The sequence below is a fragment of the Crinia signifera genome, chromosome 2 (genome assembly GCF_055691185.1).
Source record: "Crinia signifera chromosome 2, ASM5569118v1, whole genome shotgun sequence".
In the NCBI taxonomy this organism is placed as follows: domain Eukaryota; kingdom Metazoa; phylum Chordata; class Amphibia; order Anura; family Myobatrachidae; genus Crinia; species Crinia signifera.
The window spans coordinates 137,686,567-137,950,730 of record NC_139218.1 but is presented as its reverse complement, the minus strand read 5'-3'; the positions used below and the strand labels follow the sequence as shown (position 1 = coordinate 137,950,730).

Here is a 264,164-nt window from a genome sequence, read left to right as displayed (position 1 = left end):
AATATCATTACTATCATTCAGAATGGGATGTCCTGAGATGGACATGTGATGTAACAGTTGGCAGTGCCTCCGTTCTTGCTAACAGCTCTCTCAGGGGTGAATGAGACATTACTGGAGGGAGTGGAAAGTTAAGTACCCCAGCACATGATGGGCCCATATAACTGGCATATAAATATGGTATTTATGTAGGTAATGTATTTGCTTAACATGTTGTTATTATTAGAAACTATTTCCTTTTGTATGTCTACTCAGTGTGTTGCTGTTCTATGGTTTACTAATTAAGAATAATTGTTTTATTTATATAGCGCACCTTCTCCAATAGGACTGAAGGTGCTTAACTGCTAGAATGAATGTAATACAGTACAGGAACAATGAAGTACAGAAAAGTTTTTCAGAAACTATAAAGAGTATGGAGATATAGCATACCTCCTACCATGACCCTTTTCAGGAGGGACACAGTTCTCTGCTTCTGGACTTCCCTATTAATTTATGATTGCCATCACCTGTGGTGAAACACCTTTCTCATTAGATAACCTGTCCAGAACGGGTGATGGCAATCATAAATTAAAAGGGAAGTCCTAGTAGTTTGTCCCTCATGGAATGGGTCATGTTGGAAGGTATGATACAGTACTTAAGGATTAAGTCTACATGTTTGGCACTGCCATTGCTTGTACCATTCTAAATGTATCTCTTTCAGTTTCCAATAAGTTTCCAATAAGGGTCCAGCTTCTGTTGAGCAGAGGTGCAGACACATACAGCTTGTCCAGATACCCCATGTACCGGCTCCTAAACAGGGAAGTATATTTATATTGTGTCATATGTGACTCTACCCTAAGGAGCACCTCTCTTTTGCTTTCAATCAGGGATGGAATGTACTCTCTATCATTCTGCATTGATGCATTTGCAAACACAGAACAACAGAAGACATTATTCCTATATACCCTGCTTCTTTCTGTCTTTTCTCTTTGTATATAAGTGGGGTATCATGTAGACCAGTGGATCTCAACCTCGGTCCTCAAGTACCCCCAACAGTTCACGTCTTCCAGGTCACCCAGAAGGTGCACAGGTGCACTCATTACTAACTGACACATTTTAAGAGATCCACAGGTGGAGACAATTATTTCATATTGTGATTCTGTGTGGAGACTGGAGACATGGAAAATGTGAACTGTTGGGGGTACTTGAGGATCACTGATGTAGATGAGCCATTTCTTCTCACAATATATGACTACTTACTAATAAGCCCGAAGCGTGGCGAGCGCAGCGAGCCCCGCGAGGGGACGCGGATACCTTCACAGTTATACGCGTCCCCTCGCGGGCTTCACAGGTATCCGTGGCGAAAAGCGGACACCTGTGAAGCCCGCGAGGGGACGCGTTTACCTGTGAAGGTATCCGCGTCCCCTCGCGGGGCTCGCTGCGCTCGCCACGCTTCGGGCTCGGTGGCTCGCTGCGCTCGCCACACTATTCTATTCTCAACTCCACGCCGACGTGGATAGTAGGGCATGAAAAGGTCGGAGGACGCGTACCACCGCCCCTCGCGGGCTCGCTGCGCTCGCCACGCTTCGGGTTGGCGTGGATCGTGGGGTGGCGTACAAAAATTGGGGTGACATTTAAGGGTTAATTCTGCCTATTTGGGCTCTGTAGCCCATTTAACATTGAATCCTATGTGAAAATCGCGGGCATTGAGGCATTGAATGCAAAATCGCGGTCAATCAGGCTTTTTAACATTGTTCCCTATGGGAAAATCGCGGTGATCGCGGGCATCGCGGCGCGGCCGTTTATGTACTGCCCGCGATGCCGCGATCACCGCGATGGGCGCCGTTCTAGGTAAAGAGTACCAATATTTTTTTCTGGGAGCACCAACAATTAAGTACCCCAGTTATTATATATATATGGGGAAAGAAGGGTGGAATCTGTAATAAAATAATATAAGCCCCTCTATATTTGCTCACTGTCATTCAACACCGCCAAACACGCATTGCAGCAATCCCTGCACACTCAAAGCCATTTGAGCTAGTAGCCGGCTTCACACGGCACCGGCAAGAAAAATTGCTCTCTGTTTTAATAATAAACAATCTTGTGAAGTATACCAGGTTACTAGTGAGGAGGGTGCAGAGTTGTATGTGAAAAACAATTGATCTGTCACAATTCCATTAAAAGAAACATATAACCAGCCCACACACACTGACAGTGAAATTTGGAGATTGTATTAACAGCTCCCTCAGTGTGTACCACGTACCACCTAAAATTAGAGATCTGACAGCCAGATAGCGAGGGAGATCTCTGAATATGACCACATAGAGATCACCCAGTTTCTGCATGCATGTCAGGGGCACTCTATAGGATACGCATAGTATAGAGCAGAGAATAGCCATTAGATTGTGAGAGGCTGATTGAACAGCCAATTTAATACGGCATTATAAATACCGTAAATGGAGGTATATTATACCAACAAATGCATATGACAATAGAACCCGGCGGTGAACCGCTTTAATAACGGGTAAAGAATAGGGGTGTCTTACTATATAAGAGGACATGGCACATAAACATTATATATATGGGGAAAAGAAATCTAGAAATTCTGACTCTTTAGGCTGATGGCTGTATATCTAATAACATCATCCCAGCGGTGATCCGCTTATTACATGGGTGATACCGATTTCTGGTCCCACCATAATAACATCAGACCTTGAGTCTAACTGAGTGCCCCATTCTTTCAATTAGAGATCCGGCGGATCAACCGCTTAATGACGGATATCATACGTCCTACATTAGAGTGACACCCCTATGAACACACTACGCCTGTAATGGAATTACCAGACGCAGGTAGCATTTGTTTTGGGTTATTCATGCTCTCTATCTGGATCCTTGGAGCAAGCACTCCTCACTGAAAACGACCAGATCGACCATACCTAAACACTGTTATTAATGGTAGAACTTCATGAGGAATATTTAGCCAATACACTGAGGTGAACCTGAAAGGCTATTTGTACTACTGGACCCCTAGGAGCAAGAGGTCTTCATTGAATATGCAAAATTATGTCCAGTGAACAAAATAAGCCTGTCTGACACAGATTGTCATACATTCCATGTTATAGGAAATCTTTTCCATTAAAAATACGGAGCAATAAACGAGTGAGGTCTATGGTATAGCACCATTGAGTGAGAAATACTGAAACCATAAGACTCACACACACACACATAAGCATTCCTCTCTTTCTTATTTTAATAATATCACATATATTTTCCTTTCTTTATTCACCATCTTTCTTTTAATATTTCACCATATCAAGGATATCAGGTCTCTCTTCTATACGAGACTTTTTATGAGAATAACAATAAAAGTTAATTTTTATATATATAAAATAAATGTTTTGGTCCTTAGTGCATCCATAAGAATACTTCTTTTCTTTGTGGGTGTTTATATATATATATATATATATATATATATAGCAAGGTGTGTGTTGACCTGGCACTCCCCCAGCTGGTCAGGGACCCAGGTGCCTTCCGGAACAGTTGTGCAGGAGTAGGCAAAGAAGCAGACAGCGGCACTCTGGGAATTTTCAAAAACGTATATTAGTGCAAAAATAGCATACCAACGTTTCGGGGCATAAGGTACCCCTTTGTCAAGGTGAACAGTGCAGTAACTGTTACTGCACTGTTCACCTTGACAAAGGGGTACCTTATGCCCCGAAACGTTGGTATGCTATTTTTGCACTAATATACGTTTTTGAAAATTCCCAGAGTGCCGCTGTCTGCTTCTTTGCCTACTCCTATATATATATATATATATATATATATATATATATAAACAGATATGATCAGGCACTCCAATCAAGAATAGTAGGTGCCCCGGTGCCACCTCCACGAGGCCTGGAAGCCACAATATACACAAGGCTCCGACAAGCGCGGGGGGGGGGGGGGGGGGGGGAGCGGCACTCGGCGGTCTCCAACGGTAGAATAAACAGCAAGCTGGTAAATGATCAACGTTTCGATTTATTAAAACCTTTGTCAAGATCAACGTACAATACAGTAAACATACCTTATATCCCTCTCCCTGTGTCAGCCGCCCGCCTCCGTCTTCCGGAAACATCAGCGTCACCAGCCGGCGACGTGCGTTCCCTGCGCTGTTTGATGACCCATTCAGCGTGGTGTGCTGCTGAATAGGGGACTTCCGGCCTCAGGAGACGGGTTGCTGGGCAACCAATTCTGCAACAAAAGGCAGAATGTAAACAAGTGAATACGTGACATAAAAACAAAATGTTATGCATGTCCAAGGAAATGTAAACATTCCTCACTATAGATAGTGAGGTGACGAGGAGTATAGCCCCCAGTGGGCAGATCTGCAAATGCAGCAAAAGAAGTGCTGAACCATCTGGATAGATAAGAAAACGCTAGGATGACACTCTGTAAAACTTTATTCAGTGTCCATATGGAATATGGCTAGCTAATATGCAGAACTGGCCACTGGGTGGCATTACTCATGCACGCAAAGAAAAACAAATGTATACATGGAAAGACAAACATGTAGAAAAGAAATATATAACAATACAGTCATGGCTTCAAAAAACGTGTAATCTCGTGCTGATGCCCATGCCAGACATAAAACTCCATGTATATCAAAACATGCTGCACATAACCAAATGTACATAAAAAATATATCAACATGACAACATACAGTGAAAAAATCTGTAATGGATAAATGACCTATTCAGAGGAAACATGCTAGGGGAAGGTTCTCATTGAGACCCTCCGGGCATACTGTCCATAACTTGTAGATCCATCTGGCTTCATGTTGAAGCAAGATTTTTGCTCTATCACCCCCACGCAACTTTTTAGGGATTTGCTCTATGATCTTATATCGGAGTGTAGAAAGATTGTGGCCATGCACACGGAAATGCCGGGCTACCGGTTGTTCAGTGTCAAGTTTTTTAGCACTGAGGGATTGGCGAATGGATGTCCTGTGCATGGCCATTCTTTCCTTGAACTGCCTTGTGGTCTTTCCAACATAGTAAAGACCACAAGGACAGCGCAGGAAATAGACCACGTGAGTGGAGGTACAGGTCACTACTTGCCTAATGGGGATTTTTCTGCCAGTTTGTGGGTGACTGAACGATTCCCCTGTCTCCATGAAGCTGCAACAGGTGCACCCTGTACACCTGTAGCAGCCTGGCTTTTTTGTCAGGAAATTAATGGATGGAGGTGGTCTGAACGTGGAGATATCATTATGCACGAGCCAGTCTTTTAAATTACGGGCACGTGCATAACTGGGCATGATGGAATAATCCTTGAGGGCCCTAATGTCCCTATCCGACGTGACCATGGGCCAAAGCCCTTTGATTTTTTTGTTAATAGCCTGACTCCCAGTATGATATTTTTGGACAAAAGGAATTTTCTTTTTAGACGTCCCCTGAATTTTTTTGGGTTTGAGTGCCTCCGAGCGTGGAATAGATAACACCTTATTTTTGGCCTTTTTTAATTCCGCGAGATGGTATCCGCGTGTGCGGAATTGATCAATCATCAAATCTATCTCCTTTTCGGTGCTGGTAATGTCATCTGAGATTCTATGGATTCTCAAGAACTGAGAATAGGGCAATCCTTTTTTGGTGGATTCTGGGTGTGAGCTTAAGAAATGGAGAATGGTGTTGCGGTCAGTGTCCTTTTTGTAAAGACTGGTTCTGATGATATTATCCTGTATGGAGATGTTGACGTCAAGGTAATTTACCTTGGTTTTGCTCATACAATAGGTAAATTTGATAGGAGAATCCAACTGGTTGGCTGTGGCGAGCAGTTCATGGAACTCCATCTCACTGCCTACCCACAGCAACAGCAGGTCGTCTATATATCTGACGAAGAAAGGGATCTTGGCGGCTACCTCGGCATTCGCGAAAAACAACTCATGCTCAACATCAAACATGAATGTATTCGTGAATGCCGGCGCCACACAAGATCCCATGGCACACCCTTGTAACTGGATATACCAGTTACCATCAAATAAAAAATAATTTCTCTTGAGGGTGAGCTCAAGTAAAGAAATAAAGAAATCAATGTTGGGTCCCTGATAAAGCTCATGACCCGTCAGCAACCTGCGTGCCGCCTGCACACCAGCATCATGTGGAATGCTGGTGTACAGGCTTACCACATCTAGGGTGCATAGCCAGCAATTATCCGGCTGGGGGGGCAGGGACTGTAATTTGGTGCTTAATGTAGTGGTGTCCTTGAGGTACGTGACCTGAGACTGAATAATGGGCTGAAAAAAAGAATCAAGGTATTGTGAAATAACATAATAAATGGAGTCCCTGGCCGCTATGATGGGGCGACCAGGGGGTTTCAATTGATCCTTGTGGAGTTTCGGTATGGTGTATAACACCGGAGCCACTGGGGTATTTTGAAACAAGGCTCTATGGGTTACATGAGAAAAAAAGGGGTTACATCAGTGATGATGTTCGTAGCAACGGCATTTTTAAGGATGGTGTCCAGCTCGAGGTTAAATTTGATCGTGGGGTCTTCAGGAAGGCGTCTATAAACTGAGGGATCTTCAAGTTGGCGGTATATCTCCTGACGGTACTGTTCAATGTCCTGAACCACTATACCGCCCCCCTTGTCTGCGGGGCGTATAATGATAGATTGGTCCTCACTGAGGGATTTGAGTATCTGCATTTCTTTTTTTAAAATAAAGAAATAATCTTTAATTTATCGAGCAGGACACTGACTGAAGCCGAGATGGCCATTCTCAGTAAGGGCTTGTCTTTTGTGCCCACATGTCCACCAGACAAATTCCAGTGGAAGGTGGACACGTTTAGATTTGGCAGAAACTTACGCCTAAAAGAATATTTTGCCTCGTCGGACAATACCCCTGATTCCATCAATCAGCCCATCAACCGGTTCAGACCACGTTCAAACTTCGATCCTCACAACAACAACATATCATTGAAATGCTTCTTGCGGTTAGTAGACGAACAGGGTAATTCCCCAAGTGTTCCCTCTCCCATCAAATTTGGGAATTTCAGCAAGCAAGAAATGCAGATACTCAAATCCCTCAGTGAGGACCAATCTATCATTATACGCCCCGCAGACAAGGGGGGCGGTATAGTGGTTCAGGACATTGAACAGTACCATCAGGAGATATACCGCCAACTTGAAGATCCCTCAGTTTATAGACGCCTTCCTGAAGACCCCACGATCAAATTTAACCTCGAGCTGGACACCATCCTTAAAAATGCCGTTGCTACGAACATCATCACTGATGTAACCCGTAGAGCCTTGTTTCAAAATACCTTAGTGGCTCCGGTGTTATACACCATACCGAAACTCCACAAGGATCAATTGAAACCCCCTGGTCACCCCATCATAGCGGCCAGGGACTCCATTTATTATGTTATTTAACAATACCTTGATTCTTTTTTTCAGCCCATTATTCAGTCTCAGGTCACGTACCTCAAGGACACCACTACATTAATCACCAAATTACAGTCCCTGCCCCCCCAGCCGGATAATTGCTGGCTATGCACCCTAGATGTGGTAAGCCTGTACACCAGCATTCCACATGATGCTGGTGTGCAGGCGGCACGCAGGTTGCTGACGGGTCATGAGCTTTATCAGGGACCCAACATTGATTTCTTTATTTCTTTACTTGAGCTCACCCTCAAGAGAAATTATTTTTTATTTGATGGTAACTGGTATATCCAGTTACAAGGGTGTGCCATGGGATCTTGTGTGGAGCCGGCATTCGCGAATACATTCATGTTTGATGTTGAGCATGAGTTGTTTTTCGCGAATGCCGAGGTAGCCGCCAAGATCCCTTTCTTCGTCAGATATATAGACGACCTGCTGTTGCTGTGGGTAGGCAGTGAGATAGAGTTCCATGAACTGCTCACCACAGCCAACCGGTCGGATTCTCCTATCAAATTTACCTATTGTATGAGCAAAACCAAGGTAAATTACCTTGACGTCAACATCTCCATACAGGATAATATCATCAGAACCAGTCTTTACAAAAAGGACACTGACCGCAACACCATTCTCCATTTCTTAAGCTCACACCCAGAATCCACCAAAAAAGGATTGCCCTATTCTCAGTTCTTGAGAATCCATAGAATCTCAGATGACATTACCAGCACCGAAAAGGAGATAGATTTGATGATTGATCAATTCCAGACACGTGGATACCATCTCGCGGAATTAAAAAAGGCCAAAAATAAGGTGTTATCTATTCCACGCTCGGAGGCACTCAAACCCAAAAAAATTCAGGGGACGTCTAAAAAGAAAATTCCTTTTGTCCAAAAATATCATACTGGGAGTCAGGCTATTAACAAAAAAATCAAAGGGCTTTGGCCCATGGTCACGTCGGATAGGGACATTAGGGCCCTCAAAGATTATTCCATCATGCCCAGTTATGCACGTGCCCGTAATTTAAAAGACTGGCTCGTGCATAATGATATCTCCACGTTCAGACCACCTCCATCCATTAATTTCCTGACAAAAAAGCCAGGCTGCTACAGGTGTACAGGGTGCACCTGTTGCAGCTTCATGGAGACAGGGGAATCGTTCAGTCACCCACAAACTGGCAGAAAAATCCCCATTAGGCAAGTAGTGACCTGTACCTCCACTCACGTGGTCTATTTCCTGCGCTGTCCTTGTGGTCTTTACTATGTTGGAAAGACCACAAGGCAGTTCAAGGAAAGAATGGCCATACACAGGACATCCATTCGCCAATCCCTCAGTGCTAAAAAACTTGACACTGAACAACCGGTAGCCCGGCATTTCCGTGAGCATGGCCACAATCTTTCTACACTCCGATATAAGATCATAGAGCAAATCCCTAAAAAGTTGCGTGGGGGTGATAGAGCAAAAATCTTGCTTCAACATGAAGCCAGATGGATCTACAAGTTATGGACAGTATGCCCGGAGGGTCTCAATGAGAACCTTCCCCTAGCATGTTTCCTCTGAATAGGTCATTTATCCATTACAGATTTTTTCACTGTATGTTGTCATGTTGATATATTTTTTATGTACATTTGGTTATGTGCAGCATGTTTTGATATACATGGAGTTTTATGTCTGGCATGGGCATCAGCACGAGATTACACGTTTTTTGAAGCCATGACTGTATTGTTATATATTTCTTTTCTACATGTTTGTCTTTCCATGTATACATTTGTTTTTCTTTGCGTGCATGAGTAATGCCACCCAGTGGCCAGTTCTGCATATTAGCTAGCCATATTCCATATGGGCACTGAGTAAAGTTTTACAGAGTGTCATCCTAGCGTTTTCTTATCTATCCAGATGGTTCAGCACTTCTTTTGCTGCATTTGCAGATCTGCCCACTGGGGGCTATACTCCTCGTCACCTCACTATCTATAGTGAGGAATGTTTACATTTCCTTGGACATGCATAACATTTTGTTTTTATGTCACGTATTCACTTGTTTACATTCTGCCTTTTGTTGCAGAATTGGTTGCCCAGCAACCCGTCTCCTGAGGATGGAAGTCCCCTATTCAGCAGCACACCACGCTGAATGGGTCATCAAACAGCGCAGGGAACGCACGTCGCCGGCTGGTGACGCTGATGTTTCCGGAAGACGGAGGCGGGCGGCTGACACAGGGAGAGGGATATAAGGTATGTTTATTGTATTGTACGTTGATCTTGACAAAGGTTTTAATAAACCGAAACGTTGATCATTTACCAGCTTGCTGTTTATTCTACCGTTGGAGACCGCCGAGTGCCGCCCCCCCCCCCCCCCCTCTGCTTGTCGGAGCCTTGTGTATATATATATATATGGCGTAGAGAGGAGACGCACACTCCTAGTAGAGATACCAGTCAGGGTGCAAGGACAGTAATCCAATATGTTGTATCAGTCCCCAGACAGACAAATATAATCCTGAGACAGACAAGTCCAGCACACCTTAGCATATCACATGCAATAAAATCAAATTTAATATCAATCAATTAAATCAATTTATATCCACAGGTTTTGCCCTGATGGGCCGTTTCGGAGTCCAACCACCTTCATCAAAGGGCATATATATATATGCCCATGTATTGGTACATTTATTTCACTCAGCAACTGTCCTATAATTCAGTAAAGATTTTTTCTCTGTACATTCCATGTATGATGCTTTGAATTTCAGCTGATGTGATGTAAACTGTGCTAGTTATATTGATATATACTGGGGTAAATGTACTAAGAATACGAATACGACTCAGTCAATACAAGTCCCCCCGGCCAAAGCATTTACACCCTGACCGGTCAGCCTTTCCGCTCTAGAATTTACCTGCCCAGGCTGAAGCCTGGGGCTGTCCTCGATGCACCTTGGGGGTGGGCACTGGGCTGATGGTAGTGTAAAAAAGTAGAATAAACTATTGTTTATTGCTGTGGAACTATGAATCCCAGAAAGCCTGCACTGCTTGCAGGGACTTGGAGAACCACAAGTCCCTGCATGCGGGGCATTAAAGGTCCCACTGGAACTTGTAGTTCCACAACAGTACAAATAGTTAAATAAACACACACTGACATAATTAAAGTAAAACTGTATTTCATACATACTGATACTTACCTACCTTGACACATATAGTTAGGTATACATTTTATTTAATTATTTATATATGTTTTTACACTGAAGCCTGCACAGATCTGACTGATCCGTGCAGGCTTCTGCCAAATACAGCTGGAAAATTAGGTGTATTTTCCAGACATATTTGACCGGCAATTAGCGGCCGTATCCCGCTATTTAGCAGCTGTATATTGCATTCGGACACTTAGTAAATTAGGAATCACCATTCGAATTAATGGTAATTCTTAGTTGTATTCTGTCTATGGCGTTTACATTCGTATTTAAATACTAATATATGAATGTGCCATGAATTTACTTATCTTCGGCATAGTAAATGCCGAAAATACGTATAGGCAGTCGTATTTGCATGCGACTACCTACGAATACGCCTAAAATAGGCGTATTCTGCTAAGTAAATTTCCCCCACTGTATGTTACAATCTGACAAAAATGTCCTTGGTACATATATTCTGATACTTTCAATTTAATTTGCTTTTGGTTCTTCTTTCCAAGAAGATACAATAACTGTTTTCAATTACCATAAACAGTTACCTGTTATATAAGTGTGTTATATAAAAAATATTTATAAATAATTAAATGATACGTATACCTAACTACGTGTCAAGGTAGGTAAGTATAAGTATGTATGAACTAAAGTTTTACTTTAATTATATCAGTCAGGTGTGGAATTCTCTGTACAGTAGCTTGCTAACCAACACAGGGTACCATCCTTATATGCCCCAATAAGGCAAACTAGGAGTTATTCAATCTTTTTAGCTCCATGGTAGCTCATCTGCCATAGATCTTCACTACCTTGCTGTTCTCCTTCAGAGGAGCACACATACCATATTACATACCTCCCAACATTTGTATATTGTGCAGTGGTAGCTGTGCACTCCCAAAAGGGGTGTGGCCTCTCAGAAAGGGGTGTGGTTCAATTGAGAGATGCCTCCTTATTTTCAACCTTGTGGTGGCATGGCCAACGCTCTGTGTGCTGCTGCCCATTCCCCCAGCTCCTCTGTCTCTGTGATTAGATGCTACCACCAACACCACCACCACTGAACAGTGCAGCCCTTGACTGGGATGCCAGACAGTCCCAAAAATGGGACAGTTGGGAGGTATGCTATTACATGTTTGATAACTTTGTTCCTTAACTATTAGAATTGAGGCATTGTACCCTATAAGTGGTGGGCTGGGTGTCATCTGTCCTCCAGGCCTGCACATTTCTATAATCGTGGGTCCGCTGGCACACTGAGTCTCAGCATGCATATATACGGTACGACTGACTGAACTAATCTTCAAGCTATTACACAATCCTGACTGTGGTGTCCTAGCTCTCTACAGAGGGCGGGATTTACTATAGGAAAAATGCAGTAAAACCCCAGTTTTCGGGGGTTTTACTGCATTTTCAAATGTAATAAGACCCAGCCGCCGCATCTTCGCCGGGTAGGGTATAGCCACCTTTGGGTGGCTATACCCTATTGAAGCCTATAGGCTTCTTATTGCTGCCTGCCGCAGACCGCAGATGCCGACCCAGTCCTGTCCTCCATCAAACTCCTCCTCCTCCTAGCAACATGTCACAGCCGTGGGTCCTTCTGGCTGCAGGGGGGAGGAGGTGGTGCTGGGGACAGCCACTGAAGCTAGGGATGTGACGGAGGCCCCCCGCACACCACATCACTGGTATCGCGGGGGGCCTCCGTCACTGCATTGCGATGCTAGTTGCATAAGTTAGTACATATGCGCTAGCATTGCTGCGGTGGCGTGGCGAGAGGGAAGTAATACAATTAAAATTGTATTTGAATACATTCCGCCCAGAGGCTGAGTTTCCTGCAGCATCATGAAGTGATGTTTAAAAAACTTTGGTGATTTGAAGCGGAATTGGGGAGCTGAAGCAGACATAGGGCCTTATTCTGATCAGTGCGGATATTCCCGCATGCGGACGGACCGCCGATGTTGATCGTCTGCGCATGTGCAGAGGTCACTCTGCGCATGTGCAGGCGATTTCGCTGCACGGATTCTTTATACGCCGCACAGGGGGCGTAGAGGGGCATGAGGGGCTACTTAGCCTCATTACCCTATGCATACGCCCCGCGTTTCATGGGCGTTCCCATGCAAACGCGGGGCGTATGCATGGTAATGAGGCCGTGACGCGTGGGTACGGGGCGGGCATCTGACATCGCCGGATGTCAGCTGCCCACCCCCATACATGATTTCACACGGACAAGTGTCCGTGTGGTCTTGTGTTGCGGGACCTGGTGGAGCGTGCGGCCCTGCATTCGATGTTCGGCGACCATCGAATGCAGGGGCTGCTCCCAAGACGGAGGAGGCGTATCCCCGTCCAATTTCATGCGGATCGCCACATATCCGCGTACGGACGGCAGGTGGCGATCCGTATGGAAGGCGGGGATTCGCCTGCACGGTTGCGGCCGCATATTCTGATCGGGCCGCACCGATCAGAATAAGGCCCATAGTGATAGATAGTAAGAGGATTAGAAGTGAAAGAGCTCTTAGTGAAAAATGCGGTAAAAACCCCATTATCAGGGTTTTTACCGCATTTCGATCTCCAGCTTGCAATGTAAATCCTCATCCAGGTGCAGGGAGGAAGAGAGCCCACCCCACAGCAGCAGCATCTGTCCGAGTAAGGAAAAGAGGGGGAGCCGTCGGGGACCCGCTGCACATTGCTGGCATAACGCATGTTAGAGCATATGCGATAATTATGTATGTGGTAGCTGGTGATGTGCGGCAGAGAGGGGCTGCGTTTGTTAGTGCATCCCACCCACTATTAGGAAGTAACAGGTCTGGAGCAAAAATGAGAAATAACAAGTCGGGGCAAAATAGGTGGAGAAGTGACAGGTCTAGAGGAGAAGATTTGGAAGTGACAGGTTGGCAGGAGGAGATAGGGAAGTATCAGCTGGAGAGGAGGGGATGGGGAAGTGTCAGGTTGGCAGGAGATAGGGAAGTATCAGCTGGAGAGGAGGGGATGGGGAAGTGTCAGGTTGGTAAAAGGGGATCGGAAGTGGGAAGCAACTGGTCCAGAGGAGGAGATGGGAAAGTGACATGTTGGGAGGAGGAGGTGATGAGGTAGTGATAGGTTGGGAAGAGTAGATGAGCAAGCAACAAGTAAGGGAAGTGACAGGTTGAGACATGGAGATGGGGAAGTGACAGGTCTGGAGAAGGAGATGGGGAAGCAACAGGTCAGGTATATGAGATAGGGTAGTGGCAGTACAAATAGACCTCTTTAGCAAAGGTATTTTTAAAAAGTATCCACACAATTTATGTTTAGTGTTTCGACACTTTTCCCTCTCATTTCTCTTTTTTAGAAGTGACAGTTCAGAATGAGGAGATAGGGAAGCATCAAATCCGGAGGATGAGATGAGAAAGCGGCGGCTCAGGAGGTGGAGATGGGGAAGTGACAGCTCAGGAAGAGCAGATGAGAAAGTTAAAGGTTGGGAAGAAGAGGTGGGGAAATGACAGGTGGGGAGGAAAAGTGGATGGAGAAGTGACAGGTGAGGAGGAGAACATTTAAAAAGAGATAGGGCAGCATTGAGGGGAGGAGATGGACAAGCAACAGGTTGGGAGGATGAGATGGGTATCCTCTCAGGAGCAGGGGATGGGGAAGTGTCAGAAGGAGGGGATTGAGAAGTCACAGGTTGGGAGGAGGAAGCTGTGTGAAAGCAACAGACGAGGAGGAGAAGATATAAAAGAAGTTACAGGGCAGAAGGAGAAGATATAAAAGAAACAATAGGGTGGCAAGAGAAGATTTTAAAAAAGTGACAGGGCAGGAGGAGGAGGAGATTGAAATCATGCTTGACTACTGTAATAACCATACACATGCAGAACAATGGTGTCTGGTTAATGCTAAAAGGGTGGAGCAACATGCAGAAATAGGAAGACAATAAATAAACTTCACTGTTTTTCTCCAAGACCAATTTCAGCTGTTGCTGGATGGCATTTTGCTGTAAATTTTGGTAATCAGAGCTTACCAATACATATTGAACAGCATTCTGCTCAAGCAAAAAAATTTAAATGGGAGACTAAATAAACGGAAATAATGGATATAACCCATTGTAACAATAACTTGTTACATGAATAGTGATAAAACGTGAAAAAGCCTAACCCTTTCCCACTGCAGCTCTTAAATGGTAAATTGCTGTTTTTTAGCCTTTTTAAATGGGTAGAGCTGCAGTGGGAAAGCTCCAGGTTGCTTTACCCGTTTACCAAATACCGGTATTTGTTAAATGGGTAAAAAGCAGTGTTTTACCCGTTTAAGAGCCTTTTTTTGCCAGTGGGAAAGGCTCTTAAACAGTATATAGGACTCAGGCAGTTGCTATGATAGCGCAGTGCATATGTAATGAGACAATCATTACATATGCGCATATGTAATGACTGCAGTGCATATGTAATGAGTCGCTCATTACATATGCGCAAATGTAATAACCATATCATTACATATGCACTGCGCTCACTACATATGTGCATATGTAATGAGTGGCTCATTACATATGCACTACGCTGTCTTATAGCTACTGTCTGTCCTGCTTTCACACTGCAAACCTTCTTGAGACCTGGTATTTATGTGCAAAAGGGGTTTAAAACGGTAATATACCGTTTCAAAATACTGGGTCTCAAACGTTTAGGCAATGTGAAAGCAGCATAACATTCACAGCTTTCAAAATAGAGCCCAACTTATTCCTTCCCACTGGATGAGCACATATTTAAGAGTACCACAATAAATGACTTTCTTGATTGGCCACTCCTAATTTAGGTTTTATTCTCTGAGCAGTTTAAAATTATCAACATTACGGGGCATAATAAATTGTGTAAGGAGTTTTGAAACATCCACAGCTGCGGGGGATTTAGTTGAATGAGAGAAACTGAGCCATCGTCATTTGTATAGAAATTTCTATAGAAATCACCATGTCTTTTTTTTCTTACAGCCCCCCAAAAAGTGTGAATCCCATGAGACCCTGTCAGGTGTGTGCTCTGGGAAGGCACGCTGTCTAACTAGGGATGGCCATCGACGATTTGAACTAATTTATGGCCGATGTTGAATACCGATATTTCCCTCCCCCCCCCCCAAGGTGACGGGACATAGAGCATAGCTCCACCCCTGGGTTTTGATTGGCTTACGGGACATTCAGTCAAAGATAATGGATGACCATCGATAGCTAAAACTATCGATGGTTATCCATCAGATAGTTTACAACTATAGATGGCTAGTTGCAGAATCAACATTGATAGCAACCATCAATGGCGACTGCACTGATGGCCATCCCTATGTCTAAATGCTCTGGGAAGGCACGCTGTCACTCACCCAGTGTGCAGCATGGGGACTGCCCACACAGGGGGAAGAGGAGCACAGAGGAACATATCAGCCTATGGGGCTGATGCTGCTTTCGCAGGGACAGGTGCTAAGCGCACCATTCTAACACATTCATCTGTAGGGGACTGGTAGTATCGATGTTTGTTTTATTTTTTTATAAATGTGGCCTGAGTCATTGTTAGCAGTAGGAGCAGTTTTCCAACTGGATGACCAATTTGCAATGCAAGGAGCCAGGGATATAACTAGAACTTTGTGGGTCCCATAGTCAATTCTTGAAAGGGGATATACTGTTGGCAGTACAATACCCTTTAAGGGTATCAAGGGGAGAAAAAGAGAGGAATATAGAAAGAGAGAGAGAGAGAGAGAGAGAGAGAAAGAGAGGGTGTAATAGAGAGGGAGAAGCAAGAATGTTATGGAAGGGTGCAAGTGGAAGTGAGAGAGTGTCACAGAGGGAGGAATAGAGAAAGAGGGGAGAAAGCAAGAGTGAGAGAGTGACAGGGAGAGAAAGAGGGAGAGACAGGGAGAGAGGATGTCAGCGAGAGAGAGAGACAGTATTAGGGAGAGAAAGAGAGTTTCAGGGAGAGACAGTTCCAGGGAGAGAGAGAGACAGTGTCAGAGACTCAGAGAAAGGGGTTGGGAGAGAGAGGAAGGGGAATCAAGCAGGAGAGACACTATCTGGCAACAGCACAGAATGGGAGTGGAGTACAGATGGGAATTTATACATGGATGGGCAGATGGACAGACAGATGGATGGACAGAGCACCATATTGGGGGCATAGGTGGGTGGGGGGGAATTGGGCATAGATGGATTTTTGGACAGCCAGAGCACCATATGGGGGCAAAGGTGGACAGATGAATAGATGGGGACAAAGACGGACAGACAGAGGTACGGGTGGGGGCATAGACAGAGAGACAGGTGGATGGGGGCATAGATGGACAGTCAGACAGAGCACAATATAAGGGCATGGACGGACAGACAGATGTAGGGGAGGGGAGAGGCTGGACAGTGGGACAGACAGAGCACCATATAGTGGCATATAGGAATAGATGGATAGACAGACATGCTGCAGGGATTCCTGCCACATTGAACGCTGCCTGCAAAAATCCCAATCTTGAGTCCGCCAATCACAGGAAGTCTGTAAGCTGCCTAGTGCCTGGATGCAACCACTTAGCCCTGCAGCAAACGGAGGTGCCAAGCACCAGGAAGTTAAGGCTTGCACTTCTGCTACCTGGTTTCTGGACAAGATTACTCATGCCCACCGCATACGAACAGGGCACTGGGTTGGAGTGATCCATTTGATGAGAATAAATCATACATCACAGGTACAGGGACAGTCAAAGTAAGACCATCTGGGGAACCGTAAATATCTCCATTTACAACTAACCTATAATGTATTGTTCCAGGTGTCAACGCTCAGATTTTATTACATATTTATTGTATATTACCAATTAGTGCTCCTTCACATTCTACCATATCTAACCCTTTAATGGAGCTGCTTACATCATAAGCACGGCACATTTTATATTTGACCGCTTAGGGTCCAATCGGCAGCTTGATTTCTGTCAAGTGACTCCTTCATCCAATCAGTTAAGGGCCAGAGGTATAAATCTGGATTCCCAGCTCATGCAAATCACCAGTGCTTCATTGTTGTCTGTCCTGCTGATCTTCATTCTGTCCTGTTTAACTGGTACTGCGCATATCCCAGTTCCCCTGCAAACTTGCTTTATTGGTACACGCACATCCAAGTCATACTGTATAGCTGTTACTGCAACCATCACAGCGATCCTGCTCCAGTGGTACTGCCATTTCACAGTGCTTTGCTTACCAGTTCTCCACTGAGCCCATCACAGTAATCCAGAGTAACTCACTGACCTACATTATCACAGTGACCCTACCGCTGGTACATTTTAGAAATCTACTCAGCCCATCACTGTCCCATCTGTGGATGAGAAGACTCTGCATCAAGCCAGCCACATTCAGATCAAAGACCCCAAATCACAGCCCAGTAGCTAGACCTAGTTTGAGTTAATAAATAACCACATCTGTGACACTTTTCTCATAAAAGAATGCATTTATTATTGCTTTTATTGCATTATAAAACAGACTTTTTTTTTAACAGGGGTCCCATTCCAATTAGCTGCATTGAGGTCTCATCAGTCTACAGTAGGATACTGGCTCTGCTTTCTTTTTCTTTTTAGGGGGGTATTCAATGTCAGGGGAACGGCTGTCGAGCTTGCCCCTGTCCCGTTCTCACTTTGCTCGACTTGAGCTCGGCGGTCGGGATTCAATGGGGCGTGGCCGTGAGCTGAGGACAGAAATAGACGAGCTCCGGCCGGGAGCTCGCCTATTTCCGGCTTTTCTCTGCAGAACGAGCCCGACAGCTTGTGATGTCGGGCTTGTTCTGCGGAGAAACCCTGTTCAATGCTGTTGGGGAAGACAGCATTGAATAGGGCCCCGCAGCCATCTCCCCCGTCGGGAGATGGCTGCGGGAGCACGACAGCGATTGCATACCCCCCTTAATCTCTTGGATTATTTTCCTATCACAAAGGTCTAAACATTCATGAAGTCTCCAGTTCTAGGTACAATTATTGGTCCTGCTTCATAGTTGTATGTTAATGCTGCCACAGATGCCACAGATACGAGTTCTGAAAATATGCTAATGTGACAGCCGCTGAGATTTCTATACAAACATCCACTGGCGCCTTCACAACTTCCCTCAACTGTGTACCATAGGTGTGAGCACATTGAGTGTTAAGGGTGCACAGGCACCCCCTAATGCTGTGCCCACCCTTATGAACACCTCCCTGCTGCTAGCAAGACCAGCAATATCTTTAACCAAAGACTTTTGCTGTTTAGAACTGTATTCCATTTAAAGAAGCGCCCATCAATCAATAATGTGTGTTTGCATTGGTAATTGTACTAGACCATGGTCATATTACTACATACCTGCGTCATCCATATCTGTGTATGACTTTATTTGCATGTGCTGTCAGTGTGACACAGAGTAATTAGAAGATAAAAACTGAAATAGGCAGGAGATTATGGTGTGGCTGAGAAACGTTTTATATTGTAGCGAGATGATGGAAGACATGCCTGATTGGCGGTGTTAGACACACCCAATAGGTGGAGCTACTCTCACTCTTTTGACGGTGCACCCCCTAATAAAATGTGCTGCGCACGCCTATGCTGCGTACACACTGGCAGCATCGACTATGGAATACATCGACTCTTTAAGTAATTGTATATGGCATTCACAACTGAGACACCAGACACACGAATCCTGGATACAAGATCGCAGATGGCGGCTGCTACATGCCCCAGAAATGATCCTGACACGTTGAAACTTTTCCCGCCACTCCCCGTTACTTCCCACAAAACATCCAATTTCTGTCAAGCGTTTGTGAGTGAATCCTCACTGCACTTGTGCATTGCTGCGGTGACACGTGCACAGTTTACTGATGATCTCTGAATTGTAAAAACAACAGCATAATGCATGACTCTAAGCCCAAGGTGAGGTGTTTCAATTAGAAGTTGTGTGCGGGCAGTGCCAGGCACAATATGCAATTATTCACCTACAGCATTAATTACTCACAACAGTGCCAACATCACAGATTTTTCTACATAGCTCTATTGGGGCACATTGAAAAGTCTGCATGGTTGGTCAAATGCCATAGACAGTTGGAACCATGGCACCATGCAGCCGTCGCTGCTATTCCAATACCCTAATGACCGGAGTAGTGGTTTAGAAACAAAAATGCCAATCTCCCCTTAAGTTTCTGTGCAGTTGCAAAAGTCATTAGAAGCAAGGCATATTTACTGGAAGCTTAAACAGATATTGTGGTATAGTTCTAGTTTCATATTACATGGGAATGGTGTTTGGGGTCATCGTGCCCTTTATTGCCTCCTCCTGCAAGGATAACACTGTGCTGCAGAGCCAGAGTTTAATGTGCACACTAGCTGTCTGTGTATTTTGAGACGCTCACAAAACTGTCTTTGTTCCCTGTGCTGCCCACAGTCACATGACCTCATCGCTCCCAACTCTTTATTTGTTTTTGCAAGTTTTCGGAAATCGCTTTTTGCTTCTCATTTTTGCATAAATGCATTTCTCTGTGAGAGAGCCTGTCTATGGGTGGAGGGAAAAAAATGACTGACTTTCAGAGTTAGAAATCTTCCTCATACCGTATGTGGAATCTTCCTCAGTTCTTATACAGGTACTATCAGCCTGATTCAGGTTTGATTGGACGGAGCCGATTCAGACCCCATTTCCGATGGTGGGGGTCTGCACGGATATGCGCATGTACAGCCCCATCACACCTGCCGAGGCATTCACACTGACAGGGAGCGGGTGGGCCGTCAGCTATGTTTATTAGTGTGGACTAAATATTAAATATTAAGGGGTGTACACATGGGCTGGAGTCATTGCAATTTGGACTAAACCAAGTGAAAATTAAGATGTACAGTAGTTAGCCGTCGGAAATAGCTGGTTAACTACATCTTCCCAGCCCCATCCAAATACACTAGGGACGTCATTCTAATTGATCCACTCCCCTTCGCGTTCACACAGGGGAGCAATGTTGTGCAACTGCACATGCGCATAAACATTTATGTGCGTGCGCAGTCATTTTGTGCGAGCAGGTGCGGTGAATTGATTATTTGCCGGCCCGCAGACACGGGTTGTGCCCATAGGAACACCCAATGTTTCATCGGTGTTCCCATGAAAACGCTGGGTGTTCCCATGGTAATTTTCCGGGGGGTGGCCAGCTGACTTCACCGGATGTCAGCTGCTTACCCTCTTCCCGTGCAAGGGTGTCACAGATCTAAGTCAGCAGAGACTGACTTAGATTTGTGAGCGCTTGAGAAATCAATCCATGGTCGGCATCCATCGAATGATTTCTGCCCCGCATGCAGTAGCGCACACAGGGGGGGTTTCTGAGTACCCAGAAACCCCCCCCCCCAGGAGTCTAATGGTCCTAGGCTGAAAGCTGAGGGTGCCCTCTTTCTACGGGTACAAGAATTTTAAAAATCAGCCCTTGGGAACCGGAGATATCTGACTTCAAAGCAGTGGTCCCCATCCAAGCATTCCTAGTCAGATATTTCAGGTTCTGTCTGACTTAGAGTTTTTCTGAGTGTATAGTCCAAAAGCTGGGACTCTCCCCCTTTGATGGACACTAGTAGCTTGTCTCTACTGTTCCCAGAACCAGAGATATTAGCCTTGCAGCAGCTGGTTACTGCTCCTGCTGAGCCATTAGCGCACGCAGGGGGGGTTTCTGAGTACCCAGAAACCCCCCCCAGGAGTCTAAGGGCCCTAATCTGAAAGCTGAGGGTCCCCTCTTTCCATGGGAATGAGAATTTTAAAAATCGGCCCTTGGGAACCGGAGTTATCTGACTTCAAAGCAGTGGTCCCTATCCAAGCCTGTTAATTGCTCTTCCCAGTGAGATATTTCAGGTTCTGTCTGACTTATAGTTTTTCTGAGGGTATATTCCAAAAGCTGGGACTCTCCCCCTTTGATGGACACTAGTAGCTTGTCTCTACTGTTACCAAAACCAGAGATATCAGCCTTCCAGCAGCTGGTTACTGCTCCAGCTTCACACACCTGGTATGTGGTTTTATATACTCGTTGGCAGATTGCTCTGCCTCCTGAACTCTGATCCCCTAGTCCCCAATACCATTTGGTAGGTGGGATTCTCTAGTTTTTAGTTCCATTAAAATCTAATAAATCTATTTCTGGAAACTGGAGATATCTGCAGTCAAGCAAGCTGTCCTCCCACCAGAAAATTATGAATAATAAGCCCAGTCCACTATACATCCCTCCTCTACATATTAAACATCCTCTACCACCCTGGAAGTTATGTATCAGGGCCCCTTCATTCAGCCCAATGCCCCCCTCTCCCACCCCATCTCCCACCATCTGTGCAGTAAAGGGGTAATTAGTGGAAATTACTGATCCAGGCCCTAAATGCTGAGCGGTTGATATAATACCCCCTACCACCCGGGCGGACATCAAAGCTTCCCCCACCCCTACCGCTGGGGGATCGGTAGGTGCCCCAATACATTGCTATGCCCAAGGGTCTACACTGCTGTTGATGCACCTGTATGTATATATATGTGTGTGTGTGTGTGTGTGTGTGTGTGTGATATATATATATATATATATATATATGTATATTTATTATTATTAATATACATTTGGTCTATCTATAATACTTTAACTGACCCGGCATATACTGGGTCACCTAAGTGTCCATCTCCGTGCTTTGCTCCGCCCCTCTGGAAACCCCCTTCTGAAAATCCTTTGTTTGCCACTGAGCTCCACACACCTGGTATGTAGTTTTATATTCTCGTTGGCAGATTGCTCTGCCTCCTGAACTCTGATCCCCTAGTCCCCAGTACCATTTGATAGCGATTCTCTTGTTTATAATTCCATTAAAATCTAAGAAATCTATTTCCGGGAACTGGAGATACAGTATCTGCAGTCAAGGAAGCTGTCCTCCCACCAGAAAATGATGAATAATAAGCCCACTCCACTATACACCCCTCCTCTGCATATTAAACATCCTCTACCACCCTGAAAGTTATGTATCATTGCCCCTTCATTCAGCCCAATGCCTCTTATCCCACCCCATCACCCCCCATCTGTGCAGTAAAGGGGTAATTAGTGTAAATTACTGATCCAGGCATTACATGCTGAGCGGTTGATATAATACCCCCTACCACCCGCGGGACATCAAAGCTTCCCACATCCCTACTGCTGGAGGATCGGTGGGGGCCCCAATACATTGCTATGCCCAGGGGTCTACACTGCTGTTGACGCCCCTGTATGTATATATATGTACAGTATGTATATATATATATATATATTATTTATATACATTTGGTCTTTCTATAATACTTTAACTGACCCGGCATATACTGGGTCACCTAAGTGTCCATCTCCGTGCTTTGCTCCAACCCTCTGGAAACCCCCTTCTGAAAATCATGCGTTTGCCCCTGGCATGCAGTCTGCGAATGAGGTTTATGCAAAACATCCATTCGCATCCATTGGCGTCGTGCGATGGGCATTCATGCGGGCAGCGTTTAATTGACTCGCAAAGCTGCGAAATCTGCTTTGTGAATCAACCAGAATGAGGGCCAGTGTGTGCAGCAGTTTTGTCTAAATTGCCTTGCCCACAGTCTACTTAGCTTGGCAATAGCGACGACGCAGGGCCATGCTATCCCCCGCAGTGTACACACAGTGCAATTCTGGCTAATCAAATTCTTACATTGTGAAGGCAGGTGAAGCCATTCTCCTTACTGCTGGCTCAGAGTCTGTCATCTTCTCTGCAGCCACCAGGGCCGGCTCCAGGCACATTCCATAGGAGCAGCCGGGCTAGTTGTCGACTCCTAAGGACGGCCCACCCATTAAGCAGTAAGAAGCTCCTATGGAACATGCAGTGGGCTGCAGATTACTATGGTGCCTCACTCAGCTACCACTCCTCACTGTAAATAGGACCGCCACCAGCCGCAAACAAGGTAAGGCCATGACAGCCAGGTAGGGCATGCTGGGCTGCCTGGCTGTATACTCAAAGCAGGTCCGTGGCTATTTTGAACTCTCCCGCTGGATTGCAAGCCAATTGGAGCTCGCTGTCCAGCAGCCAATCACTGGTGGCTCCTGATTGGCTGAGTTGCAATTGGCTTGCGGTCCAGCAGGAGAGTTCGAAATAGCTGCGAACCTGCTCTGAGCACACAGCCAGCCAGCCCAGCGCTCTGCCCAGTTGTCACGACTTTACCTGCGTTCGGCTGGCGGCAGTCTTATTTTCAGTGAGGAGTGGCAGCATTTCACTCCCCTTTGGCAAAGAGCAATTCAGTTCCCTTTGGCAGTGAGCAATTCAGTCCCCTTTGGCAATGAGCATTGAACTCCACCTTGGCAAAGAGCAATTCACTCCCCCTTGTCAATGAGTAATTCACTCTCCCTTGGCATTGAGCATGAAACCCCCTTGGCATTGAACATGAATCCCCTGGCATCAAGCATGTAGCCTGTGGCATTGAGAAAGAACCTCCTTAGCAATGAGCATGTAGGTAAGCAGCACTTATGTGGCATAATATGTAATGGGCATCACGGTGTGTGGCATAATGTTTTCATGAGCATCACGGTGTGTTGCATATGTTTAATGGGCATCACAGTGTGTGGCATATGTGTAATAGGGATCACAATGTGTGGCATATGTGTAATGGGCATCACGGTGTGTGGCATATGTGTAATAGGGATCACAATGTGTGGCATATGTGTAATGGGCATCACGGTGTGTGGCATATGTAAAATGGGCATTACAGTGTGTGGCATATGTGTAATGGGTACCACGGTGTGTGGCATATTTAGTGTAATGGGCATTACGATGTGTGGCATATGGTGTGTGATATATGTGGTTTAATGGGCATCACAGTGTGTGGCATATGTACAATGGACATCATGGTGTGTGGTATATGTATAATGTACTGAAGCATGGTAGCCGCACTTGGGGGGAGGGGCGCTTCTTGACTGCATCCGAATAGAAGTTGGCACAGGCAGCACTCTAAGATGTGTATTCTACTTCACATGTGATGTTGCTTTGGGCAACCAATCAGAATCTACTTCTTATTTATTTAGCACTCTCTAGAACTGGGGTAGCCAACTCGAGTCCTCGAGAGCTACCAACAATTAATGTTTTCCAGGTCTCCTCACTAGGGCCCTTATTCAGATCTGTGCGGCCGGAGCCGCACACGGTGCTCCGGCCGCACAAACCAATCCCCGCCCACGATACGGATCGCCACGGCCGTCCGTACACGGACGGCTGGCGATCCGCAAGAAAATGGTGGGGCGTACGCCTCCACCATGGTGGGAGCTGCCCCCTGCATTCGATGGTCGGCGACCATCGAAGGCAGGGCCGCACGCCCCACCAGGTCCCGCAAGCTGAGACCACACGGACAATCGTCCGTGTGATAGCTTGTATGGGGGCTGAGAGCTGACATCCGGCGAAGTCAGCTTCCCGCCCCCATCACTGGCGTCATACCCTCATTAGCATGCATACGCCCCGCGTTTGCATGGGAACGCCCATGAAACGCGGGGCGTATGCATAGGGAAATGAGGGTATGAAGCCCCTCACGCCCCTATACGCCCCCTTTGCGGCGGACGAACTACATCTGCGGCGAATTGGGCTGCACATGCGCAGATTGACCTCTGCGCATGTGCAGACTGAAAACATCGGCGGTACGGCCGCACGCGGGCCGTACCGCACGATTCAGAATAAGGGCCAGAATCACAAGTGAAGTAATTAGCTCCACCTGTGACTACACCTGTGCAGCAGTTAGGTTGTCTGGAAAATGTGAACTGTTGGTAGCTCTGGAGGACAGGAGTTGGCTACCACTCCTCTAGAAGATAGTAGACAAGATCTGATTGGTTCTGATTGGTTGCCCATAGCAACATCACATATGGAGTACAATACACATCTTAGTAAATTTCCCCCTCTGTGCCTTTCACAGCCTCACTCAGACAATTAATATCCACTTTATATCAGTTCTGCCTAACTGATATTGTGCCTGCATGGCACAAAGAAATGACAAAGGGCAGGATGTACATAGTAGAAGCGGTACATCCCGACGCCAATCGCACCGCTGATCACCACATATCAACGCAAAGGGCAGCTCTCCCGATAAGCCTTTTGCGATCCCTGCTGCTGCTTGGAATTTTCGCTTTTTATGTGTGCACCGAGAAGGGAATGTACGGCGCGCTGTCGGGATGAATGAGAATGGGTCCATATGTCAGTTTATCCCAAAAAGTGGAACAGCAGTGTACTATAGTGGAAGTAATGAAAATGTTTGCTGAATTTGCTGCAGGACAGCAGAATCTGACTGCTAAACAGCAATCCCAGATTCAGGGCCAGAAAATGCAAATTTAACTGCTGCATGATGGGAAACAAGCTCAGATTAAAAGACAGTAGGATCTTATTGCAGGACAGCAAGAGCAGATCCAGCTACTGCATGATAAAATAAAGGAGATGGCAAGTTGGGCAGGAACGAGGGATGTTACCAAAGCTTACATTTTTGTGCACGTTTAAAAATGGCCAGAGGATGAGTGTACTGCCAGATTAGCTCCATGTCTCGCATATGTTGATTTTACAGTGGCTGAGTTCATCTCCTATCCTATCCTGAAAAAGGCTATACTCAGCAGGGTTGGGATGTTGGTCCCCAATAAAGCTCAGGAGTTCCATGATTGGTGGCTGTACCCAGCTTAGCCTTCTAGGATTCAATTGGCAAAGCTAGCCCAAGTAAAGCCTGGTTACAGCTGGATAGAAACTCTGTACAGCGTTTGGTGAAATTGTTGCTCCCGATCATGCTATATGGGCATTAGATGGGTAGTTCAACAATGGACAATGGACTAGGCAAAAGTAAGGGGTGTAGCCAGATACAAATGTAAGGGTCAGGCCACCTCTAGGCACACCATTACTGACCCTCAGACATTGGGCGGGATTCTCTAATACCCCCCGCAGCACATCACCGGCACTCGCAATTTTAATAATCGCATATGCAGTAACATATGCGATTATTAACGCCAAAGCGAAGGCCGGCGATGTGCTGCGGGTCCCCCCTCTCTCCCTGCACCCTCACACGGCTGTGTGATGGCTCCTTTTCCTCCTCCCTGCACCCGGAAGCGGTGCAGGGAGGACAAGATCACTGGTCTTGGCAGCACAGCAGGAGGCTGCCCGGACACAGGTAAGGGGGGTGCGTCGCGAATCGGCGGGGGGTATGCGGGGCGGCGGGGGATGCGAAGGAAAGACCATAGGTTTCCATGGGGTTACGCCAAATAGGAACTGGCGTTACCCCCCGCAGCGAAGCCCCGGCGGTGGGGCTTTGCTGCATATGGAAATGCGGTAAAAAACCCGAAAATGGGGTTTGTACGGCATTTTTAGTTTAGTGAATCTCGCCCAATGTGTGAAAATGATTGTGGCTTCTTGCATCACAATTGCAACAATTCTGAAGGCACAGGAGGAGCAATGAAGGGCTACTGAAGAAGCAAGATGCCGTGGAAGTTCTGTGGCGGCCATGCAAAAAAGCTTAAAACCCACTGGGTAAGAATGAAAAACCTGCCGTGGGATGTAAAGTGGTAACTACTCTGCTGCCCACAGCAGATGCCGCCCATAGGCCCATGCCTCAAGTTTCTAGTGGAAATCTGGCACTGCTAGGTGGCCAGTCATGCAGAGAATGTAAACAACAAATGCGATGGCTTGGGTCAGAGTTTTTTTATTTTCTCTGCCGTGGACCCTACTTAGAACAAAGAGGATGCGATCCATGCCTGAGGAGCTGGTGAGTATAATTTCCTTCCACAGGTATCCATATGGATTTTCTACTGAAGAAAAGGACCGATTCTTTGTGACAAGGTAGGTAAGCATAAGTATGTATGGGCTCCGGATGGAATAAAGTTGTACTTTTCAGGTGTGTGTGTGTGTTTTTTTTTACTTTTGCCATCGTTGTAGAACTACAAGTACCAGTGGTTGTTGTGAGGAAACCACCTTTAGCTGGGATGGTGGTTACCCTCAGTGGGATTTAAATCACTCGGGCAGTAAAGACTATATAAAAAATAAGTCTTTATTATGACAGCACAATATAAAAAGATACTCACATTGTACAGGATAATCGGTAGCATAGATCCTCCAGCAGCCTCTTGCAATCAGCACTCTGAAATAGCAATCTCAGTAATTGCAGCCTTACCACTTCTGTTAGCTAGACAGTCCTGTGTCCCCCAGCCTGGGGTACTGGCTCACACAGACCCTACCCTGGTGGGTTTTCCTCTGATGTCTGGTATACAGAATCTATCAGGATAGTATCGCCTCCATTGAGAAACTGTTCTCCCTTATACAGTATACCTGGCTGACAAATTCCCCCCTGGTGCCACAAAGTCTACTCAGGGGGTAGAGTCAGATATCCCAATGCTATTGTATGTTAGCCAGTTTAGTGCAGTAGAGACCCATTGTACCTCCTCTAGGTGGTGTAACTTATTATCTCTCAGGTTACCTGCTGACCTAGATACAACCCTTTGTCTTGCAGCTATTTTACCGGATTCAGTATTGAATCCCGGCGGTCGGGATCCCGGCGTTCAGAATCCCGACGCCGGAATCCCGACAGCCGAAATGCCGACAAGGGGGGGACGTGGATCGCCCCCCCTTGCGGGCTCGCTGCGCTCGCCACGCAGCGGGCCCGGTGCCTCGCTACGCTCGGCACGCTATTTCATTCTCCCTCCAGGGGTGTCGTGGACACCCCAGGAGGGAGAAAGTGTCGGCATTTCGGCGGTCGGGATTCCGGCGTCGGGATTCTGAACGCCGGGATCTTAACTGCATCCCATTTTACCAGTTACACCTATTACACCACACAATGGACTTGTATATGTGATAAAAATGCTAATTAACTGCCCCAGCTCCCTGACTCTCCATCCTTATACACATTATGGCAATGGCCTGTATCTCTCCAATACATACAATTTAGGGATGGCCATCGACCATCGGTGATTCAAAATCATCGATGGTTAATGGCCGATGTCGAATTCTTTTTCCATTGATGGGGGAGAACCAGATGGTTTCCCTCTATCGATGGAATAGCAAAACGATGTTTTGCTTTTTTTTCTTCAAAGTGCCAGGACACTGAGCATATCTCTGCCCCTGACACCAGCGAAACCACGCCCCCTGTGTCTTGATTGGCCCAGAAGCCAATCAGTCAAATACATTGGATGACCATCGATATGTAAAAATATTGATGGTCATGCATTGCATATTTAAGCACTATCGATGGCCAGTTGCAGAATTGCCATAGATGGCAACCATCGATGGCAATGGCGGCCATCCCTAATACAATTGTAATACCCTGGTATTGCAAGAGTTAATAGTACAAGTCGGGTATCCCGTATCCGGGCATCCCGTATCCGAATTATTCCCAAAACCGCGGTTTTTTGGAATAATTCAAATTATTATTATTATTTCCCCCCCCCCCTAACCCTCTTTTAATACTTACCAAGTCCTCCGGCGTCCACGGCAGGCCTTCAGCATCCTCTCCGGCGTCTCCAGCGGTCCCAGGAGTGCTTTGCGCGAGTGGTCCCGAGCATTTCGGATAAGGGATACTCAATCTGTATTTAGTTTTATCATGCATAGTTATGGCTATTTCCTGTGCACTGATTGGGAGAAGTTTGGAGATCAGGCAGTGATCACATGCAAGCCTCCTGCAGAGGGAAAGACAGGAAGTGTAATGCTGGGTACACACAAGGACGACAAGGGTCCGATCCCATCAATCTAGATCCAATTCCGACCGATTGGATGTAGATTGTGTGGTGATTGGGCCCTTGGGGGACTGCACACTGTTTTTTAAATTATTTATTGTTTTGTTTTTTTCTACACAATGCAGCCTGCACAGATCTGACTGATCCGTGCAGGCTGCCTCTTTATATTTGTATTTGGCGGCCGTATACATTGCCGATGCCGGCCATATTCATATTTCCTAGTAAATTTTCCACAGTATCTTTCAACATTATATTCATTGGTTTAGATTCATACTGTAATAAATAATTGTTTGTCTTGTTTCATTTTCACATAGTTATTGGTACAAACCTTTTTTTTGCATCCCCTGATCCATTTTCTTTTAGTCATAATTTCCCTATGGTACTCATTTTATAGAAAGTAATATGGCGCTTTCCTCATTGACCATGCGCACTGTTGCAATGTCCAAGTCATCTCACAATGCAGTATACCTGACACTCTCGGGTTGGGATCATTTGGTCTACAGCATGATGGTCGACAGTCATTTGGTCGACACCATTAGGTCGACATGGCAAAATGTCGACATGGTTATAGGTCGACATGCCATTAGTTCAACACTGTCTATGTCGACAGTCAAAATGTCGACATGGGGTTTTTGGCAGCTGTCCCCCATTTACCACGAGCATGTATTCCCCCTTGGCAATGAGGATGTAATCCCACATGGCAACGAGCATGGAACCTCTGGCAATGAGCATGGAACCCTTGGCAATGAGCATGTAGATAAGCAGCACTTATGTAGCATCATTTTTAATAGGCATTATGGTGTTTGGCATAATACGAAATGGACATTGGTGTAAATGTTTAATGCACGCCTTTGGCGTGCATTATGTCTCTGTTTATGAAGCGTATTATGAATTTTGGCTTAATCTGTTTGGCATTATGTGAATTCTGGCTCAATCCGTGTGGCATTATGTGAATTCTGGCTCAATCCGTGTGGCATTATGTGAATTCTGGCTCAATCCGTGTGGCATTATGTGAATTTTGGCTCAATCCGTGTGGTATTATGTTAATTTTGGCTCAATCCGTGTGGCATTATGTGAATTTTTGCTCAATCCATGTGGCATTATGTGAATTTTGGCTCAATCCGTGTGTTATTATGTGAATTTTGGCTCAATCCGTGTGGCATTATGTGAATTTTTGGCTCAATCCATGTGGCATTATGTGAGTTTTGACACAATCCATTTGTCATTTTATGAATTTTGGCTCAATCCATGTGGCATTATGTGAATTTTGGCTCATTCCGTGAGGCATTATGTGAATTTTGTCTCATTCCATTTGGCATCATGTGTAAGGGTCAAGTATAATGGGGTCTAGTATTTTGTTGCATAATTTTCCAGAGTGCGCCTTCGGTGCACGCACAACTACATCCTTCACTTTTGTCGCCATGGTGGGTCTGCATACTTTAAATGCCAGGGCCTATTTTTAATCCCATTCCCACCCTCTCTCTGCAGCTCTCTTAGCATGTACACTGGCACCACTAACACCACCCCTCCCCTACCCAAACCCTCTTTTATCATGGTGCCCCCCCCTGTCATTTTATCCTGGATCCGCCCCTGCGCACTACCCCCCTCATCCCAGTGTCACCCTGTACCTTCTCTCTCTCTGTGTAGAAGAGAGGTCCACATAGTTCTAGTTAACACCCGAAAGCGGGGATGGTAAAGGACTAATGAACAACTGCTAAAATACTGAATGATATTGTTAGTTATATCACTAACGTCACCAGGCCCCCTGCTGAACATTCAATGCAGTTCATTTAACTGCATTTCAGACAACAGGGGGGGTTGTTACGTCCCATACTAGCTCAAATAGTTAAGGATGTAGTGCGTACACATTTTATTTATTTATTAACAGTTTCTTATATAGCGCATACATATTCCGCAGTGCTTATCAGCCTATATACACAATAATATTGCTGCCAATCTTATAACTTGGTACTGTGTACCACTACAAGGGTAGAGTGGGAGCAAGGGTGTACCTACAACATTGTGCAGTAGCAACTTTTTTAAGGGGCCCCACAACTCAGGTCTGGTTAAGGAATGGCTAATGCCACAAAAAAGGGTGCATCAAAGTGGAAAGTGCTAAAAAAAAACCTTGCTGAGCGGACCGCCCAAGTGTGGGGATAACATGTTTGCGTGTGAGTACATACTGTCTATCTATAAATATATATTTCTCAAGTTGAGTATCCTCTGTATTAGCAGCAAGCGAGCTGCATGCAAAATAAAATAAAAAGATTGGTGGCACTCCATTCTTATGGATAACTGATATAACCATGTAGGTGTCAACAACATTTCAGCAATTTATTGTGCTTTTGTCTGGTTCAAAACAATGTAGTATTATTAATTGATAATTAAAGGAATCTCTGGCTAATACAGTAGTTATGAAATTACAAATGCTGACATTAACAGATGCAAAAACACATTCAAATATATCATAAAATATTTATTATTATAACCGGTTTAAATAGCCATATCTGTATCTCACTAATTCTAAACATATATAAATATCATTCAATAAATAAAATTACATCTAAACCATAAAATCGGTGGATCAGCTTTCTTAGTAGACAGAAGGAGCATTTTGACAGGGTGAGGGCAACTTTAAAAAAAAATGGAGATTGATCAAAGCTTGACCACCGCCACAGCACAAATGGGATGGCAGCAACTCTCTATATCATCTCCATCACAGGAGAAGTAATATCCTAAGCCGGCCCGGTACATCACATCCGGCACCGAAGACAGGGCACACAACACCCATTGCTCTAAAGACTACATCTAGTCCTACAACTTCATGTACACACGCCTAAATACGAGGACATCAACCTAATCACACCCACTACAGTTTGATACAATTATGGATATCCTATGTCACTTTATATTAAGAATACTTAATAAGAAAGCTTCTCCACCTCTTTTTTGGTTTATTTGTAATTTTATTTGTTAAATGATATATATGTTTAGAATTAATGAGATACAGATATGGCAATTTAAACAGGTTGCAACAATAATAATTATTTTAGGATTTATATGAATGTGTTATTGCATCTGTCAATGTCAGCCTAGTCTCATAGCTATGAGATTCCTTGAATTGTCAATTGTTTCATTGGGACTTGAACACCACTGGCATATTAAATACTCTGCCGCTGGGCACAATTAATAAGTAGAATTCATATATATTTTTTAGATAGTGCCTGATAATTGGGTTGTGTGGTTAAGAAATAAAGTATTATTGTTATGAACCTGATGCTGAAATATTGTTGACACCTATGTGGTTGTACTAGTTATTCTCATGAATGGATTTCCGCTGATCTTTGCTTGATACAAAACATTAGTCCACATAGTCCTTCGATACTCACATAATCAAACAGGGTCACGTTGACTGTCCTCAGCCAACATGACCTAGAGCAGCCATTCTCCTGCGAACAGGACAAGAACAGCGATCCCGGGGCTTAGTCCCAGGGCTATGTTTCATTCATTCAGCCCCAGCAATCAGGGTCAGCTCTTGACCAGAATGGGCATCCCCCTGCTGCTGCTCCGGGCCAAAGACACCCTTCTGATTTGCAATCTGCAGTGAAAATCCCGGAACTTAGGGCCTTATTTTGGTTCATTCTTTCTGACAAAATCCTTCTTAGATGGGCAAAACCATGTGCACTGCAGGTGGGGCAGGTGTTACTTGTGCAGAGAGAATTAGATTTGGGTGGGGTTTTACTTCAAAGTGAGATCTATATTGCAGTGTAAAAATAAAGCAGTCAGTATTTTCCCTGCACAGAAACAAAATTACTCACCCAAATCTAATTCTCTCTGCACATGTTACATCTGCCCCCCCTGCAGTGCACATGGTTTTGTCCATCTAAGAAGGATTTTGTCAGAAAGAATGAACCAAAATAAGGCCCTTAGTGTGGTTGCCGACTGACAGTGCATTACTCAACCAGAGTCAGCCCGCTGTCCAGATGGTCCAACCTAACCCTGTAGGTAGGTAGTAGGTAAGTATTCAGGAGCAAGGTATATAAAAAGGTATGGAGGTAGGTACATTGGCAAAGAGTAGGCAGTATGAAAGTGTATATATAGCAGGTAGGTAGTATGTAGGCAGGTGGTAGGTAAGTAGAGCATAGGCCTGGGGTAAGCCAACCCTAGTCCTCAAGAGCTACCAACAGTGCATGTTTTGCAGGTCTCCTCACAGAATCACAAGTGAGCTAATTAGCTCCATCTGTGTATCTTTTAAAATGTGTAAGTGATTAATGAGTGCAGCTGTGCAGCAGCTAGGTTGTCTGGAAAATGTGAACTGTTGGTAGCTCTGGAGGGCTAGGGTTGGCTACCACTGGCATAGGCTATAGGCAGATGTGCAGTAGTTTAGTAGCTAGTCAGGTATTTAGCAAGTAGGCAGTATTTAGGCAGCTGGTAGGTATGTATATATATAGAGAGAGAGAGAGAGAAAGAAAGAGAGAGAGATAGAGAGAGAGAGAGGGAGAGAGGGAGAGAGAGACTGTGTAGTATGTAGGGAGATGGTAGATAAGTAGTAGACAGATGGCAGGTATATAAGTAAAGAGTAGGCAGGTAAGAAGCTTGCAGTCAGGTCTGGAGATGGGCATTTCCTCTGGCTTATCTATCCCTCCTTTATTTATCCTTTTCATTGGACAATTGGACACTCACCGTTCCTGAATGGGTGGCAGCAGCGCAGGAGCCATGGAGGAGGTGTGAGGACTCCAGCAGCTCCAGCAGCGGTATAATTGCCAGGTATTGTCGAGCTGAAGAAAGAGCTGCCAGTGGTGACTGTTTTGGGCTCCACAAAGCCCTGTGGCCGGGCATGCGCAGCAGCTCACCTGACTGCCATTTTTTTCCCTGCAGTACGTGCTGTATTTCCAATTACAGCAGACCTCCTCCACCTGAGTGAGCAGTGTGTGGCAGCTGGAGGGACAATGGGTTAGGCCCGACATCACAATTCACCCCTGACCCCTGGTGAATATTTAAAAAAGAAAAGGATTAGTGGTGCAGTGAATTGTTTACTATGGGCTCAAAGCCCCCCCCCCCCCCCCCCCCCCGGCCACATAGCAAGCGCATTCCCTGCACCCTCTATAGTTACGCCAGTGAGTGGGCATATATGTGTTTGGGGGTGACTAAAACTTGGACTGTCATGTTACAGGCTGTGTTTGAAAAATTAGTAGAGCTGGATGGTTTGTTCTTCATCACCGCTTAGTACATCTGCCTCTACTGTGCAAATTTACATTACCCTCCCAGCTCATATGTGTACAGCGCATCAGCAAATCTGTTTTCAATGGTGATCACAGTTTCACTTAAGTCAGTGGTTCCCAACCTCAGTCCTCCAGTACCCCCAACAATTCACTGGTCTCCTCCAGTAGCCATAGCAACAGACAGCCAATCACAAGGCTGCCTGTTGCTGCTCTGAGACTCGGGGTCAGACAGGAAGTGATTCATGTCTGCTCCGAGGCTGAGCATGAGGGGGAGCAACACAAACACCTGTCAGGCAGCCGCCAGGTACGTTAAAGGGGAGAGCGGGCCTGATACTGTATATACTTATATAATGGTGGCTGGGCTGGGGGCTGCAGAATCATATTAACATAGAACGAGGGCGGGGGGGTGCAAAATTAAGCTCAAACAGGTCAAAAAAAATAAAAAAATATAACAAGGGGTATAAAAAATAAATAATGGGGCACAAATATCAAATACATAACAGGGCAGGGGCGAAACCATCGCCAGTGCAGCCCATGGAGACCATGAGACCTGAAGTAATTTCCATTTTTTTTTTTTTATCTTTAAGTGGTGGCATTTTCCCTTGTCACATCTTGTCAGCAAGTACCTCCAGTCCACTGTCCCACTGTGGATCGCTTGTGGCACCATATAAACAAAGTAGAATAATAAGGAAGCTCAGTTACCTATGGGCCGGTGCGCTGGTGTTGCCCCCCAGACTAAATGTTGCCAGCCAGCCCCTGTTGAGAACCTAAGTTGAATATAATTTTAGGGGTAGTCAGTAGTAAAGGCGCAGCAGATCAGCCCCATTTTCTCAGTATGCTGCATTCTTGGATACAGTCACTGGCCCCAGTCATAGGTGTGCGCACATTGGGTTAGGGTGCACTGGCACCCTCTAATGCTGTGCCCACCCTTATGAACCACTCCCCCCTGCCGCTAGCAATACCAGCAATGCCTTTTACCAAATACTTTTGCTTTTTAGACCTGTATTCCTTTAAAAGACGCGCCCATCAATCAGTTATGTGTGTTTTGCATTGTTAATTGTACTATACTATTGTCATACCGCTACATACCTGCGTCATCCATATATGTTTTTGATTTTATTTGCATGAACTGTTACACAGAGTAATTAGAAGATTAAAACTGAAATAGGCAGGAGATTATGGTGTGGCTGAGAGACGTTTTATATTGTAGCGAGTACCAATAGATGATGGTAAACATGCCTGATTGGCGAAACCCCCCATGCATCCTGAGTAGTGTGAGAATTACTCATATAGCAGATGATCTGATGCTGCACCTTTAGATGCCTCAGCATATCATAAACAGCAGCAGGATGTTTCCTGTGGCAGTATCTTATTTCAGCACAGCCACAACACACAAGGAAGCAGCGGCTGTGCTACTGTGTCCATCCTTGAGTCAGGCCCCTTAATTGGTGATGCTAACATTTGCAGTAATGTGTAAAGACATGGAAGGAGGTACACCAACCACTCAGGTGCTATCTGAGAGGCATATTTTTTAATGCCAGGATATTATGGCACAGCTTTAGCTTGATTCAACTTCAGTTATAATTTTGCAAGGATTCACAAAATTACAACTGGCGGTAGTCGGCAGGGGGCCACCCAGCACTCGGGTAGGCCTCTCTGGACACCAGGTCCTTCCCTGTGATGCATTGGCTGAAGTTTAGGAAGCACTTGCACAATAAGGGTAGCAGCTATCTTTTAGAAGATAATCACCCTAAAAGTCGGGACACGCCTAAGATGTACAGACCACACCGCCACAGTGCTCTATCACCTCCCTGCAAATGCAGACTCAACAGCGCTCCCTGCTGGCTCTTACACTGTGGGCTAAGTGGTTTTAGGCTTAAGCAAGCACAGATGGACGTAAACCGCAGATTATCATTTTTCGGCAATCAGCGAATGAAGCTGAATAAGGCCTTTTGTCCCTTTTTGGTGGTTGTAATTAAGGAGAAGCCTACTCTGCAACAATGCCAGGCTCACTGATTAGTACAAATGTGTGGGAGATGGGTGCACCTAAAATGGATATCAGGGTCGCATTTTACTGAGAGGGAGAGACCGTCTGCAAATTATATGAGCTCCATTTTAAGGCAGGGGAAGAGGCTAGGCCCAATAGCTTAGTGGAAACCCCCAAAAATTGGTTGCAACTAAAGGACCTGTTTCTGGAGCCCCCTGAGTTGGGTATTCAATCCCGAATCCGACTGTTGAAATCGCCCGCAAATTCAAAAAATATTTATGATTAAAAAGTAACAAACAAAAATTGTGTTTTTCTGCTCAATGGTAGAGCTCATAGTTCCTTAGGATGAGTAATAGGATCATATGCATCGTTATCTTGCCAAGCACATCCCACTTGTGCCCAAGTCATTAACCATTTAATTTTATCCACAATAAAAGCATTTGCTATTATGCATCAATTACGTTAAATATCTTTGTACTAGAGCAGAATCCTCCCCCATAGCACATAGGCATGAAAAAAGAAAAATCATTGCTAAACCCACACACACAGCAATATAATCTGAGCCCGAGCCAGAAAGACATCAGCAGGATCAGCTGAGTGTTCCAGACATCTAGTCACAGTGTTAGCTAGTGCTGGCCACAGTCATCACCATCCACTATTGCACCTGTCCCAAACTACCCGCAAATAGTAAGGATTTTATAGACGTACATGCATCCCTTTTCGCCAGTCTGAGTCAGCTTGCAATTCAGGAAAATGACACCTTTACTGTATAGCGTCTACACTGAAACTCATGTCCATCCAGGTACAGGCAGGTGAGACAGAATCCTAAAATTATGCATGGGTGTGTATATATTTATGCAGTGGCGTCACAAGGGGGATGCGAGCCGCTATCCAGGGGGTTACAACAAAACGGCAACTCAGGAAGTTGTGATGCTTAGAATTTTACACAGTGCGCCTTTGCTATAGTTTTACCCTATAAAAGGGTATGTGGTGTTAGGTAGACATGGTATAAAGGTTGACATGTGGCAGTTTGACATGTAAAAGGTCGACCAAAGGTTTCTATGTTGACATGGGTCGACATGGACCACATATATGCCGTGTCCTCTCACATGGCTCCCTGCGCTCGGCACACTTTTATATTCTCCCTCTATGCCCACTGGAATGGGAAAGTATGAACAAGTGTTAGTTTTTTTTAAATCATGAAAAAGGCATGTTACCCTATGCATGTTGACCTTTTTCATGCGTCAATCAATAGTGGTCACCTTTTGACTGTCATCCTAATGACTGCATATCACCATAAACCTAGGCACAGTAATGAATGCATTGCAGTATTACTCACAAATATTCCCCCCCCCCCCCCCCCCCCAAAAAAAAAAAAAAACACTTTTATCTCCATTAAACAAATAAATGAAGAGGGAGATATCCTTTCCAAAGAGATTGATTCAGAATCAGAGTTGATGTCACAGTTGAGTAGTTTTTGTACTGTGCAAGCCCCTAAGTCACACCCCAACTATGCCAACTGAGTCCCAGTACTGATTCAAACCCACAGTAGCTGAAATGTATTAGAATTCCATTGGCTGCTCCTGTGTAGTGGCAAGACGGATGTGTAATTAGACATTCAGAGATGCCGCATCTTTCAGTAGTGTCACCGAAATTGATTAATACATCAATCACATTGGAGTACCGAGACACAGAATCTACACCTAGAAAGGGTTAAAGTGTCGATAGAGTGACCACTGGTGGCATCTAAAGACACACCAGGCAGTATTAGAGTGCCTAAAGAGGTTTAAAGTGGGTGTTTCAGTTCTTGCACATTTAGACACATGGCTATAGACCAGGGAAGAGCTATATAGCAGCATGATCATAAAGTTACAGGGGCAAAAGGCGCAGGTACGACTGCATCTAACAGCAGTCGCATAAAGCTGCATATACAAGATCGGAAAAAGACGCAGGCAGGGCTGCATCTGACTCAGAATCAGCCCCAACATTGCAATTTCCCAAGGCTAGGTTCTCAAGAGTCTCAGAATATGAAATTCTATTTCTAGATAAAAAAAATAATTTGTATTTATATTTCTCATTCCCGCACTATTTCTGCCATATCTGTGTTCCCCTCCCTGTCAATAAGGTTTAAACTTGTATATGCCCTTTTATATGGGCAATATATAAAACCAAATAACCTTATACAGAGAACACAATGTTTTTCCATTGCAAAAGGCACCACAATGTTAGGACATAAATAACCTTCAGTAATACAAACAAATTAAAAATTAGACAGTGATTGCACTATTACACTTACTACATACCTCCCAACATGACCCTCTTCAGGAGGGACACAATGCTCTGTTTCCGGACTTCCCTATTAATTTAGGACTGTTTTAAACAGGTTTGTTGATAAGTAAGGTGCTCAACACAAGTGATCATAAGCATAAATGAAGAAGGAAGTCCAGAAAGAGAGCATTGTGTCCCTCCTGGAATGGGTCATGTTGGGAGTTATGTTACTAATTAACTGCAGTGGTGTAGCTAGGTGCTATGGTGCCCGGAGCAAGGGCATGTTTTGCGCCGCCCCAATTTATAGTAGGCGGGGCTCTTGCGTGGTGAAAAGGGGGCACGGCCTATCATTATACCACACAACGCAATTGCCATTGCATATTTTTGGGAACTTTGTAATGCCCATTACACATAAAGCCACACGCCGTAATGCCAATTACACATAAGGCCACACCTGATGCCCATTACATATTATATAACAAACCGTAATGCCCATTACACATTTGACACATAAGTGCCATTTAGCTACGTGCTCAATGCCAAGGGTCTCCATGCTTGATGTCATGGGGGGTTTCATGCTCGATGCCAAGGGGGACATTGCCAGTGGGGAATGAAATTGCTCATTGCCAAGGGGAGAGCAAAATCCTGATGCTGCCGGCTGCAACAGCTGTACTACTGCCATGTATACAGCTGCAGGGATCTTCTAGGGCTGCCGGACGGGGTCCCGACAGTCGGGATCCCGACAGTCATTAACCCGACGTCGGGATCCCGACTGTTAAAACACTGACGGCCGGGTTCCCGACGGCCGTCGGCTATTTTCCCTCGTGGGGGTTCACGACCCACATAGAGGGAGAATAGAATAGGTGGCGAGCGTAGCTCACCACCGTGCCCGCAGCGTGGCGAGCGCAGCAAGCCCGCAAGGGGCTTTGTTGCGCTGGCCATGCTGTCTGAGACCAGGCAGTCGGGATCCCGACGTCGGGATAATGACTGTCGGGATCCCGACTGTCGGTGAATCATACCACACCCTCTTCTAGAGAGTCTACATCGGGGGGAAGGGGGTGATGTAGAGGGCAGGAACACACATTCTCCCCCCTCCAGAGGTGCCAGCTTCATCACCCAAATTAAGAAAAAAAGTGCTCCATAAGACTTTACTTAAAAACTAAAATCCACCTTGATGTGATGTGTGACAAACTGAGGAGGGCAGGAGGCACAGCAGGGCGGCAGCCAGCAGCAGTCAGCCTCCTCCCCAGGCTACAGCCAGCGCTTGGGATGGAGTAGCCAGCGCTTGGGATGGAGTGACGCTGCTGCAGCCAGGGAGGAGGGAGTGTAGCAAGTTACTTGCAGAGAGACTGAGGGTATAGTGTTCCAAGGGGAAGAGAGAGAACATCATACCTAAGTGCTGCTGGCTGCTAGTAAATGTTCTTAACTCTGCTAAATTCAGGCTGCAGTTTAGCATATGTTATCTAAACTTTCAGACCCCACTCCCTCTGTGCCTGGCTTGTGCAGGAGCTACGTATGTGCAGTTGTCTGGGAGATGGCTACAGCCGAACAGAGGTATTCATAAATAACTTGCCGTATACAGCTCTCCTGGGCACATAACCCCCGACCTCTAAATGCAGAGCCCAATAAAGCATAAAACAAGGGCTGGAGAGGTGTACAGATAAGGAGAGAGGAGGGAGGGAGGCCGACCCTTAACCCTTTCAGGGCAGGAAGCACTTCAAGTGCATAGCGATCACCTTGCAGTTGGCAGTATCAGACGGACTGCCCTGGCGGAGGAAGGAGGCGCATTGGCTGTGATGCAGTCTCGTCCTCTGTGTGACAAATCTCCCTGCCAGGCAGTCAGTCCCCCTCCTCTGTCTCCCTCCTCAGTCCCTGACACTGCTGCTCGTGTTCCAGTCTCTGCGCAGACTACAGAGAACGGAAGCAGCCTTCTGCTGCAGGTCATTGGTCAGCAGCCTCCCAGTAATGCACTGCGGGTGACGGGCATTTATTATCAGGGTGGTGGGTACATACAGGGTGTGATAGGGGGGGCGGGGGGCTTGCTCCGGCTGGCTAGTCATCACAGACGACTGAGCCTGCCCGAGCAGCAGCAGCAGCTTCAGTCATAAGTATTGGAAGAAGATGCTATAATTGCAGGGATCATTTGCGGAGGGGGGGGCGGGCCAGCGGCGCCAGTCCACCAATCGGCGCCCGGAGCAGAAGCTCCGGTGGCTCCGCCCTCCCTACGCCTCTGATTAACTGCAAGGTTTAGATCGGTCTGTCAACAGAATGTAAACTAAAGAATGAGTGATTCCAAGTTGAGAAAGTTTGTCCATAAGGTAAGTTTGTTCAGCAGTGCATCTAAGGTACCATCACACAGATGGACATCAGTTGTTACAAATGTATCACTTCTTTTGGTTTACACAAGTAGCAGGATGTGTGGCAGAATTATATTTATTGCATTTTATATGCCAATGTCCATACATGTTTGTTTCATGCACCTAGAACCTATTGTACACAAGGAATCTGGACCAGGTGCACACGTGATGCCGTCACAGTGTTGGATCTGCTATATCAAGACCACAGCACTGATGAGGTAACAATTCCTGCCTCGTCTCCTCCCACCAACCAGCAGCATAGCACAACACAAGGTCAGATCCAAAGGAAAGGACACAATGTATGGGGCTGCAGTGTGTTAATGTTCTCATCCATTGTTGTATACACACAGTGCCATTTACACTTTTCACATGAGTGTGTGTACCCTTTAAACATGAAAACTCCCACGCACTCTACATTCACAAAAACTCTAACTTCAAGTGAAGTTCACACTCACAGAGTGGAAGTACACACACTTATCAATGTGTGTGACACTCATCATTCACACTATAATAGGAATTATATATGATCAAAATTAATACTTTTTATATTCTTGCTACGCACCCACACAGACAAAAATCACACTCTTACGATTCTTCACAGTCAACAAACTTCCGCACAAAGTGCATGACAGTTACTATTGACATTGACACCAAGCCTCATAGTGTATGTATACAGGCAGATGAGATACAGCATGAGGAGAGAACGGACTCCAGCAGGGAAGGGTAATGACAGTCTCAGTGACTGTTACAGATACACTGGTACCTTTGGCTTGGGATGACCTCCGTATTTTATTCCATGTCTCAGAAATCTAAAGCCAAAGAAGAGGTGGTTTTGGTTTATTTGGCATGAAGAGGTATCTTTGGTCAGGGAAGGGTAGGAGGATGCAGCACACAGGAGGGAAGGTCTGACTACTAGCCCTTCATTTGCTCAGGAGGGGTGTGTCATTCTGTGACAAAAAGGGCAGTTTGTGAAGAACTAAATGGGCAACGTATGTTTATATGGTCACTGAACAAATGTACATGTATGTGTTAGGGCAGTGGATGTGAAATGTATACAAATAGGCAGTGTCAGTATATGTAAATAAAGAGCATGTATAGGAAACCAACTACTGCAAATGTGCATGTCAATGGAAAAAAATAAAGGTGTATATGACAAACATGGTATGTTTAATTTATCTGTGAACTTGGAATGTATGTTCCATGATATGCAACAGAATTGGTCCCATACAACACAACATTCTTGGTAGACTGCAGTCAGTTTCATAGGTCTAATAGTGATCCTGTCTGTCATGTAACACTGTAGTTCTATATAACACAGTAAGGATATAAGTGGCTTGTGATTGGAACTGATGAACTGACACTTTAGGATTTTTTTTTTTCTAACAAAAAGGGCATTAGGCGCCAATATGGAGTGGAACTGAAAATCACAGTTCTTTCATGTGCACCAGTCATGGAACTATATATTTTACAGGTACAAAAAATATTTGTAAAAGTAGTTTGAAGACAGGGCAAGTCCAGATGGGTTGCAAACGTTGTACACATATGAAGCAGCATTTGTCCTATTTTGCAGTGCACAAATCCCCTCCAAGGCACAAGCAACATTGCTCTTCATAGTCCCCCATGTGTGCATTTGTCTACAATTAGTGTGTGTTGAGCTGTACGTGTATGCTTCATGTTGTTCGCCCATCTGTAAGTGTACGTACCATATGCTCACATGTATGTGTGAGGAATGCCAGCAGTAACATTGATCCGAACCAAGCAGAGCAAAATAAATAAAAGTCTGGGTTTTTGGTACCTTCAGAATTGACCAGACAAAAGAGCTAGTAAAAGGGGACACCCAGCCCTGCATGCATTGTGGGACGGAGAAAGAGGTCCAGGCATGCTCCTAAAAGGCAGTTGTAGGAGTCCATGCTTCCCAAAATGTGCAGATGGGGAAAGAACACAAGAGTGGTTCTCCCCCTCCCTGGTAATATCCAGCCATAAAAAGAATCAGTGCCTATTCCATATCTGTTTGGGGTGAAAATGGAATGTGGGCCCCTCTTCTGTCCATAAGTCACTGAAGTGAAGTGCTGCAAAAAATGAGGAAGACCCAAGTGATGGTAAGTGGCCATGTCCAAGACTCATTCAGTTTCAACTGAACAAGGTTTGCGTGGAGGGTCAAGTCGGTCTCTGATGGAAGTGCTGGACTTTGGGGCAAGGGAGGTAATGCTTGGATACTGAAGCAATTAGGACAATTCTTCCATAGCGGTCTCTGGTTCCAAGTCTTGGTCTTCTGGCAGCACTGTGTTCTGACTGGGGACTGAGAGAGAGCCAGACCTGACGTCCTCTTCAGCTGGCTCTTCTTTGACATGGACAGACTGACTGCAGTATAAAAGAGATGAACATTTAGTATTGCAAAACCTACACTTGTGTTAATAAGACTACCGATTATCATGATCAGATGTTAAAGCAGACAGTACCTGTATTGGGGAGACAGGCGTGGGCTGCTATCGTTACTGTTTCCAGGCTCTCCTGTGCTTGTGACATCATCATGTCCACCATGGAGGCCACTGCCAGAGCTGTTAAGCAATGGAGGGCTATTCAGCAAAGGAAAACTACTCTCAGCGAGTGCAGCCTGGGTGGGAATAAAGAACTGTTAGAAAAAGGTAAAAAAAAAAAAAAAAATTGACAAAATTAAGTGATTTATCATTACCTTAGCAGCAGTGTTTTCTAACATAAATATATGGTTCACCCAAACAGCATTTTAAGAAACTAGTATCTGGTAAAGCAAATAATGACTATTGAAACTACAATTAGAAAACAAGGCTATATACCACTACATAAGCATCTGAGAGAAACCATTTTCCCCAGAAAAAAAAAAATAAAATAAAAAAAAAAATATATATAAAAATAAATAAATATATATATCTATATATATATCTATATATATATATCTATATATATATATATATATCTATATATATATATATATATCTATATATATATCTATATATATATATATATATATATATATATATATATATATATATATATATATATATATATATATATATATATATATATATATATATATATATATATATATCTATCTATATATATCTATATATCTATATATCTTGCAAAAAATGGAAAAAGAGCGCACTCGTGAGTATGATAAAAGTATAAATTTACTAATGCACATATGCTCACATACATCAAGGTTCAGGATAATCAGCTTGCCAGCATAATATGGTACATCAACCGGTACGATGGAACAGGTAGGGAGACGTTAGATGGTATCAGGAAGGACCTCCAAGGCAGACCGCTCTCACCGCCGCACTTGCAGGCCTGTATCCAGGGACGTCGCTCCACCACACTCCGGGACCTCTCACTAGTAAGCTGGAAGCAGACAGCCAGAGACGTAGGATCACGTCAGGAGTCTAAGCCACGCCCAACGCGTTTCGTCACCGTTGGACTTCGTCAGGGGGTGTGTCCATACCTCTCCTTGTCAAACATATATATGGCTATCAATTAACCCATCCAGGTGAAATATATCATACAATTTACAACATTTAACATAATACACAGTTAATATCCAAAATATCTACACGCATATGCTACAGAAAATGACAGTTCATCCGTATATCTTTATTATATTGGGTGAAACTGCTATAAAAAAGAGGAAGTAATAATAAAAACTATATCAATTTAATTTAAATATGTATGTAAAAAAAATTTTTTTTATATAAATGTATATGTATATATATATATATATATATATATAGAAAAATACACATATATATCTCAACAGTATAAAAATTCTAATAAAAATACATTTATAATTTCTATTCCGGAGAAGTGTCAGCGAGGTAGCAACAACCTGTAGATTTACAGACAGGACAAAGAAAAAACAGTTTTAGTGACTGATCAATCAATTTATAAATAAATCACAATAATGTAAACATACTGAAGAGGAATATATTAAAGAAAGAGAGAAATATATAATGGGTTACAACATCACTCCTACACATCATTGCGCGCTTGACCCGAACTCTATGATACACAGGTGGAGCACAGCTCAACAGCACCTGAGCATCGAGTTCAAACCTGCGACAGCAAACGACTTTAGTGCAGGAAGGGTGTGATGTCGCATCCCTCATTTAACCCTGCAGGTGACAATGTCCCCAGAGTGTATATCCAAAACGTTTCTCTCATACTTAATTTTTTCAAAATATCACCGCCACGGCTGTCAAGACTGACATGCTCTATGGCTCTAAAGGAGAAATTGTTCAGGTCAGATGAACAACAATTATTAAAATGTCGTGGCACACTATGCGTTAATACTTTATTTTTGATCCTGCGGGTGTGCTCCAAGATACGTATTTTTAATAATCTTTTAGTTTTACCTATGTATCTTTTACCGCATTTGCAGTCTAAAAGGTAAATAACATTTGTAGTAGTGCAGCAAATATTAGATTTAATCTCATATGATCTACTTTTATCTGCATTAAAAAACTTCGTTCTTTCCTTACTCATATATTTGCAGACTTTACATTTGCTTCATGGAAAACAACCTTTAGTTTTACCTAACCAATTCAAATCTAATTAACTTTTAAGATTGCTAGGAGCCAAAACTGATCTTAGTGTATTAGCCCTTTTAAAAACGACCTGAGGTTTTTTTGGGAGTACTCCTTTAAGAAAGGGATCAAGCAAAAGTATATCCCAATGCTTCGACAAAATATCTTTAATTTCTTGGCCATGTACATTATATTTTGTAATAAAAGGGACAACAATTTTTTCATTTGTATTATCCTTACTTTTATATTGCAAAAGATCACCTCTATCGAGTGATCTCACTTTTTGTTTGCAATTATCTATAAGTTTACATGGGTAATGTTTTTCTTTAAATCTGTCATCAAAAATGATAGCTTGTTCCTCAAACTTGGCAGTATTACTACAGTTTTTCTTAATACGCATATATTGCGAAAACGGGATATTATCCAGCCACTTACGATAGTGATTACTTCTATAGTCGACATAGCTATTACTGTCGACATCCTTTAGATATGTATAAGTATATCTAAGCTATCATTTTTGATGACAGATTTAAAGAAAAACATTACCCATGTAAACTTATAGATAATTGCAAACAAAAAGTGAGATCACTCGATAGAGGTGATCTTTTGCAATATAAAAGTAAGGATAATACAAATGAAAAAATTGTTGTCCCTTTTATTACAAAATATAATGTACATGGCCAAGAAATTAAAGATATTTTGTCGAAGCATTGGGATATACTTTTGCTTGATCCCTTTCTTAAAGGAGTACTCCCAAAAAAACCTCAGGTCGTTTTTAAAAGGGCTAATACACTAAGATCAGTTTTGGCTCCTAGCAATCTTAAAAGTGAATTAGATTTGAATTGGTTAGGTAAAACTAAAGGTTGTTTTCCATGAAGCAAATGTAAAGTCTGCAAATATATGAGTAAGGAAAGAACGAAGTTTTTTAATGCAGATAAAAGTAGATCATATGAGATTAAATCTAATATTTGCTGCACTACTACAAATGTTATTTACCTTTTAGACTGCAAATGCGGTAAAAGATACATAGGTAAAACTAAAAGATTATTAAAAATACGTATCTTGGAGCACACCCGCAGTATCAAAAATAAAGTATTAACGCATAGTGTGCCACGACATTTTAATAATTGTTGTTCATCTGACCTGAACAATTTCTCCTTTAGAGCCATAGAGCATGTCAGTCTTGACAGCCGTGGCGGTGATATTTTGAAAAAATTGAGTATGAGAGAAACGTTTTGGATATACACTCTGGGGACATTGTCACCTGCAGGGTTAAATGAGGGATGCGACATCACACCCTTCCTGCACTAAAGTTGTTTGCTGTCGCAGGTTTGAACTCGATGCTCAGGTGCTGTTGAGCTGTGCTCCACCTGTGTATCATAGAGTTCGGGTCAAGCGCGCAATGATGTGTAGGAGTGATGTTGTAACCCATTATATATTTCTCTCTTTCTTTAATATATTCCTCTTCAGTATGTTTACATTATTGTGATTTATTTATAAATTGATTGATCAGTCACTAAAACTGTTTTTTCTTTGTCCTGTCTGTAAATCTACAGGTTGTTGCTACCTCGCTGACACTTCTCCGGAATAGAAATTATAAATGTATTTTTATTAGAATTTTTATACTGTTGAGATATATATGTGTATTTTTCTATATATATATACATATACTTTTATATAAAAAAAATATTTTTTTTTTACATACATATTTAAATTAAATTGATATAGTTTTTATTATTACTTCCTCTTTTTTATAGCAGTTTCACCCAATATAATAAAGATATACGGATGAACTGTCATTTTCTGTAGCATATGCGTGTAGATATTTTGGATATTAACTGTGTATTATGTTAAATGTTGTAAATTGTATGATATATTTCACCTGGATGGGTTAATTGATAGCCATATATATGTTTGACAAGGAGAGGTATGGACACACCCCCTGACGAAGTCCAACGGTGACGAAACGCGTTGGGCGTGGCTTAGACACCTGACGTGATCCTACGTCTCTGGCTGTCTGCTTCCAGCTTACTAGTGAGAGGTCCCGGAGTGTGGTGGAGCGACGTCCCTGGATACAGGCCTGCAAGTGCGGCGGTGAGAGCGGTCTGCCTTGGAGGTCCTTCCTGATACCATCTAACGTCTCCCTACCTGTTCCATCGTACCGGTTGATGTACCATATTATGCTGGCAAGCTGATTATCCTGAACCTTGATGTATGTGAGCATATGTGCATTAGTAAATTTATACTTTTATCATACTCACGAGTGCGCTCTTTTTCCATTTTTTGCAAGTACTTTATCGGATCCCTGTGGTGAGGGTCTTACATAGAGCGGCACACATCGAGACACTACAGATTTCCCTATCATCAGAGGACTTTGTTTTTGCGCTGGTATTTTCTCTGTATATCTATATATATATCTATATATCTATCTATCTATCTATCTATCTATCTATCTATCTATATATATATATATATATAGATATATATATCTATATATATCTATATATCTCTCCAAGGGTACTTGGTATGATCCCCAATCCCAAGAAAATACTTCTATTTCAAGAATATTTGTTTTTATGTATTTTATAATAAATGTTTTATATGTAAGAAGAAATCTTGGTTCATTGTAATTTTAAAAGTAGTTGGAAAGACAGAGATTATTTATCTCACTACAATATATTTGGGCACTGTGTAACCCTATTGGTTCTGTGTGTGTGTGTGTGTATATGTGTATGTGTACAGTATGTATGTATATACATACATACATACATACATACATACATACATACACACACACACACACACACCATTTCGAAGAACTAGCGTCAATGTCTGTGCAATGTCTACAGTGTTTCGGGCCGGAGCCAGTCTTCAGGACAAGAAGCCTGTCTTGACAAATGACTAATTTTCATAGTGCTACAAAAACAGATGACTGAATATCTGCTTAGTCGGCTGTAAGGTGACCTTGCCCGGAAGGTCTTATCTCACCTGGTAACTGGCATTTAAGGCTCCATATCCCAAGCCTGAAATCATGTTCTTAACCAGGGTTGGGCTCCTGCAGAAATGAAAAACAAAGGATATGTGGTTACAGGTGTTTAGAGATAAAAACTTTAGTTCACAGATTATATCAAATTATAATTTTTTTCTGCACCTTGACAAAGGGGTATTGTTAACTCCGAAACGTTGGAGTTCTTGCACTATAGGTTTTGATAAAAATAATTTGAACCATAATGGAGTCTCTATCTATATGAAAGGTACTCTGCATAATAAATATACCTGTCCAGGTGCCTTCATAAATACTGATATATATATATATATATATATATATATATATATATATATATATATATATATATATATATATATATATATATATATATATAAATAAAAGTAGGTACACTTTTTGCAACCGCTGAACTTTAAAACCATTACCATGTAATACTATTTTGTTACTTGCACTATTGAAGAAATGTAACTCTGCTGCCATCTGATGGAATTACTTGGTATTACATCAGCTGCATTTAGGCTTGATTTTTGTGTGGCTAACAGTCAAACAAACAGTCAAACAATAAGAACATGCACATTTTCTAAAGAAGGATGCATGACTTTATTTTGAACTGGACACCAGCAGATACACTTACTTTAGTAAACTACACTGTTAATCTTTTCTTTGTGGCAAATTAATAAGTAGGCATGTTTATATTATTTCTGGCAGATTTGTTTGTGTATTTATTTTCAGTTCTTCTATCAAAGTTATATTTTTGCCTTTACATAGCATTTTTGCAGGTACCCTTCTAGAAAAAGGGTACTGTGGAATTTAAGTTATCACCCAGTATCATGTCATGATTATAAAATGATCAGAAGTTTGGAACTAACCAATCATAGATGACATAGTATTTAAAACACTGTAATATTTTTTTCACCTGTAAACCAGGCATGCCCATTTAAAGCCAGGTGCACATTACACAGTATGTGTACCCAGCGACGCGGGGAGTGATGGAACCAATTGGGGTGCCGGATGTGTGAGAGCACATTGTTAACGATATAGTGTGTGCACACTCAAAAATAGTTATTGTGCATATCGTTAAAAAGAAAACTAGTGTGTATGCACCTTAAATCAAAGAAATCGTTCTAAAAATAATATTTCTGCATGTCAATGTGTTATCCAGTTATATAATAAGCATTGTTGTTGGTCATATTAAAATGCCTGTCATTATGTTCTGCTTTTGTGTTCTTAATTAAGCTGATGTGCCAGATGGCTTGGTTCTTATAATACTTAATTTACTGTATGTTAATTCATAGTTGGTAAATTGTGATCTCAGTAGTAATGTGCGATCCTCAAGAATACCCACCAACCTATATTAAAAGCATAATCCCTGATGAACTGCCCTTTAGATCAATAATAACTCATGGGTCCGTTTGCAGATAAAATGCATTATAATGGAAAAGGTCACACAGAAAGACACCCGGTGCTACAGAGTCACACAGTGGTCATGCGTTATGTGTAACATGACTTGTAGCGCACAGAAGATAGATGTATGTGGACACATCAGTAGGTTACTCTGCAGAGCACAACAATTTACAATATCTGTGATGTAGTTCACTACACAAAAATTCACACTTGTAGCTCTCTATTTTTTGAGCAAAACAAAAGCAATTTCAAACAAAAACAAGTTGTGTGAATGAGTACGTTTGAGTACGTTTATGTGAATTGGTCTTTTTGGCATTTTCAATTACAAGGTTGCTAAATTGCCCCACAAATTCAGAAAATGTAAAAAAATATGGAATTTTCTAAAAATAAATAAATACTAATGTTTATAAGAAGATGTCCATTAACTTGTTCTATTATATTCATGCATTCATTTTATCCATCATTTATACACATTCATTCCTCTTTCATGCGGTGATAGTATCTCTTCTGTGTAAATTTAATCTGGCCACTTGACATTGAATGTATGCTCTTAATATTGAAAGCTCAGCTTTAGTAACATGAAATGAGCCTACTTTTGTTAGAACCTACCCTGTCATCTTTGGCGGTCTCCTCTTTTGGTACTCCAGCTCATCCACTGTCCACACGGCGCCCTTCACATTCTCCACACGCACAAAACATTTGTGCAAGCTAAGGTTGTGGCGAACTGCATTCTGTAGAAGGGAAAATTGATCTGTCAATTTGGATATTGCCATACCTGCTAAACTCCTTAAAGAAGGTGCCACACCTTACCCAAAACAGAAAAATAACATGATATTTAATTTACAGCTTGGCAAGCGTTTGTTAATTTACATCATTGTGCCATAGGGACGGTAAAAGCAGGCCATCTATATGAAACATTCTGGTGTCTTTTTACTCAAACAAATTTGCCTCTAATTCAACCAAGTACATCTTACAGAGCCTCACAAGCTGAAGCCTATGCAATTTTGATTGCCAATGAGTTAATAATAGCATGTACATATCACCACCCTTTCCTGATGCTCCCACACACAAATTATATGACCCCAATTTCAATGCAGCGCCCCCTTCTCTCATTCTAAGCCCTGGCTGAAGATGAGAGACTAATTCGTTAGGCTAAAACATTAACAGCAATTTGAGAGGTCAGAAGGGGGTCAGGCAAGCAGAGCTCGGGCAGAATGGGAGGGAGAGAGAGAGAGAATGAGATAAGAAAGGAAGAAGAAATTAATACACTTGATGGCAGAAAATAGTAAACCAGTGAGTACGTTTCAGAATAAATAGCAAATAAAAAAATAAAATAAAACCCCCTTAATGTAATAAAACCACACAAGCACAAAATAAATTCATAAAAAAACCTCTGCAAAAAGTTGTGCGTAAACTGTATTACTCCTATGGGTTAGTAATTACATTTTCTTGCCTTGTAGAAATCAAAATGGGTTTTTATTTATATGGAGAGATTTATTATTATAACCGGCCAAACAATTCATAGATCAGCTGCAACTGCTTGGAATCAGCAATCAACATTTTAATGATGAATTTCTTCAATCTGGCAAGTGCTCAGCAGAAAAGGTCATATGGAATATATGGAATAATAATAATAATAATACAATTAAGATAATGTCCCATTAATAGCTACATTTGGAAAGCCAAATGTATTTGTGAAAACGATGAGTAATAACACAACACTTTCACTGTTTATATTAATGCAATACAGAGTTTCTTCTTTTTAAGGTAATGCCTCAAACCCTTTCATTAAACACTGACGCAGTGGCAGACCATGGTGGATATGTGTTCATAGGGCCTGATTCAGACCTGCTCGCTAAGGTCTGAATGCAGCCCTGTCTCTGATAGTGGTGGTCTGCGCGTGCACATGAGGTCAGCACCTGCCTCCAATTTGGAGAAAACCGTGCAACATAAAATTAAGTCCTGGGCTACTAATCTGCTGCGCACAGAGGAGATGTCATCCGATGGTGAGCAACCATCGCATGATTTTCTCTTCTGTGCGGGCGTTTGTGAGCGGATGTGTAAGTGCAAAATAGCAAGGGGATCAGGCCAGTGGAGGGGGTGCATTCGCCGGAGTAGCGTTAACCTGCTCGCTAGGCTCCAAATATACACCTGCTAGCGAGGAGGAGGTCTGAAATCAGGCCCATAGAGAGGTTTCCTACACTTACAGATTTTGCAATATATTTGTTCCTCCTTACCTTCCATGTGGCGGTGTTCCGTCGAAAATATGCAAACATGCGCGTGAACCAATTGTAGATCTCATTCAGAGTCAGCTGCCTGTCTGGCGTATCTAGAATAGCCTGTTCAGAAATGATCAAAATAACAATTTCATATAGGCAGAATAATTTTGGCAGTTTATTTCTCTTCACTTCTCTTTTTTAGTGGTTACCTGTCGGATGAGGGAGGCGTATGTGAACGGTGGACGGACTTCTGCATTTTTATAAAACTCATGGTTCTGAGCAAGCTCTAAAAGACAGTAAGAAATACAAATAATTAACAGCATAATAGTAACAATTAAAGAAGGCTGTGAATAAGATGGAAGTGCTATATATAAGTAACAAAACAAGTATAATATAACAATAAAACGATAGTTGAAAAGGAGACAGACATACTGTATTGTCCTAGCTACATTTAGATTTTGGCACTATTTCAACAAGGTTCTGTATTAAGTGCAACTAATTTACTGACCGAATAAGCAATATCTATGTTATAAAAAAGAAACTGTTCCCAAGTTGGATGGCACTGCATGTAACTGATTTTGTACATTATTGTATAATATTGTGCTTTCTGGTCAATTACAGATTTGACCTCAAACACCTAGCCTCCATGCGCCATATGGAGCAACTGAGCTGCACCAAGAGGACTTTTCTCTATTATTTGCATCTTATCTGCATCACAGATGCAGTGAAAACCATTCACACACATAAAAGATGCAGATGAAGCAACAGGAATCAGCCTGAGAAAGCACAGCTGCCGCTGCTTAGGAGCAAGCTAGCAATGTAGTTTTGTAGCTTCCAGTTGTTTTAAATGTTCGAAAAAGATGGACACTTTGAGCGAAAAAAGGATGCAAACACAGTAGAGCCAACTGGTTGTTTGGTGCAACTGAAGCCACAGTGTATGAAGACGGGATGCGGTCAAAATCCCAACGGTCAGAATCCTGACGGTTGAAATACCGACGCCGGAATCCCGACCGCCGCAATGCCGGCACTTTCTCCCTCTATGGGTGTCCAAGACACCCATAGAGGGAGAATAAAATAGTGTGTTGAGCGTAGCAAGGCACTGGGCCCACTGTGTGGTGGGTGATCCCCCCCCCCCGCCGTCGGCATTGCAGCGGTTAGGATTCCGGCATCAGTATAAACATTCTTTAATATGCACCCCTATATGTCAGGAAAATATGTTAAAATGCAACATGTGTTCAAGCTGTGGTGGCCCTAGTGAATTTAATGCTTTGCGCTTTATTGCAGGGACAAAGTCATGGTTCAGTTGTTTGGTTTACTGGACTAAACAAATGAAAAACTAGTATATTGGAGGCAATAAATAGTCATAATAAAGTATATATGTGTGATAGATGGTGTAGACTAAGTATCTCTTACCTGAGGATATTGGGGTGCAAAACTTGTCCACTATCCTTCTCCGTACTGGACCAAGGCTAGGCAGACTTGAAGAACTAATCACAGATGTGCCTGCTCTCATTGGAGTAATGGGGGCTGTTGCAGAGGTTGGAGGTTGAGGTAAGCCGTCTGGGTAGGTGTCTGGGGACATTTTGGTGAGGGATGCACTAGAGACCAGGTTGAGCTGGAAAATGAAAACACCCACACAAAAAATTACAAGATGGAAGAGCAACAGATATCCAGTAAGATGTAAAAGCTGAAGAAAAGGCAGATTATACAATAGTGGTTGATTAGATGATGGTGACTTACTGGTTGACTGAAGTGCTTTGGTTCTGATGGTCTCATGTGCAGGTGCGTCATCATGGCCTGTAACCGTTCACTCTCTTTTGCCAGCTAGTATAGAAAATATATCAGTTCAATATTACCAAAAAGAAAGATCTAGACTAAATGTACAAGTTATAATTACTGTAATCAGATGAACGGTGAAAATTGCATACTCGCATAAATTAATCATGTATTTATTTTATACAATCCATAAGACAACTCTATAAACTCAATTCAGTTAAAAGCAACATTTATTCTAATTATGCATTGAAGTTTTGAACCCTATGCTTTTCTGTTTACATTTACCATATATACTCGAGTATAAGTCGACCCGAATATAAGCCGAGGCACCCAATTTTACAACAAAAAATGGGAAAACTTATTGATTCAAGTGGGACCCTCACTCGAGTATAAGCCGGTGGGGGGCTTTTCCAGCATAAAAAATGTTCTGAAAAAGTAGGCTTATACTCGAGTATACAGTATATGGTAAAACGAAAAACTAAAAATCTAAATTTTGTCAGTGAACCTTAATAGAGATTGGAACAAATGTACAATTTTCTCCAAAAACACCACAATAAGTAAGAATATTGTCCGATTAAAAAATTATTATTTGAGATAGAAAGACCGACCGATTGTAAGCTTGCGAGCAGGGCATACATATCTTTGACTGTCTGTAAATACCCAGTTTGTTTTATAAATTTCTCCTATTTTAAAGCGCAACGGAATATGCGGCGCTATGTAAGAAACTTCATAAATAAATAATACAAAGTAAAGGCCCCTTTGCACTATGCAACTTCTCACATAGGGGAAGTCACGTCTAATTCCCCATAGTGTAGGAAGTGGAAAAAGACCACTATTGTATAGAGATACAGTAATACTATATTTGTTTATCTCTATAAATACTATTTGTTTTACGGTCTCTCCTAACCAATTATCCCCAGTCATTGCACCCACCCTTGATACCGTCTCTCATGAAATCCCCTTCTCTCTCACTAGTTGCCTCCTCCCATACCCCATTTAAAAGTTCCATCCACCTTGGGACCGTCCCTCTTCCTTTGCATCCTGTCTCTGGTTACCATCTCCCCTGTGACTACTTTTTCCTGGAACACCTTATTAAGTGGGATTCTGCCCATTTTTCTGTGAATTTGTTGAATAATGTAAAGATAAACACTAAATTATATATATATATATTTTTAATGATATGTGCAGTTTATAAAACACAAAAATAAATACTTAATTTGAAAGAAAAAAGCCCTGCCAAACCGAAAAAGTTAACACTTTAAATCATAAACCCAATTACATAGATATTCTAGTGTTTTTGATACAACAAGGAAAGTCATCATGGGTGATAACAAAATGGCAGAAGTCTCTCCATTTACCTGTATCTCCAGTTGCTGTACCACCTGCATCTGTACTCGGCACTGTGCTGTACTGCGGTCATCCAGAGCATGTTCTGTGTTCAGGTGCCTGCATAGTGCAGAAAACACTGTTTTATAGTCTAGATTAGTGCATTCCTACAATACATTACCCAATTTCTTATTTTGAGAAAGAAATGTAAGAATAGAATTAAGTTTCCCTTTGTAACTAATTGGGCTTAAACACAGGATGCGGTCGGTTCGTGGACCTATGTATTTTCACGATTGCGGAAACAGGGCGGGGGGGGGGTGTGTCAATTAGCTCATTTTAAATGTTATCAAGGGCAATTGAATTCCCCCTTAGGTCACTATTTCCAGTGAGACATGCTGGTTGCCATAAACAAGAGAAGAGTAAATGGCTTGTTTTAGAAAAGGTAGTTTAACCCTTTGAGTGCCAATGTTGCTGTGAGAGAGCCTCAAAATATCCTCTAAAAATGCCAGCGCCGCTCACAGCGACTGTTTTTATTTTGGGTGCAATATTTAACTAAACTTCAATGAATGGACTTGGCTGTATTAGTATTTATGTATACTATAAGAACAGTCGCTGTGAGCGACGCTGCCATTTTTAGCGGATATTTTGAGAATCACAGCAACGTTGGCACCCAAAGGGTTAATGTCAGTTTAAAAAAGTAACAAAGGCAAAAGATCTAACTTTGAGAACATTAATTGTTTTAATAGCAAATCCCTAAATTTGCAATAACTATGTTATAGATCTATCTAAAACAGTTCATGTGAATTCTGGTTACGGTATAAATGGTCAATGGACAATGTCAAGGTTGACCACTAATGGTCGACAGTGACTAGGTTGACACATTGAAATGGTCGACATACCAAGGTCAACATAGATAAAAGAATCAACAGACATGGTCAACATGAATAAGGTCGACATGAGTTTTTCACTATTTTGGGGGTCTACGTCGATATGGACACCATATAGGTCTACTGCGCACCCTTGCATGTCTCGCCATGCTTCAGGCACATTATTATATTCCCACTTGGATAGCAAAGTATGAAAAACAACGCATGTCGACCATAAACTTGTGTTGATCTTTTGTCAATGTCGACCAATTCAAGGTGTCGACCTAGTCACTGTTGACCATTAGTGGTCTACCTCATGACTGTGTAGACAATGTCTAGGTCAATAGTGCCCACATACCATGATTTCTATAGCCTTGAGCAGAGGATGTGAATGAGAATGGGCCCATTTAGAGTTGAAGTATAGCAATTTTTGGGTGGTCAAGACATGCATTTCTTTCATTTAAATGTTTTATAAAACTGTGGGATATCTGCAGCCTCTTAGTCATTGGGATGTGGAATGGAATGGCAAGTGTCAATACAGGGGCGATTTAAGAGAGGAGGAGGCCCGTGCCTCCACCCAGGGGCGAATTTAGAGGTCAGGCCGCCCCTAGGCACAACATTTTTGGCCACCCCCCCCCCTATTTTAATATAATCATTATTAAGGTATAATTCTATCTATCAGTCTGGACTGCTAACTGTATGGAGGACCCGGACGGCGGGAGGGTGAATTAACTTTATGTGCAGTCTCAGTCAGTCTCTCTCACACTGACTGACTGCAGGGAGGTTCGCGCTGCTCAGCCTAGCTGCTTTCCCCGCCTGCGGCAGTGAGCCAGAGCAATTCAGCTCAGCTCACCTAGCGGCGGAGCCGGACGCGCAGGGGGACCGTCGGAGATAGCCGGTGATGTACTCTGCATGACAGAGCGGGTGGGCAGCGGTCGGTGACGAGCAGGGGGACCGTCGGAGATAGCCGGTGATGTACTCTGCATGGCAGAGAGGGTGGGCAGCGGTGGGTGAGGAGTGGCACTGCCGCTGACATATGATGAATCATGTCGGTGGGCGGCGCCGCTTGTCACTTGCCGCTGCCCACCCGCTCTGCCATGCTGCTATTTAAAAGAACGTCAGCCTGCTGTGCCGCCCTTAATTGGTGCCGCCCTGAGGCCGGTGCCTTACGGGCCTAGGCACAAATCTGGCCCTGCCTCCACCATGCACATTGCACCCATTATAAATACGGCACTGCGTCAATAGAGTACAGAGAATACTTGGATATAACCCATGTATGCTTATTAGGAGCTGTAATAAGAGTAGAATTTGTTGTTCTCGGTTCCCAAAATGTTACAGCCTTTGTCAGAATCCTGACTGCTGGGACTTTGACTGGGGGATGAGCACTACGAAGCCCCTTGCGGGCTCGATGGTGTACTGCACTCTGTTCTATTCCCCCTCAATTGGGGTCGTGGAGCCCCACGAGGGAGAATAGCCAATGTCAGTCGGGATCCTGACTGTCAGGGGCTTTATTAGTCAAGATTCTGATGTCAGACTAATGACTGTCAGAATCCGGGCATAGAAAATCCTAGGCAAAAACAAACAAAAAAAAAACATCTAAAAAAGGTGGCCATACACTCATATGATATAGCCTTTTGGGCAAAAGAGCCATATTGTATGCGTTTTACCCCCAGATCCGATCCATGGTCCCAGATCGGATCTTGAGATTGCCATGGCTGCCACAAGAATGTATAGCATCCTGTGAGAGTCAATGGCATTGGAGTGCATACAATGTATCGTAAGCGATTGTGCTGCCCGGAGGTCTGCAGCCGAGCTTAGTGTATTGGGGCTTTAGAACAGCCAGATTCTTGAAAAGGTACAGCCACATTTTATAAATGTTATATTTTAAATCATCATATGTAAATATACAAATTGACAACTGGTACTAACTTGATAAACTGTCCCATATCCTCACATAGAGCCTCACATCCTGGCCACCGACATTCACCATGTCCATACAGAGGATGTGAACTGGGAGGCATCTCATAATGTGATGAACTATGTAAAAAAAGAAGAGCGAGAGGAGAACATTGAGGGCAATAGTAGACAGTGCAGGATAACAATAACAGCACAGTAGTGGGTGCTCTTGATGTGTGTATTTACTTAGTGGTAAAGAAGAATTCGCTAAAAGCAAACTTATAACAATCTATGAGTTCATCCATGTAAATAGATCTAAACACCAAAAAAGAAAAACATATGAATAATGTAATGTAATAATTATAATAATCTTATATATGTTCATATAAGAAACTATAGATCACATTGAAAATGATGCACAACTAATGAGAATGCTGTAAAATAAACATTGCTTTTAGAAGATAGCTAGCACTTACCTGTCCCGACGTATGTTCTGTAGAGCACTTTGCCCATTTGGTAATGAAGGGTAAACAGTGGCAGGGGACATCTTGGTAGATGGGTATGAGGTAGTGATTGTAGTGCTTAGTTCAACACTGTCCTGCTTGTTGGAATCCTCTTGACTGTTACTCATCTCTTTCAAGAGTTGCTGCAGATCTGATGGGGATACCGCTAGGAAGAGATTCCAAAACCACGTGTAAGTTAAGCAGGTCAAAGACTTTATAACTTTACAACACTTCCCTTACTGCTACATGTGATCACATACATATCCAGTATACATCCTGCATGTTACAGCCCTTCATCGCGACTCTGGAGCACCAAGCGCCTTTCCGCGTAACTTTTAAAATGTATCCCACTCGCTTTGTGTTTCCTGTTCAGTGCAAGCAGCTTATAGTGATTAAAATGATATGCAACATGCCTATATTCTGTATGATATCGTATCTGCATCTGCTTACGAAATGCTATGCTACAATGGTTTCCCTGAATACACTGAATACATATATCGTATAATCCATTTCGTATACAGATACAACCGCAGTTGCACGCAGAATATTGGCATGCCACATATCATTTTTTTCAGTTGAGTCTGATTGTGTGACTTATTCACATAGTGATCAGAATAAGATTTTTGTCCAAAAAACAAACACCTAACGCAAACAGAGTTGCACCTGTCAGCTCACTCACTCCAGGTATCTCCTGCTGCATGTAGTCTTAAGGCAGGGTGTATGAGGACAGATCTGTATGTGCTAGATTTCTCTGAGTACAAAATATATTTCTCATGCCATATATTTTTATTTAGATATGTAGCATCTTCTGATCCCTCACCTTGTGGAAGGCCTGGCAAGGTCATCGATCCTTGCCCAGGCTGCAGTCCTATCAGGCTCTGTCTCTGTAGGTTTAGCAAGTGTTGTTGTTGCAGCTGCTGCATCTGTAGAAGTTGCTGCTGGAATGCGATCTGTTTACTCCCCAATGCAGGCTGTAAAGCAGAGATCTAAGTACATGAGCAGAAAGAAGGCTGAGAAAAATATATAGATATCCAAGACTAGACAAGCAATTGGAACATTACAGACATTCTGTAGGTGCTATAAGCAAAACACACAGCTCTTGGTACAAGGTACTTACTAAATCCAAGACTTGCTAGGTATCCAGCAATATAGGAAAACACGCAGTATGGACCTCACTCAAGTTTGTGTGTGAAGCACAAGCAACTGGGCAAAACCATTCTGCACTGCAGGTGGGGCAGGTGGGGCAGATGTAACATGCAGAGAGACTTCAGTCGGATGTGTTCAAACTGAAATCTAAATTGCCGTTTAAGACTAAAATGGTCTAAAATTTGTGGATTAAATGCAAAAGAGGTCAGTATTTACCCTGTACAGAAAGAATAGAACTCACCAGCGGCGGCTCCTATTTAATTTTAGTAATAGGGTCTACCATTACCTCCATGCCAAGAGAGGAGAACGATGCCAGCCCCTGGTACTTGCATAATAGATCTGGCAGGTGCCAGGAAAGGCGCAGATGCCATAGTAGGATTGTGCTTGTACAAATCTTCGGCTTCAATGGACTGTATTAACTGGAGCCCTTAGAATCCAGATTTGGCTATGCAAAAGGCAAGCAGGGACTTCCTACAAGAAACATGCCCTCTGCTAATCAAAGCCCGGTCTGGCAGTCCCAGAGAATGCAAACACTTCCCAATGGGACTGCCTGTAGTGTCTGTGACTGACAGGTGGGACTTCCAAAAGGAAGTCACTACCAGTCAGCCACAGTGAAGCTAGTGCAATCCTGAAGCCCATAGGTGATTTATTCTACTGAAAAAAGCCACATATACAAAAATAAATTGTGTATATAGGAGGAAAACAAAGGTTACACCATTAAATATTGAATTCCTATTTAACCATGAAAACATAATTTGTAGCTTTTTTCCTACATGCATATTTTTAGGTGTGCAAATTGTGCTATGATGGGAAGGAAAGGCAAATCATATGCATATGTCATGCTTACATAACATAATAAGTAACTGATTTATAACTGAGCTCATAAAGGACAACGAAGTAGAGAAATGTAAACACTTGGTTATTTCAACAACTCGTTATTGCAGTTTAACAAAACAGCAGTACTGTCCTAATAAGGCAGCTATAGAAACATATAGGGCATGGCACACTATGAACAAAACACAACTAGCATAGCAATCAGTTAGAGCTGCTAAAGGTTAACCCATTAATGAGATCATATACATAGTATTTCTGCTAATTCACAAGTCAAGCTGATTTATGCATTGTTCCTACCCCCCTACATGTTCTAATCTACCATGTTCTCATCTAGCGTATTACAAGATGGAGAAGTAGTGCCCTCCTAAACTTATTTATTTCTCATTCACTGCTTTCACCAAAAACTGTAGAACTTCAATGGGATCTGGATGACTCATAGACAATGTCTAGCTTCATAGTCAAAAGGTCAACATCAAAAACACATGAACAGGTCAACATGAGTTATTGACGTGATGTTTAAAAAATATATATATATTTGGGGACTTTTTCATGCTTTACCAGCCACCTCGTTAGAAGCATGCAGAGTTAAAGCAAGCCATGTAAGGGTACGCGCCACACTATGTGCTCAGGTGCCGACAAAAAATACATGAAAAACTAATGCCGACTTTTTCCATGTAAACCTTTTTGCGTGTCAAACTATTGACTTTCAAACTGCTGGTGTTGACTTTTTGTCCACTATCGACCTTCATTGCCAAACTAGACTGTTTAGCTAGACATGGTCTGTGAGCTATATCACACCCAATTTACACCTATCATTTTTTTTGTTTTAATTGTTTTAATTGAGTATGAAATGTATGGTATCTCAGAAGACAAAACCCAGATCTGATCCCGGTTTATGGACTCAGACCCAAACAGTCTCATGCCCAGGTCAGACCATGTTATCACTGCAACAATAAACTGGGCTATTGCCTGGTCTACCCAGGTTACAGCTTGATAAGTCCTTGAAGAATAACCCAGGTCAAATGACCTGGGAACCAACATTGGTAGCAATGCAATGTATACTGCTCCAGCTGGGTTATCCGACCTAGGTTATGTTTAAAAGGTCCTGGTTGGCTGTGTATGTAGAGTTCCGCTTCAAGGAAGTGTCTATGAGTGACATGTAGGGCAGACACAGGTCCGTGTCTGAAAACCTGGGTTAGACTTGGGTTTTTTGATAGAAAAGTGGTATTATGGTATACAACCAGCAATTCATTTATTAATGTATTTATTTTTTAAAAACTCTGGGGTTACTTTTATTATTATGCTGTGACTACTGGCATGGTGCTGTAACTTAAACAAAGCTGAGGATTCTAAAAAGGTGTGTTTTTATTCATAATTTTAATGCCAGTAGCATTCCCATTGCAAATATTTAACTTTATTTGTGTGTGTATATATGTATAAAAGTGCTTCTGCATTTACCATTTTTTAGAACTATTCAGATTTATTTAAATTATAATAAGAAGGACTATTGCATAACATCAATCTCATCTATATCTGAGTGTACTTTGGCTGGGATGTATCAAACAAAAATTGCAACAAAACCCCGTTCTCTGGGTTTTTACTGATTTTTCAAATATATAAACGTTGGACCGCAGATTTTTCTGGCATTACGTTATAGAAGCCTATGGGCTTCCTACTGCACCCTTGCCAACCTCTGCTGCCCTACACTGCCCCCCCCCCCCCCACACACACACATATGCAGCCTCCAGGTGTGCTATCTGAACCCTGTGACCTCCTCTCTAGCAACAGGACTTCCCCTTCTGGGTGCAGGGAGGAGGAGGAGCCCGGGAGTTGCTTCAGCCGTCTGCAGGAGGAGGCTCCCCAGGCATAGGAGGGGAGAGGGACCCGCAGGGCACTGGCGGCTTCGCAAAGGGAAGCTCTTTTCACAATACTAATCGCATATATTAATACATATGTGATTAGTATCATTGCCACACAAGGCGGAATGTATTTTGCAATGATAATACATATTGTCCTTTGCATGGAATATGTAGTATGTTTAGTAAGCAGTTGACAATGGTTTCATTAAAAGGCTAGTTACTACCCTGTCAAAATGATGAAACAGAACAATAATGTCATTTTAACCCCGGTAGCTGTGAACAGCCAAACGGAGCAACACTGGAACCACTCCGTCGATTACCATGTAGTGGCTTCTGACATACAAAAAACTTAATTTCCTCCCCACAGGTTAGTAGTGTTAGCCTTTTATTATATAGAATATATAAAATAAATCAACAGGTGACTTAATTATAACCTCAGTTTTATTTATCATCTGGATTCATTATGGATACACTTAAAACCTGCAATGTAACGGCGTTTGCAAAACTCTGCTACAATATATTATTAATTATGTCTCATTGCTTTGGCCAGCAAAGGTCACATCTAAAAAAGAATATCCATGGGCCGATGGGGAAATCAAGACTGACTATGACTCTAATTAAATCATCTGAGCAGAAGCATCAACGTCTTTAACACCTGGGCTGCTATGGGTGAGAATGGGTAAGAATTTTGGAACCACTGGGTTGGGGTTTAAGACACCATTTGAAGGCACAATTGATTTGCATGCCACTTACCTCACAGGTCCACATAATTCTTAAAGGAAAAGTGACAGGTCCATAAATATTGGGACATCCACACAATTCTCGTTTTTTGAGCTCTATGCACCACCATAATTGGATTGAAATGAACCAAACAAGATGTGCTTTAACTGCAGACTTTCAGCTTTAAATGGTGGTATTTACATCCAAATCAGTTGAACTGTGTAGGAATTACAATGTTTTTATATGTCTCCCAGTAATGGAACAATCAACTCATAACCTATTTCATGGACAAGTGTGGGCTATTTCTTCGTTATTTCATCATCAATTAAGCAAGTAAAAGGTCTGGAATAGATTCCAGGTGTGACATTTGTATTTCGAGTCTGTTGTTGTCAACTCTCAATATGAGATCCAAAGAGCTGTCACTATCAGTGAAGCAAGCCATCATTAGGGTGAAAAATTATACCCATCAGAGAGATATCAAAAACATTTGGTGTGACCAAATCAACTGTTTGATTGATTGAGACATTCAAGAATACCGGAGATCAGAAACAAAAGACTAAGGTGGATGACAGAAGAATTACTTCCCTGGTGAAGAAAAAACCCCTCACAACAGTTGTCCAGATCAAGAACACGCTCCAGGAGGTAGGTGTATATGTTTCAAAGTCAACAATCAGGAGAAGACTTCACAAGAGTGAATATAGAGGGTTCACCACTGGTGAGCCTCAACAGGAAGAACAGTTTGGTGTCTAAAGAAGCCTTTACAGTTCTGGAACAACATCCTGCAGACAGAGGAGGCAAAGATCAACTTGTACCAGAGTGATGGGAAGAGAAGAGCATGGATAAGGAAAGGAACTGCTCATGATCCAAAACATACCACCTTATCAGTGAACCACGGAGGTGGTAGGGTCATGGCGTGGGCCTGTATGGCTGCCAATGGAATTGGCAGTGTTTCGGCAATATTATCTGCTCATATTCAGTCAAACGCTTCAGAACTCACTGGACGGCACTTCACAGTGCAGATGGACAATGACCTGAAGCATATTGCAAAAGCAATCAAAGAGTATTGTAAGTCAAATAAGTGGAATGTTATGTAATGGCCAAGTCAATCACCTGAATCCAATTGAGCATGCATTTCACTTGATGAAGACAATACTAAATGCCCAAAGAACAAGCAGGAACTGAATACATTTGCAGTAGAGGCCTGGCAGAGCATCACCAGGGATGAAACCCAACGTCTGGTGATGTTGATGTGTTCCAGACTTCCGGCTGTGATTGACTGCAAAGGATTTGCAACAAAGTGAAAGTTTGATTTGTTTGTTTAGTTTGTCCCATTACTTTTGGTCCCTTAAAAAGTGGGAGGCACATATAAAAACCATTGTAATTCCTACACAGTTCAACTGATTTGGATGTAAATACCCTCAAATTAAAGCTGAAAGTCTGCAGTTAAAGCACATCTTGTTTGTTTGTTTGATTTATTTCAATTCCATTGTGGTGGTGTATAGAGGCCAAAATATGAGAATTGTGTCAGTCAAATATTTATGGACCTGACTGTATGACATTTATGTTGACTATCAATTTATTTAACCCTCGGGAGGTATTTTCTGTATATAAATTTTTTATGTTTATTAAATATTATTACTACATAAATACCTGTTTTATGTATTATTAAGCACCATCTGGATTGTTTTACATTTTATTTTGCTTTTTGGATTTTGGCACACCCCCTATCCAGAGGCTGCTGATATACATATAAATATCTGGAACACTGCCCACTCTAGCACCCGAGACATTACTGTGTGTTTTTCACTTACCTCTTTGGGCTGATGTTTGCCTGCCTGTTGCTGGGAGATTAACTGGAGGTGTAATTGCTCTTGCTGTTTTTTGTAATATTCCTGCAGCTGACAAAAAAAAAAAAGCAAACATGAGGGTAAATGAAAAGTTATTGCTCACAGATGAAATTTTATGTATCCAAGCATTACAATACACTAAGCCAAACCTTAGCAACCCATGGCTCTTCAGCAGTTGTGAAACTACAATTTTCAGAATTCCCTGACACAGTTTTTTTTTTTTCAAAATAGATTTTTATTAAGTCTTGCAAAGACAAGAGCAATTTACAGGAGAGTAACAATTGTGCATTGAACAGAAATGCTTTGAACAATGAGGAACAATATGAAGGCAGATCATTTAAAATCGATACATAATCTGTAATATGATTCACCATATCTTATTCCAGTCAGCAAGACTTACATTTAACAAGGTAGGGAGGAGGTTGGGAACAGAAGGAAGGAAAAGGTAGGGAAAGGAACGGGGGTGGAGGGCCTCAACATATTATACGATACAATACAAATAGGGAATATGAGAAGGGAGCCGAGATCACCCATCCGTGGTATGCGGTGGGGAGGAGAGAACTGCCAAGTCTAAGGGCTCAGTATATAATACAGATTGACCATGTTTTTCTCTGTATTCGCTCCACTTAAACCATTTCAGGTGGATTGAAGTAGCAGAGGGTGAGTATTTGACGTTGGCTGTCTCAAGCAAGAAATGTTTATTTATTTTGTTTGCTATATGTCTGATTGATGGGATGACAGGTGATTTCCAGTGTTGACCTATGGCAGCTTTGGTGGCTATCAGGATGTGACCGAGTATATATTGATCTCCCACCGCGAGATGTGTGTTATGGTGTAGCAATGCAACAATCGGGCTGGGCAAGATGTGGATTCCCAAAACCTCAGCTATGAGGAGAAATACTTCAGACCAAAGCGTGCGTATTAACGGACATTCCCAAAAGATATGGTGAATGGTGCCGATGCCTCCACAATTCCTCCAACATAAGTTGGATACGGAGGGCCATATGCCATGTAGCCGCTGAGGTGTGAAGTATGCCCTCTGACACAGCTTGTAGAACATTTCTGAGTGTTGTAGACATTTGGACATTTTAAAACCGGAGTAGGAGATAGAGTCCCACTCCTCTTCAGTTAAAGTAATAGAGAGGTCTGATTCCCATTTAATATGTGCTGGTAGCTTCCCTTTCTTTGATTTGGTAATTTGATATTCGTACCATCTGGAGATTCCTCCTTTATGTAACGGGGAAGTCAGTCTCGAGAATAGAGTTCTAGGGAAGGCTGGAACCCCAGATGTAGATTGAAATACATTGGATAACCAGTGTCGTATTTGAAGGAATTTGTAGAAATCTTGCTTAGGGACATTATACTGCGACTGAAGAGTGGAGAATTGTAAGAGGATACCTTCGGAGAATAACTGTTTCAGGGAGGGCAGGCCAGCTGTAGCCCAGCTGTCTAACTGCAAATTAGGGATCAATCTGGCTATGGCTTTAAGCGTTAAATCCGGGCCTGGTAGGGATATCTCCTCATCGTCTTTGATAGCTCTGTGCCATGCAGAAATTGTGGCTCTAATAGCTGCGCCCGGCCCTGACCAAGTTGGGGATGCATGTGAGGGAATCCAGAAGAGATCTGCAAGATGAAATTTAGGTAGAAAGGAGCGTTCCATAATTACCCACGGTTTAGGTGAATGAGGTACGAACCAATCCCTGGCCTGACTAAGTATAGAAGCCATTTGATAGGCCTCAATATCTGGGTAGGCCACACCCCCAGAGCGTTTGGGTAAGGTAAGGGTTTTCCTTGAGATTCGTGGTCTAGCTCCCTTCCAGATGTATTTAGAAAACAAGGTATTAAATTTAGATATAATGACTTTGGGGGGATTCCTAGGGATAGCTCGGAAAACATACATGAGCTTGGGTAATAAGACCATTTTAGAGGCCGTGATTCGGCCCATCCAGGAGATCTCATGAAGAGACCATTCTGTAATAAGCTTTTCAAAGGCGTTAAGTAGTGGTATAAAGTTACATTCACATATATCGCTGTCCCTGGTCACATGCACCCCCAGGTATTTAATAGACCTCGTCTGCCATGCGTATCGGTATCTGTCTTTCAGTAGCGCAACAGTCTCTGGAGGCACGTTTAGGGGGAGGGCTTCAGTCTTGGATGTGTTCAATTTATAGAATGAGATATTAGAGTACTCTGTTAGGGCCAAATGTAGTGCAGCGAGAGATTTTTCTGGGTGTAGTAGGCATAGGAGTATGTCGTCGGCAAATAGGCATATTTTGTGTGATGTCCCTCCAATAGCAGGGCCGAAAATCTCGCCCGCTGATCTAATCCTTTCGGCTAGAGGTTCTATGGCCAACGCAAAGATAAGTGGTGACAAGGGGCAGCCCTGTCTGGTGCCGTTAGTAATCTCAAAGCTAGAAGAGAGGCAGCCGTTTACAAACACCTTCGCGGATGGGTACGAGTATAAAGCAAAAATAGAATCTAGGAACCTGCCTCCAAAACCAAACTTTAACATTACAGATCTGAGGTATCCCCAGTGTAGCCTGTCAAAAGCCTTTTCGGCATCTAAAGAGAGCAACAATAGAGGTTCTTGACTCAGATCGCAGCTTTCTAGAACATTAAACACCCTACGCGTATTGTCCGGGGCCTGTCTGCCCGGGACAAATCCCACCTGGTCAGCCGCCACCAGAGAGGGTAGCAGAGGGGATAACCTGTTAGCAATCATTTTCGCATACAGTTTTAGATCCGTGTTCAGTAGGGCTATGGGGCGAAAATTCTGTACTGATGTGGGAGGTTTGCCTGGTTTTGGAATCGCCACTATTCTGGCTTCCAGCATCTCTTTCGGGAAACTTTTGGAATCTGAAGCTCCGTTAAAAACTCCTAGCAATATAGGGGCCAATTCTGTCTTAAAGGATTTATAAAAGTTAGAAGGGTAGCCATCGGGGCCAGGGGCTTTATCTCGTGGCAAGGCATCGATGGCCGCCTCTACCTCCGACAAGGACCAGGGGGAGCACAGGGACAGACAGGTCTCGGAGTCCACTCCTGGGAGATCAATGTTGTTCAAAAAAGCCTCGATGTCAGCTGGAGCAGGTTGAGGAGTATTGGGGTCCAAGTTTAGGTTATAGAGCTGGGAGTAGTATTCCGCGAAGGTGTTTGCTATGTGGAAGGGGTCTACAACCCTATTTCCCCGAGAGTTATGTATAAGATTAATTCTCGCCTTAGCTCTGTGGCCTCTCAATTTCCTAGCTAAGAGTCTGCCCGCTTTATTCCCAAAGGAGTAAAAATGCTGATTAAGTCTAGCTATATTCCGCTGAACTTCCTGAAGGGAGAAGGAATTCACCTTATCTCTCGCCAGCAGGAGACTCCTGTATATAGCTTTGTTAAGGGGGTCCGCCTTATGGACAGATTCTAGTCTGGACAGCTCCGTTTCGGCAGATACAAGCTCCCTAGCGCGGGCCTTCTTTAGTCTAGCTGCTGTTTGTATAGCGGAACCACGTACCACTGCCTTGAGAGAGCACCAATGATTAAACACATTAGTGTCCTCTGGTTTGTTAGTAGAGGTGTACAGGGAGAGGGAATCCTGAATAGCTTGACGGGATTCCAAATGGGACAGTGCATGGTTACCCAGTCTCCAGGGGCCCGGAGTAACTCTATAAGAGGTCTGGTCCCATGTAATTAATAAGGGGGAGTGGTCGGACCAAGTCATAGGCAGTATATCGACTTTACGTAGGGAAGCTAGCGTCCATTTGTCAGTTAATGCCAAATCAATCCGCGAGTATGACTGATGTGGGTGGGAAAAAAAGGTATAGTCCCTCTCCGCAGGATGCTTGGCTCGCCAAGCATCGTGCAGGTCATATTCGCCCAGGATCTGACGGAACCCGGTAGGATGGTCTACTGCATGGGGGCCTACATGCCCACCAGGGCGGAATCTATCGACAGTAGGGTCGAGGACTGTATTGAAGTCTCCGAGCAGGAAGAGAGCTCCCTTTGCGTGTTTTTGAACTAAAGCGCATAATTTTCTACAGAAGGGAATTTGCCTTGTGTTAGGGGCATAGCAGGAGACCAGGGTGACATCTGTGTTTTCGAGCGTGCCCACTAGTATAATGTATCTCCCCTCTGGGTCACAGTGTTGGGAGGTGACTGAGAAGGAGCAGTTAGCAGAGACCAATATAGCCACTCCTGCCTTTTTAAGAGGGCCATTAGCAGTGTAGCACTGGGGATATCTATTATCGAAAAACTTGGGAGGGGCTGATCTTTTGAAGTGTGTTTCCTGGACGGCTACTATTTGGGCTTTCAATTTGTGAAAGGAGGCCAAAGCCACTTTACGTTTCTGGGGGGAATTCAATCCTTTCACATTTAATGAGAGAATATTAACCATTATTCAAGGACATAAAGTGCTGATTTTTTCCTTGGATCAGTATATCAATCACATTGGGCATATATATGTTGAGTCGAGGGGTACCAAGAGGGAAGGAGAGACAGGACAATGAAAGGCCTAGGGAGAGGAGGGGGAACAAAAGGACAGCGACTCTAAGAGTCGTAGTAAGGCGCCAAAATAGATGCGCCTCACCCATATCTACAGGGGGGGGTAGTGGCTACCACCCCACGGTCTCCTAGGTAACAAAAGAATAATTACATTGAGCACAGAATAAGTGAAAACAAGATGGTATCTAAACATAACACCATTTCAAATGCTAAAGCAGAACAAATTAGAGATATACTCAGTGTTACATCTCATGGGACTCTCACATTAATATAAGAAGGGTAAAACTAGATAAGTACCTCTGCTGGTTTCTGTTGACTCTGTTTTATAAGCAAAGACTCCCGGGTATATCCCAGAGCGCCCCCTAGAGCTATTGTCACTTTGCGCATTAATTAAAGGGGCACATATTTAAATGTCAGCGGCCCTTCCGCAGGGCACAACAGGTCCTGCCCATTGATGACATAGCGCAAAGGCACCAACGAACAGGGAGCCCGCGAGTCAGACAACCAAGCAGTGGATATCAAAATATAACGTCCTAAATATGCGACTCATCTAAACACAACATAACTGTATTTTAGGGCTACTCCCTACTTATCAAGTACGATACCCATATAAGGAAGATATAACTGTATAGCATGGATGACAGTCCAGAGAGTTTGGGGGAGGTATGAGTCTCCATGCTAATGGGTCGCTACTCCGCCTCCGACCAGTCCAGCTGAAGTCGTCGGTCAGGAGCAGCGTCCGGGTGGGAACCAGATAGATTCCATTTGTGCAGAAGTTTCATACCTTCATCAACCGAAGAAATGGAGATAGTAGACCCCTCACGCGTGATCAGAAGGCGAGTCGGGAAACCCCAGCGGTAGAGTATATTTGCCTTCCTGAGGGCTGTGGTAACAGGTTGCAGAGATCGCCGTTTGGCGAGAGTCGCCTGAGACAGGTCACCGAACAGCTGATACGATTCTAGTGCTTCAGCAGTGTCAGAAGTGGGTCTAGCAGCCTTCAGTAGCGCTTCTTTAATGTGGAAGAAGTGTACCCTCATAAGGACATCTCTGGGGACCCCATCAGGTGCGTTCCTCGACTTCGGGATTCTATGTATCCGGTCCAGGAGCAGATCAGCGGGTGAGGCCGAGGGCAGAAGTTTTTTAAAGATGGTTATCACAAAGTCATGCAAGCTACTGTTAGAAATGTTATCAGGGATGCCCCTCATTTTAAGGTTATTTCTACGTGACCGATCCTCCATGTCCGCCAGCTTGTCCCTTATGGCTGCAACCTCACCCTCCAGTGCGGCATGTGACTCGACCAACTCATTATGAGAGCCAACCACTTCTCCCATTTTAGATTCTAGGGCGTCTGTGCGCTCCCCCAGTTCATCTATGGAGCGCTGACACGACTGGAGCGAAGTACGGATTTCTGCCGTGACATCGTCTTTAACTTGTGTCAGCAACATTTTTAGCGTGCCTACTGTCAGCGCCTCATCATCCGCTACTTCCATGCGAATTGAGGGTCCCACCTGGGAGGGCGTGACTGGGGAGGTCACGTTCGGCGTTGGGGGAGGGGTCGAATTTGAGGTTGGAGGCTGCGTACTTTTAGTGGCAGAGGGTTTGGGTGATGGTTTGAAGAAAGGCACTTGCGACACAATTTTGGGTACTTTGCTTCTCCGTGAAGGCATAGTGACAAATGTGAAATGCTGTAAATGACACTGGGATATGGTGCACTATAGGCGTGAGGGGTCTGACTGTAATATTATACAAACACTGTTATTTACTGTAAAGTCATCTCAACTCGGCTCATATGATCCGTATAAGCTCTCAGACCGCAGGGTGTGGAGGGGCCTGTTAATGCATAGGGTGTTTGGGCATTGTGATCAGGCAAGTGGGAGTCTCACCACAGCAGGGTTAATATATACACAGGGGCTGGATACAGACAGCACACAGATTTTCCTCAGAGGGGGGAGAGAGGCATCCACTACCATATAGGATGCTCCTAAAATGGCTGCTGTCCCTGAGAGGAGCTCCCAGCCAGCAGTGTCCCTCACCTGTCACTCCTTTTGTCCTGGGGGTGGAGAAGGGCTGGTTTTCTGTGGGGCAGTCACCCCCTGCCAGGCAGGCAGGTCGGGCTTCAATTTCCCCTCTGTTAGCAGCTGGATGCGCAGTCTAACTGCGTCACGGAGCCCGGCCGGCGGGGGGGGCTCTCAAACTTAGCCCCCGGCTTCTATGGCGTGTAGGCCGCAGCCCGGAAGGAGGCCCTACAGGCTCTCCCCGGCGAGCGCGGCGGGCGGCGTCGACAGCGGGAGTTCTCCGCTCTTATGGGGCCCCCTGCAGCAGCGTATTGGGGCAGCTCCAACCCGCCAGATGATCGCGGCGGGCGAGCGCCCAAATCGAGGTCCCGGCTTTAGCTCGGCGGGTAGGCCGCAACCCGCAGGCGCACTCAAAAGTGCACCCCGGCTCCGCAGCACTTACCCTCCGGCAGCAGGTGAGTTAAGCACACGTTAGGGGGGCTGGTATAGGGTGCGGAGGTGGGGGATTCCAATGTTTAAGAGACCCTCTGCAGGAGCTCTCCAAGCGCACGTCCTTTCGCCCGTCCCGCTAGGCCACGCCCCCTCCCTGACACAGTTTTAACAATAGGAAATGCTATAATGTTGGCAGGGAATTCTGGGATGTGTAGTTTATCTGGAGAGCCACAGTTTGGCCAGGCCAAATTACTAAAATGGAGAGTGATAAACCACTCAAACAGCTCCTAAATTTTAAATTTAAATTTTTCAAACCCAGCCTGTAACATGGCAGTTAGGAGCCGATGGGCATGTACTTTATTATTCCCCACTTTATCACTTTTTGATCAGCTTAGTACATCTGGCCCCAGGAAACAGCAGCAAGGTCGGCTCAGCAGGAAGTGTGTGAGCATGTTTTGGGGGAAACACATCACAAGAGGTGGGTTGGGGGCATAACATTACAAAAGAGACATTATTGGGGCATGGTGGCCAAGAATATTTTAGAGTAGCCACAACCCCCACTATATAATGCTGATTAAAAAAGGTATACAGCAGGGGGGTTGGCTACAACAATGTGATTTAGCCAGAATTCTGTCATCGGCCAATTGGCTCACCCAAGTTATTCATTGAGTAGCCAGGTAGGTGTGTGTGTCTGGGTGTGTGGGGGATGGGGGGACGACGAATTGCCCATTGTCCTGAGTGAAGGTGGTGTTTGTGCAGATGGCCAACTGATTTTTGTGTGCCTCCTGGGGGTTCCTGGTGTGTAGGTAAATATAGTATTGTTGTAGAACTGCTACGTTGATAGAGGCCAAAAGCTCTGATCCTACAAATTCATCCCTCTTGGAGGGGTGCAGTATATTAGGTTGACAATGTCTAGGTCAGCGCCAGAAGGTCGTCTTGCACACTGGAAAAAAGTTTGACACACGCAAACGGCCAACACATTAAAAGGCCCCTTTATTGGGGGGCTTTGGACAAGGTGCCTTGCTTTTATGTACCTGCATTCTTTACAGTTCCCAATCATAGTCCAAGTGGGTTGTAAAATATGAAAAAGTGCAAAAAATGAAATAGATTCCAAAAAACTCATATCGACCTTGTACGGAACATTCAATGTACGGACCATAGCCATGTTGACCATATAGTGTCGCCCCACTGACTGTCAACCTGAATATTGTCTAAAAGTCATCCGGATACCCCTCTGCCAATAGCAGTAGCGATATTCAACATGCAGTCCTCCAGCTGTTGTACTACTCATTCCAGCATGCCCTGACAGTTTGGGCTGCAGAAACCTGATCATTTTCAGCTTAACCCCTTCAGTGGTTGTTTTTTTTTTTTAGGTAGCGCTCCCCACTGGGCGAGTTTTTTCGGGGGAGTGCTCTCCCAAAAAAACCCCACCACTGTCTCTCCCGGGGCCAGGCAATGTTGCTGAGCACTATATTAGCAGCTGTCTGGCCCTACCTCGGGAACCCGGCTGTGTGCGGCGTGACCTTACAAGGTCACACTGCACACAGCCGGGGGGAAGGAGGCAGGGCCGGGCAGCAGGAGTCGAGGTAGCAGCTGTAGCTGAGCGCATCGCTGATCTCACTGCTCAGCTGTGCTGCCCGGCAGAAGGGAGAGCAGACAGTGGCACTCCTGAGAATTTTCCGGGTTTGCCAGTCTGCGCACTGGAGCATAACCCGGAAAATTCTCGTGAACACCAGTGAAGGGGTTAAACTGGTGCATACACATTAGCCAATTACCATTAACGATATGCAGGATAACAATATCTGAGTGCATATCGGCTAGTGTGTGCACACTATATCGATAATGATCTGCACATTGGTCGTTCTCGCCCCGAGACATCAGTCCATACAGTAAAATCAAGAGTAGACTGTCAATGACAGCATGCTACTGAAGGTAGGCACTGAACTTGAATATTGTAGAGGATATCGCCTGAGGAGTATGCATCTTTGTCCAGGAGTTCCATACAGTTCAACAGAAACAGATTGCGATATCGTATCATTTGCACTGTCAGCTTTCACGGGGTCCAATCTTTCATGGTCTCTTCTCATCATCAGTGACTGAACTCACCTGTTGTAACATTAAAGCTTGCTGCTGCTGCAGGACAGCTTGCAGCTGTCCCGGGGACAAAATCTGCTGCATCTGCTGCTGTGTGATCATCTGAGGAGACATCATGGCCACTGACACTGGGACCTGTGAGAACAGTGTGCAAATAAGTGACCGGCCTGGCTTCATAACAAGTCATCATTATCAAGCAATACACCTGCACAATGGATCACACCTGAACAGATGTCTGCTTGTTATCTGTACTGCTGGGAGAGTTTAGTCCAGTTGCCTGCTGAAGCAAAAACTGCCTTGCCACCTGTAAAGCCTACAGGAAAAAAAAAAATCCATAAGAAAATCCTCAAGTGCAATAAACAAAGATTCTGAAAATAAATGTGTCCCCTGCTTTTACTTTCATTGGACAGTCTTTGGTTTTACTGGCAACGTATTTCCTCGTATATAAATGGCCATGCACATTTTCGCTCATTACATTCTCCTTTCCTTTTTTTAATTTGCCAAGGTTTAATTTTCTTTAATCGCCCACTCCCTTTATCTTCAATCTCTGCTGAAGCAGGAAGTGTAAATCCTAGAGGTCACACTGTTTTTTTCTCTCACCCTCACCTATGCGGTCTTCCCCAACACTTCCTTCCACATTGGCTTTCCTCCAAAACACTAAAATAAGGTCACAGGGGGAGACCGCACATGACATCATGGAAGGAAGGCCACTTTAAAACAAGCAAGTTTAAATATATTCAAAGTTTCAAACCCTCCTTTTATAATTGTGCAACACAACATTTATAATAGTGATATTACACGTGACAATTTCAGAATTTTCATTTTTATGGTTATCAACTAATTGTTTGCTATTTACCTGCTGCTGTTGAAAGTGTAGGAGTTCTGCTGTACTTATCTCTCCATTAGTATCCCCACTTGCACTACCTTCCCTTGCTCCACCTCCATCTGATTGGTTAGGAAGGCTGCCCACTCCATTCTGACTGGTTGGAGTTGATCGTATCGACTCAGAGGCAGATTCCACCATCATGACTTGTTATTACAACCTTAGACAAAAGTAGAAAAAAATATATAGATGAAAATGCAATCATTCAGACATAAAAAAAGTATAAAATGTACAAAAATATTAATTGTAACATAGAAGTAAACTATTGTTTTTAAAAACTGAGAAATTCAGATGTATTTATATAGCTGTATTTTCACTCGGCATCAGTTTTGTGAAGAATAACCATCTGCACTATTTTATTTCAGCAGTGTATAATAGAGCACATACAATACAGACATATCCTTATACAATATATCTAACCTCAATATACAGTACCATGCAGTGCGAGATGCCTGGTGTGAGTGACCCGATAGGTCCCATTCAACTTTGCTAATGTTGCACATCTTTTTCGTCTTCATCACAACGTAATGTTATTAGAAATAGGGGCCCATTCAAGAAGGATTGCATATACAACGCAATCTCAGTGAATTATTACCGCCCAGGATCGCATATGATCCTATCGCGGGATGTATCCCCGTTCCCTGCTGCGGTACCTCCATGATACATTTGGGGGTTCTTAATATTTCCTGCTAACTTTGAAAAAAAGAATTCTGGGGATTTAGCCCCAAAACTTAAATGATAAATGAGCCACTTAATCAGCAGTCTCCTTGTGCATCCTAGTCATATTGCATTGAGTTAATGGTGCGTTTTCAGCATAAAAAAAAGGGATTTTTGTAAGAACTTACCGTTCGAATCCCTTTCTCTGATATGGTCCTGGTGACACAGCTCAACACTGGGATGTAGGAGGGTCCGAAGGAGCCAGGCACCTATCCTAAAGCTTTAGAGGGTAGGCTCCTCCCCTACTGCATCCCTGGACTCTTCAGTTCAACTTTCAAAGCCACTGGAATACATTAACTCAGTACAAACGCCTGCACATATTATATGCACATTTTATAACAGAAACTGTTAACTTTTAACCATTTTAACATGAACATCATGAAATTCTGGCATACTTACTGAGCGTAAGGGAGGGATCGCTGTGTCACCAGGACCATATCAGAGAAAGGGATTCGAACGGTAAGTTCTTACAAAAATCCCTTTTTCTCTTTCAATGGTCCTGGTGACACAGCTCAACACTGGGACGTTCCAGAGCCGGTCCTTTGGGAGGGTACGCTCAGGTCTGCAGCTCTCAGCACTGCTCGCCCGAATGATGCGTCCTCCGACGCGAACTCATGGAACCTATAGAATTTGGCAAATGTGTGAACAGATGACCAAGTGGCAGCTCTGCAAACCTGCTCCGCTGTGGCCCCATGTCGGACCGCCCAAGAGGTAGCAACTGACCTGGTGGTATGCGCATTAATTCTGGCCGGTACAGGCCTACCCACTTTGGTGTATGCAAAAGCTATCACAGATCGCAACCACCTAGCAATGGTCTGCTTAGATGCAGGCCAACCAATTTTATGTACGTCATACAATACCAATAAAGTGTCAGTCTTTCTAACACTCTTCACTCTGTCCACATATATGCGTAAGGCACGCACAACATCCAAAGTCTTCAACTTGTCCCTTTTCTTGGAACCCTCTGGGGGTTGAAACACAGGTAGAACTATCTCCTGATTTAAATGGAAGGCAGAGACTACCTTCGGTAAAAATTGCGGCACTGTTCTCAGAACAGCCCTGTCATCGTGAAAGATTAAGAAGGGAGATTTGCATGACAAGGCTCCCAACTCAGACACCCTCTTAGCAGATGCTACTGCTAACAAAAACACTAACTTCCACGTGAGAAACTTAAAGTCAGCCGACCTCAAAGGCTCAAAAGGTGCCTTCTGAAGGCAATCCAAAACCAGTGACAGGTCCCAAGGTGCTACTGGTTGCTTGTAAGGGGGTTTCAGTTTGGATACCCCTTGTAAAAAAGTTTGAATCTCCGGTAAAATGGCAATTCTTTTTTGAAAATAGATGGACAAGGCCGAAATCTGCACCTTCAACGACTGAAGGCTTAGGCCCGAAGAAAATCCATCTTGTAAAAAATCCAACATTTTTGATAATTTGAAGTGAGATGTGTGAGCTTTTTGCCTCTCACACCATCTAATATAAGTCTTCCAGACTCTATAATAATTTGCAGAAGAAACAGCCTTTCTGGCTTTTATCATAGTCTGCACTACTGCGTCAGAAAATCCTTTCTTTTTCAAAATGGCGGTTTCAATAACCAAGCCGTCAAAATCAATCGATCGGAATCCAGATGATTGAATGGGCCTTGTCTTAACAAGTCTGGTCTCAGAGGTAGACGCCATGAATCCACTGATAACCTCTGAAGCCTCGAATACCAAGACCTCCTTGGCCAATCTGGAGCCACAAGGATCACCGGGACCTTCTGGTCCTGTACCCTCTTTAACAGTCTTGCTAACATCGGAATAGGAGGGAATGCATAAAGAAGATCTCCCTGCCAATGGGTAGTCATGGCATCCACTGCCTCTGCTAGCGGATCTCTCGTTCTGGCATAGAACCTGGGCACCTGATGGTTGAACCTGGATGCCATTAGGTCCAAATCCGGAGTTCCCCACATTGCAGTGATCTGGTGAAACACCTGAGGGTGTAGGCTCCATTCTCCTTCCTTGAGCTCCTCCCTGCTCAGGAAGTCTGCTTCTATATTCTCCACTCCTGGAATGAATATAGCCGATACTGCAGGAACATTCTGTTCCGCCCATAGAAAGATTCTGGACACCTCCCACATGGCCAATCTGCTGCGTGTACCTCCCTGGTGATTCAGATACGCCACAGCTGTGGCATTGTCGGTCTGAATCCTCAAGGGGGAGTTCCTTAACCTGTCTCCCGCCAAGGAAATCACTTTCCAGACAGCTCTCAGCTCCAAGATGTTGATTGGCAACGCTGATTCCTCTGCCGTCCACAGGCCCTGCAGCCTGAGATCCAGGGCTACTGCCCCCCAGCCCCTGAGACTGGCATCGGTAGTTACTATCAACCAGTCCCAGGTCTGTAATGACCGACCCCACTGAAGGGAATCTACCTCTGTCCACCATTTCAAGGAGTCCCGAGTGTCTGCGGACAGCACTATCAACTCCGTCTTCATGGTCAAAGTGTTTCCTGACCAGGCTGACAAAATGTTCCATTGGAATACTCGAGAGTGGAACCTGGCAAATTGAAGCGTTTCGAATGACGCCACCATTTTCCCCAGGAGTTTGAGGCACCTCCATACTGACAAGCTCGGAGCACTGAGGATCTCCTGAACTAGATTGACCAGGTCCCTGGCCTTTATCTCCGGGAGGAATACCCGATGGAGATGGGTATCCAGTATGACTCCCAAGAACTGGATCCTCTGTGATGGTACCAACTGAGATTTTTGTAAGTTTAAAATCCAGCCGTGAGCCTGCAAAAAACTGATGGCCTCTTTTAAATGACTTTGAAGCAGTGTTGCTGATTCTGCTTTGAACAGGAGATCGTCCAAATAGGGTATTACTGTGATTCCCCTGAGCCTCAGCACTGCCGCCATCACAGACATTATTTTTGTAAATACCCTTGGCGCGGTTGCTAGGCCAAAGGGTAACGCCCGGAACTGTAAATGCAGGTCTCCTATGGCAAATCTCAACAGCATCTGATGTTCCGGGTGAATGGGAACGTGCAGATATGCGTCCTGGACATCCATGGACGCCAGAAATTCTCCCTGGTCCAGACTCAGGAGTACAGTTCTCAAAGACTCCATTTTGAAATGGTCTACCCAAAGGTGAACATTTAAGGACTTCAAATTTAGTATTGGTCTGAAAGACCCGTCTGGTTTGGGCACCAGGAACAGCGTGGAGTAAAATCCTTTCTTCCACTCTGCCCTGGGAACCGGGACTACCACCCCTTTTTCCAAAAGGGAATGAGCCGCTCTCATAAGAGCTGTGCGCAGGAGCGCCTGCTTTGGTATGGGTGTGGGGATGAACCTCTTTGGAGTCCGCCCTCTGAAAGGGATTTTGTAACCCTGGGTAATAATCTCTAAGACCCAGGTATCCTGGTCTAGAGAAGCCCAAGCGTCTCTGAAGTGTGTAAGACGCCCCCCCACCTTTATCCCTGCCGGGCTGATCCCCTGGCAGTCATGCGGAGGGTTTTTCCTCTCCTTTAGAGGCAGGCTTCTTATTGAAAGAGCCAAACTTGGACCTTTGGGATTTGCCCCTGGAGTTCTGGAACTTTCCCCTGAACGATTGTCCCCGAAAGGACGCACCACCTCTAGGGGAGGGCCGAAAGGACGGCCTAAAAGCAGCAAATCTGGATGACTGCTTTGTTGAGGAGGCCGGCAGAAACGTACTCTTGCCGCCTGTGGCTTGTTTTATAATCTCCTCAAGCTCAGAACCAAAAAGTAACTTTCCCTTGAAAGCTAACATTTCTAAGGCCTTTTTGGACTCATTGTCCGCTTCCCAGGCCTTAAGCCAGAGTACCCTCCTGGCATTTATGGAGACTGTGGATACTCTGGTAGCCATTTTAAGAGCTTCCTCCTCTGCTTCCACCGCATATTCTGCAGCGGCCTTAATCTTTTCTGCTACCAGCAAAGCACCGTGGTCAGCCTGCAGCATGGTGCATAGCTCACCAGCCCACTCTATAATGGCCTTAGAGACCCAGGCTGAAGCAATAAGGGGACGCAGGGTAAACCCCACCCCTTCAAAAATAGCCTTGAGGTTTCCCTCTAGCTTTTTATCCACAGCATCTTTAAAAGCTGCACCACCCTGTACAGGTAATACCGTAGCTTTTGATAAGCGTGCCACAGAAGCATCCACAACAGGCACCTTTTCCCAGAGTTCAGAATGAGACTCCGGCATGGGGTACAGACTAAGGAATCTTTTAGGCATCTGTAGCCTCTTATCTGGGGTTTTCCAAGCCCCTTCCAATAGTTCCTGTAACCCCTCATCTGAGGGAAAAGTAACAGCCTCCTTTCGCTGTCGCTTAAAAACACCCTTAACAGGGGTCTTATCCTCAACAGACAGTTTTAACGCCTGTTTTACAGCCACAATAAGATCCTCTATACCAGCAGCAGAGGTCTCTTCAAAATCATCACCCTGGTCCCAGGGTGTGTCAGTATACTCTCCTTCCTCTTCCTCTAACACATTAGGCATAGCATAAGACCTTTTAGGGGTCCCTGTAACCTCATCCATTTTGTCCAGTATTTCACTGAATCTGTTGATCCCCTTAGCAGTATCCTGCATCACCTGAATAAGTGCAGGATCTGCCTGGGTAAGAGGTAAGGAGCCAGACGACTGCTGAGATGATGGCATAGGTCTCTGTGATTCTACCAGCACATCACTCTGCCTGTCCAGAAGCTGCACCAAAGCGTTTACCGACCTGCCTAGGGCACTGGCCCACGCAGGTTCACTCTGCTCTCCCCTATGGTGTTCACTGCCCATGGGTCTCACATCAGCGCAAGTAATACATAAGCCCCCCTTGGCCATCTGCTCAGGGACAAACTTTTGTGTGCAAACATTGCACGCGCTCAGTGCACTAAGGACTCCCTCCCCCAAAACCACAGCCTGATGCTCAGACATGATGCAAGTGAAGCGTATATATATATATCTCAATATACACAGTGCAAACAATTGTACAAGCGTTTAAACAAAGTCAATGCACCCAATCACTTAGCTGTCTGTAGGTTTCAACTGCGGGGAAGCGATGCCCAGGAAATCCAAGTCACTCTGCCAGGATCAATAAGCCAGCTCAGCTCCGCTGCAAGCGTTCTGAAAGGCGCCAAAGTCAGAGTGAAGGAAGAGACCAAAGTCCCTGCTGCTGCGGGGTCCGTGACCTTTTGGCGCCAACCACCCCCAGCTAGCCGCTCCTTAGGTAGGATTTCCTTGTTCCAGTATCTCCCCCTCAAATGGGGACCACTTGGAACATGCCTGTCACAGCGCTGCTGTCCTCTCAGTCAGGAGCTCAGCGTGTAAGCTCCGCATAAAATGGCCGCCGCCATCACGGAGCGCCTGTCCCCCATGATCCCCACCTAAATGTGGAGCCGGTTTCAGGCTACTCCGGAGCCCAGGCAGCCTCTTAATAGAGGCTGTAAGCGCAGCACAGGGAGACCAGACAGAGTCTACCCTGTGCACAGAGAGCTGACAGGACGCGCTTCTGTCAGCTCCTGCTGCGCTAGCAGTGTGAGGATTCACTATGAAAATCCTCACACTGTGCCTACCTAGCTAGGGTAATAGTTAATAAAATAATAAAAAAACCCTAACTACTCTAATTCTTCGGCTGCTCCTGCAGCCCTTTAGAATAGCACCCACTCCAGTGGGCACCTAACACGAACTGAAGAGTCCAGGGATGCAGTAGGGGAGGAGCCTACCCTCTAAAGCTTTAGGATAGGTGCCTGGCTCCTTCGGACCCTCCTACATCCCAGTGTTGAGCTGTGTCACCAGGACCATTGAAAGAGAAAAGAAGCCCAATTCTAGAATATTCTCATGCAACATGGAGTGCCAAAATGGGGTGTTTGGCGTGACTGCAGCAAAGATATACAAGGACAAATCTGTAATGCCTAATTGTAATGCTACCGGTAAATACTTGTTGGGTTTTCATGTAGCCCACAAATGCTGGACAGCTTCATTGTTATCCTGCAATTTATAATGGAATTTGGACATGCCCCTCTCATGTCTAAGCCCAATACACACTAGCCAATGGGGCCGTGGCTGATATAGTAAGCTTTATTGCAGCTGATACTGTGCATCCACACTGGACGATATCGGCCACAATATTGTTCAGTGACTTCACCAGGGCCCGCTTAACCTGCAGGTCCCTTGGCTAGATTGGCTATCTGACCTGCACGTTCAGTAGATATCAATCATCATTAATAAAACGCGGAAGCACCCATTGGTAACAATATTGAGTGTACACACTAGGAGACATTGTGATAGATATTGCTCAAAAAGCCCGTTTTGAATGATATTTTTAACTTTATCTTCTAATGTGTATAGGGCTTAAGGGCGAGATGTATCAAATGGAAAATGCGGTAAAACCCCGGTTTTACCGCATTTTCCAATGTATCAAAAATGATACCGCACTGAAGGGTATCGCCACCTTTGGGTGGGCCTATGGGCTTCTTTTCGCCGCCCGCCGACGCGCCGCCTCGCCGACCCCCCTCTGGCTTACCTTCCTGAAGGGTCCTCCTGGACCCTGGAAGGTAAACCCCTCCTCCCCCTAGTGAAGCAGCTGGACATCCTTCCGGCTGCAGGGGGGAGGAGGCGGCGCCGGGGACAGCATGCTTAGCAGTCCCCGGCATGAGGGGAGAGCGTGGCGGCAGGGAGATGACGGAGACCCCCCGCTCACCAGAGTACAGGTATCGCGGGGGGCCTCCGTCACCGCACCGCGATGCCAGACGCATATGTTAGTACATATGCGGCAGCATCGCGGTGGGGGGGCCGCGAAGGGCGGCAATGTATTTGAATACATCCCGCCCTAAATCTTCTTGCACATTACATCTGCCCCTCCTGCAATACAACATGGTTATAGCACGGTGAACACCAAAATCAGAATCACCATAATCCCCCCTAGCATATACGTCCAGTCCTGCCAGCAGAAATCCCTGTTCATGTTACAGAATTGGATTACTGCATCCCTTAATAATGTGTAAGCGAAAACTACACTAAGCTTTGAATACAAAGTTCAACGATCATATGGATAGTAAATACAATGGTGCATTGGCCTAAAACAGACACAAATGTGAGGGATTCGACGGTAACAGTATACTGTCAAATTGTCCATCAGAACATAGGGCCTGATTCACAGTAGTGCAGCAAATAAACATGGACTTTCACATCTAAGTGACTGCATCACCCCAGCCACCCTTTTCTGGGCCTGATTCAGAGGTGTAAGTAAAGCAAAAAGCTCAGAACTGTGAAAACCACGTTGTACTGCAGGAGGGCCGATATAACATGTGCAGTGAGATTTATATTTGGATGGGTTGTATTTTTTCTATACGTGGTAAACCCTGGCTGCTTTTGTATGTAACCAACAAATGTTTCACAGCTCCCGGGCGGCTGGACCGCATACAATAAATCGCATGCGGTCCTTTTGCATACAACATATTGGGGGAAATGTACTAATATGGAAGTTGCATTTCACATGGGATGTTGCTATGGGAAACCAATCAGAATCTACTTCTTATTTATTTAGCACCCTCTACAAGATAATAGACAGGATCTGATTGGTTTCCCATAGCAACATCACATGTGAAATACAACTCCCATCTTAGTAAATTTCCCCCATTATATGAGATCCCAGTCATGGCTGCAAAATACAATAAATATTCATGGTAGCCATGAGGATCTGCGACTCCGATCTGAGGAGCACAGGAACGCTTCGTATAGGAGTCGTAGGAAAATAACATGCAATATGGCCACTTTTCATCCAATCACTCATTTTGGAAGCTTGGAGTCAGATGAAAAGTGGCCATGGGGGCCTTTAGGTGCTGATCGGCTGGTACTTCATATGTCTCCAAACTTTGAGAAATGTACCCTGAATCTAAAGTACAATGCATGTACAGTTTGATTTAAAAAATAAAAATAAAGTGCAACATCTGTCAGCAGGCTGAATCATTCCCATTACATTTGTAGACATCTTGAGGACTGTTAGTAAACAATGTTGTTATGGGTCATACACACAGGGAGATTTGAGCACGAGTGTCTTCTGAGTAATTTAGCGTGGGAGATTTTCCACAGTTTAGATCTCCCTTACACACAGATATTTGGACAAGACATTTGTGCTGAGTGATTAGGTATATATGTGTGTGTTAAACAAAAAAATAATACATTTAAATAATGGGTTGGTATTACAGGAGGATGGATGTAGATTACTTTTTAAAACATAGGCTATTTGCAGTCTCTTGCCAAGTGATCTGCCTAGATATATACTGCATGCTTGAGTGGTTTAGACTGGCGATAGTGATGCATGGGGCTGTGCATCACCATTGCTATGGGGCATACACACTGAGCGATTTGTGCTTAATTCATCCAAAAGGCTCATTATATGTACCTTGTGCTCATTGTAAACAATGGACATGTTTCTCCAGGTTGCATTATGACTGTGATTACAACATATACAGTATATCAGTGGCTCCCTGGGACCTTGGGGTGCCTTGAAAGACCTGCAGGGGTGGCCTGGATTGGTACATGACCAATACAAATTAAAAAAATTAGATAAATGTAATTTATCTTATATTAGTATAATATTAGTAATTTATCTTATATTATTTAACTTATATAGTATTTTAGTAAAGAACAACCACCGTTACATATTCTTTATTATTACCTCACTTGTTGATGTAAGAAAGTGTATATAGCAAAAGAAGCTAGAAATGGAGAACTTAATACATTAAGTGCACTTTTACCAATAGATGTTGGAAGTACACTATGATTTGCAGAGTTGAGAAAAGACACCGTTTTTGTTATTCGTTCTAGGTATGCATTAAACACAAGTAGTCTCAAAACATGTACATTGATGATTATTAAACATTATCCTATGCCACCCTGATACCAAAACAACAAATAACCTGTTACTACAGAATAAAGCTGTCAGAGTAAAAAACCCAACAACATTGAGTTGTTTAAATAAGAAGGCGGGGAGTAAGGGTCAAGGGTTATGCAAAACAACACAGAAACATGTGAAGACAATGTAGAATGATAAATTACACAATACTATTATTGCCTTCTGGTATATTATTACGATTATAATTATCATCATTAAAACCTGTCAAAGATATACATGTTGTATACTGCAAGCTACTCACATATGAAGTTCAGAACTTAGTTGAAGATGGACAGACAATAAACTGCCTGAAACAAGGACTCCATTAGCCGCATGGCTGCTTTGCGCTGCTCGCCAGCACTGAACACTGTAGGGGCAGCTAGTTCCAGGGATTAGTGCCCCTCTAGGTAAGCAAACATTGCAGGGCGTTAGTTTACAGCTGACACTCAAAAGTGGCCAATCCACATTCTGCAGCACAGGTCACACTGAGCAGGGAGGGGATGATTGAGATAAGAAGGGGGCGAGGAGGAGGAAAGCTTATTGTTTTACCTGTACACCTGACACAAGTAGCCGGGTGAAGGGTCTCGGACTCTGCCCTCCCACACCCTACAGATAGGAAAAATATGCACAGCCCATATTTGTGTTAACACCTTCTCAACACTAATGATAGAAATAAAAATAATAATCTTGCACATACAAAGGGGAAAAAAGTTACTGAATATGTAAAATGGTCTATCTGTGTGTGTGCGCGCTTGTGCAGCATGTATTCATATGTAAAGGTTGCATCAGCATGTTTTCTAGCATAAAATGTTTCAGTATGAGCAGAGACTGTATTCACATGTAAGGAGTGACAATATTTATATACACAGCAGTATGGCTCTGCAATTATGTTTGTAGATATTTGTGGAGCAAAGTTCCCCAGCAATCTAGTCTGAAATTGCAGTTCCAACAATGTATGCTGCTAGCTCCTGGCCCTTGAAAATAGTCTGTGCATACAGTTATATTATACTGTCCAATTAAAAAAAAATTCAACACAATGTTGAATATTAGTTTTTTTTTTGTGTGGGTGAAAATAAGGTCTTAAATATAAGTATATTTGTCACCAGCCCCACAATGATGGAGCTGCTGGGACCCCGGGCTCTGCCATGAGGAGGTGTGTGTAGGTGTGCGTGCACTGTAACATATCTCAGTTGGGCGATACCCATTAATCTTGTATTGGTACTCTTTACCTAGAACGGCGCCCACGATTGAAATCGCGGGCATCGCGGGTAAAATCGCGGTAATCGCGGCATCGCGGGTAAATCGCGGGTAAATCGCGGGTAAATCAAAATCGGGTACCCGCGATTACCGCGATTTTCCCATAGAGAACAATGTTAAAAAGCCTGATTGACCGCGATTTTAGCGTTAAATGCCTCAATGCCCGCGATTTTCCCATAGGAATCAATGTTAAATGGGCTACAGAGCCCAAATAGCCCCAATTAACCCTTAAATGTCCCCCCAAATTTTTAACGCCACCCCACGATCAACGCCAACCCGAAGCGTGGCGAGCGCAGCGAGCCCGCGAGGGGCGGCGGTACGCGTCCTACGACCTTTTCATGCCCTACTATCCACGTCGGCGTGGAGTTGAGAATAGAATAGTGTGGCGAGCGCAGCGAGCCACCGAGCCCGAAGCGTGGCGAGCGCAGCGAGCCCCGCGAGGGGACGCGGATACCTTCACAGGTAAGCGCGTCCCCTCGCGGGCTTCACAGGTGTCCGCGTGGCCACGGACACCTGTGAAGCCCGCGAGGGGACGCGCTTACCTGTGAAGGTATCCGCGTCCCCTCGCGGGGCTCGCTGCGCTCGCCACGCTTCGGGCTCGGTGGCTCGCTGCGCTCGCCACACTATTCTATTCTCAACTCCACGCCGACGTGGATAGTAGGGCATGAAAAGGTCGTAGGACGCGTACCGCCGCCCCTCGCGGGCTCGCTGCGCTCGCCACGCTTCGGGTTGGCGTTGATCGTGGGGTGGCGTTAAAAATTTGGGGGGACATTTAAGGGTTAATGGGCTCTGTAGCCCATTTAACATTGATTCCTATGGCCAAATCGGGTGGATTGAGGCATTTAACACTAAAATCGGGTCCATCGCGGCTTTTAACATTGCTTCCTATGGGAAATCGGGAGCATCGCGTCGCGGGCATCGCGGGTACGTTTATGGCCGGCCGCGACGCGACCGACGCGATTTTTCAGGTTTAACATGGTTTTCAATGGGAAAATCGCGGGCATCGCGTCGGTCGCGTCGCGGGCAGGCATAAATGTACCCGCGATGCCCGCGACGGGCGCCGTTCTAGGTAAAGAGTACCCTTGTATTATATGGAATTCTACTTGTCTGCTCTATAATCGGGGATAAAAGTGTGTGTGTGTGTGTGTGTGTGGGTGGGGGGGGGGGGGGGGACCTGTAATTCTAACAGAAAAACATTATAGTTTGCAGGGGGGTGCCAAACACCCTACCACTGGCCCTGGCTCTGCCTAGAATGGGAGTAATTAGGTGGCAGAGGGAAATTAGTTCACCACCACCTTATCTGGAACACTTTATGCAATACAGCTGAACTGTATGAAGAGAGCTTGGAAAGAGACATGGGCAGGGTTTTCATATTATTTTCCTTTGTGTGCAACATCATACAAACCCTACTGCAGTGCTAACCGTTCATACACACACACACACGCGCACACACACACTAGGATCCATTTCTGGAGGCAACTAATCAACATATTAGTATGTTTTTGGATGGTGGAAGGAAGCCCATGCAAAACACAAGGGGTCATACAAACTTGTCCTGGCTCCATCATGTACGATAGACATGCTAACCATTACATGATGAAGCTTTTATTCATAGAAACATAGAATTTCACTGCAGATAAGAACCACTTGGCCCACCTAGTCTGCCCTAAAGACATGTACATGCACACAATCACACACTACGGCTCACTTTATTGTCGGGGGACTGGCATTCCCGACCGATTGAAAAAAACAAACAAAAAACAAATCGTTGTGTATGAACGATATAGATGACGATGCGTGTACCCGCCGGTCGTTGGTAGAAGTAGATCTTTCCTGCATGCAGAAAGATCATAGACAAATCGCTAGCGATGTGTACCAATCGTTTCATGTGTATGCACGATGAACGACTTGGTAAAGCTGATTGACTGGCTTCCACTCCCCTCCACCATCGTTAAAGATCAATAGTTCATGTGTATTCGTTTGCTCAATCATTCATCATTTGACACCAAATCGTTTGTGCAGGAGTTCAGAGAAAATTGGGTACTTGTTTCCTAGCACGGCGCCCGTCGTGGGTCATCGCATACCTTAAGTTAAGGTATGCGATGGACGCGATTTTTGGGCTATTTTTAGCCTTTTTCCCAACAATTAAAAAATCGCGTCCATCGCATGCCTTAACTTAAGGTATGCGATGCGACCGTCGCGATTTAACATTGAATGCATTGTATTCAATGTTAAATTCCTATGTAAAATCGGGTCCATTGTATGCCATTATATTGGCATACAATGCGACCGATGCGATGGACCCGATTTTACATAGGTAACAATGTTAAAAGGCCCAATGGACCCGATTTTTGATTGTATACCCACCCTGATGGGTAATTTGTATGTGAAATGCCCCCCCCCCCCCCCATGATGAACGCTAACCCGAAGCGCGGCGAGCGGCGGTGGTACGCGTCATACCCCCACTATCCACGTCAGCGTGGAGTTGATTTTATATAGTGTGGCGAGTGCAGCGAGCCACCGAGCCCAAAGCGTGGCGAGCGCAGCGAGGGGCCGCGTAATACCTGTGAAGTAATGAGCGTCCGCTCGCCACGCTTTGGACTCGGTGGCTCGCTGCACTCGCCACACTATATAGAATCAACTCCACGCCGACGTGGATAGTGGGGGTATGAAAAGGTCGGAGGACGCGTACTTCTGCGCTCGCCACGCTTCGGGTTAGCGTTCATCGTGGGGTGGTGTTAACAATGGGGGGCGTTTGACCCATCAGGGTGGGGATACAATGAAAATTGGGGTCTGGGGGGGGGCATTTAACATTGGGGCCAATGTAAAATTGGGTCTCAGGGACCATTTTACATTGGTTCCAATGTAAAAATCGCGTTGATCGCATCGCATGCGATTTGGTTGCATTCGATGCGTTCTACGCGATTTTTTAGGACCCGATGGATACAATTTTTATCGCTGGCGCCGTGCTAGGAAAACAAGTACTGAAAATTGTTAAGGACATCGTTTGATCTGGGCAAATAGCTAATTGTGGGTCCAGCTTTAGATACTAGTGAAGTAGATTTACCAATAAATAACTGGTGTTTTAGATGGACACAGTGCACAAATGTCCTGCAGTCCTTCTGTTGGATGCTTTCATGTTGTAACCTGACTAAACACAACAAAATCTAACTAGTAGCAACATACAGTATGTGTGTATATTGCATCATGTTGTTAAATAAGCGCTTATGTGGCGAGACTACAGCTTGCATACATATATCTGGAAAAAAAGAAATAAGAGCCTTGTCTTCGGGCTACCATTCCTCAAAGCCTATAGATAATCATGTGGATTCTGTTCCGTTTAAAGTACCTATTGGAATCACTTTCTTTACATTAGTTTCCATTCTTTCCAAATCTATATAGAAAAACAAAAAATCAAAAAAACCACAAAAAAAAAAAAAGAGGAATCCTGTTGTAGCAATGTCTCAAGTATATCAAACTATTTTAACCAAAATGCTACCACCTCTTCTCTGCAAGGAGTAAAAATCAGTTCCCAACTTGATAGCGCTTCCATAGTTCCATGGTGGCTGTTTTTCTCACGGTGCAGTGACTGGTCTAATGCAGCTCCACACTACCAGATCTTGAAGTTAAGAAGTACTGTACAAGAAGAGGAAGCTTATCTTCTCCATCTCATTAAAAAGGTAAACATGAGAGCCAGCTAAGTGTCTAATTAAGCTTCTAATTAGTCCCTGCTTGTTACTAATGCAAATTAGATTACGCCGCTTAACTACAGCATGTCCACAACACCCTTGTTAATTGCGGCCTTTGAAATTAAATTACTCCCTAATTAGCATATCAAAGCCATTGATTCTCAGCCAGAGAAGACAAGGGCAGAAGAGAGGCGAGTGCCAAGTTTTGTTAATTAGGGTCGCCTAATTAAATTGTGACGTGTGACTGCATGGTGAGGTCTCAAGTAGTATAGTGGCACGTGTTTGCGGAGTGCCAGCTCATGGGGCCAACAGAGAAAACAGCGCGTAGTAAGAAGAAAAAAAAGTTACAAAAGCAGTGCCGTATATATTACATACACACATATGTACACACACGCAGACACACACATAGTATAAAATCAATTTATATTAATTGAGAATCCTTTCTAACCAATCTAGGGTTAAAATAAATCCAATATTGTAACATTAAAGAGAATTAACAAATATTGTGTGCAGTCTCCACAGAATTTACCAAGATGGGAGTTCTATTTCATATGGGATGTTGCTATAGTCAACCAATCAAAATGTACTTAAAAATTAGCACCTTTTAGAATATAATAGATAGTATCTGGTTGCCCATAGGGCAGGGCTTGACAAATTTCTTTAAAATCTAGGAGCCAGTTAAACTAATAATAGAGGCAGTGCAACCCCGCCCCCCCCCCCCCCCCAAAAAAAAAATATATAAATAAAAGTAGGCCATTACATATACCACGGGCCGTAATGACCATTACTCCAAATATCATAATGCTCATTACATATAATACCACATGCCATAATTACATATTATGCCACATAAGTTCCGCTTATACCTACATGCTCGTTGCTACGGGTTTCATGCTTGACGCCAGGGGTTAGCATACTAATTTTCAAAGGAGTTAAGATGCTTTGCCAGGGTCAATATGCTTGTTGCTATGAGGTTACCATGGTCCGCCAGGGGTTAACTTGCTTATTGCCAATGGGGTTAACTTGCTGTGCCAGGGGTTAATATGCTCTGCCAGGGGTTAATATGCTTGTTGCTATGGGGTCACCATGGTCTACCAGGGGTTAACCTGCTTGTTGCCAAGTGGTTAAACTACTTGTTGCCATGCCATAGTCTGACAGCAGCTGGGAGTTAGTGGCAGCGGCGGTGGCCAGTTACACACAGAGCTGCTGCTGTTGTGTCCGGGGAGGCCGGGCTCTGACATTGGCAGCCAGGTACATATGGTGCAAATCCACCCGGAGGAGGAGCTGGAGCTGCTGCTGCTTCTGTGTGCGGGGGAGACCAGGCTCTGACAGCACCGGCAGCTGGATACATGGGTGAACCACCCGGAAGAGGAGCCAGAGCTGCTGCTTCTGTGTGCGGGGGAGACTAGGCTCTGACAGCAGTGGCAGCCAGGTACACACGGGTGAACCAGCCGGAGCTGCTGCTGCCCGCTGGGGAGGCCGGGCTGCTGCAGCTGCAGTACCGCGACGCTGGCTGTAGCGGACATATAGCAGCAGCGGACCTGCTCTGCCATGCACCCGGCCATGACCAGATTGTGCTTCCTCCCCACAAAAATCTGGTCACCAGGAAGCAGAATCTGGTCGCCGTGGCGACCTGGCCCTGGGTTTGTCGAGCCCTGCCATAGGAACATCCCATGTGAAATGGAACTCCCATCTTAATAAAAGGTCCTCATACATTAGGCCGACTTGTCCAAAGGACAAGTAGGACCTAATTTCCCCTGAGCTCCCACGCCAGCTGCCCGGGAGAGCTCACTATGATTTGGCACTTAATGTGCCATTAATTCCTGGGGAGTTGTGGGGGGGGGGGGGGCACAGGAGGTTCGGGCTGTGGGTGCAGCATCGGGCAGGGCAGGCAGTCCGCAGTGTCCGGGAAGCACTGAGCGGACATTGTGGACAGCGGCTGCAGAACTTGATTTAAAACAATAAATAAAAAATAGGCCTGATGCTGATTGGCTGAAAGTGCTTTCTCTCATCCAATCAGCGGTCTCTCTGTCTCGCTGCTGATTGGCTGAGATATAGCTCTCTCAGCCAATCAGCGGTAGGTCTCTCTCTTGGAAAAAGAAAATCACTTTCTGTTGCCGCAGTGTCTGCTCAGAACTCCCCGGGCAGTGCGGACTGCCTGCCCCACATGATGCTGCACCTGCAGCCCAGATTCCATGCTTCACCCGCAGCCCGGACCCCAAGCTGCCTGCCCCCTTCATATAGTTGTGTGCGAGGTGCCTCTGATGTGTCCGATCCAACAGATGGGCAGCAGGTTCAATCTGTAGGGTCCGACCGATGCGCACGGGACCGCGCATCGGGTCGGATGGGGTGTCAAACACATCCGATGTGGGACGATTTCTCATCCCGATTTGGCCTTAAGTTTCCCTTATGTTGTCAGCGCTCTGCAGATATTAAGATGTATAAATTGACTCGACCAACAATACCGTTTTTTTTTTGTGTGCAACCAACTTACATTTTTCTTAATTAATTTGCATATAGTTATGAACATTCGATCTTTTACAGAATATCAATTATAAAGTGGTAACAATTGAAACTTTACATTTTGGAGCCAGTATATTCATGTCTGGGTGGTGAAAATGTTCTATAGTACGTACAAATGAATGAAAGCAGCAACAGAAGCATACAAAAGTACCAAACTACCATATGCTGGCGATGTATTAAATCTTGAAATAAAGTATTATACAATCACCCTCGTTTTTATGTGTTGAAAAATGAGTTACAAGATAGATCATCAACAATATGCAGAATAACGATATTGTTATTGCTATATAGTACACATCATCTAGTGCATACACACTACATTATATCAATATGATGTACACTCCTGTTTATGACCCCCTCCCCCATTGCTGGTACACGCAGCCCAATATGGACTACATTGTCAATGACTGCAATTTGAGTGGGAGGGTGTCTTCTTGCTTCACTGAACGATATCCTTTAGCGTGCATGCACAAAACTGTTCGCTTAAAAACATACGATATTGCTCATGGAGCATATCGAATAGTGGGTACCCAGTTTTAGAGGCTGATTGGTTGGTACTTTTTATGGAATCAACAAAACTTGTGGAGAGATATCTCCCCCCTAATGTTTAACCATTATTGAAAAGGAAATAGTGTTTTCTTTAGACTCAACAAGGCATACATTATAATCTCCAAAGAAGAGATTCTCTCTTTACTAAGTTCCCATTAATGGAGAGCAGATGTATTAAGCCTGGTAAAGTGATAAAGTGGCTGGTGATAACGAACCAGCCTATCAGCTCCTAACTGTCAAGTTAGAGGATGAGTTCAAAAAATGACAGGAGCTGATTGGCTGGTCAGTTATTCTCCTTCCACTTTAGCAGGCTTAATAAATCTGCCCTTGAAGCCATTGAGGACTACAGAAGTTACCACAAATGGGCATCCATTTTAAATACAATATCATTTTTTGTATTAACTCACTGAACCCCATGCACACCTACATTTCTAACTCCATTTTAATGAAGAGCCAATAAATGAGGAGATGCAGTTTTTGTACGGAGAAGGGATGCAACCATCAGACACTGCTTTCAAAGCCATTAAATGAACTAGCCACAAATCTTTGAATTTTAATTTTCTATTGTCAGGTGGTACATGCTGGGTGCAGACGTTCCCCAACACAGAACCTTCCCCTTATCACTTGTGGCCTTGTGGCCATCTCACAAACTACAGAACTTTTCCATGCCTGAAGCTTGAAAGCTTTCCCTGAGACAAGAGGAACAATCCTTATTCATCTCTTATTTTACTGAAAATGTATAAAAATGGGAAAATAAAAAGGAAGGTTTCATAATGTTGCAGTGATTGAAATAAGAAAGGGAAAAGAAAGCCCAGAGAGAGGCCGCTTTTAATCACCCTCCACACAAACCTCGTCCCTGAGCTGATTCAATTAACTGATAACAGAAGCATCAAATTAATTTTTCAAGGATGTTAGATTTTGATGAAGAAAATCTTTCTGATTTTAATCGGCATGGTGTTTAAAAGGCATAAATGAATATCCCTTTTAAATCATCAGGGGCACCAAAGGACACTGGCGCTTTGCTTAACGTGCACATTCCAACCGTTTAATTGAGGAGGGGGCGAGAAGAGTGCAGCAAATCTGTATTAAGAAATTAAATAAATAAAAAATCCCCACGCCCCTTTAAATATTAAACAATGGGATGTGAAACTTCTCTCATTATGGATTTGTAAAACTGAAAAGAGATATATGTGCAGTTAAAGAAAAGAGACCCAAGATGCTTCATATAAAAATATGAATTACCTAGATATACAAATAATAAAATAGCTTATATTAAATATCTTAATTGGCTTAATACAATAATTAATGTTATGGTTAGTATCCACAGCTAAAACAAGTTTTGAAATATGCAATTTCTGCTACCCACAGTTTCTAAAGGTCCTTTAAATTTTGATTTTATTGGGCTCCAGTAAATCATTGTCCACATGTGGCTTTCTAAGTTGAGAGTGATTCTGCAGATAGACCCTGTTCTAACAAAGCATATGCAGTCCTGTAATAATCTCACACATAGACGTATAGTCATTTATTTACTAAAAGTGAGATTATACTTGAGCACTACAATCATTTAATAGCCAAACATGGCAATATTTGGCAAGTATGTTATCAGTTTTTGTCCAAATGGTTTAAAATGGCATGGATAGCCATACTTTTTCTAATGAAACTAAACTTCAGCAGTGTCAGAGCTTGTGTCCTGTCCTGGGCCTCTATTTCAAACCTTCATCTCAGCCATTCATGTACATATTTACTAACAGTTATTTATGACTATTTTATACTGCTTTCAAATCGCAAAATGAAAGTTCACACCAGTCCCGACCCGAACCTGCATTTTGGGATGTTCACATCCCCACAGTGAACCAGCATTATTGCCGGTTCGCGGATATCATCCGGGGTGCGGCGGGGAGTCGGCACATCATTGGGGGTGGGGGAGGAGGCAGTAGTGTGAACGGGTCACTCGACATGTTTAACCCATTCACACCAAGCAACATGGCAAGGAACCGGTAAGAACTCTGCTTTTTTACTGGTTCGTATTGCCGTGTTGCTACCAGTTTTTGGGACAAGGTAACCCCTTTCACATCGCGCTAATTACCGGGTCAAAGCAGCTTGTACCCGGTAATTAGTTGCAATGTCAAAGGGGTTTTAGTCACTCACGCTACAATAGAGCTTACAATCTATATTATAGCATCAACTACACTCTCCCAAAATTAACTACAGAAATTTTAAAACAGGTTCCAGGGACACTTTGGGCTGGACTCCGAGTCATTAGCAAGTCCAAAACACATCTAGCTATTGTTTGGCAGCTACGTTGCACCACAGATATGCACCTTGACACAGTCTCCATGCATGTATGGTCCTCCCCGTATGTAAAATGGGTCATTCTGGATTTGATTTGGGTTGCTACCATATAGAATCACACAAATGATCCAAGTTTGTGGGAGTGTCATGGGCTTGGTGCCAGAGTTCCATGCTCTTCTTAGCAGTGCATATGATGTAGGGATGCCAGTGCATGACTATGCATAGGGTATGTGCAGATATTCATAATGACCATTGCAGCTGTGCAAATGGAAACTGTAGGGAAGCCACACAGATACTGACATTTGCATACGTTAATGTGGCTGCTGCGGATGTACTCACTCGCAGCTGCTTTGCATTTGATGCATTCACGCTCTTTGCGGTTGAACCATATGCCGCTAACCAAGCTATACAGCCTTGGCAGATCTCAGCACTATAAAAATAAATCTCTCCATCTATTGGATTAACAAATAAGAATAGAGGTCATAAATTGCAGATGGCATGTAGTAAGATGGGAATTATAGGGTCAGCTGACAACTATTTGTCAGGTTTGGGTCTACAATTACTTGAAGCAGCATTCTTGTGCACTTAGTCATGTATTATAGGACTCAGTCACTTTAAAGGTGTGTACACACGGTGCAATTGCTTTACAATTTGATCGGGATCAAATCGCATGGCAAGCAAAATGCAGTTGATGTTGATTATATAGTAGAGATATGTACAATATAGTCTTGCCTGCATAGTCTATTTTTCTTTTTGATTTCCACTAAACGGGAGCACGGATTGGAATTGAATTGGCATCGAATGTGGCTTAAAACCGGTCGATTTCGACTATATAGTCAAAATCGAACAAAAAGTTAGTCAGAATTTCACCATGTGTACGCTACATAAGAAATAAAGATTACCCTGCTATCACAAACACTGTAGCATTACTAATTGTTAATGCTCATTGGACCACAATATGAAAATGGCACTTTAAAAAGTGTAAAAATTGAACATTACATAATTTAAGAATAGTATGTGTTTTGTAAAGTTTATTGCGTTTAGTGTATAATTATAGAATACCTTTTTTTATTAACCCTTTGGGGGTTCAAGAAAAATTGCCAAAATAGATGTAAAAAATTGCCTAACATTTTTATTCATAAGGACCTGTAATGTTTACCTTATATAGGAAATATAATTTTTTTTACCCAATATTTTTTTATTTGAATCTATATAAAAAATGTAAGCAATGCTGGCATTTTAAGCCGATATTGTGCGCATCTCTCACAGAGATGTCGGCACTCAAAGGGTTAAATATTCCCTTGATTGAAAAATGCAGTGTTCAAAAGGTTATTACTTGCAAGATCCAAATGTGTATTTAACCATCTTCCAACAATAAGATTGCCATTGGAGGCATTGTTCCGGTAAAGGCTGGTGTTTTTGCACTACAAACCACACAGAAGGGCAGTATTGTTAAGCAAATATTCAGCAAGATACAGTTGCCTGTGCAAAATATCGCAGTTATAGATTTTACAGAACATTTAAAGAACACAAAGTGAAAGTAAATGATTTAGAAACAGAGTTTATTTCAAAGGCTTCAAATGTCGGACCTATGACAATTTTGCAGAGAAATGTCCACTTGTAATACCAAACTTTGCATATTAACTACATAAAATTATGGATCACATTTTGCCAATGTAAGGGCACTGGGGATTTACGGTTTCGTTAGTGATGGGTATGGAGAAAGGGCTTTGGGTTTCTGACAGGCAAATGATTTCAGAAGAGGTACATGCTACGTTTTCAGCCCGAATAAAAGAGGGACGAAGATTGCACAAAGCAAAGAAAGAGAACTTGAGTAGAGATAACCAGGTTAAAAGCAGAAATTCTTGGAATGAATGTCCTAAGAGGGAAAACAAACAGAGCGGAGAGCACATTCTCCATCCCCTCTTGTAACCCGCCCCTCCATCTCCCCTATGTGAGCACGGAGCTGGGAAAATGGGGTTGGAAGCAAGTGAAGTCTTTGTGGGAAGTTGGAATGAGGCCAGTAAAATTATCTATTTTGAATGGCTTAGTGCATCATCTCATCCATGAGGTTCTTTAGCAAGCAACATAGAACACTTCTACAAACTCACAACATACATGCAGTCATTTCAGAGACCTTTACACGTATTCTACATTGCTAGTAAAAGCAAACCAAGTATAGTTGCTACATGTAGACTCCATAACCTGGTGTTCAACTGCTTTTTTTTTTTCCAAATAAATATGCAGAAGTTTTTCAAATGATACATTTTCTTCCATGTGCCTTAATAAGTACACTTACTGAATTAAAATGATACAATGGAGTAGCTTGTCTTTATGTAAATATTATACTTTGATTTGAATAATCATATATTGATCTGGAAATTTGTGCATTTACAACAAAGGTTTAGAAAACAGTCAGTCTACTGTGGTATAACTTGCTTGATAACATTGATTGACAAATAGTCAGAATTGGGACACAGGCAAAAACAATCTATATGAATATATATATATATATATATATATATATATATATATATATATATATATATATATATATATATATATATATATATATATATACACACACATACATACATACATACATACACACACACACACACACACACACACACAGTGCTACAGACAAAAGAAAGAACAAATAATGACAAAGAATTGACATATTGTGTCAAGAAAGTTTCACATTGCTTTTTGGGGAGTTAAAAAATGGTACCATGTAGCTGGCTAAACATATGGTAGAGTATATATACTCTACCATATGTTTAATGATATAATGATCAGGCTGTTATTATACAAGACACATTTTTTTGCAAGCTCCAAAATAGTTTATCATAACACAATATTTATATCCATTGGGAAACTCTTCCTATCCAAACACTAATTTTACCCAACATCTCCCTTCTGCTAACTAGAAGAGGTGTTCAGGCAGTGGTCCCCCGCAGTTTGGAAAACTTAACCCCTGCCATCAGAAGGGACGATGGAAACTACTTTGTTAGTAAAAAAGCGGATTGCGCCAAGCAGAATCAGTCCAATTAACACCTGTGTTAGAAGCTAACGCTGCATAGATTTCTGCCTGTTTAAGTAGAAAAAAAATTACATACAGTAAAGAAATATATAGGTCTCTTTTTTTTTTGGGGGGGGGGGGGGTGCACTTTCATGTTAAATGATCTAGTGAGTTATAATAATGTCAACACAAGTAAAAAAGGTAAAACTCAGATGAGCAAAAAAAATAAAAAAAGGTAACTTGCATTTAGGAAGGTTATCTTAACATAAATAGCTTATGTCTCTTATTAAAAGTATGACCTCAACCCTCTTGGTCTAATAATTTTATGGCATGCTGAGACTTGTAGTTGGAATATCACAAATGATCAAAACGTGTTAGGTTAACACTCATAAACATATAACCCTCTTATTACTAAAAATGGACACGCCATACTAACAGAACCATTGGCGTCTTAATTCTCAAGTAACCATTTATCGAACTGGGTGCATACAGAATTTTGTAATTAGTTTTCATATCATACTTCAAAAATTAAAGAGAGAGCAAATAAAAATGTGAAACAAATAAATAAATAAAAAAAACATGAAGTGGAAGGTCTAAAAACAAAACAAAAATCTATATTTAAATTAGCTTTTCTTGAACTGAGCTTCGGGAAAAACAATTATTTTTTACTTGTATTCCACTAACCTGTAACATAAAAATAGGTATATAATTGTCTCTCATAAGATAAACGAAGATTTCTGTAATTGATCAAAAATGTGACATCCTGAATGGATTGGGAATATTTGGGTCATCATCCAACAGTATTGTTAAATTAGATGGAAACAGAGCACATATTTTCCATATTAATTCCTTCTACATAATATAAAAGGCCCATTGATCCCATTACTTTAACTTTACATTTATTAATCAGACAACCTTATCCGCAGCTCAGACCTGACAGTTGATATAATGCACAAAAAACAGACAATATATGAAGTGAAGAGTGATACAGATTAGAAGAAGTATGTTAGGTATCTGCTCCAGAGCAGCCTTATGTATTTATGAGGCACAAGACAAGTTATAAAAAGTAGACATGACAGAGATGTACAGACACAACATACAGACATAATAAACCAATGCATAATACACAGAGGGATGATGTACAAGGACAGTACAGAATGCGGAGACAAGAAACAGATGTGCAGCCAGTATACAGAGATAAAGCACAATATGCAGATACAAGACCTAAATGTATAGATACAGTATGGAGGGAGAAGTCATTTTTATTAACACTTCATATATTGTTGAAGAGCAGGATTGTATAACCTGTGCACACAGTGGTACAAATTCAAGGCATAACTCAGCCTGTTAAAATGAACTCAAAATAAAAGTTACACCACATGATAATAAACATGTATAACACAAACAATTAGTGAAGAATCATTGGGCACATAACAAAACGTATCTTATACACAAAAAGGCACAAATCAACATTAACAAATACACATTTTCATATCCGAATAGAATCTGAAATATTGGGAATTGTGTCTGTTTAGTGCCTTACAATGAAGTCCATATTATTGATTTTGGTTTCCATCTATTTCAGACAGAGTGGTCAACCATTTGTGTTTTTCAAATCGGCTTGAATACAGTTAAAAAATTAGTTAATACAAATAAAATCTTCCCACATTAAAAAGTCCTACCATAAATGAAATAGAGCTTATTGTGGGTGCTAAAGGGAGCATTCAGTATGCTTCTAAAACGCTCCATGGCACTATGATGAAGACAAGTAGAAATAGTGTAATCCCTCAATGTAAGTGCTCATGGGGCTAGAATATATGTTTTGTAGAGGCCCCAGGGCAACTAACTTGTGGAGGCCCCTACCAATAAATTGTCAATCAGGTATGATGGTGATAATTATTCAAAGTACAATTTGTCAATTCTCCCAGCACCAAAAATGGAATGCCTCTGTTCATATTATGCCATGGTGCTTCCAACAATGGTGATGTAGTTATTAGTGGTGGGCCTGGAGACTTCTCCTGCCACCCTGACAATATGGCTCTGAGCTACATACTAGATACAAAAGATACAGATACCAAAGGTAGGCATAGAATGCTCCACACAGTATTAAACAGTCACATAGGCGCAGGAGAAGACAATCTCAAGCTCAGACTAGATTCATGAATTAGCATATTGACCCAGATTGGTAACATGTCAATGTGATTTCATGACAGTGGTACCCAAAAGAACACCAATTACAATGTACAGCTACACTGTATGTTGCGTTACTGAGCAGAGTGACAGATCCAGAACGTGTATATTGCAAAGGACCTAGCTTTGATTGGCATATAAAAAGTTATAAAAGTGGGCATGGCAACATTGTACAGACACAAGGTAAAGCTACATCCATAATACAGCGAGAGAGACAGATGTACCAGGACATCTGTCACTGTGCAAAGTAGGGCTGCAGATATGTTCTCACTTCTAAGCAAAGCCAATACTGTAACACTGATCTGCTCAAACATTAGGTTACCGAAATCTAGTGATGACAGATAAAGTCTCATACTTTAAAAAGGCACAGTTTCTTTCAAATAAAGTTTGCCATTTATTGGAAGGTGGCATCTATTGAATCTTGCTTAGAATTCTACCTGCGATGTGGAATATAACATCCGGAACCTACAATCAGTATTGTAATATTATTTCAAGTAGGCCGAGCACTGCTGCAGCAAATAAAGTAACACTAAATTTATATCTGGAAAATCCTGGGTTGTTAGAAAGGGGTTTAAAAAAAAAAAAAAAACCTGCAATGAAATGGAAGATCAACAAATAAGTGCGATGAAAGGCAGTAGCTTTGTCTATGAAACACTGCTCTAGGCAAACAGTCAGGAACAGCAGTTTTACAGAACAGACACCACTAACATGCACAACATTGCTAAGGAGAAATGTATGAAAGGAAATAGAATGTCACAATCTCACATATTAGGTGTACACGCATACACAGGGTCACCAACCTCTACATACAATTGGCCATACATAAAATGTTGTGTAATAAAGATTTGCAAAAAAACTAAATGTGTGTAGGATGGACAGGATCACCCATACAATGTCGCACTGTGCTACAGAAGACACAACTGAGGTGGCCTCACTGCACACTTGGGTTTTAATGGCACATTTCCTGCCTCATTACACACCAAAGTTATGGGGTCTGAGAGCCGCTGTAGGGTGACTGTGCAGTATCATGCCCCCCTCCTTGCAGTCCTACTGATGTCAGCTGTGTAAACATCCCATCCTCACCCCCTAAAATACCTCCCAGTTCCGAAAAGGATACGCAGCTGGTGACTTTGGCCTTGATAGAGTTATCTACAACTCTTGCCCTGATGCCATTCTCCTGTACTACAGTGGCAGTTGTACAGCAGAGATAATAATAGCCTGTAAGGCACAATGAAACCAATAGCCATTTTATGCAGAAGTCTTGCTGCAATATAGCATTATTAGCTGCAGATTTCTAGATATTCTAATGAGAGAGAGAGAGAGAGAGAGAGAGAGAGAGAGAGAGAGAGAGAGAGAGAGAGAGAGAGAGAGAGAGAGAGAGAGAGAGAGAGAGAGAGAGAGAGAGAGAGAGAGAGAGAGAGAGAGAGAGAGAGAGAGACTAACAACAGTAGCAAGCACCAACTTGCAGGATTTAGGAAAATATGCACGGATCTGTGACAAATGACAGCGGTGTGTAATAACAAAATGAGAGATGACTGGAATCTGCTGGAGATTACCTCTTGAGCTCACTTTGCTGCTGTAAGATCACACTTTACGGAACATTCAGATGACACCTCTGCGATCTTACATGCAGTTGGTCATTACATTCAACAGGTGTTATTTTCCCACAAACCATTGTTGTTGAAAACTAAGCAGTTACTTGATTTAGTACATTTGTTTTAATTTCTACAAAACAAAAAAAAAAGGTACTTCTCACAGAAATTGAATAAAAAAATAAATGCAAGAAAAAAGATAAAATGCATGCAGCATCTTGTGGCTATAAAAGGGCTTTAACAATTTAAATGCTGATGACCGAAACTTGCAGATCATTTAAATACACACAGAACATTCAACTGAAAGTCTATAACGACAAAATAATAATAAGGGGTCATACCTACAATAGGGGCAAAAGTAGGCTGACACCAAAATAAAAAATAATATCTAACGCCATAGATACTTCTATATCCACAGAAATGAAGGTTATCCATCACTATATTACTTTCCGAGTTCTCTGCACAGTGATTTCCCCAAAAAAATCACTATGCAGAACTCTCTCACCTTGCTGTTTATTTGATTCAGGTATCACCCACAGACTAGAGTATAGCAATAATGTCTAGCCCGACCACTTCACAATAACTGAATATAACTTTACAAACTGATAGTCACGATAGTGCAATACAGCCTGGGAAAGTGGATCAAATGACAGCGCTGATGTCAGATCCGAATAAATGAGTGACAGGGACTAAACTCAGTACCTGACATGCCAGATGAAGGAGATGAGTGAGGAAGAGCCCAATGATGCTGATTTACACACATAGCAAACAAAAGATCAAAAAGAATATAGGTAGTCTTCAGCATGTTAACCGTTTCCTCCACTCCTACAAGGAAAGCACCTGTACTTATTTTGTGAAAGACAAAAATATATACAGTACACCATGTGAGTGTAGAATTGTATTGTAGATTTTACATCAAATCTGTAATGTATAGAATTCTAACAAAGATAAGGAAGGTTACAAATTCTATGAACAAAATAAACTTAAAGTTGTAAATTAAAAGTAAAGTTTTGATCATATATGTTAGAACTAGATGTTCCAAGTGGCTTATCAAAGTGTAAGTTTCTATCTAACAAATTTCAATATTCCAATAATTACTCCAAAAACACTTTTGTTTTCATTACACAAAATATTTAATTGGTGCCAACAAGATCTGATTAAACTATTTCCAGCAGTAGAAAGTCCAAAATTTATGTTCGGTACAAATACTACAGAAGGTGGATACTCACTGCCCCCAGGAAGATCAGCGGATATCGAGAAACGGATCAGACAGATTACTTTCTGGGATCAGTATCCACTGCTACCGTGAGTACATTACTTTCACATAAAGTGAGTTTAAGATGAATTGGCGCAGAAAGCGCCTTTGTGAATATGCTGTACTCAATTATATATTGCGGAGAACTTTACATGGGGAAAATTTGTAAGGACTCTTGCATTTATTTATGTTACACCATACAGTATGTAAGTAGTATCTTCTGTTTTATTAATGTTGCATGCAATAAAGGGTTTTTTCTTCAGACATATACAATATTTAAAAAACTAAAATGGATAATTACTAATATCTGTTAAATATGATGATCGTTTCTAAGGGGTTATTTATGAAAGCCTAACAAGCAATATATTTTTGAGATATAAAGTCCCAGCCAATCAGCTCCTGTCATTTTTCAAACACAGTTTGCAAAATGTAAGACAGAAGATAATTGGCTGGTACTTTCTCACAATTTTATCTCTCTCCGAGCTTTGATAAATACTCCCTTAGGTCACTGTTAGAGGTTACATTTTCATATACAAAAAAAAAAAAAATTCTGAACATCCTCTGGAACGAAGGACTTCAATAAACCCCAGAGTTTTCCAACTGGTATCAGAGAGCCCCAAAGTGCTCTCAGAATGAAGCACAATACGCACTATTGTTGTGATTTATGAGAACCAGTTCATGTATCCAATCACTCGAATACAAAACTGTGAAGAAATAGGAAGATACACGCAAGTTACACATCCAGCCCTCATAAAGGCAATGCTCTTGTGTGAAGTTATAGCATCCAGACGTCTCTCGGCACTTGCACACGCATGCATATTATATCCATATAGACACTTCAAATAACTGAAAAGTTTCTTTCTTGACAAAGTATGTATGTATGTATGTATATTAATAGTATAAGTAGTATGTAAATAGTATACATTTTCAAAAATACAATTGAAATGCACTCTGGCAATACAATATAAACATTTACACATTAAATATTGTTTGCATTAAACAGTATGTGCATATGAACAAAGGTCTGAAATAATTTATTTTATAGAAAATATGAGTGTCTAAAAAAAAAAAAAAAGAAAAATTAAAAAAAAAAAAAGTCTCTTACACAAGTAAGTAAATGACACATTTTTCTTTCTCCAACACAGATATTTTCTTTAACGTACACATGTAATCATTAACTTATATCCAAACAGAGGTATGCGTAACTAGCCATCCTGACTACGGTACACAAACAAAACTAACACAAGAGGCTTTCTAGCTAGAAATAGTCACTTTAGTACAAGACCATAAATGAACGTTGAGTCAGTAAAGGTCATGCAGAGGTGGCTAGAAAAAAAATGTCCCACTTAAGAACGATGAGTGACTAATTAAGACTTTTTTCACCCCCCAGAGAAAGCGAAGTAGTATAATGATTTGGGGGAGGCAGTTAAGCCCTATATAGAACATGTGCACAATCGGGGGTACACTAAGTTTCAAAGGATGCCACTCCCAACAGGGAAGAAGTTAGTGGTGTCTCCAGACATACAGCACAGAAGCATTCTGTGGAAGAGATCCGCCACAGCTGCACAGGCTCGGAATAGTGGCCTTGCCAGACACAACAGCCCCAAGCCACTGAGCACAATACACGCTTAAAGTATAAAATAAAGTATATGAAAAGATATATATTAATGCAAATTGTGTTGCCATTTGGACTAATAAGCAAGTATATTTTGGCATTTATATTCCCAACATATCTACATATATTTACATACCAAGCACATACTTAGAAACACCCACACAGATAATGGGAGCAATCATTCCCTGATTACTGTCACCTCGTTAGCGCATGGGGATATGACAGGCAGGTCTCCCAAGACGTGCACTAAGCCCACCATAGTACATGGCCCTTTCATAACCACACAATTAGGGGATAGAGATTTAAAAGAACACCTTGCAGCAATGCGTTCCAGACTCATTTCTTAGTCACGTACTAATTGTTTGAACTAAAATCCATGTCATCCAAATGGATTTATACAATTTTGATGTAAAATCACTGCAAAAATAGAAGAATGTTTAAGTACTTGAAAAGCCCTTTAGCAAAGATCCCTTGCTTGTTGTCCCATGAGCAAGTTATGTACAAGTCAGATCCCATGCAAGCATGTGTCTCGGACAACAAAACCCACATCAAAGCCATTACACATGTGAAATCGCACTGATTCCTGTTGCCAGACTGGGCCCTGAGCATATGTTGTGTCTCACTGAGTTATATTAACATTTCAGAGGCATGATATGTTGCTATCACCTGACAGGAAAGCAATGTGACCGATTTACATTGTTACCAAGCGAAGTGTTTACACAACTTCTTAGAATCTATTGCTTATAGACAAACACTGTTCCAGACCTTTGTGGAACAAAGATTATTGTTAGGACACGTTTGCAGCACTTGCTCCAAGCTGCACCATACATATGTTGGGGAAGGGGGTGGGGGGTGTCTATATCTATATACATTTACTATACATACACTCATCAAGGAGCTGATCTGCAGGGAGGGGGGGGAATATATCTCTATGCACATACATTTATAATATATAAACTCGCCAAGGATCTGATCTGTTGTTCTGTAGCAGTATAAGGGAGGGATCCATAGGAAAATAAAGTTCATTGAATCTATTGCAGTCTAGTTCAGTAAACACAAACTTACCTCTAGATACGTGGAAGGGGGCTCCCTGCAAGTGACCTGCCAGTGACAGAATCCATGCAGAAGATATTCAGAGCAGCAACAAAACTTCTAGAAAGCCTGGAGCAGAACTTTCTGTCGCACCCAGTCGCAGCTTTACCTCCTCCCGACCATGTACAGTGCCCGTGTGTGCGCCAAAGGCTGGATATCCCACAGGAGCAGGTGGAACACACTTTGCTACAGTGTGGGAGGAATACAGGAAAGGGGGGAATAAAGGAGTATTCCCCAGCACTGGGAAGGAAACTAAGGAGGAAGGGAGAGATTGTCCTTGCTGCTTCTTCCGAGGCAGGAGGCAGAGAGAGAGTGACTGGATTCAGGAGCAGCAGAAAAAAAAAAAAGCTCCTTCCTCGCCCCCCCACCGTGACACTACAAAGACAAGAGCAGAGCAGCACCTCTCTCTATCTGCTCGCAGCCCCCTCCCCTCCCAAAACACACACAAAAAACTGCAGACAATCCTCTCCCGGCCCCCTCCTCCCTCTCTGCAAGACACCAGCTCTGAGACTGAAAGGGAAGAAAGCAGGCTAGGGGAGAAGAAAAGATTGGGTCTTCTCTCCAGGCAGGAAATCTGAGCCGCCTCTTCACATCTCACTGCACACGCGGATTCAGACTGGGCTTATTCACCAAGCAGCAGCAGCAGCTCGCTCTGCCGGCTCGGAGCCGGGGCCATCCGAGCAGTCCTCCTTTCTTGTGCTAGCCACGGCTCCCCGGCCTCCTACTGCTCGGAGATTTGCAAGGGGGAGAAAAAGTTTCAGCTTCCACATGTCTTCGGCGTGTTGTTAAATGTTGCAGCCCAGCTAGCACTCCCCAGAGAAAGGGGGCTGATCGGGGAATCGTTTGAGAAAGTCTTCATTTTAAATCTTTTTAGGGTTTTAATATTGTTTATTTATTATAAGTAAAGTGTTAAACGTGTCCTGTTACTTGGCAGCACAGTACTGGTTAAATAAAAATACATTTATATAGACAGCTGTCCCCCATACAGCTTACACGTGCATCTATTTAATCACAAGGTCTGGCATGATGCAAGGGGGTTCTGATCAAATTCATCTACTGATGTGACATTCAGCTATGGTACAAGGAAAGGCTAATTAAACAAAGCAATCTCCTAATGCTATATACAGTATGTGGTAAGGTAGCATTTGTCTAGGTAACCACAAATTCAACCATTCTAACAAGTCAACAAAATTAGGCTCAAAACCCCAAAAAGTAAAAAAAAAAAAAAAACTAATCTATGACAACATAAAGTGATGAAACGTAAATCTGGGGTAGCACTTTTTATGACATGGTACAGGTACTTAAAAACCACATTGGATGTGTGATCCACTAAGCAAAAAGTATAATGATACAATAAAAATATGTAAATGGTTATTTATTTATCTATCTATCTACTTCTCTATCCATATGCACAGAGATGGTTGCATGGCTAACTGCGAATCAAAACTTATATTGGATTAAAGTATGAAAACAAAGGACTCACCCTTTATGAGAGGTACAATGATTAAGCAAAAGGTCAAGGGGGACTCAAAAGTCTTCCTTTAAGTGGTGGAGATCGATGGTACCACACAGAGTCAAGAGCAGCCAAGGGAAGTGGTGTGGTTAGGTGATGCTGAGGAGAAAAGTTGCTTTGGTAAAGTGACGCTCTTCTGTAAAGCAGCAGCTGAACTTACGTGTACAGCCAATGATCAGCCTCACACCCCAGAGTTAGAGGGGTAAGCAAGCCCTATAGAAAAGTGTCCATACCAAAATAAATAGAGATTCACAGTTCTGAGATGCTTCGCCTGGAGCGAAGAGATGCAAGAGCAAAAATCTGGAGAAACCAGTCATTGTGTCCTCTCCTTTGTTCACTGGGGGCTTTAATAAAATGCCTCACATTTACTTTAATTAGCAAGTAATTTAAATTGCTCCTGAGCCATGTTCACCGGAAATCCTTACTGGAAACGGATCCCTTCATGTCACTCAGGCAGTCTGAAAACACACGGATATTCCCCTGGCACTGCTCACTTCCAAGGTTTTGTGCTGCCGATGGGTGAAAAACATAAAAACTAAGCAAAAAATATCAAAACATTTTCTCTTAAACATTAACTGGTAGCTCGATTACTATGCAATAACAAGCAGATGTGTCATTTGGATTATATAGCATTCTACTTTGGACAGACTAAATCCTGCTAGCCCCCTTTCTTTATTCTTAAAATCTAAGCGAAACCCTATTTAATGCCCTACAAGCTACTTGAGTCCTTTGTTCAGCGATCCTTTGCATTTTCTACTTCTAATATGTACTCAGCTGAGGAATTTTTCTCACCAGTTAACCATAGTACTGTATAAGGGTTGTTTCCCCTTTTAGGTATAACTCTGATGTGGAGTCCTTGTTGGTCAACCCTTGCAAATTGCTTAAAACTGCTTAGAATACTTGTACAGTATGTTAATATCAGTGCCTGTTCTTAATTGCAAGTTAAAGAGAATGACATATAATATATTGTGTTTTTGTGATTTTTCTGATTTATGTCCAGGCTGAAACGTAGATGGGGTCTTACTTACCGTAGTCTTTGATATCAATAATCCCTCCAGTAATCTGTTTTGTTTTTCAAGCGGTTTTCATGAATTTACCACACTCTGGCTTAGTAAGCAGAGTGTAGGAACAAACCATAACAGCTTGTTTACATCATGACTTTCTGTGCAACACACAGCCTATCACTTTTTTTTCCAGAGACATATTTTATCAATTAATGCTAATAGATTTTTCCGTAGATTGTAGGGTCGTGTGCATTTACTTCATATCCAAATATCAGATTAGTATGTAACATAACGTTATGTTGTAGCTCTATTCACAGGTGCAGCCAAACTTCTCCCATGTTTCCTCAAAGGTACCAGAAAATCAAACTAAAGTTACAATGAGGGGAACAGATTTAAAACATAGATATAAAATACAAATATAAATAACATTGGTTTGTGTTTGGTTTGTGTAGTCATGAAAAAACTAATTCGTATCCTAAACCAAATCATTAAAATTGTTCATTGTGGTTTATCAGTTGATTGCATTCTAAGCCTGTGTGTGGAAGCCCAAAGTCTGGAGACTCACAACAGTAATCCCTGCACATGCTTAAACTTTTTGCAAGCTATATAAATGTACGTATTCTGATATTGGTGGTTGTATGTGTATTAACAGACACTGCTGGTTCAGTGATTAAAGGTCTTTTTAAAATTGTTCCTTCTTTTGCAACCCTGTAAATCTGAAAAGCATCTTACACATCAAGCATAATGTAACCCCAATGTAGATAAAAGACTTGGCTTCCTCACTTAGGGTCTGAATCCTAGGTGGATGCAGAATCTACCATGGCTGCGTCCATCGTCATCTGCGATCTTATACAAATACTTCCCATGTGTTTATTTGTGTATCTGAATGTGCAAGGACTAATACACCAACTTTCAGCTTCTATACACACAATAATACTGATCGGTGCATCCTGAGACACCACCGTCAGTCTCACCATCTTACCAGATCTGTGCCAGATGCAATTTCTCTATCCATGTATAACCCGATTCAGTACTGAATCCCGGCGGTCGGGATCCCGGCGTTCAGAATCCCGACGCCGGAATCCCGACAGCCAAAATCCCGACAAGGGGGGGACGTGGATCGCCCCCCCCCTTGCGGGCTCGCTGCGCTCGCCATGCAGCGGGCCCGGTGCCTCGCTACGCTCGGCACACTAATTTATTCTCCCTCCAGGGGTGTCGTGGACACCCACGGAGGGAGAATGTGTCGGGATTTCGGCGGTCGGGATTCCGGCGTCGGGATTCTGAATGCCGGGATCCCGACCGCCAGGATTTTAACTGCATCCCGTATAACCTTCCATGTGAGCAGACACGCATCTCTGTACATAAACACTTTTTTGCTAAACTCCAGCAACACCAGAAGATGGACTATTTCCTAATCCACCTTCCTGTCACTGCCCAGGAATTCTCACTACATGTTTTAATGTACTTCCCCTGCTTACCTGAAATAGGAGAGTAATACCCCTTTCACACCAGCCTAAATTTCAGGGTTGGGTCCGGGAACAACCTGGGACTAGCTCTGGTGTGAAAGGTTCCAGGGACAAATTCCCAGGTTAATTTGCTGGCAATTCAACCCTGCTAGGTAGCAGGGTTGCTCCCGGGTCCTTCAAGGGTTACTGGCTGGTGTGAAAGGTACAGGGACATGTCTCTAGTGTTGCCTCTGCTAATGCTGATTTGCTAGCAGGGCAACTTCCTGTTGTGGTGGACGCTCACAGAAAGGTGCCGACCTGGGTTGTCCCTGCTTCAAAAGCATGTGTGAATGGGTCCCAACCCAGGAATGTCCCTGCTTGTCCCTGGAATTTAAATCCTGGATTTGTCTCTGCATTTCTGGTGTGAAAGGGTATAACTCTGAAGGCATTCAGGACGAATGCGGTGTGCGTTAAAAAAATCGCTCCATGAAGTCTGACTTCTGCAGTGCACTCAAATGACCTTACTGTTATATTGCATCGGGCTGACTTCATCCAATGTGTCTCAACCAACAGAAAAAAATGATAATTCTTGAAATTCTGATCAATGTATGTGGGACATTCAGAAACACTACGGCTATAGCTCACGAGTATTCTTTACATAAACTATTTTTGTATCAGATGATAAAGGTATCATTGCATTTCATATACTTTGGTTATGCAAAATGATTAAAAATCTGCAAGAATGAATAATAATGGCTGGGATGGGGCAGAAGAGGTACCTATATGGAAGCTAAATAAGAAAGCTTTAGACGGGAGCTACATCTGTCTGCTTACATCAGGAGTGAGATGACTCCCAAAAGTGGAATTTAAAGCACCTTCAATTCCATATCACACAGCAACCATTGCTATCAACACTGTTCATAAGAAGTGTCAACATAACGCAGGTCAGGTGCAAATTGTTCCTCAGCTAATACATTTGGTCACTCTGATGTTGTTTGATCATCCTTCTGTATGCATAGAAGTTTATGCTTCCAACCAACCATAACACTGAAATCAAAATCTATGTTGTTAATTGCATATGATCTTAAACTCTCAATTACAAGACAGTGCATTTTAATTTAATTTTGTTAAACCAACTTTAACAAATTGCTCTAAGGCTGTGCATTCTGCATTTTCAAATGATTTCCAACTGATGACATGATATATGATGATAATTAGTGCATTCTGTGCCTGACCTGCTTACCGCTGAACCTTCTTATGAATCCAGTGATAGCATTGGTGAGTATATCTCAAGGTGACATCCAATGGCAAAGCTAGCAACCCCTGGGGCCTGATGTAAAATATGAGCTGGAGACCCCCATACTCTTTTAACCAGTGATCCCTCCATAATTGCTATATGTATAATTGCAATAATAAATAAAATGCTAATAAAAGAAGCCGCCTATTTACCTGCAAGCAGGGGCGTAGGGAGGGCGGAGCCGGCGGAGCACTTGCTCCGGGCGCAGAGAGATCAAGTGGCGCCGGAGCTGTGCAAACTGTGCCGCTGGCTCCCCAGCCCTGCTTACCCGCTCCCTCCCCCGCCTGGCTGCGGCACTTACAGTGCTAGTACTTCAGTCAGAGTGCGTGGAGGTGCCGGGATTCTGCATTCAGAGGCACCCGGCAGGACGGAGAGGCAGGGACAGTGGCATCATGGGAATTGTAGTTTAAATGTTACTGCTCAGACTTTGAGCAGTAAACGATTAAACTACAAATCCCATGAGGCCATGCTTTGCCCTGGGCAGGAAGCCAGGAAGTCTCACACTGAATGAACAGTGTAAGCACGCTTCCTGGCGACATGCCTGCCCTGCAGAGTCAGGCAGAGACAACGATAAGGCTGTTCTGGAGGGAGACAGCTCTGCAGTTCTCTCCCTCCCCCTACCTCCCCTGCGTTTATCTAAGCAGCAGCAGCAGCAGCAGGAAGAGGACCCTCGGTTCACAATGTGTCATCAATGAGGGTAAAGATCCTGTTAAGTGGCTTGTAGATAATTAAATTGGCATTATACAAACAGTATTATCTGTTACTATTAATTTCACCACCTGCAAATGGAGTGTGTGTGTGTGTTTGTGTGTATGTTATATGCGTGTATGTGTATATGTTATATATGTGTGTGTGTGTGTGTGTGTGTGTGTGTGTGTGTGTGTGTATGTGCAGGGCCACTGGAGGTAGGTGGGAGCAGGGACACCCCCTGGATGGAGGTGAGAGGCGATTCCCCCCCAACCCCCTCTATCCGAGTGACTCAGCGGCTACCCCATCACCCCCTTCACATGCCGCCTGCACCAAGCATCTCCCCCCTCCCATCCCCCAGGACCCTCTTACTTGCTGCAGGCGGTGCCGGTCAAATGGTTGGTTTTATGTGTCAAATGTGCAAATGGGTATTATGGGTAATGGGCATTATGGTGTGTCTTATAATGTTAGGCTGCGCCCCCTTTTCATCGTGCAAGAGCCCTGCCTACTACAAATCGGGGGGGGGGGGGGGGCGCAAAACATGCCCTTGCTCCGGGCACCGTGGCACCTAGCTACATCACTGCCTGCAAGAATCTGTCACTTTCCTCTTACTCCCTCTTAGTGAGTGCAATTCTATCAGACTTACAAAGGATCTCCAGTTTTACTTGTTACTAGCACCTGAGTGCTAATATCATAGCATTTTTTTGTAGCCTACTTTTTCTGAACTTGAAATGTTACCAGTAACATGCACACCACATTACGCTATCTATGACGTGGCTTAAATGAATGCCCCTTATGCAATATCTGACCTGGGAACCCCTAAAAATATTTTTTTCTGGTGCCAATATATTATTTTAGGGTATTACCAATTTAGGAAACCTCCTATACCTGATAGTCACACCATGATGGCATAGAGACAGAGTAAAACAAATCAATGCAGCATTGAGTCTGGTATGCAGGGGAATTTCAAGAGAGGAGAAGACCCCCGCTGCAGCCTTCACTTTGGGCCCACTTCTCTCTGATGGCAGGTAAACTCTAGCATTAGCCGTAGTGGCCATTTTTCAAGTGATTTTTGTCTCTGGTGCTGAGAAGCTGTTGAAGGATTCCGAAGGGGTGAGTGTAATGTATGGGTGCAGAGTGTGCGGTATGGTCCCCCTGGACCCAGGGGCCCATGTGCACCTTGCACCCATTATAGAAATGCCTATACTGGTAATGCATGATGAGGTTTACGATAGCGAGGCTCAGAGGCTACTGCAATAAAACATGGCTACCATATTGTTACATGAACTCTATGTCTCACCTGATTAAGTGAAAGTGCCACAGCACCTTTCACTGTACCCAGTGCAACCCGATTAAGTCCTGTAATAGTGATCCATGCAGATGAGAGACACAGATCTTGTGCAGAGCGGAGTGGTCTAGTTGGGAGATATTTTGTGATAAGTAATGGGATATATGCTGGTACAGCATGGTTAATAGCTTTATATTCGAGTAGAAGTTTTTTATATTGAATACGGTAAAATACAGGCAACCGATGGAGGAACTGGCAGAGCGGATCAGCAGACAATGAGCATCTTGCAAGGAAGATCAGCCTAGCAGCAGCATTTAAAGTCGATTGCAGTGTCTGTTCTTGGGAATACCAGTTAGGACACTATTGCAATAATCAATGAGGAATATAATGAGTTCATGGATAAGAGATTTGGCGGTGTCTTGTGTGAGATAGGGTCATATTTTGGATGTTTTTTAGATGCACGTAACATCATTTGGAGACAGATTGAACGTGGAAACAAAGGAAAGTTCAGAGTTGAGAATGACCCCTAGGCAACGAGCTTCTCGGGAAGGGTAGATTGTCGAGTTGTCAACAGTTATCGATATATTAACACGGTAACTGTTCTTGGCTGGTGGGAATATAATTAATTCCATTTTGGAAATATTGAGTTTGAGGTGGTGAGAAGACATCCAAGATGAGATGGCAGAGAGTCATTCAGAGATTCTGCCCAAAACCACTGGTGACAACTCTGGGGTTGATTTGAGTATCATTCGCATACAAGAGATGAGGTATAGATTGAGAAAATCAGAGTACCCTAGATTGAGCCTTGCTGAACTCTGACTGACAGAGGTAGTGAAGAGGAGGTAGAGTCAGAGAAGCGAACACTGAAGGAGCCATCTGATAGGTAAGATGAGAACCAAGAAAGGGCTGTATCCTTAAGACCTAGGGAGTGCAGTGTTTGTATGAGAAGAGTGTGATCAACAGTGTCAAACGCAGCAGAAAGATCTAGAAGTACTGTATAAGTAGTGTGTAATGGCCTTTAGACTTGGCAGTTGCCAGATCATTCACCATTTCAGTCAGTGCTGTCTCAGTAGAGTGTTGGGAACGAAAGCCTGACTGAAGTGGGTGTAATAGGGTGTGAGAGATAAGAAAGAGTGTGAGGTGAGAGTAGACAAGTCTCTCGAGTAGCTTGGAAAGGCATGGGAGCTGAGTGATAGGACGTAGTTAGAGAGTTAGGGTCAGAATTGTGTTTTTCTGGAATGGGAGTAATCACTACATGTTTGAACAGAGATGGAAATGTACCAGTAGCAAGAGAGAGATTGCAGATTTTAGTTAAGGTTGGGATAAGCACAGGAGATAGAGTTTCAATGACTTAAAGTAGGAGGCAAGTTCTTGTGCAATGATGGTAGCCGGTGGGGGAGGAGGGGGGTACAGAAGATTTAAATGTGTTAAAAAGTCACTTAGGGTTTGTGGCATGAGAAGAGATGAGATATTGGAAGAATGATTGTTTGGCAGTCTCCAAAGCATTGAAGTAGGAGTGGTAGATAGTGGTAGATATGTGAGGAAATCACTCAGATTACGAAAGTTACACCATTGGTGTTCTACTTTACATGACTGATTTTGTAGTTGTCTTGTTATTTTGGAGTGCCACTGCTGGCATCTAAGCCTGTGTGGGGTATAATGGGAAGCTGGAGCCACTTCATCAAGGGCTGTTTCAAGATTCTGGTACAGATAGGAAACAGCATAGTCAGGAGAGATAAATGTAGAAATTGGTGAGAGATGTTGTTACAGAGAGGTGGAAAATTGTGGAAAATTAATATCATTAGTATTTCTGTGGGTTAGAGTAGGCTATCATGATTTCAGTGAGCTTGGGGTAATGGAGGAGATTGAGAGGGTAATGAGATTGCAATCAGAGAAAGGGAAGGGAGTGTTAGTAAAATCAGAGACTGAGCACAGCCTGGTGGAAACAAGGTCAAGGCAATGGTCCTCTTCATGAGTAGAGAAAACAGACCACTGGGAGAGGCAGAGAGAGGAGGTTAGAGAGAGGAGTTTGGAAGCATGAAGAGATTGTGGACTGTCAATAGTGATATTGATGGTGGAGATGTCAGAGGATAAGAAGTGGGGGAGTCAGGCAGAGAAATCTTCCAGAAATTGAGGTTTGGAAAGCTCAAGTGGGCGATAGATAGCAGCAGCACACAAAGAGAAAGGGGAAAAATCCTAATACAGTGAACTTATGTAAATGTGAGTGAAGGAACTGGTGGTAGAACTAAGTACAGGTATGTGAAGGATTGTGACAGTAATATACCTGCCCCACCTCCTTTACAGTTACCAGGCCTGGAGGTGTGAGTGAAGTGGAAACCACTTTGTGACAGTACTGCAGGTGAGGCCGTGTCTGATTGTGTGAGCCAGGTTTCTGTAATAGCCAGCAGGTTGAAGTTGTGAGAAATGAAGAGGTTGTGGATGGATCTTAATTTGTTGCAAACAGAGCGTGCATTAAATAGGGCACATTTAAGTTGCTTGGTGGGTGGTGGGAGGCATGTGATATTTATGAGCTTAGCTGAATTTATATAAGGTTTAAGGTGCGTACACACGGTAAGATATAGTGCACAATCTAGCACACTAGCTAGTTTTGAATAGCATGCTAGATAGTGCACCATATCTTACCGTGTGTACGCACTATCCGACGTACGATGCGCGCTCCCGCCGGTCGTCTGGCAGGGAGCTGCTCGGGTGAGCATGCAACTCAATTCTGGCTAGAAAGCATAAGATAGTATAGTGTAGTATAGCTGTGACGTCATATCGTATATAATATCTATGATGCACATTGTACATTATTTTAAGCACAAATCTTATGCTTTGACCACTGGGACTTCCCTGGGAAATAGTACACAATATCATACGGAACATAAATAGTACCATGTGTACGCACCTCAGTTACATCTGAGTGGGACAGGTGGTTGGGGCCTGGGTTTGGTAATGTGTCACCAGCTAATAAGATAAAAAATATATAGATAGATATAGGTGGATGCAGGGCCGGATTAACAATGGGCCTGATGGAGCTATAGCTCCAGGCCAACTCTCCAAATAGGCCCATTTTGTAGCTGAGGGCCAGAGCTTTCCAACGAGCCTGGCCCCGCGTCGCTAGCCCCCCGGGAACCGGAGATACCACCAGGCAAAGATGGAATGTTTTCCCCATAGGATAACATGGGACTCGCTAATTCCGACCTCCACCCGGTTCCAATGGCTGCCAGTTCCCCCTCCGGCAAAACAGAAGCTCGAGAACCCAAATCGTTGGGCCTTCAATCTGATACCAGGCTGGTCCATATGGGTTAATTGGTTCTAGAGATATTGTGGATAAACCAATGTTTTCATTTTGGAAATGTAATTTCTTGGCTGTTCATGTTGTTTGAGGACAGATTTCTCTGGAGCCAAGCGGCCCAGTTTCACAGGACCGAAATCATTCAAAGCCCACATGTAAATGGGTCAGTTGGTTCCAAAGATATAGCTGGTTGTTTGTTTTTTTATAGATTCTTTATTTTAAATTTTTCAAATAACAAGGGAGACAAAAGTACATGCATTTCGCACATCACAAGTACAAATGATAAGTAATATAACTATTTGTCTCGCATGTATCATAGAGAAACAAACAGAAAGCTGCATATTTTGTAAAAAACAGAAAGTCTCAACAATTATTAAACAAGAGTAGGAGGTGGGGGGAGGAGGGGTAAGACAAGGGGCTGATTACAGGCATGAAGGTACACTAACTGATACAAATGACTAAAGTTGAGTGATTCACAAGGGGAGTTTATATCACGTGCAGACAGGAGGATTTAGCGAAATGTATTCATTTGTGGATTTAAATTCAAGCCACGGTAACCAGGTGGATGCATATGTGGAATGTTTTTCTAGCGCAGAGAAGTAGATGTCCTCCATATGCATGTAAAAATCCACTCTCTGACACCATTCCCTTATCGTAGGGGCTCTAGCTGAGCGCCAGTGGACGGGTACCACCGCTCTAGCAGCGTTGCGAAAATGTTTCAAAAGTGAGTTCTTATTTAGCTGGTTGTTTAAAGAGGGGGAGTGGTTTTCTCTCCCCCTCACACCAGAAAATGAAGGGACTAGGCTGGTGTAAAAGGGGCCAGCCCGGGAATGTCCCTGCATGATCCTGGGACCATATTCCTGGGTAAGTCCCTGCATTTTATGGTGTGACAGGGGTAATATTTCAAATAGCCAGGACCTGCAGTGCTCTGAATACAGCCAGGCAGCCCCCTGCTTTCTGCTCGGCTGCCAATGGCTGTCATTTCTGCCCGGCGGCGGCTGTCCCCCAGTTACCACGAGCATGTATTCCCAATTGGCAATAAGCATGTAATCCCACATGGCAACAAGCATGGAACCCCTGGCAATGAGCATGAAACCCCTGGCAATGGGCATGTAGGTATGCAGCACTTATGTAGCATAATTTTTAATAGGCATTTTGGTGTTTGGCATAATACGTAATGGACATTATTGTGTGTGGCTTAACATGTAATGGGCATTATGGTGTCAATTTTAAATGCGCACCTTCGGCACGCAATGCCCATGTTTGAGCTTCATATTGTGCATTATTTATTAATCTGTTTGTTATAGTGTGTATTTTCAATCCATGTGGCAAAATGTGAATTTTGCTTTAATCTGTGTGGCATAACGTGAATTTTGACTCAGTCGGTGTAAATTTTGACTCATTCCATGTGGCATAATGTGTAAGAGGCAAATACAGTACAAGGGGGTTACTATTGTGTTGCATGATTTCTATAAGGGGTATATGGTGTTGTAAACTTAGGTGACCACATAAAAGGTGCTGAAATATTTTGTACCAAGTTTCAGCTTTCAGTATTTTTTTATGACTGGAGTGACGCCTCACCCCGCAAGTATCTTAGGACATCGGCATCCTGTGGGTGCACTTTTGGAGGGCACCCACCAATATATCTCCCTGCATTTTTTCCATGCCAGCCCCCTGCCTTTTCCAGGCATATAATTAGTTGAAAGTTTTTACACAAATAGAGGCACACCCATGAGCAGACCACCCAAACAGAACACTGGTCACGCCCCCCACATTATTAGGTGCTGGCCACAACCCCTATTATTGCACATAATAGGACCTTGATAATTTTCAGCTCCAGGCCCATTTAGACCTTAATCTGGCACTGGGTGGATGTTTGTGGTTTTTGTATTGGTGGTTGGATGTGGATGTGAAAGTACAAGTAGAGAAGTAAATAGAGGCTCATGAGTGTTTATTAGAGGGGAGAGGATAATAGAAGAGGCAATGCGGACAGAGTTAGTCTCAGGGAGATTATAGAATGGAAGAAGTTTGGTGAGAATTCCATGTAATGAAATGAGAAGTAACAGTTTGGTGAGCATGATCTGATTGTGTGTATGTTAGAGACAGGGTTATGTAGAAAGGATATGTGTAGTAATGATGTTTAGTAAGTATTGTATTTACCTTGCTTGATGTTGTTCAATGTTTTTCAAATGGATTAATTCCACTCCTTACTTCTCAAGAGTTTCACTTCAATCAACTCACATTAGTAATTGTACTTTTTCTGCCTTTCAGTTTCTACTCTGTCTAAGTTCCATATCACTCTGTCTTTCTCCATTTAGGTTTGCAGACACCATGGTTCTTGTCCAGTGAACTTAAGGTAACTGAAATGAGATGTTAAGATAGTTCCTGATAACAGAAGACATATCCTGGGCATTGGATCAGCTACAAAATGTCACAATTTCTCCAGGTCATCACTGCTGCACAGTGGTTTGTTAAAGGGAACATTAGATGTATCTTAGATTCATTGGGCAGAGAGGGAGACATTAACATACCTCCCAACATAACCCATCCCAGGAGGGACACAATGCTCTGCTCCTGGATTTCCCTCTTACTGATTGATTGCCATCACCTGTGTTATACAGGTTAATTGATAAGTAGTGTGTTTCAACACAGGTGATGGGAATCATACATTAATATTGGCACTAAAAGGCGTAAGGTTTTTGTTAGCTACATTTTATTTATTTCGTTTTTCTGTGCATCAGCCATTGTTTCTTAGCTCAGTGCACCAGTCAGAATTAGTTACTACAGAGAGGGATGCAACTTTCCTTGCACTCTGCTCTCAGTTCTTGTAGTGGCCCACCATCTCACTAATCTCTGTGCCCGGGGCTCTACCAGAAAGAGGAACACACCTGTCTAGGAAGGAGCTCCTGAGTCTGGTAAGACTGATGTATGATATACCTCCCAACATGACCCATTCCAATGCTCTGGTTCTGGACTTCCCTGCTAATGTATATTTGGCAGCACCTGTGTTCAACATGTTAAGTCATAAGCAAGGTGTCTCCACACAGGTGATTGTATCATATATTAAGAGGGAAGTCCAGGACCAGAGCGTTGTGTCCCTCCTGGAGAGGGTCATGTTAGGAGATATGCATTGATGTGAGTTTTCTGGGGTGCAACATTCCATTTTTAACAGAAAACCCTTCTTTGAAATCCTTTGGGTGCCAACGTTGCTGTGAGAGATCCTCAAAATATCCACTAAAAATGCCAGCGCCGCTCACAGCGACTATTGTTTTTTTAGGTGAACAGATGCTGGCATTTTTAGTGGATTATTGAGGATTGCTCACAGGAACGTTGGCACTCAAAGGGTTAACTTTGTTTCCATGTCCTTGGGGGTAGTAAAGATTAGACTTTGACATATATTTCCAATAAATATGATATCATTTGCACCTTCTAGCTGCCCTATATATAGGAATGTGCATTATAGTAATATAATACTAACCTTTCAGGTGCACATTAATCAAAGCAATAAAGACTGCCCTCTCATACTCCAGAGTTTTGATATAAAATTGATTTGAAAAATACCAAAAAGATATTTATCATTTATACACATTTTGTTGTAATTATTTTTATAGTGATAAATGGTCAAATCTGCAGAAATCCCTGAAATTTTAGGGAGAGACGAGAGGTGAGGATCTGATAATCAGACACTGCTTACAGAGCTTGGGGTGAGGCCACACAACAGCCAACAGAGACATGCCTCACTGTGCATGTGTGTGGAAGGTACGGGTGGGCCTTGACTTGAGTACTGTTGAACACTTTGTATGTATCATGTGACCAAAAAGTGCACTGCTAAAGGTGTGTACACATGGTGCAATATGGCCACTAAGCGATTTTTGGCTTATGATCACTTAGTTTTATATATCGCTCAGCGACCATATCCATACCCTCCAACATCTGAGGGGAAGAATTCGGTACACAATAGGAAAGGGGGCGTGGCCACTGGGAAAGGGGGCGTGGCAAAACCTCCTTTCATATACTTTCAATGGTAAAGTTGCTGAGCACCATGCCCCACTGCATATTAAATAAGTATATTTAATAAATAAGTATATTAAATATACTTATTTAATATTCCAGCAGCCCACCAAGCCACCATGTGACATGAGCTGCAGCAGGTGCTGGGTCGTGGGGCATGGTGCTCTGCCAGGTCACTCGTCAAAAAGTATTTACTAGTTACAGCCAGAGCCACACTTGCTGCACTTTAACTTACAGTGTGTGTTGGCAGCTGAGTGGCAGCAGGCTCCGACCTCCAATGGCATCGCCGGTGGCCGTGCGAGATGATCCCCCACAGTGTGTCTGTTGAGCGCCTGGCCACCGCACCCCTCACTCAGCACTTGATTCACCCCACTCAGCCTATCGCGCCCACAAGGGGCATGTGGAGAATGAGGGCAGAGACTGCCGGCTTACCCAGGGTGCGCGGTCCCGGCACGTGATGTCATGGCGCACGGGACCGGCCGCAATGTACCCTTGGGAACGGGGGAGAGGAGAGAGCCGGCGCACCGAGCTGCAAAAGCGGAGCTGAGCCCGGGGAACTAGGAGGGAAATTATGGCAGAGTGTCTCACCGCTGCAATCTGGAAAAATTCGGTACATTCGGTACAGTTGTAATTTGCCGGTACAGACCATTAAAAAACGGTACTGTACCGGCAGATTCGGTACAGTTGGAGGGTATGCATATCGCAGTGTACCATTTTTCTCAGCGACTTTTCAATTTTGACTGACAAGTCAGCACCGAAAAGTCTCAATCGCAGGAGCAGGATTCGGCATGAAAAGTCGGCGGTCGGGATCCCGGCGTTCAAAATCCCGACGCCGGAATCCCAAACGCCGAAATTCAGACAAGGGGGGGACGTGGATCGCCCCCCCCTTGCAGACTCGCTGCGCTCGCCACGCAGCAGGCCCGGTGCCTCGCTACGCTCGGCACACTAATTTATTCTCCCTCCGAGGGTGTCGTGGACACCCACGGGGGGAGAAAGTGTTGGGATTTCGGCGTTCCGGATTCCGGCGTCGGGATTTTGAACGCCGGGATCCCGACTGCCGGGATTTAAACTGCATCCCCAGGAGCATGCTCCTGCAACCAGCGACATGTACAGGGCTGGTCGATATTAAGTTAGCTACATTGAATAAAAATGCTGCTAGTGCAGCGCTGTGTGCTGAGCGATTTTTGCTTAACTGCATCACTCAGTACATTTGGCCCTCAGTCTACAGTATTCTAAGGGGGAATTTTCTAAGATGGGAGTTCTATTTCACATGGAATGCTGCTCTAGGCAACCAATCAGATACTATTACCTTCTAGAAGGCGGTAAATAAAAAAGAAGTAGCTTCTGATTGGTTGCCCATATCCAGGGGCGTAACTAGATATTCGTAGGCCCCATAGCAAAAGTTTTCAAGGGACCCCTATTTTGCAGTTGATGATGACAGATGTATGTAAAACATATTACTTATAGAGTAAAATGGGCCCCCTTCAGCTCTGGGCCCCTTAGCAGCTGCACCCCTTGCACCTATGGTAGTTACGCCCTTGCCCATAGCAACATCCCATGTGAAATAGAACTCCCAACTTCCCCCTATGTTTATATACAAATGTGTAAAGTGTTGCAAAACATTTGCCCAGAGTTACATGCTCTGCCATGGGTTAACATGCTCTGCCAGGGGTTCACATGCTCTTTGCCATGGGATTAACCTGCTCTGCCAAGGGTTACATGCTCTGCCAGGGGTAAACATGCTCTGCCCAGAGTTACATGCTCTGCCCAGAGTTACATGCTCTGCCAGGGGTTAACATGCTCTGCCAGGGGTTCACATGCTCTTTGCCATGGGATTAACCTGCTCTGCCAGGGGTTACATGCTCTGCCAGGAGTTACATGCTCTGCCCAGAGTTACATGCTCTGCCCAGAGTTACATGCTCTGCCAGGGGTTAACATGCTCTGCCAGAAGTAAACTCCCAAATCACGTGGCGGGCCCTCTGCAGGCCCTGGAGTCGGAGAGCGGAAGGACCTCTCTGATGCTGCTGCCACCATGCCGTCCCACATACACCCACATCCGCACTCCCAATGCTCCGCTGAAAAGTTGACTATGGCGCACTCAGACCCAGCGCACTCGCCACCAAACTGTGTGTCCAGACCTGGGCCCCCCTGACAGGCCTGGGCCCGGGTAAACTGTACCTGCTCCCCCCCTCTCGGCACCCCTGGTTGTGCATCTGTTCATGCGCAGGTGCGTTTCTGTGCATGTGCAGACAAAGGGTGTGTGCACCCACTGCAAACATTCTGCTTGCCGGGTGCACACACCCTACAAGGCGAGCGAGGGCGCCGGGCAGCCCCATTACCATATGGGAAAGCCCAGTGTCTCATGGGTGTTCATATGAGATTGCTGGGCGTTCTCATGGTAATGAGGTGGTGACGCAGGTGGGGGGGGGGGGGGGGCTGGCATCTGACATCACCCGATATCCATCCATATCCGTCCCAGCGTACACGCATATGGAAGTGACTTGAAAGTCACTTTTACATGCGTGTACTTTCCACATCTTTCGATGGTCGGCGACCACCGAAAGATGTGGGAGGTTACCCGCGGCGTATGATTGGATTGGACATTTGCAGGGTGGGGTTTGGTTGATTTGCAAGGCTGCGAATTCGCAGCCTTGCGAATCATCAGCATAACCCCCATAGTTTCCTAATAAAAAGCATCTAAATACATTATTACTCATTGGGAGGGGTGAGCCAGGAGTATTATACTGTGTTCTTTTATGTTTAAATACATAAAAGGTTGGTGTAGTGGTTAGCATTTCGGCCCCACAACACTGAGGGCTTGGGTTTGAGTCCCACCAAACTGTGGGCCAAATGTATTTAGGGAGAGATGTATCAAATGGAAAATGCGGTAAAACCCCGGTTTTACTGCATTTTCCAATGTATCAAAAATGATACTGCAGTGTAGGGTATCTTTGGCTGGCCGACGCAAACCCGCCGCCTCGCCGACCCCCCCTCTCGCTTACCTTCCTGAAGGGTCCTCCTGGACCCTGGAAGTTAAACCCCTCCTCCCCCTAGTGACGCAGCCGGACGTCCTTCCGGATGCAGGGGGGAGGAGGAGGCGCCAGGGACAGCTTGCTTAGCTGTCCCCGACGTGAGGGATGCAGGAGCCGGCTGGGAGGTGATGGAGACCCCCCGCACACCACATTCCAGGTATCGCGGGGGGCCTCCGTCACCGCATTGCAAGTCCAGATCGGTAACCAGTCTGGGATGAATGGCCATTGTCCCACACACAGGTACCGTGCCCTTCCATCTTCTGCTCCAGTTGTTTTTATGTTCTGATGTACTAAAATAAATTTATGTATTGAAAAAACACCACTGAAAGGAGTTTTTTCCTTTTTCAATATTACATGCTGAAATGAGAGATCGTTTTAAGTCTGGAAATTTTTAATGAGGACAAGTGAAAGATACCTTTATACACCCATTTCCAATATTGTCGATGTGAGTATGGTATGCTTACATTTCTAAATCACTTTATACACTTGTGGTGACCCTGGATGCCTGACTAAAAGAAACCGCTACACATTTGTTCAAAACCTCTTTTTTGTGAGTACGGTACGCATCAGAGATCCCACCCCTTTGATATTATTGGAATGGTATGGTCTTTTTCCAAATAAGTCTACACATGATCCATTCCTCTTTTTTACATATCAAGGAGCTACTGAAGATCCTTGTCAAGGTGGATGTCTTTAAGCGCACACATGTCCATTACACAGGTAAAGATGCAGCTTGGTAAGTGCACATATATTTATTTATATACTGTCCCAATTTTATTTCTGCTGTTCTTTTTTCTTTTTTAAATGTCTATGTGTCTGGTATTGTACTTTTACTTTAGTAGTTGGTGCAACATGTGCAATTGTTTCTGGCCAACTGCACTGCTTTTAACAGCTAATAATCATTCTGGTCTAAGGAATTTATAAGACAAATCTGTTTTGTCTACGAAACTTCCTCACTCCATACATTGGTGAGCATAGTACAGACTGGCCCTTATTCTGATCTCGGCGGTACGGCCCGCGTGCGGCCGTACCGCCGATGTTTTCACTCTGCACATGCGCAGAGGTCACTCTGCGCATGTGCAGGCGAAATCGCCGCACAAAAATTTTATACGCCGCAAAGGGGGCGTATAGGGGCGTGAGGGGCTTAATAGCCTCATTTCCCTATGCATACGCCCCGCGTTTCATGGGCGTTCCCATGCAAACGCGGGGCGTATGCATGGTAATGAGGCTATGACGCCAGTGATGGGGGCGGAAAGCTGACATCGCCGGATGTCAGCTCTCCGCCCCCATACAAGCTTTCACACGGACGATTGTCCGTGTGGTCTAAGCTTGCGTGAGCTGGTGGAGCGTGCGGCCCTGCCTTCGATGGTCGTCGACCATCGAATGCAGGGGGCAGCTCCCACCATGGTGGAGGCGTACGCCCCACCATTTTCATGCGGATCGCCAGCCGTCCGCGTACGGACGGCCGTGGCGATCCGTCTTGTAGGCGGGGATTGGTTTGTGCGGCCGGAGCAACGTATGCGGCTCCGGCCGCACAGATCAGAATAAGGGCCTATATGAGGCTTTTCTCTTTATATTGTTATTATCTGATGAATTCATTTTAATGTCATTGTGAAGATTTTTACCTTTTAATCTAGGCCAATTGGCAGTCTTTCTATGTATACTTTGTTTCTATGTTATTGTGCACATTTATTATTATACAGATCATTTATTTATGATTTATTGTATATTATTGGGTTGGCCTGAGACAACCCTATATTTATTCATATTGTGCGTTGGCTGGTATTGTACTTTTACTTTAGTAGCTGGTAGATCGCCAACTTGTGGCTATTTTTGCTTTGCAGTGGAATGCAGGTTTTTATTCCCCTTTTTCAAAATGTATATGTATAATGCATACTTGCCTACCCTCCTGGAACGGCTGGGAGGCTCCTGAACATCTGTCTGCCTCTTTGCTCTCCAGAAAGGTGGACAAGTCACTCGCAATGTCCAGAGTGTCTCGCAAACCAGGCCAGTCCAACTCTGCAAGGATGCAATTGCCACCCCCTGACATGCACTTCCTCCAGTTAATTTTGTCCTGCCCTGTCCGTTATTGTGTCATGCCACAAATTCCGCCCCTGCTTCCACAAGCGGCTTCCTCTCTCTTAGAGAGGGCAGCCTAAAAGTAGGGTACTATGGTATAATTGTTTATTTTTCAAAAGTTTGCAGAAACATACAATTGTGAGAGATAAAGTCAGTGGCATCACTAGGGTTGGTGTCACCCAGTGTAGTAACTCATGGTGTCACCCCCCCCACCCCCCAACTTTCTGTATGCAGGAGAAGGGATGCTTGTGCATGCAGTGAAAAATCTGGGGGCGTGACCTATCAGTGATTGCACCGTGATTGTATTGTGTACCTGCAGATTGCACATTTTAATGAACTTTGTAATACCCATTACACATACATCCACACATGATGCCCATTACATACTATATAACAAACCGTAATGCCCATTACATACTATATAACAAACCATAATGGCCATTACTTACTATATAACACACCGTAATGCCCATTACACATTTGACAAATAAGTGACACTTACCTACATGCTTATTGCTAGGAACTTCATGCTCAATGTCGGGCTTCATGTTCGATGCCAGGGGCCTCATGCTCGATGCCAAGGGGGACTGAAATAGCTCGTTGCCAAGGGGGACTGAAATAGCTCCTTGCCAAGGTGGACTACACTTGCTCATTGAAAAGGGGGACTACACTTGCTCGTTGCCAAGGTAGACTACAATTGCTCGTTGCCAAGGGGGGCTATACTTGCTCGTTGCCAATGGGAACTACACTTGCTCATTGCCAAGGGGTACTGCAATTGCTTGTTGCCAAGAGGGACTACACTTGATCATTGCCAAGGGGGACTACACTTGCTCGTTGCCAAGGGAGACTTCACTTGCTCGTTGCTAAGGGGGACTACACTTGCTCATTGCCAAGGGGGACTACACTTGCTCTTTGCGCCCCCTGCCAACGCCCCCTGCGCTCCCCTGCCACTTCCTGCTCTGTCCGTTTGAGCCTGTCTGCCTCTATTTTCAATTAAGTCTCCCACTGGACCACTAGCCAATAGGCGCTTGCGGTCCAGCAGCCATCAATGCTGCTTCTGATTGGCTGCTGGACCGCAAGCACCTATTGGCTAGCGGTCCAGCAGGAGACTTAATTGAAATTTAAATAGCGGCGGACAGCCGGGCAGATCAGGGAGCGCCGAGCGGGTGGGGGAGAACAGGGAGCGGGCTGGGGAGCCGAGGACTGGTGTCATTGGCGGCAGTGGGGTGCGGCAGTGTGGCCGATTTTGGTGTCACCTCACAGATTGGTGACATCCGGTGTGGGTACCCCCAGCACTGGATAAAGTACAAACTAATCTGCACCTACGGTAACTGGGATTTTTCACACACAGCCTGTACACTGTAGTGCAAAAGAAAATAGGGTAGCACTGATCACCTCACATATACATACCCCTTTTACACCAAAACGTTGGGTTGCACCTGGGTTTTTGACCCAGCTTCAACCCGGTTGCGACCTGGAATTTGTTACCTTTTAAACCACATCTTTACCCTGCATCTCCCCCCCCCCCCACCCCAGTGGAGACGGTTCCTGATTGCTGCGCCGGGCCCCGCACTGACACACTGGGGGCAAGCCCAGCACCAATGTAAGCTGCTGGGCAAACCCCGTGCCACCCCCCCCAGCAGCCACCCGCGAGGTGAATGGATGCCGCACACAGACATCCATTCACCTCCTCCATGTGTCAGCAGCGAAGGCTGTGTGTGCCCTCCATAACTCTAAACGGGAGTCGGGTCAGATGACCCGGCGTACCCGTTACACTGCCCTCTAACTAGGTCCTAGTCCTGTTCAACCCAGGTCAGGACTTGGGTTGAAGTCCCGTGTAAACGGACACGGGTTGACCCATTTATACCGCCGCTGACCCGGGTCTGACCCACCGATGGCCCGGGTTTTTGCGCCGGTGTATAAGGGGTAATAGTTATGTCTCTAGCTTTCAGAATTATCCAACTAAATATGGTGCTTTATATATATTTATTATTTATTTATTTACAGTTTCTTATATAGCGCAGCAGATTCCGTTGCGCTTTACAATAGTAGACAGTGATAAAACAAACTGGGTAACAACAGACAGACCTGGTGGTAGGAGGGCCCTGCTGCAAGCTTACGATCTATAGGGATATAGGAGGGAAACACAAGAACAGGCACCAGTAATAGCATAGCAGTCCCACAAAGTTGCAAGTCCAGAGCAATGGCTATATAATACATAAGTGCCTCAGAGGGTTATGCGTGTAGAACGTAAATATGATAGGCTTGCCTGAAGAGGTGAGTTTTCAGGGAACACTTGAAAGTTTGGAGGCTAGTGGAGAGTCTTATTGTGTGTGGAAGGGCATTCTATAGGATCGGAGCAGCCCGATTAAAGTCCTGTAATAGTGAATGGGAGCTAGTGATCCGTTCAGAAGAGAGACGCAAATCTTATGCAGAGCGGAGTGGTAAAAATGGGAGATATTTTGTGATAAGTAATGAGATATATGCTGAAGTGTTTTATATTGAGTACGGTAAGATATAGGCAACCAATGGAGGGACTGGCAGAGTGGATCAGCAGATGATGAGCGTCTTGCAAGGAAGATTAGCCTAGCAGCAGCATTTAAAATGGATTGCAGTGGCGAGAGTCTGTTCTTGGGAAGACCAGTTAGGAGACTATTGCAGTAATCAATGCAGGATCTAATGAGTGCATGGATAATAGATTTAGTAGTGTCTTCTGTGAGATACGGTCGTGTGAGATACGATATGTTTTTAAATGCATGTAACATGATTTGGAGACAGATTGAATGTCAGGAAGAAAAGACAGTTCAGAGTTAAGGATGACCCAGAGGCAACGAACTTGTGGGGTAGGGTAGATTGTCGAGTTGTCAACAGTTATGGAGATATCAGGATGGTAACTGTTCTTGGTTGGTGGGAATATAAGTAATTCCATTTTGGAAATATTGAGTTTGAGTTGGCGAGAAGACATCCAAGATGAGATGGCAGAGCGGCCCAAAACCACTGGTGACAACTCTGAGGTTTTATATATTTACTTTTTGTAAAACATATATTGTTTAAAACCAAAACAAAATAATATAAAACAAACCTACTGGAAGTGTAGCTTTAATACCATTTATGTAATAAAAAAAACATTTTAAACTGTTTAACTGTTGTTGGAGAACAATAGTGTGAATGTATGATCTGCCCATATTGTGACCCCATAGTCAAGATATTCATTGTTAACATTCTTAATCCACCCCACAAACAAACCCCATGACTTTGCCAATACGGTGTACATTGCACACTCAGGAGCCAAGTGGCTTGCAATGCCGAGGGAGGTCCACATCTAGGGGTACACTTGGCACATAAATGAGTTTATTTAGTTACAAAATAAAACAGTTCTGCAATTTGTTTTTACTGTTTTTATTACGTTTTCTTTTTTGTGTCCTAAGTTACAATTCACATTGTGTTATATGGTTGCATGACCAGACTATTGTTTTTGTTTAGTTGATAACTTTGTGTTTTTAGAAAGATATTGATACAATAAATAATGTTATTTTGATTTCTGGTCTGTTTTTTTTTTTTATTGAAAAATGTGTGCTGTATAAAATATTTTGTAGTATTGCTTATGTGACAATGAAGTCAGAAGCCAGAAGTAACAGCCATACCCAGAATAACATGAACATGCTTAAGTAATTACCCTACATCATTATATATTTCTCTTAAAGGGCCAGGAATATTTGTACTTACCAGTACCCAAACGTCTGGCATTTGTTCAGCCTCAAATTTATCGTGGACGGCTGATTGGCTCAGGATTAAGGAATCATAAAATGCACCAGTGTAACCCACCACAATTATCATTATCAATTTTCATTTTTTGTCATTACAAGCTGGCAAGATGACAATTAAGGTATATATATATATATATATATATATATATATATATATATATATATATATATATATACCTTAATTGTCATCTTGCCAGCTTGTAATGACAAAAATATATAGCAGTTTGTGTTAGGAAAGGTGCGCTGACACCTGCAGTTCCACAAATGGGCTTGTTCCACAAGTTCAAACAGTACACTAGTCCTTCCAACAGTAATTAGGACAGCTGCTCCCCGATGCCAGAGCCTGATCCCAAAGGCTCACAGACAAGAAATTCTGGAAAGAGACGAAGACAAAGGGGGCGCCTATGGTGTATTACCGTTTTTATTCATTAAAAAACAGAAGACTTGTATAGTCATAAAATGACGGGATATATTGTCTGTACCATGTAATCCGTCAGCTGTGGACTGGACTACCACATGATTTCAAATAAAATAGTTCCCACAGGCAACACGGCTGTAACAATTGTTATGGACTCACGACCCTCAGGCACCGCCGGCAATGTCCCGCACTGTCGTCTCGTACCGTCTCGTATATATATATTGCCTGGCCCTAGGTGTTTCAACCTAATGATTGTTCTGAGTGCCCTTAAACCAGGGCTGGGCAATAATCGGCCCTCCAGCTGTTGATGTACTACACATCCCAGCATGCCTTGCATCAGTTTCAGCATGTCCAAATAACAAAACTGATGCAAAGCATGTTGGGATGTGTAGTTCATCAACATTGCAATATGGGGGGCGGGCATGGCCCGGACCACCTAGATGTGTCAGGACTATGATGGCCCACCGTATGTCTTTGCACAGGCAGGGAGCTACCATAAATATCCAAGTGAAGCATGCTAGTGAAAGGAGTTGTACTATTGCAAATTCTTGCAAAACTGCAAGTCATTATTAATGCACAAATCTTCTGCAGCGCTTTACAGAGATTACTTGAACATTCACATCAGTCCCTGCCCCAGTGGAGTTTACAATCTATATTACCTACCACATTTACACGCACACACACATTCATTCTAAGGGTACTTTTGTTGGGAGCCAATTAACCTACCAGTATATTTTGGGATTGTGGGGGTAAACCGGAGTACCAAGAGGAAACCCACGCAAGCACGGGAGAATATACAAACTAACCCATGACCTGTGAGGCAGTAATGCTAACCAGTACACCATCGGTGTTGCATTAGGCAAACAGGCACCAATGCATTTACTCTGGAAAATACATTTAATAACAATTAATAAAATAAAATAGATAGCAAAATTTGCCATTGTAGGTTAGACAAGTTTTTTCATTCTTTGCATAATAAGGGAAAATCGTTGTTGCTTTTTCTGAACAAAGATTTTTACATGGTTTTGCCGTGCTCCAGACTACCTGCTGTTTGCACATATGAGTTGTCTGTTAGCTTTACATCAGATTATCACTTTTACGAGATAATGTAAGAACAAAGTACAAGTTGCCAATTTAGCCATAAAGCTGTGGCTGCAGAACCTATCCACTCTCCAGTCTTGCACTGTCTAAGATGTGCCCTACTGTTTTGTAGTAGTAAAAGTGTCATTTACATTTATTCTCAATGTCCAAATACACAATATAGTTGTATAAATCTTCATTTCTAAAGCATTTATGTCAGTTTTGTTTGCTGTGACATGCAGATGTTTGTAAATCCACAAAGGTTAGTTCTGCAGACTGCACTGCCTAGAAAGTGATAAACAGGGCAAATATCTTTTATCAGTTAATTTAGAACTTTACATTATTTACTTGCATCCTGGTCCAACTTATACCCCTTTTACACCGCCGCAAAAACCCGGGTCATTGGTGGGTCAGACCCAGGTCAGCGGTGTTGTAAATGGGTCACGCCATGTCCCTTTTCACGGGACTTCTACCCAGGTCCTGACCTGGATAGAACACGGCTAGGACCTGGGTAGAGGGCGCTGTAAATGGTTACGCCAGGTCATTCGACCCGGCTTCCATTTACATCAATGGGGGACGTTGGGTGGGGGGCACACACAGCCGCCGCTGCTGTCTGCTACGCTCTGCAGACAGCAGCCGCAGCAGCGGAGGAGGTGAATGGATACCTGTGTACGGCATCAATTTACCTGCCGGACGAAGGCTGGGGGGGTGCACGGGGTCTACCCAGCAGATTACCTTAATGCTGGGCTTGCCCACAGCGCAGCGGTCCGGGTCCCGGCGGCAGCGCTTGGTGCTTGGAGATATCATCTCCAAGCGGCAGCTGGGGGATGCAGCGGTGTAAAAGGGAGCAAGCTCCGGGTCGCACCCGGCTTGAAGCAGGGATCAAAAACCCGGGTGCGACCCGGCATTTTTGGTGTAAAAGGGATATTAACCAAAACTTCCTGAAAAACTGAGTTTACTTATTTTGAATGTCAAGCAATCATTTTCTCGCACATATTTAGTGCTGTTACATATCATGTCCTCATTAGTGCTTTTACAGATGTCCCAAGTAGTGCTGTTACAGATGTCCCCAGTAGTGCTGTTACAGATGTGCCCAGTAGTGCTGTTACAGATGTCCCCAGTAGTGCTGTTACAGATGTGCCCAGTAGTGCTGTTACAGATGTCCCCAGTAGTGCTTTTACAGATGTCCCTATTAGTGCTGTTACGGATGTCCCCTGTAGTGCTGTTATGGATGTCCCCAGTAGTGCTGTTACAGATGTGCCCAGTAGTGCTGTTACAGATGTCCCCAGTAGTGCTTTTACAGATGTCCCTATTAGTGCTGTTACGGATGTCCCCTGTAGTGCTGTTACGGATGTCCCCAGTAGTGCTGTTACAGATGTCCCTATTAGTGCTGTTACGGATGTCCCCTGTAGTGCTGTTACGGATGTCCCCTGTAGTGCTGTTACGGATGTCCCCAGTAGTGCTGGTACAGATGTCTCCAGTAGTGCTGTTATGGATGTCCCCAGTAGTGCTGTTACAGATGTCCCCAGTAGTGCTGTTACAGATGTCCCCAGTAGTGCTGTTACGGATGTCCCCAGTAGTGCTGTTACGGATGTCCCCAGTAGTGCTGTTACGGATGTCCCCAGTAGTGCTGTTACAAATGTCCCCAGTAGTGCTGTTACAGATGTCCCCAGTAGTGCTGTTACAGATGTCTCCAGTAGTGCTGTTACTGATGTCTCCAGTAGTGCTGTTACAGATGTCTCCAGTAGCATAGGCGAATCTAGAGGGTGGTCCGGGGGTGCACCGGACCACCCATTAGCCCATTTTGTAGCTGAGGGATGGGGCTTTTCAACGAGCCCAGCCCCGTGTCTCTAGCCTCCTGGGAACCGGAGATACTGCCAGGCAAAGCTGGAATGTTTTCCCTATAGGATAACATGGGACCCGCTAATTCCGACCCCCACCCAGTTCAACGGCTGCCAGTTCCCCCTTCGGCATCACTGAAGCTCGAGGTTGATCTCAGTCTAACCCCAAATCGCTGGGCCTTCAATCTGATACCAGGCTGGATCCATATGGGTTAATTGGTCCCAGGGATATTGAGGTTAAACCATTTTTTTCATTTCTTAAATGTAATTTCAAGACTGTTCATGTTCTTTGAGGGCAGATTTCTCTGGAACCAAACAGCCCAGTTTCACGGGACCAAAATCATTCAAAGCCAACTCAAAAGTTCTTCAATATAATACTGGTCTCAAGTAAATGGGTCAGTTGGTTCCGAAGATATAGCTGGTTGGTTAAAGGGAGGTAGGGAGAGGGGAGTGGTTGTCTCCCCCCTTACACCAGAAAATGCAGGGACTAGGCTGGTGTATGTCCCTGCATGATCCTGGGAATGTCCCTGCATGATCCTGGGACCATATTCCCGGGTAAATTCCTGCATTTTCTGTTGTGAAAGGGGTATTATTTCAAACAGCCGTGACCTGCAGTGCTCTAAATACAGCCGGGCAGCCCCCTGCTCTCTGCCCAGCTGTCAATGACTGTCACCCCTGCAGCTTCGCTCCAATTCTTATCCCTACTTTCACCTCAGCCCGCCCCCCCCTTTAATCATGTGGTGCCGGCGCCCGGTGTTCTCTCCCAATGTCACGCACAACAACAGCGCGCACAATATTTCAAATGTGCACTCGGCTAGAGGGGACACCAGGAGGGGAGTGGGAGCGTGCACTGCGCTGCGCTCTGCTCCTCTCCCCATAGAAGCAGCTGCACCGCTCTCCATCTCTCCCTGCAGCAGCAGCGAAGGCTCATATAAAAATTAAATTCTAGATTCGCCTATGTCCAGTAGTGCTGTTACGGATGTCCCCATCAGCACTCCCCAGATGTCCCCAGTAGTGCTGTTACAGATGTCCCCAGTAGTGCTTTTAGCAAGTAAATTTTTTTGCACTTTCTGGAATGTATGGTTTTCTGAATAATTTGGATAATGGATATTTGGATAAGGGATACTGAACCTGTACCTACAATATGTTTTAGAAATATAATTGTGTTTGATTGTTCACTGCCCAGCATTAATGTCCAGTAGTGATGGGTAGTGATCCAGTAGGAGGCTGCTCAGCGGGGCAGCATGCAGTGTTTACATGCTCGCTAGGCTGCAAATATATGCAGCCTAGTGAAAAGGTCTGAATCAGGCTCGTAATGTAAATTAACCGTAAATAATTGACCCATAAATACTGTGGAACAATAAACTTGTGGCTATCATAAAGTAACTGTTGTGGAGTTGAATTTTATAGGAAATTTAGATAGCAAAATAATTTTACTATTTAAATCCACGCTTGTCATTCCCGTTCAGAGGATGCAGCCAAACAAAAAGCAACACTTTACTACAAAAAACTTCTACCATGTTGTTCTAGGGTCAGAGTCCATTTAAAACCATATAATGCTACATACTAGTTATGTATTATTTAATGGGTCAGTTATTCCTATGAACAAAGGATGTTGTATTCTAAAACAGAGAAAATTGCAATTATAGGAATCACAATGCCAACACTGTTCAAATCAACTGCATCCACTCTAGTAGATGCAGGCCATTGTGACACTGTAATACTACATTTAATCCTCTGATAACAATGGAGCAAAGGGCGTTCTACACAAGCGTTTTCAATGTAGAGAGAAGAGAATAAGTGCCACAATAAGTAGGATCACTGGTTGAAAGCTGGGGATATGCAAGTTGGAATCACATACACATACCTCCCAACTTTGTCAGTCCAGCAGGCGGGACGCTGCTGCTGCGCGCCGTAGGCGTGCCAAAATTTTTGGGAGTGTGGCCTAATTTGGGGGTGTGGCCTATACTCGCGGCTCTCCCACGAGGCCATGCCCCCATTTTGCCGCTATGGGGGCATGACCCAGAGGCTCTGTGAGCCTCTAGCCATGCCCCCAGCCCCCTGGCTGCGGGAATAGACGCTGTGCGCATGCGCACAGCATTTTTTCCCCGCTGCTTAGCAGCTGACAGGGGGGACTCCCAACAGCCCCCCCACACCGCGGGACACTGCCGCCCGCGGGTGGGACAGCGGGACAGGCCCTGACAATCGGGACTGTCCCGATAAAATCGGGACTGTTGGGAGGTATGCATACATGATTTGTTACTGCTGGGATTCCAGGAATAGAGGAGAAAAAGAGTGGCACTACAGTAAAAGAGGTCTGCATACGTGGAGCATCATTTATGTAATGATATTAATTATATAGTTACATTATTATCTGCATTATATTAATTTTACCCATGGGGGCATATGTACACGTTATCAGGTTTTAGACTAAATAATCAGAATTTCTTATAGCCACTATTTGTTTCAATAGGAAATTAATATTCCCCAAATAAACTAAAAATCACTCGCAGTAACAGGTACTCTGAAAGATGTGAAATGATCACAGTTCTACTTAACAAGCTTTTCTAATGACCGTGCTTGTGCGAGAGCCATTGCCAAGGAGGGTCCAGTAATTTCTGCGGAATGTACTGTAGCTCATACTGTAAGTTCCTATAGGATAAAACCATCTGTGGCTGTTGACAGACATGGAGGGACCATGGCATATATTTATAGTAGGTCCAATAAATCAAGGCTATAAATTAAAAAGGGTACTTGTTTCCTAGCATGGCGCCAGCGATTTTTATCTCAAGCATCGGGACCTAAAAAATCGTGTCGATCGCATCGCATGCAACCAAATCACATGCGATGCGATCAACGCGATTTTTACATTGGAATCAATGTAAAATAGTCCCCGAGACCCAATTTTACATTGGGCCCAATGTAAAAAGCCCCCGAAACCCCAATTTTAATTGAATACCCCCCCTCATGGGTGAAATGGCCCCTCATTGTTAACGCCACCCCACGATGAACGCCAACCCGAAGCGTGGCGAGCACAGTGAGCCCGTGAGGGGCGGCGGTACGCGTCCTCCAACCTTTTCATACCCCCACTATCCACGTCGGCGTGGAGTTGATATTATAAAGTGTGTCGAGCGTAGCAAGCCACCGAGCCCGAAGCTGCGCTCGCCACACTTTATAAAGTCAACTCCACACTGATGTGGATAGTGCGGGTATGAAAAGGTTGGAGGACGCATACCGCCGCCGCTCGCCACGCTTCGGGTTGGCGTCAGTTGTGGGGTGGCATTAACAATGGGGGGGACACTTCACATACTTAAAACCCATGACGGTGCATATACAATCAGAAATTGGGCCCATTGGCCCATTTCCCATTGTTACCTATGTAAAATCGCTTTGATCGCGTCGATCGCATCGCATGCCATTAAAATGGCATGCGATGGTCGCGATCAACGTGATTTTATCATTGCAAGCTAATTTAACATTGAGCCCTATGTAAAATTGCATTGATCGCGTCAGTCGCATCGCATGCCATTATAATGGCATGCGATGGACGGGATTTTCTCCTTGCTGGCAATTAAAACACTTAATTGACAGAAAATCGCGTCCATCGCATACCTTAAGTTACCTTAACTTAAGGTATGCGGTCTACCAAGACGGGCGCCGTGTTAGGATACAAGTACCTTAAAAAGAAACTGAAGGAGATCTCTGAATAAATAAACCAGATGTATGAGGAAGGGTTGCCCCCAACATAAACATTTTGGGCAAACTTCATTATGGACCCCTGCATCTTCTCCTTACCATGCATGTTTCTATGTCTACCCATACACCGCTATCCCACCCGGCGGTTGTGACCTACCCGCTGCATCTTCTCCTCACCCTGCATGTTTCTATGTCTACCCATACTAGGGTTACCACCTCATCCCTTTAATTCTGGACACATATTAATTACACAGGTTCTGTGGCTGTTTAAAAAAAAAACAGTTGAAATGGAGTCTTGAAGTCAGCCAGCCACAGAACCTGTGTAATTAATATGTGTCCGGAATTAAAGGGATGAGGTGGTAACTTCCAATGTCACACAGCATAATTACGTAAATTATCATTTCAAATCAATATGGAAAAGCTGAGTTCGGTAATGCTACGCAGATTGTTGTCAAGACTTATTGTGTATACATTGGCCAATCTACAGAGAGCATCATTAGTAGCTCTTGAGATGAAGAAGAGTTGATGAAAATTATAACAAAGAGTTTATTCCTGTATCCTAATAGATGGATATTCACATTACTTTGGTTATATATAGAATTCAGTGTTGTCCTGTTGATTTTAAATAATCTTGATCATGATATGACAGTCTGTCCTACATTATAGTACTCCCACCGGTATTCTTTTCAGTAGCAATATGGTTGATTAGTTAAAATGCAATATTCTCATTTGCCTAAAATATTTCTCATTTATTACCAGATTTCTACCAATTATCTTTTTAAGCAGCACTTCTTTCCACAAAAGCATTTCCTTACTTTGATTTCTTTTTTCAGCGTTTTTCTTTTGCTGGACATTTGGAAACAATTTTTTTTCTAAGGAAGAGCCGTCTACACAAGTAGAGGAAGTCAAACTGTCTCATTGGGGTATTGCTAGGGGTGTGGTATGTAATGTCAACTGTCAAAATGTCGAAATTGTCTGATCTTATGCCAGCTCATGTATATCAGGGCAATGATTAGAGGCACTCTGCTCTCTGCAGTCACACCTACAATCGGCATTGCTGATGGATTGTGATGTAATCAATGTGGATTGTATGTGCGGGAGGGGGTATAGGGATCTGAGTGCCTAAACATTGTCCGGTATACATGGACTTATAGCGGATGTCGGTAATACTCTGATGAGCGAGTCCGAGGAAAAGAGTTAGGTGGAGTAAAGGTGTTCTAGCATTATTTGGTATGGGTAACAATACCTCCTTTAATTTTTTTTTTAGTAAATATGCCCCTAAGTGACTAATGGCTTAGAGCAAATTTTAAATTTAAATGAAATGTTAGTAAATAAACTGTATTTATTTTGTAATCTTCAAGGTCTCACAGCATAATTGTGTAAATTACCATTTAAAATCAAAGCAGAATGGACAAGTTGAGCTCAGTAAGGCAATGGAAGTTGTCAAAAGATACTCAAACACATTTTGTCAAGACTGTAATTGCAGATACATTGGGGGTCAATCCTAGAGTATTAGTGCCGAAGGGTGCGAGTTGCCATTCGGGTGCCGCCTAAATGCTGAAAACGGCACCCAAAATAAGCTGTAAAGTGGGCCCGGTGCCATGATGATTCGCAAGTGGGAATCATCCGCACCTAATAGGATCAACCCCATTGACAAACCTACTAATTATAGAGCATCATTTGCAATGTGTAGCAGTGCATTAAGGATTATTACATTTTTTTTTTAGTTTAGTTTAATAAAATAAAGATGTAGAACATGTTTCAATTAGAGATGTGCAGACTCGGAATCCAGAGATCCGAGCCCCCACGGACGTCATCATTCCAAGCCCGGTTCTGAGCAGCGCTCAGAGATTCCCGCCTGACTCGGGTCTGTCCGCGTGGTCAGAACGTCATCTCCCGGCGCTGGATTTCGCGAGGATTTAAAAGCGGCTGCTGCGCCCGCCATCTTCACTCCAGTCTAGTAGTGGGTTGGGAGAGGGTGTGTTGGTGCTGCTGCTGGGGCTTAAACTTGAGCTTGACCTTGAACGCAATATTTTTTATTCGCTGGGGATGTCTCTCAGTGCTACTGTGTAGTCTAACTGTGTACTTGTAGTATTACTGTCTCCTCTTTCCGGTCTACCTCTGGTGTGCTGTGCTGTAATTATTTTATTCGCTGGGGCTGTCTCACTCAGTGCTGCTGTGTACTCTGTTCTCCTCTCTGCTTAGGGTGGGCTCTCCCTAGCAAGCAGGACAGTCTAACTTTGTACCTGTAGTACTACTGTCTCCTCTGTGCTGGGGCCTACCTCTGGTGCTGTGCTGTAATATATATTATATGAATAATTAATTATATTATATATAATCCACTGGTGCTGCCTGCACTGAATCTGACAGTATTATTTAGTTACTCAGTCCACTGTTGCCACTGGCAGTGCTACTGCCTACCTAGTGTACCTACCTAGTACATACTAGGCTGCTATATCTAATTTAATTAAAAAATAATACTTGTGCTGTGTGTGACTGTAAAAAATAATTCCATGCTGCTGGTGCACTGACGTGTGCCACTGAGTGCCACTGCCAAGCAGTACCTAATAATAAAATTTATTATTATAAATTCTGCTGGTGCACTGCATAAAGCTACTGGTGGTGTGTAATATAACTACCTTTTGTGGTGACCACTGGCAGTGCTACAGGTTGACCCTTTTACACTGAAGAAATTACCAGGTAGAACCTGGTAATTTGATGTTCAGTGTGAAAGAGGTATCAGAAACTTTAGTAAATTTACCCCTAAATCTTTAGTTGTATGACGAGCTTTACTGAGTCACCAGGTGTGGCACTGCAATAGTCCATAGTTTTTTAAACCATTGCATTCTTGACAAAACAGATACTTTAGCATCATATACTGGTAATGAAAAAAACTTTTTGGACCACACCCAATTCATAGCTTAGTGACTCAGCAGGTGTGGCACTACAATAACTACAATAAGCAGCGTTTTTTAAAACTTTTGTTTTCTCTACAACGCAGGCAGCTGCTCCACACTTCACATATTACAGGCTTATTGATTTTCCTACAGCTCAGCCATTTCCCCCCACTGCACTCACAGCTTTTATAACGTTTTTTTTTTTATATGATAGTGATATTGAACACATTTAACTGACCACCATTGCATCTGGTTGTTTGGTTGAACAGCAGGATCTAGCTGTCTTTTGAGATCCCTTGATAACTCCACTGTGACTCTGCCACCTGGCAGATTACAGCTACAACTTTTTGCTGGTAAAAAGTGTTTTTTTTATTGTTCATGCAGAGTCACAAATTGCACAGCGTACTTTTGTTAGAATAACACCAGCAACCCTTGTTATAGTTGCTCGTCATACATTAGAGCGATACATTGTGTGCATTTGTGAGCATATCATGAGGTGTTGTTGTATGTTTAAGATCCGATGCGCAGGCAGGGCTGCCAAGAGGTATGCCGAGCCCCGGTAAAATTGTGGAGGTATGACCTAATCACAGGAGGCGTGGCCACCGCTTGCAAATAGGCCACGCCCCAAAATGTTTAGGGGCGTGACCTATATTCTAACGTTATGGGGGGAGTGTTATTGACCCCCCCCCCAAGCAGCAGCACACATACAGCATGGAGTGGGAAGGGGGGTTCGGACCAGGGCCCCTGCCAGGCCCCTCCAGCAAGCCCAGGCCCGGGTAATTAGTACCTGCTCCCCCCCCTCTTGGCGGCCCTGTGCGCAGGCCCATGGGTCATGAGATGGATTCTATGATCTTACATGCAGCACATATGGGGCCTTATTCTAGTTCACTCTTAGAGGCAAATTCCTTCTCAGATGGACAAAACCATGTGCACTGCAAGGGGGCAGATGTAACAGGTGCTGGTCGTCCTAATGTATAGCCAGCATTAGACACAGGGGGTGATTCAGGTGAACTCCTTCTTAAATGGACAAAACCATGTGCACTTCAGGTCAGGCTTATGTAACATGTGCAGAGAGAGTTACATTTGGATGAGGTGTGTTCAAATTGAAATCTAAATTGCAGTGTAAAAATAAAACACAGAAACAAAATAACTTACCCAAATGTAACTCTCTCTGCACGTTACATCAGCCCCACCTGCAGTGCACATGGTTTTGTCCATTAAAGAAGGAGTTTGCTTTTGCAAACTAACCTGAAGCACCCCCACAGTTCGATTACCTAGTCCTTTACCTTTGATAAAGCTGTCAGAGGACAGCGAAAACATGTTAGGGAGCACCAGCTTGTTTTAACTAGATGATGTGCAGACTCGGATTCCAGAGATCCGAGCCCCCACGGACGTCATCATTCCGAGCCCGGTTCCGAGCAGCGCTCAGAGATTCCCGCCTGACTCGGGTCCGTCTGCGTGGGCAGAACGTCATCGCCCACTGCCGGAATTTCGCGAGGCTTTAAATAGCGTCTGCCGCACCCACCATCTTCACTCCAGTCTAGTAGTAGGTTGGGAGAGGGTGTGTTGGTGCTGCTGCTGGGGCTTAATCTTGAGCTTGAGCTTGACCTTGAACGCAATATTTTATTCGCCGGGGCTGTCTCTCTCAGTGCTGCTGTGTACTCTGTTCACCTCTCTGCTTAGGGTGTGATCACCCTAGCAAGGAGGACAGTCTAACTGTGTACTTGTAGTACTACTGTCTCCTCTGTGTGGTCTACCTCTCGTGTGCTGTGCTGTAATTATTTTATTCGCTGGGGCTGTCTCCCTCAGTGCTGCTGTGTACTCTGTTCTCCTCTCTGCTTAGGGTGGGATCTCCCTAGCAAGGAGGACAGTCTAACTGTGTACTCTGGTGCTGTAATATTATATATTATATTAATAATTAATTATATTATATATATATATAGTCCACTGGAAATGAGTGGAAATGAATGTTATTGAGGTTAATATAGCGTAGGTGCAAAAAAAAAACCCAAATTCTGCAATTTTAGCAGTTTTTTATGCTTTTTAAAAAAAAAACAGAACCCAAAACCAAAAAAATCCAAACACAAAACGTTTAAGGGGTGTTTTGGCAAAACCCATTAGAACCCAAAACCTCAAGGTAATCAGAACCAAAAACACACAACACGAAAAGTGGCCGGTGCACATCCCTAGTTTTAACTACTTTTAAATCGCATATTGGACCGATTGGACTCGATCCCCCGAAAGTGTATAAGTATACAATTTCCAACTGTCCTATATGAAATCTAATATACTTTTTATGGCCTATATTATATGTACAACTGTTGATATTTAATTGCCTAATTTTTTATATTAAATTGTATTAATAAATCATATTGTAATACTCTATTGATCCAATCAGCTCATTAGCGCTCCACACCCTTGCTGTTTTTCTGTTTCCATAAATATTGGGGTTTTGACACCCCCATAGTGGGAGCAGCTAGGCTCAACACACATACAGGCGCCCATTTTTTTATTTTCTGACCCTCTGGGTCCTAAAAGGAAAACCCCCTCTTCCTGAATGTAAACTGCAAAAACAAAGTTTCTAAAGTGAAGAGCACATCTAAGGAATAACACACTGGAGCATATACAGGGTCTGTGCGGAAAGTAATGAGTCTAAATCTGTAAAAAAAATTTTATTGAACAGTCAGATATACAGTATATGGTTAATAATCTTCAAAGTATGACCCCTGAGCAGTGATAGACCATTTCCCGTGTGTCTGCCAAGCTTGGTACGCCTCCTGGAAGGCATTAACCGGAACTTCCTTGAGTTCCCTCATTGTGGCTGTATCCATTTTGTCTATGGTCTTAAAATGGTGTCCTTTCAAGCTGCGTTTGATTTGGGGGAACATAAAGAAGTCAGCCAGTGCCAGGTCTGGACTGTAGGGTACAGAGGGTTTAGGTCACCAGCGCTTAACTGTGGAGGGGTCACGGATGTTTGTACCTTATATAAGCAGCCACTTGAATGGAGCCTCCAATATTTATAAATAAAAACACACAAATATCAAGTGGCGCTTCAAATACATACAAACAACACAATAAAAGTAAAATGTAATTTATTTTAGGCAGTATTTAAATTAATAATATACAGAAACCTTCCAGGGGTATCTAAAATTAGCATATATTAGTATAATGCAATACATTCATGGGAAGAAAAGTACCACATTAAAACAATCACTGATCAGATAACTGACAATCAAAATGTGATCCACAATGTATCAACCTGAGGAGGTTGAGATGAAGAATTCCTTCATATACTGTAGGTACCCACACTTCCAGGGGGAAATCAATGATGTGTACCTTTAGGTGTCAATGGGGGTGACGGAGTTTCAATCACTGGCCCCCGTTGGGTGGACTGTGCCCGTGGTCCAGCTTGAGCCTCCTTTTAATGTACAGAGTTCACACAGCCCATAAAATTAGTGCCATGCGCTACCTGGACCACATGAGACAGAGGGCTGATGTACCTCTCTGATCACGACGGGGGCCACCGGTCCGTGGTCCCGGGTCGCAGCGGCAATGGTTCCCACTGGCAGGGATGATAGTTCAAGGGGCGTCTGTTCCGTTCACTGCAGGTGTGCAGAGACGGCTCCCTTCACAGATTGTGGCTGGCCACAGCTGTCTTGAAAAAGCCACCCTGAGCGTGGCAAAATGCATCCTAGGTTTGTTGCAAGGAGACCTGCTCGCTACTGTGCCTGTTGGAAGCAGATGGTCTATCACTTATCCCGCTGGATGCAGCCGCTAGACTCCAGTGCTGACTGAGCGCTGCCGACAGCCGCGGCCAGCCACAATCTGTTTTATTTAAGCTACCTATATAATTGTTATCTCATCAACTATTTAAAAAAGTAGAGTAATAAAGGTTAAGTTTTAGATTGATAATACAAACATTTATAAAAGTAGGCCTCTGATTATGTCAGCGGCCCTCTCTCCCAACAGCCATCGAATGCCTGTGTTTTATGCTCCCAGAAAATGCTGGGTTTCCACGCCAAAATGGTTGCAGGGTGTCAATCACCTTGCATATGGACAGTGAAGGCCAGCCTTCGCTAGCTCCGTTTCATACAGATGGCTCGCGCAACCGCACAGTGTACCATGCGCTTGCTCAATATGTAATAATACTGTATATACCCTCTTCAGTAATAAATTTGCAGTTCAAATGACTTAACCTAAATATATTTTTTGGCTCCTTCTATTCATCATAAGGGGTAAGAAGATCAACTAAAATTAGCTCTGTTAATGTCTAACACTACCCTGCTTAATTATGCTTTTGCATCACGTGTTTATACATGTTTGGTTGACATAAAATATAAAGGTGATTATTAAAATCAGAATAGAACCATTTTCAAATTCTAAGATTCCAACGTAATCAGCTGCCAAAGAAAAAATATTTTTTATTTGTGATAACACTGGTGATAACACTGGAAAGTTGATGTATCTGTGGTTTAGGATAATGATAAGTAAATAATTAAAAATAAAATCAGTACAATACAATATTCATCTATATACATTTTAACACAGCAAATATGGTAATAGCATTTTTTTAAAAGAGCAAATAAACCAGTGTTTCATATTAACATAAAGATCAAAGTGTATGTATTTCAGGGTTGAATATATTAATTGGCTATAAAAACTGCTCACCCCTTTGGCAATTTTAAGATTTTATTCTCCTATATCATTGTCAAAATTAATTATTCCTACTGATCAACACAAAATATCACTAACGTGAAGGGGAAAAAAAGCTTTTTTTTTATTAATAAATTACAAATAAAAGTTATAATACATAGTATATAAGTATATTACTTTTTTGCTAAAATACACTTATGACGGCATCCACTTGTACACATTTTAAAAGCATTACATCCTGTAGTTAAAAATATAGTTGTTTGTGAAATGACCAATAATATATAGTATTATATATATATATATATATATATATATATATATATAAAATATAAATAAAAACGTTATCAAGAACTTTTAAATCAATTCAGATAAAAAGTAACTGTTACAGCATTACATGTGTGTGGATTGAAAGTTATATAGGGGGTTATTTTGGTTCACTCTTTCTGACAAAATGTATCCTTCTTAGATGGACAAAACCATGTGCACTGCAGGTGGGGCAGATGTAACTTGTGCAAAGAAAATTAGATTTGGGTGGGGTTTTACTTCAAAGTGAGATCTATGTTGCAGTGTAAAAATAAAGCAGCCAGTATTTTCCCTGCACAGAAATAAAATAACTCACCCAAATCTAATTCTATCTGCACCTGTTACATCTCCCCCCCCCCCCGTCTCCCCCCCCATGCAGTGCACATGGTTTTGTCGATCTAAGAAGGATTTTGTCAGAAAGAGTGAACCAAAATAACCCCCATAGTGTGTAGCTAGACAGTCAATTGGTCAACCTCAAAATGTCGACAAGCACAAGGTCAACATGGACCAAAGCTTCATAACAGCAAAAGGTCAATGTGAGAAAAGTTGACATGCAAAAGGACAACACCAGCATAATGTAAATGTGAGTTTTTTTCTTTTTTTTGTGTCAACATTAACATGGAACCCCAATCAATGTAACGAATACCCTTGCACCACTCACCATGCTTCGGGCCACTTCACCATTCCCAGTGGTAGTCCACTTGAATCCTAAAGCATGAAAAAGTCCAAATGCAAAAAACTAATATTGATGTTTTAATGTGTTGGCCTTTTGCTTGTGTCGACCTTTGGCCAATATCGACCAAATGCATGTTGACCGTTTGTCACTTTCCACCTAGTGCAAGTTGACCTTTTGGTGTTAACCTATTTACTGTCAATCTAGACATTGTTGACCTATCAACCGGAAGCAGCTTTATATATGTTCCAGCATCACCATCTCTGCAAGATGCCTTCAAAAAAAGCCTTTACTGTGGATACTCTGCTTACAGCTGTGCACAACTGTATCAGCTTTAGGAATCTCAGTCCCCTGGGCAGTTTCACATCTATAATGGTTACTGGGTATGTGGTGCACACATCCTCAAAGGTCCAGGGAGGGCCACACAGCACACTCTGCACCCATGTTCTTTAACACTCACCTCTCTGTAGTCCTGCCTTGGTTGCTCAAGTGTATGGTCAGATGTATTATACTTTCCACCTGGGTATGATAAGAAAGTATAATGCATGAGAGTTTGTTAAATCGCACTTTCAGTTTCTTATGAAGTGTCTGATCTTCAGGGTAGGACTGGCCCACAGAGGTACAGGGGAAACATTTAGTGGGCCCTAATGCTTGCCCCCCCCCCCTTCACCTCTAGGGATTAGGTACCAGACTGTGCACTTGAATTACACATTATACATAGGTTACATTATACTGCACAGATCTATGGTATATTTCCTACAGTACATTACTGTTATTTATCTGATACTTTGCATGCGCCAAAGAAGGCCAAGACTCTGTTGCAGCTGGCCACACCTTTACACATAGGTTCCTACGGTACTCTTTACCTAGATGGGCGCCAGCGATTGAAATCGCGGGCGTCGGGGGTAAAAATCGCGGTCATCGCGGGCATCGCGGGTAAATCGCGATGCCCGCGATGACCGCGATGACCGCGATTTTCCCATAGGGAACAATGTTAAAAAGGCTGATTGACCGCGATTTTACTGTTAAATGCCTCAATGGACCCGATTTGGCCATAGGAATCAATGTTAAATGGGCTACAGAGCCCAAATAGGCACAATTAACCCTTAAATGTCCCCCCAAATTTTTAACGCCACCCCATGATCCACGCCAACCCGAAGCGTGGCGAGCGCAGCGAGCCCGCGAGGGGCGGCGGTACGCGTCCTCCGACCTTTTCATGCCCTACTATCCACTAGGGCGTGGAGTGAGAATAGAATAGTGTGGCGAGCGCAGCGAGCCACCGAGCCCGAAGTGTGGCGAGCGCAGCGAGCCCCGCGAGGGGACGCGGATACCTTCACAGGTAGACGCGTCCCCTCGCGGGCTTCACAGGTGTCCGCGTCGCCACGGACACCTGTGAAGCCCGCGAGGGGACGCGTATAACTGTGAAGGTATCCGCGTCCGCTCGCCACGCTTCGGGCTCGGTGGCTCGCTGCGCTCGCCACACTATTCTATTCTCACTCCACGCCCTAGTGGATAGTAGGGCATGAAAAGGTCGGAGGACGCGTACCGCCGCCCCTCGCGGGCTCGCTGCGCTCGCCACGCTTCGGGTTGGCGTGGATCGTGGGGTGGCGTTAAAAATTTGGGGGGACATTTAAGGGTTAATTGTGCTTATTTGGGCTCTGTGGCCCATTTAACATTGATTCCTATGGCCAAATCGGGTCCATTGAGGCATTTAGCAGTAAAATCGTGTCCATCGGGCCTTTTAACATTGATTCCTATGGCAAATCGGGAGCATCGCGTCGCGGGCATCGCGGGTACATTTATGGCCGGCCGCGACGCGACCGACACGATTTCCATGTTTAACATGGGTTTCAATGGGAAATAGCGGGCATCGCGTCGGTCGCGTCGCGGCCAGACATAAATGTACCCGCGATGACCACGACGGGCGCCCATCTAAGTAAAGAGTACCGTTCCTACCACTGCATCTCCCCGGTGGGCCTTTTATGCCCCAGACCAACACTACTGACCTTGACATACATTGAGAGGACATCTGGCAACAAATTTTGATTTGTCAAATATATCCAAAGAAGATATTATAAAAGTTCTAGCATGTATATAATGCACGGCACTCTACAAATGGGTTATAGTAAACAGCTTTTTTACATGTGAGGTATAGGGTACTATGCTCATATCATGCCGACAATCAGTGTTTACAATCAGCCATAAGTTGTTTATAGGGCCATCTAGAACATCTCTGCACATTGTGTATGTCATATGGTTCTTCAAAGAAACATGTACTGAGCAGAAACAAATGATTGGAATGTGCAGGGAATGTGCCCTTCTCTGTGGTAGCATCTCTGGGACAGCTGAATGTAGAAGAAGTGTGGCTGGTGGCTAAAGAGAGGCTTATGGTGGAAACAGACTTTTATGGGATAAATCTGGACAAAGCAAGAATTTGATTTAAAAAAGAAACTCAGCAATTACTGTAACAACGTATTTAGGACCCAACTCCAAGGCGAGTTAGAAGCATCTCCAAATACTTTTTTTTTAAATTCAGTATTTCTTTATTGTTATTATATTTTCATCTCGACAAACATTATCATTTCATTCAAAAGACATACAAAAAGGAAAATACATATCACAGGAGCTGTACTGTTAGTTATTACCCATCATGAAGGTTCTCATTTTTTTTTCAACGCTCCTAACACCATAAAGACATTCCCACCCATACATCCACTCACCCCCCCCCCCATCCCCCCACCCCAAATCACTGTTGCCTATACCTCCCAACTATTGGTTATAATTACTTCCTTTCTATATCATATATGTTACCTACTCCCTGTGCCAATCCTCTTTCTATTCATTATAGTATTTACTTTGTATCCATTGTGACCATATATTCTCAAAATTATTAGTATTTCCTCGTCTCCTAAGGTGCATGTGTCTTTCGTGCTCCACCGTGTCATTCACTAATTTTAGCCATTGTCTCACCTCCGGCTTTTCCTGTGCACACCATTTCCTAGCGATTATCACTTTTGCCATTGCCAACAATTTTTCAAGCAGTTGATTGTTAATGTCCCCCCTTTCAGTATCTCCATTGATACCTAGTAAGCATACTTTAGCCCCATACATTCTTCCTGGGCCTCCCAAGTTATTCAATATCTGGCCAATCTGTCCCCAAAAACCATTGACTACCTCACACTCCCATACCAAATGTAAGAAGGTGCCCGGATATTTTTTACACTTAGGGCATATGTCACTCCTGCGAGGATCATACTTCCGCATTTTAACTGGTGTGACATATGCTCTATGCAAAATATATAACTGTATCTGCTGATGTCTAATAGCTTCAGTTGCCCTCGTGGGAGAGGCCAATGCCCTCTTCCACTCTTGATTGTTCAAGCCCCCCACCTCCCGTTCCCAATCCTGTCTGAGCTTCTCAATTTGGGGGTTTACCACTTCATTTACCAGGATTTTATATATTTCAGACACCTTCATCCTCTTTTCTCTGTCCATCAATTTCTTAATGGGGGAGTCTACCACCATCAGTCTTTCACTTCCATATTTTTTATTTAGATTGCTCCTCAATTGCAAGTAACGAAAAAAGAATCCCCTAGGGAGCTTGTATTCTATTTCCAATTGGTTATAGCTTTTTAGCAGTCCCGCTTGATATACCTGTCCAATATTATTTATTCCCACCTTCCCCCACGGAACCCTAGTCTCTGTTTCACTTATTTCCTCCTTTCCCTTCTTATTTGTTCCATTATTCTTTATTTCCCATATAGGGGTTTCAGGGTCAATCCCTTCATATCCCATTATCTTGTTTGCTTTATCCCAAGTACTTTTTGCTTGGTTAATCAGTGGGTTTCTAGTTTTTTTTTGGTTTCCCATTATTATTGCCTGCCTAGGTGACATGTTTCCACAGTTTTCTACTACTATTTTTTTAACCAACTGGCTCTCCTTCCCTCTAATCCAATCCTGGGTATGGACCAGCTGTGCAGCTATATAATAAATCTGGAAATTTGGTAATCCCAATCCCCCCATTATTTTTGGCCTGTTTAACGTTTCTTTTTTTATTCTAGCCCTTTTCCCTGCCCATATTAGTGAGGATGAGATACTATCAATTTTTCTAAATGTTTTTGTTGGTATCGGACCAGGTGAATTTTGGAACACATATAGAAACTTTGGCAGTATCATCATTTTTATTAAGTTAATTCTCCCGGTTACCGTTAAGGGTAACCTACTCCAGGTTTTTACCTTGTCCTGATAAAATTTAATTAGTGGATCCATATTTAATTCCATAAACTGCTCTGTTCTATTAGATATTATTATTCCCAAATATTTGGTGTCATCCACCCAGCTCAAGACTCCTTCCCTTCTCTCCTTCGCTTGCCCAATTAGTGGAATGATGTTAGACTTTCCCCAGTTTATTCTCAAGCCTGAGAACTTTCCAAATGTATCCACTATTTTTAAAACAACTGGTATATCTTTTTGATAATTATTCAAGTAAATCAGCATATCGTCCGCGTACATTGAGACAATCTCCTCCCTGTCCCCATTCCCTTCAAGTTCCTGGGTGGCTCTCAGTAGACAGGCCAGCGGTTCGATTGCCAGATTGAACAAGGCAGGGGATAGTGGGCACCCCTGCCTCGTTCCCCTAGCCAGCTCGAAGGTCTCTGTCGTATACCCATTTACTTGGACTCTAGCCCTAGGGTTCCTATATAGTAATTTTATCCAACTAATAAATTTTGGACCGAAGCCGTACTTCCCCAACGTTGCCCATAAATATGGCCACTCTATGCAATCGTATGCCTTTGCAGCATCCAATAGCATAACTGCCATTTTCTCCCCCTCCCCCTGTTGTTTTTGGGCCTGTAGGTTTGTATATAATCTCCTTATATTTTCTTTCGTACTCATACCCTTTCGGAACCCCGTTTGATCCGGGTGAATGACACTATTCAGTACAGTTTCCAATCTTTGTGAAAGTATTTTTGCCAGCAATTTTGCATCTACGTTAATTAACGAAATTGGTCTGTATGCATCAGGTTTACTCGGGTCCTTACCTTCTTTTTTAATTACCACTATTGACGCTTCGTCCATTGATTCGGGCAACCTACCTTCCTTTATACTATTATTGAACAGATTCGTTAGTCGTGGGGCTAACTTCTCACTATATTTTTTGAAAACTTCTACAGGTAACCCGTCGCATCCAGATGCCTTGTTACCTGGGAGTTTCCTAATAGCCTGTATAGTCTCCTCTACCGTTATGGGCAGTTCTAATCTTGCGACCTGTTCTTCATTTATTTGCGGGGTTGGTATCCCCATTAAATATTGTTTAATTTCTGTCTCCCCCTGTCTTAATGAGGATGAATACAGTTCTTTGTAATATCTAACAAACACTTGAGCAATTTCTGGATTGGACTCCACCGTTACCCCTGGTTCAGCCTCTAACTTAATTATGTGGTTTTGAGGTGATGAATTTTTTATTAATTGGGCCATATAACTCCCGGGTCGATCATCATTTATATACTTCCCATGGGCTAGGAACCTTTGCTGTCTTACTGCATCTATTTCCAACTCCTTTTTCCATTCCCTATTTACTATCAGCCATTCTTCCTTGGTTTTTTCCGTTTTATCCATACAATACAACCTCTCTAGGGCATTACTTCTCTTCTCTAGTTCCTGTTTCTTTTCCCTAGTTACCCTTTTTATTTGTGCTATTTGTTTAATTAATGACCCTCTCATTACCGCTTTCCCTGTATCCCATACCACGGAGTCAGGTGCAGACTTAGCATTGTTATAGAAAAACTCCTCCCATTCCTGTTCCAACTCTCCACCCGTTCCTATTTGTTCTAGCCAGATTGGGTGGCATTTCCACATATGCTGTCCTCTATCTATTTGTAGACTAACCTGTATCAGAATGGGGGAATGGTCTGATATACCATGCGGGAGGTATTCTACTTTTTCTATTTTTGGGAGCAATCCATCATTGACAAAAATCATATCAATTCTTGACAATGCCTCTAATGATCTGGAAAAACACGAGAACATCTGGCTATCAGGGTATTTTTCCCTCCAGGCGTCTCTCCACCCGATATCCATCATAAATCTGTTAAACCCCTTATTCCCAACTTTGCTTCCTCCCCCTCCCCTGTTCCATCGGTCCATGCCCGGATCCATTACGTTGTTGAAGTCACCGAGACACATAATTTCTGACCCTGTTGCACTGGCCGCGAATTCAACAGCCTTTTCCAAGATATCATACTGAAAGGGTGGAGGGACATATACAGCCAAAATACATATATCCATACTATATATCTGGCATTCCAAAAAAATATATCTACCATATTTATCTATAGCCTTCCTTTTACAGTTGAATGGCACATTTTTGTGAATCAAAACTGACACCCCCCTTGATGTGTTCGTAAAACAAGAATGAAATATAGATCCAACCCACGGTTTTTTTAACACGCCCCCTCTTTCTTCTGTTAAATGTGTCTCACTTAAACATATAATTTGTGCTCCGTGCTTCTTAATTTGATTCAATACTGTGGTCCGCTTTATCTTTTCATTAAGCCCGCGGGTATTCCAATATAAAAACTTCACCATTTATGTGTACTCTTTTTCCTTTCTTAAATAGGCCAGTGATTCCCCCCCACCCCCCCCCCCCCACCCCCCTCCCTGTATACCTTCCCATAAGGATACCTTATACCCCTACCACCCCTCATCATACCATTCGCTCAATCCCCAATCCCCCCCCTTACCTCACACTTACTCCCAATATCCACTAAGGATAATTCCTTCTATTCAAGGGGCGAAAGAATGGAATCTTCTTCCTTATAATCACCAATACAGTGAGCTCTCTGACATAGCATTTTATGCAACATATTTACTGTGTATGCACGACTTTTTTTTTTTTTTTTTTTTTTTTAAATAAGACAACGTATATTACTCCCCCAATTGCCCGCCCTCCCCCGCCCCCCCCCCCCAACATCACCCTTGATACTCCTCCTTCTTATTACCAAGCCTCCAGCCATTGAAACAGGCCAGTACTAAATCAAACAATTATACCAGATTAACGTTTTACATCATGGAAATTTTGGTTCTGGCCCCCGCCTTTACCATCTGCCGGGACCCGGCCTCCCTTTATACCATGGGACCCCATATCAATCTAGCCCATCCCTCAGTAAGTCAGCCTTCTACTATATTTTTTTTTTTGCTTTATAGTTCTCCAGCCATGTAGAGGCTTCCTCTGCTGAGGAAAAGAATTTTGTCTCTTCATCGACTATGATTCTGAGTTTCGCCGGGAACATCACAGAGTACTGAATCCCTGCGTCTCGTAACCTCTTCTTAATGTTCACGTATTTCAAACGTTCCTTTTGTACATCCCTTGAATAGTCCGGAAAAATCATAATTTTTGCGCCATTGATTTCCAACTGGCTTTTTGACCTGGCCTGGCGGATAATCACATCCCGGTCTCTGAAGTTCATTACTTTTGCAATCAGCATCCTTGGTGGGGCCCCCGGTGGCAACGGTCTTCCTGGTACCCGGTGGGCTCTTTCGATGCAAAATTGTGGGGACAATGCCTCTCTCCCGAAGCTTGTTGACAGCCATTTTTCCAGCCACTCTTCCGGGGCACCCCCCTCTGTTCTCTCGGGAACCCCCACCAGCCTGATATTGTTCCGCCTCAGCCGGCCCTCCATTTCAGAGACCTGGGACTGTATTCCTGCCATCACACCTTTTATTTGATTAATTTGGGTTTTTACTGTGTTTTGCGAGTCCTCTAATTGTGAGACCCTTGATTCCGCCTCATCCATTCTTGCATTTACACTTTGGACTTCTTGCCTTAATAACGAGATATCAGCTTGGGTTTTTTCTATTTTTTCCCCCAGTCTTTTCTCGCACCCATTTATGGCTTCCAGTAGTTGCTGGAAGGAGGCCTCAGCCAGTGATTCACACATACTAGTCCCGGATACCTCAGCTTTACGGGGGGAAACTGACTGTCTGGCTTCCCCTGTAGTTAACCGTGTCTGGGGAGTGCCTCTAGCAAACTTCTCAAGTTTTGCAGCTGCAGATGCCTGCCCAGTTTTCCCCATGTTTAAACACAGACTTCGGCAGACCAGTCAATAACAATGAATAAGCAACAAATTATATTCTCCCGTACTCACGATACCGGCTCAGGGATCTCCCTCCTGGTTTCTCAGTGCAGCTATGATGGAACCATCCGGATCATGCAGTATCAGCCATCTCCATAGATCCTACACCAGTTTTCCCTTCTTGCCGGATCTTCAGTTACCATATAGCGTTCAGGGTTTTTGGCAAGCTTTTTTGGCAGGCAAACTGCACGTTTTATAGGTCAATCCCCACGTTATGCGACCTGCTGTCTCACCCGATGTAGGCTGGGGCACGTCTCTGCTGAACCTTCTCCAAGCCAGATAATATCACCGGCACTCATCCGCTATCCGCAGGTTGCCATCAGAGGTTGTCTGGTATCTGTGGCACAGGAGCAGTGTCTCAGAGTTCCGAGCCACCACTTCACTCCCCGCTGCTTCACTATTTCTCGCCGCTCATTGCTTCACTGCTCCTCACAGCGGGTACGCTCCAAATGTGGGGCACGGGATGCGCTGGGAGGGAGGTTTCTGAGCTGCCACCTTACTTTGCCTGTCATACGAAGCTTCGCGGCATCTCTCCTTACTGGCTTTCGGAGGACGCGGGTCGCGCTGGGAGAGAGTCGGGCAGACTCAGCATTCGGAGGACGCGGGTCACGCTGGGAGGGAGTCGGGCGGGATCAGGCTTTCCCTCTGTCAGCCGCGTGCATCACCTCGGCGTCTCCTTCCTCCTACGTCAGAGAGCTCCGGACTTCCGTCCTACGTCTGACGCGCCGTGATCACCGCGAGCATCTCCAAATACTTAACAAATGTTATTCTTAACATGAACATTGCACTGGATCATAAGTAATTTCCAGTTGCGGTTATCAAGGACTTTGTTTTATTGCACTGGCTCATAGAGAACATTTCCTCACCTATCTCCAGTCACAGCATCTCTCCTATCTAACAGTATAAGAGCAATGCTCTCAATCTGGATATGACAGAAATGGGGCTGGAAATAGAAGCAGGGGGGTTGTCTCTCTTTCTTCTCCCTGAAGGTCACCTGCAAAGGTCCAATGCCTTAATTACCCTCTTTTGAATGCGGGGCCACACAATGCTCTGTTTTAAGAGCGTGCTCGCAGTGGCTTGCTCTCAAAGCTTTAGGGACAGCGCTGTGCTTGCCTAACTCGCTTCTCCCCACACAGAATAGCTGCAGATCAATGAATATTTTAACAAAGAAATATTTCATTAAAAGAGCTGATTGCTTAATGAAGTGTCCCTGGGAGCCATCGGGACGCCTGCCTCTTTCTCTTAATGCAGGCAAGATTCATATCACAGCTAGATGATTTATCAAATTACCGTAATCACCTGTATATACATACCGTGTTACTCAGAGGAAGACCAGCGAGACAATCACAAAGTTTAACCCTTTCAAACTATAATGGTTATTAACACGAGTCTGCTTCAAGGCTACTCTTGTATTCATAATTTCTAGAATAATGGTAACTATAATTTGCCATGTAAAAGCGTACTGGTATAGACCTGCAGACATGTGCACCAATACTGTATGCAGGATCTCATGTAATTAGTCTGAGCATTACTATAAACTAGTAAATGACATGTGACATTCCTGCTGTGATATATTTGATCTCAGTTAGGGTTTGCCATGGCTGTATCAGCGAAACAGAGTTATAACTGTTCTTTTACTTTGAATGACTGTATCTCCTTTATTAACCCCTAATGCTTTGTTTTGCCTTTCCATTTATAATATCATCCATCCTATATAGTACATTGGGACATATTGATTAACAGTAATTTGTGGGATATTCTCCAATACAACCATTTTCAGAGGATAACTACAAAAAGGAAGTATCTCCTAAATGTAAGAAGAGGTGCTGTCTCCAAGATCGGCCTTGGTTCCTCCATTATCTTTGCAAAAGTAGCCCCTTTCGGTGTCTATGGGGTATGTGATCACATATCTTTGCATGTGTTTCTACACTGCCTCTATACATAGAGTACTTTCTTACCGCTAATACAACAGAACCTGAGGATGACAAGAAAGCCTCATTTTCGTAATTTATTATTTTTTGACGATTTTCTCAATAATAAACTTTTAATCAAGAGATGCCATGGGAAAACGCTGATACTGTAGGGTGGCGTAATTCAAGAAAGTGTGGGAGCCACTACCTTATCAGTTTCTTGACAGATCTTTTAGATTTATTGATGCAAAAGCACTGCATTGTATGTACTGTATACATGTTGCCCACGTCAAGCAAAATATATTTATTATCAGTTATTTATATAGCGCACACATATTCTGCAGCGCTGTAAAGACAATATTTGAACACTCACATCAGTCCCTGCCCCATTGGGTCTTACAATCTATATTCCCTATCACATGTACACGCACACTCATTCATTCTAGGGTTAATTTTTGTAAGGAACCAAGTAACTTACCTGTTTTGGAATGTGGGAGGAAACCGGAGTACCCGGAGGAAACCCACACAAGTACGGGGAGAATATACAAACTCCGCACAGTTAGGGCCATGGTGGGAATCAAACCCATAAGCTTAGCGCTGTGAGCATCGCATTGCATCCAAAGAAAAAGTCTTAAGACCTTTGTCATATGTGTTTTTTTTTTTTAGATGAAGATGTGTTTCTCATGTCTATTAAAAAAAGGTTCACTAAATCACTTTAGAAACTGTTATAAGAACTCAGATTATGCATGTGATTCTGGAGTACTTTATAGACAATATCTGTTAATTCATGCCACTCACTGCCCCAGTGGAGTAAACATTCTACTGTATATTATCTGGCACTTACATACACATACGAAGGTAAATGTTCATCTGAAGCTAATTAATTGGAGTGCTGGAGGAACCTGGGGTACCTAGGTTGTGGAGAATATGAAGGGGGAGCTGTAATAGGGTGCAATTTTTTAGCCAGCTAAATAATCACATCAAATATTTGGCCGAAAATTGCACATCTAATAGGGTTCAAGCCAGAAATCTCTTGCTATTTCTGGTGATTTTTTTTTTTTAGCAATGGTAATGTGCAATTGTTTAGTAAAGTTGCAATTGTTTTTTAAAGTGTAATAAAAAAAAAATGGCCTGGGGTCCTACCCCCGAGCATAGCTAGCCGAGGGCTCTTTGAGCCAGTCCTGGTTTCAGAAATATGGGGCAAAACAGTGTAAGGGTCCCCCGTTTTTTGGAATCAGCATCAGGCTCCACCAACTGGCATGGTTATGCCACGACCGGAGGAGACTTTTTATGTAAGCTCCCCTGGCCGTCACATCACACCTCGGCTAGTCAGCTCTGAGGGTCCCTGGGGTAGTGGGACCCCCAATAAAAGGTTCCATCCCCAGGCTTTACCCGTCCAGAGCTGAAGCCGAAGGGATATCCCCGGCACCCTTGGGTGGTAGGGGGCCAGGTTAATAATTTGTGTAAAAAATCGATTGCAGCATCCATTCCCCTCAGGGGCTAGGGGGTGCACAGAGGCTGGGGGCAGGCCAGCAGCTTACATTGGTGCTGGACTTGCCCCGAGCGCAGCAGTCCCAGCACGGTGCTTGGCTGTCCAGGCACCCTGCACCCATATGCTGTGTAACCGATGCCGGCCTGGGAATATTCCGGGTCGGTGCCATGGTGCAAATGGGGAAAATCCCGGATCTGACCTAGATTGGAACCGTGTTTCAAATACTGGGTCGGATCCAGGATTTTGGTGTAAAAGCTGTATAAGAGACCTGACTAGATGACTTGAAGCAGGAATAGCTCCGTGTGTACACCCTATGGGGATGGTGTTTAGCACTGTAACTCACAATGACAACTTGCTAGCAAAAATTTGTTAGGACAGCTGAGTGTCACACAATACAGAACTCTTTACATGAACATTCCTCTCTTCCATACCCCCCCCCCCCCCCCCCACAGAGACACACTTGGGAAGCAGATCGCATGCACACACCACGCTTTGTATTGGTGGTTAGCACTTGCAGTGGTGGACTATGCATGAGAATGTGAGAGTGCTGGGATGGAGACACAAAGGCTCATGTTAGCTTTCTGGTCCTCTTGGACACTAACTGGCTGCAAGGAGCTCTCGCAACTGCACAGATCACAGCAACAGATCTTAAAAGTATGGAGCGCATTGCTTTTGAACTAGGGTGGCCAATCCAGGGATTGGCGGGATTTTCAGGTTTTTCACTTTTTTTTTAGCAGACATGTGCCGACAGGCAGTATTTCATGCCATACCATCCACTAGGGTGTGGTGGGAGAATAAAATGGTGCCCGAAGCATGGTGAGCGCAGCGAGCCATGCGAGGGGACATATTGAACCTTTTTTAGTGTCCATGTTGACTGTGTCAACGTTTTCACTGTCGACCTTCCCCATGGCGACCTAATGACCCTGTCGACCTAACCGTATGTCGACATTCAGTTAGGTCAATCTTCTTGCTTGCAACCTAGTGGTGTCGACTTAATGCTTGTCGACCTAGTTGCTGTCTATCCAATAATCCATACCCATCTAACAGGTGTTGTCTTGGCAAACCCATTTCCAGCTCCTGTGTAACCAACACACAACATGTGGTTGGGAAAAAAAAGTTACTTGTTAAATAATTGTTTAACTTAAAAATGTGTAACCTGAAAAATAAATTGTAAAGGGTAAGATATTTTTTCTTCAAAAAGGATAAAGTGGTTGAGATCAATGTAACCATGAAATGGAAGAGACATGCAATGACAATGACACAATATTAATGCAAAGGATTAGCAAAACAATGGAACTGAGCACTAGCATTAAGCACTGAAAACACATGATGAAAACATGTGTCAGTAAGACACAGTGATAGCGTTGTTCTAGTGGCAGATTCAGCTATGCCAACACTCTTTGGTAAACTGTGAATTGTGTTCCCGCTGCGCAGGAGGGAGTTTTGGAGCAGTCCCACATGAAGCATCACAGACCTTTATTAAGTCTCTGTCCTGGGCGTCTGTTTTATAGTGGGCATCATCTCAGTAAGATCTTTTTATACATAGACATGGAACAAGGGAACTCAGCATAAACTCTCTCACTGCATTACACCAAGTTGCGTTAGTAATATATAGCAGTGACAGACTTGTCATTAATTATTATTAGAGACAGGATTATATGCATTTGCATATTTGCATATGCATTTGCATATTTTGCCCATTCTCACTGCTTATTGCATATTTTACCTAAAATCAAGTGATGGTGCATATTTTAGGCCCAGCCTTCTTCCCACCCGTGAGTCACAGCACTGCTTTGCCCTGCTGCTGCTGGCCAGGTAGTGGTAGAGTGTGCAGGCTGGGGCAATATGTGCACAGAGTGGAGAGCCTTGGATGTACGCTATGTCTGACACTGCTCTAGGCTGCCAATCCATGTTGATAAAAGTCAGTCAGGGCGGATACCATTACGAAGCTCTTGAACCTTTGCCTGCCCATGGCCTGGGACTTTACACCAAGAGACAGACTTCTGCAGCAGAGGAGGCGGGCAGAAGGGTTGTGACATCACGCGGCGCAGAGAAAATGCTGCGTCACAGTGAGTATACGGCACAGGGAGGAAGCCTTCCACTGCACCGCCCTCACACGCTATGCTGACATTTGATCCATTGGCGCTGGACATGAGGGTCCGTGTAGTTGTGCAAGAAGAGCTTTGGACACTGCAGTCTGCTGTAGCAGTCAGGAAGAAAAAAAATCAGTACTTATGTAATATCTGGGCTCCCGTTTTTCTTATGAGACCGCTCGCCTCACTATATAAAATCATCTCCATGCGTAGTTGGATAGTAGGGGTATGAAAAAATGGGGTGCATTTAACATGGGAGCCCAGATAATACATAAGTACCAAAAAATCCTGTGTATAGCACTAGACATTTGCAGACATCTGTGGGCCTATTTTTAAGGTTTATTTGCAACTAATTGTATGCTGATTTTTAAATAAATAAGTTAAAAATTACTTTTTTTATTAATTAATGTAGCATATTTTAACACTTTTCATGCATATTTTAAGTATTTTTCATGCATAATTGCATGCATATTTCAAGCTTTTTTTGTTGCATATAATCCTGTCTCTAATTATTATTATTGGGATGAAGATAAAGATGAAGTCGTCTCTTTGTGTAACTATGGGAATATAACTTACTGTAACACCAGCCGCCACATTAAGCCTTTAGAAGTAGCTAATTGCAGTCTCCATTCATAGCAGCTTCCTTTTCATTACACTTTGATATACTCACTGGTATAGAGTTGTGGTTGTAGAGACTTAAGGCCCATATCACCCAAACATACTGCTATCAACATGCAAGGACTTCACCACCTCCAACACATCCTGAACGCACAGCCTGGACAGCCCTCACAGAGCTCCCTGCCTGTAGGCAGGCCCGGCGACAGGGGGGGTCAAAGGGGAAAGCTGACCCCGGGCCCTGACCATCGGAGGGGCCCCAGAATCAGCCACACATCCGTGCAGTCAGCCGCCCAGTACCCGATTACTGTGGACGGCTGACACATAACCCCCCCTAACAAGAATATATGCGGCCGCGGCGCTGCAGACTCGGGAGGGGAAGCTTCATGGGGATGCCTGTCAGAACATGCAGCTTCCGGCCGCCGCTTACACACACTGACATGAGCGCCGCAGCAGCACGGGCTCATGTCAGTGTGTGTAAGCGCACGGCAGCCTGGAGCTGCGTGTTGAAACAGACATCCCCAGGAAGCTTCCCCTCCCGAGTCTGCAGTGCAAGTATTCTTGTTGGGGGGGGGGGGGGGGGGGCTGGGTGTGTCAGCCGCCCACAGCAATCGAGTGCCGGGCGGCTGACTGCAGGGGGTGGGGGGTCCCCAGAAATATCAATTTATGGGGCCCCAAGATTTCTGTTGCCTGCCCTGCCTGCAGCTCTCTAAGACTTATGCTCATAGCCAGTACTTTCTGTTCACCCTAATATCACAAGTCATATTTTCTCTGTATCCATTTCTGTGTGCCAGATTCCACATCAGTTCTCTGTGCATTGTATGTCCCTCTACACCTGCTCCTCACACTACCTACCCTAACTCTGTACTTACAGTATTTTCTTTTCTCTATTGTAACACTATCTTTCTGAACTACACTGTTGTACCAGAGCCATGGTTCCTAAATCCTGTGCTATACCTATTCACTCTGCATGCTTTCTGCCCCCTAGCAGGGTGTGTTGTATCATGGGCCACAGTGCAGGGCTGCTAGGGGTCAAAGGTGCAGGTGGAGGGGGGAGAGGATCATAGGAGGAGTGAGATGACTACTTTGTCCGCTCTCTCTAGCTTCTGCCTCATGTCCTAACCCTCCCTGCAATCCTCACTTCTTGCCTCCTTACCTGCACCTCATGTCACCTGTCTGACTCCTCCTCCTTCTAGATTGTAAACTCCTTAGAGCAGGGCCCTCTTCCCCCCTGTTCTCACAGCACCCTTCTTGCCTTTCAATTACAGCTCTATTACTCACCTATAATTTATACCTGCATCTCTTCTCACTTCTGTATGTCTCAGCTGTGTCGTGTACAAGAAATTTGTGCTGTTAATTGTGCTCTGTTTTTGATCGGCTTTCCATAGTGTCCTGTTATGGAAAGTTGTTTACCCCGGGGAAAATCGCTAAAACAGGCGGTAAATGCTCAGTGTCATCCAGTCAGCATACACGCTGAGCAAGATTGCCTAGTGTGTATGGACCTTTACTTGAAAGATGGTGCAGACAAAGGAGATGGACTGAGGCGAAAATACAAGATAATGTTGGTATATCGCAATCCTAATATGGTCAGGTATATAAAAATAATCTGGTTAGGCAAAGTTAAAGGAAGGTGTCATACAAGGATAGTCAAATGCAATGGTCCATCATTGGCTGGTGTGCCTAAGACCCGGTCTGGGGGCGGAGCCCCAGATGTAAACAGAAGACTGGATCGTGGGAAGAATGCTGCAGGGCTCCCGGAGAAGCGCTGAAGACTTCCGGTGAGTATGTTTTCTAACCACAGGTACCCCAGTGGATTCTACAGGACAAGGGGCCCGATCTTCTATCAAGATAGGTGAGTATTGGATGAATGGGCTCCTAATGTAAGAAAGTTTTACTGTGTGTGTGTATTTATTTAGTTTGTGCTACTGTGGGACTACAAGTCCCAGCGGGCCCTTTATTGCCCCACATGCTGGGACTCCAAGTCCCTGCATGTGGTGGAGGCTTGCTGGGACTCGTAGTTCCACAGCAGTATACAATTGTTTTTCTTTCTTTTTACACAATTATCAGCTCAATGCCCACTGCCCAGGGGCATCGAGAACAGCCCCGGGCTTAAGCATGGGCAGGTAAGTTCTGGAGAGGGGGGACCCCTTCTTTGGGGGGTCCCCACTCCCCCAGGACCCCTGCCCATGCTAACCGGTCAGGGGGTGAATGCTTTGGCCAGGGGGACTTGTATAAAAAGTCTCCCCCCGGCTGTGGCATTACCCTGCTGGCTGGTTGGGCCTGGTGCTGGTTCTTGAAATACGGGGGACCCCCACTCATTTTGTCCCCCGTATTTTGGGAACCAGGAGTGGCCCTTGAGCCTGGTGCTGGTTTTATAAAATCCAGGGAGCCCCAACTTGTTTGTTCCTGTGATTTTATGAAACCAGGACTGGCTCTTTGAGCCCGTGGCTGGTTATGCTCAGGAGCATTTTTTACACAAAATCGCATGTTTTAAAATGTGACTGAAAATGTGCTAATTTTCATGACTAAAAATCGCTCGAAATCGCACTATATTGCACCTTTTTGCTGAAAATTCGCATCTCATTACATATGCGAATTTGCGGCAAAAAAAAAAAAAAAAGAGCCCATTACCTGCATTTTCACATTATAATGCAATTGCTTGGCTTGGAATTTTAAATAAAATAAAAAAATAAGGAAGACATCTAACCTAAATTTCTTTGTACCTAAATATGGCACTCAGTCATGGAAACCAAGGAAATTAGATGACACGTCGAAGGATATGACTGATATCATGACTATAAATGTGTTCTATGAAAAATGTATTTGATGCGCCAACTATAAATCTTTCAGTAAGAAAGTGACCGGTACTATCTAAGTGGGTGCCTATGTAGTCTTATTCTTTCAAGCATTGCTCGCTCCACAAGTTAGTAGTCTTATCTAAAGTGGCAAAAGTCATTAGTGTTGTACATCATGTCTATCTCCATAAATCATGCAGGCTCCCTACAAAATTATTTCTTGGATCGCTCAAGAAAGATATGATAAAATCCTTCCAAAGAATGAATGAATCCAGATAGTTTGTCCAACCACAGATCTTCCTAGCTTTAATAACGTTACAAATTGAAAACTAGAAGCCAGGTTTAGAAACTGCAATGACTTTAGAAATAGAAACATATGTTCTGTAAAACATTGTTACATTGGATGATCTACTAAATATGTCCTTCAGTCAAGGTTATAAAGACTTGGCATACAGTAAATAATAAACACCTTCAAGACTGAAATAAAGTGAATCTTATAAAGAACAGAACTTGAGGTTGGAGAATAGTCTGATAATGGGATGGCGGTGGGAGCACCCAATATAATGTATATGAAACTGTAAGATAGCATTTATAGAACACAGAATAACTTCACAATGTAATGTGGTCCTAGAGATGATGAGTTTAAACATATGATGATGGGTACTGTCAAATCCACATTCTTTGATGTTAGGTATATTGGGTGAAATAAATACCTTATTGCGACTAAAGGTGCCCATATGTGTGCTGTGCCTTTTGATCTTCATTTGTGCCGTGCGATTTTGGCACTTGTAGGGGGATGCGATGCGATGTACTGTGCGGGTGCGGTGCGATGCGATACGATTTTAGCCTCTTTTTTTTTTAGTTTATAGTTACCTAATGGACATCTCATGGCATGTACTACAAAACTGATGCGATGCGATGTAGCACAAAAAGTACTGCCTGCAGATACTTTTTGTGCTATACAATATTGTACCCGTGGGGACGTGCATCACATCCCCGTAGGTACACCGTGCAATTTTAACCGATGCAATGCGTTTTGAACTTTAAAAGTTCAAAACACATGTTAAAATTGCAACGTGTATGGGCACCTTAAGGATATGCCAAAATCTATTATGAAAATTATGGCTTCAAATGTATTTCTTCTTTTTTCAATACATGTTGCTAATACAATACTTTATTATTCATGATAACACTTTTTATATTTTGTATTGTTTTATTTTATGTATATAGTTGATTGATTTTATTAAAAGCTAGAGCTAAAATTCACATAACACTCCAGTTTTTGTTCAGGATATAGAGGCTGATTCAGGCCCGTTCATTTGGGTCCTAATTTGGCCCCGTTTCCGATGGTGGGGCATCTGCGCATGCCCAATTCGGAAATCCGCGGTTATCTGAAAAGTAAGTATGGATTTCCTTTTCAGAGAGAAGGCTGAAGAAATCATTCAATGGTCATTGACTATCAAGGATTATAAGTGGTGATTGCTGAAGACACCACATATAGTATTATTATTTTAATTATTTATTTTGTTGTGGCTTCCATTGGGTGAGAAGAAAATGTTATCTACATTACTGCACAATGTCCTCATGTTGTTCTCCTTGGCATTTCCATGCTGCTCTTGTATGTTTTCTACCATACAGACATTAAATACCCCACTTAGCTATGATCATAGGCGAATCTAGAATTATGGTAATGGGTGGTCCCAGATCTAGACACAATAGTAGGGGGACCTTTGCGCGGCGTAGCCGCGCCACAAAAAGGGGGTGTGGCCTCGTGAGAAGGAGACGTGGCATCACAAAAAGGGGTGTGGTATTACACTTTAGACCATACACAGTAATGGCCATTACACATTTTAGCAAACTCCGTAATACCCATTACACATAAAGCCACATGCCGTAATGCCAATTACACATAAGGCCACACACCATAATGCCCATTACACATTGTGCCACACATCATGATGCCCATTACTATATAACAAACCATAATGTCCATTACATATTTGCCACATAAGTGCTGCTTACCTATGTGCTCATTGCTAGGGGGTTCTTGCTTGATGGCACCATAGTACCCATTACACATGATGCCGCACACCATAGTACCCATTACACATGATGCCGCACACCATAGTACCCATTACACATGATGCTGCACACATAATGCCGCTTACACATGATGCTGCACACCGTAATGCCCCTTACACATTAAGCCACACATTATGCGTAATGCCCCCACATACCGCCACTTGTAGCATCCCTTAAGCAATGCCCCCAAAAGTGCCACTTACTGTAAATTTTTATATGAGCCTTCGCTGCTGCTGCAGGGAGAGATGGAGAGCGGTGCAGCTGCTTCTATGGGGAGAGGAGCAGAGCGCAGCGCAGATCACACTTCCACTCCCCTCCTGGTGTCCCCTCCAGCCGAGTGGTCATTTGAAATATTGTGCGCGCTGTTTTTTGTGCGTGACGTTGGGGGAGAAATCTGCCCTCAAAGAACATAAACAGTCATGAAATTACATTTAAGAAAAAAAAAAACGGTTTAACCTCAATATCCCTGGAACCAATTAACCCATATGGATCCAGCCTGGTATCAGATTGAAGGCCCAGCGATTTGGGTTCGACTGAGATCAACCTCGAGCTTCAGTGATGCCGAAGGGGGAAATGGCAGCCGTTGAACTGGGTGGGGGTCGGAATTAGCGGGTCCCATGTTATCCTATAGGGAAAACGTTCCAGCTTTGCCTGGCCGTATCTCCGGTTCCCAGGGGGCTAGAGACACGGGGCTGGGCTCGTTGGAAAGCCCCATACCTCAGCTACAAAATTGGCTAATGGGTGGTCCTGTGCACCCCCGGACCACCCCCTAGATTCGCCTATGGCTATGATGACTACTTTGTCAAGGTTCTCAGGTCTAAAAACCGCACTGTATTCCTTTGATATCTGCTTTCAGTCAAACTCTTCATTGTTTTCCTCCCTCAAAATATCATCTGTCTCATAACTACACACACTGTAATTACCCCTTATATTCTCCAACACTCAACATACTTCCATTACATTTCATCAGATGCAACTGTTCTTAGATACAGTATGTTAAAATAAACATCAACATCAACAAACATACAAATAAGTTCTATCAATTTAAAAGTAACATTGATATTTCAACTGCCTTTATATGCTTCATAGCATATAGGGTGGCCAATCCCGGCTCCATCAGCCCGGATCCATCGCCCACCTTCCCGGCTCCACCGCCCACCCTCCTGGCCGCACCACACATGTAAGTTAAATATGTGGGGCAGCCAGGGAAGGTTTTTTTTACTAGGGAAGCCAATCCCGGGATCCTGAGAATCCCAGGATTGGGTATTTTTTAATCCCGTATTCCGGGATTAAAAAAATTCCCCGGGATTGGCAACTCTAATAGCATATAGCAAACTGTGTACTGTGGCACTCTGGGGTACCTTGGGACACTTACAGAAACTTCTCATTAACATCTACATTACAGCGGGACAGTCCCGATTTTCGGGTCCTGTCCCGCTGTCCCACCCGCGGCAGGCATTGTCCCGCTGCGGGGGGTGGCAGTTGGGAGACCCCCCAATCTAATAGAATAGACGTTGTGCGCATGCGCACAGCGTCTATTCTCATATGAAAATGAGGTTGCGGCTAATTAGCATAAGCTGCACCCTCATTTGCATACACCCCGCCCTCTTTTCGGGCGCTCGCGCGGCTTTGACGCACGAGTGTCCCTATTTCATCAGCACAGAAGTTGGGAGGTATGCACATGTGATGTGATGACCTTCTGCAGTAACTTGCTGGGGTTCTGTAAATTTTTTTTATTGTCTGATGGGGTCCTAGAGCAATATAGTTTGAGGACCCCTGCTCTAGTGAGTTGAAAAAAAGTTTGAGAACCACTGGCATACAATTTTCAGTGGTGAAGCAATGGACACATATCCTTCTAAACTGTTTTACTTGACTGGTTTCTGACATTTCTTAGTGTCCCACATTTTATGCAATAATCTCCTTCATAAATCATGAATCACTCCAAAGGGGGTAACTGGTATAGACAAGAACAAGTGCAGAGGACACCTCCACCCTTTTAACATGGTATCTATAAAAAGCTCACTGCCACAAAACCCTTGCAGCTAAACTCACTCATTTACAGTAGTACATTCATCTACCATTCTGAGCATGCTTTCCTGCTGGGAATTCCACGGTTAGAAGCTCATAATCTGATAGCAGAAGAATTATTTGTTTCACCTATTCTGCCTATTACAACATCTGCTATAACTTGTCAAAATCCCATTTGGGTTGAATTTTTTTTTTTCTCTTTCAAAGCTAGATTTCTAGTTATCACAATCTGTCAATGCTATCATCTGTCGGAAGGCAGGCCGTATATACAGTGCTAAAAGCTCATAATTGGTTAACTAGTACTTTCCACATATTGCAGGTAGGATGCAGTCTACAGGTTGACAAGGTGGATAGGCAGGTTGATGTGAAAAAGTTCAACATACCGTGGGTCCACATGGTCAAAAGGCCGACACAAGCAATAGGTTGACATGTAAAAGGTCTACATGAAAAAATGTCAACACTAGTTTTTCAAGTTTTTTTTACTTAAAAAAGGTATTTTTCCATAGTTTACCATCCGTGTCGACATAGACGCCACAAAAAACATGAAAAACTAATGTTGACCTTTTTCGTAATGACCTTTTCCATGACCACCTATTGCTTGTGTTGACCGTTTGACCATGTTAACCTGAGCTATGTTGACTTTTTTCACGTGGTTGACCTATTCACTGTCGACCGTATTACTGTTGATCCTATGACCCATACACTTACCGCTGAGTCTCCCATATCCCAAAATGTGATATTCAGAACATTCCAAAATCCTAGGTAGTAAAATCTTACATTTGGAATGTAGAAATCATTGCTGAATAAAAGCTTCTTGGGCATACTCGATCATAGATGATCTAACATAAAGATGGATCACATGTATTAAGCCTGGTAAAAGGTGAAAGATTTCACCTTAAAATCAAAAATGCTTTATCTGTCTATCTATCTATCTATCTATCTATCTATCTATCTATCTATCTATCTATCCATCGAATAAATAGATATAAAATCACATTTACATATTTAATCCTCCATAGAAATGCTAATTAAGGCACTGGTCCATAATAGAGCAATTTATAAGCCCTGGGGCAGCACGGATGGTGTAATGGTAGCATTACTGCCTCACAGCACTGAGGTGTGGGTTCAACTCCCACCATGGCTCAAACTGTGCGGAGTTTGTTTATTCTCCCTGTGTTTGTGTGGGTTTACTCGGGGTACTCCGGTTTCCTCCCATACTCCAAAAATATACTGGTAGGTTAATTGGCTCCCAACAAAATTGACCCTATAATGTCTGTGTGTGTGTACATGAGGTAGGGAATATAAATTGTAAGCTCCACTGGGGCAGGGGACTGATGTGAATGTTCAAATATTCTCTGTAAAGCGCTGCGGAATATGTGTGCGCTATACCCCTACCATGATGGGATGGCAGGTTCTTGGTGGTGGGGTGTCTAAAGCCCCATACACACGAGAAGATAAAGTGAAATATAACTTTCAGAAAGCCCTTTCTGAAATATATATTTCACTTCATCTTCTAGTGTTTACACTCAATATCGTAACGAAGTCCACTCCTGCGCATCGTCAATGACCCCCTCCCTCATACAGCATGTTCGGGCCAGGAAGATCCTCGTTCGTGAGGGCCATGCTGCAGTGGCAGAACAGCTGTGACTCCCCCAGCCATCGCTCACTTTGGAGCTGGGAATGGCAGGTATGTATGCACTTGCCAATGCCGACACTCCCCGCTGGTTTCCTACCGCCACCGATATTGGCATCCTGGGGTCCCATAGTGTGTATGGGGCTTAATTTTGTATTTAATTAATTTAAGTTTTTCATGTCTTAATTAATGTATTTAATTTATTTATATAAGTACTTAATTTAGGCTGGAATTGACCAGTGGAGAAGATTTATAGGTTCCCTCTTAATTATGCCAAAGACTTTGCACATAGCACAGGATATCCAATACTCGGCACAATGTGCAAGTTCTGGGTGATTCCTTCAGGATAGTAGACACAAACAACTGTGAAGGGAGAAATTGTTGTACCTTGGCTGGAATGGACGACATTTTGATACCTCATCATTGTGAGGTATCACACAGTGGTGTCTCCACTTTCCTACAACCCTTGGCTGCAGTTACAGAGGAACTACAACTACGGACAGGGCCCATCTCCATATACCCTGGGCCCGGCACAATTTACATAATACATCTGAGACTTTATATTGCGCTACAGTGTGTGATCGCATGATTACACAGGCAGATAGTTCCAAACCGACTCAGCAGGAGCTAACGTGAAGATCAGATTACATGAGCAAACTCAGGTGGTGAAGCAAGTGACAAGTTGGAATCGAGTGGCAGTTGTTCAGGTCAAGGTCTGAGATACCTGAAAGTAGAGAGTGTACCTGCACTGCTAAGGAGTCCTGCGAAAAAGGTGCAATGTGACAGCTGAGAGGAGGGCATCAGGAGCCCATCCCATGCACCTCTTTTACAAGCCATTGATGCCACTACTTAATGGGCACTGATATAGGTGGACCCTAAGATACCCTAAGGGTGCTCTCTGCTTTTGCTGTTAAACTTAACTTTCTGGATCTACAGTGCTCTATATCTAGAATTTGGCTTTAATTCTTCTGAGTTAGATTCAATATAGAGCCAGCCTCCACTACAGAGACAGGTTGCATGATAAAGACCAAACCTGGGTGTCACCCTCTGAGGGGTGACACCAAAGTGCAGACTCCTTAGTGATAGGAGCCAGGTGCTGCACTCTAACATCAAGTGCAGCACCCAACTACGGTCCCAGTGTAGGAACAAGCACTGAAGCCAACCCAGTCTCATTTCCCGGATCACCACAGTTACTGGAACGGGGGTTCGGACTGCCAGGACATTCCCTAAACTGTAAAGCCACGCCCCTTGACCTATGATGCCATTCCCCCTTTTTATGCTGAGTACATATAAAGTTAGGGACACCACTGCCTCAGTATCAGCTTCACCATAGAATCTCTTCAACACAGAGCTTTACTTATTTGCCTTAAAAATAAATGAAAACATCTTTAAGGAATGAAAGCAAGATGGAGAGTTATTAATCTGATGAGGAGATCTGCCTAATTAGTGTTCAGCAGCTACTGTAGATCTGTGACAGCAGAGTACAGTGATTTCCAGGCTTCATGATTGTCAAACAGTCACACAGCGCCCTTATGGAGCTCGCATCGTCATATCTTGGAATTACATTAAGGCTATTAATGTTGCAATACGTTATTTGTATACCCAAGTACAGGTACTAAATTCCTGAAGGGAACAAATGTATTTTGCACCTACACAACTGCAACTTTAAAACTCATCGACTTATGGGGGTATCCAATTAAGTAATTTTTTTACCAGCTAGCCAAAACAGAATTTAGTATTCGATGGCATTTAGTTGAATAGGTCGAATGTAAAACAGCAACTTAATTGAATAATCCTTTTTGGTGAGCATTAGCTCATGTTATACAAAAACTAACATGCTTTAGAATGATACTATATATATTGTGGTAGAGTCATCATTCCCCCACATGAAAGTAATCAGTGGCGTAACAATAGCGCCACAGACCCCCACGGTGGCGGGGAGGCGCCAAGTAAGTGTGGGCGCCGGGGTCTGCGGGGCTATTGTTATGCTGCCGCTACCTGCAGGGTACCTGTCCCGGCTGTCACTCTGTGGCCGCCGGCCGGGAGCCGCAGATCTATTAGTCCGGCGCTCCTCCTGCCTCCTTATGAAAAAATGTCCATCACAAAGAGTTTTCCAACTCTTAATATATTTTAATGGAGGTTATTCAGACCTGATCGCTGCTAAATGAAACTGCAGAGCCCTGCGATCAGTCCCCACCCAGACAGAGTGAAAACCCAAAAGTCCATACGCAAGAAATGATTTTTCCAGTCTGTGTCTTGTTTTCCAAAAAAGTTTTCATTGGAAGACGCTTTCATTTAGTACAAATTTGACGATAATAATTTCAAATCTACATTGGACAATAATGACATCATGTTACATAAATCAATAAGAAAACAATAAGAAGATATGCAATGACATGAAGTTGCTTGAAACCTAAGCAATATTCCACCTAAACTACAGGATCATTAGCAACTAACTAATCACGTTAAGTACCAGAATGTTGATGAAAAACATTTAACAATTAATTGCTTGGTTGGGATGGGAAGGTAAGAAATATAGGGCGGAATTTAATGCCGCCTAGTTCAGCGGCAGTACGAGATGACCGTCAAACTCTAAAAATTTTTTTTTTTTTAAAGGGGAATTAACTAACAATGCATGGATTTGACTTGTAAGTTAATTCCCCTTAAAAAAAAAGTCTGAGTTCTGCGGACATCTCGTACTGCCGCTTAACTCGGGCGGCATTAAATTCCGCCCATAGCATCTTAGTACTCCTTATGCAGGAAGGTCTCTATCCAGTCCATTGGAAACAGATTAAATATAGTATATTTTCTTTGAGTAGGAGAAAGCGGAGAGTCTCAGAATGAGTCCAGACTTGGAGAATTGTTTTTTTTGTTTTTTTTGCAGCTGAACTCAGGATTAATACATTTACCTCAGGATATCCTCTGGTCCTGGGGTAGCATACAAAAGATAGCCCACTCGGGAGTAAAAGTTTTTGTTCTTTTATATAGTTAGAAAAAAATCAAGCCTTATATTATTTGGGATATACATGTTTATATGGCATTGACCTTACCTCCTCCACTATTTATAATAGGCCCATGAAGCCCTTAATCCAGCCCAGGTCTTTTTGCAAGAGTTGTGTTTTATTTATTCAGTGGGAGTTGAAGTCAGAATTATACTGCTTTAAGACCAGAACCATGGGTCCTGCCCAGGTAATTGAAAATGGGTTTCAAGCCATGCCACAATGGCTTGAAATCCATTCAAATTGCAGGCCGGACGACCCAGGTTATTGCTGAGGCTTGTCCTCTGCTGGTGCTTAGAGCTGGCATAATCTCTAATTGCTGTTGTGCCGACTCTACATATAGTGTAAATCAACCCAGATTAGCGGATCACATTGCCTTGTAACCTGGGTCGCCCAGTGTCCAACCAAGTTTTTTTTCCCCGGGACCCTTTTACACAAAGCCGTGACCCAGCATAACTCAGCAATAATGTGGTTTGAACTGACAGTGTGAAAAAGTATTACTCAGGTCACTAGTAAAGACACCCATATTGATTGTGCCCATTTATGTACAGTATGTCTACTGAGAATAGTGTGGTTAGCCTGATTTGTTAATTTCTTCTGATTTATTAACATTTCTCTCCATAAGAATAAAGCATTTTTTATTCCCATCAGCTACTTTATTGTGTATTTCTCTACAAGACCCCTGTCAAGGTACCTGGGGTAACCTAATCCCGACAGTGGTTCATTGGGCTGAGTAATCAGTCCGTAGTCACTGAGTGGACTGTTCTATCCCAATCTGATACTAAGCACAATACTTGCGCTCTCCTCTCTGTAACTGGTTGCTTTGATAGATGAATGCCTAAATAAAAGTGCATCATCATAGTTCAGTTGTTGGAATAATCAGTGCTCATCTACTGTCTTGGAACACATTAGGATGTACACTGAGTCACGGAAGATTGTTGCTAGATGCTGGAAACAGACACTGTACATGCAATGAGCTCTTATTTAGGAAGCATGCTCTGTGGTTAACATCTTGAGTGGCAGCAAAGGGTGAAATGAGCCACTGTATGAAAAAGAAATAAACCGCTTCTCCAGAAACAAATTACAGACCAAACGACCCTCACTCAGCTGTGACATCTGGTTACAAAAACAGAAACCGCAGAGGGGAAAACACACTTTCTGTTTCACTATTTATCGTCCTGTAACCAGCCCCAGATGGGCAAGTAAACAGCCTTATTGCCCTGTAATCGGAACAGGCTGTCTGTGTGCTCTGCATTTCATCCTACTTGTTACTGTGCAGCATATGCCTGTGTTGGTGCCACAACATTTTGGCTGGGGATGTGGAAGTAATAGAGTTTCTGGAGACACGCATATAACACAAATATTCCTGATCCTTCACTGTCCCCACCTTTCCTGCTCACTATAAACTCTCTTTTGCTGAACAAATAATCAACGTTCTCATGTTGGGTTCACATCACATATACCTAAATTCTTCTGTGTTACAAGAGAAGGCCCCTGAGATGAGAAGTCTGCTGAATTAGCATACAGCCAGGATCATCTGCGAGCATTTGGACAAAATAAATAAAAGCTTAAAAAACTGTTTTCTATCCTAAAACCCAATATATTTTATGAAACCTTACAACAACCTGCTTACACATTGGCCCTTATTCTGCTTCACTCAAAAAGTCAAATTCCTTCTCAAATGGACAAAACCATGTGCAGTGCAGGTGAGGCAGATGTAACTTGTGCAGAGAGAGTTAGATTTGGGTGGGGTTTTACTTCAAAGTGAGATCTATATTGCAGTGTAAAAACAAAAGCAGTCATTATTTTCCCTGCACAGAAACAAAATACCTCACCCAAATCTAACTCTCTCTCTGCACATGTTACATCCTCGCCCCCCCCTCTTGCAGCGCACATGCTTTTTTCCATTTGCGAAGGAATTTGCCTTTGCGAGTGAACCAGAATAAGGGCCCTTGTTTGTTCCTACGACAGGTTATAAATGTTCCTAAAGAATAATTTATCATTCTTTGCTGTGCATTGCCCGGTGCTGGTAAAAGGCGGTTTCCTCACCAATAACGCTGCTTCTTAGTTAAAAAAAAGGGGCAGACTAGATGGGCCAAATGGATCTTATCTGCCATCAAATTCTATGTTTCTATGTTTCTAATAGCTTATCTACCCACAAGCAATCTTTTAGAAAGGGGAAAGGCACCTGCTCATCTTTTTGTACCCATACATGAGCATATAAACCAATGATACACACAGAGAGATACGGATATCATATAGTATGAAAACCTGCAAGCCATATCATTTACTAGTATAAGGGAGATTATTACCTCAGTGAATGCCCTACATACCAGACTGAGCACATTGTGTTTGGTACATGTGTGGGAAGTCTGATAGGGGATGCAAAATAAAATGAGGACATTGAACTTGTCAATTTCAAACAATCTTGTGCTATAAAAAATCCACAATCAGAGAGTTTGCATTTGGTGTGTCCTCCTCCCCCCCTGCCGGAGTGCTGTTCTTCCCCCGGGATCCAGTGATTTGCTTCAGGGCACAAAGTGAATGATCCGGTAACACAGAAATCTCAGAGTCCTCTTTAGGGCTCCCAGGAGGAGACAGATCTGAGAGTGCTCAGCACAGAAGATGCCTGCAGCAAAGTCAGTGCTAGAGCAGGAAACTGACAGGGCTGTGAGGTGGGATTAGGGCCAGCATTCAGAAGCAGAGTGATGGCACCTTGTCTTCTTAGGAATTTTCAGTCGCCAGTTTGTACATTTTGATTTTGTACTAGTGAGCAAATGCAAAGTTTGCCTCATCTGAAAAAGCAGTCTGCTGGGCATACAAATAGTGACAGAGACAAACACCTGAAGGTACCCAAATACCAAAAGGTAATACGGAGGATAAAAAGTTATCTATAACATATAGACGCATCAGAGCACAAGGCACACATCTTCGTATCAGATCTGCATGTAATCCACTCAGGTAAGGACAGCTTTGAAGTTAGCAGAGTATCCTTGCGGGGGCTCTCAGCATAAATGGACCCGAACAGTATTGTTTGTTTGATTCAGCAGCAGGATAAGCGGATAAATGCTTTTATTGTCCTCTGGTAGAATAAAATCATTAACCCATTACAGCCATTTTGTAGATTGCTATGTGTATATGCTATAGAATGTGTTTTACACAAATGTCCTTTTTCAGCTGTACAGATTGTGCATACTCCAGTCTGGCGCTCATAAGTGTGCGCAGGAGTATTCCTGATGTGCTGTGGCACACCCTAATGTCTGGCACCGTTCACAATCACCTGCTGCAGGGGTTGCAGAGTACTGCTACCCCCCCTTATTCTGCGGTATACGGTCAGGACCTAGGGGTTGATTAATTAAGCTCCGTGAAGTGATAAAGTGTCTGGTTTTTATCACCGGCCAATCAGCTCCTACCTGTCATTTTTCAAACCAAGCCTGTAACTTCACAGTTAGGCGCTGATTGGCCGGGGATAAAAAACCGGACACTTTATCACTTCACCGAGCTTAATAAATCTGCCCCTAATTACTTACTGGCCGCCTCTTTTTGTGCAGGCGTGAGGGGGGTGGCAACTACTACTGTGTGAGTGCTGCGGGGCAGGCAGATGTGAGGTGAGAGGTGTAGAGGTGCCGGCCCCCACTATGTATATGTTGGGGGGGGGGGGAATCGCACATGTCTTTGTGGAGCGGGGGTTGGAGGTTGCGAATACTGGCGGTTGTGTGTGGAGCGGAGTAGGAGGCGTCAGATGCTGACTGGGGTGTGTGGAGCATGGATTGTGTGGGTGTTGGATCCCGGTTGGTGTGTGTGTGGAGTGAGGGAGGGAGGTGATGGATGCTGACTGGTGTTTACAGAGCAGGGGTGGCAGATGCCAGCTGTTGTGTGTGGAGAGCAATTGGGGGTGTTGGATGCTGTCTGGGGCATTGGATGCCAGTTGGGGTGTGTGGAGTTGGAGAGGGAGGTGCCAGATTCCATTTGGGGTGTGTGGAGCAGGGGAGGGAGGTGTCCGATGCTGGCTGTTGTGTTTGGAGCGGGGGAGGGAGTGGTCGGATGCCTGCTGGCAGGGCCAGATTAAGGTCCGTGGGTGCCATGTACAACAAACTTGTGGGGGCCCGATCAATAAAAACATATGTAGCATTGGTTAGAGCTGTAGCGCCATATATATAATGCACATTCGTAGCTTCATATATACATAATGCCCCCCAGCGCAGTGTTATATACAGAATGCCTCCAATAATAGTAATACTCAATGTCTCTGCCTCTTGTTCTACTGCTGGGGTGCTGCCGCACCCTCCATACTTATTTTTGTGAGGAGAGCGCGGATCATGCTACTCCCATTCCTTGATAACTCCGGGGGCCATTTCAAATATGGTGCCAGCTTTTGAGCCAATCGGAGCTCAAGGTTCAGCAGCCAATCAATGGCTGGGGTTTCTGGCTCTGATTGGCTGTCGGAGGGTGCAACATTTGAAATTATTCCTAAAGTGAGCCGCGGGGAGCTAGCTGTGCGGAATTAGGAAGTCAGTGCAGCACTTGGTGTCACCCCCACGGAGGGTGACACCTGGGTGTGTTCGACACCCCCTAGTGATGCCTCTTGTGGCAGAGGACAGATGAGGACAACAGTATTTCAAATATGGCACCAGCCGTGAGCCAATCAGAGCTGGCAGACCATCAGCCAATCAGAAGCTGGCAGGTCCTGATTGGCTGCCTGTTCATGAGCCCTCAGTGGCTCATGGCCGATACTATATTTGAAATGCCGTTGTTCTCATCTGTACATGTTATATATATATAAAAGAGAGCTTTCTATGTGTAAAAAATGTTAAAGTAAATGAAAAGACTAAAGAACAAAACAATAAAAAAAAGGAAAAACAGGAAAGAACAAAGGTTGTTGGCACCAGTAAATAATTGGGGCTTAATAAAAATGTTCAAAACTCTTTTGAGAAAATGAGGAGTCCCTTATGGGTGAGGTGAAAACTGCCTCTCCCTACCTCTACAGTACTGTTTGAATTTGTTCTGCATCAAAGGGGGATTGCTGCCCAGGCTGCCACTGCGGGTCTGCTAGTGGGGGTTCATGGCTGGCATGTCTTTCGGCAGCTTCCAGCTCATGCTGATGTCCTTTTTTAAACACAATACTCCCCTTTAACGCTTTTATATGGATATTCGGACTTTAATCCTTTCAACCAAATTTCCTTTTTTTGCTATTAAGTTTCAGATATGTGCATTTATTGCTGTGTTCGTCCTTTATGACCAACACGTTTATATATTTTAGGTGATCCGGTAATCGGCAGTGACTCTGACATATCTCTGAATGAGGTGAGGTTTTAAGTGTTGATGTTTTAAGCTGCTATACGCCGACAGACTGAAGTTGGTGCTGTCTGTGTCCTCCTGTAGGAAGTTCCAAGCCGTTTTGACGACCGTCTCATGTGTCTGCAGCACGAGGGATAGTGAGGACTGATTGTTCCATCTGGTGGACTCACCTTCAACTGAGAACCTGTTTTTTATCGTCTGTGTGTGGACCTTTGATAAAGCTGGAGATACCCAGCGAAACGCGTTAGGTGACAGCACCCCCAATCATTCCTCCCAGTATGGATCACGGACTACAAAAGGATCCCCCTTTTTCCCAAATCAAAATCTGGACCTGGACCCTGAGTGGACATGGCCATCAAATTTGGGGCACATCAACGACACAGCAACACCTTCATGGGGACCACTTCAATTGCAGCCTGAAGTAGGCGGCAGCCATCCCAGAAACGTGACTGTCCAAGGACTGAATTAGCATCTCCAAGAGGACCACTTCAGCTGCAGTCCGCAATTTGTATTTTCCTTTTGCTTCGTTGGTTTATTAGGGACTGACTATCCCTCATTTCTCACTGCTGCTTTAACTTGAAATTGGCCCTTAATGCTCTAGCGGCATTACAATCTTGTTTGTGTTTATGAAAGAAGGAAATTTGGTTGAAAGGATAAAAGTCTAATTATTTCCATATAAAAGCATTAAAGGGGAGTATTGTTTTTAAGAATTTCTCTCTTTGGCCTTCACATTTCTCCTATTGGGGCAGATGTATTAAGCCTTAACAAAAGATAAATGCAAGGGTGATAAAGAGATATAAACGTCCAGCCAATGACCTGCTAACTGCCATGTTACAGGCTGTGGTTGAAAAAAAGTCAGTAAGGAGCTGATTGGCTGGACGTTTATCTCTCTTTATCACCCTTGCATTTATCTCTTGTTAAGGCTTCATACATCTGCCCCATTGTGTCCAAAGGAGGAGCGGCCATTTTTATTATTTTTTTTCTTATTGCTGTTCTGTTTTAGGGATCATGGGGTAGATCCTGTGATACTCAGATAGGCGAAGCTCCTACTTTAGTAGCGCCACGATATCCTTCAAACCCATTTTTTCCTTTTTTCAAACACACCACCATTATTCAAGGCACCACAATGGTCCTCATCGGTGCATGTCTACTCCTGCACTAGATACAGCACTCAGTACTGTCTCCATCGCCACCCTCCTGCTACCTGGTCAGATTTTGTGTTCCTACAGCATGTGGGGCCCCTAATGTGTGGGGCCCCTGGAAGGCTGCCCCTTTTGCCCCTCCCTTAATCCAGCCCTGTTGGCTGTTGTGTGTGTGTGTGTGTGTGTGTAGAAGTGGAGGGAAGTGTCGGATGTTGGGTGGTGTGTGTGTGGAGTGGGGAGGGGGTTGGATGCTGTGTACTGGGCATTTGATTTGGGGGCTCTCCCTGACCGCAGATATACTGACAGGAGGTATCTCTCTGACCGCTGTTATGTTCCGGAGAGAGGATGGACTGGGGTGACGAATGCTGCCTTTTGTGTTCTGGGATGTGTATGTGTCATGTTTCAAAGTGGTCAAATTGGGTGTCTTCAGAGATTTCATTTTTTTCTTTATTAAAATTTTAATATTATTTTTACCTGGCAGATCACAGCCTAATGTAATGTGCTGCGCATGACCAATGTGGACACTGGTAACCTAGTAAGAAGTATAGTAGTTATTAGAAAAGGAAGGATAACATGAACTCATATTCTAGGACTTTTTGAATTTTTATCCCTTTCATGACATGGAGTAACTTCTTGACCAAATTTTTCACTTTTGTGTCTAAACTGAAAACCTTTTTTTAACTAGTTTGGTTGTACAATGTATTGCGGCTGATATTAAGGACATAAATTGATTCCTTATGTTGTTTTTATTCAACTTTGTCTAACGTGAATACAAACCAGTATTACAAAGTGGGCAAAAATGTTCACCCAACAGCTTCACAATTTTATTTGTTCTTTTTATGTTTTAGGCTTTCATAAAAAATATAGCCCCATACACCCTAAGCCAGCCATGTCCAAACTGTGGCCCTCCAGCTGTTGTAAAACTACACATCCCAGCATGCCTTGCCATAGTTTTAGCATTCCCAAATAGCAAAACTGTGGCAAGGCATGATGGGACTTCTAGTTTCACAACAGCTGGAGGGTCATAGTTTGGACATGCCTGCCCTAAGCAATATTACAAATGATATTGCTAATTTTTTACCTTCTGAGTGATATCATTTGTAAGATCATTCAATGTGTATGCTCAATATCATCAACAATGCATGCTCCTGAGGGTCAGACATTAACGATGTCCTCCATCATCTCTAAACGCAGACCAATTTATGGAGCAGAGACCCGATGACGCCACTGAATGATATCATTCACCTAGGATTACAGCAGGAATCCCAATATTGTTCTCAAACTATATAGTCTAGTGTGCATGGGGCTGTAGGCTCAAAATCCACCACATACAGTATGTTCACATGGAATGTGTTGTGTGCCGGCAGCCGAAATCCCAGCGGCGCAAGCAGCAGACATAACACTGGCGAGGGAATAACAAAAAAGTGATGCTGATAACTGGTGTCTTAATTGTAAATATCCCAGGGACTTTTAGCAGTCGCCTGTGCAAGGGAGAGGGGGGGGGGGGGTAATGTTTAGTTACTCAAAAGCGGAGTTTAGGGATAGGCACTGAGGAGGGAGAGTTTGGGTTAGGCTGCCTGGGAGAGGGTTAGGCTCTAACAGATAGGGCTAGGGTTAGGCTGGAGGGGGGTTAGAGTATGGAATCTGGTAGAGGAGGGTTATGATTAGGGGTGTAATGAGAGAGGGTAAGTATACTAATCTAGCTCCTGTCAGGAACATAGTCACCGGGATTCCACTTTCGGTATTTTGACTGCTGGTATCCCCACCTCTGATCATCCTTATGTATTCCATTCACACATGCACTATGTCATTCTATTATATACAAGCCTTTATCCCTGTATTAGTGTATTGTCTCTTGGTCTCCATCAAATCCCCATCAGAGCCATTACAGTAACTTCACAGTGCCTTTGCATGGTCCAGCCCATGAACATGGGCCTTAGCCAGTAGCAGGCCCAGACTCCGGGGAATGCAGTGCTAGAGGCCCCAGCATAATTGCCAACCATTGCAGAGGACATGACAAGCAAATAACAGGGCTCTTTTATAGGAGATAAAAAAAGTGTGTCAATACCACCCACAGGAGAGGTAACCCTGGTACAATTTCAATAGAAACAAACCAACCTGGTGGCTAATCCAACCCAGAGCAGACCTACACCGCACTGAAGTGTGTGACTTTCTGTACAGTTAAAAGACCATGTCTGAATAGATCTTGGGGTAAGATGGAGGCAGGGTCTGTTTAGGGGGGGGGGGGGGGGGGGGGCTGTTGAAGGGGCAGGATCCCTTTTCATTGGGCCAAATTCAGGGTTAGACACAGTTGCAGCCGTCCTTGTGTCTTTTCCTGCAGTTGTCTTTTTATGCTAATTTATGCTCATATTTGAGACTTTACGCTAATTCTACTATAATCTCCTTCCCCGGTGTCGTGGCGGACTGGGAATTTAAAGTGGCCATGGAAAAAATTCCAAAAATTGGCCCCCTTACATACCCATATTTCCAGCCTGCCACCTTCTACCCCCTAACACACCCACACCAGCATAGCACCATTTGCCCCCTAATATATGCACACCACCAGTCTGTTACCCTCTCCCGGCCACAGGAAGCCCTGCAGGCACGTCAGCACACCAGAAATCTTCGCTGTGGCATTTATTAACAATCTGCTCCTGTAAAGTTTCCATCTAGCTTTAGTAAATTGAGCAGAATTTAAAATAATCACATAGAACACATCATTTATTAACAATGTTATTATTTGCATTTGTTGCTAAAGCACCAGCATTACCTACTCATATCGGGAACAAAACAGTAATAAAATGAGACTTGACAATCACATACAAAGAAGTAAGAGAGGATGCTCACAGGCCTACAATCATATTTGTTGCCAGTGTGGGCTGCCGAGAAGCAGAGAGACTTTACGGTCTGATACTAACTACTATTAGATATCAGTATGGAGAGATACAAACACAGGGATGAATGAAAAGCTGTTTGAGCCTTAGGGCCTTATTCAGAGATGGTTACTGCTGCGCCCACTCAAGCCCCTGTTGGTGGAGTCATGTTTGTGATAATATACTAATGCTAGTTTCAGCTTTTCCCTTGTTCACTACCATGTGGCAGAGAGTGTAAGCTCAGTGGTATCCATTTTCTTTACTCCCGGACCTCAGGATTATAGCCAGGAGGTTATAGACAGCCAACCATTGGTGCACCATCATGATGACCAGGAGGAGTGTCCATGGCTGAACATGGCCTTTGTGGAAAACGTTATGTGACTGAGAAGGCAGCCACTTCTACTGACATACCAGCGACACTGCCATAGCATGCCCACATTGCCTTCACTTCGAGACACCTCAGAGTCACTGTCCAGGAGCTCTGCTCCATTCCTTTAGATGACCTATGGGCTTTTTTATGCTGTGCACTGAAAGGGATCCAATTTGAATCATTCTCAGGGTCTCCTGTGGTGTGTGTGTATCCAGTTGTGTAGATTGCCCCAGTTGCACGGAGACAAGATAAATATTGGTGCCCCCCCCCCCCCCCCACACACACACAGCACCTTATATGTATATATATATATATTTATATATATTTTTTTGTATGCATGTGTGTATGTATGCATGAATGTTATGTTTAAAATAAGGAGAGTGTGATGTCTATGGTCCTGCAAGGAGGGGGAGTCAGCCACAGAAGTGATATGGATGGCTTTCAATGTACTGATTCAAACTTGCAGGGGAGGAGTGGTGCCGCCTTGGGAGCAGGAGCCCAGTGGCAGATGACTTCATTGCTTCTGAGAGTTGTGCCTCTGTGTGTGTCATAGGACGCATTTGCAGAAGGACTCCCAGGTCACAAACCTGTAGTCTCCACCCCACAAAGTACAACTCTTGGGAGAGCTGTCCTTAACTGAATTCTTCATGCATATGACATTAAGAAATGCTGGGCATCCTTTCCTTTATGTATCATCTCAACAGACATTAAGCAAAAAACAGATATCACACCTTTAGTGTGCTAAAATGCCCTTACTCTTGCTATTCAGTCTGCAGTGAGTACTAAAGGTGCGTACACACTGGGCTTTTTTCACCGTGAATGATTTGATGAAAATGAAAATCATTGGCCGATAAATTGCTCATTGTATACACTCTGGAGATGATGTGGGAGCGCGCAATAGCGCTCATCGCTTATTGCCCCCCCCCCATACATACTAGGATATTTTGACCTCAAAGTAGCTCAAAACAGGAAAAATTAGCTACTTTGTACTCAAAATCGTGAAGTGTGTATGGGCCTTTATAGTCCACTAGCATATTTGCAGAACTGTTACAAGTGCAGTCTAATTTTTTTATTCATAAGCTTGGATTTCTAACATACCTTACATTCACAACTTCACAGTTTATTTATACGATTTTCCCTAGGGCTATTATAATTTTCTGACTTATTTTCTACAATAATTTCAAACCCTTTTTCCATCTAGCTTTCTTTCTTTATTTTATTTTTTAACTTTTAATTTAAGTTTCAAGGTCATCCAGGACAAACAATGCCACCAGCCCCTGCTTGAAATGCGAACGCCATTGGCGTCCATTGCCACCATCTCCGTGGCAACACAGTAACCATTAATTTTCAATTAAAGTAGACAAAAAGCTCGATGACAGCTCTGGGTCTGCTGAAGATGTCAAGAATCTGTATTAATATACAGCAAGAGAGTATAATTGTGTGTCCATCTTCACGAACAACAAAGATGGGGGATAATTAGCAGCTAGAAAGCCACTCTGTAATTTTGTGCTTATTGTCACCACAGCCCAGCACATTAGCATAAATTAAAAGCCAGTTTCTTCCTATTATTGTGCCCTTACATTTTTAGGCTTCTTTTTTCATTAACTGTTTCTTATTTACTGGATGTTATATCAAAAAAAAAAATGGATTCACGAAAATTCTTTAATATCATATATTCACAAATCAGGTATTTAAAATTGTTTCTTTTATTTCCTAGGTGTGTCTGATGCCATAGATTTAGCACATTTCTGGATTCAACAATATTGGTAATACAGGTTAGTAAAGAAATATTACATGGGTTCAACAACAGATGGCTTATATAATGCAAATGTAAAATTATACAGTATATACCTAAAAACTCTAAATAATATCATTTTTAGGACTGCTTCAGAATCCTATGTTTGATATTCATTTATGAATATTTATTTTTTATAATTAAAGATATAGAACCCCACTACTGTTATAGGTATTGATTTGCCCAAACAGATGCAACATATTTATTTATTATTTATTACATTATTAATATTTATATTTACACATATTCCGCAGCAGTTTACAGAGAATATTTGAACATTCACAAGTGGAGCTTACAATCATTCGTTCTAGGGTCAATTTGTTGGGAGCCAGTTAACGTACCAGTATATTTTTGGATTGTGGGAGGAAACCGGAGTACTCAAAGGAAACCCATGCAAGCATGGAAAGAACATACAAACTCCACACAGTTAGGGCCATAGTATTTTGCACTGAATTTCCTGACTTGCCCAAGTGGTTGCACTCATTGGAAATACAACCCAATATTGAATTTTAATAGTTATGCAATGCAACAAATCTCACTTTCCATTGGAGAAAATACACAATGAACACATCACTCTGCCTAACCTTTCCCATTGGCTTGATTGATCACTTATGCATAAGGACATAAGGAACATCAGCATAAAGTCATATGACATCATCATTATTATTATTATTATTATTATTATTATTATTATTATTATTATTATTATTTATATTGTGCCATAAGGGTTACGCAGCACCTAGACCATAAAAAAAATGAATTACAGTACAAGACAATTTATACCAAAGTATATGGTAAATAAAGATATTTGCAGCAGAGAATATGACACTGAAGCCATTATTAGGGTGGCAGTGATCCATATTAAAGTGCAATGTGCATGACAGTGGGCCATGGGCCAACATTTCGGTCTGCCCCCAGACCTTCTTCAAGGCCCCCACTATCTCCTCCTAAAGTGCATGCATTTTAGATTTGGGTGTTAATTTGTTTCTGTGCAGGGTAAATACTGGCTGCTTTATTTTACACTGCAATATAGATATCAGTTTGAAGTACAAACTGCACACAAATCGAACTCTCTTTGCACATGTTACATCCACCTGCAGTCCATTAGAGAGAGAATTTGCTTTTTTGCGAGTGAACCAGAATCAGGCCCTTCATGCATATGCCGTAATCGGCCAAACCTCGGCATTTGGCCAAATTTGAGCCTTTTCTACATCTCACCCCATATTTCAGCGACTGATATTTATACTTACGCTGACCACATTTAATTTTTTCAGGAATTAGACAAAAATATGTCGGTTCAGTATATAGTATCAGTAACATGCTGGTATTACATTGTCAAATTATTGGTTTAGCTCTTGATAACTATTTACTCCTGACTGGCTCCAACTTTCAGTTTAGATATCAGTGGAGAAACCCTTTTCCTTGATCAGAACAGCTTTGATAGCCATGTGGAAACCCCCATAGAGCCATATCTTGCCATAAGTTACTTATTAGTAGCGGTGCCCTTCCTGCCGCTACTGTATCAATCTGTATGCATTTTCTCTTTGTAATACAGCCTTTGTTATTTCTTCATCTTCTCTATATTTCATGCATGGTTAAACCTCTTTATTATGTCCATGGTTTCTGTACTGTATTAGGTTCCGAAAATAAAAACTGATGATGAGACCTTAGTCCATGTTATCATGAAAAATATTGATGAGACGCCTCCCACCTACAGGTCTTGCGATAGCTATGTGAAACATACCCAGGAAGCACTGCAGGATGCTGCACGGATGTGGGATATGGCGGGACTCGTGGCGGCTTGTGGCGTGTGTGTGACTGGCAGTCTGGTCTCGGAGTGGGGAGTCTGGAGACTGAAAGTTGTCTCTGTGACCGGATGATGTCGGACTCAGCTTTTTCACAACAATTCAGGGGCCAGGACAGCCCCCAGACAGCTTTATCAAGCAAAACAGAGTGGAGTCAGCTTAGATAGCAGGTTATCTTATTGTGTGAAGTGAACGTCAACTACTAATTAAGGGTTAAGGACGGGTAAGGTTTAAACATTTTTAGTTAAAAAAAAACTATTTTAAATTGATATTTGCAGGAAATAAATTACCGGCTGTGAAGGAAATAAAGCATTTGTGTTGCAATTGTTTAATAGATTAATAAACACACAGTGAAATGTATACAAAGTATTCCAGAGAATGCTAGAGAAATGTTCTTCAATAAAATCCATTACAGTATCGTTAAACTGCAAAGCTAGGACTAAAATATTGACTAAACTTAGACTAAAATGTTATCTGAGATCCACTGACTAAATCTTGACAAGACGAAAATAAAAAATGTACTAAAATGTGACATTATATTTAGTCAAATTTTAAAAAAAGTGACTAAGATTAAAGCCAAATTAAAATCCTTGCCAAAATGAACACTTTACTGTATAAATAAAATGTATTATTAATTTGAAAGCAAAAAGGGAAATCCTGCTTGTTTCATTGTACTGAGCTCTACAATTTCTGATGGCAGCCATGAACATTTATTTTTGATTGTAAACTTGAAATGATGCCTTTCTCTTGATATTCCATGTATCTCATTTCAGAAATGCTATTGATTTTGATTGATATGGGTGCCATCTTAACTATTGTCAACTACAGATGGAGCAGCATCAGCCAGCTAGCTCCATCGCCAGATCTCCTCTGCTGGCGCAGGCTGGTGGAGGGCAGCTCCATCTGATGGGGATGTGTGAGAAAGGTCACAGCAAGGTGGCGGGAGCAGCTTCCCTGCCCGTCTCAGCTTCAAGGAGACAGGCAGGGGATCGGAGGGAGCTGGGGCAGAGCGGACAGAGGGGCAGAGCTGGGCGGAGGGCTACTACAGCCTCCGACAGAACAGGGCGCGCGAGCGTCTCATGCGCGTGCACACCATTGTGTCCTCTGGCGACAGGTGGTGATTGTCCATACAATCGCCAGGAGAAGCTCAAATGAGAGCTGCTCCATCCATACCCAGAGCTTTGGCTTTTCTGTTGTTAAAGAGGTTTCTGACATCTGTAAAAAACCTCTGCCATAAAGTAGTATGCTTGGTACACAATGAAAGCTTTAGGAATGCGATCTTCCTTTCAAGAGCACGCAGATATCTCAGAGCCTTAGAAATGACTGCAGACGGTCTCTTTCAAACAGGTTTATTCACCGTACCGTAACTTCCATAGCTCGTTGGTCACATACTTATACCATGTAACACAAATAATTCCTCCCCCTTATGGGAGGGGATATTACCAAATACATACATGTTCACATGCTACACTCCCCTAGTGTGGTGTTACAAAGTCTATAACTGGTTTGACGTAACTTTACTATGCCATCTCCGATGACATGGAAGAGTGTATTTCCTCATATGGGTATCATTAGTAACTTTGACTTATTTACAGAACCTGAAACTCAGAAGGAATATATTTTAACCCATTCAGCTTCCTGTACACAAGATAATTATATATAATGCTAGTACATATGGGTCTTTATAATACTCTGTACTGACAAGAATTATGCTATGGTATAAGTAACATAATGTTGATTAAGATAAACTCTATCATTAACTCCCTCCTTTTTATAATAATTAAACATTACAATTTACATTGTTTACATACAGTAGTAAACAAAGTCAAAAATACAAAAAATTATTATAAATATAAGAAAACTCATAGTGGTCGGACATCTTACAATTCAAACTGCCTAACCATGCTAAGGATTAGTCACATCAGATGGTTCTAGTGGGTTATGGCCCTGAGGACAAGGTAGCTTCTCCCTGTCGTCAGAGAGCAATTGGCTGTTCGCTCACATCCATCGGAATAGACTGATTCTCTGCTTTCTGTGTCCTTCCAGATACGAGTTTTTTTTTTTAACTTGGTTGTAGTTGTTGCGGACTGACACTGTTTTAGACAAATAGAGAAAACACACATCAATACCTTGAAAGCAAATATAAGCAAGTATGCATAATCCTATAATTTTTAGATCTTCATGATTTATCACTTGTGCAGGTACTATGCATCCTAGGGTGCAATTCCCATAGTCGCCATAAACAAACCACTTGTAGGCATATTTCCCACATAAATAATATAGATTCTTTGGGAGAATTGGAGGTATGTTGTCCCACATTCTCCTTAAATTATCCAATCCTCTTTCTGTCGTTAGACTATCAATTACAAACTCGTTGGAATTGCTTCCTGTATCATTCAAAAGATCAGGGAATCCTGGCCCTGGCCATACTCCAACATTTATCATTTTCCTTTGCACAGGGTCCCTCTGAGTTGGTGCTGAAAATACTTGAAATGGAGGTACTCCTGGTGTGGGATTATAAGGGATAGAACCAACTCGGAAAGGAGCCTTTGTGCAAGGGTAAAATGTTCCCAGGTAGGTGTTTGATGGGAGATATGTTTCACCATGATCGAGTATGGTTTCACTTTTTCTTTTCTTAAAATCAATGCAAAAAGATACATTTGGGGTAACTAGGTGTGCTAGCAACTTAGGTGGTGTCTTGCGTAAGTATTGGTTTACTGATGCCTTGAATGGGACATCATCTGTACGGTTATCATAAAATTCTGTCCATTCATCAAATGTGATGGGGACGAATGTCCACTCTCCTCCTCCTGAGGTAGGACCTTGAGAGCAGATCCAACAGTTTGTAGTGTTAAGGGCATTCCCTACCAAATTATGCAATTGCAACAACATGTTTTGGTTTTCTCCAGTAGGGGCCTTTCATCATTCTATGCATGTTTCCTCAGGTGGCTGTCCACAATACTCACAAATACACCTTGAGATGAGTGATAAATTCCTACATTCATGGTTAGGGCTTATTACTTCCCTTTTTCTCACATAATGTGGTTTGGGATAGACTATAGAGGTAACTTGTACTGTACTGTTGTTAACATAATCTGGTGCCTCTAGTACTGTACATAACCATATTATTGCCACTATTGTGGTTGCCAAACACAGAATACATCCCCATAGACTTTTATCGGGTTTGGGCCCCAATAACATCTCAGCAAACTGCATCTTCAAACTTAACTTTGTAATCGTTTATAATGGGAGGCATGAATCCATGTGTCCCTCCCCTGTAGCTTCACTGATGTTGGTGCAGTCAGTAGGACCTGAAATGGACCATCATATCTGGGCTCAAGCGATTTCCGAACATGTCTCTTAAGATACACCCAATCTCCTGGCTGGAGATGATGCGGATTGTTTTCTGCTGTAGACTCTGTAAAGTGTGTCCCCCATCTGACTCAATGACATCTGGAACACCATATCTACAGACAATTTCTGAGAAGATTTTCTTAGCTGTGTTCCTTGCTGTGGCCTTTGCTACAGCGAAAGCCTTCACCCATTTTGATAGAATGTCCACTATTACAAGTGCATCATACATTCCGCACTTAGGCCTCTGAATGTAGTCAATCTGCAGTTTCTGAAAAGGAGCTGTTGTTTTTGGTATTGCCCTTTGTGGAGTTTTTTCTCTTATCCCTGGATTGCTTGTTCCACAGATCCAGCATGCTTGTGTATGAAGTGTTGCTGCTGATTGGAATCCTGGAGCAATCCATCTCTCTTTAGTAATGGCATTCATTTGATCTTTCCCAAGGTGGGTCTGTCCATGAGTGACTTGGCACATGGCTGAGTATAGTACTCTGGGTAGACATAACAGTTCATCTTTTTTTTCCAGAGCTCTGTTTCTTCATCTTTTGCCGCTCCATTCCTTTGACACTCTGCTTTTTCCACTGGACCTACTTGGTCTTGGAACTTCTTTAATTGCTGCATAACTGCCATGTGTTGTGGTTCTTCCGTTTCCATCACAACCAAGTAGTGTCTTTTTCCTACTGGCTGGGCTTTTGCTGCTTTTTTTAGCTTCTGCATCTGCAAGATTGTTTCCTCTTGTTTCTTTTGTTTGATTCTTTGTGTGTGCTTGAATCTTGATGATGGCAACTTTGTGTGGCTTCATTAATGCTTGAAAAAGTTTTTTAATGAGGTCAGCGTGCTGTATCTGTTTACCTGTAACTGTTTTAAAGTCTCTGCTTTTCCAGATCAAACCATAGTCCATTGTCACTCCCCAGCTGTATCTGGAATCTGTATAAATGTTCGCTGTTGTATGCTCTGCGTGCTCCAATGCTTTAGTAAGGGCGACAAGTTCAGCTGCTTGTGCTGATAAGTGTGCTGGTAGGGCTCCAGAAGTTACTACTTCAGTGTCGGTAGTGATGGCATATCCAGTGTAGGGCTTGCCATCTTCATAGTATCTGGACCCATCAACATATAGTTCGTAATGAGCATTGGGTATGGGCATATCTTGGACGTGTGGCAATGTCTGGGTTTCTTGTTCCATCAAAGCAAGACAGTCATGGGAAAAATTTTGAGTATTAGTATTTTCCTTTTCTTCCTCACTTTCAGCTTCTGTATCGACTTCCATTCTCTGGGCTGTTGTAGATGATACTGTGCTGACAGAAGGCGCTTGTCCCCCTCATTCTCCCTCCTTTTGAACATTGATGTTCATACTCCCTTTTGTTCCGGCAACAGAGCTGGTAAGAGTGTGGCAGGATTGAGGGTAGTGCACCTCTTGATTGTCACGTTGGTTGCACACAATAGGGACACTTCGTACTTGGTGAGTCTAGCCGCTGAAAGATGTTTGGTTCTTGCTTGTCGTAGGATTTCTGTAACAGCATGTGGTACTTGTATAGTTAGTTCATAATTACGAACAATGTCTATGCACTTGTACTTCAATACAGCAGCCGCTGCTACAGCTTTAATACATGTAGGTGATCCTTGGCTGATATTGTCAAGCCTGCTGGAATAGTAAGCAAGAGGTCTTTGTCTTGTTCCGTGGATCTGTGTTAACACTCCCAAAGCATGTCCTCTTTCCTCATGACAATATAAGGTGAAAAGTTTTAGAATAGTCTGGCAGGCCTAAGGCAGGTAAAGAAGCACTGGCCAACTTTAGTTGCTGAATTGCTTGAGCCATGTCTTCATCTGTTGGATGTGGACCCTCTGTTTTGATGGCCTTGCATAATGTTGCATGTAAACTGATGCAAGAGGTATACAGTCTCTGCAATAGCCCACCAGGCTCAGGAATGACCTGACTTGTTACACAGTCTTTGGTACTTTGGCTTGCAGTATTAGCTGCTTTCTGTCTTCTGTCAGGTGTTTGATGCCTTGAGAGATACAATGTCCAAGATAGATGACTTTTTGCTTACAGAGCTGTAGTTTTTCTTTTGAAGCTCTGCAGTCTTGTTCTTCCACGAACTTGAGCAGACACTGTTTCCTGTTGGCATTTGGCTTGAGTTGTAGTAGTTAACAAGAGGTCATCGACATACTGGATAAGCTGAGTCTCTTCTGAGAAAAAAAGGGTCTCCAAGCCTGGAGAACCAGTGACATGGCTTCAGAGTAGTTACTGGGACTATTAGCAGCCCCCTGGGGTAATCGTGTAAAAGATAACAGTTCTTGAGAGTCTTTAGTGATGGGCACATCATTTGCCAGATCGATCACCGTAAACCAGGCCCCTGATGGTGGGATCTGATTCAGCAAGGTGTGTGGATTAGGCACAATGGGACAATTAATTAACAGTCTCTTGTTGACCTCTCTAAGGTCATGAATCATTCATGAAACAAAGACGTCGACCATGGAGATCTACTTTGAACAAGGATGCCGGACTGTAGATAAGCTTGTAGTTGCTTGGTGTTGGCGACTCTTTGATCAGGATTCAGTGGATATTGCTTTACGGATACTGGCACTGCTCCTGGCTTTAGTTGCAGTTGGACAGGTTGTACGTTCAGCTTGCCAGTGTCCATCTTCCCCTTAGACCACAGCTTGTCTGGTACTTGGGATGTGATCCAATCTGGGAGGATAACTTCAGCAAAATCTGTAATAGATGACGGGGAGAGAAACTGCCTATACCCACAAATGACACAAAACAGACTATAAATTCCACTAATGAGCACACATGCTACACCTGTGCAGCCTAACAGAACACTCAAGCTATAGATCCATAGGAGTAGCTGTGCCCACAAATACAAGAACAAGTGAATAAGGCAAAACCCCAAAAGCTAATGCAAAACCTGGAAAGCTAATCCAGAGAGACCATACAAACTAAACACAGAACAGAACATTTCTAACGAAATGCCTAAAACAGGAATGAGCCACTCTGTGGCTTGTGACAATGTTCCAGTAAAGTATCATTGTTCATATTCGGCTATGAAAGATAACATAGTCACATATGAACAACAATAGGAACCGTGTTTATTTTAGCACTGCATTTTTAACGTAAAACTAAATTTCCAAATAATTTCATAGTAAAGAAGTATAACGTTCCCTTCAAATACTAAGTTCTTATTAAATGCACACATATGTGTTTGAGTATGTGTGTATATATCCACATATTTTCTTACTTTAAGAAAAAATTCAAGTAGTAATACCCAATGAAAATTAAGAAATATCTGATATGCAAAAAAATACACTTAATTGTACTGAAAAGTTTGCTATGATTCTATAAAAAAGAACAGAAATAGCAGTCAGCTCGTATTTTAACTTTCTACTAAGGAGACAAAAAAACAAATGTTACTGTCACATATTTGTTTTTAAAAAAAAAAACAAATTAAACATACAACTTAAATACTGATCAGATTTCTAAAAGAAAAATAAAAAGACAATTTTAAAATCAGTGCTTCAATCCTAAAAGAATGATTCTTGTAGCTAGCTTACTGCAATAGCAGATGTTGTGACGTCACATGCATTGAACATAAAGAGACATTCACTGTTACACACACTGTGTTAAGCATAGAGCAGCTACGTGATCTTTCGTGACCTTTAGCTGTCATGCAGTCAGTTAAATCCTTAACATGCTTAAATGTTAAATACTGAATGTTTAAATACACTTTAGTATTAAAATTCACCAAATGCAAAGATCATAATTGCATACATATGAATTAGACATGCACATTAAACATTACAAATGATTACACACATGTAATGACACAAATTTGATGATTTTAGTTCATTACTTTGAACACAAAACTGTACATTTGATTCTGCGCATTGGTAATATGAGGAAAATTAAGATATTAATTTACAGTATTTTCCTGGCCAGGATACATTTTCCAAAATCACCAATTTGCAGACTTTCAAACATAAAGTTTTTTTTATTTTCTCAGATCAGTTGTTTGATCTGGGCACATATTTATTTATTCTTAGGATTTTTAAATAAAAACAAAACTTTAATTTCTTTTTATAGTTACTTTGGATGTCATTATTTTTATCTGGATTTTTATACTGTCTGTCTTTGTTTAAGATACTTATTTTTATTCTTAATTGCTTGCGTGTCCTAGCCTCAGATAACCCATCTTTGGGTGGACTTTCAAATGGCACCTCTTTTTCCCGTATTTTTTATCTTGTAATTCCTGTAATACTGTAAGCCATATATTAACTGTATCTATATAACCTTTTTTCCTGTAGCCAATGTGCGTTCGTCACTTGGAATTGCTTCCATGCGACAGGATCTAAAATTCTATCCTTATGAAAATTAGCCCTTCTTAAAATCGAAACGATCGATTTGATAGATTTCTTACCTTCCCTTTCTGTCACAACCTCTAAGGGGGGGAGCGCTCCATTAACCTTCCACTGTTCACTCCCATTGGATTAATTACTTCCTGTGGGTGTGGCCATTATCCACGTGCGTAAAGCAGTGTGTAACGTTGTGCAGAAAGGTAAAACAACTGTGCTTCTATTGGCTAAAGTTTAATATAGATGTGGCTTTCAGTTCCTTGTTTTCAATCTAAGTCAAAATATCATAACCACTTATCAGGACAATTATATGATACCATTTTTTATAACCTAGGCAGGCACCCTGTTCTGAGCACTTTTAAAATGTATTACTGCAAGCAATTCTGTTATATGCACCTTAAGCTTGTTGCTGTTTAAATGAAAATTAGACAGACAATCCGCCACTCACACCCCAACATATACGTAAACACTTCTAGTTTTATAAGGGCTGTATCCTAATTGGTTCAAAATGGCTTCCAGGGGCATTCTTTGTAATAAGGCAGGTCCAGCCTATCACAGCATATTCCAAATGAAAGTCTTAGAAGCTTTTTGAACTTTATTCACACCTTATAACTTATTTGTGTTTACAAGACAAACAACAAAAAACGCTTTTAGAGCACTTTGTCCGGCGTTAACCAGAAGTAATACCGGACTCAGATCGCTCCACTTACAAGCCTCGTTAAGATGGCCAATTCATACAACATGAAACATGTGCATACAAAATTCTGACAAAACAAACAAAAACTCCAAAAAAATAATAAATAAATAAATAAATAAAAAAAATAAATAAATGAAAAAAAAAAAATTAATAATAAATAAATAAATAAAAAAAAAAAAAAAAAAACACAACTTATGCAGTCATATCCAAAGCTGTGCGATATCCAAATGCTCTATATATGGGTTTTTTATATGAGGTTTGCAAGAAAAATGCAATTGTATATTTATGCTCTGCCTTCTAAAACAGGGATTCTGAGAGAGTAAAATATATACATATATTTATATATATATATATATTTTTTAAAAGAGATTCCACTCACCTCAGATCCCTCTGTAAATAGCAGACACAAATGTACGCATTCTTTCTTGCTTCTTGTCATCCGAGGACGAGCCACCACTGAAAGCTTTAGGAATGCGATCTTCCTTTCAAGAGCACGCAGATATCTCAGAGCCTTAGAAATGACTGCAGACGGTCTCTTTCAAACAGGTTTATTCACCGTACCGTAACTTCCATAGCTCGTTGGTCACATACTTATACCATGTAACACAAATAATTCCTCCCCCTTATGGGAGGGGATATTACCAAATACATACATGTTCACATGCTACACTCCCCTAGTGTGGTGTTACAAAGTCTATAACTGGTTTGACGTAACTTTACTATGCCATCTCCGATGACATGGAAGAGTGTATTTCCTCATATGGGTATCATTAGTAACTTTGACTTATTTACAGAACCTGAAACTCAGAAGGAATATATTTTAACCCATTCAGCTTCCTGTACACAAGATAATTATATATAATGCTAGTACATATGGGTCTTTATAATACTCTGTACTGACAAGAATTATGCTATGGTATAAGTAACATAATGTTGATTAAGATAAACTCTATCAACAACAATATTGTTGTAGGTTGTATGTGTAAAAAAAATCCACATTACTGCCAGGCCCCATAAGAATATTACACAGACCATCACAATACCTCCACTGGCTTGCCTTTTTCCCATAGTGCATCCTGATGCCATCTCTTCCCTGGGAAAATGATGCACATGGACCTGAATGAAAGGACCAGTTGGGCTTACAGTACCTTTACTTCCCACATGCATCAATGACACTTGGGTGCCCATGACCTAGTCAATGGTTCACCAGTTGTCCTTCTTTGGAAAACTATTGGTGTGCACTAACTACTGCATATCTGCTTCCAACACATCAACTGGGCCAACAGATCTGAGTCTTCACTTGCTGCCTCATATATCCCCACCCCTTGCCTGGTACCATTGTCTTGATATAATCAATGTTGTATTCTGTCAGTGATTGTTATGTTATTACTCATGGGTATACATGTATAATCAATTGAATCCCTAGAAGCAGTAAATAATCAACTTACAATGAAAAAAGATATGGCTGATGACACAATAAAAAAAAAAAACTTACAATATATAAATATATATATATATATATATATATATATATATATATATATATATATCGGTGTGGCAGCCCGGCACTCCCACAATTGGTGGCAATTACCCTGGTGCCTTCCGTAGCAGAGATATGGAAGGTATAAATCAAGCAGCGGCACTCAGTTGGGTTTTTCAAAGTGTGTATTTCCAAAAGAATGGGACCAACGTTTCTAGGTCTTTATCACCCCTCTATCAAGGTGCAAGTAAACCAACCACCAATACCGAGTGAAAAAAAGAGACTTTTAATAAACGCTTGAAAATTCATGGGCTTTACTTTATTTACTTTTAGAAAGTTTAAGGATTACTTGAAGGCTTGTTTGACCTAATCTGTAAGGTCACCTTAAAGGGCGCCATCTTACAATTGTTTTCTATATACATATATATATCTATATATATATATATATATATATACATATATATATATATATATATATAGATATATATATATATATGTGTGTGTAGTTTTTTTCAGGTGCAAATTTAGGAGGAGCAGCTCCAACACACCCAAAAGCATGTTCAAGTAAATTAAACATTATAAAATATGTTTTTTAGGATATATCAGGAGTGTTGTCCATAAACACCGTTATTATTCTTCTTTATCCAATCAATGAGCATTATGAGGAGACAAAAAAGGAAATCAATGTATAGAGTTGTTAAAATAACATTGAAATATTATGAACGAAGGTCACATGGGACGTATTGGGACTTATATTTACACAGCTTCCTTATCCCCTCTGCTTGACACACTTCTGTCTCCTCTTTTCTCTCTCTCTCTCTCTCTCTCTCTCTCTCTCTCTCTCTCTCTCTCTCTCTCTCTCTCTCTCTCTCTCTCTCTCCTGTCCAAAACAAACCAGTTCCCTATATAATACCTCTCTTCATTCTGTTCTTGACTCTGTAGCCCCAGCAACCACTATTCACCCACGCAGATCTACACCTCAATAACACCTACAAAAATGTTCACAAACCACTCAGCAGCAGTGGTGGAAATTACACTCTAAAGCAGGCTTCCTCCATTTAAAAAAATGTATGTTGTCATCATACACTGCTTCCCTGTCTGTCTCCAGTCATACTTCAAGAATTTCATCTCATCCCAATCTTCTAACCCCTAGTGTCTCTTTGCCACTATCAACTCCCTTCTATGGCCACCCCCACCTTGTTTCTCTTCCCTACTATCTGCCCTTTACTTTGCCACTTATTTCCCATCCAGAATTGACTCCATACAGCAGGACATCATATCCCAACAGACCCTCGAAAATCTGCCCCATCCTTTCCCTAACCACCTCTCCCTATCTATTTCACCAACTCTTCTTTTCCCCCTGTATCTGGAGTATTCTCCCTCTCATCTGGTACTGTCCCCTCTACCTTCAAGCATGCCTTTGTCTCCCCCATTCTTAAAAAAAAAAAAAACTACTCTTCATCCTAACACTCCCTCTAACTACCGACTAATCTCTCTTCTACCTTTTGCCTCCAAACTCCTTGAGCGTATTGTCCATACCCTCCTTTCTGCCTTTCTTTCTTCCCACTTCCTGCTTGATCCATTCCAGTCTGGCTTCCACTTCACTAAAACTGTCCTCCCAAAAGTCTACAATGATCTTCATGTTGCCAAATCTATTGGCCACTGCGCTCTGCTTATTTTTTTACTGGTACTGACCAAATGGGCAGGGCCCCCATAGGGAAAAGGTTGGGTGCTTGATAATGTAGGTGGAGCTACAGCATAAGTGGTGCACACATTTTATATATATATATCTTTATATCACCAGTCTCAAAAAATCAGCAGAACTCAGATCAATGTGGGTGACTACCAGGGGCGGATCCAGGATAAAATGACAGGGGGGGCACCATGATAAAAGAGGGTTTAGGTGGGGGAGGGCCAGTGTTAGTGGTGCCAGTGTACATGCTAAGAGAGTGGCAGATAGAGGGTGGGAATGGGATTAAAAATAGGCCCTGGCATTTAAAGTACGCAGGCCCACCATGGAAACAAAAGTGAAGGATGTAGTTGTGCGCGCGCCGAAGGCGCGCTCTGGAAAAGGGGGTGTGGCCACTCAACAGGGGTTATGTCCTTGAGTGTAGTGTACAACACCCTATACAACTTCTACACATTATGCAACAAAATACTAGACCCCATTATACTTGCCCCTTACACATGATGCCAAATGGAATGAGCCAAAATTCACATAATGCCAAATGGATTGAGCCAAAATTCACATAATGCCAAATGGATTGAGCCAAAATTCACATAATGCCACACAGATTGTGTCAAAATTCACATAATGCCACACGGATTGTGTCAAAATTCACATAATGCGACACGGATTGAGCCAAAATTCACATAATGCCAAATGGATTGAGACAAAATTCACATAATGCCACATGGATTGTGTCAAAATTCACATAATGCCACATGGATTGTGTCAAAATTCACATAATGCCACACGGATTGAGACAAAATTCACATAATGCCACATGGATTGTGTCAAAATTCACATAATGCCAAATGGATTGAGACAAAATTCACATAATGCCACACGGATTGAGACAAAATTCACATAATGCCACATGGATTGTGTCAAAATTCACATAATGCCAAATGGTTTGAGCCAAAATTCACATAATGCCTCACGGATTGAGCCAAATTCATAAAATGCCATATGGATTGAGCCAAAATTCACACAATGCCACACGGATTGAGCCAAAATTCACATAATGCCACATGGATTGTGTCAAAATTTACATAATGCCACATGGATTGTGTCAAAATTCACATAATGCCACACGGATTGAGACAAAATTCACATAATGCCACATGGATTGTGTCAAAATTCACATAATGCCAAATGGATTGAGCCAAAATTCACATAATGCCACACGGATTGAGCCAAATTCATAAAATGCCACACGGATTGAGCCAAATTCATAAAATGCCATATGGATTGAGCCAAAATTCACATAATGCCGCATGGATTGAGCCAAAATTCACATAATGCCACACAGATTAAGACAAAATTCACATAATGCCACACGGATTAAGACAAAATTCACAATACGCTTCATAAACAGGGACATTGTCCACCAAAGGCGCACATTAAACATTTACACCATAATGTCCATTGCACGTTAAGTTACACGGCATGATGACCATTATGTATTATGCCAAACACCATAATGCCTATTAAAAATTATGCTACATACAGTAAGTGCTACTTATCTACATGCTCATTGCCAAGGGTTCCATGCTCATTGCCAGAGGTTCCATGCTCGTTGCCATGTGGGATTACATGCTCATTGCCAACGGGGAATACATGCTCGTGGTAAATGGGGGACAGCCGCCGCCAGGCAGAAGTGATAGCCACTGACAGTGGCAGAGCCTGGCTGTATTCCGAGCACTGCAGGTCCCAGCTATTTGAAATAATACCCATTTCACACCAGAAAATGCATTCCCAGGTTGGCCCCTTTTACACCAGCCTAGTCCCTGCATTTTCTGGTGTGAGGGGGAGAGAAAACCACCCCTCCCCCCCTTTAACCAGTTATCTCATTTAACCGGCTATATCTTCGGAACTAACTGACCCATTTACATGAGATAAGTATCATATTGAAGAACTTTTGAGTGGGCTTTGAATGATTTTGGTCCAGTAAAACTGGAACCTTTGGTTCCAGAGTAATCTGCCCTCAAAGAACATGAACAGCCATGAAATTACATTTCAAAAATAAAAAAATCGATTTACACGCAATATCTCTGGAACCGATTGACCGATATGGACCATCCTGGTATCATATTGAAGGCCCAGCGATTTGGAATTGAATAACATCAATCACAAGCTCCTGTGATGCTAGGGGGTAACTGGCAGCTGTCGGAACCGGGTGGGGGTCGGAATTGACGGGTCCCATATTATCCTATGGGGAAAAAATGTTACAGATTTGCCAGGCGATATCTCCGGTTCCCGGGGGGCTAGAGACATGGGGCTGGGCTCGTTGGAAAGCTCTGGTCCTCATCTACAAAATGAATGACAGGGGGGGCACGTGCCCGGGTGCCCCCCCCCTGAATCCGCCACTGGTGACTACACTGAAAATGGATGTTCTGCAGCAGCTCAGCCAGCAGGGCCATATGTTGAGCCTGGGGAGACCACAGCCTGGGGCCTTGCAAGGAGGGCTTGCAGCACATGAATATATATATTTTTTAAACAGCAGGTGTTAAAATTGCTGCATTGAATAGGGTGACAGGGAGGGCTGGCAGTGAATGCTACAGCCCTCCTGAACCCTGCGAAAGTGCAGCGAATCCTAAACAGGATTTGCTGCACATGGAGAATAAAACCATTGAATACTAGTGATTAATACATTTTAAAAGATCAACAGGTGGAGCTTATTATCTTACTTGTGATTCTGTGAGGAGACCGGCAAAACGTGCACTGTGTGGGGTCCCGAGGACCGAGTTTGAGAATCTTTGCAATGGAGTATAGGCACCTCCCCCCCCATAGAGTATAGGCACACCTCCCACATAGAGTGTAAGCACAACGACAAAACACGCATGGGTTATTGGGCCAACCACTGAAGCCCTGTTGACGGCTTAGGTTGACACTTGGAAAAGGTCAACACGGCTAAGGTTTTCAGGGTCAAGAGGTTGACAATGGGAAGGTCGACAGTCAAAAGGTTGAACTTTTGACTTTTTTTGTCCCTCATGTTGACATACAGTAGCCAACATGGACACTGAAAAAGTGCCCTGCGTGTGCTCGTCATGCTCTCCTGTGAGCGGCAGGCTGCAGCACACATCCTCTGCTCTTCGTCTTCCCCAGCAGCTCCCTGAATGTGGCATCTGCCTGCTCGCACATCTGCTTTTCAGAATCACGGCACAGGACACATCAGGGTTTAGTTGGGCAAGGGCCGTGCAAATTAAATGGCGTCTGCTTAACGGGGTGAGGGGCACTCTTATCTTATAATGGAGACAAACTTGTATAACTGGGCAGAGGGCAGGGTAAAACAGGGTGGAACAAAATAGGGAATAAAAAACGAATAAAATGGCACGGAAATAAAATATATGCAATCCGTGATATAAAAAAAAGGGATAAAATGGGAGTGAGATTAAAAAAGGGGAATAAATGGGCATGATAAATAAGTCAACTACAGCAGATTAGACGTCTAAAGAAAAAACATTTGAATAGCACAGGCCACAGTTCAAAGTCTGCACAGCTGTGCAGACTTCTCCAAGCCTGCTAAAGAGACCTCCATTACCCTCCATCATCTACTGCAAGCTGCAGAATACCGATAAGTACCTGCACCATACACTTGCACTATACACCTGTGTACACCTGTCTGTTATATATATGTGCTATACTGCATATCTGCAAGTTAACCCTTTGATGCCTGTTATTTCTGTGCTCATTACTACAATAAACCGCATTTCCTGGTTAAGCTTCCAAAGCTTCTAACAACACCACAAGCACCGCTATATACTCTGCCAACAATATACAGTGCTAGACTGGCCCACAGGGGAAACACCCAGTGGGCCTCACTGCCCGGGAGCCACCTCCAATTATAGAGATCAGATTCCAGACTGTGCACATGAATTATACATTACACATATGTCACATTTTACTGCACAGGACTATGGTGCATCTTCTACAGTGCTTTGCTGTTATTAATCTTGTACGTTATCATGCATGCACTAGTAGTATTTACTATATTTTACTTAACTGTTTACTCTCCAATGATTAGCCAAACCTCTGGAGACTGGCCGCACCCCTAAACTGGGCCCCTATAACTTCAATCTGTGGTTGGCCCTTCATGACTCAGTCCGACACTAACCATACACTAACCCAACACCAAAATACTGATCAATTAGTCCCTGTCTAATAATTAGTGATCGTCAATGGGACAACATGAGGTTGCCCTCTATAGACTATCATCTATTTCTTCTGTTAGAAGCTCTCGCAGCTATTAGTAGTCATTCATGCGGTGGTTGTGAGGGACTTAGGGGGTAATTCTATTCCCTGCAAAAAAGTTGCAGGTGCAAGGGTGACACACAGAATTTTGTTTGTAGCTCCATAAGTCTGGCATTAGAACTGGCCTCCATAGATGTGAGTTTGTGTGTCGTTGCATTGTTTACTCACCACTGCAATAGAAATTCGAAGATTCCCCATTAAGAATTTAAGATGTCACTGTTTACTGATGATATTCTCCTGTCCCTAACCTAGTATCCAAACTTCTTACCATCCTTATATAAACCTAATATAAATAAAAACTATCAGTATAGGAAATCAGCTTTACAGTCCTCGGCCATGCAGCTGTATGTCCTGATGTAAATATGGAAGAACATTCAGACAAAACTCAAAGGCAGAAGCACAAAATCAAATACCTGCCAGTATTTATTCAGTCCTCTTGTAAACTCTTATATAAGAAAAACGTTCCCCAGCTTATATTCAAATAGAAATAGATCAAGGAGGAATATTGAATGTTGTGGCTTGGGAGGATCAAAATTGATTTGATTCCCAAACTACTGTACCTTTTTCTATTGCTACCAGTTACAATCCCTTGTACATCACTTTGGGGGAAATTTACTAAGATGTGTATTCTACTTCACATGTGATGTTGCTATGGGCAACCAATCAGAATCTACTTCTTATTTATTTAGCACCCTCTAGAAGATAGTAGACAGGATCTGATAGGTTGCCCATAGCAACATCACATGTGAAGTAGAATACACATCTTAGTAAATGTATCCCTTTGTGTCTATAATTAAGAAACATGGTAACAGAGGAGTAGCAGGTTTCCTGGACATGAAGCAACATCATTTAAGCTCGTCATACATGGTCAGATAAAATACATTTTATCGGACAGCCTCGCACCCATAGGATATCATGGGAGACATTGCATGGTGTATCTAGGGTGGGCAATCCTAGCCCGGCTCCTGCCACACCCACCCATATACTGTAAGTAAATATGCAGGGCGGCTGGGTTTTTTTTTTTTATTAGGGAAACCCGGGATTGAGAATTTTTCAATCTCGAATCCCAGGATTAAAAAAATGACTCGGTATTGGCTTTCCTAGGTGTCTGGCCACACAATTTCCAAGTTCTTGCTCAGAGAAGGAGAATTTTCCCTGCAGTGTATAATCAGGGGACCCGTCCACCGGTCAGCCAAGATAATGCATACATTGCCCGATGTGAGTGACTAGGAACTACAAAATACTGCATTAGATGCACATGGTGGACAGTCCTCATGTCCAACACATCAATTTTTTCAGATCAGTTGTGCACATACACTGCACAAATATCTGGGTGATGACCCAGATAATTGAATAGTGTATGCACTGCATTAGCCTCCATCCTTAGCTAAGTAATGTCTACATCCACCCCCATAACACCAATCAACTGGGTGGATATGAAGAGCAAATATGTGTATTCACATTAACTACCTTATTTTATATGGTGGATGTCCATCAGACCAGCTAAACTTTTTTCTATCACTTCTCTTAAATTCTGCCTGACTTCATGAAAAAATTCAATGTTATATAATAGCATATCTTACTGCCCCAATCTATGACACCCCAGACATCCCATTCCCAAGGATCTTCTTTCAAAACTTCATTCTTTCAAAGTAGGTTAGAATTATATTAGTTTACAATCTCAATAAATAATACAGCTAGGCATCATCAAATAGTATACATTAAAAATTCTTCTCCTTTTGACCTTTGTTCTTTAAATCCTTTCAGGTCAAACATTTCACCATTTCCCTTCTTCCTACCGAGTGGTTCTCAAACGGTGTGCTGTGGCAACCTGGAGTGCCGTGGGAACCAAGACCATTTCAAATGATATATGGTCAATGTGATAGGCAAACAAGTGCTTGAGGCTTCCAATCATAAAATATGTGGGCAAACAGAAGCAAATCCTGTCCCTCAACACATTGAGCCTAAGGATGAGATATACACACATTTTACATAATTTATTATTAGTTTCTATATTTTCAATAAGGAACTTTTGACCCAGTGGCTTCCTAAAAATAATTTAAAAAAAAGTATGGGAATCACTGCCCCAAAGAAATAGGTCCTCCCTGGTAAAACTCTTTGTTTAAATCTGTGAAATAAGCTTTAATGTAGCAAAATGTATCTGAATAAACTTGAAGCAAAAGCCCCACCAACATCTCCGTTTAAATTTCACAATATAAAATTATAAATTCCTTTAAAAAATTGTAATACCCAGGACACAGACAACATACTGTTTTGTGGTCAAGAGTAACTGAAGAAAATGCCAATGAGATAATGCTTCTGGCTCCAAGAGTTTGGATTTCTTTAGAAAGGAAATACTCAGAAAAATGACATAGTTCTGCAATCTCTTTGGTCAAAAGGTTCCAGAGGCACAAAGTGAAATTCTTGCTTATAGTGAGGTCATAGTCCGCAATGTGATTTCACAACTGTCCACAGAGACCTCACTGATTCATATAATTGATCGAAGTCAGGGATTTTAGTGAATACAAAAGTTTTCCTTCTCAATTAATAGCTAATTAATAATTAAAGAAATGATCCCGCTAACTGGAAGTTCTAGATAAAGAGGTGACTCGATTGCTTGTAAACATTTTCCATTTCCCAAATTAAACACTGATAGCACATTTTAAGAATAATTTAGTATCTGGAACATTAGTGAAATGTGGTGCAAAAGAAAAAAAAGATACAATATTCAAAAGCCATTTCTGACAGCAAAAGTGTTCTGAGTTACTACTGTCTGATATTTCACTTTTATATTAGACTGGATTCAACTAAAGGTGCCCATACATGCTACGTTTAATGGGTGCAATGCGCACTCCCGCTCACATCACATTGCACAACACATAATATATGTGCAGCCTGTTCTTTTTGTACTAGATCGCATATAGTACAAAAAGAACGCTGCTTTAACACATTGCATCCCTTTTCTACTAGATGTGATGCGAACTAGTACAAAAAGCACAGAGAGCATCGCAGTGTGCATGGGCTTCTTTAGACTTAGGCAAAGGAGAAGTTGATACACGTACAATTTAGTGGGTCAGATAATTTGGTAACCAGGTGCAAGAACAAGTCAGCCGTATATTCCATACCTCCCAACTGTCGATACCATTATTTCAGTATGCTTTTCCACTAGCTCTATCCTTGGTGCAAAAGATATGTGTACTTTCACATATGCACTTCTCTGCATAGCTCGCATTTCCATTGACATGCCTTCGAGACACCCTTGCCTTTTACTACATAATGTGCAAATAAATAGAGAGGGGAAGAAGTGTATGTCAGGCGCCACATGTGTAACAATTACTCCGGGTGGGGTACTAGAAACTCTCCATGATGGTTAAAAAGTATATAAATAAAGAATACACATATAAAATGATATATACAATATACATGTATATACAGTATGTGTGTGTTGGCAATCTCTTTTTGATATAGGGTGTCAGCTATCCCCTATGTAGTGAGCCCCGGTAAAAGGACCCAAGTAAAACATTTATATTTTTAGGAGGGGGTAGGGGTATGCCAATCATTAAGAAATTTCTTCTATTGGAATACAAACAATGTTATTTCTGACAATGGAAACAGTAAAAGGCAGTATTTTTAAAAACAGTATTTTTTAAAAACTGAAAAAAGCATGAAAAAAAAGGGGGGGGGGGACAAAAGTTTGAGAGGAAAAAATATATAAAAACAATGTATTAGGGCAATGGTATATCATGGAGGATAAAGAAAGTGTGGCATTTCCACCACACTTCTGGCCTCCGTTTTGGTCCATAGCGCATAGTCTGTATGGTACTTCCGTCAGACTTTACCAGAAGTAGGTGCGCGGCCATCTTGCGCGTGGTCTCTTTATATTGTGTAAAGGCAGGAGCAGTAGAGCCCTAGTTGTCTTATTTTAAAAGTCATTGTTTGCCGGGCCACCTTTGCAGGGTTCTTTTGTATATTCTTAGGGCAGAGGCGGCCATTTTCTAGTAGACATCGTGAATAGACAGTTTTTATAGGATGCTGTTTGCTATCTAGTATAGAGGGGACTTGAGAGCAAATAATGAAGCTACAAATGAACATGTGAGTTCCATTCTATTCTGTATGCACCTAAGCCAGGTTGAGGAAGAGCTGATCTGGTACACAGGAGTTCACACAGATAGAGTAGCAGCTACTGAAGGCAACAAAGTCAAATAGTCTTCCCACTGGGGGAGATGGACTAAGCATAGGAAAGCAATAAAGTGGAGAAAGTTAAATAAAAGCCAGTATAAGCTCCTAACTGCTATGTTACATGCTGCATTTAAAAATTACAGGATCTGATTGATCAGTAGTTTATCTCTCCACATCCTCCCTCTCTCTCTCTCTCTCTCTCTCTCTCTCTCTCTCTCTCGGGCTTTGTACATCTGCCCCTCTGAGAGTGACCAAGAGGCAAAAAGGTTTTAATAAAGCACAATTCCTTTAAATGGTAACTAAAGTCAGCTGAAGATAAACTAGAGGTTTGTATCAGAGACTACAACAATATGGGTGCTCCCACGAGAGGAGACAAAATATTGAGTTTCAAGGAGTACACAAAGATGGCAGCGCTCAGTGCACTTATGGGAGGAGAAGTCCGGAGACCTGGCAGCTGCATGTTAGACCCAGTCATCACTGCAAATTTGAGCGTGACAATCGCCCAGTGAACCTGTATGCCTACTACTAACTGTCCACTTGCTAGGACATAATTGGCATTTCCGAGAGACACTACACTACTTTACTGTCCATTTATATTAAGACAATTAGGAGGCATATATGAAGCATCCCACTATCTAATTCTAATTAGTCTTTTTTGCATTTGGGGGAAAGATCCCAGGACTCATACATACAGTATGTCTATTATCTATATATTACTTACTATACTTCAAGTTATTATACACAGATTTATCAATGTTTTTAAAAAATAACAAATGACAATATAACGTATGTTATACCCCTTATGAGCTTACAATTTACTTGGAAGAGAAAGCAGAGTCAGCAAAGCTCAGGAACTAGTGCCCAGGATGCATCTGTTTCCCATTCATTTTGTGATAAGCTGGGAAAGCAGAATGTTTGATGTACTCTGGAAAGTAACAATTTCACTGCTGTCTTTTTAGGAAATGGAAAGATGAAGACAAAATGAGGGAGACGGAGAGATGAGTAAACAGGAAGCAGCCAATGATGTGGAAGGAATGTGTTACAGGCAGCACGTCTGAAAGGGAGAGGGTTTCCGTAATTAGACTTTCATAATACTGCACTTACGTAATATTAGTAAACCAGACAAATAAAGAGTAGAACACAGGTCCAATTCCAACCACTGGCTGTGCCAGGACTCCAGCCCCCACAACACCTCTGCCTCAGTCCTCCCTGTGGTGTCTGGGAGTTCTGGGTCCAGCACAGATACTGCTTGGCAAGAGTGGATGAGGACGTCACTAGGCATGTTAAACACTAAAAGTTCAGAAGCAATTTATACAGGGCTACAATCTCTTCTACCTTGAAGAAGGCTCCTACTATGAAACATGAGAGAACACTAGGCAAAAGGAGCAGCAATGGTAACTGAAAACACTCAACAGAAATACTTTCATCTATAGGATTTTCTTATACACTTGTGTTCACAATTTGCAGATGTAAAAAATATGTTTTCTCTACTTTTTCTATCCTTTTGATGCAAGCCATGTCTGAAATTAATTAAGAAAGAACCCAAAATTTTTAAAAACTGATTATCAATAACTTTAATAATCCATGTTTGCATCTATGAGCTCAGTCCTATGCATCTCAGTTGCATCTCCACTTATGGATGAATGGGTGAAACCTAGTGGCAACTTGGCACTTGCTTGTAGGCTAAGATTTGGGAGGGCATGACTTGCTGGCTATGCTGAGTGTGGGTACTCAGAGATCTATTTGATTTCTGAAGGATCTCTTTTTCTAAGGATAGAACTGATGCAAGTGATGATGGCTAAGGAACCAAGTGGCTAGATGTGGTATTGTAGATTCATAGACTAAAGACGGTCATATATCTACAGATCGATTGTCAGATCTGGCTGGTTGGAACAAAATCCGGTACTCTTTACCTAGAACGGCGCCCGCGATTGGCACCGCGGGCGTCGGGGGTAAAAAATAACGGGCATCGCGGGCATCGCGGTCATCGTATGCACATTAAAAAAACGGGTGCGACGCGATGCCCGCGATGCCCGCAATTTTCCCATAGGGATCAATGTTAAAAGTCAGATTGGACGCGATTTTAGTGTTAAATGCCTCAATGGCCGCGATTTTTACATAGGAAACAATGTTAAATGGGCCACAGAGCCCTAATAGTCCCCCTGAAGTCTTAAATGGCCCCCACAATTTTTAACGCCACCCCACGATCAACGTGAACCCGAAGCGTGGCGAGAGCAGCGAGCCCGCGAGGGGCGGCGGTACGCGTCCTCCGACCTTTTCATACCCCCACTATCCACGTCGGCGTGGAGTTGAGAATAGAATAGTGTGGCGAGCGCAGCGTGCCACCGAGCCCGAAGCGTGGCGAGCGGACGCGGATACCTGTGAAGCCCGCGAAGGGACGCGTTTACCTGTGAAGGTATCCGCGTGCGCTCGCCACGCTTCGGGCTCGGTGGCTCGCTGCGCTCGCCACACTATTCTATTCTCAACTCCACGCCGACGTGGATAATGGGGGTATGAAAAGGTCGGAGGACGCGTACCGCCGCCCCTCGCGGGCTCGCTGCGCTCGCCACGCTTCGGGTTGACGTTGATCGTGGGGTGGCGTTAACAATTGTGGGGGCCATTTCAGACTTTAGGGTGACTATTTGGGCTCTGTGGCCCATTTAACATTGTTTCCTATGGAAAAATCGCGGGCATTGAGGCATTGAACACTAAAATCGCGTCCAATCTGACTTTTAACATTGATCCCTATGGGAAATCGCGGGCATCGCATTGCACCCGTTTTTTAGTGCATACGATGGTCGCGATGGTCGCGATGGGCGCCGTTCTAGGTAAAGAGTACCCAAAATCCTGGTAATGGATGAGAACAAATGGCAGTTGACCATTTGCTTTGAAATGCTGGAAAGATGCCAAACTGCCCTTCAGATACTACCAGCCCAATCTGACAATCAGTCTGTAGATGTATGGCCAGCTTTAGCATACGGCTTTTAGCTCTGTGCATGCAATGCAAGTATAACAGTAGCAGACTTTGGTGCTTCTGCCTCTTTGTCTCAACTATTCCCAAGCTACAACAATAAGGTATTATTGAAAAAGAAATCAATGGCATAGCTGGCCTGTTCATAGATCTCCCAGTGCAAGTGCATAATACATTTCTATGGGATGTTTATTCTGTACTCAATGACCACATATATTTACTCAGGCAGGTATTCTGCAACAGTGTTGCCAGATTTGTCCTGTTCTCTGATCACTGACATCTTCCTTACCAATCTGATGGCAAGCTGTAATCAGTAGCGCTGCCTTCTACGCACATACCTCATTTAGAACAAACACTTCCAGAAGCTGTTTATCTCCTAAGAATCTTAAACAAACCTGTTGTAATATTGCAGACTGGCTAAGGACCCAAATCTCCCCTCAGATACATACCTTTGTGTTTTAGAAGTTTTATGCAAACTTCTTAAATCAAAAGATAAGAACCATATCTAAAGTACAGGCCAAACATATCATACTATGGGGATATGTAATGCACCCATTTTGGTAATGCTTACCCTCCGCAGTCCAGTAGCAGAGCTATTATGAAAAAGACATACGGTTCAGATTTATCAGTAAAAATATACATTTGCTTAATATCAAAATCAATAAAGATTAAATACATTGCAGTTGGTAAACAAAACAATAAATAATAAATATAAGTTTATATGATTGTTTAAATATGACAATTCTATAACATTTTTGGAGATAAAACTTCAATGTGCTGTATGCTTCAGGATCTTGTGGTTCTCTGTTGTAGTTGTACTAGAACCATAACTGACATTTTGCTGTTGAGTTATTTCAAGTATATTAAAACCAAGGGGTAAATTTACTAATCTCCCCTGTTCCACCCGAGTTGCAGCTTGGCTGTTTATGAACTTGAACGCGTCTGTTTAAAAAAAAAAAAATCAGGTGCTTTGGAGTCCCGCGTGCTGATACTTAAAGATAACACTAATAATATTAATAATTATTTCTGCTCAGTATTCACTGCTGAAAGAGAGGGGAAGGGGCCACAGTTAAGTTGCAAGTATAGTCAGAAAACTGAGGATGAGACAAGTACATTTACAGAGGAGAAAGTCCTCACAGAACTCTCAAAACTGAAAGTGGATAAATCAATGGGGCCAGATGGGATACATCCAAGGATACTAAAAGAGCTTAAAGGGGAGCTGGTAAAACCAATAACAGAATTATTCAACCAGTCACTAGCTACTGGAGTAATCCCAGAGGACTGGAAAACAGCGAATGTAGTCCCACTGCACAAAAGTGGAAGCAAGGAAGAGGTAAGCAACTATCGACCAGTGAGCCTTACATCAGTAGTAGGGAAATTGATGGAAACACTCTTAAAACAAAGAGTTGTAGAATATCTCAAAACCAGCAATTTACAGGATCCAAAACAGCATGGGTTTACTGGGGGAAGATCATGTCAAACAAATCTTATTGACTTTTTTGACTGGGTGACTAAAGTAATAGATCAAGGTGGGGCTGTAGATGTAGCTTATCTAGACTTTAGTAAAGCTTTTGACACTGTCCCACATCGCAGACTGTTAAATAAACTTGAAAGCTTGGGATTGGATTCTAAGATAGTTGAATGGATACGAGCGTGGTTGCAGGACAGAAAACAGAGAGTTGTAGTAAACGGAGTACAGTCAAAGGAGGGAAAGGTTACAAGTGGAGTACCCCAGGGATCTGTACTTGGACCGGTGCTTTTTAATATCTTTATTGGTGATATTGCAAATGGAATTGAGGGTAAAATGTGCCTTTTTGCAGATGACACAAAGGTATGCAACAGGGTAGACACACCAGGAGGGGTAAAACAAATGATTGAGGATCTAGGCAGATTAGAGAAATGGTCAAGAGAATGGCAACTACAGTTTAATGCCAAAAAATGCAAAATCATGCACTTGGGTCTCAGAAATCCAAAGACTCAAAATAGTATAAATGGCACTATAATGGAAACTACTGAGGAAGAGAGGGATCTAGGTGTCACTATTTCAGGGGACTTAAAAGCAGGTAGGCAATGTAACAAAGCAATGAAGAAGGCAAGTCAGATGCTTGGTTGCATAGGGAGAGGTATCAGCAGTAGAAAGAAAGAAGTAATAATGCCACTGTATAGGTCATTGGTACGACCTCACCTAGAGTATTGTGTTCAGTTCTGGAGGCCATATCTCCAGAAGGATATAAATACATTAGAGACTGTACAAAGAAGAGCAACTAAAATGGTGCATGGCCTACATCACAAAACGTACCAGGAAAGACTAAAAGATCTTAATATGTATACTTTAGAGCAGAGAAGGGAAAGGGGGGACATGATAGAAACTTTCAAATATATCAAGGGCTTTAACAAGGTACAGGTGGGAGACATTCTTCACAGGAAGAGGAGCAACAGAACACGAGGACATGCACTGAAACTAGAGGGAGGAAGATTCAGGGGAAATGCGAGGAAGAATTTTTTCACTGAAAGAGTAGTAGATAAGTGGAATAGCCTCCCAACAGAGGTGGTAGACGCAAATACAGTAGTACAATTTAAACATGCTTGGGATAAGCATATTGATATCCTTACAAAAAAATAAGGATCAAATATGGTTTGAGGTAACATGTTTAAAAAAGGGGCAGACTAGATGGGCCAAGTGGTTCTTATCTGCCGTCAAATTCTATGTTTCTATGTTAACAACATGGCACCCACTGTTCAGGTGTCGAGGATAGCCCCAGGCTTCAGCCCTAGACCACTTTAGGTGTCCTGGAGGGGGGGGGGGGCGGGACAACGATGACTTTATTGGGGGTGTCCTCACTCCTCCTAGGACCCCAGTCAGGCATGAATAATTGTGGGGTAATGTGACAGCTGCAGGGACCAATATAAATGTGTCTGTCCCCCGGCAGTGGCATTACCTTACTTACTAGTGTAGTCCGGTGCAAAAAAACCCCCATATTTTACACTAGTATTTTTGGAACCAGGACCGTACCAAGACCCTGGTGTTTCTTTAAATACAGGGGACGCTGCATCCTTTTCACCCTGTATTTTTAGAACCAGCATCCACTCAAAGAGCCCAGGGTTTATAATGCTTAGGAGGGGGATCCCATGGCGTTTTTTCTTTTCATTTTAACTATTTATTATATATTTTACATGCAGAAGCACTGACTGATCCTTTGCAAACTCAGCAGCCAAAAGCAATTCAATTTGAGCAATGCATTTTGAGATGAATTCCCGGCACAGTTTGCTCATACGGTAAATAGTAAATTCCAGTGTTGTCCCGATGCTTATGGAATGGCCTGCCGGATTTTGTCAATGGTCTATTGATCCATACATGTGTGTTCTTCCATGATTTTCATGGTGTGGCCACACCAGACATAGGTGGTAGTGAGTGTGCTCCTTATTCAATAAAGTGGTGTGTATTGCTCAGGGTGAGAGAAAGAACCATGGGTGTAAGTGGGGGGAACCTGTGAGCTTTATTGGTTATTAGCAGGTGAGACACAATCTGTAACAGAAACTTACACAGTGTCTCCTCATACAATGTATGTATTAAGGAGGTGCCCTAGAAGATACTATACAATACCTGCTGCAGTCCCTGTACTTTCTATTACACATGCGGTCAACATCGAAATGTATGGAGATTGCCATATGGGCAAATGTATTAAGCTCTGAAAAGCTTGGAGCCTGTCTTCCGATATCTTGCACCATTTTTTGATGGCAATAGAATACAATAGCGCATGCTTATTCAAAGAATCATCCTTTGGATCCCTCGCTGGTAATGGCCACTTGCACAAACAATAGATCCAAACAATGTAAGTAATAACTTTTAGAGGTAGACATAGACAAAGGGGTCAATCCTATTAGGTGCATGAATCATCATGGCACCATGCGCACTTTACAATGTACTGAATTCGCTTAAAAGTGCTCCCACCTCCATAGCACTTTTAAGCGAATTTGGCACAGTGCAGGGTGGGAGATTGGCTTAATTCGAGTGCCGTTTTCAGCATTTAAATGGCACCTTAACGGCATCTCGCACCCTTCGGCGCTAATAGGATCGACCCCAAGGTATGAAAACTTGCATATTTATTGCATGATATATGCAACATCTTGACGTTTAATTTCTTCTTGATGTGTGTGTTATTGTATTTAGTATAGTACCTGAGTAAACTAGCTATATACATAGCTATATACATAGGCTATACCTATGGAACTTAGGTAAAATATTATGTATTGCTAGCCCAAGAGACTAGGCCAGCTTCCTGGATTGGAACACATCCTCATTAAAGAGGATAGTTAAGAGGATTGGATGATTCACTGAGCAACAATGTTCAGCATGCCATATTAACAAACACTACTGCCGGCCAAAGTTCTGCATGCCACTCAGTATACTACCTACAAACACTACTGACAACCAATGTTTTGCATGACACCCAGTATATTAGCCACATACACCGCTGCCCACATAAGTTTTAAGCATGCAACACAGCATATTATATTGTATATTATATTATATGGACACGATACATTCTCTAATAAATGTATTTCCTTTATTTTCAAAACACAACACTTAAACACTCTAAAAAATATTGTAAAAACAAAACTATTAATACAAATAAAAAAAACTTAAAAAGTAACATTAAATCAAACATCCTACCCCATTTTTTTTTTTTTTATTATTATGTTTCTTAAAAGGCCTTTTTTGATTGGAGAGTGTTAATATAATGCCCAAGACAGTACAGGCATGATGGGGGAAATTTATTAAAATTGGAGTTCTATTTCAGATTGGATGTTGCTATGGGCAACAAGTCAGATACTATCTATTATCTTCTAGAAGGTGATAAATAAATAAGAAGTAGATTCTGATTGGTTGCAACATCCCATATAAAATAGAACTCCCATCTTAATAAATTTCTCCCTGATGGCTCTTGCTCCATCAATGTAATCATTGATTCCAGTGCTATGTGCCACACACAACACCTCCACCTCAAATGCTAGGTATATGATGATATGTATTTATAGTAAGGATATTTTTTTTTCCTCAAATCTGTCCACAGACATGGCTATGGAGAAGAATGAGACTTCTGGACTGGCTTCATCGAGATATATCAGGTAGAGTGCCTCTGGATAGTTTTTGCCAAAGATTATTCCAATAATGTTATTAATGAATAATAAGGCATTACAACATTTGGCCAACTACAGTGTAAGTCAAACCAGTGATGCAGACGTGACTTGGGTGAAGAAGAAAATACAGAGGACCTTCTTCCTCAAAGAACATACAAATGTAGGGAGCCCCTATGGTATCAACTGCTGTTCACACTGGAGCATGAGCCCAATGACCATCATGGTGCACATTGGAACCATATTGTGAAGAGAAGTTAGAAGAGGAGGAAATGTAAAGTTGAGATTTGGTAGCAAATACGCCATTTACAATTTCCAGAATTTTTTTTTTGTAATTAGAATAGTTTAATGTAGTCAACTCCATAAAAATAGGTCAGGTACTGCTTTGTACTCGTACAGATTAACCCCTGCTCCAGGCACAGACATCCAGCAATTTATGGGCCTTTGTAGGGCAAATTCATTCTCAAAATGGGCAAAACCATGTGCATTGTAGTGGGTAATGTGCAGGGAGAGTTAAATTTGGGTGGAATGTGTTGAAACTGAAATCTAAATTGCAGTGTAAGAATAAAGCAGCCAGTATTTACTCTGCACACAAACAAAATAACTCACCCCAATCGACAGTATAGTTATGAATCTCCCAGTCTCCAGGCTCCTCTGCAGCCAGCAGCAGCAACTAGGAAAGCAACTGCTGAGGGTGGAGCCTGAAGAGTAGATTCGTTCCAAATGCCTGACTAGTGTCTACTGCTTCCGCTCTCCAACTCTGATGGCAGTTTTTTGATACAGGGAGAAGGAGGGGGAAGGGTTTACCGCCATTAACATACAGCCACAAATCCCGCCCACCTACCGTTCCTGTGGGTAGTCATGCATCTCTGGCCCTCTGGGCAGATCAGACCCTGATTACAGCCTTCCTGTATGGTTCAGACCGATTCAGTTTTTACTACTATACATCCAGGGGCGGATTTAGGGATGAGGGCGCCCCTAGGCACAACAATAATGTTTACTAAGTAGGACAGTTTATAGGGGCATTATCTGCATGTCCTATCCATTTACACTCTATTTAAGATGGAATATAGTACAGTACAGTGGATATTTTGCAGTTATTGGTACATTTTGGGCTGACAGTACTATCACAGGCATCCAAGTGCCGCCCCCAAACATGTGCCGCCCCTAGGCACGTGCCTCACGTGCCTAATGGGAAATTCGGCTCTGTATACATCCCCGGACCATACAGGGAGGATTTTTATCTCTCCTTCCCCATCTCGCAGAAGACAGCTCTCACAGGCACCCCCACCAGACCAGACATTACAAGCTCCGTTATAACAGTTTCATGAATGCAGCCTGTCCGGTCTGGAGTTCCGGAGTCCGGTTACGTTTTTTTTTTTTACGCATTCCTCACTGGCTCATGAGAATCTTAATCCCGTCTCTGCATTGTTTGCTACAAGCCTAGCTGTGCTTCTCCAGTACCATATGCCATATTACTGCAGATAATTGCACCATTTGTTATTTTATTGCCATCCCAATATTTATATTCAGAGAGATATATTACTAATTAGTTAACATTTCAGATATTTAAGTGTATATAGGACATGCACAGATGTAAGAGAAACAACCTTCACAGCCAGGTGCCTGGTGCTGACATGAGGTTTGGGGCCTCCCTGTTTTAAGTGCCCCAGGCCCCTTAAAGACTTAATCAGGTCCTTGCTATATCTGCATACAAGTTATGTTACACTGTGTGGCACCCTAGTATAAAATATTTATAGTCACAATTATATATAGAATATAGGTATGCTGCATGTCATTTTGGTGAAAATAAACTGCTTGTGTATCCGATTTACATAATGGGTCTTATTCAGCCAAGCACAGGGCAGGGCCACCCCACATGCAAGGTCCTCCCCACAAATTTTTTTGGTCACATCGCTAATATGCAAACACGTTGCTGTATAACTAGCAGAGAAGGCAAGCGCAGGGCTGGCATGTTTTGGATCGCATGTGTGACAGCAGCCACTGTGACCCGCAAATGGCCGGACACTCATCCGTTATCTGGACCGTGAGCTCCCAACTCTGTGTTTCCACCCCCCACCATCACTTAGACTGTGGACGCATTTTCCTGAATGGACCGCAGTTTAAGGGTCTCACAAGTCCAATATGCATTTGACGGGGAAACATTTAAAAAATGTCATGTAGGGTACATTTGCTAATCTGAATGATTGAAGAATATTTTGTATATTTAAGGTTAGAAATCATTTAAAAAACACAATTTTATTTATAAAACATGTAAGTAATTTTGTACTTGTAAGTGGATTGAAACATTGCCCAATACGACCCCCCCCCCCAAATAAAATCTCTAATTATTCAGCTCCCATTACATCAGGGCCTGCAACTGTTATACTATATGACGAATTCTGGTTGGTCTTCAAAAATAGAACACTTCCTGCTCTAAAAATATAGCATGAAATTGGATCCAATTTGCATTTACATTGAGTTCCGAGAAAAAGTTGAGCATTCTAACGTCCAATTTTTCCCAACTTTTTTCTGCCCAATATATAACATAACACAACATATACAAGACAAAAATATATTAATCACTCCACAATCTATATGTTGTGCTACTTATTCATGAGGCTACTGTGAGGCATAAGAAACTCTATAATTGTCCAATCATAATGACAACTGAGGCTATAGTATAATATGAATAATAAAAAAGTCACTCGTGGACTACCAGTTCCACTTTTGTCAATATCCACACTGGCCATTTGGCAAATGCAGTTTGTCCTTGTACAGACCTGTGAGTATACTGGTGTGTGTGTGGGGGGCAAACCCACGATGACACATTCATTAATCCACACCCCCTGGATAGTCCACCTTGCTGCCAGCCACGCCACCTACTTGCCTACCACATTGGGGGCAGCAAAGTCATCTAGTATGGTACTATTCATTTGACTTTGTATAATTTTTCTATATTGCATAGTGGTTGCCATAAATGCAGTCATGCGAAACACTAAACATTTACATTTTTAAGGTTCATGAGCTGAATTACTAGCAGTTATGGAGAAGGGTCTGTAACAGCCAATAGTTATATAGTTGACACATAGAAAACATTATTGTATGCTTAGAATTTGTTTTGGAATGGGTTATATTCAGCTTTCTGTTAGTCACCCAACATTTCCATTACTGCTTTACCAAAAGTATTCAAATTCCCTCCCTCCTTCCCTATGGACAGTAAATGTACCGCATTTGAGTCACCATTCGGTCTGTAACCTAACAACGACAGTACTGCAATCTACCATAAATCTAAACAGACCACTTAAACTATTGCATTAACACAGAAATATTCTACACTCCCACTTACAACTTTCCCCATTCTACTTCATAAACACTTTCCAGATTTTTTCTGCTTTGCATTCTAAAGAGCATTAAAATGAAAGTTCATGTTACAGTTATCTTGCTAAAGAAGTGGTAATGATCTTTTCTCATGCCAATGTTTACAGTGCATGATCGAATGCTGACAGAGGGCTTCCTTTCCAAAGCATGCCGCATAAACTTTGCAAAATGCCTTGGCACTTGTGTGCCCAGATCAGAAGAGCATTTTCCACAAGGCAACCAAGGCGCCAGCCTAGGGCCCCATAAAGATATTCTGATCATCCAAAACTTACCCAGAGGTGCATTGCGCAACTACCGTGTGGTGTCAAGTGCCTTTGATGGGATAAAAAAATGGTTTCATCCACTTTATGTGGGCAGCCAGCAAATGATAATTTATCTGTAGACTTTGCCAAGGTACTCGATGATGCTTGAAATCAGTAGCAAAAATATAGGGTTATGGATTATTTGAGGGGCCTAGGGCCCCATGAGTTCTAAATCCTGCACTGGACCAGATGGAGGGTCCATTACACATCAGGTGTATGCCCACTCTTCACATTTAAGAGATACTACTGCCAACTAGCAGCACACCTGCTGTATATATGAGGTGAGGTCAGGGGTATAACAGGACCTTTAGAGCAAAATTTCGAAAAGTTAAATCCCTTGCACCCTCTATAGTTAAGCCACTGGGAGAGAATATGGAATACTCTTATACAAGAGTGTTCTACCTCGCCACCATAAATGCAGTAGGTGATCTTCTTATGTAAAAAAAGAGAATATATTATACCATATTTTATATTTTCAAAACACATTTTTTCACCATTAATAATGTTTTGTTTGGCTTACAATTGTCATAAGATTTAGATTAATTTTTACTTATGCTACTTTTGTGTATGAAACTTGTTTAATGACATTTTTTAGCATCTGTCTAAAAAAGTGTTTTTTTAGTTATGGAGCAATAAAATGTTTCAAATAAAGTGTAAGACTGAGCCAGAATACCACCAGGTCCAAGCCAGTAGTGGAATATTTACTTTTTTTTATACATATAGTGATAAATGCAGGATTTCTAGGGGGGGGGGGTTTCCCAAATGCAGTCCACAATCTCCCACTCTCCAGAACATTGGAGCAAGTACGGAAGTCAGGGAAAATGGTAGAAAAACGGAGTAACACTGGACATTAATGTCAAATTTGTCTTTGACACACTGGATACTGTTTGGATACAGTATTATTATCTAACACTGTAGATAGTCTACAGCACGGGTGTCAAACACAAGGCCCGCGGGCCAAATCCGGCCCGCCAGACCTCGTCATGTGGCCCGCGCGAGGAGATAGCACGCAGGGCAGTGTGTCCCAGCTCCTGTCTAGGCCACCTCCTCTCACCCACCCCACCGCGGCCGCCTTACCTGTTCCTCCACTGTCGGCGGCCATGTTCCTGTAGGCACATATGTATGCGGCTACAGAAACATGGCCGCCGGCCTCCACGGCTACGTGGAGGAGGGCCCAGCTGCCTGTTCCCTCTGATGCCCGGCAGTGACAGACACTGGGTGGGGACGTCATGACGATGACGCCGCCCGCCCATGCGAGCTGTAGAGAAGTAGGAGCAGGCAGGGAAGCTGGACCGGGAATCGGGGACAGTGTGGCCGCAGCAAGCAGTGAAGAAAAGCTGGAAGCCGCAGCAGCTGCAGGACAGATGGAGAAACAGTAAGTGAGGATGAGGATCACACTCACAATAAAAAAAAAAAAATATATCTGCTGTTTCCTGGGGTGTCCCCGTGTATAATAATAATAATGCCATGACACCACAGGCTGCTCCTCCTGTATAATCATTTATGTGTCATGGCATTACTTTTATTATATTATACAGGGGGAGCAGTCTGTGGTGTCATGGCATTCATTTTATATTCTACAGGGGGAGCAGCCTGTGGTGTCATGGCATTATAATTATAAAGGGGGACCTACAGATACAACCGGCCCTTTGAGGGTGACCAAACTGCTGATGCGGCCCCCGATGAATTTGAGTTTGACACCCCTGGTCTACAGTATAAGCTGTAGAAAACATTTAAATATTATAAATAAATGGTCAAAATGAAACATCATAATACATAAATATACAAACATAATAGAACCAGGACTGCACTTTCTAAGCACACATTCTCTCACCTCATGATAAGGCTCCTGTCTCTTCATCCTGGTAGCTACTCTCTGGTCCAGTGCACTGATTAAGGATTCAAATCCACACACACACCAGAAACAGAAGAAGCTGCTATCACTGGTCAGTAGCTCTGCTCTCTGCCTTAAATGCATGATGTGGCGGAAGCTCTAGTAATCATATTATATAGCATTGCTATTGTTGTAATAATTTGAGCTCCTCCCTAAATATTTCACAAAGTTTCAGACCTGGCTGGAAAAGAGAGAGAATAACAACTTGCATTTAGTGTTAAATAATTTATATCCCTCCACCTGAACCTGCAAATGTAATAAAGCATTAGAATCCAGGCTCTCTTGGATTCACCTCTCCATGCCAATATCTATATTAATGCCCCCCAGAGCTGGATCAACGGGGTGGGCTCTAGGAGATAAGTACCCCTGCCTGGGCCCCCCTTTCTAAAAGATCCCCCACCACAGATCAGATTTTTCTTACCGTTCTGACCTGGGGTAAGACTCCGCACTTCACTGGCAAAATACAGATGCAGGAACGGGGCCCAGGAAGCTTATAGGAAGGCAGCTCTCTGCCTATCGCAGCCTGGACTGGCAGTCCCAGAGGGAGGGAACACCTCCCAGAGACATGCGGTTGCTGGCAGGTAGGACTTCCAATAGGAAGTCATTGCCAGTCACAGTGAAGACACTGGCTTCACTATCGCTGAGTAGGTGGCAGAATTTACCTGGTTGGGCTGCAGCCCATAAGCAAAAACCACCACTGGTTGGGAGTTAATTGGCTGGAGCACCATTTATTATTTGTAACAAGTGTGTTCTTGTGAGAGGATAGCAGGGAGCAAGGGACAAAAAGTGTGTTTATAAGCCATCCTGAATGAACTGAGGGGGTGTGGCAAAGGCATTTTTCCTTTTATGGTTTGAGAATAGAGTGACTCTAATTAAAATATGAGGACCTACCAAATCGAAGTTTACAAGTACTCTTTGAATGTGCTTTTTGGCAGGTTATTTTTATTGGTTCCTTCAAGTTGTAGAATTATTCTTGTTGTTCTCTGCAGTGTATGGTTGAAGCTGTACGCAAAGCTATTCCTACACATCTGTTGCTGGTATTTTCACGGTAGAGACCACACGGAACCTATGCAGGGTAATTTATGTAGGTGAGCTTTATATGTATGCCCCATCTCCACAGCCAAGTTATCTACTCTGCAAGTTGTGTGAAAAATGCCCACATTCAGTGATTCTACTAAAGGTTGTGGTCAGCAGGCAGAAGTTCTGCGGACGAAGCAAACTACAGCTGTTTTATTAGGAGACTTTATGAATGGGTATTCCACACTAAGTACACATTTCCAGCATTACACCACATGCAATGCCTGCTTTATAGACCAGAAGTGGTGAGATTGGCACTGCAGGCAGAGTATACAAAGCTTAGTTATTCTGCATTAAGATTACGAACTAGGACGGCATCAGGCACTGTCAGTCAGATTTTTTTTTTATATTTAATTTGTTTTAAAATAAGAAATACAATCTGTATTTCAAAGTCAGTGAATAAATGACAATAATAAGCAGGTATCCACATTTACAAGTTGTTTGTTGGAGATGACTATAGAGGCCATGAAATTTATAGTGATTTACGCATTTATCTACTGGTATAAATATGGCACATTGCTGGATCAGTGCTAATAGGAATGTAATGGTGCAAAATACAGTAATTGGCAATCTTTTGTATTAGCAAGTTACCAAGGCCCTATGTAATAATAACATCAACTACAACTGATGTTGTGTCCATACCACTTAGCAACAGTTGTATGGTCAAAAAACAAATGATACTCTTCCTGTGCTCCTTATAGGATCACAGCAGTAAGTGGATAAAAGTACAGTAAAGATAATGAAAGCTTCAAGGCTCCAATTAGACAGCTCACATTCGTTCACCTGAAGTAGTGTCTGGCGGCTCTCAGTAGGGGAAGTGATGGGTGACCTGCCAGCATTTTATTTATATTTTCTTAGACTCAAAGCATTTTAAGTGCTATATGCGGAAGCTGCTTTCACTCTTCATGTTTACGTATAGGCAGCTGGAATTTCCATTCTATTTTACCTGGGAGCCTCAGGCAAAACAACAAATAACAAGACAAAGAGCTAACTATTTCTGAAAGAATGATTCAGAACCACAACAAGCAAGGCAACCTTATCTGACTACCAGGTATACAGATGGCTCACAGACAATGTCTACATAGGCAATCAATAAATCGACATGCACTAGTTCTACATTGATAAAAGGGTCGACTTGCACCAGGCTGATCTTTACAAAAGGTTGATGCAAGCAAAAGTTTAACATGATAATGGTTTACATATGAAAATTTAGATATGAGTTTTTCACAAGTTTTTCATGCTTTACTATCCACGTGGACTCTAATTGGGGGGTATACCCTAATTGGGAGTCCACATGCTGAGGTGTTGGTATTGACACAAGAAAGATCTGAAAAATATTGACCTTTCCCAGGTCAACCTTTTGCTAGTGTCGACCGCTTGTCAATGTTGACCTAGTGCATGTCGACCTTTTGGTGTTGACCTATTGACTGTCTACCTAGACAATGTGTGTGAGCTATTCCCCACCCTAACTACCAGACTAGAGAACATTCCAAAGATTACCACTGCCAAGAGATTAAGTCAAATGTTCCCGACTTAATTCGAGTTTGCCAGAAGTGATATACCTTGTAAATGATTGCCGCATTCCAAAATTGGCTGGCATCTCGCACCTCCGTCAAACTCAGACCCTGTCACAAATACCCCAGGGTGTTTCAATACTTCTCCTCTAGAGATATATCCTTTTATACTATAGCTAATCAGCCATCAGACTCTAGGTTCAGAGGTGGATATTTCTCTCACGCTAAGTTCTGTTGAGCTTCACCTTCCTTTTTGCATCATGTGTAGCAACGATCCGTGTGTGGTTAGGGTCACAGTTTTGGGACATATCCAATTCGTTCAGGTACATTTTTGGCTGATAAAAACTACTCTATATCGCAATTTATGACCGTTAATCATTATCACATTATACAAATAAGGGATAAAGGCCATTTTTAGCGGCTGTAAATGAACCGGCAATCTCACAAAAACACATATAGATCCAGAATAAGTTTTTGATTCCATGTATTATCACGGCACTGGTGTCTGCTTATCAGGGATTATGCTTTGCGAGGCATGAAAAGCATAATACCCGATAAGTGCTGGCATCAAGGGATAAGGATGCTGGAATAATGGAAATTAGTCATCCCCCCTTTTTGCTGATACTAGCCTTCAGCACTTGGACATCATGGACTCCTGCACTGGGTGGCACAGAAGGTAGGGACGCCATTGGGCTACTTGTCTCAAAGAATCTCAGTCATACTCTGTGTATTGTGGAATATGACAAAAAGATGCTCAGGGTACGAGAACACATCTATATGAGGGACACAAATTTATTTTCTTTCTTCTTTAAATGCTAAAGAAACTACGTAATACATTATTTTATTATCTGTAATGCAAACACAATGGTGCTCATTTAGAGTTGAATGCTTCTGTGCTTCAAAAAAACATAATAAAAGATGTACAGTACATATAATCATATCTACTTGCCTATATTCAGTAGTATTCGTACTTTAGGTATTGGCAATATGTACATATACATCCAATGGTAACATAGAAAGCATAGAGATGTGAGTTGATAGTGTTAATAGTAAATGCTAAAGTTTCAAAAAATTTGCATACAATTTAATAATATAATTAAGTGTAATTTTGCACAGAATATTTAGCCTAATTCTGACCTGATCGCAGGACATATTTGTACTCAAAATGGGCAAAACCATGCTGTACTGCAGGTGGGGCAGATGTATCATGTGCAAAGACTTGGGTGAACTGTGTTCAAACTGAAATCTAAATTGCAGTGTAAAAATAAAGCAACCAGTATTTACCCTGCACAGAATCGAAATAATTCACCCGATACTAATGCAGGGTACATACGGTGAGATTTCCACTTCCATTTTCCTATTTGATTTTGCTTATAGAAGCAAAATTGTATTGGAATCGAATGGTTTTTCCACATTCGATGTAGATTCGATCCTGATGCGTGTTCGCGTTTAGTGGAAATTGAAAAAAAAATAGAAATACCAGGCAAGATTATAGGTGTGTACACGCGCATCGATTTACTTTTGATTTGATTTGCTTTCGATTTCCCCAATTCCAACCCCTTTCGATTTGGCCTTTGCTTTCCATTCAATCTGCACTTTTGTATTCAATATAAATTTCGATGTACATTCAAGGCACAGTGTACATATTCGAAATAAAATCGAATTTCACATCTAACCGCGTATACCCACTATTACTCTGTCTGCACATATGACATTTTTTTGCCCATTTAAGAACAAGTTTGTCCTGTAATCGGGTCTGAATTAGGTCCATTGTCTTGACAGTGGTATTTATAAATTATTATTTTTTAAAAAGCAAACACAAAATGCAAAAAAAAAAATAACTAAATAAAAATAAATGAAATTCAAATTAAACTCAAATGTTATTTTCCAATTGCAGTCTTCTTTCCTGCACTAGAAATTACAAATAACTTCACAGCCCTGACTCCATAACTAGACTCACTTGACTGACTACTTTCAACTTAATGGATACCCTGATGTCTCTCCCGGACCCTGTGGGAGGCTCACAAAGTGATTATGAGAGGCCACTTGATGGTTATTGCATCCCAATATAGAAAAAGTACTGAATCCCACTTTGTAACTCTGTCGAGTAAGCTCCAAATTCTTGAAAGTCAACATAAATGTCCCCTTTGTAGGAGTGTGGTATGGGACTCCGACAGTTGGGATCCCGACAGTCATTATCCCGACGTTGGGATCCCGACTGCCCGGAGTTAGACAGCATGGCGAGTGCAAAAAAGCCCCTTGCGGGCTCGCTGCGTTCGCCACGCTGCGGGCACGGTGGCTCGCTACGCGAGCCACCTTTTCTATTCTCCCTCTATAGGGGTCGTGGACCCCCACGAGGGAAAATAGCGGGTGGCCGTCGGTCACCCGGCTGCCGGCATTTTGACAGTCGGGATGCCGACGTCGGGTAAATGACTGTCGGGATCCCGACTGTCGGGAACCCATCCGGCACCCAGGAGAATTTGGATCTCCTCTTAAAGCCAGATATAACATGGCATTACTTCTCTCTCTAAACGTACGGCTAAGACTTTACAATGACTGAAGAAGATGTTCTATGAGAAGGGGGACAAGACTGACAGAAAATCGTCCTCTAGTTTAAGAGCTCAGCACGCTCAAAATAACATATTAGCTATTAAGAAAGATGTACCAGCACTGGCTGAAAAATATAAATAATATGTAGAACGGTATCCTTTACAAAATTTATTTATCAGTAAAACATGCTAAAATAGCTGTACCAATGATAGATTGGGTATGCTTTTGTATAAAACAGGGGGTTACAATAAAAATAGCATAATCGGACATTCAATAAGCATCACAATAATGTAGTATACGGGCATTGAGTGTATATTACCACACGGACGTCGCAGATGGTAGTCCCATATAGCAGCAGGTAGCCAGGTGGCCAATAGCAGTCCCAAAACACAGAGTCCAGTTGTAGAATTAGGTTCCTCTGGTGGGAAAGATGGTAAACCTGGAGGATGATAGTACTTTCCGGTCGCTGCCTCGGATGATGAGTCCGGATGGGATGGTGCAGATTGCACAGAGCGTTGGTCCGCTGTGGTATGAATTAAACCCGGTGAAGTGATGCAGTAAAGGGTAATGTCCAATTGTGGAGGGCTCAACGCGTTTCCCTGGGTCAAACACCCAGCTTCTTCATACTTGCTCCTGAAGAAGCTGGGTGTTTGACCCAGGGAAACGCGTTGAGCCCTCCACAATTGGACATTACCCTTTACTGCATCACTTCACCGGGTTTAATTCATACCACAGCGGACCACGCTCTGTGCAATCTGCACCATCCCATCCGGACTCATCATCCGAGGCAGCGACCGGAAAGTACTATCATCCTCCAGGTTTACCATCTTTCCCACCAGAGGAACCTAATTCTACAACTGGACTCTGTGTTTTGGGACTGCTATTGGCCACCTGGCTACCTGCTGCTATATGGGACTACCATCTGCGACGTCCGTGTGGTAATATACACTCAATGCCCGTATACTACATTATTGTGATGCTTATTGAATGCCCGATTATGCTATTTTTATTGTAACCCCCTGTTTTATACAAAAGCATACCCAATCTATCATTGGTACAGCTATTTTAGCATGTTTTACTGATAAATAAATTTTGTAAAGGATACCGTTCTACATATTATTTATATTTTTCAGCCAGCGCTGGTACATCTTTCTTTTTCCACTTTACCCACCCAGAGACCTGACAAGTCTCAGTACCAGCTGCAGATAGTAGCGCTCTGATCACACAACCGTTGTTTCTATTAGCTATTAAGACCCGCTCTGGTGCCCTCTCATTTTCCCCTGAGATAATTTGCCTTAAAGGTAAAAGTTTTTACTCAGATTTATACAATTTAAAGTTGCTCTGAACCTTCTGTTGGTGCTATTCAACAATGAGCCAGCTTGCCTAAACTTTCTGACTAAATATCTGCTCAATTAAGTCTAGATATTTCTGATGACAAAATTGTTGCTGTGCTTAAAGACCTCCTCTAAAGGTCCTCTAAAGCTCCCGACCCAGATGGTTTTTCAGTTGCCTACTATAAAAAATGTGCTGCTATTTTGATCCCGTTTACAACTCTTTTTAATGCTGTACTTCACGTTGCCCCTTTCTCTAAATCTATGCTTGAGGCAAGGATTTTAGTGACCAATAAAGAGGGGAAAGACCCTCAATACTGTGGTAGTTACAGGCCAATCTCACTTCTTAACTCTGAAATTAAATTGTATGCCAAAATTTTGGCTTCAAGATTCCCTGGTCTCTTCATTATGACCAAGTGGGGTTTATTCCTGGTCGCCAAGCAATGGATAACACCAGACGTGCGATGGATATTATTCAGAACAGTAGACAGTTTTGATGTTATCTCTAGATGTTGAAAAAGCATTTGACCACATTTATTTGCCTGTTCTGTTAAGCACTATACAAACCTATGGTATTTCTGATGAATTCCTTACTGGGATTTCTGCTTTATACTCCACTTCTATAGTTAAAGTTCTCACTAATAAAACTCTCTCAGACCTCCTTCCCACTATCCAATGGTACAGGGCGGTTTTTCCCATTGCCTTAGTCATAGAGCCCCTAGCAGCTATTATGAGACTATCCGATAGGGTCCATGGAGTGGAGATTAGTTCTCTTGAATTTTAAATTTCCTTGTTCACAGATGATATCCTATCTATTATTCATCTCCATTCCTCACTATCTGCCCTAACTGATATTATGTCAGGAGTTGTCAGGTGATTAAAATCAACTTTTCCAAATCAGAGGCTATGCTACTCTATGTCCCCCCGAAGTCCACTTTATGTTCTCCTTACTTGGCTACTTGGCAGGATCGTGGGATCAAATATCTCAGGGTGTATATCACCTCCAATTACGCCTATTTATATTCTGAAAATTTTCCTTGACTTTTGTCTAAGCTTAAACAGGACATCACCAGTTGGAGGTCGCTTATCATTTTCCTGGCTGGGCAGGATCTTCGAAATTAAGATGAATGTGATTCCTCAACTGCTATATATGTTTCAAACTTTACCTGTTAAGGTCCCGGTTAAGGTCTTTAATGATATCCAGTCTGCTCTTCTGAGATTTGGAGTAACAAGATTTGTCTTTTTCTGTTCTCAAACTACCTATATCTGAGGTTGGTATGGGTTATCCTAACATTAACTTACTACCTGGCTTGTCATTTGAGCCAGATAATTGCTACCTTTGCTCTATTAGGATCTATTTCCTTGGTTGATTTGGAAGATGCTTGTTTAGAGGTTCACTTCTTGGTCTTTCTTTGGAGTAAGTCCCATAGATCTTTGCTGGTTGCTCCCCTGTTCTCCCTCCGATTTTGTATGGCGAACTGGGACTCTTCTTTTTTCTATAAACTCTCTTCTGATTGTTCTCCGTTTACCTCTTTGTGGAACAATCCTTATTTTCCTCCAGGTGTTTCGCTCTCTCCACTTCAAAGCTTGGAGCTCTGTGGGTCTACATATGGTATATGATCTTACTGTCAAGGGCTCTTGGTCCTCTGTTGGTGATATTAAACTTTTATTTTCTCTCCCTATCTCCAACCTTTTTTCAATATTTCTAACTTTGTAATTTTCTTATGTCTCTCTCTAAAATAGATGCTGTCAGGAGCAGCCGCGGCACACGGCGGGTCCATTACTCACCCTGCCCAGGCTCTCCTGTGATGCAGCAGGTCCCGGGCGGCAGGGTGACTGCGGCAGGACTGTGGCTGGAGGGTTCAGTGTGAATTGCAGGTCCCGGCAGAAGTAGTGACTCTGGCGTGGTCGCGAGCCTGATGCTGCCATCTTGGATGAGGGCAAAAGCTCCATTGGGCCAGCCAGGACTGTTCCACCCCTCTGAGCTGGTCAGCCCCTAGGGATTTAGGGAGGCTGTCTATAGCAAACCAGTGTCAGTGCAAAAAGTTTTTCTAGCTAGCGACAGCTGAAGACTCCTGGCTCTCTCTGGCTCATTCCTGCTCAATTGCCTGTTAGTCATAGCCGATCCTGGAATCTTCTTATCCAATCACAGCCTCTCCAGTCCAGACCTGTCAGCGTGTCCAGCCCAGCCTATCCACCTGCTGAGTGTCACCAGTACCTCTCAGTGGTCCGCTACCACTCCGCCAGCTGGGTCAATCTGGCCCCTGTACCATCCTCATCCACTCTTTGCAGCTATCACCTCAGTTACACTTCATCTCATTCAGTTTCTTCAGTATGGTCTTCAGTCCTACCATCATCTCAACTTCCTTACAGTAACCAGTCCGCCCTGCCACAAGTACTGTCTTTACCAGCATCTACCATCGGTCAAGCTCTCCTCCTACTTCCCAGAGACTCCTCCCTAATTATATGCCCAGGGGCGTGATCTTCAGTTATAAGACTCTCATTTAAAGACTTTCAGTTTATCTACGGCTCTTAGAGGTATTAGAGCACTATTGCTTTGCAAGTTTGTTTCTTAAAGGGACGCTACCTTATTTGTGTTTTCTTATGAAACCTTCTATCATTAAACCAGCACGATTTAACCCTACCTCTGTGAGTCCTAGAGTGGTTCCTGAGCACCACACAAACCCTCCCAGTCCTCCATCTGTGACAGATGCCCTTTATATTCTTACCCTATTTGTGACTCTATCTTTGAATACTATGCTATGTTATTTGAAGTTTCTGCAGTTTCCTCTAGTTGAGAAGATGGGAACTAGATTTAGGACTGTCCGTGAGGCTTCATGTTGGGAAAAGGAGAAGGAAAGTATTGCCAAAAGTTCTGTCTGCACACGACTTAAGGAAACCCCTATAAATTGTACTACAGATGGTATTACACACACGTTAGACTGTTCAAAATGTACCCATCCTCTACACCCATGTGCTTTCGTAACTGTGGCCATAGGGGAATGCTCCTCCACATTTTGTGGACATGCTCCTCTATCTCTTCTGGAATAAGGTACTCCTTACTCCTCCTTTTAAAATCCATCTCTTTCCCTAGATCCATGGTCGTTCCTTCTTGCCCACCAATTTCCAGGCCTAGACCCTTCCATGAATAAATGATTGTCCCATATCTTAGTTGCAGCCAAACCGCACATTGCTAGGATTTGGACGTCCCCTAACCCTCCTTCGGATTTGGCTCTGCTTCATTATGTTTGGTCCATAATTTAGTATGGGAAAAAAAATCACTTATTACCTCAGTGGTTGTCCCATAAATTTTACATTGTCTGGAGCCCATGGCTACTGCTTATGGCTCGCATCTCTTCTTCTCCTCCAACCTGAGTGACTTTGGTTTTAGGCCATCCCCTATCTCAGGCAGTCCCCTCCTCCGTCTCCTATTTGTCGAGGTAAGATTCTTGTATTTGCCTATATTTTGCAATTTGTGTTATTTTTTTTCTAATATGAGCATGTAGTCATGATACATCTGTACCTGTCCCCCCTCCCTACCTTTCCCTCCTCCCCCTCCGTTCCCCATATGTGCTGTTTTTTTTTTAAGATTTAATTTAAATTTTGTAAATTTGAGATGCATGTATTTTGAATGTCAAATATGATTTGATTTTGTACTGCTTCTCTGTTTAAATAAGAGTAAAACAAAGAAATTACAAATAACTGATGCAAATATGTTGCTATGACATTTATTTTATCATTGCAATGTTAAAGAGTGCTATAGGCAACCCACAGGATGGGATGTACTAAATGAAAAATGTATTCAGACTTGGCTGCATTTCCCATATGTACCATATGCGATGCATTCTGAGACTTGGGTGCGATTGTTAATGCCAGCTTTTGCTAGGGTTGCTCGGTCGCTCTACAGACGCCTTTGGGCTTTTGTTCACAATTTCCCCTGGGAGATCCCTCCCAGCACCCCCCGTGGCTGCTCCTTCCCAGCACCACTGTGGCTGCTAATTTCCTCAAAGGGAGTCCTGGTTCCTAAACCCACACATTGTAAATGACAGGTGTCGTGTGTGATACTAATTGCATATGTTAGTACATATGCGATAAGGATCTATGTGGTAAATGGTGGTATGTACCGCATCGCGGATGTGCTGTTTAGTACATTCCACCCATAGTCACTTATGGTTGCCTTATGGTACCCTCGGAAGTGAAGAAATACTGTAAAGGAGATGACCATAAGATCAATAAAGGAGATTTAGAAATATTACACTTCATACACTTATGTGGTGTATTTTTACAGCCTTGTGCTTTATTTCAGGTGACTATAGATTTATTAGGGTCATTGCATTTCTTAAAGCAAGCAAAGCCATGTTTGGTCCTTAATAAATATAAGACACGATGTGTTACTGAACTAAATAACATACCTAAAATAACATACTGTATGTGTTTACAGTGGGATTTCCAGCAGGCTCTTTGTTCTATTATTTAGAATGACTTGACATTGCTCAGGAGGTTTCTGTTTCTACTACGTATATATTGTGGTAGATACAGAATGTGGATTCCTAGATTCATACACATGAATCTGCAATGGTTTCACGCAAGTTTAGCTGCCCCATATTTTACTGTTATTTGACCTTTTTGTCAGACATCAGCACCCTCAGGGCCAACGTAACTTTCTAGGCCCTGGGCAAAGCAATGCACAGGGGCCCCTAAAATCAAAACTAATTTAAATAAGCTCTCCACATGCTTTCATACATTGAATGGCTAACAAAGCTCTGATTGGTGGATAGCTCCAGCCCTCCACCAATCATCATATGGGCAGCCATTCAGTGTGGCTGCAGGCTGGGAGGCAGGCAGAGAATGCTGCTGCCTGCTCTGATTGTGAGTAATAGTGTATAATGTACTTGTGTAGCTTCACGGCGCCAGCATGGCGCCGTGCGTCTGAGTCCCCTTGCGGGGCTCGCTTCGCTCGCCCACGCTGCGGGCTCGGTGGCTCGCTACGCTCGCCACGCTATCTAAAATCAACTCCACGCCAACGTGGATAGTGGGGGTATGAACTATCCACGTTGGCATGGAGTTAAGTTACTTTATTTTAGATAGTTTGGCGAGCGTACCCAACCCGGAAGTAGCACGCCATGCTGTCGCCGTGAAACTACACAAGAACCTTGTATAATTCACAATTACACAAAATGATATGTTTTTATAAACTTTACCACACTGTTCGCTCTTTCTACTATTTATCCAATTTTAGTCTTACTGCCCGCCCATTTTGCAGCTGCAATTAGCTGCAATTAGTGTAGATGCAACAACGTGCCTGATGATGATGGGGAGGGTGAGAGACAGAAATAAAGGGGGATGGTGAGAGATGCAAGGGGGGAGATGATGGTGTGGCTGAAAGACACAGGGGGAGAGTATGGCGTGGCTGAAAGATACTGGGTGGTGATGGTGTGGCTTAAAGATGCATAGGGAAGGTTGATAGTGTGGCTGATAGAAGCAGGAATAGGAGGTGACATAGGTGGCATGCATCTGGTTGAACCTCTGTTGTATGACGATGACTTGTACCTGCTCATGGAACTCCTTTGTGACTTTTTTTTTTTATTATTTTACATTTGGCACACAAATAATGTGACCTTAGTTATTAAGTGAGGGGTCAGGGAGTATAGAAATACAGCATTATTAGCTCTGCTGCTGCTGTATACCTACAGGTCCTGACATTTTTACCAGCCTCATTCCAAAATGGCTGGAGAGATGTAGGTTGACCATATCTTTTCTAAAATAATTTTTTTTAGCACAAACAATAAGACGTAAACTTTATTGATTTATTTTGTACGTGTTTCTTCATTATGAAGCAGACTCTGACAGATATGGAACATGCACAGAGGCGTAACTCTGGGAGGCAATAGAGTCATCAGCCTCCTGGCTCCTGCTCCCAAGGGGGCACCTCTCCCCCCTTTCGAGTTTGAATTAGTTAAATGAAAGCCATCGATATCACTTCTGTGGCTGACTTCCCCCTCCTAACATCATTTTTGCAAGTGTCACACCCTGTATTAGAACCCATGACCCGTCTTACTGGAGACAAACACCTTACTTAGGGGCAGATTTATTAAGCTCGGTGAAGTGATAAAAGTGTATGGTTTTTATCACTGGCCAATCAGCTCCTAACTGTGAAGTTACAGGCTTGGTTTGAAAAATGACAGGTAGGAGCTGATTGGCCGATGATAAAAACCAAACACTTTATTACATCACCGAGCTTAATAAATCTACCCCTGATTGAGCTATTTGAGGGGCACCAATATTTATCTTGCCTCCGTGCAACTTGGACAAACTTACGCCATTGAACATGCAGTTTTCAGTTGACTTTATTTGTGCGATCAGGACATTATCATAAGTATTCTCTCCACCCCACCACCCCTACCACCACCACCACCACCATGTACAGCTGGAGTATGTACTCTCCCAGAAATGCCAACAGATATCCGCAGGTCTTCGGTTGAAATCTCTGCTATGTAATGATTGGGACACATGCGCAGACTTAAAGATATTGAATAACTGTGTACAAAATGGACACTGTGTGCACCTCTGCATCACCCACATTATATTTAGCAGTATACACTTGTGCACAATTACTGTAAATGCATCTTAACATATGTTTTTCAGATTCAATGTTCACCTATTCATCAGATTGTTCCACATTTACTTTGCAATGTGTAACTTGGCTCTCTGACCAAAGTACACTTTCCAGACATACGATTCACACTCATGTAACCTCTGCTAACTTTTTTAAGCATTACTAATATTATAAATACTCTAGCATACTTTGCTAGTTCAGTAAATCTTGATCCTGGTAATCCATGACTTGGTAGTGCTGGCACACAATACTATTCTTAAACCCAATATACAAAGGCCTTTCTGAGCGATATTGTTCACAATATCACCTAGTGTGTACACTCAATATCATTAACAATGTGCGCTCCCTTGCATCATTAAAAACACCCTCCCTCGTCTGAACATGTTGCCCCCCCCCCCCCCCTCTACCCGGCATCTGCAAGTGTGTATGCATTTGCTGATGCCGGCACCCTGCTGGGTCCTCATAAACTCCAACATATTGTTTAGTGTGTATTTACTCCTTTAAAAAATATTTACAAATGGGTCATTCTTAAATTACATGTGCATCCTTTTTAAAAAATGTAAGTAATATTTATTGTATAGGTTAATATTACACAACACATTATACAGGAAGAGATTTTTCAAAGTTTGGAGAGAGAGAAAGTAAACCAATCAGCTCCTTTCATTTTTCAAATACAGCCTGTAACATGACAGTTACAGTAGATGGTGATTATTTAGTTTTGATAACTCTCCCCCATAGTATTTTACATCCTTTGTGACTACCATTCTAAAGAATATTTTTAAGGCAATTTTCTCTTTCTCTCCCTCAACTAATCTCATATTTCTATATTTTGAGATCTCAAAATTATTGTTTTTTGTTTTGCCTATTGCTTTTAGGTATTGTTGTATGACTACGGTAATATTTTTGGAGTTACTGCATATTATATTTATGTACTAGAGATAATATTTCTATTAGTTTTAAGAACCTCCACCATAAGGGAAAGATAGTTGTCTTTTAATATTGATTAAGTTCTGTCTCGTTTACCAGAACTACTAGATTCAATGTTTTAATTTATATTAGGTAGTTAAAATCCCCCATAATTAGAACCCCATTACGCGTTGCTGCCTTTTCCATTTGCATTAATAATTAATTTTCTGTACACTCTTTTTTATCCTCCCTGACATAGAATAAATCCCAATTAGCACTTTATTGGTGTCTTTCTCTACATATATATCTATCCATAAGGACATTTTAATTTCCCTCACACATGTCCTCCCACAAGCTAGGCCTTAAATACGATTTAATAGATAGATAAATCATATCCATATTTCTATCTTTCCTCAACATACAACATCTTTCCAAAGTTACTGCCCCATCATGCGTATCATACGGGTATGTTTTTGTCAAGCCTACAATAGTCTAAGGCAGTGGTTCTCAACAACGGTCCTCAGGACCCCCCCACAGTGCACTTTGTCTAGGTCAGTGGTTCCAAACCCTGGTCCTCAAGTACCCCCAACAGTGCATGTTTTGCAGGTCTCCACACAGGATCACAAGTGACATAATTAGCTCCACCTGTGGATCTTTTAAAATGTATCTGAATAATGAGTGCACCTGCTGGGTGACCTGCAAAACGTGCACTGTTGGGGGTACTTGAGGACCAGGGTTGGGAACAACTGGTCTAGGTCACCAGCAGCTGCCCTCTGTATCACCAACTGTCACATTTTAAAATTGCACAGGTGGCTTGGAAACATGAACTGTGTGGGGGTCCTGAGGACCGGGGTTGAGAACCACTGGTCTAAGAGTTTTACAGACTGTTGAAATCAAGTGGTGGACACTATTATACCGACAGGTTGTAAATACCGGTGGTCAGTATCCCGACAGGTGCGTAATACTGATGTTTATAACGCCAACATGCAACATACCAACATGATCATAATGCCGAACATGTTAAAATGTCAACACAGTGGTAATGTCAGCATGGACACTGTATTAATGTACTGTGTCCTCGGTGCGCTCACCATGCTTTGGGCACGGAGCCTTGCTGTGCTCGGCACACTATTATATTCTCCCTATATGCCTACTCAGATTGTGAAGTATGTGTCATGGGCTGCAACCGCAGCAGTCACTGTTATTCATGTTCTGGGCGGGTTTTATGTGTTCACTGGATCCGTGCTCAGGGTTTTGGCTGATCCCTCTTGCCTTGTTTCCATGCATTCCTTAGTCTTTGGGTGTGGCTACCTCCTAAGCCACTGGGTATATAGGTATGCTCCAAGCAATAAACCCGGCCGGTTATATTCCTGTGATACTCTTAGTATACTCCTTGTTCCTGGTGATTTCTATGTTCCCAGAGATTCTTAGAGTTCCTAGCTAACTACTGTTCAGTTTATTCCAGTCTGTGTCTAAGTATTCCAGCTAGCACACCTGCCGAGTGTCCTGTTAGATCCTGCCTGTGTCCAGGGGCGGATGTAGGCACAACAATAATGGCTGCCCCCCTGCCTAATTATTTTTATTTATCAGTTATAAGCCCTCATTTGATGATTGCCAATTTAATAGAATAATAAAAAAGCCACCAACTGTAAGATTTTTTATTTTTATTATGTATACATATTTACTAAGTAGGACAACTTACAGGCGCAGTATATGCATGTCCTATCCATTTACACTCTATTCAAGATGCAACCTGGTGCAGTACAGTGGAAAAATTTTGCAGTTACTGGTACATTTCAGGCTGATAGTACTATCACATGCATCCAAGTGCCGCCCCCAAACATGTGCCGCCCCTAGGCATGTGCCTCACGTGCCTAATGGGAAATTCGGCACTGCCTGTGTCAGAGAACCCCTGCTTCCAGTGTGTGAGATCTTGTCTGTGTTCAGCTTCTGTGGGGGGTGAGAGAATGATCTGGTGGCACAAATAATGATGCTGTAAATCAATATACAGAAGTGTACAAAACAAATTACAATAAGAAGATATAATACGTCCCTTTTGATGATGGTGGTGGGTCCTTTGGTAGAATAAAGTTCATTTAGTGGGAAAGTTCTGTGTGTTGATTTTGTAGTCGATATTCCAATGTGAAGGGTTATTCGTTGTGCTCCAATGTGCGTGAAAAAGCATGAATAAAGAATGTGAGGGAAGTGTGAGGAAAGTGTGTATAATTAACATATATACATTCTGGTTTAAATGAATCAAGAGAAGAAAAATGTTCTCTGTGGGTGTATCTCGCTCCCCTCTAATTGAGGGGTGTAGAAACACTTAGAGATAACTTTAAATGGTGGTTTTATAGGAGGAGTACTCCAATCACAGTAGATGTGGCTGTGACTCTGCACATAGAGGTTTATTTTCCAGATGTACCTCTCTTACTTCCACGTGAGGGGTACGCAAGTATAAAGAGGTTACTATATCAAATGTATAGTTTTAAATGCTGTGTACCATTACTCACACAGTGTATAATGGTGTCCCACACATAAAGGTATCTTTTGGATTTCCTCCCAAAACCTTCTATATTAGTGGACAGCTTTAAATATTAGGTATAGCGTACTATAACCCACATCAAGGTTTCTTTACACTCCCAGGAGTGGTAAGTTTACAAATACCTCCTGTATAGGAACTTTAAATAGACAACTTCAAGTTTATCAAGGTATGATAAAAATTATATTTAATGTACAAAAACCATCCAGACCACACGGGTAAAAAAAGGTTTAAAAATTGTTTATAAAAAAAAAAGGGAGAGTGTTTAAAACACCTTCATACATACAACCAGTTACAAGAAGGTAGGTGGTGGCTGCTCACACGCTGGACGTGGTGATAATGTGCTGTTTTGAGGAGGAATAAATTATATTTACCACCATTGCATAAAAGCAAATATATTTAATATAATTAGCTCATTTAGAGAATATAGTAAAAATAACAGCAATATAATAAAAATAATAATAAAAAACCTCTAAAAAAGGTACTGTATAAAAGTTGCTAGCATTATAGTGAGGTGTTTTTTCGTTATATAAATTATACCATATGGAAAAGCCAGTCTCTCTGGAAGCCGGTGCTGGCGGATAATGTCCAAGTCCTGTTCCTATGGTGACCTCCAATTGTATAGGGTTATTTTTCCATGGCTGACCTCGTACACTCGCTATCTGTGGATCCTCACTCGCTGAAGGCTTGTAATAGGCAAGTGGTATCCTGGAGTGGAGTAGTTGTTTACAGCACAAGGAAGAGCTTTTGTCCCATAAGTGGGGCTCTGGAAGTCCTGAGTCAGTTAGGCAGGTCTGGTCCAGGGCTGGAGGGATAAGGATGGATCCAATGATCAAATGGTTATCCAAAGAGAGGCTGGTTGGTGCGAGGTGTTGTTAATCCTGGCGCATTTCGCCAGTTCAACTGGCTTTATCAAAGGTGATTGCCTTGCCTAATACAAGCCTTCAGCGAGTGAGGATCCACAGATAGTGAGTGTACGAGGTCAGCCATGGAAAAATAACCCTGTACAATTGGAGGTCACCATAGGAATAGGACTTGGACATTATCCACCAGCACCGGCATCCAGAGAGACTGGCATTTCCATACGGTATAATTTATATAATGAAAAAACAGTACCTTTTTTATAGGTTATATTTGTATTATTATATTGCTGTTTATTTTTACTCTGTTCTCTAAATGAGCTAATTATATTAAATATATTTGCTTTTATCCTCCTCAAAACAGCACAGTGTCACCACGTCTGTATGTTCTAATCTCATGCTGACTTGTCTTATGTATGTTTCTTGTTTGTCTCATGGCAGATGGAGGCATTGGTCTAGCCTGGCGACGGTGTCGCTTTGGCGGTTAGGTTGCAAACCTATCCACAATACCTTGGTTATAGGTTTTGTTTGGATTATTGCAACAGATTCACATTATAGCGGTAAAGGCAGCAAATCCTGTGTTAAATAAATGCAAGGTTGCATATTTTAGTCCATGTGCAGAGCCTAGTTTATCTTTCAGTAGTCTAGTCAGTTTATCCTCATACTACTACCCTGACTCGGTTGGGACATTATGTCACTGTGAAAGACCAGGTGGCATCCGAGTACAGGGTGGAGCTAATCTGCCCTGGAAAGGTGGCTGTAAGTGGCAAAGTCTAAGACCTGCGCAGGTGCCAGCCGATTTAGGGTTTAGTAATAGAGTCAGGGTCAGGCTCTGGTGCCGCTGTAGCTTAACCACCTCGGCAACAGAAGCACAATTAAGGCTGTACTCAACATCTTGCAAACCTGCCAGTCAGAGCAAGGGTTAATACTGAGTTCACCCCAGATTATCATAATAATCTGTTTGTTTGTTTTTGGAAAAAAAAAAACATGAAAAGTTGTTAGTTGTATCAATATTTTGGCTGTCTGCATTGTGGGTCATCATTTTTTTTGTACCTGTCAGTGTTTTGATTTTCAGTATTTTGATGTTGTCTGTATTTTGATTGTCACTGTTCTGTACCTATCAGTATTTTGTCTGTCCTGCATTTGGTTGTGGGATTCTGCCCACTGGTATTTTGTCCATCTGCAAATTCACTAAACAGCACTCTAAAGGGCCCAGGACATTTGTAATTCAAGTTTACCAAAGATATTGGGAAGATTAACTAGCAATAGTTACTATACTGTTTATGTTTTGTCAGTTATTCTAAGCAATACCTTATACCCTAACACAGTGGTTCGCAAACTCTTTGGAGTCACAGCCCAATTAAGTGTCTGATTATTTTCAAGGCATCCTTAAGGTATACGATTCTCCCAAAAAAATCTGAAAAAAATCATACATTAAGTAAATTGTGTTTATATCTTATACTTGTGTAGTGTCTCATATAGTGTCAGTTATGTTATAATGGACAGAATTTACTTCTGTTTTTCACATTTTGCCTTTTTCTTGGACCATAAATTATTTTAATTCATGGACCACCATTCCAAGTCCCCCAAGGCACCCTAGGGTGTCACGGCACACAGTTTGGGAACCACTGCCTTAATTTGAGCCTATTACCTACTCTTCCTAAATTGTCTTAACTCTAGAAGAGCAGGTACAGTTCTCAGAAAACCAGGTCCACTCAAACTTCTGGTCTCCAAGGGGATCAATTTGTTCGGGTTTCCTCACCTTGCTGGAATTCCAACATGAGACAAAGCCTCATGTTCCTGCTGTCACATCCTACATGTATTGGAATCAGTGGCGTAACAATAGCCCCGCAGACCCCGCAGTCGCGGGGAGGCACTGAGTTAAGGGTGGACGCAGGGGGTCTGTGGGGCTATTGTTTTTTTTTTTTTTCAAAATCTTTTTATTGAAAATTTTCCAGGTATCACATGAAAAGAACAAGCATAGCAGGAGTTACATCAATATCGAAAAACAAAAGGACATCGAGAAACAGAAATCTGTGGAAGACTTTTCAGACCTTACAGTGAGAGCCTTGGTTTCTTCCAACTATTCTATCAAGCCCAAAACAGAGTTTTTACTAAGTTTGAATGTATTGTATACATATATGACCAAGCCTCTGTACATGCTCACCGATGTCCCAGTGCCATCTTATGAGAATTCATTTTATTTTATAATGACTATATTCTCTAAGTATTAGAAATGTTATCTTACACCTTAAAGATATATTGCTCTTTGTAATGTTCCACTACTAATAAAGCTGGGCCACTGGAGAGCACGACAGTCTCGATCAATTTGTCCTATATCTCCCTATAAATTAACGAAGCTGTTACCCCTATCTAGCTATATAATAATTGTAACTCTAAACCTAAACCACAAAGACAGACACACGGGGGGGGGGGGGGAGGGGGGGTATGTAAGAGATTATTCTTTCCTCGCAGGAGATCTATATGCAACCTTCAAAGTAATAATTATCACGGAGGCTGCTGCTCCACTCACCAAATAAACCATTAACAGCCAGGGATAATGCATACATTTATACAACTTTAAGCATACTTTACAGAGTCCTTTCAGTTTGCAGAATGGTGAAATGTTGGGGGGTATCCTGTTCGCTAAGCCTCTGGGATTCATATTCTTCCGGATGAACGCTTTGTGGTTCGACTATGGGTCTTACTCTAGACCACAGTTTTCTATCAAAGAAGTCCAAAACTCGTTGTTTCGATATCTCATCTAATGAGGAGATGTATAATGACCATTTAGCTTGAAATGCTCTGGTGGATTGAGGCTCGTCCGATATCAGTAATCTGATGTCGAAATATAGCAGCTGTGTGAGCTTTAGTGTAAGTTCTTGGATGGAAGGAGCAGTTTTTTTGATCCAATGACATAGGATCAATTTTTTTTTTTTGTGAAAACTGTAACCAGAAAAGGTATATAGGAGTAGGCCCTTGGGCCTAGATTCAATTTTTTGAAAGACAACAGTAAGCATACTTCCATCTGGGGGGTAACTTTGATGTTCAGGACAGCATTCAGATAGCCTACCACTTTATTCCAAAATCTCTGAATCTTGGTGCAGCTCCAAAAACAGTGTCCAAATTTGGCATTAGACATTGAGCATTTGTAGCATGCCCCAGTTTCCTCTGCCACCATATATTTTCTTTGGGCGGGTGCTATGTACAATCTATGTATAAAGCGAACATGAGTCTCTTGTAGGTACGTCGAAGGTAGGTATTTCAGGTAGGAGCAATATTTGTCGACTGTTGATTCCGGAATCGGTTTTTGGTCAGACGTTTCATCCGTCCACCTGACAGAGATTTGGCTCGCTTGAGTTTTAGGACTGTATTTGGTTTCCATCAAAATTTGATACAACTGGTTCAATTTATATTTTTTCATTTTTCTGGAATTTACTTGTGCGAGAATGTGGTTGGTGCCTATTTCCAAAATAGCTTGTGATGGGATGCTCCGAACATAGTGCCTAGTCTGAAGGTAGTAATAGAAATGTGTTTTTGGGATGTCATAGTCCTTACTGATCTGGTCGAAAGATTGGACTACCCCTCCTGGGTCAAAGATTTTGCAAATCAGGTCCAGACCTTTAGCTTTCCAGACCTTGGATATTGGGTTGTCTATTGAAGGAGTAAATTTCAGGTTGCCCCACAAAGGTAGGTAAGGCGAGTGTTGGAAGTCCTTATGTAGTAGTTTGTGGAGATTTATCCAGTTAACATAAGTGTCTCTGAAAATAACATTAGACATTATATGACTTGGAATATCCTGCTTTTTCATGTGAAGTAATGCCGAGGGTGAGAACGGTACAAACAAGGCTGTTTCCAACCTATAATCTGTGTAGATTGAACTCTCCAGCAACCAGTCGCTTGCATATCTAAAAAATATAGTGTTAGAATAGATTTTTAAATCTGGAATTTTTAGGCCTCCCTGTGACCTTGGTAACATGAGTTTTGAAATTTTAATTCTAGGTCTCTGTCCCTTCCAAAGAAATTTTGACATTAAGGAGTTAAGGGCGTCTATATCTTTATTTCTTAAGGCTATGGGCAGCATTTGGATGAAGTAGAATAGTTTTGGGAAGATTATAGATTTTATCGCTGCTGTCCTTCCTAAAAGAGATAGCGGTAGGGGTGTCCATGTCATTAGGAGGGTGGTCAGTTTGGTTATAGTGTGTGTAAAATTGGCCTTGTATATGTTTTCTAGTTTTCTTGTAATATTTAGACCTAAATACTTTATTTGCGATTGGGCTATTTTATATTTATTTATAATAGGACTGGAAGATAAGTCATAGTTACTAATTCCCAGAGGCATTTGTATTATGTTTAATATGTTTGGAATCGATGTTTGGGGTTTTGTGATGAACAATATCATGTCATCCGCGAAGAGAGACAATTTCATTTCCTGTTGGGCTATTTTAATCCCCTGAAATTCCCTGGATTGGCGGAGTAACATGGCTAGGGGTTCTATCGTGATGGCAAATTAAAGTGGGGACAGGGGGCAACCCTGTCTTGTCCCTTTTTGTAAGGGGAAATATTCTGAGGTATGGCCGTTACATACAATTTGGGATAAAGGTTTATGGTATAGTAATTTAATATAAGCTATGAATTGAGGGGGAAAGTTAAATTTTGCCATAGTTTTAAAAAGGTCTGTGGGGCTATTGTTACGCTGCCCTGCTTGGGAGCAGCAGCCTGCCTTACCCCTCAAATGTGATGCCGCCGCTGGGACCCGCAAATCTCCTTGTCTGCAGTCCGGGTCCCGGTACTCCTCCTGGCTGCTGCTTTAAAATTACCATAACAAAATGTCTGCCCCCTTACAACAGACACTTTTTAAAGATGCTAGAGGAGGCGGCGGCCTCCTCTAGCATCCTCAAAAATGGTCTGCTGTTAGGGGGCAACCATTTTGTTATGGTCATTTTCAAACAACAGCCAGGAGGAGTACCGGGACCCGGACTGCAAACAAGGGGATTTGCGAGACCTGGCGTTGGCATCACGTTTGAGGGGTAAGGCAGGGTTGGGGGGGGGGGGGTATTTATTTTACAGGGGGGGGGGCACTTCTGTAATTTCCAGTAGTGTGGCACGCTTATTATAGTTACGTCACTGATTGAAATTGATATAAGTGCCTCCCATGTGATTCGAGCACCATTACACAATGGAGATCTGACGGTAAGGGTGTAGACAGACATATTTTCGTGAAATAAACTTTAGTCATTTATCTTAGTGGCAACTAAACTACTGACACTTCTGTACAAGTCTGCGTATATGGGAGTCTGTGTCTGTGTGGAGTGGACTCAAGGAGGGAGGGAGTTGTATTGAAGGTCCAAACAGTGAAGTGGGTAAGCTTGTGATAAATAAGAATCCTATGTCAATATGTAAATCAAAGCTAAATATGATATTATTAAGCATATATACTGTAGTATAAAATAATTTGTAAAACCTATGCCCATATGAAATAGTACAGTAGGATTATCACATCATTTCAAGAATGGCACATATATAAATGTCACAAACCTTTACACATTAAACTCTTTTAATTGGTTAATTCAAGAAAGTCATTGTCCACAAATGGAAATATTATTGGTGTGGAACATGTTAATCCAGTCAAGCAAATAAAGTTTTTACCAGTCATGTGAGCTGGAAATATGTAGTCCTCTTTAGAAATGTCTATTGCATACCCTCCAACATATGAAGGTTGGAAATCGATACACATTCGGGAAGGGGGCGTGGCCAATGGCAAAGCGGCATGTCCATTGGAAAAGGGGGCCACACACTCCTTTCCGAATTCGTACTGGGCATTATATTTATATATATATATATATATATATATATATATATATATATATATATATAAAACACTCCCCTTACATATATACAAATGAACAAACTTCCTCACTTCCCAACATGTGTGCTTCGTTCTCAGTGTATCGCGAAGTGCATCTGCCTTCGGCATCTCTCTCCTGTGCGGGAGGGTCCGCGGGCTGCGTGACGCCATGATGCGACGTGAGCTGCCAGGACCAGCCGCAATGCAACACTGGGAACGGAGAGGTAGCCGGAGAGAGACCTAGCCTGCCGGAGAGGGGCCAATGTCAGGAGAATTAATTATTCTTTCCTTCTTTCATGCCGATCTTTTAGAAAAAAGAGTAGCCGCCTAAACCTTTAAAAAATCGGTACACTCTGATTTAGCCAGTACAGACCGTTAAAAAATTGTACTGTACCGGCTAAATCGGTACAGTTGGAGGGTATGCTATTGGATGGGACCCCTTCAGCTGCAAAAAGCTATACTTTTGGATTAGAAGTAGCTGATGCTAGGTCTGAAGAGAGGAAAAATTTAGAAAAAGTCCACTTGCTGCATTTGTAGGTCACACTAATGAGATCATTGTTAGCACTAACAGCTTGCTCAGTGGTACAGTATGTTGACCTAGACAAAGTGTTTGTTTTATATACTGTATTACAATGCCTGACTAGTTACAGCTGAACAAAAATGACCAAGTGCCCTGCATAATTATACATTAAGAGTAAACAAAACATCAAAAGGAGGGAAACCTCCTCAGTCGAACTTTTCAGTCAAAATATATACAATGTTGTTAGTAATATAATGCAGTCACCAAGTCAGTGTGTGTTTGCTGGTCAGTAAACAATCACAATAAAACCATATACTGTAGATCCTATAAAAATACCAACATAACAGAGTCAAGTCTCTAGTCACCAATCATACAGTGACTCCAGTAACCTCAATCTAGCTGATTGTATGCAACAGTCCCTATGGGATGTGCACCTATGAAATACTGTATGATCAAGTCATTCATGTAATGATAAAATACCCAGGGCGGGATTCTCTAACATCCTCCGCCACATATTGCTGGCATTCGCATTGTTAATAATCGCATATGCACTAAGCTATGTGATTATTAACGCAAATGACAGCTCTTTCATTAAGAGATGTCCTTTGCACTGTGGCCGGCGATGTGCAGCGGGTTCCCCATGTCCCTTACACAGCCTCCCCATGTCCCTTACACAGCCTCCTCCTCCCTGCACCCAGAATAGTTGAGGGAGGTCACTGGTCCAGGCAGCACAGCAGGAGGCTGCCCGGACACAGGTGAGGGGGCATGGCGGGGGGCGCGATGGGAAGACCATAGGGGTAAATTTATTTACCAAAGCTACTTAAAATTAAACTAGGTGATTTTTCTAGGATACAATATAGAAATGATAGACAGAATCTGATTGGTTCATGGGATCAGGTGTAGGAACAGACTAGCAGCAAATAACATACAGCACATGTGATACCGTGCAGGGACAAACCAGGAAATCAGGCAGATGGGGCAGCTGAGAAACAGATCCAAATGATACTGGACCACACAGGACTTTACTAATGATTGAAGTTCAGCTGCCGGACAGCATATCCACAAACTAATCTACATGATTAGCACAGAGACAGGAACCAGTGAGAAGTGAGCTCAAGCACAAACTAACTATAACCGGTAAGGAGGTGCTGACCAAACTAGATTGCAGGCAGGTAATTAAAGACTAATAACAGGTGAAGTCCTGCACATAGCAGCCTATCAGCTGGTAGCTACTCAACCAGGAATGCAGAAGTGACCCAACATCCCAGTTGCCTAGCAGTAAGGGGTAACCCTTGGCCCCTGCCTGTAGCCGGCATGACATTCCGGTTACCAGGTAACAACCGGATATTTCGATGGGAACCAGCAGCACTGCAGGAGAGGAGTGCTGCTGGAGGAGGGAGCCATCACTCGGCTAGAAGGGAGAGCTGCAGTGCGGATTCTAACACTTGGACACTGACGGCAAATCAATTAAATGTTTACATCAGTACTTTATAGGTCCACCACGTGCAGTGCTTACAACAGACACCCTTCTTGGCAAACTGTCCACAAGTTTGCAGGTGGTATGTTTTGTCATTCTGGCTTAAGTACAGTGACCAACTGTGACACTGAAGAAGGTCTTGAATGTACTGTACCCGTCACTTTAATTCATCCCAGAGGTTCTCAATGGGGTTAAGATCTGGACTGTCTATCCATGCAGGGGTGTAGAAAGATTGGTTCCAGTAGAGCTTATCCTCCAGACGTTGGAAACTGTAAATGGGCACCTTCTTTCCCCTCCTTGACAGTGTGAAGTAGGTGGGTCTTCCTCCCTTCCTCTCCTCCTCCCTCCTCTCCCCCCCCTGTGAGAGGAAGGAGGCAGAGGTGAGCAGTGATGAGGGTGGCTGGCTATGGACTGCACTGTGAGAGGGGAGGGAGGAGAGGAGGCTGTAAGGGAGATGGAGGCTGGCTGCATAAAAGGGATTTCCTCAACTCCACCAGTATCAAATGCATAATTATATATACAAATGTATATCAGTAAGCCCCCACATGGAAAATTTCCATGATTCTGAGGTTTATAGGGGGTGAGGGTGTATGTGGCGGGGCCAATATCACGCAATCCTGATGGAATTGCATCTTATTGGCTCCCCCATCTCCACAGTGACCAATGAATTGAGGCAATTTGCCACAAGGTGGCAGGACTTAGTGATATAGTGCCCAGTCTGCTTCCCACCCTGTAGCTGTGTACAGGACTCCCCTCCCTGTTGCAGCCACACTCTCCACATGCTGTTTAGTTCTGTGTGCTGAGCGGGGAGAAAGGCCTTCCCTCCTGTAACCATGCTCGATGCTGCGCTAAAACCGCAAATAAATCCTAGTATACGTGAGTATACATGGCCAAATAAAGCTGATTCTGATAAAAACTTTGTCATTTCCATAGAACTGCTACAATGTAGGAAGCACAAAGTTGGCAAGAAGATCTATATATTTATTACAGTTAATGTTACCATGCATTACAACATGTGGACCTATACCAATTCAGCTGAAACAGCCCCACAGCATAACGCCACCTCCACCATGCTTTACTGTAGACACTGTAGTGCAATGGCCTCCATTCAAAGTGTTCTTGTCAAAACTGACAGTTGAAACTCATGTACGATGGTTTTCATGGGACAACCCCTGTTCTTTTGCAGCTTCCTGTTAGCACTTTCCAGTTCCTGGGTTGCAGTTTCAGGGATCTTCCAGGGTTAGGTGAATTTCTGCAATGACCGTTCTTCTTCCATGCATTAATGACAAAAGACACAGTGGATTTAGGGGCCTTTCTAACACCTGCAATGCTTCTCATACTCATATGTCCAAATAAGCCACCTATGGTGATCCTCTTTTAAAACTTGGATAGCTCCTTCCGGCAAGTTATTTCATTAGGAAATGATCTAATTAGTGTCCCTCTACCCATTTTATACTTTCACAAACAACTGTCTGCTGCAGGAGCACACTTTTTGCTTGCGTGGGAGGGAACAGTCACTTTATTCTACATAAGTGGTTCCTCAACAGTTCACATTTCCCACTTCACCCAACAGGTGCCCAGGTGCACTCATTATTCAGACACATTTTAAAATATCCACAGGTGGAGCTAATTATTTTACTTGGGATTCTGTGAGGAGACATAGAAAACGTGAACTGTTGGGGGTACTTGAGGTTTTGGGAACCACTGATCTGCATAGTGTAGTATGTTAGGTGTAGTTGTTCTAATTGCTCTCCTCTCTAGTACATGCATTTGGATGTCCTAACCAGTTATACACTTAATGTTCTCATATCACTGTTAAGGTAATTACTGATTGCACTTATAATTATGTACATACAGTATGCTGTGCTATTCTTTTACATACAGGATTCCTTTATCTGCAGTGTACGGTATATTCTTATACCATTAAACCTATTTGGCATTGTAATGTGTGTTGTTGTTATGTCTGTTCATTTTTATTTTGGAAAGTTCAAAAAATATTAACTCAGTTTTTAAACAAATGCCATTCGCATTAAGGCTTTTGGGGTTGGCAAATTCATTTACTTGTATTTCCCAAAGAAATTCCGCCATTACAGCATTATTTCAAAATGCAACTGGCACATTTTTGGTAGACTATATATAGTAAAAGCTGCAGGGACCAATACTGGGAACACTCTGCATTCTGTTGCTTTTTGGCCAATTACCACCATCAATAAAATCGGAGGAAATTTTGGAAGGATAAATAGTGATCTTTGGAATATTTTTTTGTTAATTTCAATATTGCCTGCACCATATTTAAGAAGTGTTAGGCTGCATAGGCGCTAAATGGCTGCCTAGGTACTGCGCAGCTCGGCGGGTATGTGTCCCCATGTGAAAACTGTACTGTCCCTGCTTATATTGTTACCCACCTGGCTGCTGCAATGACCAGTTGCTGATGGCTGACTAGGCGCCGCGCAGCTCGGCGGGCATGTTCCCCCCGCATGTAATGTCCCAATGTAACATATGTAATGTCCCCCCCCCCCCCCTTCATCCCTGCTAAATGCTGCACTGAAATCCACAAAAAATTCCTAGTGTGCGCAAGCACACATGGCCAATAAAGTTGATTCTATTCTATTCTATATTATGTTGGCTTGGGTGCCTCTGGATATCTGCTGGGGTGCCTTGTATAAGTGGCCCAGGACCAGTTCAAATTATTTATTGACAGTGTAGGAGACTAAATTAGTTATGGTGGACAAACTGAAGCAAATCTTTATTTATTTCTCATTGACTTGCAAGGGTGCGAATTCCCATTCGAGTGAATCAACCAGAATAACCCCCTCAGTGTTTTATTTTTCCGTTTTGGTGAAACAAACCTGATGTGTCTTGGGTTGGATCTGTATTACTTTTAAATTGCTAAAAATTATGTCATTCTGGTCTGTTTTTGTTTCTACAGTATTATTAACCTAAAAAATAAATTTCCAGTCAATTTTGTCCTCCTCACATAATATTGTTCACACGTATTGGCCAAGAGCTGGATGGCTAAGCTAAGTAAAAGAGCAGCAGCAGCATAAACACATGGCAGTTATTTCTGTTAAAATATATTGCAAATTAGTAATATTGTCTAAAAAAATACATCCCTAATGCTCCTGAAAAATCCAGACTATCTTAAAAAATAGTGGTGCAAAAAAAATTGTACTTGGACTCTCCTTCCCTAAATTATGTTTTGTATTATAAAGGACATGCACAGTTTAACAAACTAAGGAGGTAATTCTGCTTGGTACGCTATGTTGCGAATTTGCAAAGGGCACTGATATTTTCTGCCTGCTTATGTGCATGTGCAGGCCTTCACTGCGGGTGCCCTTGGAAACTTGCATAGTTTCTGTGCCGCTTGTAGAGGGGGCGTGCAGGAGGCGGGTAGGGGGTGTTCCTGAGCATTTTTAATCCCTGAAGTATATAACTTTATACAATGCACCTAAAAAGTGACTGAGCTCTTCCCAATACCACCCTCCCCCAATATTCCGCAAGCAGACACACAGTCCATATAGTTTTTAAACTCGTTTATCTCTTTATTTTCACTGTTCCTACCACTCCTCCCTCCCTTCTCCCCCATACATACTGCCTTAAGCTACAGTATCTATTAATTTACCATGCCGCATTCAATATTGTTCTATTTCAAACCCTTACTTAATATACCAATTACTTAGATTTATATATGTGCCGCACTTCTTTGCTTTCACATCATCTTTTATTCTTCTATGAGTTATATATCCCTTTCTTTTTTTCCTTCTCTTATTTGTTAATGTCTACTTATATAAACTTGTATTAGTTTTTATTGTCTCACACACATATTAATTCCTACATTTACCTATTTTGTTAACTCCTAACTATAACAATTTGATGGAACCCATCGTGCCCAAATCTTATCAAATTTCCGGTTGTGTTTTCTGTTCCTAATAAATATGTGCTTCTTGTGTTCTATCGTGTAGTTAACCAGATTGATCCACTGTTTTAATTCAGGGCCTTCGTGTGTCAACCATTTTCTCACAATTACTACTTTAGGTCAAGGTAACTTCTCTATTAACTGACTATTTTGATTTCCACCTCTTTCATAATTAATGCCCAATATACATGTTTTTACATTATAATTTCTCTCCGCTATTCCCAATTCAAGCATTATCCTGCCTATCTTGTCCTCCCAGAATTCCTTCACCCTATCACATTGCCATATCATGTGGAAAAAGGTTCCTCAGGTGCTACTACATTTTGGACATTGATTTTGCCATGTAATTGATTGCTGCTTTAAAAAACAAAAAATCTCTCACTTTCTGAAACTCTCACCCTATTACATTTGGCCCAGATTGTTTTTATCTTTATCATATTGTCTCATTGTACCCTGGTTAGGTAACATATACTCTCTGTAATATGAATAACTGGATTTGTTGAAATTTTATGGATTTTGTGGCCCTTGTTGGTGATGCTAGTGCACTCTCCCATTTGCGATCTAATAACTCGCCCATATCTATTTCCCATTTTTTTTTTTAATTTTCTCTATTTGAGGGTTCCTCAGTTCTTTTAATAGTATTTTATAGATATAGAATTTTTGACTTCCAAGTATTTTCTTTATTGGGGATTTCTGGATATTTCCATCATTACTCCCATACATTTTATTAAGACTACTCCTGAGTTGCAGGTACCGGAAAAAAAAACCCTCTTGCCAACTTTTTTCTCTCTGTCCCATTGATAGATGTATCAAGCTTCAAAAAGTGATAAAGTGGACATTGATAAACACCCACTAAGCTGTTATATCCCATTTATTAATTTGCACTTTCCCATATTTTAGTAGCTTGTCTTATTAGGGATTTTTTTGTTTTTGTCATACTTCCTAATAGTAATACTTGTCTGGGAGTAACATTGCCACAGTTTTGTAATATTAGTTTATTTATAGATCCTGCCTCATCTCCAGTTTGGATATGAACTAATTGCACTGCCATATAGTATAGTCGAAAATGTGGCAGTCCCAATCCTCCTTGTTTTTTTTGTTCTAGTTAGGGTATCTGTTTTGATCCTTGCCCTTTTTCCTCCCCATACTAATGATATTGTAATACTGTCTATTTTCTAAAATATGCTAATTGGAATATACAGTAAGCTGGTGACTGATGACGGATGTACAAAAGTTTTGGTAAGATCATAATTTTTATTAAATGTATTCTTCCCGTTACCGTGAGTGGGAGTTTGAGCCATGTTTTAACCTTATACTGATAGAATTGAATAAGTGGTTTTATATTTAACTTTGAATTATTAGACACATTTATCCCCAGGTATTTCATATTTCATGGTTCTGTGATACATCCATTTGTCTGGACTCTTGCACTAGGTGCTCTATACAAAAATGTTATCCATTTTATATATTGCGGACCAAATCCATACTTTTTTAGAACCACCCAGAGATACAACCACTCTATACTATCATACACTTTTGCAGTATCTAATGAGATCACTGCCTTCAATTCCTCCTGTTCCTGCCCTATCTGAAGGTTTGTTTATAACCTAATACCTAATATTTATTGCAGTACTCATTCCCCTTCGAAACCTTGTCTGGTCTGCGTGGACGATACTCTCATTACCATATCCATGCTCAATGCCAGTGCTTTTGCTAGTACTTTTGAATGTGTATTGATTAATTAAATTGGTCTATATGATTCCGGTTTACATAAATCCTTGCCCTCCTTTGGGATCATTATTATCATTGCTTCATTCATAGAAACATGGAGTCTTCCCTCTTTCAAGCCATTATTAAAGGTCCATTAACCAGGGAGTGATTGTTTCAATATGTTTTTTTATATAGTTCAGATGGTATCCTATCACATCTAGGTATTTTACTGCTCAGTAGTAAGCTTATGTTTTTTTTTACTTCCTCTACTGCAAAGGTGTCCAAACTTTTTGCGATGAGGGCCAGATTTGGTGAAGTGTAAATGTGTGGGGGCCGACCATTCAGCCTGACATTCTTTGGATAATTAATCACATCAGAATGGTTCCCCACTCTGCCCCTATTCACTGTATGTTCCCCAGGCTGCCCCTTCACTGTATTTCCCCCAGCCTGCCCCCATTCACTGTATGTCCCCCAGCCTGACCCTCCTTCACTGTATGTCCCCCACTCTGCCCCCTCCCTTCTCTGTATGTTTCCCAGCCCCTTGTGTGAGCCAGAGGAAGGAGAGGCAAAGCAGGCTGTAACGATCAGATCAGGTGATCGATCAAATTAACGTATGCCTCCTGTTATGATTATCTGTGCAATCAATGTATGTCTGGTATGTTTGGTAAAATCATGCCGCCTGTGATTATTATGTGGGAGATCAGAACATGTCATGTATTATGTGTGTGGACTATTGGTGACCCAGGGAGTGTAGCCATCTGTGGACTCCTCTGGAGTTAGGATGTAAGATAAGATCTGAGACCCCTCATAAACCAGATTGGGGGGGAGAGCAATAGTGTCCAGCCAACCGGCCAAAGTGGCTCTGGCCCTGCACTAAATGACCTCTTATCACTTGAGGAATGTATAAGATCTACTTCAAAGCAGGGACAAATTCTTTATGGGAAAGATCTAGGGACCTTCACTAGGCTCAGCAAGGGAATGGTTAAAAATCCCAAGGGTGGGAGGGATGAGGGAGGCTGCAGATAAAACCTCTGTACCTTGGGATAGTCAGTGTCACTACCTGGGGGTCGAGCAAGCAGGCTGTAGGCGACGAGAGATTTCTTGTGGAGGACCCCCCCACTTCAGGATTGTAGGATACGGTTCTGTCTTTTTTTTTTATTTTATTTCTGAAATTTGCATTTAAAACTTGTGTGTACTTTTAAAATCACTGTAAAATCTTGTAACTATTTTTGTCTAAAGCTCTGTAGTATTTCTAGGAATAAATAATACATATTCCCAGTTCTGGTTCTGTGTTCCTAAGACTCATTAGCCTCGGAAGAGAACGGCTGAAAAACGTTACCATTGTTATCTTGTATTGTATGGTCAGGGGCGAGCCAAGCCGCCCCTTGCGCAGTTTCAGGCGCTAAAATCAGGTTTTGGCTGGTGGCAGTGTACCTCAAGGAAAGGACCCGAGTGTCCTGAGTGAACCCCAGTCACGGCCGGCGCTGCTCAGATTGACGTATCGGAGCAGGCGACCGGTGGGTCCGTGACATTTGGTGGCAAGCGGTGGGGTGGAGAATTCATTTTTCTCTTTAAGAACTTAAGTGAGTGTGGGTAGAATTTTGTGAGAAATACCCACATCACCAGAATCAGAACTCAGAGCTTTACTATAGTTTTAAAAGTCACACAGTGAGTGCAATTTCTGTTCCCTCCCTTCTCTTGTTTTTCTTTCCTATCATTTTATTTGACAAGTGTGAGACTCAGGATGGCTGATTACCAGCAGATGAGGAGAGATGACCTGGCGGTCGTGTGTGTGCAGAGGAATATCCCTTGGTCTGGCCAGAGTAGAAAACGTATGATTCAGGCACTAGTGGATGCCGATCGGACTCTAGCTGCTGGAGGAAACCAGTCCATGGACAATCCTACCCCAGGGGCTCAGTCAGCACTGGACAGTACAAACGATGCCGTGCCAGGGTCAGACACTTCTGCTGGACCCAGCAAGTCTACACTGCAGAGCGACCTTCTAGCTGCTAGCAGGCAATTGAAGAATGTGAACCCCGTATTCGCTTTGCAGCTGGTGCAGTTCTGCCAAGGCATTGTCGACAGAGAGGCTGCGGAGCGCAAAGCCACTGTGGACAGAGAGGCTGCGGAGCGCAAAGCCGTACGGGAGGCTGCAGAGCGTCAGGCCCAGCGTGAGTACCAGTTGGAACTGGTGAGGCTCAGGGGGCTGATCGCTGTTGGTGAACCAGTGGAGGATGATACAGGGCATCATGATGGCGAACCTTTACGTGAGACTTTATCTGCCGTGGCTACTGAGTTAGCAGGAGATGGGCTTCGTACTGAACTTTTACTGTCTGCAGAAGTAAATAATGTGTTGGATCATGATGTGGACTCTGTTATCAATCATGGGGAGCCTAACAAGGGACAGAGGTCCCAAATGACCGCTGACGCGAATTTCACCGGACCGCGTCATGCACAGTTCCCTGTCTTGGAAACAGACAGAGGAAGCCAAGTGAGTGTCAGCTTGGTTGTGAGTAATGAGCTGGCCCTGGACACTACAACCGATGCTCAGAGAGGTGACATCTCTGCTAGCACCAGGGAGACTGTAGGATGTGTGGCAGTCAGGGAGACTGCAGAGTACCAATCCCCTACAGCACCAGAAGAGCCCAGTGGGTATATTGACCCAGTGGAGGATGATGATATGTTTACCCTACTGAGCACAGAGGAACTAACGGAAGAATGCCAGCTGCAAGGTATCTCCTGCCACAACCATACTCGTGGGGAGATGATCACGCAGCTCACCCAGGCCAGTTACGATGGGTGCAATGCCTTCAGCCAGTATCGTGCAGCATTTCGTTTCTGGGGTCCATCCGCGTCTCCTTGGGTGCTTCTGAGAGAACTGGGACAATGTTACAAATTTGCGCAGCAGGAGGTCGATGCTTGGAGAAAGCTGGATACCCCATTTTGGGGAGATCAGTGCCGCCGGATAGGTGTGGAGTGGCGTCGCCTAGAACAGCTGCTGTTACCAGCTCTGGAAGCAAAGTTCCAGTTTAAACGGTTGGGAGAAGCAGAAGCTGAGGATGTCAGCAGCTTGCTCTCACCAGGAATGCCCCACCAGGACAAGGTAACTCTGCCTACTACAGTCGTCATGGAGCCTGCTCAGGAGACCTCACATCACAAGGCCCAGTTTAAACTGCTGGAAGATGTGAGCAGCATGTTCCCACCCGTTGCTCCAGATTTGTTGCCGGAACGGGCTGACTGCATAGTGAAAGTATGCAGGGGAGAGACTATGTCGGAAATAGGAATGGGACTTTCTGACTGTATGCACACAAGTATGTGTGGGACTACTGTTGTGGGACTTTTATTAACTCCACACATATCTGTCGCTAACCCTTCTGAACCATATGATGCATCTCAGGTAGTATGTAACCATGCTGAACATTGCAACGTTGTTATTTTGTGTGAAGCCCCTGGGATGATCTGCGATAGTGCCGTACCTTCGGTACAGGTGGAGGGTGAGTTAGAGACAGGTATAGTGGGTAATCCTTGCCAGTTTGTGGGGTTAAATGAATGCCCTAATCTAGTGGGGAATGAGACACCCTCACTCACCAGTGGTAGGAGTGCTGCTGGTGATGTCATTAGGGTTGCTGTGCTAGAAGTTAACCCTGTTCTTCCAGCGATGTCTGGTTGTGACATGGTGCCATGGGACGCTAACTGCACCAATGGGACCGATCTGAGTTGGTTGCAGGCAGAGCATGTACCTGCCAATAAGTTACTGGTGACACCATGCTCAGATAACCCCATTCCTGCTCAGAGACAATGGGACCCAGATATAGCGTTTTTGCCATGGTGCAATTGTAAGCCAGCAGGATGGGCCCCATGTGTTGTGGAAGATGCACAGGCTAATTTGCAGGTATTGCAGGATGTCTCCCCAGGTTATGATATTGATGTTACTGTTGATAATGTGATGTCTTGCTCTAATGTGGGAAATGTGGTACCAGGTATAATAAGTGACCTGGTGGGTCCTGTGTGCACTGTAGGCATGTCTGATAGGGAGAGAGTGTCCCTTACTGCAGCTTTCCCCCCAAACCCCCCTCCTTACTGTAGCCACACAAACACAGATACAGGAGCACCGCAGGGGTTCCCTCCAGACACTGAGAACCCTCCAGAGAGTGCATTTTTCCAGCATCACTGGATAACGGATGCCTCTCCTGAGAACCTCAGTGGCACCACCCCAGCCACAGAACCTGCGGGTCTGGGAGGGAAGGTCAGGCTCAGGAAGGTGTCCTGGACTGCCATGGAAAGCTTGGCTTTCCACGCAGAACTGAGAATCAACCCTGCACAGGCTGCCCCATACCTGGGAAGTGGGAAAGATACACCTGGGTGCAGTGAGAGGGTTGTTTCAGGGATAGAGCCAGTGGCTAGTAGGGAAGCTGCTGTGTGCAACCAGAAGGGTGGGAGGGCCCGAGAAGCACAGGTAAACTCAGCTCCATTAACCTCAGGAAAGCTGAGCTGGGATGTTCCCAAGACAGGGGACAAGGACCTGCTGGTATTCCCCCTTGCAGACACGTGCCCCCCTTCACAATTCACACACACAGACACAGAGGGCGAGTCTCCTCACAAAAGGATGAGGTGTGTGGTGTTGAGTGAGTGGACCTTCCCCCCAGTGAAGGGGAGGGGGGGTCAGTCAGCTCAGGAGAGGTGCTGGGAAGACATTTTTCAGTCTGTATATAGTGCTGGGAGAATGCCCCACACCTGTGGTATAGTTAAACGTGCCGAGTTACGAGTCCCAGGGGGATGGCCATTTGGGGTGTGGCGGAATGGTCTGGTACTGATCTCAGTGAGTAAGGCCAAACTGCCAGCTGCAGGGGAGAATCCGTGTCCAGGAGTCCGACGCACAGCTGTGGTGGGCTGTGTCAATACCAGCCGGGATGGACACAGCTCCCACTATATCAGTGTGCTCACAGACTATGGGTTCGAGGACACCTGTGTGCTTTTAGTTTGCCATCTCCTGCGAGAGGGACAGGGACTATGCCCATTGCCCACCCTAGCCACGGCTATGGCGTCAGGTGGTGCCATGACAGACGTCAAGTATAGTGAAGTGTTAGTACAGATCCCGCAGAATCAGTGGCAGTCTGTCTCAGCACAGAGACCACTGCTACCTGTCCAGGTGATGTAGTTAATAGCGCACTGATGAGACGGTGACGTGGGTCACCGCCTCTGTGCGCCATTTTAAAAGGGGGAGGTGTAACGATCAGATCAGGTGATCGATCAAATTAACGTATGCCTCCTGTTATGATTATCTGTGCAATCAATGTATGTCTGGTATGTTTGGTAAAATCATGCCGCCTGTGATTATTATGTGGGAGATCAGAACATGTCATGTATTATGTGTGTGGACTATTGGTGACCCAGGGAGTGTAGCCATCTGTGGACTCCTCTGGAGTTAGGATGTAAGATAAGATCTGAGACCCCTCATAAACCAGATTGGGGGGGAGAGCAATAGTGTCCAGCCAACCGGCCAAAGTGGCTCTGGCCCTGCACTAAATGACCTCTTATCACTTGAGGAATGTATAAGATCTACTTCAAAGCAGGGACAAATTCTTTATGGGAAAGATCTAGGGACCTTCACTAGGCTCAGCAAGGGAATGGTTAAAAATCCCAAGGGTGGGAGGGATGAGGGAGGCTGCAGATAAAACCTCTGTACCTTGGGATAGTCAGTGTCACTACCTGGGGGTCGAGCAAGCAGGCTGTAGGCGACGAGAGATTTCTTGTGGAGGACCCCCCCACTTCAGGATTGTAGGATACGGTTCTGTCTTTTTTTTTTATTTTATTTCTGAAATTTGCATTTAAAACTTGTGTGTACTTTTAAAATCACTGTAAAATCTTGTAACTATTTTTGTCTAAAGCTCTGTAGTATTTCTAGGAATAAATAATACATATTCCCAGTTCTGGTTCTGTGTTCCTAAGACTCATTAGCCTCGGAAGAGAACGGCTGAAAAACGTTACCATTGTTATCTTGTATTGTATGGTCAGGGGCGAGCCAAGCCGCCCCTTGCGCAGTTTCAGGCGCTAAAATCAGGTTTTGGCTGGTGGCAGTGTACCTCAAGGAAAGGACCCGAGTGTCCTGAGTGAACCCCAGTCACGGCCGGCGCTGCTCAGATTGACGTATCGGAGCAGGCGACCGGTGGGTCCGTGACACAGGCACTGCAAGGACAGGAGATGCTTGGGCTCCGGCTGCTGCCCTCCTCGGCTCTGCATGTTATGGGAGCAAGCTTCCCCCTTGCTGCCCCCCTCCCCAAACACTGCTGTCACTGTGATTGTGGAGTAGGGTGTAGGACGCCAAACACATCTGACTGTGGCGGCCGGCACCTCCTCACTGCAGCAGACAGCAAGGTAAAGGCGCGCTCGCCAGGGCCCCACCTTTAGTGTCCTGTGCTGTGTTTCCCACATCTGATGCTCTGCCTGCTTCCAGCTGGAGGCTGCGGGCCGTTTGAAATTACAGCACGGGCCGCAATTGGCCCCCGGGCCTGACTTTGGACATGCCTGCTCTACTGGGATGGCTTTTTCCAAAATCTCACATTGTTCTCTATCTATACAGTTCTATCCCTGCTAGGAATTGTTGGATTTCCTCTTCCCCCAACTTCCAATATGGAAGTATATCATTTTTTTCTATATAGTAAAAATATCTGCCAAAATTTCAGGGCTGTATCCACCACTACCCCCTTCCCTGACTCAATCGGTAAGATATTGTTTTTCAGTGTGGAATTTCTAACCAGATGGGCCATATAACTACCGGGCCTATCATCATTTAGGTATTTGCTATGGGATAAAATCTCCCCTGTCTTACTGCATCTATCCTCAATTCATTTACCCATTCTTTGTCAGCATATAACCATATTTATTTGGCTTTATATGTTCTCTCTTGCCAATATTTAATTTCTATGGATTTATTTTGATTTTCTAAATCCTGCTTTTTTTGTTCTTTTTTTTTTTAATTTGTGCTATTCTTTCAATCAGTGAGCCCCTAATAACTGCCTTTCCTGCATCTCATACTACAGTCTTCCTCAGTATTCCTCCCATTCATGCACCAGTTCCAATCCGTCTCCCATTTGCTCCCACCATAATGGATGGCATTACCAGATATTGCAACCCTTGTCCTGCTGTTGTCTAATCTGTTTCATTATGGGAGCATAATCAGATATTCCATGACACAGATATTCAACTTTTTTAATTTTTGTAAAAATGTTGTCATCTATACGTGATAGGGAATCAAAGGATTTTGAGTAACATGAATATGTCTGTATCCTGGGGTGCCTCTCCCTCTATACATCCCTCCATCCAATATCTGATATAAATTTATCAAATTTCTTGTTCCCTATTCTACCGGGTTCACCTGTTCGGCTCCACCACTCAATGGAGGGATCCAACATATTATTGAAGTCTCCTATACACACTGTTTCTGCCCCATTAGATCAAGATACAAACTCTATTGCTCCTTCTAATACCTCATACTGGAATGGTGAGGGAATGTACACCGCCAGGATACGTATATTCATGCATATATTTGACATTGTAAAAAAATATATCTACCATTCTTATCTATTTTTTTCTCTTACACACGAAAGGCACGTTCTTATGAATTAAAATTGATACCTCTCTGGAAGCGTTTTAAAATCCAGGGTGAAATGCAGGTCCCACCAATGACTTTTTTAGCATCATTACCTTATCCCCAATCAAATATGCCTCACTTAAACATACCACCTTCTACTGGCTGCAGGTCTCTTCCTTTTAAAATGTCTAAATGCTAGATGGAAACCATCACAGTCTTATCAGTTATGAATGTAAGGGCAACTGGCCTTCTTTTGCATTAATCATCACAGAATACCCAGCAGACACTCTTTAACATCACTGCTTGTATTGTGCCTTGAATGCTAACATTATTCCACTTTCTGAAAGGGGCACACTCTGTACCCATTATAGATATGCCACTTTCAAGTTTCAGGCTGCTTGGCAATAACTATTACATTGGGTTTGGGCATATTAGTAGCACAGGAGTTTTTCTTTCTCACAATCCTAAAATTCTGGCCTTCCACCTGCAGTGCACATGGCCCTTCCTCAGCTTATTCATGTGACTAAGTTGGTTTCATTCTGACGAGGCAATAATAGTAGTTAATAATGTGGTTGATCTGTCCTCTTGCTTTATCATTCAATAGGATTGCTTGGTTGAAACTCTTTTCCACTTTGGGTTTGCTGCTGCTTTTCTCACTGGAATTTGTGCACCCCTCTGCTACAGTTTTTCTGAATGGTGTTGTTTTGTGCCCTTTCTCTCTAATAGGACTAGGCAGTGGTGCCCATTATTCCCTCAAATATATAATAATAGAACCATGTCTACCAAGATTTTATAGGTATTAAATCAGGTTCCACAAAATTATTCTTATTCGTGGACATTATTTTACTTAACCTTCCACTTATCCATTCTACACCTTTTTGAAATATTGGCTATCTATGGGACAATTTTGGGTTAGAAGATTAACCATATTAAACTGAGGCCAGGTTTCCACATACATATAGGCCCATCTTCATGACAGCATTATGATCATAAGCTGGCCACATGGTTATCCATAAATCATAACTATGAAAATTGCATTTCTATTTTACACATGTATGCAAGTTTTGTACCCGATGTGTTGGGGCTTATAGTGTATGGGTTCTACATGCCTACATGGCTTTGGCCTCACCTCCTCCACTTCTCATAATAAGCTCTTGAACATTTTCATAATGGACCCATCTGTGTGCCGGGTGCGGCACTGTCCAGCTTCTCGCTACTTCTCCCTGCAGCACTGGGCAGTTTCTCACGCCTCTAACCTGGTCTTGCTGGGGGAGGGGGGCATGGTGGCGGGATGGAACGGGGGACAGGGGAACGCTCACCTGCCTCCTCGGGGGGTGCAGCGGCCGCCACTTCCATACGGTACTACAATGTACCGCCCTCCAGAGGCCGGCGCCCTAGGCAAAAGCCTAGAGCTGCCTCGTGGTGTCGCCGGCCCTGGTTATGATTATCTATTCATTGAACATGTACTCAACTTAACTTCAAAATCTACATATTAATATTGGAGGAACCATACACCATAAAGAACTGAATAATACTCAAATGAGACTGAATATCTTTTTACTGATTTATTTTCCTGTTGTGCACATTACAAATATTTTAGATGTATAAAGATATTAAATTATTTTTAGAACAATTAATTTTTTAAAACGAAGAGTTCCTACATGCAAAAAAAGCCACAAGTAAATACAGCCTTACTAGATTTGATTTGAACCTGCTTGAGCCAGGAGAGTCAGATAGGTAAGAGGTGGCTTATTTATTGTGAAAAGAGGCAGGCTCAACATGGCAGTATTGCATGTGCCAAGATATCTGTTCCCAATACAGTCGATGACCAATAACCAATTGTTGCTTTTGATTTGCTATTGATTGAAATTCATCTAAAAATGTAATACAAAAAGTTTTTTCTTTATTGATAATTGTGTGAATGCATCTCAAAAGCTGAATTCACTTTGGAAGCTTATAGTTACTCTCTAGATGATGATGCATGTCATTTCACAATTTGTGAGCAATTATCTTTTTAAATACTTATATGCAACTGTCATTAAAACAATATTATGGGGGACATTTATTAAAGCTTGGAGCCAAATAAAGTGTGATAATGTACCAGCCAATCAGCTCCCAAGGAGCTGATTTGCTAAATCTCCCATACACTATATACAGTGTATATATGTATATATTTATACAGTCAGATCCATAAATATTGGGACATTGACACAATTCTCATATTTTGGGCTCTATACACTGCCACAATGGGTTTGAAATGAACCAAACTAAATATGGTTTAATTTGAGGGTATTTACATACAAATCAGGTGAACGGTGTAGGAATTACAATGATTTCTATATGTGCCTCCCACTTTTTAAAGGACCAAAAGTAATGGGACAATCAATCAAAATCTATTTCATGAACAGATGTGGGTTATTCCCTTGTTATTTCATCATCAATTAAGCAGGTAAAAGGTCTGGAGTTGATTCCAGGTGGGACATTTGCATTTGGAATCTGTTGCTGTCGACTCTCAATATGGCGTGGGCATGTATGGCTGCCAATGGAACTGGTTCCCTTGTATTTATTGATAATGTGACTGCTGACAAAAGCAGCAGGATGAATTCTGAGGTTTTTAATTATCAATATTATCTGCTCATAGTCAGTCAAATGCTTCAAATGGCGCTTCACAGTACAGGCGGTCAATGACGCGAAGCATACTGCAAAAGCAACCAAAGGATATTTTAAGGCAAATAAGTGGAATGTTATGCAATGGCCAAGTCAATCACCTGACCTGAATCCGATTGAGGAAAAAGAGGGTTTTGAGTGGTGCGCTATCACTAAGCAGCCGGCACTGGGTTGTCAAGCCCAAAAAGTCGTAGGGGAAAAAAGGGGAATGTGCCGGCGCTGTCTGCTTCAATAAAGTATACTCAACGGTTTGGAAAGGTATAAATTTTATTTTACCATATTAATCTAAACATATTATATATAATACACAACTATGTATGCATACATCAATATTAAAAAGGGAATGATAAAACAAGAGATTCACTTGGAGCTGTGGATTAGCAATGCTGTAGGTTTTTGGGTGTATAGCAATAATACACAATGAAAAGTCTAGGACTCCATAATAAGAAATATTGTTACCATCCTTGTTGGTGTTTGTCTGGAAATAGGAATGATCCAGGAGGGGTGACTCCAGAATGTCCTTGCCTTGATAGAAAAGGCTCCCTATTTGGCGATGTCCTCTTATTTATGCTGGAATTAGGGATTTGGCGTCTATCCCAGATGCGAGTCCAGTTAAGAATGAGGCTCTTTGACGCGTTTCCCCGGCTGTATCAGTGGCCGGCTTCCTCAGGAGCAAGCTTGCTCCTGAGGAAGCCGGCCACTGATACAGCCGGGGAAACGCGTTGAGCCTGTTTAATCCCTACTTTTGGACCCTCCATCCACTCTACAAGTGACCAGTCCTACTCCCGACGACGTCAAAGAGCCTCATTCTTAACTGGACTCGCATCTGGGATAGACGCCAAATCCCTAATTCCAGCATAAATAAGAGGACATCGCCAAATAGGGAGCCTTTTCTATCAAGGCAAGGACATTCTGGAGTCACCCCTCCTGGATCATTCCTATATCCAGACAAACACCAACAAGGATGGTAACAATATTTCTTATTATGGAGTCCTAGACTTTTCATTGTGTATTATTGCTATACACCCAAAAACCTACAGCATTGCTAATCCACAGCTCCAAGTGAATCTCTTGTTTTATCATTCCCTTTTTTAATATTGATGTGTGCATACATAGTTGTGTTTTATATATAATATGTTTAGATTAATATAGTAAAATAAAATTTATACCTTTCCAAACCGTTGATACTTTATTGAAGCAGACAGCGCCGGCACATTCCCCTTTTTTCTCAATCCGATTGAGCATGCATTTCACTTGATGAAGACAAAACTGAAGGGAAAATGCCCCAAGGACAAGCAGGAACCAAAAGACATTACTTTGTTTGGTTCATTTCAAATCTATTGTGGTGGTGTATAGAGCCCAGATTATGACAATTGTGTCGATGTCCCAATATTTATGGACCTGACTCTGTGTGTATGTATATATATATATCTATATATATATATATATATATATATAGATATATATCTATATATATATATATATATATATTCATACAGGGCTGCCGAGAGGGGGGAGCGGGTACAATTTACCCGGGCCTGGACCTGTCAGGACACACACACACACTTTTTTTATGCCGTCGGTGGATGGTGTGCGAGCAGCAGCATCAGTCTAGTTTGCAAGAAGGGGGGTGCTAGGTAGCAGCAATGTAGTGTGCAGTTAAGGGGTGCAGGGCAGCAGTTTAGTTTGCAGGAAGGGGGGTGTAGGGTAGCAGTGGTGTAGTGTGTGCGGGGAGCAGGGTGCAGAGCAGTGGCAATGTAATGTGCCGGGAGGGGTGCAGGGTAGTGGCAATGTATTCTGAGGGTGCAGGGTAGTATAGTATATGCAGGGAGGTGGGTGCAGGGTATTGGTAGTGTATTAAGTATGGAAAGGGAAGTGCAGGGTGGCGGCAATAGTGTAGTGTGGGCAAGGAGTAGCAGCAATGTGTGTGGGGAAGAGGGTGCAGGGTAGTGATGGTAGTGTGTGCAGGGGTGGCGTGTAAAGGTATTGGCAGTTGTGTAGTGTGTGTGAAGAGTGTTGTTCAGGGTTGCATTGATGTAGTGTGGGCTGGGGGAACAGGTAGAGATGCCAATCTTGGGGCATTGGCACCCCTAAGAAAAACACACCTGTCCCCCCACACCAGCTGCCCTGCACATTTACTTACATTGTAGGGTGGCCAGGAGCGGGAAAGACAGCAGTTGTGCGGGGGTGCCTGGTGCCTCTTGGCTCGAGGCAGCAGCAGAGCATGCCCCAAAAATGCTGTGGTCACACCCCCTCCAGGGGGGCCCTGTGAAGTTGTTGTACCGGGGCCCAGGATTTCTCTTGGCGGACCTGTATATATATATATGTACAACAATACCCAGCGCACAGATCTCTCAGGTTCCCAGATAATGTCCAGAATATTGGAAAGAAAAGAAAGGAACGACTCTCTTTGGTGTTGGGGCACTCTTAGTATAATGATTACATCAAGTAATCAATGATTTTATAACATGTATAGGGTAGTAAAATAGGAAAATATGAGTGGGATTAGGGCTGCTAGCTCAAAAGTATGGAGTACAGTGAAAAAATACTAGTTAAACAGAGTAGTGAAGGAGGAATGTTCCCCTTCCAAATGAGTTATGAGGCGTTTAAAAATTAGCTTTTATTAGATATATAGTAAAAAGATATCTAGACAGACATTAACAGACATTTAACACTAAACATTTAGACATATGGACAGTTAAAGGTACTGGTAACCTTACGTATCTGTGCCTAACGGGGCACAAGGTCCTCCTGTTTGACCTCAGCCTGGGTGGATGATATGCGTATACCCAGGTGAAAATGGTGTCTCCTCTACAGTGGATAGTCTGTTAGTGTCCCCCAAAAAAATATGTATGTAGTGGGGCCCCGTCCCCTGTGAGGTATAACCTCACTGAAGGGTGCAGGGTTCCACTTATAAAATCACAAGGTTCCTACAATCGGCGAGCCTGCGTTATGGGGTTACAGTTTGTAACAAGAGAACTTTTATTCAGGGGGCTAGGTGAAGATCTGTGGGGTTCACCCTTTCTCAAAGAGTATGGTGTGTGCAATATCTAGACGGGTTAATCAGTACAGATAAAACATCTCAAATCTTCATCGAATATCCTCCTTGTAACACGAAGATAATCAGCCCCTGTCTATTATGGCGAGGAGGATGTTAACACCTTGTAGGCCCAAGATATCTATTATGATCCTTATCACCTCCCTGAGAGGAATCACAATACAGACATCAAATTATATCAAAAAGCGGCACTGTCTCTCTCCCAAAATAGTGATGTTCTTAACAAGTTCAATCTTTGTGCAGAAGTTAGCTACAATGTATGTGGTTTACATAGATGTATACATTTTATGCTTGTAACATTCTGAGACATTAGAGACAATCATCTTATCTAAACAGGATTTTTACTTCGGAGACAGAAAATGAACCGTAGCTCATGGATCAAATCAATCCTACAGGAGGACACAGTATCTGGGCCCTATGAGGCCTGGTTACCAATACTCCCTTAGAGAGGTGAATATTCAATTGGATCTGCCTATTGGGCAGATAACCGTTCTATCTCATAAATTTTTATGAGGGCTGCACAAAAGACAGATTAATTTAAGTAAAACTACAGTGTAACACTTATTTAAACAGGAACGTTTGTAAGACAGGAAAAAGGTAGCAGTATAAATTCACTGTTTCTCCCGCAAGGAGATAGGGATGGGAGGAGGGCGGTTAAGGGAAGGGTAAGACACCAGTTTAAGTAGGAATGGGATGAAGATAGGGGTTCGGGGTCCCGTTCTGCCCAGTAGGTATGGGTAGTCCCGCCGACTCTATATACCCGTAACAGAAGGGAGAGCCTGGTTCGAGTGTGGAAAGTCTCCTTTCCCCTCTGGCAGGTTGTCTACTCCAACTGTCAGCTGCCACTGGGTGAGAGTGGGCTTTTTTGGGTATTGTGGGGGATGTTCCCAACCTTATGGGGTACCGGGTAAGCGGTGAAAAAATGGAAGAGTGCTCTGTGTGAACCTCTACAGTAAGCGGCTGCTGCCCTGCTTAATATACCTGTGTGCTCGGGGTGGAATACTGTACAATTTAGAGACAGGTCCCCCTTATCTCATAGTACCTTCATACGCCCCGGGCCGGTTACTGTCAGTTTGTCGACAGACCTTAGAGGTATAGCGGGTGAGCGGGCTTATGTGGGCGCAACAAGAGGGCTAATCGACAAGAGCAATCAAGTAGGGAAACTGGTAAGTATTCTAAGAGCAGGGAGTAGACCCTGATAAAAAATTACAATCAGCGTTAGAATAGGTGTGCTGTTATCCTCCCCATGTGTATAAGTATATATGCGTCCATTCAATGGTGGCGGGGGATGAGCAACATCTATTGAGAGACCCACTAGTGGGGTGAGTGGGGGATGAAGTTGGGAGGGGGACAGAAAAAAGGAAGAAGAGGGGAACACAAATCAGGAAGGGTAACAGGGGAGTGCGGGAGAGAGTGATACCTGTTTGTGTACAGCGTACACGTATCTGGTGCTAGATTCGTCTGCTGCAGGTATGCTGTTTGGAACAACGTCCTGTGTCCAAAAGTGCAGGCTGCTATGTATGAGATAAGAGGGTGCCCGGGGAGTCCCGTTAGAGCGCGGCTTCTGGTTCAGTGTATGTCCGGTGCTACCGCACTTATGGAAGCCGACTGGGGTTACTGCTGCAAGGGGCATTCAGTGTTGGGGCTGTCTCCGGGTCACCAGGCGGTGATGCGGCTGCTGCGGGGAACGCTCAAATCGGAGCTAATCCCCCGAACCACGGGCGGTAACGTCTGCTGTATGGGTAGCTGTTCGTGGGATACGCTGGGTAGTCGCGTCTTTCCCACCATGCGTGGATACGGCTGCTGCAGGAGGCGCTTGGTGATAGCGTCGCTCCCTCGATCACCTGTTAGTGGGATACGCTGTCTGATCGCGTCTCTCCCTCCTCGCCTAGATGCGGCTGCTGCGGGAGGCGCTTCTGTGATAGCGCTACTCCCTAGATCACCAACGATCGTTTCACCTATGGGCTTCTTCAGGGTGTGAACGGTTATCTGCCCAATAGGCAGATCCAATTGAATATTCACCTCTCTAAGGGAGTATTGGTAACCAGGCCTCATAGGGCCCAGATACTGTGTCCTCCTGTAGGATTGATTTGATCCATGAGCTACGGTTCATTTTCTGTCTCCGAAGTAAAAATCCTGTTTAGATAAGATGATTGTCTCTAATGTCTCAGAATGTTACAAGCATAAAATGTATACATCTATGTAAACCACATACATTGTAGCTAACTTCTGCACAAAGATTGAACTTGTTAAGAACATCACTATTTTGGGAGAGAGACAGTGCCGCTTTTTGATATAATTTGATGTCTGTATTGTGATTCCTCTCAGGGAGGTGATAAGGATCATAATAGATATCTTGGGCCTACAAGGTGTTAACATCCTCCTCGCCATAATAGACAGGGGCTGATTATCTTCGTGTTACAAGGAGGATATTCGATGAAGATTTGAGATGTTTTATCTGTACTGATTAACCCGTCTAGATATTGCACACACCATACTCTTTGAGAAAGGGTGAACCCCACAGATCTTCACCTAGCCCCCTGAATAAAAGTTCTCTTGTTACAAACTGTAACCCCATAACGCAGGCTCGCCGATTGTAGGAACCTTGTGATTTTATAAGTGGAACCCTGCACCCTTCAGTGAGGTTATACCTCACAGGGGACGGGGCCCCACTACATACATATTTTTTTGGGGGACACTAACAGA

At 43.0% G+C, this 264,164-nt stretch overlaps 2 protein-coding genes across 18 annotated transcripts; one reads left to right on the top strand and one right to left on the bottom strand.

Moving 5' to 3' along the window:
* Positions 1 to 41,047: 41,047 nt before the first annotated feature.
* Positions 41,048 to 107,522, bottom strand: FOXP4 (forkhead box P4). 5 transcript variants are annotated; one of them, XM_083172948.1, is made up of 17 exons: positions 107,000 to 107,522; positions 74,826 to 75,012; positions 74,193 to 74,282; positions 73,982 to 74,104; positions 64,911 to 64,997; positions 59,361 to 59,526; positions 58,514 to 58,706; positions 58,071 to 58,178; positions 55,308 to 55,395; positions 53,914 to 53,997; positions 53,587 to 53,788; positions 52,383 to 52,459; positions 52,192 to 52,293; positions 50,564 to 50,685; positions 48,532 to 48,598; positions 43,447 to 43,619; positions 41,048 to 43,348 (listed from the first exon to the last, which is right to left on the bottom strand). In XM_083172948.1, the coding sequence occupies exons 2-17, from the start codon at positions 74,994 to 74,996 to the stop codon at positions 43,213 to 43,215; spliced, it is 1,989 nt and encodes a 662-aa protein (XP_083029074.1). In that variant the 5' UTR covers positions 74,997 to 75,012; positions 107,000 to 107,522; the 3' UTR covers positions 41,048 to 43,212. The 5 variants fall into 5 exon arrangements, with proteins under 5 accessions (XP_083029074.1, XP_083029075.1, XP_083029073.1 ...); XM_083172949.1 differs by lacking the exon at positions 107,000 to 107,522 and adding an exon at positions 105,490 to 106,169 and having other exon boundaries at positions 59,361 to 59,511; XM_083172947.1 differs by lacking the exon at positions 107,000 to 107,522 and adding an exon at positions 105,490 to 106,168.
* A 3,723-nt stretch (positions 107,523 to 111,245) lies between these two features.
* Positions 111,246 to 184,152, top strand: LOC146058880 (uncharacterized). 13 transcript variants are annotated; one of them, XR_014470017.1, is made up of 6 exons: positions 111,246 to 111,472; positions 118,367 to 118,404; positions 123,751 to 123,827; positions 175,541 to 175,584; positions 181,681 to 181,738; positions 183,476 to 184,152. XR_014470017.1 is itself a non-coding variant. In XM_083171081.1 (5 exons), the coding sequence occupies exons 1-5, from the start codon at positions 111,283 to 111,285 to the stop codon at positions 183,636 to 183,638; spliced, it is 501 nt and encodes a 166-aa protein (XP_083027207.1). In that variant the 5' UTR covers positions 111,246 to 111,282; the 3' UTR covers positions 183,639 to 184,152. The 13 variants fall into 13 exon arrangements, 8 of the variants coding, with proteins under 8 accessions (XP_083027207.1, XP_083027209.1, XP_083027211.1 ...); XM_083171081.1 differs by lacking the exon at positions 175,541 to 175,584 and having other exon boundaries at positions 123,751 to 123,811; positions 181,681 to 181,729; XM_083171083.1 differs by lacking the exon at positions 175,541 to 175,584 and having other exon boundaries at positions 123,751 to 123,811.
* Positions 184,153 to 264,164: the final 80,012 nt, after the last annotated feature.

Excerpts from the sequence above, each read along its gene's own strand:
- LOC146058880 (XM_083171081.1), top strand. The coding sequence starts at position 111,283 with ATGAACAGTGTAAGCACGCTTCCTGGCGACATGCCTGCCCTGCAGAGT. Across the intron at positions 118,405-123,750 it reads TCTTGTCCAGTGAACTTAAG|GAGCTACTGAAGATCCTTGT; the intron begins GTAACTGAAATG and ends TTACATATCAAG. Across the intron at positions 123,812-181,680 it reads CACACATGTCCATTACACAG|GTGTGTCTGATGCCATAGAT; the intron begins GTAAAGATGCAG and ends TTTATTTCCTAG.
- FOXP4 (XM_083172948.1), bottom strand. The coding sequence starts at position 74,996 with ATGATGGTGGAATCTGCCTCTGAGTCGATACGATCAACTCCAACCAGT. Across the intron at positions 74,283-74,825 it reads TACACTTTCAACAGCAGCAG|GCTTTACAGGTGGCAAGGCA; the intron begins GTAAATAGCAAA and ends TTTTTCCTGTAG. Across the intron at positions 74,105-74,192 it reads ACAAGCAGACATCTGTTCAG|GTCCCAGTGTCAGTGGCCAT; the intron begins GTGTGATCCATT and ends CTGTTCTCACAG.